This window comes from Salvelinus fontinalis, chromosome 31 (genome assembly GCF_029448725.1).
Source record: "Salvelinus fontinalis isolate EN_2023a chromosome 31, ASM2944872v1, whole genome shotgun sequence".
Lineage (NCBI taxonomy): Eukaryota > Metazoa > Chordata > Actinopteri > Salmoniformes > Salmonidae > Salvelinus > Salvelinus fontinalis.
This window is the reverse complement of record NC_074695.1, coordinates 34,705,223-34,932,926: the sequence shown is the minus strand read 5'-3', so window position 1 is coordinate 34,932,926 and position 227,704 is coordinate 34,705,223. Positions and strand designations below refer to the sequence as shown.

The window sequence follows — 227,704 nt, the reverse complement described above, 5'->3', positions numbered from 1 at the left end:
CCAGTTTTAGAGAATAACAGCCTCAATTAATTTGTTCCCTCTGCATGTCTATCTTCGAGCTAGCCAAGTACCTCAACTCCTCCATAGTTTTTTAAATTAACCTCCAACTCCTTCGGGTCGCTATGTATTGATACTTAAGAAATAAAAATTCTTAAACCCTTACCGTGTACCTATGTTGTTGCGTGACTTTCTTTTCAATAAAACGTTAATCAAATATAACCACCGACTGTTTCCTTATTAAGATTAATTTGGCACATGGGCATGCTGAGTTGCCCTCTTAGAGCAACAGCAATGAGGAAACAGGCAGTGGTTGTATTTGATGAACGTTTAATTAAAGAGTATGGATTTCAGCAAACAAAGAATGGCCCGCAACAACAAAGGGAAAACATAGGTACATGGAAAGGGTTTAAGAATGTACATTTTTTAGGTATCGACGAGTCCGAGGTTAATTTAAAAAACTCTAGTCTGCGCTCAACTTCATGGAGGAGTTGAGGTACTTGGATATCTTTGAGCCAGGCAGTAAGACTCAGCCGTTTCTACCAAAGAAGTAGAAGTTGTCAGGACCCGGTGCGAGAAACAGTCACTAATAATCGTCAGAACCCAGAAGATGAGGCAGACACAGCAGTACTAGAGATGGTGGTTTAATTGAAGAACAAAATCTTCAGGCAAAGAATCTAAATCCACAATGTCCAAACATAAAGTCAAGAAGCACAAAATGGATATCCTCCAAAATACAAAGAAACTCCATAAAGTGGTAAAAACAGCAGGGAAAAACAAACCTCAAAAGACTACTCAAAAATACACAAGAACTAAACCAGAGAACCTCTGGAAAATCCAATAAGAGAATCATATGTTCAGAACAAGGCTTGGGCTGGGGCTGGGTGCTAACATACAAACACTGAGCAAGGAACTGAGGAACACACAGGGTTTAAATACTAACAAGGGAACGACACACAGGTAAAAAACAATAATTAGAGCAAGGAAAAAACAAAAGGTACAAAAAAGGTGCAATGGGGACATCTAGTGACCAAAACCTGAACAGTCCTGGCCAAAACCTGACAGAAGTTTAATACACAAACAACTAAATGTCCAAGTTTTAAGATTCCCTTTTCACACAAATATGTTGTGTGAAATATTCACAATTTACCTTTATCCAGTTACTTGTATCTTCAATACTGTGCAAGCAATGAAGCAAAAAAAAGCAGTATATTGTTTTCATAATTAAAACTGCTCATAAATACTCTAAAGCATAAATGCATTAAACTATGCAGGACTGCAAATCCTGTTTCCACCATAACTTTGTATTCTAGACTACACAAGACTTTACCACGATTTGTACAAACTTTTTATGAACATAGCTGTAAAAAAACAAAAAACCTGTCATTGAGCTGTTTGCTAATTTAAGAATGCACTGAGGAAGCATGCCCTCCTTGGGTTGCTTCATTAATTCCTATACTCTATGGTTGACTCTTGGTGTAGCCTTACTTCATTAGCCAGGATGGTTTCAACAGCCTTGCCTAAGACTAACGACCCGGCATACCTTTTATTGCCCACTGCAGCTCCATGCGTGTGGGGTCCATTAGGTCCAAGTACCTTGAATTCTCTCTCTCTATGAGGGAGCCAGGCCCCATTAAAGAAGGGAGAGATCCAGTTGGGGATAAATCCTGTTCTTGGTCAATACAGTTTGGCTGCTTCTAGAGGACAATTAGAGACCTGCTTTGGGAGGACTGGGCTATACCTGGGTAACTGGAGTTAGTCCAAAGCCAGGTAGAGACCGTAAAGAACATTCAGTGTTTTTTTTGCTGCAAGAGAGTATGTTTGACTTGTTATGCACTATATATTCTTATATATAGTGTTATATATAATAGTATAGTGTATTATACTTGCTATAAGCTTTAGTAACAGCTAATGTCACCTTATAAAAGCCTACATCAAATATGATGTGGTTCATAGAAAGTGTTACAAACATGATTTGAACAAATACATTATAATACAAATGTTCACTCTCACAGAGGAACAGGTGGCATGCATCTCCCACCACATCCAAGTGCAAAGCACATGTTGACTGTTAAAAGCTTCACTGACAAAACCAAATGGAGTGATAACTGAATGGAGATTTCATCTAATGTATTCAGAACAGGAGTTAGTTTGTCAGTGTATCAGTAAGGATCATGCTACAGTTAATGTCCAAGCACCATACCAATGATTTTCTGTAGTATCCCATTGGGCACAAACTGGTTGAATCAATGTTGTTTCAACGTAATTTGTCAGCATATTGTGAAGTGGAATCTACATGGAAAATATATTGGATTTAAAAAAAGTCCTCAAAATTAACTGTTGTTTTGAGGGTAAAATTACAACCTCAGGATTATATCATCATGATAACCAAATTTAAATTGTATAAAATATGTTGAATTTGTACCTTGAAAACAACTTCAGATCTTTACTTCACCAATCAGTGCAGATAGAGCATCTTGCTATGGAGTGGGTAAGCGATTTAATCTATATAGGAAAGTCGTTAAGAGAAAATTGTATTTTGCCGTAACAGCATGGTTTAATCATAATGAAAGACAAGCACACACACTGTGCTGCCAGTCACTTTGTAGGGCACGAGAGGCAACTGAAATTTTGCCGGTGAGAGAGTGAGAGAGGATGAGGAAGCTTGCTTTGAAGCGCTGGGCATATTGTTATGACATGCATTATCTGAATTAGGCCCACAGAATTATATCTACGAAGGAGCGTCTTCTATGGAGGAACTTTGAATGTCTTTGAATTTCCGAGTTGGTTTAACGTTGGACCAGAGTGTCACAAACGCCAGAAGTGGTGGGTGCAGAGTCAGATGCAGAGAGCAGAGGATACTGGGGAAACCGACTTTACTAGGATCCCAAAACGATCGCCCAAAACAACGGGCGAAAATCGACAGAAAATAGTCCAACCCAACACAGGGCACAAACGTACAGGAACACAAACACACACAACCTGACGAACAGAAAAACAATCCCGCACAAAAATAGGCGGGCCCAACAGGCTTAAATAGACATGAATCAAGAAACAAAATAAGAGACAGGTGCAACCAATAAGACCAAACAAACAGAAAAGGAAAAGGGGATCGGTGGCGGCTAGTAGACCGGCGACGACGACCGCCGAGCACTGCCCGAACAGGCAGGGGAGCCACCTTCGGTGGGAGTCGTGACACAGAGCCAACGTTAGCTGGCTAGCTAACATGCTTGTGTGTGCAGAGCAGCACAATAATTAAAAACACATCTTACCATTTTGAAGTTAACAAACATGATTACTATAATATCCTTAACTAGCATTGAATAGGTTAATCCATTATTTTAAACATCTCTCCCTAAATTCTGAATCATGCTTGTAACCTTGTCAGTAGGCTACAGTAACCTATGCTTCAGAGGGGAGGGAAAGGTAGCCTACACACACACCCTGACACAGATTTCCAGCTGGCAGGCAGACGCTGGAATAAGTTTTTGAGGAAGAGTGAGGGCTTTGCATAGGCGCTGTGTTGCGATTTTTGTGGGACTGCAAAAAAATGCCCGGAATGTAAAAGAATGTAATTAACCGGTTCCCATGCTTTTAAAATAACAGTTCTGTTCCGGAAGAGGATATATCACTTTTTTTCCATTTTGGGTTCCGTTCCTCAAATCATTTCTATATTTTCTGGTTTTTGGTTCTGTTCCCACAACCGGTTCCAACCCTTGGTTTTAACCAAGCCCTGCTTAGCTATGATATTTGTCACTGACTATTACCAATTGTGCTGTCATTAGAATGATTGTTGAGAGATCTCCACTTAAAAATGAAAAAGATTCACTGTTGCTATCGAAGTCATTCCAAAGGGTAGGTTTAACAGAGAAAATGAAATGTGACCATACTTTATCACTCATATATCATTAATTATGCTATTTAGCCCTGAGATGGAGACATGAATCCATCATATCAATTATTAATTCATAGACAAACTGGAATTAAAGCCAGACTAAGTCAGTGGCACAGATGGAACTATCAAGTTCAAGTTTATTTATTTGCCATATACACATGATATACAGTTCCTTCAGAAAGTATTAATTTGGGACCTCCCAAAAGGCGCAGCGGTCTAAGGCACAGCATCGCAGTGCTAGAGGAGACACTATGTATCACAACTGGCCATGATCGGGAGTTCCATAGGGTGGCGCACAATTGGCAAAGTGTCGTCTGGGTTAGGGGAGGGTTTGGCTAGTGGGGCTTTACTTGTCTCATCACACTCTAGTGACTCCTTGTGGCGGGCCCGGCGCCTGCAGGCTGTCCTCCGTCTTCAGTTGAAAGTTTCCTCCGACACATTGGTGCAGGCGGGTGTTAAGAAGCGCGGTTTGGCGGGTCATATTTTGGAGGACGCATGACTCGACATTCGCCTCACGAGCCCATTGGGTAGTTGTAGCGATGAGACAAGATCAATTTTTTTTATTTTTCTATTTTTTTAAGTCTTCATTCAAAACCCCTTGACTTATTACACATTTTGTTGTGTTACAGCCTGAATTCAAAAACTATTAAAATATATACGTATATATTCTTGCCCACCTACACACAATACCCCATAATGACAAATTGAAACCCTTTTTAAATTTTTTTAATCAAATTTATTGAAAATTAAATAGAGAAATATCTCATTTACATAAGTATTCACACCCCTTTGCTATGACACTTCACATTGAGCTTAGGTGCATCAAATTTACTTTCATAATCTTTCAGATGACTCTACAAATTAATTGGAGTCCACCTGTGGCCAAGTAATTTGACTGGACATGATTTTGAAAGAAACACACCTGTCTATATACACTGAGTGTACAAAACATTAAAGAACACCTTCTTGATACACATGGGAAACTGTTGCGTGTGAAAAAACCCAGCTGCATTGCAGTTCTTGACACAAACCCTTGCGCCTGGCACCTACTACCATACTCTGTTCGAAGGCACTTAAATCTTTTGTCTTGCACATTCACCCTCTGAATGGCACACATACACAATCCATGTCTCAATTGTCTCAAGGATTAAAAATCTTAAAAGTCTCCTCCCCTTCTGCTAAACTGATTGAAGTGGATTTAACAAGTGACATCAATAAGGGATTATAGCTTTCACCTGGATTCACCTGTTCAGGCTAGGTCATGGGAAAAGCAGGTGTTCTTAATGTTTTGTACACTCAGTGTAAGGTCCCACAGTTGGCAGTGCATGTCAGAGCAGACACTATACCATGAAGTTCAAGGAACTGTTCAGTTTGGTCGGACGGCCAGACTGCATAGAGCTTTCTAAAGTTCCAAAGTTCAGTATTTTGACATGTCCCTCTGTGCACCCTCTCTGACTTCTTGGAAGATTTTAACCCATTTAACCCTAACATTTCTCCATGTTTTCACCATAATTGTAAAGCCCTAGTTATGCCCTAGTTATTTTGTTAATTTGACAAAGTCATTTCTGGAGATTATTGCTTATTTACTTATTAGTGATTCATTTCTGTCAGTCCCTCATTTTAAGGTCAACCCTGTTACGTGAACTGAATTAACATGTTAATATGGATAATATAGAGCTGGCAGGATTTTCCATGCACCGGCAGAACAGAGGGGTGGGGGTGTGTGTCTATTTGTCAATAACATCCGGTGCGTGATGTCTAATATTAAAGAAGTTTCGAGGCATTGCTCGCCTGAGGTAGAGTACCTTATGATAAGCCTTAGACCACACTATCTACCAAGAGAGTTCTCACCTATATTATCCGTAGCTGTCTATTTACCACCACAGACCAATGCTGGCCGCACTCAACCAACCGCACTCAACCAACTCTATAAGGCCATAAGCAAACAAGAAAATGCTCATCCAGAAGCGGCGCTCCTAGTGGCCGGGGACTTTAATGCAGGCAAACTTAAATCAGTTTTACCAAATTCTTACCAGCATGTCACATGTGCAACTAGAGGGAAAAAAAACTCTAGACCACCTTTACTCCACACACAGAGATACATACAAAGCTCTCCCCGCACTCCATTTGGCAAATCTGACCATAATTCTATCCTCCTGATTCCTAGTTCCAAGCAAAAACTAAAGCAGCAAGTATCAGTGACTCGCTCAAAACGGAAAACAGGACTGTTTTTCTAGCAAAGACTAGAATATGTTCATGTTCATATTCATCCAATGGCATTGAGGAGTATACCACCTCAGTCATTAGCTTCATCAATAAGTGCATCAACGACGTCGTCCCTACAGTGACCATACGTACATATCCCAACCAGAAGCCATGGGTTACAGGCAACATCCGCATCGAGCTAAAGGCTAAAGCTGCTGCTTTCAAGGAGCGGGACACTAATCCGGATGCTTATAAGAAATCCCGCTATGCCCTCAGACGAACCATCAAACAAGCAAAGCATCAATACAGGATTAAGATTGAATCCTACTACACCAGTTCTGACGATCGTCGGATGTGGCAGGGCTTGAAAACTATTACAGACTACAAAGGGAAACCCAGACGCTGCCCAGTGCCTTTGAGCCTACCAGACGAGCTAAATGCCTTTTATGCTAGCTTCGAGGCAAGCAACACCGAAGCATGCACGAGAGCACCAGCTGTTCTGGATGACTGTGTAATAACGCTCTCTGTAGCCAATCTGAGCAAGAACTTTAAACAGGTCAACATTCACAAAGCCGGGGGGCCAGGCAAATTACCAGGACGTGTGCTCAAAGCATGCCGGACCAACTGGCAAGTGTCTTCACTGACATTTTCAACCTCTCCCTGACCGAGTCTGTAATAAAGTACCTACATGTTTCAAGCAGACCACCATAGTCCCTGTGCCCAAGGAAGCGAAGGTAACCTGCCTAAATTGAGCGGCAGGTAGCCTAGTGGTTAGAGCGTTGGGCCAGTAACCGAAAGGTTGCTAGATCGTATCCACGAGCTGACAAGGTAAAATCTGTCATTCTGCCCCTGAACTGTTCCTAGGCCGTCATTGTAAATAAGAAGTTGTTCTTAACTGATTTGCCTAGTTAAAATAAAAATGTATTACTGCCCCGTAGCACTCATGTTGGTAGCCATGAAGTGCTTTGAAAGGCTGGTCATGGTTCACATCAACACCATCCTTCTGGATACCCTAGACCCACTCCAATTTGCATACCGCCCCAACAGATCCATAGATGACGCAATCGCACTCCACACTGCCCTTTCTCACCTGGACAACATGATGTGAGAATGCTGTTCAACACCACAGTGCCCACTAAGCTAAGGACCCTGGGACTAAACACCTCCCTCTGCAACTGGATCCTTGGCTTCCTGAAGGGCCGCCCCCAGGTGGCAAGGGTAGGCAACAACACGTCTGCCACGCTGATCCTCAACACTGGGGCCCATCAGGGGTGTGTACTTAGTCTCCTCCTGTACTCCCTGTTCACCCACGACTGCGTGGCCAAACACGACTCCAACACCATCATTAAGTTTGCTGACGACACACTAGTGGTAGGCCTGATCACAGACAACGATGAGACAGCCTAAAGGGAGGAGGTCAGAGAACTGGCAGTGTTGTGCCTGAACAACAACCTCTCCCTCAATGTGAGCAAGACAAATGAGCTGATCGTGGACTACAGGAAAAGGAGGGCTGAACAGGCCCCTATTAACATCGACGAGGCTGTAGTGGAGCGGGTTGAGAGTTTCAAGTTCCTTGTTGTCCATATAACCAACAAACTGTCATGGTCCAAACACACCAAGACAGTTGTGAAGAGGGCATGACAAAACATTTTCCCCCTCAGGAGACTGAAAAGATTTGGCATGGGTCCCCAGATCCTCAAAAAGACCGGTTGGTTCACCGCCTGGTATGGCAACTGCTCGGTATCTGACCGTAAGGCGCTACAGAGGGTAATGTGTACTGCATAGTACATCACTGGGGCCAAGCTTCCTGCCATCCAGGACCTACTTATATAATATGTGTCAGAGCAAAGCCCATGAAATTGTCAGAGACTCCAGTCACCCAAGTCATAGAGTGTTTGCCCTGCTAACGCACGGCAAGCGGTACCGGAGAGAAAGACTCCTTAACAGCTTCTAGCCCCAAGCCATAAGATTGCTGAACAATTAATCAAATGGCCACCGGACTATTTACATTGACACCCCCCTACATCCATTAGATTTTTACACTGCTGCTACTCGCTGTTGATTATCTATGCATAGTCACTTCTCCCCTACCTACAGTACATAAACAAATTACCTCAACTAACCTGTACCCCCGCACACTGACTCAGTACCGGTACCCCCTGTATATAGCCCCGTTATTGTTATGTTATTGTGTAACTTTTATTTTTTTTACTTTAGTTTATTTGGTAAATATTTTCTTAACTCTTCTTGAACTGCACTGTCGGTTAAGGGCTTGTAAGTAAGCATTTCACGGTAAAGTCTAGACTTGTTGTATTCGGTACAAATACAGTTGAATTTGATTTAAACTATTACTTTTTTTCTAAATAAACATTGAACATTAAATCATAGCTAAAAGCTTGTTCTAGTCTTTTTGGCCATTTTGTAGTGTTTTGTGGTGGATGAACTGATCGGTCAACTTAACACGTCAACCTTGTTACCAATAGATAGACAGGCCAGAAATGTTTTATCAATGTAAACATTTTTTTAAGCTTGCATTAAATTGCCCCTCCCTTTGATTTAAGATGTAATCATCAACTCTGTTACGGTCAACCCTCTTACAGTCAACTCTGTTACAGTCAACCCTGTTACTTTATTTGGCACTTCATAAGAACTTACTATAGTATATTTTTTATTTAACCTCTTGAGATGGGATCTTTTTATTAAGTTTAACATGTGCTCTTTATGACAGAATGTTAAAATTAGGTGAAATAACACATTTTGTTTACAAAGTTACACTACCTAAAAGGTACTCAATTGGTGGAACAACCAAATTGTCACGATCGTGTGGCGGATTGACGGACCAAAATGCAGCAGTTGGAAAATAAGCCATCTTCTTTTATTTTAAAAGATGACAAACAATAAACACGAAACACTTTAACAAAATAACAAAACGACCGTGAAGCTACAAACGTTGTGCACATACATACAGGCTACAAACGTTCTACATAGACAATTACTCACAACCAATGAGAGCCTATGGCTACCCTAAATAAGGCTCCCAATCAGAGACAACCGAAATCAGCTGTCTCTAATTGGGAACTCATTCAGGTAACCATAGACTCTCCTAGACAACTAAACATACATAGACAACGCTAGACATCTACACTCAACACAAACCCATATACTACACCCCATAACCCCTTTACCATATAAACACCCAAAACTAACAAAACATAAACATTCCCCATGTCACACCCTGACCTAACTAAAATAATAAAGAAAAACAAAGAATACTAAGGCCAGGGCGTGACATAACCCCCCCCTTGAGGCGCGAACTCCGGGCGCACCATACACAGTCTAGGGGAGGGTCTGGGTGGGCTTCCCTCCACGGTGGCGGCTCCGGCTCTGGTCGTGGTCCCCACTTCACCACAGTCCCTAACCACCTCCTTAGCCTCTTCAAAATGACCCCTCTCCACATTAATCCCATTGCATTAAGGGACAGCTCCGGACTAAGGGCCAGTACCAGGGTAAGGGGCAGTACCAGGGTCAGGGGCAGTACCAGGGTAAGGGGCAGTACCAGGGTAAGGGGCAGTACCAGGGTAAGGGGCAGCACCAGGGTAAGGGGCAGCACCAGGGTAAGGGGCAGCTCCGGACTGAGGAATGGCAGCTCCGGACTGAGGAATGGCAGCTCCGGACTGAGGAATGGCAGCTCCGGACTGAGGAATGGCAGCTCCGGACTGAGGAATGGCAGCTCCGGACTGAGGAATGGCAGCTCCGGACTGAGGAATGGCAGCTCCGGACTGAGGGACTGCAGCTCCGGACTGAGGGACGGCCCATGGCTGGCTGACAGATCTGGCTGCTCATGGCTGGCTAACGGATCTGGCTGCTCATGGCTGGCTGACTGATCTGGCTGCTCATGGCTGGCTGACTGATCTGGCTGCTCATGGCTGGCTGACTGATCTGGCTGCTCATGGCTGGCTGACGGATCTGGCTGCTCATGGCTGGCTGACGGATCTGGCTGCTCATGGCTGGCTGACGGATCTGGCTGCTCATGGCTGGCTGACGGATCTGGCTGCTCATGGCTGGCTGACGGATCTGGCTGCTCATGGCTAGCTGACGGATCTGGCTGCTCATGGCTAGCTGACGGATCTGGCTGCTCATGGCTAGCTGGCGGCTCTGGCAGATCCTGTCTGGTTGGCGGCTCTGGCAGATCCTGTCTGGTTGGCGGCTCTGGCAGATCCTGTCTGGTTGGCGGCTCTGGCAGATCCTGTCTGGTTGGCGGCTCTAGCGGCTCCTGTCTGGCTGGCGGCTCTAGCGGCTCCTGTCTGGCTGGCGGCTCTAGCGGCTCCTGTCTGGCTGGCGGCTCTAGCGGCTCCTGTCTGGCTGGCGGCTCTAGCGGCTCCTGTCTGGCGGACGGCTCAGTGGGCTCATGGCAGACGGGCGGCTTTGCAGGCTCATGGCAGACGGGCGGCTTTGCAGGCTCATTGCAGACGGATGGCTCAGATGGCGATGGGGAGACGGATGGCTCAGATGGCGCTGGGGAGACGGATGGCTCAGATGGCGCTGGGGAGACGAGCAGTTCAGTCAACGCTGTGCAGACGGCAGACTCCTGCCGGCTGAGGCGCACTGTAGGCCTGGTGCGTGGTGCCGGGACTGGTGGCACCGGGCTGGGGACACGCATCTCAGGGCTAGTGCGGGGAGCAGCAACAGGACGCACAGGACTCTGGGGACACACAGGAGGCTTGGTGCGTGGTTTAGACACTGGTGGTAAAGGGCTGGAGACACGCACCATATAGCTAGTGCGTGGAGGAGGCACTGGTGGTACTGGATTGGGGCGGGGAGGTGGCGCCGGAAATACCGGACCGTGCAGGCGTACTGGCTCCCTTGAACGCCGAGCCTGCCCAACCTTACCTGGTTGTATGCTCCCCGTCGCCTGACCAGTGCGGGGAGGTGGAATAACCCGCACCGGCCTATGTAGGCGAACCGGGGACACCATGCGTAAGGCTGGTGCCATGTACACCGGCCCGAGGAGACGCACTGGTGACCAGATGCGTTGGGCCGGCTTCATGACATACGGCTCAACGCTCAGTCTAGCCCGGCCGATACGTGGAGCTGAAATGTACCGAACCGGGCTATGCACGCGTACAGGAGACACCGTGCGCTCTACTGCGTAACACGGTGTCTGCCCGAACTCCCGCTCTCCACGGTAAGTACAGGGAGTAGGCGCAGGTTTCCTACCTGACTTCGCCACACTCCCTTTAAGGCCCCCCCCAAGAAATTTTTGGGTTGTACTCACGGGTCTCCAGCCTTGTCTCCGTGCTGCCTCCTCATATCGCCTCCTCTCGGCTTTCGCTGCCTCCAGCTCTTCACGAGGGAGGCGATATTCTCCAGGTTGATCCCAAGGTCCATCTCCTTCCAATTCGTCCTCCCAACTCCAGAAATCCTGTGTAGGTAGGTCCTGTTGCCGCCTTCCATGCCGCTTGGTCCTATGGTGAGTAATTCTGTCACGATCGTGTGGGGGATTGACGGACCAAAACGCAGCAGTTGGAAAATAAGCCATCTTCTTTTATTTTAAAAAAGATGACAAAAAATAAACACGAAACACTTTAACAAAATAACAAAACAACAAAACGACCGTGAAGCTACAAACGTTGTGCACATACATACAGGCTACAAACGTTCTACATAGACAATTACTCACAACCAATGAGAGCCTATGGCTACCCTAAATAAGGCTCCCAATCAGAGACAACCGAAATCAGCTGTCTCTAATTGGGAACTCATTCAGGTAACCATAGACTCTCCTAGACAACTAAACATACATAGACAACGCTAGACATCTACACTCAACACAAACCCATATACTACACCCCATAACCCCTTTACCATATAAACACCCAAAACTAACAAAACATAAACATTCCCCATGTCACACCCTGACCTAACTAAAATAATAAAGAAAAACAAAGAATACTAAGGCCAGGGCGTGACACAAATCTTCAACTTAACAACAGCATCATTGTACCAATGATATAGCAGGTATAATATTTTTCATCAGCTATGTTGAATCAAATCAAATGTATTTATATGGTCCTTCTTACATCAGCTGATATCTCGCCAACCCGGACAGGAAGATCACGTCAGTGACTCAACCCACTCAAGTGACGCACCCCTCCTAGGGACGGCATGGAGGAGCACCAGTAAGCCAGTGACTCAGCCCCTGTAATAGGGTTAGAGGCAGAGAATCCCAGTGGAGAGAGGGGAACCGGCCAGGCAGAGACAGCAAGGGTGGTTCGTTGCTCCAGAGCCTTTCCGTTCACCTTCACACTCCTGGGCCAGACTACACTCAATCACATGACCTACTGAAGATATGAGTCTTCAATAAAGACTTAAAGGTTGAGACCGAGTCATGCGTCTCTCACATGGGTAGGCAGACCATTCCATCAAAATGGAGCTCTATAGGAGAAAGCCCTGCCTACAGTTGTTTGCTTAGAAATTCTTGGGACAATTAGGAGGCCTGCGTCTTGTGACCGTAGCGTACGTGTAGGTATGTACGGCAGGACCAAATCGTAAAGATAGGTAGGAGCAAGCCATGTAATGCTTTGTAGGTTAGCAGTAAAACCTTGAAATCAGCCCTTGCCGTAACAGGAAGCCAGTGTAGGGAGGCTAGCACTGGAGTAATATGATCAAATGTTTGGGTTCTAGTCAGGATTCTGGCAGCCGTATTTAGCACTAACTGAAGTTTATTTCGTGCTTTAACCGGGTAGCCGGAAAGTAGAGCATTGCAGTAGTCTAACCTAGAAGTAACAAAAGCATGGATTAATTTTTCTGCATAATTTTTGGATAGAAAGTTTCTGATTTTTGCAATGTTATGTAGATGGAAAAAGCTGTCCTTGAAACAGTCTTGATATGTTCGTCAAAAGAGAGATCAGGGTCCAGAGTAATGCCGAGGTCCTTCACAGTTTTATTTGAGACGACTGTACAACCATCAAGATTAATTGTCAGATTCAACAGAAGATCTCTTTGTTTCTTGGGACCTAGAACAAGCATCTCTGTATTGTCCGAGTTTAAAAGTAGAAAGTTTGCAACCATCCACTTCCTTATGTCTGAAACACAGGCTTTTAGCGAGGGCAATTTTGGGGCTTCACCATGTTTCATTGAAATGTACAGCTGTGTGTCATCCACATAGCAGTGAAAATTAACATTATGTTTTCAAATGACATCCCCAAGAGGTAAAATATATAGTGAAAACAATAGTGGTCCTAAAACGGAACCTTGAGGAACACCGAAATTTACAGTTGATTTGTCAGAGGACAAACCATTCACAGAGACAAACTGATATCTTTCCGACAGATAAGATCTAAACCAGGCCAGAACTTGTCCATGTAGACCAATTTGGGTTTCCAATCTCTCCAAAAGAATGTGGTGATCGATGGTATCAAAAGCAGCACTAAGGTCTAGGAGCACGAGGACAGATGCAGAGCCTCGGTCTGATGCCATTAAAAGGTCATTTACCACCTTCAGAGTCTCAGTGCTATGATGGGGTCTAAAACCAGACTGAAGCATTTCTTATACAAGTCTTCAGGAAGGCAGTGAGTTGCAACGCAACAATTTTGTCAAAGTTTTTTGAGAGGAATGGAAGATTCGATATAGGCCGATAGTTTTTAAATATTTTCTGGGTCAATGTTTGGCTTTTTCAAGAGAGGCTTTATTACTGCCACTTTTAGTGAGTTTGGTACACATCCGGTGGATAGAGAGCCGTTTATTATGTTCAACATAGGAGAGCCAAGCACAGGAAGCAGCTCTTTCAGTAGTTTAGTCGGAATAGGGTCCAGTATGCAACTTGAAGGTTTAGAGGCCATGATTATTTTCATCATTGTGTCAAGAGATATAGTACTAAAACACTTGAGTGTCTCTATTGATCCTAGGTCCTGGCAGAGTTGTGCAGACTCAGGACAACTGAGCTTTGGAGGAATACGCAGATTTAAAGAGGAGTCCGTAATTTGCTTTCTAATGATTTTCCTCAAAGAAGTTCATGAATTTATTACTGCTGAAGTGAAAGCCATCCTCTCTTGGGGAATGCTGCTTTTTAGTTAGCTTTGCGACAGTATCAAAAATACATTTCGGATAGTTCTTATTTTCCTCAATTAAGTTGGAAAAATAGGATGATCGAGCAGCAGTGAGTGCTCTTCGATACTGCATGGTACTGTCTTTCCAAGCTAGTCGGAAGACTTCCAGTTTGGTGTGGCGCCATTTCCGTTACAATATTCTGGAAGCTTGCTTCAGAGCTCGAGTATTTTCTGTATACCAGGGAGCTAGTTTCTTATGACAAATGTTTTTCGTTTTTAGGGGTGCAACTGCATCTAGGGTATAGCGCAAGGTTAAATTGAGTTCCTCAGTTATGTGGTTAACTGATTTTTGTCCTCTGATGTCCTTGGGTAGGCAGAGGGAGTCTGGAAGGGCATCAAGGACATTTTGGGTTGTCTGAGAATTTATAGCACGACTTTTGATGCTCCTTGGTTGGGGTCTGAGCAGATTATTTGTTGTGATTGCAAATGTAATAAAATGGTATCGACTGGAGTATACATTGTATAGACACTGCTACTGTACCAAAGTACTGAGAAATCCCAAAGTCATAACTATCCCATACGGATATTCTACAGTGGCAAGAAAAAGATCGTGAACGTTTTGGAATTACCTGGATTTCTGAGTAAATTGGTCATAGATGAAGATCAGATCAAACTTTAAGTCACAACAATAGACAAACACAGTCTGCTTAAACTAATAACACACAAACAATTATATGTTTTCATGTCTTTGTTGAACACACTGTATAAACATTCACAGTGTAGGGTGGGAAAAGTATGTGAACCCTTGGATTTAGTAACTGGTTGACCCTCCTTTGGCAGCAATAAACTTAACCAAACGTTTTCTGTATTTGTGGATCAGACCTGCATCAGGAGGAATTTTGGACCATTCATCTTCACAAAATTGTTTCAGTTCAGCATTATTCTTAGGATGTCTGGTGTGAACCGCTCTCGAGGTCATGACACAGCATTTTAAATCGGGTTGAGGTCAGGACCCTGACTGGGCCACTCCAGAAGGCATATTTTCTTCTGTTGAAGCCATTCTGTTGTTGATTTACTTCTGTGTTTTGGGTCATTGTCCTGTTGCATCACCCAACTTCTTTTGAGCTTCAATTGGTGGACAGATAGCCTGACATTCTCCTGCAAAATGTCTTGATAAACTTGGGAATACATTTTTCCGTCAATGATAGCAAGCTGTCCAGGCCCTGAGGCAGCAAAGCAGCCCCAAACCATGATGCCCCTTCCCCCATACTTTACAGTTGGGATAAGGTTTTGATGTTGGTGTGCTGTGCTGTGCCTTTTTTTCCTCCACACAGAGTGTTGTGTGTTCCTTCCAAACAACTACAATTTAGTTTAATCTGTCCACAGAATATATTGCCAGAAGCGATGTGGAACATCCAGGTGCTCTTTTACAAACTTGAGACTTTTTTTGGACAGCAGTGGCTTCTTCCATGGTGTCCTCCCATGAACACCGTTCTTCTTTAGTGTTTTACGTATCGTACAGTCGTCAACAGAGTTGTTAACATGTTCCAGAGATTTCTGTAAATATTTAGCTGACACTCTTGGAGTCATCTAAACCTCATAGACAATTTATCTTACTATGGGTTGATGAACATCAAGGCTTTTAGAGATACTTTTGTAACCCTTTCCAGCTTTATGCAAGTCAACCACTCTGAATCTTAGGTCTTCTGAGATCTCTTTTGTTTGGGGCATGGTTCACATCAGGCAATGCTTCTTGTGAATAGCAAACTCAAATTTTGTGAGTGTTTTTTATAGGGCAGGGCAGCTCTAAATAACATCTCCAATCTGTCTCATTGATTGGACTCCAGGTTAGCTGACCCCTGACTCCAATTAGCTTTTGGAAAAGTCATTAGCCTAGGGGTTCACATACTTTTCCCAACCTACACTGTGAATTTTTATGATGTATTCAATATAGACAAGAAAAATACAAGAATTGGTGTGTTTGTCTATTGTTGTGACTAAGATGAAGATCAGATCAAATTTTCTAACTAATTTATGCAGAAATACAGGTAATTCCAAAGGGCTCACATACTTTTTCTTGCCACTGTATATGAACCTTTTCTATCTAAAATGGAGAGATACAGAAAATGTATTTTGCTACAGTGTTGCTCATTGGAAATATCATAGGAACATGTTGCTGCTAGCGGGATCAACAATGCTTTGAAAATTATTTTACTGCATTTATTTACAGAGAAGCCCCATCTACTGTTTTTTGTGACAGCAAAACAGAACATTGCCACAGTGTGTTGTGTTAAATTTGACAGATTCCCAATTCAAGGAAGCATGGACAGATCTACAGTATATTCCTTAGACATAGAGAACCATGCAAGGTTATATGCCGGTGTTGGAGATTTCAGGGCTCTTATACTGTGGTTGAAAATTACAGTTTTTTACAATCGCTTACACACTAAAAGTGGTACTTGAGGTACACTCAGTGAAACCATTAACTCATGTACCTAATCTTCAGACCAAGTCTGCAAAACCGCAAACACATCATCTGCTTTACACTCAGTTTGCAATTGTAAAACACAGTTTTTGCAAAACACTAAACACAGTTCTCTACATTAGACACATCATTCAAAAGTAACAGGTCTTGTGATTTGTTTGGAAAACACTGCCATTAAAAATGCCACACTCCTTTACCGAATACCTACACCCAGAGCTTAAGTGTGAAAACACTTATAGCTAATTTCTTCACTTAGAAATCAGAGCTTGAGCACTATAAATACAGGCTTCAGGTTGGCTGTCTTGGTTTGGACAACAATGGAGGCCAATTTTGGAGAGAGAGTTAGAGGAAGAGGAGTGAGAGTAAGAGGTGGACGAGGACAAGGACAAGGAGAAGGCCTGTGGTGACTGGGACAAGGGGGCATGCCAGGGCTGGATACGCCACTCCAGATGTTACTTCCACTGCCTATTTGTTTATCTTCTACTGTATTTCTTTTGTCTGTTACTGTTCATCCCAAAATCTGGATGAAAATACAATGTTTTGAGAAGGAAATACATGTTATCCCCCCCTTGCATTTCTGTTTCTAGTGTAAATATATACTGAATATGCATACATACTGTATATATTTGTGCACATACATGTACGTGTGAATGCTATGACAAACTGCCTTGGACTCCACTGCACACTAAACACGCAAAAGACACAAGATAGTAGTGTTTTACATTTTTCACATTCGTGTGTAGTTGGCGTGTATAAGAGCTAATCATTTGATAGTTTATGTGTAGAGTTTTGATGCAAAAACACAATTTTGAGAAGAATTTAAATAATTTTTAATTAAGTGTTTGGTTTTTCAAGAGATGTGTGACGTTTTGCATGTTGTGTGTGTTTGGGGGTTTTGTGTGTAGACTAGAGAAAAGGAGCCATAGTTTCAGAAATCATGTGTAAGCAATTGTCAAACTGTATGTCCTCTCCTTTGACACTGGTCTGGGAAATAGAACAGCGTCCTCTGGTGGATTGTAGTGAAAGTACTGTAGAAGACTTACGCTTTGATCACACTGACAGTGTCACTGCATTTTGGTACACCAGAATTAAATTCATTTCCAACGAAACGCTATGTTTGCCTTGCAGCATTGCGTTGCAGGGGCAGTTGCAGTGCGTTCTGTGTGGTGCATATGTTGGATTCATCGAACGTATGCGTCAAACTGTATGTGTAGACGGCTTGACAGAAATGGTAGCAGAAGGTGAATGTTGCATTCATACTTTTGTTGCATACATATCCAGATGATGCTGTGTACTATTTTGAGCACACACCGTTGGTGTGTTCGAACTGTAGTTCCTCCCATTCCCTGCCAGACCATTAGAATTGGTCCTACGTGGCTTAGTTGGGAAAAGTGTGATGATAACAATAATGTTGTGGTTTCAATTACCACAAGGATCATAAATACAAAACAATGTCTGCAAGCTCACTTTGGATAAAGGCAGCTAAGTTGCATTTCATTCCCTTGCGGCCAAACTGTCATTATAGTTTTAATATAGCTCTGCCTATGACCATGTATTAGCTATTTTGGAATGCACTATCCAAGCTACAGTTGAAGTCGGAAGTTTACGTACACTTATGTTGGAGTCATTGACTAATTTGAGTCAATTGGAGGTGTACTTGTGGATGTATTTCAAGGCCTACCTTCAAACTCAGTGCCTCGTTGCTTCACATCATGGGAAAATCAAAAGAAATCAGCCAAGACCTCAGAAACAAAATGTAGACCTCCACAAGTCTGGTTCATCCTTGTGAGCAATTTCCAAACGCCTGAACGTACCACGTTCATCTATACAAACAATAGTACGCAAGTATAAACACCATGGGACCACGCAGACGTCATACCGCTCAGGAAAGAGACATGTTCTGTCTCATAGAGATAACGTACTTTGGTGCGAAAAGTACAAATCAATCCCAGAACAACAGCAAAGGACCTTGTGAAGATGCTGGAGGAAACAGGTACAAAAGTATCTATATCCACAGTAAAGCATTTCAAATTGACTGAAAATGTCACTTCCGTCTTTTTGGCACCAACAAAATCAAGTCCTTTACTGTAATCTTATGTCTAATTTGCATCACTTTTGCCCTTTTTGCACACTGGGTCTACATGTTGTTACACTATATTTCTATAAAGGTAAGGATTTCAGAATGGTCTTTTTTTCAGTGGATCGAGCTCACCAATAGCTTTCCAGAGCCAGTGATTGTGACAAAAGCCTTATATTTTTTCAATAAAATGCTCTGGTCCCATACTCATAAAGTGTCCTAGAGTAAGAGTGCCGATCTAGGATCAGCTTTGCCTTTTAGATTATCATAAATGGACCGGGGGACCAGCGCTCCTAATTTGAGACACTCGAAAACCATACCTGATGATGACAATGGGTTTTAGAGTTGAATGGTGTATAGCTGTCTATGGACAACTGATATCACTAGAGGGCAGAGTTGTACTACAGGGGAATCAGTTGTCTGGTTGGTATTCTCACATAGCCAGACACCCTATTTTCCCATTTGCTTTGCATCCTGGCAAGCAAGGCTATCAAGTTGGTCATAACCTTGCTTTAATCACCATGACAACAAAACCTTCTATGCTATACGCACTTTTCATTTTGAACATGATTTGAGTTATTTGCTTTACCTCAAGGATGACAGGTCAGCTTTAAACCAGAAGAGCTGTACTTGTGATGGTACAACACCGTACGAATGTAAAATGGCTTTTTCTGCGATAACTTTTTATCCTGCTCTGCTGACGGCTATTTTGGTCCACTCATACACATAATAAATAAATAATAAAGGCCCAGTGCACTACTTTTGTTTAGGTTTAAAATTCTGATTTATCAGGGGGTGCTGCAGCACCCTCAGCACCCCTACTTCCTGTGGCTATGTGTAAAAGCTCTCTTTTCAGAGGTTAAACATGCTGTAGTAGAGCATCGGAGTCTTTTCTAGTAGTAGCATCGGCTCTCTGTATCCCTACTCTCTGTATCCCTTTGTATCAGTCTCCATCGATACAGTTCTTTCCGACTGTCACTGTCTGTAACATATAGCACACTGAGGCAGGGATGCGGATAGAAGAACAAAGTGTATATCTGAGGACATGGGTCAAGTTCAAGTACAGATAATCTCATCTAGTAATTAGTAATAGCGCCACCCTCAACCACTCCAGGTAAATACACGTATATGCACGACTCTGTCCCTCAACAAAAAAACTTTTTTTTAAACAAACAAACACAAATGAGTAGTAGATTCCCATCCTTGCTAAGAAAAATGACTATTTACTATTGATAATGCACCAAATAATCTTTAAAGTTCTAAAGCCCGGTGTTCATGGTGGTCCATTTTGATGATTTCAAGGGTTGATTTTAATTCTGTACTGAGTTGTAAAAATGGTTTAATTGAATGTGACTAACACTACATTAAGTTGGGTAGTAAGTCTCTCTCATCAGTCATATGATATATTTGACATAGGAGGGCTATAACGTCGCTATAACATCGCTATAATTTAGGTAAAGAGAGCTGTGACATCTGTCTAATATTTACAATATCTCTTCATTCTCTGTGCTCTGAGTGAGCTTAATCCTGTGAATTAAACAAAGTTATCTGTCATTGACACAATTCATAAAATAAACTGTTTTCTATTGAGATTGAAAATGTGGGAGCCTATAAAACTAGTCTGCTGTCCATGGACTTAATCTCTGCGATTCAAAGTAAAATAATTTGTCATAGAACGTGTGCCACCTCAATCATCTGGTAAGAAGCGTGTCCTTTGTCAAATGCCATCCTCCAATTATTCTCTGTGAATTTGAAGTTACTGCAGTATTTGTTGAGATTAGATGAAGAAAAGAAATGTCCAGCCAGTATGTGAAATGTATTTAGATATGTGGAGAGGGCAATAGCATGCATGACTGAACAATGATTGTCCTCTATAATCACCAATAGCACATGTAATTGGAATTTATAATGAAGGTTAGATCTATTTTATTGAATATGCAGTATGCCATGTGTGATCAACCAGGGTTTGGACCTGGTCTCCAGCACACCACAAGACTGTATTAGCATGCTGAGCTAAAGCCTAGGCACTAGCTTAGGAAGCAAGCAAAATGTTTTATGTCTCAGGCAAGGACAAGGTTACTCATCACACTGAAGTGTTTTTTATGATTGGTACGATAAAAAGTGGGTTTTGGTTCATTTAACCTATTCTATTAAATTTGGCAGAAATCAAATATCGAATTTGACAGATCAATGTGATTTTGGGAATTGAATGAAAGCTTCTATATTGCTTTCTACACCCCGTGCGCATGCACATTGCACAGCGGTGGGGGAAATGTATTGCCAGCTACATACATTAAATATTAGTTTATATTTACCAGTATATTATTTAATCACGTGGGTACCAACGGTGGCCTCACCTGTGATGATTCTGTATATCGCTCTGTCTAACCAAAAGCTGAACCTAATTACCGCCGTTTTTCTCGACAGTTTGCATGACAAGGAGTTGTATTCATTTGTTTCCGATGTATAAATTATGCAAACGTTTGGGTCATTCTCTTGACAACCGGCAAAGTGATTTATAGGCTAAACTCTGGGGGAGCGCGAGCTCGCTATTATCCAAAGTTGATTGAAGCACCACATGCAAATCATCATTACGTTGGATTTACTTTATTTTACTACGAAGGTAAGTATTATTTAACATACATGTTCTATATTGAAATGTCAGTGTGATCATTTTAAAGTCTAGATTATACGTAATGCGGTCGTCATACTGCATATGACTTTTCGCACAGACTGCGTGTTGTATGCGAGTTTCACATTCACAGAAGTCTTCGGATGTTGTATTAATTATGTATTTTTTCTGAACATGGTGTAGCATGGATATGTTCGAACAACACCTATATTGCTGTTGATCGTGCATTATAACGATACGTGTAAATTTGTCATGGAAAATGCACAGTTCCTTTTGCCAATGCCTGTCCTCACGAGTGACTGTTAGTCAAAGTATGAAACCATCCTGATTTACAGCCGTTGTCGGTTGACTTTTATGTTGTTTTTTTCTGGGCAGGTTTTTACATGTTATGTGCCACATAAATCTGCTTTAACTTGGACTGATACATTCTTGCGCAAGTTCTCCCCTAAAGGCTTCTTCTACTCTTTCTCTTGTGTCCCTCTTCATAGCACTATGTGTTTAAATGACCAGTTTTGTTGCATGATATTCCATTCATCCAGCTCAATGTAACATCAATATGTTTAGGCCACTACATGATACTCAAAATTAAATACCACCTTGCACACTCTTGCCTGCATCTAGCTGGTCTAAGGTGTAATTATTAATCCAAACAGTTGCAAACAAGAGTTTCTATTGGACAAATTCAGGTAGGTTTATCCCCATTTCATTCTGTTTGCTTACACCCCTGATCACCCCGCACACACAGTTCACTTTCATAGTAGCCTGATACAAACAGCGTTATCACTTTGCTCATTGTATAATTCCTTCTCGCATCTATGCGCTCTCCTCCTCTCACCTTCACTTGTGGACTTCAGTGCACAACACAGCAGCAGTCTGTGACAAGGCGAAAAGACCTTCATACCACATAACTACTAACCGCTACACACAGCCTATATAATTGTCAATGTCATCATATTAGCTAACGTCATAGTCAACATAGCTACTAGAACTAACGCGTTAGTAAACCCGCTACAATCGTGCAGTACAGTGTACAGCAAGCAGTTTAGCAGTTACACTGGCGGGCCCCGGTGGCAATAAATGTATAAAACCAAAAGCTTACCTTGACTTGGAAGAGTTCCAGTGTTGGATAGCAATAGCCAGTTAGGTAACATAAATAGCATTCATTCATTTGTTAAAAACTGTTCAACTATTGTCGTTCTCTCTCTTTGTCAACTACTCACCCTATTTTATTTAGGTTGGAGGACATCCTCCGGAAGTTGTCATATTTACTGTGTAAGTCTATGGAAGGGGGCGAGAACCATGAGCCTCCTAGGTTTTTGTATTGAAGCCAATGTACCCAGAGGAGGACGGAAAAAAAGCTGTCCTCTGTCTACACAATGGTGCTACCCCAGAGAGTGCTGTTGAGGCTACTGTAGACCTTCATTGCAAAGTGTGTTTTAAATCAGTTATTTGGTGACGTGAATATATTTAGTATAGTTTAATCTAAAAAGGGTAACTTACATTTTTTTTTTTTACTATATTTTTATTTTCATGAAATTCACTGAGTAGGATGGTCCTCCCCTTCCTCCTCTGAGGAACCTCCACTGGTCTGTGTTCAAGCTGTGAGTGTTCTCTCTATATCTCCTTCAACTGAAGGAGAATAAGAGGAGGTTTCCCAGGGCATTGGCCACGGTCGGTCCTCTGAAGCTTGGCTATTCAGTCCACTGCAGCTTTATACAGGGAAATGGTTCGAGCCTCTTTCATTGTGACCCAACTTGACTGCTTTGGGGAAATTGGGGAATCCAGGGATACTCAAACTCCCCGCTGTGCTGTGATGTTGGAGCCAGCGTTCAATGAATACATTTACAGCACAGCACACCAAACTGCTACATAGGAATTCATTTTCATCCAGTCCTGTCCTGAAAACTTCTATCATAGTTCACACTTTGGCATGCTCTCGCAGCTCCTTTCCTTGTCATTCATTCACAGCAAACACAGAAAGTTGCACACAAACACTGTTAGAGACTTTGTTTTTTCTCTTGATTGCATTTTTTGCAGTTGTTTCTCTTTGGGTGTGGCGTGCTGATTGGAATCATCCTTGTTGGTGAGGATGCGTTGCACCTGTGCTAGCACAGCTAATATGTAGGGGCCACTGGCCCATTGCTTCAGTTGGAAAAAGAGATGTTGGAAGAGTGACACCTCTGTTTAAGGTTGTTTAACAGAGCCTTTACCTTATTTGTTTTCCCCAATTTTGGTTTCACTACCTATCCTAAGTTGGTGTGGTTTTTCTTCTTCTTTTAGTTGGTTTGATATCAGAGAAATCCAGTTAGTGTCCATGATGGGCATATTTTAAGACCCAACTGGAGTTTCTTGGTGAACACTCAGTAGGCCCTCCATGGATGCCTTTCAGAACCCATTTTAAAACCCCACCTGTTTCATTTCGGTTGTCAGTGGCTCATTTGTTAGTTACCTTTTTCTGTGGAGCAAAGTTTTTTTGGTTTCTTATTGGGGAATGTAACAAAATGGGGGCTTGTCTGGGATCTTGTGTCCCATGTTTGTTGTTGTCGCTCAAATCACTCTGAAACAAGGGAAAGTTGCATAAACACTAACAAAAAATGATGGGGTGGTTCTCAACATGCCTACTACCGTGCTCCACACTTATGCTCCAAGTGCATTCTCCGAGGACGTTTTCTTGAGGACGAGAGTGTGGAGAACACATAAAACATTACATTTGAGAAGCGCTCACGCTCCCCCTACTGTATTATGTCATGCTGCACCTCCCCATTCACTGAACCGAAACAAGATATACACAAAGCAAACGTTTTACTTCATAATTATCAGCTAGCTACAGTGCCTTGCAAAAGTATTCAACCCCCTTGGCGTTTTTCCTATTTTGTTGCATTACAACCTGTCATTTAAATAGATTTTTATTTGGATTTCATGTAATGGTCTTACACAAAATAGTCCAAATTGGTGAAGTGAAATGAAAAAAATAACTTGTTTCAAAAAAATAAAAAAAGGAAAAGTGGTGCGTGCATATGTATTCACCCTCTTTGCTATGAAGCCCCTAAATAAGATCTGGTGCAACCAATTACCTTCAGAAGTCACATAATTAGTTAAATAAAGTCCACCTGTGTGCAATCTAGGTGTCACATGATCTGTCACATGATCTCAGTGTATATACACACCTGTTCTGAAAGACCCCAGAGTCTGCAACACCACTAAGCAAGGGGCACCACCAAGCAAGCAGCACCATGAAGACCAAGGAGCTCTCCAAACAGGTCAGGAACAAAGTTGTGGAGAAGTACAGATCAGGGTTGGGTTATAAAAAAATATCAGAAACTTTGAACATCCCACGGAGCACCATTAAATCCATTATTAAAACATTTAAAGAATATGGCACAACAACAAACCTGCCAAGAGAGGGCTGCCCACCAACACTCACAGAACAGGCAAGGAGGGCATTAATCAGAGAGGCAACAAAGAGACCAAAGATAACCCTGAAGGAGCTGCAAAGCTCCACAGCGGAGATTGGAGTATCTGTCCATAGGACCACTTTAAACTGTACACTCCACAGAGCTGGGCTTTACGAAAGAGTGGCCAGAAAAAAGCCATTGCTTAAAGGAAAAAAATAACACGTTTGGTGTTTGCCAAAAGGCATGTGGGAGACTCCCCAAACATATGGAAGAAGGGGTACTCTGGTCAGATGAGACTAAAATTGAGCTTTTTGGCCATCAAGAAACACTATGTCTGGCGCAAACCCAACACCTCTCATCACCCCGAGAACACCATCCCCACAGTGAAGCATGGTGGTGGCAGCATCATGCTGTGGGGATGATTTTCATCGGAAGGGACTGGGAAACTGGTCTGAATTGAAGGAATGATGGATGGTGCTAAATCAATCAATCAATCAATTTTATTTTATATAGCCCTTCGTACATCAGATAATATCTCGAAGTGCTGTACAGAAACCCAGCCTAAAACCCCAAACAGCTAGAATGCAGGTGTAGAAGCACGGTGGCTAGGAAAAACTCCCTAGAAAGGCCAAAACCTAGGAAGAAACCTAGAGAGGAACCAGGCTATGAGGGGTGGCCAGTCCTCTTCTGGCTGTGCCGGGTGGAGATTATAACAGAACTATGCCAAGATGTTCAGGGACATTCTTGAGGGAAACCTGTTTCAGCCTTCCAGAGATTTGAGACTGGGACGGAGGTTCACCTTCCAGCAGGACAATGAACCAAAGCATACTGCTAAAGCAACACTCGAGTGGTTTAAGGAGAAACATTTAAATGTCTTGGAATGCCCTAGTCAAAGCCCAGACCTCAATCCAATTGAGAATCTGTGAAATGACTTAAAGATTGCTGTACACCAGTGGAACCCATCCAACTTGATGGAGCTGGGGCAGTTTTGCCTTGAAGAATGGCCAAAAATCCCAGTGGCTAGATGTGCCAAGCTTATAGAGACATACCCCAAGAGAGTTGCAGCTGTAATTGCTGCAAAAGGTGGCTCTACAAAGTATTGACTTGGTGGGGGGGGTAAATAGTTATGCACCCTCAAGGTTCACACAAAAAATATTTTGCATCTTCAAAGTTGTAGGCATGTTGTGTAAATCAAATGATACAAAACCCCCAAAATCTATTTTAATTCCAGGTTGTAAGGCAAGAAAATAGGAAAAATGTCAAGGGGGGGGTAAATACTTTGGCAAGCCACTGTATATGTGAATCGTTATAATCTAACTAGCCAGCTAGTTAAACAGGCAAAAATGACCTACAACTAATGGTATTTAAGGTAGATGTAAATATTTGTGGGTAGCTAGCTACCCATTCTTCATGGCTAGCTAGCCAGTTAGCCCTATGGACATACTATGAACTTACTCATTCATTGAACATTCTTCCAGCCAGGCTAATGGCAATAGATATGATATACACAAAGCAAATTATTTATTTCATAACTATCAGCTAGCTATATGTGAATTGTAATAATCTAGCTAACCAGACAGTTTAACAGGCAAAAATGACCTAAAACGAATGTTATGCAACAATTCTTCGCGGGTGGCTAGCTATTTATTCTTCGTGGCTATCTGGCTAGCTAACAGTAGTAACTAGCCAGTTAGCCCTATTGACTTGGACTTGCAATCTACGCACACTAGTGGTTATTGTAAGCAGGTAAACATGCCAAAATGAACACAGCATGTATCATGATCAAATATTGTAGTCAGGCAACATATGAGATGTGAATGGGTAACATTTCATTCCGAAGTTGGTGTTTTATTTTCTCTCACTTCAGCTCAAATAGTGGCTGCCATTGATTTAAAGAAATATTGCATAAATCTTTTTACGTGTGTGTCATATTTCTGTGCATACTTTCCATTGAAGCTTACATCGACGCATGCTTCAAAATATGTACAAATGGAGTACGCATTCGAAAAGTGCCCTCCGTGCTCCGTTTTGCATACTTTGATTTAGACTCATACTCCGACCCTCTGTGCTCCAATTTGCGTGCATGGTAGTATGCTTTTTGAGAAACACCTGTGGACTTCGAATGAAAGCATTTGAAGAAAAGCCCACTTGGGAAGTACTAGACCGATGTACCAAGGAGGATCTTACTCTCGAGAAAGCTGCAGTCCTTGCAGATGAGTTTGTGTTGACGCATTAAACTTCCTTCACAAACAAAGCATACAGTAGTTAACCCTACACAAAAGCAATCTAGAGAAGTTCAGCCTTTTCCCCCAGTACCCCAAAAAAGAGTCAGAAAGGTGGATATGAAGAACCAGTTATCTGTCATGAGAAAGATCACATTAGCTGTGTCCAAATACCCATACAGTACCAGCGCACTATGACTTTAACTGCATACCATTTACTCATCGTTGCATACTATTTAGCATGTACTGTTTAGTATGCAGCATGAAATGGCCGCAACACACTAGCGGCTCCTGATTGGCTGTGTAGGTGAGGCAGGGCTGAGTGTGGGTGGATTTTTCCATATTCAACAGAAATGCATTGCATTAACTATTTCCAATTTGGAGTTATAGGCTTACTCAGGCTCGTTATAGGCAGACTATCACATTCAACCTATACCGTAGTAGACCATATAACCTATTTAAAAAGGACTTAGACAGGAACCGATAATTTGGTTCCATTTCAACATATTTATTAGTAAAAAGGCACTCGCACAGCTGAGATATCTTTGTTGCAGGTGCATGGTGACAGTTGAATAAGATGAGAAAAAAGAAGAAACCCACACACTGCTCTTGATATTATCACTGCTCTTTAATAAGCATTACGCATCGGCCTCAAAGCCTTCGTCAGAGATTTTGTGAGTAAAAAAATAAAGTTGCACTCTTATGCAGACATAGCTCCACACACATCCGTTCCATGCATCGAATGGGGTTGGAGTCGAGGGAAATAAATGTTACCAAATAGAACAATGTGCATTTCATAAATATTCTAATAAAGTGTGTACATAAAACGTATTAAACACACCTGTAAAACCACAATGAGGACATCGACCAACCAAGCAAGTTTTCATAAATCATTGGGTACAGTGCAAGAAAAACGTCAGAGTCATCTGAAATGGGGGCATTAATTCATTTTCACATTTACAAGATAACATACATAGGCATTTCATCATTAAGACCTTTAGGAAATAATATCTGGAGGGTGAAAATCCCAAAACATTCTCTTTTGCTCAGAGTATTATTTATATCACCTCCCCTGTCTGATATCTTAACTTTCTCTATGCAACAAAATCTGAAGGTAGAAATGGTCATTAAAATGTACTGCGACTGGATAATCCCTGTCATTTCTCCTGATTGAACATTTGTTAGTTAATTCTCTGCTTGAGAAAACGAGAGGTTTTACCTACATATCACAGTCCACATGGACATTTAATAATTTAGATAACATGGGTGGTGGAGCACGTAATAATGTGATTTATTTGGAACCGTTTTCCTCATGTGGTTGGCCGAAATATTCACACTTCATCATATTGTTGCACTGTGCACAACCTCTGCATCTATAGCTACCATGCGGAAGAGGGCGTAAAAGGGCCTGGCTGATTTTCTTTTGTGGCTGGCAGTTGGCATGGACCAATTTATTGCGTAAATTGCGACCTCTCCTATATACAATAAGTGGTGGATTCTTAAATTCAGCTGGAAAAGCTGGGTCCGATGATATAACATGGCAGTGTTGCTCGACAGCATCTCCCACTTTGCGCGAGTTCAAAGTATACAGTACCAGTCAAAAATTTGGACACCTATTCATTCCAGGGTTTTTCTTTATTTTGACTATTTTCTACATTGTTGAATAATAGTGAATATATCAAAACTATGAAATAACACACATGGAATCATGTAGTAACCAAAAAAGTGTTAAACTAACCAAATATATTTTCTATTTTAGATTCTTCAAAATGCCTTTGTCTTGATGACAGCTTTGCACACTCTTGGCATTCTCTCAACCGGCTTCATGAGGTACAGTGGTTCCTCCTTTAAAAATTGTGAGCTTACGCCACGGGATTTAGAGGTCATTTGTGGTTTAGTACGGCACCCTGCGTCACCACTTCATTGCTCCAGACCAGCGGAAGGGGGAGTTAGAGCACTGATTATGCTTTTGGGTCCTACTGTGTCTCTAACTGACAATGAATGGGTGACATAAAGTTAAATAGAAACTGTGTTTGTGCACGACTTCAGTATTACTAACTAAAACTGTTGTTACACTAAGGTTTGTATTTGATTTTGTTAGGATTATTTTGCTCTTACTGTAGTACTGAAGGCTACTCCTGACCGGTCACGTACAGCGCCTGAGTGGTGTATTTGTAAGTCGCTCTGGATAAGAGCGTCTGCTAAATGACTTAAATGTAATGCAAATGGTGTAACGGTGTAAGACACTGCATAGCAGTGCAAGCTGTGTTGCTATAGATGCTTTTTCAATACCTGTGCCGGCCTCAACTGGGAGACCCATGAGATGACTGTAGGTTTTAGGTTTTTCTCCCTCTAAAAACAGAAATAAATAATTCTAAATAACAAACTGACTTTATTTTACAAATTAGTAAACATGTCTCACCCAATGTTCAAGAATGGCCTTTTTCTCGCTCATTTTATGGTATTTGAAAAGGAAATCCTCTCAAATATTGTTATTTTTTTAAACAAAGTGATTATTATTCATTTAGAATTGTATAAAAGCCCGTTGGATATTCTCACAGATATTATTAACCCTGTTATTAGCTGGACAAAATATATTGGTCATGGCTCCAGAGTGGCCCACAATGGGACTGCCTTTCAGTTCTCCAGCTGTATCCACTGAAAGTGTGTGAGGTTCAAGGCACTAGGGCAGGGGGCACGGGATGGGCCGCAGAGCCGCACACAGAAGAACGACCTAGCCCATGGGGAAGGGGGACGGGGTGGACCCCTACCCCGCCACACTGGCAACACTTTTTAAGGGTCATTGCACTAATAATGGCGCTGACTATGGAAACATTCCCACTGTTCTGTTTTTAGTGCCAGTGTGCACGTTCAAACTAAAGCAATGTAACTGATAATGGCATCTTTGTTTTCATGAATAAAATAATGATAAAAATACTCTTTCAAATGCTGATGTTTATTTAGTTATGGATCCATAATAAATTACTATGGGAATAAATATCACTGAATTACAGAAATATCCTCCAATCCTTTATATGTAATTATTGGCAGAGAGTCACTTCATATTTTTCGATATACTGTAGGCCTACCATAGGTGACATGAGTCTCACTAGTGTTGAGTAATGTGCTGTTAAAAGTGGTGTAGGTCTTATTTATTTAAAGAGCATATTGAAGTTAGAAGCAATAGGATTTGAAGCAATAGCCTACAACTACTTTAGCACCGTTTCGCGCTGCCCTAAGACAACCATGGGGACTGGTCTTGATAAATCAATGAGATTTTTATGTTCACTGAATTTGGGTATTGGTTAGACTAGAATTAGAAAATTAGGGTGTTGAAATGTTATGCTCGTAGTGTAACCTTTATTTAATTAGGCAAGTCAGTTAAGAACAAATTCGTATTTACAAGAAGAGCCTACTCCTTCCTCCCCGTCGGGGAATTGAACCCCGGTCTCCCACGTACCCTGCCCGCACGACACGGGTATTCTTTAGCTAAATAGCCCAGTACTGTACTCCCGACCATCACGTTGTACAGCTCCATATTTTTCATTCTATCCTAACGGAAACCCAGAGGGTTTTTTGTTTTTCTTGGAATAGAAACACCATAATACTAATTAAGCAAGTACCATTCAAAAGTTTGGACAAACCTACTAATTTCAGGATTTTTATTTATTTTATATATTTTCTACGTTGTAGAATAATGTTTAAGACATCACAAATATGAAATAACAAATATGGAATCAGTTAAGGACAAATTCCTATTTACAAGGACAGCCTACTCCTTCCTCCCCGTCAGGGATTGAATCCCGGTCTCCCGCGTGCCCGCATTCTCTAGTACAGCCATTATTGAAGGTTATCAAATGCTTCTCAAAGATGCCCTCTGGTGGTCAAACTAGCCCTAACTAGCATTAATGGTAACAGTTGTTCAAATAACATGCCATAGAATTCTGCAGCACCATGCTACAACTTTTAAAGGAAGAACTACTGTAGTCACCTTGAATGCATTTCAATTAACAGGTGTGCCTTGTTAAAAGTTCATTTGTGGTATTTATTTCCTTCTTAATGCGTTTGAGCCAATCTGTTGTGTTGTGACAAGGTATACAGAAGATAGCCCTATGTGATAAAGACCATGTCCATATTATGGCAAGAACAGCTCAAATAAGCAAAGAGAAACGACAGTCCATCATTACTTTAAGACATGAAGGTCAGTCAATCCAGAAAATTTCAAGAACGTTTAAAGTTCCTTCAAGTGCAGTTGCAAAAACGATCAAGCGCTATGATGAAACTGGCTCTCATGAGGACCGCCACAGGAAAGGAAGACCCAGAGTTACCTCTGCTGAAGAGGATAAGTTCATTAGATTCACCAGCCTCAGAAATTGCAGCCCAAATAAATGCTTTACAGAGTTGAAGTAACAGACACATCCTCCTCCTGTTCAGAGGAGACTGCGTGAATCAGGCCTTCATGGTTGAATTGCTGCATAGAAACCCCTACTAAAAGACACTAATGAGAAGAAGAGACTTGCTTGGGCCAAGAAACACGAGCAATAGACATTAGACCGTTGGAAATCGGTATTTTGGTCTGATGAGTCCAAATGTGAGAATTTTGGTTCCAACCGCCGTGTCTTTGTGAGACGCCGAGTAGGTGAACGGATGATCTCCGCATGCGTGCTTCACTGACCGTGAAGCATGGACGAGAAGGTGTGATGGTGTGGAGTTGCTTTGCTGGTGACACTGTCAGTGATTTATTTTGAGTTCAAGGCACACTTAACCAGCATGGCTACCCCAGCATTCTACAGCGATACGCCATCCCATCTGGTTTGGGCTTAGTGGGACTATAATTTGTTTTCAACAGGACAATGACCCAACACACCTCCAGGCTGTGTAAGGGCTATTTGACCAAGAAGGAGAGTGATGGAGTGCTGCATCAGATGACCTGGCCTCCACAATCACCCGACCTCAATCCATTTGAGATGGTTTGGGATGAGTTGGACCGCAGAGTGAAGGAAAAGCAGCCAACAAGTGCTCAACATATGTGGTAACTCTTTCAAGACTGTTGGAAAAGCATTCCAATCACCAGCTTCATGAGAATGCCAATGTGTGCAAAACTGTCATCAAGGCAAAGGGTAGCTACTTGGGAGAATCTAAAATAGAAAATATATTTTGAATTGTTTTACACTTTTTTTGGTTACGACATGATTCCATATGTGTTATTTTATAATTTTGATGTCTTCACTATTATTCTACAAGTAGAAAATAGTAAAAATAGAGAAAAGCCCTTGAAATGTTAGGGTTGTCCAAACTTTTGTCCGGTACTGTATGTGGTGGTGAACATTAGAGTGATCTTTAGCTCTAGTGGGTCTTCTTTGTAGCAGTTTGTCTCATGTTTTGTCCAATGCCAAATCAAGAGCTTCATCCACACATTTTGGAGAGTAGCCTCTTCTTAGAAACCTATTGCACATCGCCGCTGCTTTTTCTAGAAAGTCCTCTGTGGAGTGACATACGCCGCAGTCTGAAAAACTGGCTTCTTGGAAGTCCTATTTTTTTATGCCTCAGGGTGGAAGCTGTCCCATTGTAATAGAGTATTTCTGTCCATTTCTTTTCTATACAGTGTTGTTAACAGGGTTCCATTTGATTTCTCAATCCACATATAGAGGTAATGAACACATTTAGTGTCACATTCAATAGTGAATATGAGATTGAGGTCAATGTCATTGAGTAATGCCATAAAGTCTGACAGCTCTTCTCCCGTTCCTCCCCATATGCAAAAAATGTTGTCAAAATATCAATACCACTTCAGGACTTTATTCAAAATTGATTTTCGTTTTCATTGTCAACAAAACATTCTTCAAAAAGACCCACATAAAGGTTAGCATAGCTCGGCGCAAATGTGGAGCTCATCGATGTTCCATTCGTTTGGAGGTAGTATTCATCATCAAACCTGAAATAGTTATACGTCAAAACATATTCAGCCAGCTCTAGAATACAGTTTGTTGGTGGAGACTTGTTAGCATCTCGGTCTCTCAAATAGTGAGCTAGGGCTTCCAGCCCCCCCCCCCCCCCCGAATGGGGAGTGCTCTTATATAGACTCTCGACATCTAATGTGACCAAAATACAGTCTTCTGTTAATCCCATTATTAGTGAGATCTTGTTTATGAAGTCTATAGTTTAACAATGGCTCTAGCATTGAGTCTATTCCTGCAACCACTGGTCTGCCTGGATAATTGCCTTGTTGTGTCTTAGGTTTGTTATATTTGGTAACACTTACTTATTTTCCCTTGACTTCAATCCCATTCGATGCATGGAACGCAAGTGGGTGGAGCTATGTCTACATAAGGGTGCTAATTTAAAAAAACTCAAAATAAGCTCTGACAAAGGCCTTGAGGCCAATACGTAAAGCTTATTAAATAGTGAGACCATCGAGCAGTGTGTGCGTTTCTTCTTTATATAAAAGATCCCAGAAATGTTCCATACGCACAAAAAGCTTATTTCTTTCAATTTTTTTTAATTTTTTTTTTAACCTCCCTGTTAGTGAGCATTTTTTATATGCCAAGATAATCCATCCACCTGACAGGTGTGGCATATCAAGAAGCTGATTTAACAGCATGATCATTACACAGGTGCACCTTGTGCTGGGGACAATAAAAAGCCACTCAAAAATGTGTAGTTTTGTCACTCGACACAATGCCACACGTCTCAAGTTTTGAGGGTGCATGCAATCGGCATACTGACTTCAGGAATGTCCACCATACTGTAGCTGTTGGCAGATAATTGAATGTTCTGTTCTCTACCATAAGCTGCCTTCAACGTTGTTTTCGAGAATTTGTCAGTGGTGGGCCTGGCACACATGTGCGCCCCTGCCAAGTCATGTGAAATCCATAGATTAGGGACTAATGAATTGATTTCAATTGACTGATTTCCTTATGAACTGTAACTCAGTAAAATCTTTGAAATTGTTGCATGTTGCATTTAGATTTTTGTTCAGTACATTTTTGTTCAGTGTATATAATTTTACCCTGAATTCATTAGATTTTCCTGATTGTTTGAAATGCAGTGTATTGACTGTTAATTGCGCAAAAAAGCTTATTTAGAGAAAACGTTAAAATTGAGATACAGTATATATCGTGATTCGCCCATAAGTTAAATAAAATAAAAAAAAGTTGCTATGATTTTTAGGCCATATCGCCCAGCCCTACTCTGTAGCCACATGCCATGCAATCTTTGTCCCCACCCTTCCACTCAGCCTGCTAGATAGCTAGAACAGCTAATTACCCCTTAGCTACCCCACATACTGTAATTGTCTAATTGAACCCTGCTGGGAAGGGTTTAGAACCTAGCCAATACCTGACTTTGTAGGTATGGCAAAGTGGCGGAGGTATTCCATAATGTGCCATTCCAATACCCCAATCATTATACTAGGACTGCATGAGTCAAATGCATTTCAGGAGAAATGCTTGAAAGAATGCTTACATGTGGTGTGATGGTGACACAAAGCCGCAAACGGTGATATGCTGTCAATGTCACAGCCTGTATGAACATCCTTTGTTGTTATCCACTAGGAACAGCACAGTGCTCTATAAGAGCTTTATCAGGCAGAGAGGTATTCCTGAACCACTTATCAATGTAGCACGGGGAGGGGGGGTAAAAGCCTCGTGCCAGTCCAAGATAATCAACACTACAGTGGAAACAACCTGCAGGGCAGGCTGTGTCAAGCCTTAAGATGTTTTCTGCTGAAAGGATAGCGTCTAAATACCAAAAAGCCAGAATAATCCAATTTACTCGTAAAATGGAACTATCTAGATTGCAAATAACCTTGCTTCACCCCTACTATTTCAGGGGGGTGGGGGTTTCCCAGAGCCTAATGTCTGGGTTTAAATTATGCCAACCGTTTCAGTCTCCCAGTCCCTGCCGCTGAAAAACATCCCGAATAAACTAATATCCTAGCTGGACTATTTTGCCAACATTTATTTATTCCTGAAGAAATGTGATTCCAAATAAATGTGAACGTGCATGAAGATGGCAGAATTCAGATATGACATCATTGTTTTAGCACCACTAAGTTTTTAAACTACGGCGAGTGATACGGTTCCATGTGCCAATAAATAAGCACAATCTAATTGTCTTGAAGCTAAAATTTGTATAATGTGTAATCTGCTAATGACCATACAGCTAATGACCATACAAAAAAAAGTAACGGAGAGCAATGTACACTGAACAAAAATATAAACAGAACATGTAAAGTGTTTCACGAGCTGAAATAAAAGATCACAGAATTTTTCCATGTGCACAAACGGTTATTTCTCTCAGATTGTGCACAAATTTGTTTACTTATCTGTTAGTTTGCAGTTGTCCTTTGCCAAGATAATCCATTCACCTGACAGGTGTGGCATATCAAGAAGATGATTAAACAGAATCATCACGCAGGTGCACCTTGTGCTGGGGACAATAAAAGGCCACTCTAAAATGTGCAGTTGTCACACAATACAATGCCACATGTCTCAAGTTGAGGGAGCGTGCAACTGGCATGCTGACTGCAGGAATGTCCACCAGAGCTGTTTCCAGAGAATTGAATGTTAATTTCTCTACCATAAGCTGCCTCCAACTTAGTTTTAGAGAATTTTGCTGTACGTCCACCCGCCCTCAAAACAGCAGACCATGTGTAACCACGCCAGCCTAGGACCTGCACATCCGACTTCTTCACCTGCGAGATCGTCTGAGAACAGCCACCCGGACAGCTGATGAAACTGAGAAGTATTTCTGTTTTGTAATTAAGCCCCTTTGTGGGGAAAAACTCTGGCTGTTTCTGGCTCCCCAGTGGGTGGGCCTGGCTCCCAAGTGGGTCAGCCTATGCCCACCCATGGCTACACCCTGCCCAGTCATGTGAAATCCATAATATTTATTTTATTTCAATTGACTGATTTCATTATATGAACTGTAACTCAGTAAATTCCTAATTTTTAGCTTGTTGCGTTTATATTTTTGTAAAATACAAGGAATTTGTGTAGAGTGCATGGGGGCCACCATCTTTATGCACCTCTGCTATTGTGTTTGACATTATCCTACTTGTAGAATTGGGTGCAGAAAATTGAGATTATGCACTGGCCTAGGTCACAATAAATCTCTCACTTGGTGTGAGCAGTCATCACAAAAGGACTTAATGTTTGAGAAAAACAAGAACATGACCAATGCAAAAATGATTGCTTTCCCAGAGAGTGCATTTGGAAAGTATTCAGACCCCTTGGCTTTTCCACATTTTGTTGTTACTTTACAGCCTTATTTTTAAATGGATAAAAAGAAAATCCTCATCAATCTACACACAATACCCCATAATGACAAAGCGAAAACAGGTTTTTGAAATGTTTGCAAATGTTTAAAAAAAAGACAAAGAATCCTTTTTCCATTGATCATCTTTGAGATGTTTCTACAACTTGATTGGATTCCACCTGTGGTAAATCCAATTGATTGGACATGATTTGGAAAGGCACACACCTGTCTATGTAAGATCCCACAGTTGACAGTGCATGTCAGAGCAAAAACCAAGCCACGAGGTCGAAGGAATTGTCCTTAGAGCTCCGAGACAAGATTGTGTCGTTGCACAGATCTGGAGAAGGGTACCAAAAAATGTCTCCAGCATTGAAGGTCCCCAAGAACACCGTGGCCTCCATCATTCTTAAATGGAAGACTTTTGGAACCAACAAGGCTCTTGTTGGGGGAGAACGGCAGCACTCGTAACCACTCCACCAAACAGGCCTTTATTTTATTAATATTTGATATCAGTCCTCATTTAACTAGGCCTAAACTGGATCGAATCCCCGAGCTGACAATGTAAAAATCTGTCGTTCTGCCCCTGAGCAAGGCAGTTAAACCACTGTTCTCCAGGCGCCGAAGACGTGGATGTCGATTTAAGGCAGCCCCCCTCACCTCTCTGATTCAGAGGGGTTGCGTTAATTGCGGAAGACACATTTCAGTTGAAGACATTCAGTTGTACAACTGACTAGGTATCTCCCCTTTCCCCTTTCCCATTATAAGTAAATGAAGCAGACATAATGAAAATCATGGTATAATTTTTTTAGATGATTTTAAAAAGTCTATGCAAGTAGACTTCCCTTCCCTCCTCCTTCTTCTTCTCCCTTCCCTCCTCCCTCTCTGCGGATGACTTTGTCAACCACACCGGGTCATTACAGTTATTGTTATTTGTGGCCTTAAACATTATTTTGAGTTAATTCTATGAGGGGGAGGGTGTGCAAGGGTAAGGTCATGTGAAAATATTTTTATGTTGGGGAGGTGGGTGTATTTTATTTGACAGCCTGATTCTCAGCAATCACGTTTTCAAGAAGCAAAGTGTAGGATGCCACGTCATGAAGCCTTTTGCATCATATGATGCACCTGTATCTTGAATATTATTGCTGACATGCATACATTTTGGGACTGTATCAACAGTGGACTTGGAATTCAGTGACACTCTCTCTAAATTTGAATGTCCCAGCCAACATCTCTGGCCAGTGGCTTGGACCGCTGTATTCCTGTCACTATGGTTTCTGGACTCCTGCCTGGCAGTCCTGTCACCTCCTAGAGAGCCAGGTCAAAGGTCTTGACCGCTCCAACCATCCACTGATTAGTAGTGTAATAAGCACCTTATGCAGGCACCACAAATAACTCTGAACCCAGTTGAATAGAGATAGAGACGACCATAGTCTCTCTGGACCGAGACCACCTGGGGAGGGAGAGGAACTGGAAGTTCCGGGTACGAGGACACCCACGCCTGTACTGTCCAAACCACCCACTCCTCCCCTCTGAAACACCATTGTTGCCTTTCAAGGGGTGCGGGCACCCGCTCAATAGACAATGGCCTGAATTCCTCCTCGCTAGTGAGTAACATGGTTAGCTTGCACTTGAAATGCACTTCAATTCATTCAGCTGAGCTCTTGCTTTTAAACAGTGCATTCACTGTTAGGTCCTCCTTTTTATAGACATCCATCCCTCATCTCCTTGTTCCATGGTAGAACTGTACTCCCTGTTGACAGTGTGTCTCAGCAGTCATGGAGTAAACAAAATCTCCACTTGTGCCCCCTCCCCCCTGCCTGATTTTCTCATGTTGTAACTGGAGTTCGTTGAGGAAAAACCAGATAGTCTCGTTTCAAAAAAATATATTAACAGACCGTTTATATCGCACACACGTAGAAAAACACAATGATAAGTGCAGAAGGAAGAAAGAGGTGGATGACACATTGATGCCATGTCCGTACATGTTTCCAGGCTGCTAGGTTGGCTGCTGTGGATGAGCAGAAGCAGGTCCATTCCTTTGCACTCAACCCTAATTTGCTTGAACAGAAAGTAGGTTTATATTTTTTTCAAATTGGCTTTTATAGTATATTATATAGAGAGATAGGACTAAGTTATGGACGTTAGTCTTTAGTTGTGTGAACCCAAAAACCCCAGTGCACATACAGTATGCCACAAATTGCCTGAATCATAGCTTTATGAATTTCACCAGAGATGCACTATAAATGCCTTTAATCTTGTATTTTTTGTTTCTTTATTTAACTAGGCAAGTCAGTTAAGAACAAATTCTTATTTACAATGACGGCCTACCAAAAGGCAACAGGCCTTCTGTGGGGATGGGGGCCTGGGAAATAAATATAGGACAAAACACACATCACAACAAGAGAGACAACACAACACTACATAAAGAGAGACCTAAGACAAGAACATAGCAAGGCAGCAACACATGACATAACAACGACATGGTAGCAACACAACATTGTAGCAGCACAAAACATAGTACAAACATTATTGGACACAGACAACAGCACAAAGGGCAAGAAGGTAGAGACAACACTACACCACACAAAGCAGCCACAACTGTCAGTAAGAGTGTCCATGATTGAGTCTTTGAATGAAGAGATTGAGATAAAATTGTGCAGTTTGAGTGTTTGTTGCAGCTCGTTCCAGTCGCTAGCTGAAGCGAACTGAAAAGAGGAGCAATCCAGAGATGTGTGTGCTTTGGGGACCTTTAACAGAATGTGACTAGCAGAACGGGTGTTGTATGTGGAGGATGAGGGCTGCAGTAGATATCTCAGATAGGGGGGAGTAAGGCCTAAGAGCGTTTATTAATAAGCATCACCCAGGGGGTCTTGTGATGGGTATACAGAGATTACCAGTTTACAGAGGAGTATAGAGTGCAGTGATGTGTCCTATAAGGAGCATCGGGGGCAAATCTGATGGCTGAATGGTAAAGAACATCTAGCCGCTTGAGAGCACCTTTACCTGCCGATCTATAAATTATGTCTCCGTAATCTAGCATGGGTAGGATGGTCATCTGAATCAGGGTTAGCCATACTCCCAAGTACGTGTATGAGATGACTATCTCAAGCTCTAAAGGGGCATTCTTCTTACCAAACCACATGACATTTGTTTTGGAGGTGTTCAGAACAAGGTTAATGGTAGAGAAAGCTTGTTGGACACTAAGAAAGCTTTGTTGTAGAGCATTTAACACAAAATTCGGGGAGGGGCCATCTGAGTATAAGACTATCATCTGCATATAAGTGGATGAGAGAGCTTCCTACTGCCTGAGCTATGTTGTTGATGTAAATTGAGAAGAGCGTGAGGTCTAGGATTGAGCCTTGGGGTACTCCCTTGGTGACAGGCAGTGTCTGAGACAGCAGATTTTCTGACTTTATACACTGCACTTTTTAAGAGAGGTAGTTAGCAAACCAGGCCAAAGATCCTCAGAGACAACAAAGCTCCTTAGCCGGCCCACAAGAATGGAATGGTCTACCGTATCAAAAGCTTTGGCCAAGTCAATAAAAATAGCAGCTCAATATTGCTTAGAATCAAGGGCAATGGTGACATCATTGAGAACATTTAAGGTTGCAGTGACACATCCATAACCTGAGCGGAAACCAGATTGCATACCCTAGAGAATACTATATCCTGTTGAGGACAGAGGGCGCTGTTTTCACTTTGGGGGAAAATCGTGCCCAATTTAAACGGCCTCGTACTCAATTCTTGCTCGTACAATATGCGTATTATTATTACTATTGGATAGAAAACACTCTCTACTTTCTAAAACCGTTTGAATTATATCTGTGAGTAAAACAGAACTCCTTTTGCAGCAAACTTCCTGACAGGAAGTGGAAAATCTGAAATCGATGCACTGTTCTAGGGCCTGCCTATTAAAGTCCTTGATATTTATTAGTTTAGATTTACTTCATACGTCTTCCACTAGATGTCGACAGGCAGTGAGAGAAGAAATGGAGTGTGTAACTTGATCTGGGGTCGAATAATAGCTCTCGGTATGACGTGTCACCAGTTTCCTGTTTTCTGGAGAGCGCGTGAAGGGACCTGGATTTGCCTTCTGATAAGCTGTCGTTATGGGCGACTAATATCTCCGGCTTTGATTTTATTTGATACATGTGACAATATCATCGTAAAGTATGTTTTTTCAATATAGTTTAATCAGATTATTGAAATTTTTTCTGGAGTTTTGCCGTGTTCCGTTCTCTGAGTTTGTTGACGATGGAGAGATTCGCGCCACTTGGCAAGTGTGCTTGCTAAATCGAGAGGGAAAAAGGCCGTTCTAAAACCAAACAACGATTGTTCTGGAAAAAGGACCCCTTGTACAACATTCTGATGGAAGATCAGCAAAAGTAGGACCCATTTTATGATGTTATTTCATATATCTGTCGTACATGTGAACTAGTAGTTTGCGGCCAGGTTTTGGGCACGCTCTCGCCATAACGTAAACTGCATATCGTAATGAAGTTATTTTTAGAATTCTAACACGGCGATTGCATTAAGAACTAGTGTATCTATCATTTCATATACAACATGTATTTTTTAGTTATGCTTATGAATAGTTATTTGGTCAGAATATGTGTGTCAGAAAAAGTGTCAGAAAAATATCCGGATGTTGTGGGAAAAAGATGCTACGTTAGCACAATGTATAACCACTGATTTCAGCTTTAAATATGCACATTTTTGAACAAAACATAAGTGTATGTATAACCTGATGTTATAGGACTGTCATCTGATAAAGCTTATCAAGGTTAGTCAAAAATGATATATCTTGCTGGTTTATTCGCTATTGCTAACGTGCCTATTGCTATCGCTAACGTGCCTTGATGAATGAATGCGGTAGTGTGGTAGGCTATTGTAGTAAGCTAATATAATGCTATATTGTGTTTTCGCTGTAAAACACTTAAAAAATCGGAAATATTGGCTGGATTCACAAGATGTTTGTCTTTAATTTGCTGTACACTATCGATTTTTCAGAAATGTTTTATGATGAGTATTTAGGTATTTGACGTTGGTGTCTGTAATTACTCTGGCTGCTTCGGTTCTATTTCTGACGGTAGCTGTGATTGTAGCTGCAATGTAAAACTGATTTATACCTCAAATATGCACATTTTTCGAACAAAACATAGATTTATTGTATAACATGTTATAAGACTGTCATCTGATGAAGTTGTTTCTTGGTTAGTTTGGTTGGTTCTTGGTTAGTTAGGTTGGCTTTGTGCATGCTACCTGTGCTGTGAAAAATGTCTGTCCTTTTTTTGTATTTGGTGGTGAGCTAACATAAATATATGTGGTGTTTTCGCTGTAAAACATTTAAAAAATCTGACATGTTGACTGGATTCACAAGATGTGTATCTTTCATTTGCTGTATTGGACTTGTTAATGTGTGAAAGTTAAATATTTCTAAAAATATCTTTTGAATTTCGCGCTCTGCCTTTTCAGTGGAATGTGGGAGGAGTTCAGCTAGCGGAACGCCAGAGCCAGACAGGATATACATCAAAAAAGCCAGTCAGTTGATTATTGACAAGTTTTTCCAACACTTTTGATAAACAGGGCAAATAGAAATAGGCCTTTAACAGTTAGGATCAGCTTGATCTCCTCCTTTAAATAAAGGACTAACTGTGGCTGCCTTCCAAGCAATGGGAACTTCCCCAGAAAGGCGAGGCCGGTTAAAAAGGTTGGAGATAGGCTTGGCGATGATAGGGCAGCAACCTTAAAGAAGAAAGGGTCTAAACCATCTGACACAGATGGTTTTTTGGGGTTAAGTTTAAGGAGCTCCTTTAGCACCTTGCACTCAGTGGCAGGGAGAAACTTTGTAGCGGGGTAGGGGGAAAATAGGGAGAAGCATCGGGGATAGTCGCATTAGAAGGGGTGGGAGATGAGGAAATGTTCGATGGGCAAGGACGCATGGCTGAGTCGAATAGGAATCCTGACTTAATGAAGTGGTGATTAAAGAGCTCAGCCATGTGCTTCTTGTCAGTAACAACCACATAAACAACATTAAGGGACATGGGCAGCTGTGAGGAGGAGGGTTTATTCTCCAGGTCTTTAATCTTTTTCCAGAACTTCTTAGTGTTAGACCCACAGAGAGAGATCTTAATGAGCATTTCTTTGACAATTGTCACAAGAAGGGATAATAATATTTAATTTGCCGGCTCTCTGCTTATTCTCGGGCCTAACACTATACGTGCCAATATATCCTCCAAACCACGGCTTCTCTGGCATTATCACTTAAATATTGTACTGGGCAAGATGTCAAACTGTGAAAGCAGTTTTGTGTTCTAAAAACAAACACTAAAGCAGGATGTTTGATGCTGTAGAACAAGGGTATCAAACATCTGGCCCGCAGGCCCAATCCGGCCTACGGCTGCTTTAAGAAAACAAAAACAAAAAAAGAATGTAGAAATTATAATGGACGTACAGTATATTCATACAGTTTCTTAACTGTCCAGCTCACTAATAATCACTGTACACAATCAATGGACCTACATTCAAATGTAATTGATTTCTTAATGATTTTTTATTTTTTTTTATTTTATTTAGTAAATACTTTCTTAACACTTGTTTTTCTTAACTGCATTGTTGTTTAAGGGCTTGTAGCAAGCATTTCACCTGTTGTCTTCGGCGCCTGTGACAAATACAATTTGATTCGAGTTGACTATCCAGCTCGCTAATAATCACTAGACAATTGGTTCTCAACTGGTTTTGCCTCGGGACCCAAATTGAACCATGTTGTCTCAGTCGTGACCCAAAATTCACACCTCGAAAAATAATCGCCAAAATCGCCAAAAAGTAAGTGTAGCAATTATATGCCAAGGGAACAACATTCCCACCTCTTTCATTGTCAGTAATTACATTTTTTCCCTGTTTTTGATGAAGAATGTTGGCAGCTTCATTAAATAGTACCCGCAAAACACCAGTCCCAACGTCAACAGTGAAGAGGTCTTCTAGGCAGAGTTCCTCTGTCCAGTGTCTGTATTCTTTTCCCATCTTAATCTTTTATTTTTATTGGCCAGTCTGAGATATGGCCTTTTCTTTGCAACTCTGCCTAGAAGGCCAGCATCCTGGAGTCGCCTCTTCACTGTTGACATTGAGACTGGTGTTTTGCGGGTACTATTTAATGAAGCTGCCAGTTGAGGACTTGTGAGGCGTCTGTTTCTCAAACTAGACACTCTAATGTACTTGTCCTCTTGCTCAGTTGTGCACCGGGGCCTCCCACTCCTCTTTCTATTCTGGTTAGAGCCAGTTTGCACTGTTCTGTGAAGGGAGTAGTACACAGCGTGGTATGAGTTCTTCAGTTGCTTGGCAATTTCTTGCATAGTATAGCCTTTTTTTCTCAGAACAAGAATAGACTGACGAGTTTCAGAAGAAAGTCTTTTGTTTCTTGAAATTTTTAGCCTGTAATCGAATCCACAAATGATGATGCTCCGGATACTCAACTAGTCTAAAGAAGGCCAGTTTTATTGCTTCGTTAATCAGACCAACTGTTTTCAGCTGTGCTAACATAATTTCAAAAGGCTTTTCTAATTATCAATTAGCCTTTTAAAATGATAAATATGGAGTGGCTAACACAACGTGCCATTGGAACACAGGAGTGATGGTTGCTGATAATGGGCCTCCGTACGCTTATGTTGTCACGCCCTGACCATAGAGAGACTTTTTATTCTCTTTTGGTTAGGTCGGGGTGTGACTAGGGTGGGTAATCTAAGTTGTTTTATTTATATTTTGGCCTGGTATGGTTCCCAATCAGAGGCAGCTGTTACCGTTGTCTCTGATTGGGGATCATATTTAGGCAGTCATTTCCCCACTGTGTTTTGTGGGATCTTGTTTATGTGTAGTTGCCTGTGAGCCCTCCATAGCTTCACGTATCGTTTGCTTTTTTTCTTGTTTTGTGCGTTTCACAAATAAAAAGATGTGGAACCCATATCACGCTGCACCATGGTCCGAATGTTATTTCGACAATCGTGACATATGTAGATATATCATAAAAAACCTACAATAGTCATTTACAACATTAACAATGTATAGACTGTATTTCTGATATGCTACTGGACAAAAAAATGCTTTTCTTTCAAAACAAGGACATTTCTAAGTGACCTCAAACATCTGAACGGTAGTGTATATATTTTTTGAGAATCGCTGCACTAGACAGTCAGGAAGCATCGAAAATATAACACGTTTTTTCAGCTGTTCGAGCACACAAAATGTTTTCTTGAGGCAACCCGAAGTCATTAGCCAAAGTCTACGCCCCTTCGTCGTGATTGGTCAACAGCTGGGATTCTTCAATAAAGTCTTTGTTGTTATTCAACGAGAGACGATTAGTTTTCATGTACATTTTTTTCATTGAGAAATCCTGCACCAAACATATTAGTTAGATGTAAAATTGCGCGACTAAGATCTTATTGGTAAAAGCACCTAACTCAAGAAATCTGTAATTAATTTATCTTAGATTAATTCTGACTATTTTGAGGAAGTGTCTGTCTGTCTACTGACTACAGCGTCTCAAAATGGAAAAACAGTACTATTTTCTAGTTTTTCGATTGAAGGTTTTTTAAATGGTTGCTAAACCCAAGTAGAGAAGCATGACAAGAGAGCCCTGTCTATTATTGTAATTATTATGGAAGTGAACTCCTGTAGGTATATCTCAAAAAGCTGGTGCGTGTTCCCTTTCGTTCTGCACTGGTGACAACATGCCCATAGAAAGAGAACTCTTGAAACTATTACTTAGTGGACTGACACTGGTCATAAATCCATCCTGAGTCAACACCCACAGGCTGTAAAATCAAATTGTTGCCTGCAGTTTTTTTATCAACCCATCTAGAGAGAGAGAAAATTGAGAAATGAATGCGTGACCCCTAATAGACTCTGATCATAGAGATAAACACTGAAACACAGAGTTGGTACAGAACAGCGTTCAACATCACCTTGAGATTTTGTTGACAAGATTGTATCTTTACAGTTCTAAGGTAATATGAAGAATCATTTTCACTTCTTGCCACCCTCTTTAAAGGATTATCTTGTGTCATTTACGTTCATGTACAGTACCCGTCAAAAGTTTGAATCCACCTTCTCATTCAAGGTTTTTTCTTTATTTAACTATTTTCTACATTGTAGAATAATAGTGAAGACATCAAAACTATGAAATAACACATGGAATCATGTAGTAACCCAAAAAGTGTTCAAATATATTTTAGATTCTTCAAAGTAGCCACCCTTTGCTTTGATGACAGCTATGCATACTCTTGGCATTCTATCAACCATATTCACCTAGAATGCTTTTCCAACAGTCTTGAAGGAGTTCCCACCTATACTGAGCACTTGTTGGCTGCTTTTCCTTCACTCTGCAGTCCAACTCATCCCAAACCATCTCAATTGGGTCGAGGTTGGTGATTGTGGAGGCCAGGTCATTTGATGCAGCACTCATCACTCTCCTTCTTGGTCAAATAGCCCTTATACAGCCTGGAGGGGTGTTGGGTCATTGTCGTGTTGAAAAACAAATGATAGTCCCACTAAGCGTAAACCAGATGGGATGGCATATCGCTACAGAATGCTGTGGTAGCCATGTTGGTTAAGTGTGCCTTGAATTTAAAAAAAAATCACTGACAGTGTCACCAGCAACGCACGCCCACACCATCACACCACCTCCTCCATGCTTCACGGTGAGAACCACACATGCGGAGATCATCCGTCCACCTACTCTGCGTCTTACGCAAATCGCAAATTTGGACTCATCAGATTTCCACCGGTCTAATGTCCATTGCTCGTGTTTCTTGGCCCAAGCAAGTCTCAAATCAAATTTTATTTGTCACATACACATGGTTAGCAGATGTTAATGGGAGTGTAGCGAAATGCTTGTGCTTCTAGTTCCGACAGTGCAGTAATACCTAACAAATCTAAAGGGGTGAATGAGAATATGTACATGTAAGTATATGGATGAGCGATGGCCGAGCGGCATATGAAAGGTGCAATAGATGTTATAAAATACAGTATATATGACGAATGTAAGATATGTAAACATTATTAAAGTGGCATTATTTAGAGTGGCATTGTATAAAGTGAAGAGTGATCCATTTATTAAAGTGGCCAGTGATTGGGTCTCAATGTAGGCAGCAGCCTCTCTGAGTTAGTGGTTGCTGTTTAGCAGTCTGATGGCCTTGAGATTGAAAAACAGCTTCTGTTTCTTCGTCCCAGCTTTGATGCACCTTTACTGACCTCGCCTTCTGGATGGTAGAGGTGTGAATAGGCAGTGGCTTGGGTGGTTGATGTCCTTGATGATCTTTTTGGCCTTCTTGTGACATCGGGTGTTGTAAGTGTCATGGATGGCAGGTAGTTTATGCCTGGTGATGGAATGTGCAGACCGCACCACCCTCTGGAGAGCCTTGCGGTTGAGGGCGGTGCAGTTCCCGTACCAGGCTGTGATACAGCCCGACAGGATGCTCTCAATTGTGCATCTGTAAAAATTTGTCAGGGTTTTGGGTGACAAGCCACATTTCTAAAGCGCTGTTGCGCCTTCTTCACCCCACTGTTTGTGTGGGTGGAGCATTTCTGTTTGTCTGTGATGTGTACACCGAGGAACTTAAAACTTTCCACCTTCTCCACTGCTGTCCCTTCGATGTGGATAGGGGGGTGCTCCCTCTGCTGTTTCCTGAAGTTCACGATCATCTCCTTTGTTTTGTTGACGTTGAGTTTGAGGTTGTTTTCCTGACACCACAATCCCAGAGCCCTCACCTCCTCCCTGTAGGCTGTCTCGTCATTGTTGGTAATCAAGCCCACTACTGTTGTGTTTGCAAACTTGATGATTGAGTTGGAGGCGTGCATGGCCACGCAGTCGTGGGTGAACAGGGAGTACAGGAGGGGGCTGAGCACATACCATTATGGGGCCCCAGTGTTGAGGGTCAGCGAATTGGAGATGTTGTTTCCTACCTTCACCACCTGGGGGCGGCCCATCAAAGTTCAGGACCCACTTGCACAGGGCGGGATTGAGACCCAGGGCCTCCAGCTTGATGATGAGCTTGGAGGGTACTATGGTGTTGACTGCTGAGCTGTGAGAAAATGAACAGCATTCTTACATCGGTATTCCTTTTGTCCAGATGGGATAAGGCAGTGTGCAGTGGGATGGCGATTGCGTCGTCTGTGGACCTGTTGGGGCGGTATGCAAACTGAACTGGGTCTAGGGTGGCCTGTAAGGTGGACATGATATGATCCTTGACTAGTCTCTCAATGATGACAGAAGTGAGTGCTACGGGGCGGTAGTAATTTAGTTCAGTTATCTTTGCCTTCTTGGGTACAGGAACAATGGTAACCATCTTGAAGCATGTGGGGACAACAGACTGGGATAGGGAGCGATTGAATATCTCCGTAAGAATCCCAGCCAGCTGGTCTGTGCATGCGCTGAGGTCGCGGCTAGGGATACCGTCTGTGCCAGCAGCCTTGCGAGGGTTAACGTGTTTAAATCAATATGCTGGTAGAATTTAGGTAGCCTTGTTCTCAAATTTGCCTTGTTAAAAAATGCAGATTCAGCTAAAATAAATGCAGATTCAGGAAGTATGGTTTCCAGTTTGCATATAGTCCAGTGAAGTTCCTTGATAGCTGTCTTGGTGTCTGCTTGAGAGGGAATGTACACAGCTGTGACTATAACTGACGAGAATTCTCTTGGTAGGTAAAATGGCCGGCATTTGATTGTAAGGAATTCTAGATCAGGTGAGCAGAAGGACTTGTCCTGTATGTTGTTATGGTTACACCATGAGTTGTTCATCATAAAGCTTACACCCCCGCCCTTCCTCTTCCCAGAGAGGTGTTTATCTCTGTCGGCACGATGCATGGAGAAAAGCCCGGTGGCTGGACCGATTCCGAAAACATATCCTGAGAGAGCAATGTTTCTGTGAAACAGAGAATGTTACAATCTCTGATGCCTCTCTGGAAGGCAAGCCTTGCTCGAATTTAGTCTACTTTGTTGTCAAGAGACTGGACATTGGCTAGTAGTATACTTGGGAGCGGTGGGCGATATGCACGTCTACGGAGCCTGGCCAGGTGGCCACTTCGTCTGCCCCTTCTGCGGCGTCGTTGTTTTGGGTCGACTACTGGAATTAGATCCATTATCCTGGGTGGTGGTCCGAACAGAGGATCCTCTTCGAGAATGTCGTATTCCTAGTCGTAATGTTGGTAAGTTGACGTAGCTCTTATATCCAATAGTTCTTCCCGGCTGTATATAATAAGACTTAAGATTTCCTGGAGTAACAATGTAAGAAATAATTCATAAAAAAACGAAACACTGTATAGTTTCCTAAGAACTCGAAGCGAGGCAACCATCTCTTTCTTATTGGTTTCCTTTAGTGGTTTCTTTGCAGCAATTCGATCTTGAAGTCCTGATTCAGGTAGTTTCCTCTGAACAGTTGATGTTGAGATGTGTCTGTTACTTGAACTCTGTGAAGCATTTATTTTGGCTGCAATTTATGAGGCTGGTAACTAATGAACTTATCCTCTTCAGCAGAGGTAACTCTGGGTCTTCCTTTCCTGTGGCGGTCCTCATGAGAGAGTTTCATTATAGCCCTTGATGGTTTTTGCAACTGCACTTGAAGCAACTTGGTTTTTACCAAATAGGGCTATCTTCTGTATACCACCCCTACCTTGTCACAACACCATTGATTGGCTCAAATGCATAAAGAAGGAAAGACATTAAACAAATTAACTTTTAACAAGGCACACTTGTTAATTGTATTGCATTCCAGGTGACTCCCTCATGAAGCTGGTTGAGAGAATGCAAAGCTGTCATTAAGGCGAAGGGTGACTACTTTGAAGAATCTCAAATATAAAATATATTTTGATTTGTTTAACACTTTTTTGGTGAGTACGTGATTCCATATGTGTTATTTCATAGTTTAATGTGTTCACTATCATTCTACAATGTAGAAAATAGTAAAAATAGTAAAGGTGCATTTATATTGGTCCAACACAGACCAGTTAAGCAGTCGATTATATGGCTGCGTTTACACAGGCAGATTCTTTTCACATCAGATCTTTTTCATAGCTCATCTGATTGGTAAAAAGACCAATTAGTGCACAAAAGATCAGAATTGGTTTGCCTGTCACTACCTATGTGAATTGAAATGCGGAGCACTGGAGTCGGATGCTTTTTTTTGCCTGATTCCCTTGTCACATTATGCATGTGCTACGGGGGCTCTTAATCATCCATATTTAATTTGCTGGTCAGGTGTTGTGAGGAAAATCCAGAGGTGTTGGGATCTGGAGCTCTTCTCCCAACTCCAACAGGGTTATGCAAATGCACCCTAAATTATTTGGAGTAAAACAATTGACTAATTGGCGCAGTGGTCAGTGCCTTAGACTGCAGTGCAGTGCAAGAGGTGTCACTGCAGTCCCTGGTTCAAATCCAGGCTGCATCACATCCAACCGTGTTTGGGAGTCCCATAGAGCAGTGCACATTTGACCCAGCATCGTCCGGTGTAGGCCGTCATTGTATATAGAAATTTCTTCTTACCTGACTTGCCTAGTTAATTAAATAAAGGTTATATTTTAAAAATGTATTTTAAAAAGTGTTCTTTTATTATAAAGATTGCACAAATCTTTTTTATTGCAGATAAAATTAACTATTATATCTGAAATATAATGCAGATGACAATTAACTATGTAGACCAAATCTAGTGCAATGTTTGTTGTACCTGGTCCCTGTCAACTGCACAAAAAAATAACTCTACACACTTAATCAAAGTCAATACATGCTCTTTGATTTATAGTTATTCCTACAGTTTTTATAACCACAAACAAATAGGATAAATGGACACAGTCCTGGAACAGATTCCTCTGAGCAGGCCTTTGAGTGCAGTGGGGGGCCTAATATCTGCAGCACAGGAGAGAGCCATGGGAAGACCTCATTAGCATATGAATCAGATTCCAGATCCAGGAAAAAGGCCCATTGTTAGGAATACCAGCAGCGTGTGAGTGAAACCAACGAGTGATGTGAAGGACTGAAGGTCAGAGTTAGCACTCCCATAGTTCTCAGGAGCCAGGGGAAAACGTGACAGAATATCAAACAAATGCTTAAGTATGGCTGTGGCCCCTTCCAGACCTAGCTTGTTCTTGGCATTTGAGACTGGTGGGTAGTGTGGGTACACACACTAGCCTTAAGGCGTCAGCACGCTTCAGTTCGGCTGGCGGCTAGCCAAAGTCAGTTAAAACCTTTTCTCAATAGGGGGTGCTGTTGGGACTTTGTAATATTTACATTTACATTACATTTAAGTCATTTAGCAGACGCTCTTATCCAGAGCGACTTACAAATTGGTGCATTCACCTTATGACATCCAGTGGAACAGCCACTTTACAATAGTGCATCTAAATCTTTTAAGGGGGGGGGGGGGGGGGCAGAAGGATTGCTTTATCCTATCCTAGGTATTCCTTGAAGAGGTGGGGTTTCAGGTGTCTCCGGAAGGTGGTGATTGACTCCGCTGTCCTGGCGTCGTGAGGGAGTTTGTTCCACCATTGGGGTGCCAGAGCAGCGAACAGTTTTGACTGGGATGAGCGGGAACTGTACTTCCTCAGTGGTAGGGAGGCGAGCAGGCCAGAGGTGGATGAACGCAGTGCCCTTGTTTGGGTGTAGGGCCTGATCAGAGCCTGAAGGTACTGAGGTGCCGTTCCCCTCACAGCTCCGTAGGCAAGCACCATGGTCTTGTAGCGGATGCGAGCTTCAACTGGAAGCCAGTGGAGAGAGCGGAGGAGCGGGGTGACGTGAGAGAACTTGGGAAGGTTGAACACCAGACGGGCTGCGGCGTTCTGGATGAGTTGTAGGGGTTTAATGGCACAGGCAGGGAGCCCAGCCAACAGCGAGTTGCAGTAATCCAGACGGGAGATGACAAGTGCCTGGATTAGGACCTGCGCCGCTTCCTGTGTGAGTCAGGGTCGTACTCTGCGGATGTTGTAGAGCATGAACCAATGGGAACGGGCCACCACCTTGATGTTAGTTGAGAACGACAGGGTGTTGTCCAGGATCACGCCAAGGTTCTTAGCGCTCTGTGAGGAGGACACAATGGAGTTGTCAACCGTGATGGCGAGATCATGGAACGGGCAGTCCTTCCCCGGGAGGAAGAGCAGCTCCGTCTTGCCGAGGTTCAGCTTGAGGTGGTGATCCGTCATCCACACTGATATGTCTGCCAGACATGCAGAGATGCGATTCGCCACCTGGTCATCAGAAGGGGGAAAGGAGAAGATTAATTGTGTGTCGTCTGCATAGCAATGATAGGAGAGACCATGTGAGGTTATGACAGAGCCAAGTGACTTGGTGTATAGCGAGAATAGGAGAGGGCCTAGAACAGAGCCCTGGGGGACACCAGTGGTGAGAGCGCGTGGTGAGGAGACAGATTCTCGCCACGCCACCTGGTAGGAGCGACCTGTCAGGTAGGACGCAATCCAAGCGTGGGCCGCGCCGGAGATGCCCAACTCGGAGAGGGTGGAGAGGAGGATCTGATGGTTCACAGTTTCGAAGGCAGCCGATAGGTCTAGAAGGATGAGAGCAGAGGAGAGAGAGTTAGCTTTAGCAGTGCGGAGCGCCTCCGTGATACAGAGAAGAGCAGTCTCAGTTGAGTGACTAGTCTTGAAACCTGACTGATTTGGATCAAGAAGGTCATTCTGAGAGAGATAGCAGGAGAGCTGGCCAAGGACGGCACGTTCAAGAGTTTTGGAGAGAAAAGAAAGAAGGGATACTGGTCTGTAGTTGTTGACATCGGAGGGATCGAGTGTAGGTTTTTTCAGAAGGGGTGCAACTCTCGCTCTCTTGAAGACGGAAGGGACGTAGCCAGCGGTCAAGGATGAGTTGATGAGCGAGGTGAGGTAAGGGAGAAGGTCTCCGGAAATGGTCTGGAGAAGAGAGGAGGGGATAGGGTCAAGCGGGCAGGTTGTTGGGCGGCCGGCCGTCACAAGACGCGAGATTTCATCTGGAGAGAGAGGGGAGAAAGAGGTCAGAGCACAGGGTAGGGCAGTGTGAGCAGAACCAGCGGTGTCGTTTGACTTAGCAAACGAGAATCGGATGTCGTCGACCTTCTTTTCGAAATGGTTCACGAAGTCGTCTGCAGAGAGGGAGGAGGAGGATTCAGGAGGGAGGAGAAGGTGGCAAAGAGCTTCCTAGGGTTAGAGGCAGATGCTTGGAATTTAGAGTGGTAGAAAGTGGCTTTAGCAGCAGAGACGGAAGAGGAAAATGTAGAGAGGAGGGAGTGAAAGGATGCCAGGTCCGCAGGGAGGCGAGTTTTCCTCCATTTCCGCTCGGCTAACCGGAGCCCTGTTCTGTGAGCTTGCATTGAGTCGTCGAGCCACGGAGCGGGAGGGGAGGACCGAGCCGGCCTGGAGGATAGGGGACATAGAGAGTCAAAGGATGCAGAAAGGGAGGAGAGGAGGGTTGAGGAGGCAGAATCAGGAGATAGGTTGGAGAAGGTTTGGGCAGAGGGAAGAGATGATAGGATGGAAGAGGAGAGAGTAGCGGGGGAGAGAGAGCGAAGGTTGGGACGGCGCGATACCATCCGAGTAGGGGCAGTGTGGGAAGTGTTGGATGAGAGGGAAAAGGATACAAGGTAGTGGTCGGAGACTTGGAGGGGAGTTGCAATGAGGTTAGTGGAAGAACAGCATCTAGTAAAGATGAGGTCAAGCGTATTGCCTGCCTTGTGAGTAGGGGGGGAAGGTGAGAGGGTGAGGTCAAAAGAGGAGAGGAGTGGAAAGAAGGAGGCAGAGAGGAATGAGTCAAAGGTAGACGTGGGGAGTTTAAAGTCACCCAGAACTGTGAGAGGTGAGCCGTCCTCAGGAAAGGAGCTTATCAAGGCATCAAGCTCATTGATGAACTCTCCGAGGGAACCTGGAGGGCGATAAATGATAAGGATGTTAAGCTTGAAAGGGCTGGTAACTGTGACAGCATGGAATTCAAAGGAGGCGATAGACAGATGGGTAAGGGGAGAAAGAGAGAATGACCACTTGGGAGAGATGAGGATCCCGGTGCCACCACCCCGCTGACCAGAAGCTCTCGGGGTGTGCGAGAACACGTGGGCAGACGAAGAGAGAGCAGTAGGAGTAGCAGTGTTATCTGTGGTGAGCCATGTTTCCGTCAGTGCCAAGAAGTCGAGGGACTGGAGGGACGCATAGGCTGAGATGAGCTCTGCCTTGTTGGCCGCAGATCGGCAGTTCCAGAGGCTACCGGAGACCTGGAACTCCACGTGGGTCGTGCGGGCTGGGACCACCAGGTTAGGGTGGCCGCGGCCACGCGGTGTGAAGCGTTTGTATGGTCTGTGCAGAGAGGAGAGAACAGGGATAGACAGACACATAGTTGACAGGCTACAGAAGAGGCTACGCTAATGCAAAGGAGATTAGAATGACAAGTGGACTACACGTCTCGAATGTTCAGAAAGTTAAGCTTACGTTGCAAAAAAAATAAAATAACAGATCTTATTGACTAAAATGATATAGTACTGCTGGCTGGTGAAGTAGGCTGGCTAGCAGTGGCTGCGTTGTTGAAAGTGAAGCTGGCTAGGTAACCTCGACAATTTCTCTAAATTTCTCTAAACTACACAATTATCTTGGATACAAGGACAGCAAAGACAACTAGCTAACACTACGCTAATCAAGTCGTTCCGTTGTAATGTAAGTTTCTACAGTGCTGCTATTCGGTAGAAGTTGGCTAGCTAGCAGTGTTAGCTAGCAGTGTTGGCTAGGTAGGAGGACGGCAGCGCGGCAGGCGAAAATAGCTGGCTAGCTAACCGATAATTACTCAAAGCTACACAATTATCTTAGATACAAAGATAGCAAAGACAACTATGTAGCTAGCTAACCCTACACTAATCAAGTCGTTCCGTTGTAATGTAATCGTTTCTACAGTGCTGCTAATCGGTGGCTAGCTGGCTAGCTAGCAGGGTTGACTACGTTACGTTACGTTACGTTAGGACGAGAATACCTGGCTAGCGAACCTCAGCGAACCTCAATAACTACACAATTATCTTTGATACAAAGACGGCTATGTAGCCAGCTAAGTAGCTAGCTAAGATCAAACAAATCAAAGATAGCAAAGACAACTGTGTAGCCAGCTAACACTACACTAATCAAGTCGTTCCGTTGTAATGCACTCGTTTCTACAATGCTGCTATTCAGTGGCTAGCTGGCTAGCTAGCATTGTTGGCTACGTTGCGTTACGTTAGGACGAAAATAGCTGGCTAGCGAACCTCAATAACTACACAATTATGTTTGATACAAAGACGGCTATGTAGCTAGCTGAGATCAAACAAATCAAACCGTTGTACTGTAATGAAAATGAAAATGAAATGGTAATACTACCTGTGGAGCGAAGCGGAATGCGACTACTCCCTCCAACCCGGAGGGAGTACGGAGGGAGTACGTTCCCAAATTAAACTGCCTCGTACTCAATTCTTGCTCGTACAATATGCATATTATTATTACTATTAGATAGAAAACACTCTCTAGTTTCTAAAACCGTTTGATTTATTTCTCTGAGTGAAACAGAACTCATTCTGCAGCACATTTCCTGTCAGGAAGTGAGATTTCAGAAATCGAGGTCCCTGTTCTGAGGTCAGTTTATAAGTCCCCATGTAAGCCATCGGGCTACATGCACTGCATACGCCTTCCTCTAGATGTCAGTAAGCGGGGAGAATTTGAATGGAGTGGATTGCGCAATCTGGGCAACTATAAAGGATCATGGAACGGAAATACCGTTCTTTTCAACGGGGCATCTGGCGCAAGGGGGACATCACAATGGCGTCCTGCAAAAGCTTTCGTTTTAGCAGTTCTATATCTCCGGTTATTCTGCCCTTGAGTTGCGTTCCCATGCAAAACTAGACAGATAGCTAACAACTAAGTCTTCAATAAAACTCCCAAGGCGTGACTTTTCTTGAATGAATATATTGAAAACGTTTATGTTGTAAAACTGCAAAATACAGAAAAGAATATACTTTAGTATTCAATTCAGACCGACATACTGTAGCTGTACATTATACATTTGAAGTTGCATGAATACAAAGCACGTGCTAAGGTACCATGCATCTGGCATGATGCCAAACCATATAGCTAATTGTTACTCATATGGTAATTGACTAACTCCTTTCATTACTCTAATAATGTACAACCATCTATGTAGAATAACAAAGCATATTACACTAGAATCGGTAACAAACTACAGTATTGTATATTTTACAATTCGTTTGCATGACGCACGAGCAAAGCAATACAGCTAACGGCATACATGAAAAGCATTGCAATTTGTGTGAGTAAATGCAACCAACCAACATTGATATGTAAACAACTCTATCAATAACAAGATTATCATCACTAGCTAAATGCTTGAATCGAACTTACAAACAAATATTTTCCAAGGCTGAAGCGTGACAAGAAATAGCTACACTGAAAGACCTGCACTGTAGCGTTGTTTTTAGCTGCTTCTATGCATGTAGAACGAATTCTCTACTTCCTGTTTGCGTACATTCTAAGTACCAGAAAACTCCACTAGGGGGCAAATAACACCATGGAACACAATGAAAATCCATCTTAACCATTGTAATAAAATAATCTGTTAACAGGATGGCAGCACACTCCCCGCCTGGTATAATGAAATTGTGCCACTATGAAATAAAACATATCAAGAAACAAATAATGTCCTTTCTATTTGTATATTTTGTCTCTAGGATGCTTCAGAAAGAAGAACAACAATCTCTGAGATTGGTCTCAGAAACACCTTAGCAGCTCCTTGCTTGACAATTTTTAGTTCTACTTTCCTAACCTTTTTGTCAGTACTGGGAAAGGTTTTGACCACAAGCCCGACTGACCAGTCATTTCTGTGTGCCTGACTGTCTTTCAATAAGACAACGTCTCCCACTTTTACATTTGGCTTTTCTGCTGTCCATTTTCTGCGTCTCTGCAGCGTTGTCAGGTACTCCTGTCTCCACCTTTTCCAAAAGGTGTCAGCGAGACACTGGACTTGCTTCCACTGTTTTCCATGAAGGTCGTTCATGCTGAAGTATCCAGAAGGGGCTGAGGTAGCGCTGGTCTTTTGTGTCAGTAACATTGAGGGTGTGAGAATGGCAGGCATGTCAGGGTCGGTTGACACTGACACTAGGGGTCTCGCATTGATTATTGGAGCCACGAACCCAAGGGGGTCATAAAGACTATTCACTGTGGACAGGATGCCTCTCCGCGTAAAAGGCTTCTCATTGTGGGACACCTGGAATGAGAAGCTGTCTGTTTCCAGGTTCCAGGAAAGTCCCAGACTCCGTTGAAAGGGGAGAGGATCCACTCCTAGGTCCAGATCTTTTAAGTCTTTTGCACGGTCCTCCATAGGGAAGGCTTACATAACTGTTTTGCTATTGGATGCAATCTTATGTAGTTTCATGTTGGACTCCGCCAACATTGCTTGTGTTTTTCTTAGAATGTTGATAGCTTCTTCTGTAGTAGCTACTGATGTCAGCCCATCATCGACGTAGAAGTTCCTTACTACATATTGCTTGGGTTCTGATCCGTGTTCCTTCTCACCCTGTAGCGCTGCTCGTCTCATGCAGTAGATGGCTACAGCTGGTGAAGGGCTGTTCCCAAATACATGGACTTTCATCCTGTACTCAGATATGTTTCCATCTGGATTGTTGTCTTCGTACCAGAGAAACCTTAATCAATCTCTGTGATCCTCACGTACACCAAAACAGTAAAACATTTGTTGCACATCTGCTGTTAGTGCAATGCAATCCTTGCGGAAGCGCATTAGGACACCCAAGAGTGTGTTGTTTAAGTCTGGACCACTGAGCAGAACATCGTTAAGTGACACGCCTTGACACTTAGCACTGGAGTCAAATACTACTCTTATTTGATCAGGCTTTTGTGGATGGTAAACACCAAATATGGGTAGATACCAACACTCTTTTTCTCCCTCTAGTGGCGGTGAAGGTTCGGCTTGGTCATTATCCAGCATCTTTTGCATGAAGTCAATAAAATAACGCTTCATGTCAGGCTTTTTGTCTAAAGTCGTGCGAAGTGATGTGAGACGGTTTATGGCCTGCTCCCTGTTATTAGGAAGGCGACGTCGAGTAGGGCGAAAGGGTAGTGGAGCCACCCAGTTGTTTCCATCATCCTGGAAAACCTGTTTGTCCATAATGTCCAAAAAGGCTTTGTCCTCCACTGATGGTGCTGGTTTATCATCGTCTTGTGTTTTGTCGAACACGGAACATCCCAGGCTGTCTGTGTTCACAGTTGTGCTCAGATCTCTCGAGTGCACTGTAGAGGGAGAGATGTGTTTCTGAGCTACGCTGTTGTAGTTCTCTTTTACCTGGATGATGTCAGGGCAAGGGCTCAGATAGGATGTGCGACCATTTTGAAGTATGTTTGTCCTGAACACGTTAACATTGGCTGGTCGGTGAGCCGTTCCCAGACAGACCTCACCCACGATGACCCACCCGAGGTCGAGTCGCTGTGCATAAGGAGTGTCGTGGGGCCCATTGATTTGCTCTCGTACCTTGTGTACCCTTAAGATGTCTCGTCCTATAAGCAGGAGGATGGGAGCGTCTGGGTCCACAGCTGGAATTTTGTCCATAACTGGTTGCAGATGGGGATGATGATACGCAATGTCGGGGGAGGGAATCTCCGTCCTATCGTCTGGCATCATATCACACTCTATCAGAGTAGGGAGAGATAGCTGCATGTGTCCGTCTATAGACTCCACCATGAAGTTGACGGCTCTCCTGCCTGAAGTCTCTGTTACCCCAGAACAGGTCTTCATGGTGTATGGAGCAGAGTTGTCATTGATGTTGAAGAGATTGAAAAACTCTGTCTTGGCCAGAGATTTGTTACTCTGTTCATCAAGCACTACATACATTTTGACAGCTTTCTCTCTTTTCCCAGCCGGATAAGCTTTAACTAGGCATATTTTTGAACATGATCTTGGATTAACTGCCTCACCACAGATCTCCGTACACTTTGAGGTGACAGATAGAAGAGCATCGTCACCTTGCTCCCCGCCATGCTCTTTCTCTGCTGTAGCAGTGTCTGTATTTGAAGGGGCTGGGCCTGGATGCAGAGCAGCAAGATGTCTGTCGCTGTCGCACTCAGAGCACTTGATTGACACCTTACAGTCTTTAGCTCTGTGCTGAGTTGACCCACAACATCGGAAACAAATTCCATTCTCTTTGAGATATGATTTGCGCTCATCTAGAGTTTTGTATCTAAACCCACAACACTTTTTAAGAGGATGAGGTTTGTTATGTATCGGGCAGTGATGGTCAGGGTTTTCAATCTTTGTCTTACTGGGTTTGGTTTGGTGGTCTGAGGGCTCAGATGACACATCGGTTTTGTATACAGTCTCAGGTGTCTTGCTGCTGTACCTGGCAGGTTTCTCACTTTTCATAGACACCTGGTTAGTTGAGGTGTAGAGGGTGAAACTGGGGTTGTTTCTAGTTTTCGCCTGGTTCCTGATGAATCTCGAGAAGAACGAGAATGGTGGGAATGCTACCCGATAGTCCTCCTTGTATTTGGATCCCTGTGCAATCCATTTTTATTGTAAACTGAATGGAAGTTTCTCTACTATAGGGTTTACCCCCCGAGATGTGTCCAGATAAGCGAGGCCTGGAAGGTACCCTTCTACTACCCTTCTATAGGACTGTCATCTGAAGAATTCTGAGAAGGTTAGTGAAACAATTAATATATTTTGGTGGTTTATACGTTATCGCTATTTTTGGCTTGAATCAATGCTGTTGTGATGTTTGCTATTGTGGTAAGCTAATATAACGCTATATTGTGTTTTCGCTGTAAAACACTTAGAAAATCTGAAATATTGGCTGGATTCACAAGATATGTGTCTTTCATTTGCTGTACGCTGGGAATTTTTAAGAAATGTTTTATGATGAGTAATTAGGTAATATACGATGGTCTCTGTAGTTATTCTAGTTGCAATGGTGTTACGGCGGCCTTCCCTCTCTTCACTAGAAGAGGGGGTGAAACAGGGATCGGACCAACACGCAGCGTAGCCAGTGCTCAACATGTTTAATTAACAAAAAACTACAGTGAACACTAAACAAATACAAAATAACAAAGTGGCAAACCGATACAGACCTATCTGGTGCAGAACACAAACACAGAGACAGGAAACAACCACCCACAATCCCCAACACAAAACAAGCCACCTATATATGATTCTCAATCAGGGACAACGATTGACAGCTGTCTCTGATTGAGAACCATATTAGGCTGAACACAGAAACAGACGAACTAGACACAAAACATATGCTATACAATAAATATGTTATCAGACTGTCATCTGAGGAAGTTGTTTCTTGGTTAGTGGCTATTTATATCTTTATTTGGTCGAAATTGTGATAGCTACCTATGCAGGAAAAAAATGGTGGACAAAAAAATTTGTGTCTTTTGCTATCGTGGTTAGCTAATAGATTTACATATTGTGTCTTCCCTGTAAAACATTTTAAAAATCAGAAATGATGGCTGGATTCACAAGATGTGTATCTTTCATCTGGTGTCTTGGACTTGTGATTTAATGATATTTAGATGCTACTATTTACTTGTGACGCTATGCTAGGCTATGCTAGTCAGCTTTTTTACTGGTGGGGGTGCCCCCCGACCCGGGATTGGGAGGAAGTAGAAGCTAGGAAAACCGAACGAGTGTGTTTGCAAACTCCCTTAAGGTTTGAGTTAGAATGGAAATTGAGTAAAGACATAAACTTTGAAGTAACTCTTTTTTATCATTGTTGTCTTACAAGTATTGATAGTGGCTTCGGGCGATGTTGCAATCCCTCATCAGGAGTAAATATAGTTTTGATTGATATCTGTACATCTGTATGTGAGACTGGTTGCCCTCTGTCTTTCTTGAAACATATATTTAATCCATTAACACTACCGTTCAAAAGTTTGGCGTCACTTACAAAATGTCCTTGTTTTTGAAAGAAAAGCAAAAAAAAGTCCATTAAAATAACATCAAATTGATCAGAAATGTAGTGTAGACATTTTTAATGTTGTTGTAAATGACTATTGTGGCTGGAAACGTCTGATAAAAAAAAAAATGTAATATCTACATAGGCGTACAGAGGCCCATTATCAGAAACCATCACTCCTGTGTTCCAATGGCACGTTGTGTTAGCTAATCCAAGTTTATCATTTTAAAAGGCTAATTGATCATTAGAAAACCCTTTTGCAATTATGTTAGCACAGCTGAAAACTGTTCTGATTAAAACGCAATAAAACTGGCCTTCTTTAGACTAGTTGAGTATCTGGAGCATCAAATCAAATTTTATTAGTCACATGCGCCGAATAAAACAGGTGAAGACTTACAGTGAAATGCTACTAGCCCCTAACCAACAATGCAGTTTAAAAAAAAATGCATTTAAGAATAAGAGATAAAAGTAACAAGTAATTAAAGAGCAGCAGTGAAATATCAACGTCTGTAGCCATGAAGTGCTTTGAAAGGCTGGTCATGGCTCCCTATCAACACCATCATCCCAGAAACCCTAGACCCACTCCAATTTGCATACCGCCCCAACAGATCCACAGATGATGCAATTTCCATTGCACTCCACACTGCCCTTTCCCACCTGGACAAAAGGAACACCTATGTGAGAATGCTATTCATTGACTACAGCTCAGTATTCAACACCATAGTGCCCTCAAAGCTCATCAATAAGCTAAGGTCCCTGGGACTAAACACCTCCCTCTGCAACTGGATCCTGGACTTCCTGACGGGCCTCCCCCTGGTGGTGAGGGTAGGTAACAACACATCTGCCACGCTGATCCTCAACACAGGGGCCCCTCGGGTGCATGCTCAGTCCCCTCCTGTACTCCCTGTTCACTCATGACTGCACGGCAAGGCACGACTCCAAAACCATCATTCAATTTGCCGATGACACAACAGTGGTAGGCCTGATCAACGACGAGACAGCCTATAGGGAGGAGGTCAGAGACCTGGCCGTGTGATGCCAGGACAACAACCTCTCCCTCAACCTGATCAAGACAAAGGAGATGATTGTGGACTATAGGAAAAAGAGGACCGAGCATGCCCCCATTCTCATGGACGGGGCTGCAGTGGAGCGGATTGAGAGCTTCAAGTTCCTTGGTGTCCACATCACCAACAAACTAACATGATCCAAGCACACCAAGACAGTCGTGAAGAGGGCATGACAAAACCTATTCCCCCTCCGGAGACGGAAACGATTTGGCATGGGTCCTCATCCTCAAAAGGTTCTACAGCTGCACCATCGAGAGCATCCTGACTGGTTGCATCACTGCCTGGTATGGCAACTGCTCGGCCTCCGACCGCAAGGCACTACAGAGGGTAGTGCGATGGCCCAGTACATCACTGGGGCCAAGCTTCCTGCCATCCAGGACCTCTATAGCAGGCGGTGTCAGAGAAGGGCCTAAACATTGTCAAGACTCCAGCCACTGTTCTCTCTGCTACCGCACGGCAAGCGGTGCCGGAGTGCCAAGTCTAGGTCCAAGAGGCTTCTACCCCCAAGCCATAAGACTCCTGAACATCCAGTCAAATGGTTACCCAGACTATTTGCAGTGCCCCCTCACCCCCTCTTTACACCACTGCTACTCTCTGTTGTCATCTATGCATAGTCACTTTAATAACGCTACCTACATGCACACAACTGTTCAGAAGTTTGGGGTCGCTTAGAAATGTCCTTGTTTTTGAAAGAAAAGCACATTTTTTGTCCATTTTTAAAAGAATATCAAATTGATCAGAAATACAGTGTATACATTGTTAATGTTGTAAATGACTATTGTAGCTGGAAACGGCTGATTTTTAATGGAATATCTACATAGGTGTACAGAGGCCCATTAACAGCAACCATCACTCCTGTGTTCCAATGGCACGTTATGTTAGCTAATCCAAGTTTATAATTTTAAAAGGCTAATTGATCATTAGAAAACCCTTTGAAATGATGTTAGCACAGCTGAAAACTGTTGTTCTGATTAAAGAAGCAATAAGACTGGCCATCTTTAGACTGGTTGAGTATCTGGAGCATCAGCATTTGTGGGTTCGATTACAGGCTCAAAATGGCCAGAAACAAAGAGCTTTCTTCTGAAACTCATTAGTCTATTCTTGTTCTGAGAAAAAAAGGCCTTTCCATGCGAGAATTGCCAAGAAACTAAATATCTCGTACAACGCTGTTTACTACTCCCTACACAGAACAGCGCAAACTGGCCATAACCAGAATAGAAAGAGTGGGAGGCCCCGGTGCACAACTGAGCAAGAGGACAAGTACATTAGAGCGTCTAATTTGAGGAATAGATGCATCACATATCTTCAACTGACAGCTTCATTAAATAGTACCCGCAAACCACCAGTCTCAACATCAACAGTAAAGAGGCGACTCCAGGATGCTGGCCTTCTAGGCAGAGTTCCTCTGTCCAGCGTCTGTATTCTTTTGCCCATCTTAATCCTTTATTTTTATTAGACAGTCTGAGATATTACTTTTTCTTTGCAACTCTGCCTAGAAGGCCAGCATCCCGGAGTTGCCTCTTCACTGTTGACATTGAGACTGGTGTTTTGCGGGTACTATTTAATGAAGCTGCCAGTTGACGACTTGTGATCCTTCATTTCCCAGAACAATAATAGACTGACGAGTTTCAGAAGAAAGTCCTTTGTTTCTGGCCATTTTGAGCCTGTAGTCGAACCCACAAATGTTGATCCTCCAGATACTCAACCAGTCTAAAGATGGACAGTTTTATTGCTTCTTCAATCAGAACAACAGTTTTCAGCTGTGCTAACATAATTGCAAAAGGGTTTTCTAATGATCAGTTAGCCTTTTAAAATGAAAAACTTGGATTAGCTAACACAACGTGCCATTGGAACACAGGAGTGATTTGCTGCTGATAATGGGCCTCTGTACGCCTATGTAGATATTCCATAAAAAATATGCTGTTTCCAGCTACACTAGTCATTTACAACATTAACAATGTCTACACTGTATTTCTGATCAATTTGATGTTATTTTAACGGACAAAAAAGGAGCTTTTCTTTAAAAAACAAGGACATTTCCAAGTGACTTTTGAACAGTAGTGTACATACTACCTCAAATAACCGGTTCCCCGGCACATTGACTCTGTATCGGTACCACCCTGTATATAGTCTCGCTATTGTTATTTCACTGCTGCTCTTTAATTACTTGTTACTTTTCATCTCTTATTTTTATCTATATTTTTTTGAAACTACATAGTTGTTTAGGGGCTCATAAGTAAGCGTTTCACTGTAAGGTGTACACCTGTTGTATTCGGCACATGTGACTTATAACGATTTGATTTGAAAATAACAATCACAAGACAATGTTGCTTTGAGTTGTCGCAAGTTGGATTTTTCTGTCAGATTTTTGCAGTTTGTTTGTGCGTGACATAAGACATACTTTACAAACCAACATACTTTCTTAGAACTTTATCCCTTGCACTTTCCTCCCTCAGCAAGTACAGAACTTCCGACCCAACTTGGAACAAGGCGTAAAACACTACTTAATGGACTCTTTCAATTGGGCACACAAACTAGAACAAACACGTTCATTCATCCCCTTTCCAAAATGCTAATGTGGCAAGGCCTTGAGCCTTTTTAAGGGACTACCCTGACATGATACTGTGTAAGGCTGTAGGGAGGTTGCCATTTGTTCAGTAGCCACACAAGGTGATGTCCTCACGGTAACCATCCCATGCTAGTTAGCAATTAAGATTTACCAGGTCAAGTGAGTTTCCTCAACCACCATTGGCAAGGAGCCATCTGTAGCGTTAGCATGACTAGATTTAGGAGGACATACTACTAGGTAAAGCAACCAAACCAGATGCTTAAATGGCAAGTGCCAACACTGTAATGTAATGTTGACACATTTTTGTTTACTGGAATGCAACCTAACCGTAATGCCATTGAAGCCATTATCAGTCATCTTATCAAGATTGTGATAGTTCTTTGGAAAGCACTTGGCACTGTGTCGAGTACTCAAGTCCTATATACTATAATGAAGAAAAACATATATCTCTTACGTGTTAGTGTGTTGTCTTTTTAGCAAATTGAAGTCTGACAGTCCAGATAGAGTACAAGGAAGGCTCTTGTCTTGTTTACCTCAGTTAAGTGTTTTGTGGCGGCCCTGTCAGAGCTTGCTGTAGATGGGGTAATTTTTGAGGAATGTGTGTGCGGGTAGGGTGCACATTGTGGTATAGGGATGACCCTGTGCTGTTTCCAGCATGTTACAACAGAAGTTTTCATTCCCATGAACTCCTAGCTTGTCATAAATGTGTTGGAAGGATGTGTCATCTACAGTGTTTAGATGAATATCTGTATTCATTCATTCATCAGATTTGAAATAATTTAATTACATTCCATTTGAGAGCTTGTACAATATCAATAAGGTAGGACTTAGGGTACTATGGGGTGAGATGCCCCCTGGGGTAAGAAGCCCCCCCCCCCATTCTCACAAACACAATTTGTCACAAATCCTTTTTTCAACAGTTCCTCTGGCTGCTACTAGTCTTGATCAATCTTTCAGCATTTTTTAAAATGTAATTTCCTCAAAATGATTTTGAGGTAAATTGATCAAATTTTTGGTAATTTAGAAATAGTTGTAGATATAATCCAATAAAGTTTGATCCTTATTTTTGTTATATATACATGTAGTGAATCGTTAAAATACATCATCCACTTGTTTAGAGAGAAAAATGTTGATTGTTTTTGAGTAAAGTAGTAATATGTTAGGTTAGTATGTTGCACAAGATGCCCCCTTCCAATGGGGCGATCTTCCCCCTTTATGGTTGATATTTTGTTTCTAACTAATTTAGGCACTGGCCCAGTTACCTAACTAGCAGAAAGTCTGAGGTGAAATAAATTCTAGCCAGCTAGTTAGCATAAGCTAATGTCTGATAGCATAGCTAGCTAGCCCCCAGTTAGCAGGGTAAGGATTAAGGATCAGAGTTATAATAGGGGACATGGTTAGGATTAGATTAGGGGTTAGGTTACGGTCAGAATATGAGTAAGTTTAGGGTTAGATTAGGGGTCAGTTCTCCACCGTTATTAAGATACTTAAAAAAATAGTTTAGAAGAAAATATATGATCGTGGTGTCACGTTCCTGACCTGTTTTCTGTTGTTTTGTATGTGTGTGATGGTCAGAGCGTGAGTTTTGGGTGGGCAGTCTATGTTTTCTTTTTCTATGTTGGTTTTGGGTTGCCTGGTATGGCTCTTAATTAGAGGCAGGTGTTTTGCGTTTTCCTCTAATTGAGAGTCATATTAAGGTAGGGTGTTCTCACTGTTTGTTTGTGGGTGATTGTCTTCCGTGACAGTGTATGTGCGCACCATACGGGACTGTTTCATTGTCGTTAGGTATTTGTAGTCTGTTCCTGTTCGTGCGTTCTTCACGTTGTATGTAAGTTCGTGTCCAGGTCTGTTTACTTCGTTTTGTTGTTTTGTAAAGTATCAAGTGTTCTTCGTGTGTTTAGTTTCGTCTTGTTTATTAAAATTCATTATGTATTCACAACCCGCTGCATTTTGGTCTTTCGATCCTTCTCTCCTCTCCTCGTTTGAGGAGGAGGATTACGACACCCGTTACACGTGGTGGCTATGGCGAAGATGCGCTTCATCGTGCCCTGAATGCTATTGAAAATGGGCAGGGTATTAAGACAGCTGCCCATGCTTTTAATGTGCCACACAAAACCCTGAGGCGCCACCGAGACCAGGAGGCAAAAACCCCAGGCCACAGCCATTTTGGATGGGTTACCAGTCTTCACTGGCTCTTTTGAATGTGACCTGGTGAGTTATATCCATGAAATAGAAAGAGCCCTTTTCGGACTTAAATCATGGGATCCCCGAAAACTTGCCTTTTGACTTGGCGGAGAGGATGGGAATCCAAAACACATTCAATAAATAAAGGCAGGTGGTTATATTCCAATGAATTTGTTATTTAAAAAAAATTATAATATTACGAACTATTGAAAACCGTTTGCTCTTGAATTTCATTTTAGAGAGTGCTGGGATTTAAAATCTTCCCCTATTCAAATGATAACGAGTTTAGTTTAACTGTACATAATGGAGTGTAAGGAAAAGGTAAAATAACAAAGTTTCTTTATGTGCAGGTGAGGTAAAAAAATAATAGGGATACTTCTGTGAAACCCTATGACATAATCTTCTATTGGGGTAAGTTGCCCCCAGGGGTAGTTGCCGGTCAACTTACCCCGGGGGTGGTTGTCGGTCAAGCTGTGTACGGGCTATTTGACCAAGAAGGAGAGTGATGGAGCTGCATCAGATGACCTGGCCTTCACACTCACCTGACCTCAACCCAATTGAGATGTTTTGGGATGAGTTGGACTGCAGAGGGAAGGAAAGGCAGCAACAAGTGCTCAGCATATGTGGGAACACCTTCAAGACTGTTGGAAAAACATTTCTCGTGAAGCTGCCTGAGAGAATGCCAAGAGTGTGCAAAGATGTAACTTCTTTGGTTACTACATGATTCCAAATGTGTTATTTCATAGTTTTGATGTCTTCACTATTATTATACAATGTAGAAAATAGTAAAAATAAAGAAAAAATCTTGAATGAGTAGGTGTGTCCAAACTATTGACTGGTAGTACTGTATGTTATTTAGTATATGTAAAGACCAGATTAAATCAAGAATAGTCTGATGGGTGACAATATTAGCCTTTCGCTTGTGAATGATATATTATCACTTGTGAATGATGCCCAGCATAAGAAACAATACCTACATCTCATGTAGCCTAGCCCATAAGCCTGTATGTTTTAATAAGGTTTGTATCACAACTAAAGTGGCCAAATAACTTCTTAAAATTAAACACATTAATCCGCTTTACAAGAGGTGTAGAGCCTAACTGGCATACATAAGCAGCACGTGAATTTCAAGTTTAGGGAAGTTTGGGAAAAAAAACATTTACATGCATAATTGCATTTGAGGTCACTTTTGATAATGGTGTTTTCCGCTAATTGAACATTCGCGCTTATAGCCTCCTACCATGTGTGCATTGCTGCACTTATCATGTGAAGAAATAGTCTAATTTATCAACATTTAAAGCTAAACGTCTGTTGCGTAGGCCACATTGCATAAAACATTTTGGGGGATACTAGTGGTTGTATTCATTTGGGATCTATCGCATCCCACAATTGTCACAGACTATGTTTGGAATATTTATTTCTTGCACAGAATAGAATAAGTAAACTTTTGTACTATGGGGGATAGTAGATTGACATAGGCAAGTGCTTTTGCTGTTCGTTAGGCCTACTCATCTTGTTGGCTGATGAAAAGTAAATGTGGACAGTTCTTCCAATATCTTCAATATGCGCCTCGGAATTGGATAAGCACACACGCAGTTGCGTCCCCGGTGTGTCTCTTCACTTGTAGCCTGTGAGAAAGACCCAATCACTTGATGGAGCGCGCAGCACTCAGGGAGAAGGGCACAACGGCGAATGGCCTCAAAAGGCATGTTTTTTTAGGGTGCATTACTGCCACACAAAGGGGATGCCGCCATAAAATTCCAGGCATTATCAAGTGCTTGTCAAATTGTGAATGAGTGACTGATGTAGTGTTTACAGCTTGCAGAAAATACAAAGCAGAGCTCATGCCTTTCAAGCAACTTTTTAAAAATCATCATTAGAGTCGCATCATGCAGCCTTACGATGTAATAAAAATCAAAACATATAGCCCAACGTTTGTAGAACAACTAAAGTTGCATTAATACTTATAAATTAAGGATATAGGAATACCTATTTCTTTGTTAACCGCTCAACACAGAATAGTCACATGTGCGCACTCCCTCAAATCGTTTGGAGAAAATATCCTTTCTCTTTTCTTCAGCTTTGTTCAATCTTATTCTTCATACTATAAAATAAAGCCATGGAATTCTAAGCAAATCTTGTCTGCTAAATGAACTAGTGTAGCCCACAGCCATTTGGCATAGCCAGATCAGGACCTAACATAAGGACAACTCAGAGTATGCTATTCTGAAATAGACTACATTTTCTTCATATCATGCTTCTTTCGACCTGTCTAAATAAAACAATTGATTTATTGTGAAGGTGCAAGCTATATTACATGTTTATTAGACTTTTTTTAAATGTAGATGTTCCTAAGGACTGCATCTGTCATGCCCTGACCTCAGAAAGGCTTTTTATGTCTCTATTTGGTTTGGTCAGGGTGTGATTTGGGGTGGGCATTCTATGTTTTGTTTTCTATGATTTTGTGCTTCTATGTTTTGGCCGGGTATGGTTCTCAATCAGGAACAGCTGTCTATTGTTGTCTCTGATTGGGAACCATACTTAGGTAGCCCTTTTCCCTCCTTTCTGTGTGGGAAGTTGTCTTTGTTTGTGGCACTATAGCCCTTAAACTTCACGGTCGTTTTTGTATTGTTTATTGTTTTGTCTGCGTCATTCTAAAAAAAAGGAATATCTACGCTCACCACGCTGCGCTTTGGTCCACTTCCTTTGACGGCCGTGACAGCATCAGGTGTGGAAGCCTGGTCAATTACCGTGAGATTGACAGTTATTTGCTTGTTAATCACCAGCTGACGAAATTTTGTGACCTGCCACAGCCCTAGTCGTGGGCCATGGCTTTCTATATAAAGCAGACAGATGCATTGAGGTATTCAGCTACTGTTCAATTGAACGTAAGAATGGGCAAAACAAGTGATCTAAGTGACTTTCAGCGTGGTATGATTGTCGGTGCCAGGCACGCCGGATCCAGTATCTCAGAAACAGCCGCCCTCCAGGGCTTTTCATGCACGACAGTTTAGGGTTTACTGAGAAAGGTGCGACAAACGAAAAACATCCAATCTGTGACAGTCCTGTGAGCGAAAACAGCTCATTGATGAGAAAGGTCAAAGGAGAATGGCAAAAATTGTGCAAGCTAACAGGTGGGCCACAAACAGACAAATAATGGTACTTTACAAAATTTATGTGCAAAATGGCATCTCGTTATAGACCATCCAATAGCCCATCCATCGATCCTTGTCATGCAGCGACGACCACACTGGGTTCCACTCCTATCAGCTATAAACAAGAAGCGGCTCCAGTGGACACGCGGCGATCACCAACACTGGACAATTGAGGAGTGTTAAAACATTGCCTTGAACATTACAGTGAGTTCAGTTTACTTGAGTGGCTTGGTCAGTCCCCAGACCTCAACCCAATAGAACATCTTTGGGATCAGATAGAACGGGCAGTTTGCAGCATGAATGTACCGCCTTTCAATCTGCAGCAACTGCGTGATGCCATCGCATCAGCATGGACCAACATCCCATTTCCGACACCTTGTAGAATGCCCCGAAAGTTTCAGGCTGATCTGGAGGCAAAGAGGGTCCGACCCTGTACTAGATGGGTGTACCTAATAAACTGTCTGGTGAGTTGTTTCAAGCAAAACTATTGCTGATAGTGAACACGAACAACCAAAATAATATCTAATGTAAGCCCAGATGTACTGTAGCCAGATGAGTTGTCTCCGTTGATACTTTTATTCCGGTAAAAGACCATTTTCAACATAGCATGTGATAAAAATAACCTAGCAAGTTACATTGGTTGACACTCAACTAATAATGTCTAATATTGCCCTAGCCATTTTATGAAGGTGACATGCAGATGTGCCAAATCAGGAATAGGCCTAACTCTTGTTGGTCAGCGCGGGAAGCTACGCACAGCACACAGTTTGACAAGGCTACTGATATTGCCTGGGGTTGTTCAGCATGCAAAATGACTTGTAGATCAGTTACTGTCAACACATGCTTAGTTCAACATTGAAGGAGAGGACGCAGTTGTCACAAAAGATGAGCAGTATGGGCTCCCGAAAAGAAAGTGGGATCCCGATGGGCTCCAGAAAGAAAGTGGGCTCCCGATGGCGCAGCGGTCTAAAGCACTGCATACTACAGACCCTGGTTCGATTCCAGGCTGTATCACAACCGGCCTGATTGGGAATCCCATAGGGCAGCGCACAATTGGCCCAGCGTCATCCAGGTTAGGATTTGGCCAGGGAAGGCCGTCATTGTAAATAAGAATTTGTTCATAACTGACTTGTCTTGTTAAATAAAAAAGTAATCTGAGCAACAAAAAGTCAACGTTTGTATTGATTTTCTGAACGATGCATGCTACATTTAGTTCGGTTTGGGGTCACACAGACCAATGCACTCATATCTTTAACATTTGAACTGGGATCGATGCATATTGGTGAATCGTTACATCCCTAATAATTACTAAGGCTTTCAAATCTGGATTCTGTCAAGTTGTATAGGTAGCAAGGCTGCAGGTATAAGCCATTTGATGAAATGAGCCTAACGATCTGTCCATTCAATTAGGTCGTAGTGCCTTCTTTACTTTCCTTTGTGCCATAGTTTGAGCAGTGGTGTCATCTCCAAAGCGTGTGTAAGTGGGACAGGGGGAGTGAACTGTATGTGTGTGTTTTGTAAGAATAGAATAGAATGGTTTGATTGCTTCCTTTGTCTAAGCCCCTCAATTGTGAATAGTAATCCACAAAGATTGAGAAGGAGATCCAACAGCTGTTCATTGCAAACCGGATGAAAGGTACTTGTCGTGACCTGCCACTAAAGCCCAGGACATCCCTGGAACTTGGCGGCTCCTTCGTTCCTCTTATTCCTTCTCCCTCCTAGCTGATGAAAGGAAAGAGATGAGAGAAAGTGAGTCGGATGCCGTCAAAGTGTCAACAGGTATATTCATGTTAGGTTCTCTCCTCTATTGCTCTGTTGCAAACCAGTGTCTAGTTATTTTACAGGTGCTACTGTGTTTTGAGAAAATATTTACAGTACATAAAGTGCATATATTGTAAATAACTGAGAAATTGTTGACAGCACATGGATGTTTTGTCTTTAAAAACAAGGGAAACCAAGTCAGGATTAAAATGGGCTAAAAAAACAAAGAAAATGCTACCATAAGCTATAGCGATGGGATATAGAGTAACACTATTTGAAAGGGGTACAGAATTTAACCTTTATTTAACTAGGAAAGTCAGTTAACTTCTTATGGGCAGGTGCGACGGTAGCGTCCCACCTGGCCAACATCCGGTGAAATTGCAGAGCGCGAAATTCAAACTACAGAATTACAAATATTTAACTTTCATAAAATCACAAGTGTAATACATCAAAATAAAGCTTAACTTCTTGTTAATCCAGCCGCTGTGTCAGATTTCAAAAAGGCTTTACGGCAAAAGTACACCAGCGCCCCGCATAAAAAAGCATGAAAAACATATTTCAACCAGGCAGGTGCACCACGAAAGTCAGAAATAGCGATATTATACATGCCTTTGATCTTCCTCTGTTGGCACTCCAAAAGATCCCAGATACATCACAAATGGTCTTTTTGTTCGATAATGTCCTTCTTTATATCCATAACTCAGTTTAGCTGGCACGCTTCAGTCAATAATCCACCCAGTTTCCCACCATCAAAATGCATACAAAATTAATCCCAAACGTTACTAATAAACTTTTCCAAACAAGTCAAACAACGTTTATAATCAAACCTTAGGTACCCTAATACATAAATAAACAATACAATTTCAGAAGGAGAGTCGTTATTGTCTTTACCGGAGAAAAATACCAAAGAACGCGCTCTCTTCCACGCGCTGGGAAACACAACAGACAAAATGGGAGCCACCTAGAAAAACTAAAATTTCTGGCTAATTTTTCCAAAAACCAGCATGAAACTCTTTCTAAAGACTGTTGACATCTAGTGGAAGCCCTAGGAACTGCAATCTGGGAGGATTTTGCCTTATACTAAAAGTGACAGCCATTGAAAACAGTGGTAAGCTGAAAAATATTTTGGGGGGGATGGTTTGTCCTCGGGGTTTTGCCTGCCATATCAGTTCTGTTATACTCACAGACATCATTTTAACAGTTTTAGAAACTTTAGAATGTTTTCTATCAGAATCTACCAATTCTATGCATATCCTAGCTTCTGGGCCTGAGTAACAGGCAGTTTACTTTGGGCCCGATTTTCATCCGGACGTGAAAATACTGCCCCCTACCCAAGAGAGGTTAAGAACAAATTCTTATTTACAATGACGGCCTACCTCGGCCAAACCCTCCCCTAATCCAGACAGCACTGGGCCAATTGTGCGCCACCCTATGGGACTCCCGATTATGGCCGGTTGTGATACAGCCCAGGATCGAACCAGGGTCTGTAGTGATGTCTCTAGCATTGAGATGCAGTGACTTAGACCTACGCGCCACTCGGGAGCTGAAAGTCATTCATAAAACTATCATGCCTGTTTTTAAAAAGGTGTTATGAAAAAGGTGTTAGTACCGTGTTACCGGATGTACTATATTAGCTTCTGGTATTTGTTGGGGGAATCATTCCCTTATCTCTTTCTCAGCACTGTGGTGGAAAGAGCTGAGGTGTGAAGTGGACTGCCAGTAGCCCCCGAAAAGGGAGAAAGCAGAGTTTGAGTGTCACTCTCCATGTCCCAGTTCTTGCAGCAAACTGATTTAGCTGTTGAATGGCCCTTTCATTGTCACTCTCAAGCGCTGCCAAGTGATGAGTTCCATATAGGGGAGCTGTGAAAAACACATTATAATTGTTTTGTAAAATATAATTCCATTGGGGAATAGGATGTAACAAAGTCCTATGTATATCCCAAAATGTTTTGTTAACGGTTACATCTCACTTTGATTATTTCCATATTTATTGTAAAGAAAGAAATCAACAAAAAGGGTAATGAGTGGTTAGTAGTCTGTCCAAAGTCTTAATTTCCCCCCTCAGGGACCAAGTTTTTGTTTGGTGGTTTAATTAAGTGTTGTAAATACAATACAATCCCTGCCCAACCAATCACATGCTTCATAATTAAATTTAGCAACGCCTCTTCCCATGTCCTCACACAATCCACTAAACTCTTAACCCCTGACTGAATGAGCTCTTTCCCACTACAGAATGACACTTTTCACAATATGGCGGGACCAACAATGAGAACATTCACTCTAAAAACAACAGCAATGACAACGGCAATGTTGAAAGGTCAATTGAAAGCATGAGAGCTAAATTTAGTACTTGAGCATAACAACAATAGCAGTAGCCATGTACTGTATTCTTCGTCTCTCATTCACTCAGCTCTTCAAATGACTGTACACTTGGCATGATTTAATTGCAAAAATAGATTGACTGTGGACATGCCCAAAATCCCACAATCGATATTGTCATCAGCTGCAGGTCAATTCAAAAAACTTGAAGTGACACCAAAAGGGGAGTACACTAAGTAATTGGCTCACATAGACTTCCTCTGTGAGTACAATACAGTAATGTTATCTAACAACGCCCACGTGCAGCAGCGTCTCACTACAGTCAATGTTTTTGTTTGAACTTTTGAAAGGAGCAGTCTTTGAAATGTGAGAAGTTTCTAGCACGCTTCACCGTATCCTAACAAGTGTGTGTGCGTGTCTGTCTGTACAAACCCTGCCCTTTCATAATACGGGTAGTACAGGTTGGCTCTTGATGTCAGAGAGCTGCCAGGTGCTGTCTGTTAGTGTGGAATCGAGGCTGTGGTACCTGTTTAGATATTCACTCCTTTTGAGAGGGCACAATGAGTACATGTTAGGTTTGGCAGATATTGACCTCAAAGGTAAGACCATGCCTCTTTCTGACCTTTGCCGGTTATGATAAATTGAGAGACTAGAACTCCTGTTAGTGCTGTTGGGAAATGCAGTGCTGTCCTGTAATGTATCCCTTTTCAGCAAGGCTCAATGGAAGTGTTACTCAAGGAACTTACTTTTTTCAGAAATATGAAGGAAAAAGGTATCCTTGGAAACTAAGTTAACATCCAGTGGTGTGATCTGAGGCACCATCTTTATAACATTTACAACAGTTAATTATTTTATTTGCATTGTTTTTGTTGACTGCATAAATTGATAAAGAGATGGCTAAAGGGATTAGTGCTTTGACCACATAACCATAGATCAAATGATAAGAGAGTCATCTTTAATTTGACTTCCAACAGTTATATATGCCAAGATAGCAGAATCTCACTGGGATGTGATTAACATTTGCAATCAGTGGAAGGGTCGTTTCACCAATTCAGTGCCCTTTTGAGAAGTGTGACTTGGTCCGATTGTAATTCATTCATTACTTTTTTAGATATCCCATCTCAAGAGATTAAATCAAAAATGACTATACTAAGTGCCTATTAAGTGCAGATTAAAGTAACAGGTTAGACTGCAACAGGGTTGATGATTTCTTCTTAAATCAGCAAAAAATCCCCTTGTGACAGGGAGAATGGAAACTTGTTGTGTGCAACAGGGAGTGGCAATTGAATGTAACCTGAAATGGAAAATGAAATTGTTAAAACATTTCTAGCCTGTCTATATATTGGTAACAGGGTTGACGTGTTATACTCGACCAGCTCATTTTCCCACCACAAAATACCAGGAAATTGCCAAAAATAGTAAAACCATCATCTGCTTTTACTCTTTTGACTATAAGATGTTCAACCTTTCCTTTGAAAAAAATATTTATAAAGGAATAGTTTCACCATATTAAAACGAGAGTTCAGTTCACATAACACGGTTGACCTTAATATGAGACAGATGTACAGTACCGGTCAAAATTCTGGACAATCCTACTCATTCAAGGGTTTTTCCCATTTCTTTGCTATTTTCTACATTGACGAATATTAGTGAAGACATCAAAACTATAAAATAACCATATTTGCCATTCTCTCAACCAGCTTCATGAGGTAGTCACCTGGAATGCATTTCAATTAATAAGTGTGCCTTGTTAATTTGTGGAATTTCTTTCCTTCATAATGCATTTTAGCCAAACAGTTGTTGTGACAAGGTAGGGGCGGTATACAGAAGTAGCCCTATTTGGTAAAAGACCAAGTCCATATTGTGGCAATAATAGCTCAAATAAGCAAAGAGAAATGACAGTCCATCATTACTTTAAGACATGGTCAGTCAATCCGGAAAATGTCTAGAACTTTGAATTTTTCTTGAAGTGCAGTCGCAAAAACCATCAAGCGCTATGATGAAACTGGCTCTCATAAGGACCGCCACAGGAAAGGAAGACCCAGAGTTACCTCTCCTGCAGAGGATAAATTCATTAGAGTTACCAGCCTCAGAAATCAGTATTTAACTCCACCTCAGATTGCAGCCCAAATAAATGCTTCATAGAGTTCAAGTAACAGACACATCTCAACATCAACTGTTCAGAAGAAACTGCGTGAATCAGGCCTTCATGGTCAAATTGCTGCAAAGAAAGCACTACTAAAGAACACCAATAAGAAGACGAGACTTGGTTGGGCCAAGAAACACGAACAATGGATATTAGACCGGTGTAAATATGTCCTTTGGTCTGAGTCCAAATGCGAGATTTTTTTTATTTTGTATTATTATTTTACCCCTTTTTCTCCCCAATTTCGTGGTATCCAATTGGTAGTAGTTACTGTCTTGTCTCATCGCTGCAACTCCCGTACGGACTCGGAAGAGGCGATGGTCGAGAGTCATGCATCCTCCGAAACACAACCCAACCAAGCCACACTGCTTCCTGACACAATGCACATCCAACCCAGAAGCCAGCTGTACCATGTGTCCTGGGAACCTGGTCAGCGTGCACTGCGCCCGGCCCACCACAGGAGTCACTAGTGCGCGATGTGAATTATATATATATATTATTATATATATTATTATATATTATTATATATATTATTATTATATATATATATATATATATATATATATATATATATATATATATATATATATTGTCACTAGTGAATGATGTCCAGCATAAGAAACAATGTCTTTTTGTGCATTTTTTCTAATCATAATCACACACCTCATGTAGCCTAGCCCATAAGCCAATATGTTTTATTAAGGTTTGTGTCACAACTAAAGTAGCCAAATAAATTCTTAAAATTAAGCACATGAATCTGCTTTACAAGGGGTGTAGTGCCTAACTGGCATATAAGCAGTGCGTAAAAATAAAGAAAAACACTTGAATGGGTAGATGTGTCCAAACTTTTGACTGGTACTTTCAGTCAGTTGTCCTGATTTAACCCTCCCAGCTACACGACATCCCTTCAAATTCAGCCACACCCGTTGCTGACAGATGTATAAAAAATCGAGCACACAGCCATGCAATCTACATAGACAAACATTGGCAGTAGAATGTCCTGTACTGACGAGCTCAGTGACTTTCAACTTGGCACTTCCATAGGGTGCCACCTTTCCAACAAGTCAGTTTGTCATATTTCTGCCCTGCTAGAGCTGCCTCGGTCAACGGTAAGTGCTGTTATTGTGAAGTGAAAACATCTAGGCACAACAAGCTCACAGAATGGGACCGGTGAGTGCTGAAGTGTGCAGCGCATAAAAATGGTCTGTCCTTGGTTGCAACAGTCACTATGGTGTTTCAAACTGCCTCTGGAAGCAACGTCAGCACAATAACTGTTTGTCAGGAGCTTTCTGAAATGGGTTTCCATGGCCGAGCAGCCGCACAAGAGTAAGATCACCATGCGCAATGCCAAGCGTCGGTTGGAGTGGTTTAAAGCTCGCCTCCATTTCGACTCTGGAGCAGTGGAAACGTGTTCTCTGGAGTGATGAGTCACACTTCACCATCTGGCAGTCCAAACGGACTAATCTGGGTTTGGCGGATGCCAACTGTAAAGTTGGGTGGAGGAGGAATAATGGTCTAGGGTTGTTTTTTTTCATGGTTCAGGCGAAGGGAAGTCTTAACTCTACAGCATACAATGACATTCTAGATGATTCTGTTCTTCCAACTTTGTGGCAACAGTTTGGGGAAGGTCCTTTCCTGTTTCAGCATGACAATGCCCCCATGCACAAAGCGAGATTCATACAGAAATGGTTTGTCAACATTGGTGTGGAAGATCTTGACTGGCCTGCACAGATCTCAGACCTCAACCCTAGGCCTAATCGCCCAACATCAGTGTCCGACCTCACTAATGCTCTTGTGGCTGAATGGAAGCAAGTCCCGCAGCAATGTTCCAACATCTAGTGGAAAGCCTTCCCAGAAGAGTGGAGCAGGTGTCCACATACTTTTGGTCATGTAGTGTATGTTTTTTTTCTTTTTTACCGTTGGTATTTCTATACACCCAGTATACAGTATACCGCCCAAGCCTAGCTGATATTGTGTAACAGACAGCTCACAAAAAGGCCCATTATGTGTTGATGATACAAGTAGCCTATTGTGTCTAAGTTTTTAGACATGTAAAACCATGCAGTGAGTGCAGTGTATGTCCTTCTCTAACAACAGTATCCACCCCTCAAGCCAGTGCAGTACACAACTACAAAAGATGAGGCTTGATGAAAGCAGATGTCATCCACCGCTCCACTCTCTTCAATGGAGCTAAGACCCATTGCATTAGAATCATTAAAATAGGGTGGGTGTAAATGGGTGTCATCATGCACATGTTTAGTGAAGAGAGGCATGGGTTGGTAGTGCAGGGTGAGGAGGGGTATGGACAGAGAGGCATGCCTGTACTTCCTCTCCCCCCATTCTTTAATGCTCTGTGAATAGCCCTGTGGCCGTGGCTTTGTCCAAGTCATTGTCGGTCGGCTTAGAGAGCCTCTTTGCCAAGTGAGCGGCTTTGCCGACATATGTCACTTCAGTGAATCTCCCATAGCTCCTTTAGCTGCTTGAATGGAGGGGCGGACGAGAGGTGTTCACTGGGAGAAAAATAAGCAACGTGAAGGGTGAGCTGGAATGCTCACTGTCTGTTCCTGTCCGGTGTGACTGAACTTGCACAGCACAGATGTCTGAGGCATTTAAATGGACTTTCAGTGCAGGTGATTTGCTCACAGCCTATAGGCATCCACAGTTGAAAAATTCCAGTGAGTATACTCTATTTTCCATGCCCTTTACTGTATGTTGTTGCTCTTTTTTTTTCAATGGATTGATGATTAATATTATGTTTGGAATTTCAAGTCAGTAAGTAATGAGGTACAATACAATGTGTGTTTTGAGTTGCTGTGGTAAAGGGATTAGCAGTGTAGTGGGCCCACACTCATTCCTCGGCCGACTATTGGTCATGTAAACACAATCCCTGGGGATTGGAGGGTTTAATATCCTGACGTGGTCTGGTAATAGATCCCTCTGCTTCCAAACAATGTTGGGAGCATGTTACCTGTTTATATCCCAAAGCCTTGCGTTTCTTCAATACTGCAAGAATGGACTTCATCACATTAATGAATTAATTGAAGTTTTATTTCATCCAACTTTGGCTATTTGAGTCAATGTAAACTGGGAGGTTGTTGCATGATCTTCCATGCACATACATGATCTTCCAAGCCCAATCATTTTCATAATCCAAAAGGTTATTTATGTATACGAAACAGAGGCTTTGTTTAGCTTGAATGAGTTACATCCTTGGTAAGGTCAGGCATGATGTTGATTCTTTGTTGTCAGGATAAACAAAATCTGGATAAAGGGTCAAATGCTGTTACTTTAAGCAAGGTTGCCGGCATTTTATGGACTGTTATACATATATTTTTTCTACAAACGAGTTAATCACAAGATTTCAGTATATACAGAAATATTATATAGTCTTTTTTTTGTGTGTTTTTTTGTTGTTTAAATATATGTGGTTCATCATGTGATGCTGTGACTGTTTTACCATACCGTAGTTGCTTTACCATGGATTAGGTTTATTTCTGTCACAAAAAGGCAACCAACTATTCAATTCCAACTGAAATTCAATTCACAAATTGAAAACTAAACTTCACCGAGAATATTGGGCAATTTCCAATGTGTTACTTGACTCTCAATTCCAATGTTGATTTGCACTAATCCTAGCCCTGGTGTACAGTAATTGCCAAATTAACCTGCATTAACCCATATTACTAACTAGGACCAACCGGCAACGTTACACTCCATTGTGGGAGGTTGGCCGGAGATACATCATTGGTTACGAGACTCCCGCTCTCGTGACTGAGTGATTAGTTTGTAGAGTGAGCACTTTGGCAATGCCACTGTACCCACAGGCTGAAACCCACAATACCCACAGACTTACTACTATATATAAACTTAAGTCTACCCACTCTAGCAATCATTCATAGCAGCATCTTATATTATGTGCCAATAAGGTTTACTGTAAGCATGCCATTTGATGCTGCCATCCCAGTTTTACAATCAAATCAAAGTTTATTTGTCACGTGCACTTACAGGCTCTAACCAACAGTGCAAAAAAGGTATTAGGTGAACAATAGGTAAGTAAAGAAATAAAAACAACAGTAAAAAAGACGGTGAAAAATAACAGTAGCGAGGCTATATACAGTAGCGAGGCTATAACAGTCGCGAGGCTATATACAGGCACCGGTTAGTCGGGCTGATTGAGGTATTATGTACATGTAGATATGGTTAAAGTGACTATGCATATATGATAAACAGAGAGTAGCAGTAGCGTAAAAGAGGGGTTGGCGGGTGGTGGGTGGCGGGACACAATACAGATAGCCCGGTTAGCCAATGTGCAGGAGCACTGGTTGGTCGGGCCAATTGAGGTAGTATGTACATGAATGTATAGTTAAAGTGACTATACATATATGATAAACAGAGAGTAGCAGCAGCGTAAAAAGAGGGTTGAGGGGGGCACACAATGCAAATAGTCCGGGTAGTCATTTGATGACCTGTTCAGGAGTCTTATGGCTTTGGGGTAAAAACTGTTGAGAAGCCTTTTTGTCCTAGACTTGGCACTCCGGTACAGCTTGCCATGCGGTAGTAGAGAGAACAGTCTATGACTGGGGTGGCTGGGGTCTTTGACAATTTTTAGGGCCTTCCTCTGACACCGCCTGGTGTAGAGGTCCTGGATGGCAGGCAGCTTTGCCCCAGTGATGTACTGGGCCGTATGCACTACCCTCTGTAGTGCCTTGCGGTCGGAGGCCGAGCAATTGCCGTACCAGGCAGTGATGCAACCAGTCAGGATGCTCTCGATGTTGCAGCTGTAGAACCTTTTGAGGATCTGAGGACCCATGCCATATCTTTTTAGTTTGCTGAGGGGAAATAGGCTTTGTTGTGTCCTCTTTAGGACTGTCTTGGTGTGTTTGGATCATTCTAGTTTGTTGGTGATGTGGACACCAAGGAACTTGAAGCTCTCAACCTGCTCCACTACAGCCATGCCGATGAGAATGTGGGCGTGCTCGGTCCTCCTTTTCCTGTAGTCCACCATCATCTCCTTAGTCTTGGTTACATTGCGGGATAGGTTGTTATTCTGGCACCACCTGGCCAGGTCTCTGACTTCCTCCCTATAGGCTGTCTCGTCGTTTTCGGTGATCAGGCCTACCACTGTTGTGTTGTCTGCAAACTTAATGATGGTGTGTGTGTTGGAGTCGTGCCTGGCCATGCAGTTGTGGATGAACAGGGAGTACATGTGGGTACTGAGCATGCACCCCTGAGGGGCTCCAGTGTTTAGGATCAGCTTGGCAGATGTGTTGCTACCTACCCTCACCACCTGGGGGCGGCCCGTCAGGAAGTCCAGGATCCAGTTGCAGAGGGAGGTGTTTAGTCCCAGGATTCTTAGCTTTGTGATGAGCTTTGAGGGTACTATGGTGTTGAACGCTGAGCTGTAGTCAATGAATAGCATTCTCACGTAGGTGTTCCTTTTGTCCAGGTGGGAAAGGAGGACAGTGTGGAGTGTAATGGAGATTGCATCATCTGTGGATCTGTTTGGGCAGTATGAAAATTGGAGTGGGTCTAGGGATTCTGGGATACTGGTGTTGATGTGAGCCATTACCAGCCTTTCAAAGCACTTCATGGCTACAGATGTGAGTGCTACGGGTCTGTTGTCATTTAGGCAGGTTGCCTTCAGGGACTATAGTGGTCTGCTTGAAACATGTTGGTATTACAGACTCAATCAGGGACATGTTGAAAATGTCAGTGAAGACACCTGCCAGTTGGTCAGCACATACCCAGAGCACACGTCCTGGTAATCCGTCTGGCCCCGCAGCCTTGTGAATGTTGACCTGTTTTAAAGGTCTTACTTACGTCGGCTACGTAGAGCGTGATCACACATTTGTCCGGAACAGCTGATGCTCTCATGCAAGCCGCCTAACACGGAACCCAAACCGGCTGCGCGCATGCGCCATCGTGAGCAAATTGATTTTGTCCCCCTACACCAAACGCGATCACGACACGCAGGTTAAAATATCAAAATATCAAAACAAACTGAACCAATGACATTCATTTGGGGACAGGTCGACAAGCATTAAACATGTATGGCAATTTAGCTAGCTTGCACTTGCTAGCTAATTTGTCCCATTTAGCTAGCTTGCTGTTGCTAGCTAATTTGTCCTGGGATATAAACATTGAGTTGTTATTTTACCTGAACTGCACAAGGTCATCTACTCCGACAAATTAATCCACACACAAAACGGCCAACCGAATCATTTCTAGTTATCTCTCCTCCTTCCAGGCTTTTTCATCTTTGAACTTATATGGTGATCGCATCTAAACATAAATATTATTACCACGACAACCGGCAACAAAGTTCATCTTACAATCACCCACGTGGGTAAAACCAATGAGGAGATGGCACGTGGGTACTTGCTTCTATAACCAATGAGGAGATGGGAGAGGCAGGACTTTCAGCGCGATCAGCGTCAGAAATAGGAATGACTTCTATTTTAGCTCTTGGTAATGCAGACTCTCGTTGGCGGGCCAGCAGTATGGGTGCAATAATTGAATAACATGGATTTCTACATTTATTGTGCGACTCTCGCGAACGCGACGTGTCCGGTCTGATCAGCATGTAAGTGTTGCTTGCCTCGAAGTGAGCATAGAAGTTATTTATTTAGCTCGTCTGGTAGGCTTGTGTCACTGGGCAGCTTGCAGCTGTGCTTCCCTTTGTGGTCTGTAATAGTTTGCCAGCCCTGCCACATAAGACGAGCGTCGGAGCCGGTGTAGTACGATTCAATCTTAGCCCTGTATTGACGCTTTGCCTGTTTGATGGTTCGTCGGAGGGCATAGCAGGATTTCTCATAAGCTTCCGGGTTAGAGTCCGGCACCTTGAAGCAGCAGCTCTACCCTTTAGCTTAGTGTGAATGTTGCCTGTAATCCATGGCTTCTGGTTGGGGTATGTACATACAGTCACTGTGGGGACGACGTCCTCGATGCACTTATTGATAAAACCAGTGACTGATGTGGTGTACTCCTCAATGTCATCGGTAGAATCCCGGAACATGTTCCAGTCTGTGATAGCAAAACAGTCCTGTAGTTTAGCATCTGCTTCACCTGACCACTTTTTTTATAGACCGAGTCACTGGTGCTTCTTGCTTTAATTTTGACTTGTAAGCAGGAATCAGGAGGATAGAATTTTGGTCGGATTTACCAAATGGAGGGTGAGGGAGAGCTTTGTACGTGTCTCTGTGTGTGGAGTACAGGTGATCTACAGTTTTTTTCTCTCTGGTTGCACATTTATCATGTTGATAGAAATGAGGTGGAACTGATTTAAGTTTCCCTGCATTAAAGTCTCCGGCCACTTGGAGCGCCGCCTCTGGGTGAGCGGTTTCCTGTTTGCTTATTTCCTTATACAGCTGACTGAGTGTGGTCTTAGTGTCAGCGTCCGTCTGTGGTGGTAAATAAACAGCGACGAAATGTATAGCTGAAAACTATTGGCAAATAGTGTGGTCTGCATTTTATCACAAGATACTCTACTTCAGGCGAGCAAAATCTAGAGACTTCCTTAGATTTCGTGCAACAACTGTTGTTTACAAATATGCACAGACCGCCCCCCCCCCCATTTTACCGGAGTGTGCTGTTCTATCTTGCCGTGCAGCGTATATCCCTCTAGCTGAATATTCATGTCATCATTCAGCCACGATTCCGTGAAACATATAAGATATTACAGTTTTTGATGTTCCGTTGGTAGGATATTCGTGATCGTACCTCGTCTAATCTAATCAAGGGTAATCCCAAACCACTGGCATGTTTTACAACAATGATGTACCAATGAATTACAGCCGTTGAGAGAGGATGTGTGATACGGGACATTACTGTTATTCAGAAGAGAGTTTAACTGTCTTTCAATACTTGGATTGGAGTAAGGAAAGACATGATGATTGCCTAGCCAGGTTGGTTCAGTATTTGCTTGGGCAATGTATTATTATTATTAATGTAGATTATTTTAGACTGTCTGAGGGGTAGTCTATCAAACTCTACCCAATGCATTTTATATATGATTTTACTAGTACATTTTATTTTTTGTTGTCCTAGACTACCTGGCAAAAATGCTTGCTCACTAGCCGAACTTCCTTTCATGATCAATGAAAAGGAAGCTAGGCCAGCTAGTTAACATCAGCTTACTACATCTAGCTACATATTGAACATCCATCCTCTCAGGCCAGGGGCACAATGTAGGAATTTTACGATTGGATCAGAATTACTGTTTATAATCGTTTGCCAAAAAGTAAAATCACAAGTCCAAATCCCTATCTCCATCCATGGCTAATTTAGGAAATTGATGATTTTAGCTAGCTAGCCACTGGAGGACAACGGCACAACGAGATGTAACAATTAGACGTCGACCGATTAATCGTAATGGCCAATTAATTAGGGCCGATTTCAAGTTTTCATAACAATCGGTAATCGGCATTTTTGGACACCGATTATGCCCGATTACATTGCACTCCACGAGGAGACTGCGTGACAGGCTGACTACCTGTTATGCGAGTGCAGGAAGGAGCCAAGGTAAGGTGCTAGCTAGCATTAAACTTATCTTATAAAAAACAATCAATCTTAACATAATCACTATTTAACTACACATGGTTGATGATATTACTAGTTTGTCCTGCATTGCATATAATTGATGCGGTGCCTGTTAATTTGTCATTGATTCATGTCAGGACGCAGTTACGAACTCAGGTCTCCGGTGTGAGAAACAGTCACTTAGCAAACTGAGCCACTAATAGTCAGCAGAACCCAGAAGATGAGGCAGACACAGCAGTACTTGAGACGGTGTTTTAATAAAGTAAAAAGGAAAGTACTTCAGGCAAAAATATAAATCCACAACGTCAAAAGTAATTCCAAGAGAAAAAAGGTAATCCTCCAAGACAAAAGGTAAATCCACCATGTGGTAGATACAGCGGGGAAAAAAACCTCAAAATAAATAATTAAAAATAAATAAACAAGAACAAAAACAGAGTACCTCAAGAGAATCCAATTGGAGTAACAAATGTACACAGCATTGCTGGGCGCATTCGCGAAAAATCACTGTTGTGGCACCAATGTGTACCTAAACATCAATGCCTTTCTTAAAATCAATACACAAGTATATATTTTTAAACCTGCATATTTAGTTTAAATTGCCTGCTAACATGAATTTCTTTTAACTAGGGAAATTGTGTCACTTTTAGGGAAATTGTGTCACTTGTGTCACTTTTAACTAGGGACATTGAAGGTTGTGCAATGTAACAGCAATATTTAGACTTATGGATGCCACCCATAAGATAGAATACGGAACAGTTCCGTATTACACTGAAAGAATAAACGTTTTGTTTCGAAATTATAGTTTCCGGATTTTACCATATTAATGACCTAAGGCTCGTATTTCTGTGTGTTATTATAATTAAGTCTATGATTTGATAGAGCAGTCTGACTGAGCGGTGGTAGGCAGCAGCAGGCTCGTAAGCATTCATTCAAACAGCACTTTCGCGCATTTGCCAGCAGCTCTTCGCTGTGCTTCAAGCATTGCGCTGTTTATGACTTCAAGCCTATCAACTCCCGAGATTAGGCTGGCAATACTAAAGTACCTATTAGAACATCCAATAGTCAAAGGTATATGAAATACAAATGGCATAGAGAGAAATAGTCCTATAATAACTACAACCTAAAACTTCTTACCTGAGAATATTGAAGACTCATGTTAAAAGGAACCACCAGCTTTCATATGTTCTGAGCAAGGAACTTAAACGTTAGTTTTTTTACAAGGCACATATTGCACTTTTACTTTCTTCTCCAACACTTTGTTTTTGCATTATTTAAACCAAATTGAACATGTTTCATTATTTATTTGAGACTAAATAGATTTTATTGATGTATTATATTAAGTTAAAATAAGTCTTCATTCAGTATTGTTGTAATTGTCACTATTACAAATATATATATACAAATCGTCCGATTCATCTGTATCGGCTTTTTTTGGTCCTTCAATTATCGGTATCGGCGTTGAAAAATCATAATCGGTCGACCTCTAGTAACAATTTAAGTTTTTCTGTAAATTACGTTCTACTTTTGATGTGATGAGATTGGTGTGAAGACAAGTCCAAACTAGCTTCCCTTTACAGTTTTATTTTGGTTCGCCAGGGTAAATCACAGTTGAGCTCACTCAGTTTAGCTCAATGCTGATTGGCTATTATTATTATTTTTTTATTTTTTATTATCAAGGGAGGCTAAATGCTGGCTGGCTTCCGTTGCATTCAATGGGGCAACAATGTCTTTCTCATTTTTACCAGACAGCATCAGATAGATGGGATACACATACTGAAAAAGACGGGCTCTGTTTCGCTCGCTCGGATGCTTTCTCCAGTGAGATACATTCAGAAAATGGCTTCCCTTGCCTCCATGAGTACACCACTGGGTTACTGACAGTTTTTATATTTCCCTGTGTCTCTGCACATCTAGGTCCTATCCCTCTAAGTGTTGACAGATATCCGCTGATCTAGTGGGCCAAAGCCGTGGTGCTGTCAGTAGTGTCGCCTGCTCTCCTGGACAGTCTCTGCTCAACGGCGGTGGGGTGATGAGGTCGCTGTGGAGCTTGGGCCTTGCTTTCCTCTTGGCCTTGACCACCAGGGCCAGAGGACTCGATATCCCCCTGGAAGGTAAAGTGCAGTATGGGCAACCTACACTGAGTGTACAAAACATTAAGAACACCCCGTCCTTTTGCTCTCAGAACAGCCTCAATTAGTCGGGGCATGGACTCCACAAAGTGTCAAAAGTGTTCCACAGGGATGCAGCTGTGTCAAGTTGGCTGGATGTACTTTGGGTGGATTACCGTTCTTGATACACAAGGGAAACTGTTAACTGTGAAAACCCAGCAGCATTGCAGTTCTTGACACAAACCGGTGCACCTGGCACCTACTGCCATACCCCAAAGGCACTTCAATATTTTGTCTTGCCCATTTCCCCTATGAATGGCACACATACACAATCCATGTCTAAATTGACTAAAGGCTTAAAAATCCTTCTTGAACATGTCTCCTTCCCTTTATCTACACTGAATGAAGTGGATTTAACAAGTGAAATCATTAAGGGATCATAGCTTTTACCTGGATTCACCTGGTCAGTCTATGTCATGGAAATAACATGTTCATAGTCTTTTGTACATTCAGTATATTTCATAGTCTATAGGGAGATGTTTTAGACACAGCCTATGCCCATGATGGGCAGTGAAGAGAGAGTATATGGTCCAGCTGTCAGAGAAATGGACTGGCTAACTAAATTCATGCCTATGACGGGTCATTTACTTCAGGCATGTGGAACATGCGGTGCAAGATTGGTATGTCTTGTTGGTTTAATCGCTGTCTGCACTGCAGTTCATTATTAGCTCAGACATGTGGGCAAATAGAACTCGTTTCTCAATATTAATCTTCCAACAAGCACAAGTTATACATTTCCTGCTGTACATTGCACAAAACATGACCAAATCCCCATAATGGTAGTGAAGTTGTTAAAGTGTTTGTTTGGTGAAAGCAATTTGGTGTGAATGTATGATTTGTATCTTTTCATCCCGCAGTGGAGCAGCTACCGACCATAACAGTGCAGACCGCTGGCCCCGTCATTGCCTTACCCTTTGAAGACAGTTTTTCCATGAGATGTGAAGCCAAAGGCAACCCACAACCAGTGTGAGTGAGATGACTGCGATTTATCCTAGGATCTCCCTGTTTAAAGCCCTTATGCTTATGGATTGTTCACACTATCAGCATTAATCCAATGCTTATTGTTGCATCTCTAGCTAAATTTCATAACTGTAACCAAGCATTACAAAATGCTTCATTGCCCCAACAGATACAGATGGACAAAAGATGGCCAGGCCATAGATCCCCTCCTCGACTTGGGGGTCAAAAAAGAGAGAAACAATGGGAGTTTTGTGATTCATAGCGGGCGCCTTGCGCAGTTCCAGGGGAGGTATCAGTGCTACGCTTCAAACAATCTGGGAACAGCAGTATCAGAGGAAATTGAACTCATTGTACCAAGTGAGTGCCACTCTCATGTTGTAAGAACCTGGCATAGTGAACAGTTTTTCATCTTACAGCATTTTGAATCCTATCTAAAGGTGTTGACATGAGTAAAACATGCCTAACCTTTGCACAGGTACCCCAAAGTTCCCCAAAGAGAAGATTGACCCAATCGTTGTTAAAGAGGGCCAGCCTGTGATTCTGGAATGCAATCCACCACAGGGGATCCCTCCACGAAAGATCTACTGGATGACTATTGGTGAGAAAATAGACCACTAGTTCAGTCTTTACAGCACCATCCAACTGAAACTAGTTTAGAAGGGAAAATGTCACTTTATACACATTTCAATTGAAATAGAATACAGTAACACTTTACATTAGGTTGCTCTTATACCTCTGTTGTAATATTGTTATTACTCAAGTCACAAAATAGTATTGACATGTTCTTATGTAGTAATTCAGTAGTTGTTTTAAATTGGCATAGTAATGGGAATTACATTTTTTGTTATTACACAAGAAGAATTAGGGCTGCTCAACATAGTTCCCTTTAAATTTGGACATTTTGTCACCTTTTTCTCACCATAGCCAAAAGAGGGTCTATGGTCTAATATGAAGTAGTGTCTCAATGGGGATAAGGCCATATGCTTAGGCTCTCAGCCGTTCTAGTCCCATCCTGCCAAATCACACACTTTTCAATTCGGCAAGGAGCTCAAATACAAGTGCTTGTTTTTTAGAACTGAGAGCAGCTTCTCATAAAGTGGTCCAAATAAAAATAAGAAATTAAATAAGAATTCTAAACTAGCAACTAGAAAATTAAATTTCCTGAAGAAATTCTAAGTTGAGTCAGTCTGTACCAGAGCTAGTTAATGTGGACCAGAGCTAGACCAATGATACTAGCTACGCCCTGGACCAGAGCATTGACCAGAGCTAGTTAGTGCGGGGCACAGTGCTAGCTAGGTGCTAGTTACGCCCTGGATCAGAGCTGGACCAGAGCTAGCTAAATATTAGCTACGTCCTGGCCTAGAGCTGGACCAGAGCTAGTACAGATCAGAACTAGACCACAGTTAGTTCAGATCTGGGCTGCACTAGCTCTGGTCTAGTTCTTGTCCACACTAGTTTTTGGCCAGCTCTGGTCCAGGACTTAGCTAGTAGATAGCTAGCTAGCTAGTCACTATTTCCTATTGAAGCCTATGGAGCTTTTATGCACATATTAAATGGTTATAGTTTAAACGGCACATAAACTCAGCAAAAAAAGAAACGTCCCTTTTTCAGGAACCTGTCTTTCAAAGATAATTCGTAAAAATCCAAATAACTTCACAGATCTTCATTGTAAAGGGTTTTAACACATACTTGTTCAATGAACCATACGCAATTAATGAACATGCACCTGTGGAACGGTCGTTAAGACACTAACAGCTTACAGATGGTAGGCAATTAAGGTCACAGTTATGAAAACTTAGAACACTATAACACTAGAGGCCTTTCTACTGACTCTGAAAAACACCAAAAGAAATATGCCCAGGGTCCCTGCTCATCCGTGTGAACGTGCCTTAGGCATGCTGCAAGGAGACATGAGGGCTGCAAGGAGACATGTGGACTGCAGATGTGGCCAGGGCAATAAATTGCAATGCCCGTACTGTGAGAGGCCTAAGACAGCGCTACAGGGAGACAGGACGGAGAGCTGATCGTCCTCGCAGTGGCAGACCACGTGTAACAACCCCTGCGCTGGATCGGTACACCCGAACATCACACCTGCGGGACAGGTACAGGATGGCAACAACAACTGACCGAGTTACACCAGGAACGCACAATCCCTCCATCAGTGCTTAGACTGTCCGCAATAGGCTGGACTGAGGGCTTGTAGGCCTGTTGTAAGGCAGGTCCTCACCAGACATCACCTGCAACAACGTCGCCTATGGGCACAAACCCACCATCGCTTGACTACACACGACTGGCAAAAAGATTCTGTTGGATCGGAGGGTGAGGGCTAGGGATATTTCCCCCCAGAAATGTCCGAGAACTTGCAGGTGCCTTGGTGGAAGAGTGGGGTAAGATCTCACAGCAAGAACTGGTAAATCTGGTGCAGTCCATGAGGAGGAGATGCACTGCAGTACTTAATGCAGCTGGTGGCCACACCAGATACTGACTGTTACTTTTGATTTTGACCCCCCCGTTTGTTCAGGGACACATTATTCCATTTCAGTTAGTCACATGTCTGTTGAACTTGTTTAGTTTATGTCTCAGTTGTTGAACCTTGTTATATTCATACAAATATTTACACGTTAAGTTTTCTGAAAATATATGCAGTTGACAGAGAGGACGTTTCTTTTTTTGCTGAGTTAAGTATCAGCAATTTAAGTCTGAACATGTCAACATTGGTTTGGTGTTTGTAGCTTTAAAGATGCACTCCAGCTATTTTTGAACTTGTTGAAAACAATATCCCACATATAAATAAAGTAATCATCACACATAAAAAAATATGTTTTCAGCAAAATAGTGTTTTTGCAAACATTATGGAGTAGGCCATTCAAGGAGTTGGTCTGATGGTGCCCTCTGATGTCATCGGCCTCCCCCTTGCTTGAAATTTTCCCATTCAAGTCTATGTCTAAAATTATGAATGGACAGACCAACCCTACTTCTACAACCCCACTCTTACCTAATTGCTATCCAACCAAATACTCTCCCTACATTGCTCTATAAAGGGAAACACTTGGGGAAATAGTTTTTAATGGCTGCCATATTTAAAGCCACAGTATGGTCAGTCATGTCATGTGACCCTAGTTCTTCCTTTACACTTCCAATAAGAAACACACATTTTCGCCTTGTTCAATATTAAACACAAATGGACTCTTTCTGTTGCAAAACATTTTCCATGGTGTGTCCTAATGAAAACGATCTATTGTTTCCTCCAGGTCTCCAACATATTGAGCAGGATGAGAGGGTGTCCATGGGCCATGACGGCAACCTCTACTTCTCCAACGCCCTGGAGAAGGATAGCCGGAGAGACTATTGCTGCTTCGCCGCATTCTCCGCCATACGGACCATCGTTCGGAAGACAGCCATGTCAGTGGTCGTCAAGAGCTGTAGGTTGACAGTGTGATGCCCTACATCAATGTTTCTCAACCTGTTTTATACCAGGGACAGGCAAGCTATAGTCCTTCCTCTAAACATTAGACCAAGAGGAAATCCTCATATTCTAAGTGCAACATTAAGGCTCCGATACACTTACATTACAAATAGCACTTGAAAAAACAGATTAAATAGGTATCTGTAAGACCGGTCAGCAACATACCACTCCTAGGTTGAGAACCCTGCCCTACATGTTGAGTAGGAGTTGAAAGGGCATGGTTAGGACACTAGATGCAGTGATGCTGTAAGGAGAGGGAGGAGTGCTGTCCCGACACATGTCAAAGACAATTGTCGGATGCAAAAGTCAATATATCAATATTATACATGGTTTTAGTTTACAAAAGTATAAGTGCAAAGTGTGCAGGTGAAAAAAATTGCAGGCATGTACTTCAGATCAGAGCAATAGACATGGCTCCATTGGATCAAGGTGGGTCTTCATATTTTGTAAAACCTGCTGGTGAGCTAGATGACAGTGACAGCAGTAGGGAGTTGCTTTAACATTATATTTGACTTTAACATGAATGATAATATCCCATTACAGTTCATAGTATTTGACTGACTAAAGGCTCAAACTTACAGGAAAAGTCAATACATGTTTAATATGCACACGTTGAATGAGATTCATCTATGCAATTTTATCTGGGTGAAAAAAAAGATATACAGTACCAGTCAAAAGTTTGGAGACACCTACTCATTCCAGGGGGTTTTCTTTATTTTGACTATTTTCTACATTGTAGAATAATAGTGAAGAAATCAAAAATATGAAATAACACATATGGATCATGTACTAACCAAAAAAATGTTAAACAAATAAAAATATATTTTATATTTGAGATTCTTCAAAGTAGCCACCCTTTGCCTTGACAGCTTTGCACACTCTTGGCATTCTCTCAACCAGCTTCATGAGGTAGTCACCTGGAATGCAATACAATTAACAGGTGTGCCTTGTTTAAAGTTCATTTGAGGAATGTCTTTCCTTCTTAATGCGTTTGAGCCAATCAGTTGTGTTGTGACAAGGTAGGGGTGGTATACAGAAGTAGCCCTATTTGGTAAAAGACCAAGTCCATATTATGGCAAGAATAGCTCAAATAAGCAAAGAGAAATGACAGTCCATCATTACTTTAAGACATGAAGGTCAGTCAATCCAGAAAATGTCAATAACTTTGAATATTTCTTGAAGGGCAGTCGCAAAAACCATCAAGTGCTATGATGAAACCAGTTCTCATGAGGACCGCTACAGGAAAGGAAGACCCAGAGTTACCTTTGCTGCAGAGGATAAGTTCAAGTTCATCTACCACCCAAATAAATGCTTAATAGAGTTCAAGTAACAGACACATCACAACATCAACTGTTCAGAGGAGACTGTGTGAATCAGGCCTTCATGGTCGAATTACCTACAAAGAAAACACTACTAAAGGACACCAATAAGAAGAAGAGACTTGCTTCTTACAAGAAACACTAGTAATGGACATTAGACCGGTGGAAATCTGATGAGTCCAAATGTGAGATTTTTGGTTCCAACCGCTGTGTCTTTGTGAGATGCAGAGAAGGCGAATGGATGATCTCCGCATGTGTGGTTCCCACCTTGAAGCATGGACGAGGAGGTGTGATGGTGTGGGGTTCCTTTGCTGGTGATACTATCTGAGATTTATTTAGAATTCAAGGCACACTTAACCAGCATGGCTATCACATCATTCTGCAGTGATACTTCATCCCATCTGGTTTGGGCTTAGTGGGACTATGACTCAAAACACACCTCCAGGCTATGTAAGGGGTATTTGACCAAGGAGAGTGATGGAGTGCTGCATCAGATGATGTGGCCTACGCAATCCCCCGACCTCAACCCGATTGAGATGGTTTAGGATGAGTTGGACTGCAGAGTCAATCAATCAAATTAATTTATAAAGCCCCTTTTATATCAGCCGATGTCACAAAGTACTATACAGAAACCCAGCCTAAATCCCCAAACAGCAAGCAATGCAGATGTAGAAGCACGGTGGCCAGGAAAAACTCCCTAGAAAGGCAGGAACCTAGGAAGAAACCCAGAGAGGAACCAGGCTCTGAGGGGTGGCCAGTCCTCTTCTGACTGTGCCGGGTGGAGATAATAACAGTACATGGCCAAGACGTTCAAACGTTCATAGATGACCAGTAGGGTAAAAAAATTATATTCGCAGTGGTTGTAGAGGGTGCAACAGGTCAGCACCTCAGGAGTAAATGTCAGTTGGCTTTTCATAGCTGAGTGAAGGAAAAGCAGCAAACAAGTGCTCAGCATATGTGGGAACTCCATCAAGACTGTTTGAAAAGCATTCCTCATGAAGCTGGTTGAGAGAATGCCGAGAGTGTGCAAAGGTGTCATCAAGGCAAAGGGTGGCTACTTTGAAGAATAAAATACATTTTAATTTGTTTAACCCTTTTTTGATTACTACATGATTCCATATGTGTTATTTCATAGTTTTGATGTCTTCACTATTATTCTACAATGTAGAAAATAGTACAATATTAGGAAAAACCCTTGAATGAGTAGGTGTGTCCAAGCTTTTGACTGGTACTGTATATATATGCTAGGAGAGTGTACCAAAAGACTCAAGTGTGGACAAACACCTACTGCAGTTGATCCTAGGGTTTCAGAGATATACCTACTATATATTTTATGCCTGTCCTTTTCTGCCCATGGAAGCCTATGCCATTCCAGAAAGAAGACCGAGCCTTCTGGTACCCTCTGGTGTTCAGTCAGATGTATGGCTGGTGAAAGGAGAGGAGCTGGTGCTAGAGTGTATAGCAGAGGGATTGTAAGTAGAGTCTAATCATTTCTCAATTTAGTATGAAAGAATATTTATTCATAACTTCAGTGACTGGATCTGCATAGAACATGTTGTATTATTACATTTGGTAGAATAATGTGTGTATTATTTTTCACTAATCATATCTCGTTTTCTCTCATCTTGTTACTCAGTCCAACTCCTGTGATCGAATGGACAAAAAGGAGAGAGAAGCTACCGAAACGGGCAAATATAAAAAACTATGGGAAACGTTTATCCATATATAACATTGAAGAGGAGGATGATGGGAAGTACATGTGTGAGGCGAGGAACTCTGTCGGAGACACAGTCCACTACTTCAATGTCATTGTGGAGGGTGAGTAGACTGAGGCAGGTTATACTTTCAGTGTGTTCCCCGCAAAAAAGTTTGTTGTCCCCTCTACAATTTCCAAGTGAAGCCTACGCCCTTCGTTATACAGTGTATGTTTAACAGTTTTAATACCTTTTTAAGACCGCTCTTGTGGTGTTGCGTTCACTTACAGCAGCTACATTGTCAAAGGAAAACATGGTGGTTCGGTTAGCTGATAAATAAAAAACAAACAATTCAGGCATTGTAAGTTCTGGCATGGGTCAGATCAACCCTAGACGGACAACGACTCTCTTTACAGTGCATTCGGAAAGTATTTAGACCCATTAACTTTTTCCACATTTTGTTTCATTACAGCCTTATTCTAAAATGGATTCAATTGTTTTTTCCCCCTTATCAATATACACACAATACCTCATAATGACAAAGAAAAACAGGATTTTAGACATTTGCAATTGTATAAGAACAAAAGAAAAAAAATGATATCACATTTATGTAAGTTTTATTTATTTATTTATTTTATTTTACCAGGTAAGTTGACTGAGAACACGTTCTCATTTGCAGCAACGACTTGGGGAATAGTTACAGGGGAGAGGAGGGGGATGAATGAGCCAATTGTAAACTGGGGATTATTAGGTGACCATGGTGGTTTGAGGGCCAGATTGGGAATTTAGCCAGGACACCGGGGTTAACACCCCTACTCTTACTATAAGTGCCATGGGATCTTTAATGACCTCAGAGAGTCAGGACACCCGTTTAACGTCCCATCCGAAAGACGGCACCCTACACAGGGCAGTGTCCCCAATCACTGCCCTGGGGCATTGGGATATTTTTTTTTTAGACCAGAGGAAAGAGTGCCTCCTACTGGCCCTCCAACACCACTTCCAGCAGCATCTGGTCTCCCATCCAGGGCCTGACCAGGACCAACCCTGCTTAGCTTCAGAAGCAAGCCAGTAGTGGTATGCAGGGTGGTATGCTGCTGGCTATTCCGACCCTTTACTCAGTACTTTGTTGAAACACCTTTGGCAGCGATTACAGCCTCGAGTTTTCTCGGGTATGATGATTCAAGCTTGACACATCTTTATTTGGGGAGTTTCTCACATTCTTTTCTGCAGATCCTCTCAATCTCTGTCAGGTTGGATGGGGAGTGTAGCTATACAGCTATTTTCAGGTCTTTCCAGAGATGATTGATGGGGTTCAAGTTCGGGCTCTGGCTGGGCCACTCAAGGACATCAAATCAAATGTTGTTTTTCACATGCTCCGAATACAACAGGTGTAGACCTTACAGTGAAATGCTTACTTACAAGTCCTTAAACAACAATGCAGTTTTAAGAAAATACAACAAAAAAAGTAAGAGATAAGAATAACAAATAATTAAAGAGCAGCAGTAAATAACAATATTGGGGCTATATACAGGGCGTACCGGTACAGAGTCAATGTCAATGTGTAGGTGCACCGTTGATGAGGTAATTGAGGTAATATGTACAGTTGAAGTTAGGTTAGTCATTAAAACTCGTTTTTCAACCACTCCACAAATTTCTTGTTAACGAACTATAGTTTTGGCAAGTCGGTTAGGACATCTACTTTGTGCATGACACAAGTAATTTTCCCAACAATTGTTTGCAGACAGAATCATAAAACACGGGACGAGATGTTGAAACTGTCCATTGTGCCAATAGATGGTATGCACTCACATGAAATTTGCCGTGATGTTGACAGAGTGGCATGGGAGGTTTATTTTCTTAGACTGGGTTAAGATGTCAATTTTGGGACACATCCTCAGTAGTGTGCCTTCGAATCAGTGGGTGTTTCGGCCTTTAATCACTAATCACCCTCATCAAAGGTGGCCAGCTAAAGGGTGATCAAGCCTTAGCTTGTGTCCCATGCCCAATTAAGATTTCCCACGGGACTATGCAAGGCAGGGGCATCCTCTTCCCTGAGCCAGCCCTATAGCTGACCGCATACCTCATATGCCCTCCTCAAGTTAGAGGGATCTGAATTGGGTTCTCAGGTGGGGGGGGGGGGGGGGGGGTCATGAAATTATAGCCCAGCAAGGGTCCTTCCGTTTGATCCAGATCCACTGGCTGCCTCTTTCAGCTGCTTGAGAAACTGCTCTGACGGTCTGCCGCAGAGCCTGTCCATGGATTCCAAGTTCTTTCAGCAACCTGATGGTGGAAGAAGCCACGAATCCCCTGCATCCCACTTCAACTGGCCAGACTTTTGCATTCCAGCCACGCTGAGTTGCGTCTGCTGCCAACTCTGTGTAACGCAGTTTCTTACGCTCGTAGGCCTCTTCAACAGAGTTTTCCCACGGGACTGTGAGCTCTATGATGTACACAGCCTTTCGTGAAGGGGACCAGAGTACCATGTCTGGCCTAAGGTTGGTAGAAGCAATCTCAGGTGGAAAAATGAGTTGCTGGCCAATATCGACAAGCATCTTCCAGTCCCGGGCCATGCCTAGGTGTCCAGTTTCTGGCTTTGTAGGAGGATGCTTGGGCCTTTTCTGTCCCTCCCTGATGAATGTTGTTGTTTTGACGGGATTGCTTGTTTTTGGAGGTAATGAATTGGTTGCACTCCTCTTGGTCTCAAGTGCTGCAGCCAGGCTCTTGAGGACCTGATTGTGCCTCCAGGTGTAGCGGCCTTGTGAGAGGCTGGTCTTGCAACCTGTCATTATATGCCTGAGAGTCGCTGGAGCTGGGCAGAGGGGGCAGGTCGGGTCCTCGCCATACCATTGATGTAGGTTTTTTGGTGATGGAAGCACATCATAAACAGCTCTTATGATGAAGCTGATGTTGCTTGCCTCCATTTGCCAAAGCTCACTCCAGTTGATCTTTCTCCTCTCCAGGCCTTCCCACCGCGTCCATTGCCCTTGTTTAGCAAGAGAGACAGCCTTTGCACTTCTTGCAGTCTCCTCCTGTCTGCGCACCTCCTCGACCACCAGCTTCCTGCGTTCAGATGTTGTTGCCTTATGGAACGTTGGTTTGCTTGCTGCCAGGCCAAAGCCTCCTCTTCCATGCTGGATATTCCCCACAATGTCTTGGTGTCTCAGGGCTGATATTGCTTGCTGCACAGCCTTGGATGATGTCCATTTCCGTCCAGTTTGTAGGGGAGGTGCAGCCTTGCTGATGGTCTGGTCTTTGGAGTCCTTCAATGTCATCTGAAGTCTTACTTTAGAGCACTTGTACTCCTCCGTTAGACTTGTAAGAGGTAGTTCAAGGACCCCTTTGCCATAGAGGCCGATGTTACTCAGGCATCGTGGGACACCCAGCCATTTCTTCACGTATGAGGTAATGTTTCGCTCCATCTTCTCCACTGTTGTTATTGGGACCTCATAGACGGTGAGTGGCCACATTACCCGGGGGAGAAGTCCAAACTGTAGGCACCAAAGCTTGAGCTTCCCAGGCAGTAGGGTCTTGTTGATGTTCTCAAGTCCGTCTGCGATGTCCTGTCTTACTTGCTGCACTTGATCTTTATCTCGGAGGCTTTCGTTGTACCATCTACCCAGGCTCTTGACGGGTTGCTCAGACACCGTTGGTATCGGGTCATCTCCAATGCAGAACCTCACATCTTTAAGCTGTCCCTTGACTATGGAGATGCTTCGAGATTTGCTTGGCTTGATTTTCATCCGGGCCCACTTGATGTTATCCTGCAGTTTTGCAAGTAGCCGCCTGGTGCATGCTGCAGTGGTGGTCAGTGTAGTCATGTCATCCATGTATGCTCGGATAGGTGGGAGACGGAGCCCTTCCTTAGTTCTCTCACCACCGACCACCCATCTCGATGCCCTGATGATGACTTCCATGGCCATAGTGAAGGCCAGAGGTGAAATTGTACAGCCTGCCATTATGCCCACTTCCAAGCGCTGCCATGTTGTTGTGAAGTCAATTGTTGGCAGACAGATTATTTAATTAATACCTCACTGTATCACAATTCCAGTGGGTCAGACGACTCGTCGTGTAATCATAACAACATACAGGAACTCAAGTTCTTTTGTTCACCTAACCTAGAATTCCTTACAATCAAATGCCGACAGCATTATCTACCAAGAGAATTCTCTTAGATTATAATCACAGCCGGTATATACCCCCCAAGCAGATACCTCGACGGCCCTGAAAAAACTTCGCTGGACTCTATGTAAACTGGAAACCATATATCCTGAGGCTGCATGTATTGTAGCTGGGGATTTTAACAAAGCTAATCTGAAAACAAGGCTCCCTACATTTTGTCAGCATATCAAATGCGCGACTCGAGCTGGCAGCATTCTGGATCATTGCTATTCTAACTTCCGCGACGCATACAAATCTGTTCAATGCTGGTCCAACCAATTGGATTCCATGTTTCAAATTGCTTCGATCACGTGGACTGGGATATGTTCCAGATAGCCTCAGACAACAACATTGATGTATACGCAACAGTGATGTATAAACTCGGTGAGCGAGTTTATTAGCAAGTGCATCTGTGATGTTGTACCCATGGTGACTATTAAAACCTTCCCTAACCAGAAACCATGGATTGATGGCAGCATTCGTGCAAAACCGAAAGCGCGAACGACTGCTTTTAATCATGGCAAGGCGACCGGACACATGACCGAATACAAACAGTGTAGCTATTCCCTCCGCAAGGCAATCAAACAAGCTAAGCGTCAGTATAGAGACAAAGTAGATCCGCAATTCAACTGCTCAAACACAAGACGTATGTGGCAGGGTCTACAGTCAATCACGGATTACAAAAAGAAAACCAGCCCCGTCGCAGACACCAACGTCTTGCTCCCAGAAAAATTAAACAACTTCTTTGCTCGCTTTGAGGACAGTACAGTGCCACTCACACCAAATCCCATGGGCTCTCCTTCACAGTGGCCAACGTGAGTAAAACATTTAAACGTGTTAACCCTCGCAAGGCTGCTGGCCCAGACGGCATCCCTAGCCGCGTCCTCAGAGCATGCGCAGACCAGCTGGCTGGTGTGTTTACGGACATATTCAATCAATCCCTATCCCAGTCATGCTTCAAGAGGGCCACCATTGTTTTTGTCCCCAAGAAAGCCAAGGTAACTGAGCTAAACGACAATCGCCCCGTAGCACTCACTTTTGTCATCATGGAGTGCTTTGAGAGACTAGTCAAGGATCATATCACCACCCTACCTGATACCCTAGACCCACTCCAATTTTTCTACCGCCCCAATAGGTCTACAGACGACGCAATCGAGACCCTGGGTCTCGACCCGCCCTGTGCAACTGGGTCCTGGACTTTGTGACGGGCCGCCCCCAAGTGGTGAGGGTAGGAAACAACCTCTCTAACCCGCTGATCCTCAACACTGGGGCCCCACAAGGGTGCGTTCTAGGCCCTCTCCTGTACTCCCTGTTCACCCATGACTGTGTGGCCATGCACGCCTCCAACTCAATCATCAAGTTTGCAGAAGACACTACAGTGGTAGGCTTGATTACCAACAACGGCGAGATGGCCTACAGGGAGGAGGTAAGGGCCCTCGGAGTGTGGTGTTAGGAAAATAACATAACACTCAACGTCAACAAAACAAAGGAGATGATCGCGGACTTCAGGAAACAGTAGAGGGAGCACCCCCCTATCCACATCGAGAAGGTGGAAAGTTTTAAATTCCTCGGCGTACACATCACGGACAAACTGAAATGGTCCACCCACACAGACAGCATGGTGAAGAAGGCGCAACAGCGCCTCTTCAACCTCAGGAGGCTGAAGAAATGTGGCTTGTCACCGAAAACACTCACAAACTTTTACAGATGCACAATCGAGAGCATCCTGTTGGGCTGTATCACAGCCTGATACGGCAACTGCACCGCCCACAACCGCAAGGCTCTCCAGAGGGTAGTGCGGTCTGCACAACGCATCACCGCGGGCAAACTACCTCCCCTCCAGGACACCTACATCACCCAATGTCAAAGGAAGGCCAAGAAGATCATCAAGGAAAAACAACCACCCGAGCCACTGCCTGTTCACCCCGCTATCATCCAGAAGGCGAGGTCAGTACAGGTGCATCAAAGCTGGGACCGAGAGACTGAAAAACAGCTTCTATCTCAAGGCCATCAGACTGTTAAGGAGAAGTATATCTTTAATTCCATGCATAACACTTGTATTTATCAACATTTATGATGAGTATTTCTGTAAATTGATGTGGCTCTCTGCAAAATCACCGGATGTTTTGGAAGCAAAACATTACTGAACATAACGCGCCAATGTAAACTGAGATTTTTTTATATAAATATGAACTTTATCGAACAAAACATACATGTATTGGGTAACATGAAGTCCTATGAGTGCCATCTGATGAAGATCATCAAAGGCTAGTGATTCATTTAATCTCTATTTCTGCTTTTTGGCTGGAAAAATGGCTGTGTTTTTTGTGACTAGGCACTGACCTAACATAATCGCATGGTATGCTTTCGTTGTAAAGCCTTTTTGAAATCGGACACTGTGGTGGGATTAACAACAAGTGTATCTTTAAAATGGTGTATAATACTTGTATGTTTGAGGAATTTTAATTATGAGATTTCTGTAGTTTGAATTTGGCGCCCTGCACTTTCACTGGCTGTTGTCAAATCGATCCCGTTAACTGGATTTCAGCCGTAAGAAGTTTAAACAATGCCACTTTATATAATGATTACATACCCTACATTACTCATCTCATATCTATATACTGTACTCTATACCATCTACTGCATCTTGCCTATGCCGCACTGCCATCGCTCATCCATATATTTATATGTACATTTTCTTATTTATCCCTTTACACTTGTGTGTGTATAAGGTAGTTGTTGTGAAATTGTTAGATTACTTTGTAGATATTACTGCACTGTCGGAACTAGAAGCACAAGCATTTCGCTACACTCACATTAACATCTGCTAACCATGTGTATGTGACCAATAAAATTTTATTTGATTTAGTGACTTGTCCCAAAGCGTTGTCTTGGCTGTGTGTTCAGGGTCGTTGGATGGTGAACCTTCGCCCCAGTCTGAGGTCCTGAGCGCTCTAGAGCAGATCTCTCTGTACTTTGCTATGTTCATCTTTCCCTCGATCCTGACTAGTCTCCCAGTCCCTGCCGCTGAAACATCCCCACAGCATGATGCTGCCACCACCATGCTTCACCATAGGGATGGTGACCGGTTTCCTCCAGATGTGACCCTTGACATTTAGGCCAAAGAGTTCAATCTTGGTTTCAATAGAGCAGAGAATCTTGTTTCTTATGGTCAGTGTCCTTAAGGTGCCTTTTGGCAAACTCCATGTGGGCTGTCATGTGCCTTTTACTAAGGAGTTGCTTCCGTCTGGCCACTGTACCATAAAGGCCTGATTGGTGGAGTGCTGCAGAGATGGTTGTCTTTCTGGAAGGGTATCCCATCCCATCTCCACAGAGAAACTTTGAAGCTCTCAGAGTGAGAGTTCCTTCTCCCCCGATTGCTCAGTTTGGCCGGGAAGCCAGCTTGAGGAATTGTCTTGGTGATTCCAAACTTCTTCCACTTAAGAATGATGGAGGCCACCGTGTTCTTGGGGACCTTCAATGCTGCATGCATTTTTTGGTAACCTTCACAAGATCTGTGCCTCGACACAATCCTGTCTAGGAGCTGTACGGACAATTCCTTCGACCTCATGGCTTGGTTTTTGCTCTGACATGCACTGTAAACTGTGGGACCTTATATAGACAGGTGTGTCCCTTTCCAAATCATGTCCAATCAATTGAATTTACCACAGGCAGACTTAAGTTCAACTCCAAGCTCAATTTCGAGTCTCATAGCAAAGGGTCAGTAATATTATGTAAATAAGGTATTTCTGTTTTTGTATAAATCTGCAAACATTTCTAAAAACTTGTTTTCACTTTGTTATTATGGGGTATTGTGTGGAGATTGATGTGAAACATTTATTTTGTCCCTTTTAGAATAAGGCTGTAATGTAGCAAAATGTGGAAAAAGTCAAGGGGTCTGAATACTTTCCGAATGCACTGTTTGTCTCACAGAGCCACCAAGATGGCAGCCGGAGCCACCCAAGGGCCAGTTGGCTGTTGTTGGCTCTGACGTGCACATCAAGTGCTCTGCCTCGGGAAAGCCACGGCCGGTTATCTCATGGAGGAAGAACGGACAGCCTCTGGACGGTGAGTGAGATGACCTCTAACATATGAACCCTGATCTCTGTCCTTGCCGGTTACTTCAGTGCCCAGTCCACCCACTTCACTTGACTATATAAGATACAAAAAAAATCTTTGGAGTTTTGTGTAATACAATAGTCATTCCACTGTGTTGCATTTGGTCCAGTTGTTGCTCAGCATCCTATAAATCAAATCAAATGGATTTTTTTCACATGCGCTGAGTACAACAGATGTAGACTTTACTGTGAAATGCTTACGTACGAGCCCTTTCCCAACAATGCAGTTAAAAAGTAAGAAAATGAACAAATAGATACAAATAAAATAGTAACACAATAATCAGGCAATATACAGGCCAGATACAAAGACTACCAGTACTATAGAATCTGCGTTCATGTTTGGTTTTAAGCATTTCTTTCTGGTTCTTTCAGATGGCCCGTCATCGAACAGACAAGTGCTTGATGACACCATAGTGTTGCACAGGGCCAGGCCTGAGGACAGTGCCGTCTACCAGTGTGAAGTCTCCAACAGACATGGCACCATCCTGGCTAATGCAAACATCATGATCATAAGTCAGTACTGGACATTAGCACTTTGTGTGTGTGTATTTGTATTTATTATGAATCGGCATTAGCTGCTAATGCAGCAGCTACTCTTCCTGGGGTCCAGCAACATTATGGCAGTTTATACAATTTTAAAACATTACAATACATTCACAGATTTCACAACACACTGTGTGACCTTAGGCCCCTGCTCTACCACATAACTCCAGTACTAAATCCGTGTGTGTGTGTGTGTGTGTGTGTGTGCGTGTGCGTGTGTGCGTGCGTGTGTATGCATGTGTCTGTGCCAATGTTTGTTGTTTCACAGTCCCCGCTGTTCCATAAGGTGTTTTTTTTTCATCTGTGTTTTAAATGTAATTTTACTGATTGTGTCAGTTACTTGATGTGGAATAGAGTTCCATGTAGCCATGGCTCTATGTAGTACTGTGTGCCTCCCATAGTCTGTTCTGGACTTGGGGACTGTGAAGAGACCTCTTGTCATCCACATACATAGAAACTCTGGCTTTACTCAAAGGCGAGGGCCTAAACAGCTACCCTGGGGAATTCCGGATTCTAACTGGATTATATTTGATAGGCTTCCAATAAAGAACACCCTCTGTGTTCTGTTAAACAAGTAACTCTTTATTTATCCACATTATAGTGTAAAGTGTAAAGCCATAACACGTATGTTTTTCCAGCAGCAGACTATGATCAATAATGTCAAAGGCTGCACTGAAGTCTAACAAGACAGCACCCACAATCATTTTATCATCAATTTCTCTCAGCCGATCATCAGTCATTTGTGTAAGTGCTGTGTGTGCTGAGTGTCCTTCCCTATAAGCATGCTGAAATTCTGTTATCAATTTGTTTACTGTAAAATAGCATTGTATCTGGTCAAACAATTTTTTCCCAGAAGTTTACTAAGGGTTGGTAACAGGCTGATTGGTTGGCTATTTGAGCCAGTAAAGGGGGCTTTACTATTCTTGGGTAGGAGAATAACTTTAGCTTCCATCCAGGCCTGAGGGCACACGCTCTCTAGTAGGCTTAAATTGAAAATGTGGAAAATAGGAGTGGCAATATCGTCTGCTATTATCCTCAGTAATTTTCCATCTAGATTGTCAGACCCTGGTGGCTTGTCATTGTTGATAGACAACAATAATTTTTTCACCTCTTCCACACTGACTTTACTGAATTCAAAAGTACAATTCTTGTCTTTCATAATTTGGTCCGATATACTTGGATGTGTAGTGTCAGCGTTTGTTGCTGGCATGTCATCCCTAAGTTTGCTTATCTTGCCAATGAAAAAGTCATTAAAGTAGTTTGCTGTATCAGTGGGCTTTGTGATGAATGAGCCATCTGATTCAATACATGAACGGAGCCAAGTTGGCTTTTCCCCCCAACATTTCATTTAAGGTGCCCCAAAGCTTTTTACTATCGTTCTTTACATAATTTATCTTTGTTTCATAGTGTAGTTTATTTTTTATTTAGTTTAGTCACATGATTTATTAATTTTCAGTACGTTTGCCAATCAGCTGCTAGACTTAATTGCCATACCTTTTGCCTCATCCCTCTCAACCATACAATTTTTCAATTCCTCATCAATCCAAGGGGATTCAACCTTTTTTTTCTTAATGGGTGCGTGCTTATTAGTAACTGGAATATGTAGTTTCATAAATGCGTCAAGTGCAGAGTCTGGTTGCTCCTCATTGCACACCACAGACCAGGAAATATTCTGGTTCTATTTTCAATGACGTCCTAGGAACAGTGTGTTAACTGCCTTGTTCAGGGGTAGAACGACAGATTTTTACCTTGTCAGCTCGGGGATTCGATCTTGCAACCTTCCGGTTTCTAGTCCAACACTCTAACCACTAGGCTACCTGCAGCCTATGGATGTACCTGTGGATGTATTTCAAGGCCTACCTTCAAACTCAGTGCCTCTTTGCTTGACATCATGGGGAAATCAGCCAAGACCTCAGGAAAAAGAATTGTAGACCTCCACAAGTATGGTTCATCCTTGGGAGCAAATTCCAAATGCCTGAAGGTACCACGTTCATCTGTACAAACAATAGTGCGCAAGTATAAACACCATGGGACCACGCAGCCGTCATACCACTCAAGAAGGAGACGCTTTCTGTCTTCTAGAGATGAACGTACTTTGGTGCGAAAAGTGCAAATCATCCCCAGAATGCAAGGGACCTTGTGAAGATGCTGGAGGAAACAGGTACAAAAGTATCTATATCCACAGTAAAATTAGTCTTATATTGACATAACCTGAAAGGCCACTCAGCAAGGAAGATGACACTGCTCCAAAACCACCATAAAAAAGCCAGACTACGGTTTGCAACTGCACATGGGAACAAAGATCGTTTTTTTGGAGAAATGTCCTCTGGTCTGATGAAACAAAAATAGAACTGTTTAGCCATAATGACCATCTTTATGTTTGGAGGAAAAAGAGGGATGCTTGCAAGCCGAAGAACACCATCCCAACTGTGAAGCACGGGAGTGGCAGCATCATGCTGTGGGGGTGCTTTGCTGCAGGAGGGACTGGTGAACTTCATGAGGAAGGAAAATTATGTGGATATATTGAAGCAACATCTCAAGACATCAGTCAGGAAGTTAAAGCTTGGTCGCAAATGGGTCTTCCATGTTGACAATGACCCTAAGCATACTTCCAAAGTTGTGACAAAATGGCTTAAGGACAACGAAGTTGTCCACTATTGGAGTAGCCATCACAAAGCCCTGACCTCAATCTTATAGAACATTTGTGGGCAGAACTGAAAAAGCTTGTGCGAGCAAGGAGGCCTACAAACCTGACTCAGTTACAACAGCTCTGTCAGGAGGAATTGGCCAACATTCACCCAACTTATTGTGGGAAGCTTGTGGAAGGCTACCTGAAACATTTGACCCACGTTAAACAATTTAAAGGCAATGCTACCGAATACTAATTGAGTGTATGTAAACTTCTGACCCACTGGGAATGTGACGAAAGAAATTAAAGCTGAAATAAATCATTTTCTCTGCTATTATTCAGGAATTGTGAAAAACTGAGTTTAAATGTATTTGGCTAAGGTGTATGCAAACTTCAGACTTCAACTGTAGCACACATTTGGTGTGTCATCATACTGGTCTCTGACTTGTGGTCAGACTCCCTCAGGTGGAACCACCTTAAACGTGCGCCTTTTTTAAGAAAACAGAAAGTGTCAACCATTTTTTTTCGCAAACATCCTTTCTGAATTTAAAACTAATCCTCGAAGTAGTCATCTAGTTTTTCATAAGTATATGTAACCTACTTAGTAGCTATTGGAAGCCGTCCACAGAAAACAGGAGGAGATGGAGTAACATCCTAACAGCTGCGTGTAACAACAAGGCAGTCGTTCCTGAGAAATGACGCCCGGCTGCGCTTGAGACCGTGGTGTTAGACCGCTACTTCACTAATTGGAAATTTGCAATTCAATGTGTATCACAAATAAATAGCTGTCGATGCTGTGACCATTTGAAAGAAATTGTCATTGTGGTTTTTATTCTGATCCGCTGTATCCGCAATGTCTTTGCGACAATGTTTCAGCACTGTTTTCAGAACCACGGACAGTGCCCCTATACAATGTTTTGATCTGACATAAAATTTTCCTATGCATAGACCAGACGTGCTCTGTTTACAGAACCATGGACAGCGTCCCTAGAAACCAAGGTTCTGGAACTATCAACCAGGGCTTGGGTAGTTTTGCTTTACATGGCAGTCAATACGAAAATAACTAATGACCAGAGAACGCCTAAAATGTCACTTGACAACCAGTGTTGGTGAATGTTGCATCATGTTTTGTTTATAAATTGATTATTTGGGAAATAATGTTTATTTTTCAATTTGTTTTACTTCTTTGGGATAAGTGTCCCTTCCACGGGACGGTTGAGCTAACATAGGCTAATGCGATAAGCATGAGGTTCTAAGTAACAAATCTGATATTGGCAGAAAGCTTACATTCTTGTTAATCTAACTGCACTGTCCAATTTACAGTAGCTATTACAGTGAAATAATACCATGCTATTGTTTGAGAGTGCACAATTTTGAACATGAAAAGTTATTAATAAATCTATTAGGCATATTTGGGCAGTCTTGATACAACATTTTGAACATAAATTCAATGGTTCATTGGATCAGTCTAAAACTTTGCACATGCACTGATGCCATCTAGTGGCCAAAATCTAAATTTCACCTGGGCTGGAATAATACATTAAGGCCTTTTTCTTGCATTTCAAAGATGATGGTACAAGAAAATACAAAAGAACAGTTATTTTTTTCCTTGTGTTATCTTTTACCAGATCTATTGTGTTATAGTCTACTACATTCCTTTCACATTTCCATAAACTTCATTGTTTCCTTTCAAATGGTACCAAGAACATGCATATCCTTGCTTCAGGGCCTGAGCTACAGGCAGTTAGACTTGGGTATGTCATTTTAGGCGAAAATTGAAAAAAAGGGGCTAATCCTTGAGAGAACTCGTGGCTTTGCCTCGTGGCTATGACCACGTCACAGCCATGATAAAAATGTCATAACACATGGCCTCTCATGTATTATTGCTTAATTTAACTAATGTTTGATGGATCTGACAGTGATTTCTACTTAAGATGTACAGTATAATGGTGATTCTTTAAACAATAGTGTGTGTGCTGGCATGTGGGAATGCATGCAAGTGTGTTTATTGTACAGTTGCAACCTCTGCTGGCCACAGAACACACACACAGCCAGTCCTATCCGAGAACCAGAGAAGCATAGCACAAACAGATCCTGGACGAGGCTATGCTTGGACATTCCAAGCTAACAATTACTTTTCTCAAACTAGAAATTCAAAGGCCTATAATGGTGATAGTGCACCACAGTGGACAGCTTACCTAAAACCACGCAAATTCTTCCTCATGACAGTATTACCAATAAACCAATCATGAACCTATGCCATGGTTGATAGCTTTATGTTCTTGCTTCCCCCACAGATCTCCCACCTCGGATGCTGACTAAGGATTACCAGCGATATTCAGTAGTGCAAGGGAAGGACATCATCATGGACTGCAAAGTATTCAGCTCCCCTCCATCCACTGTTTCCTGGTGAGTTGAGCCACCAGCCTATTTCTCCTCCACTGCTGTTGTTGGTGAACACCTGTCGTGACTGGTATGGAAAGCACTGCAAAAGGTTATCTTCAATAATTAATGTATTTGCCATTACATTTTGACAATCACTTTTTGGTGTGCTGTTCATTTGATTCACTATGAACAAGGATTCAGCATGCATCCGGTTTTGAAGTCAAATTTGTGAGTGGGCGATTTGTTTTTTATTATTGTTTTTTATTGTTTATTATTTTGTAGTTGAACAATGCCCGAATCATCCTTAATTTTCTCTCTCCTGCTGTTTTATATATCATACATCACCCTATTCTTAATTTGACCTCCATCTGGGCAGTTCTGTGACTCTTTTCCTCTGTTCATCTCCTTATATTCTGATTATCTCTTTCACTAACATCACCCCTAATCCTTCTCTTTTGGTGTGTTTAGATAGGGAACACTCTCTTAGACCCATTGACATTGACCCATTCAAATTTCATATAGGACTCATGAGTTCCACTAGTTTCATTCGCCAACACCTTAACAAAATGAGGATGAGTGCAAACCAACCCTACTGGAAGTTCCACACACAATTCCACTTGTAATTCTAACATGACATGTTAAATGACTAGATAAACTGTTTTCCAAATTTGTCATGTACAGTGGGGCAAAAAAATATTTAGTCAGCCACCAATTGTGCAAGTTCTCCCACTTAAAAAGATGAGAGAGGCCTGTAATTTTCATCATAGGTACACTTCAACTATGACAGACAAAATGAGAATTTTTTTCTCCAGAAAATCACATTGTAGGATTTGTAATGAATTTATTTGCAAATTATGGTGGAAAATAAGTATTTGGTCACCTACAAACAAGCAAGATTTCTGGCTCTCACAGACCTGTAACTTCTTCTTTAAGAGGCTCCTCTGTCCTCCACTCGTTACCTGTATTAATGGCACCTGTTTGAACTTGTTATCATTAAAAAAGACACCACAACCTCAAACAGTCACACTCCAAACTCCACTATGGCCAAGACCAAAGAGCTGTCAAAGGACACCAGAAACAAAATTGTAGACCTGCACCAGGCTGGGAAGACTGAATCTGCAATAGGTAAGCAGCTTGGTTTGAAGAAATCAACTGTGGGAGCAATTATTAGGAAATGTAAGACATACAAGACCACTGATAATCTCCCTCGATCTGGGGCTCCACGCAAGATCTCACCCCGTGGGGTCAAAATGATCACAAGAACGGTGAGCAAAAATCCCAGAACCACACGGGGGGACCTAGTAAATGACCTGCAGAGAGCTGGGACCAAAGTAACAAAGCCTACCATCAGTAACACACTACGCCGCCAGGGACTCAAATCCTGCAGTGCCAGATGTGTCCCCCTGCTTAAGCCAGTACATGTCCAGGCCCATCTGAAGTTTGCTAGAGAGCATTTGGATGATCCAGAAGAAGATTGGGAGAATGTCAGATGAAACCAAAATATAACTTTTTGGTAAAAACTCAACTCGTCGTGTTTGGAGGACAAAGAATGCTGAGTTGCATCCAAAGAACACGATACCTACTGTGAAGCATGGGGGTGGAAACATCATGCTTTGGGGCTGTTTTTCTGCAAAGGGACCAGGACGACTGATCCGTGTAAAGGAAGGAAAGAATGAATGGGGCCATGTATCGTGAGATTTTGAGTGAAAACCTCCTTCCATCAGCAAGGGCATTGAAGATGAAACGTGGCTGGGTCTTTCAGCATGACAATGATCCCAAACACACCGCCCGGGCAACGAAGGAGTGGCTTCGTAAGAAGCATTTCAAGGTCCTGGAGTAGCCAGTCTCCAGATCTCAACCCCATAGAAAATCTTTGGAGGGAGTTGAAAGTCCGTGTTGCCCAGCAACAGCCCCAAAACATCACTGCTCTAGAGGAGATCTGCATGGAGGAATGGGCCAAAATACCAGCAACAGTGCGTGAAAACCTTGTGAAGACTTACAGAAAATGTTTGACCTCTGTCATTGCCAACAAAGGGTATATAACAAAGTATTGAGAAACTTTTGTTATTGACCAAATACTTATTTTCCACCATAATTTGCAAATAAATAAATTAAAAATCCTACAATGTGATTTTCTGGATTTAGTTGAAGTGTACCTATGATGAAAATTACAGGCCTCTCTCATCTTTTTAAGTGGGAGAACTTGCACAATTGGTGGCTGACTAAATACTGTTTTGCCCCGCTCTATTTAGGAACTAAAATTGCACTTCAATCAGGAATTTCAGGTGTCTTTGAAAGCAAAGACGTATTAGAATTCAATTTGTGTTACAATAAAATGTGTTTTTGTGTAATTATTGTATATCCAACGCAGTTTTAACATGTACATGTCCGGTAGAGAAACAGCTTATCAACTCTGAAATGCATGTCTTCTAGGAACAAGGATGACACTACGGAATCTGTTGAGGGGGAACGATTCTCAGTTTTTAAGAATGGATCCCTACAGATCAACCAGGCAGGGAAAGAAGACAGTGGGGAATATGTATGTTTCGCCACCAATTCAGAGGGAAAATCAGCCATCACAGCCTTTTTGGACGTCAAAGGTATTTCAGCACCTTAGACAGCATTGAATGGCTTATCATTAGCTTTTTTCATTTGCACTTTGAAGGAAATTGAGTTTAGGACAAATAATAAGGATGTTGGCTTTCAGCCATATTGCTTTTATCTATCTAATCCTTTCAGATAAGTGGTGACAGGAAAGGTAGCAAGGAAAATATGGCATTCATTATCATCCAGACATAGTTCAATTCAGCCAACCTTGCTTTGCCGATTACTTGCAAACTGCCCAGGGAAACTCCAAGAAAAAACAATGGTTATCCCATTGTATCCTCTCTCATTTCTCTTGTGTGTAAAATGTCTGTAACTCTCTCTCACCTGACTTACATAGCTAGCTTGAGACTTCAAATATGGCCCGCAAGACTTTCAAATGTAACTGAACATCAGAAGAGTATAAGATCTTGTGTAATTCACCCGGTAAATGTATTTGTATGTTTCAGATCCTACCCAAATCGTGGAGCCGCCGCAGGACCTGCACATATTAAGTGGCACCACAGCCCAGCTTACATGCCAAGCAGAGTATGATATATCTCTTAGGAACGAGTTTCAGATAGTCTGGAGCAAGGATGGGGAAGAGATACCCCCATTCACAGAACAGTCCAGGTAAGATACCCTAATGGGATTGTTACCCCATTTTGTATACAAGTATTCATCACTATACTATTACAAGAGTGTAGGAAGTTGGATCACCTCACAAAGAGTTCAGAAATATCCACCTATTAAGATTGACAGCTTCACCACTGATACAAGTGAATGTATTATGAGTCTCTCTTTATAAATGTGCTTTTATTATTAGATATTTTCTGGATGATGGAATGCTACAAATTATCAATGTAAACCAAAGCGACAAGGGAACATACACATGTACCGCCAGAACCAATCTAGACCAGGACACCGCCTCTGCACTTGTTACTGTACTGGGTAAGCAGCATCACCGTCAGTTTCAGTAATGCCATTGTACTACGTCTGTAGTGCTGAAGTGCACAATTCAGGCCCTGGAGGTCCGCAGTCCAGATGTTTTTTATTTATCTTTGGTACCTACGGTGCTTAATAGGGATCTTACTGATTGGCTGAAGAGTGCACCTACCTGTGTTGTGTTCATTAGGCACCAAACGGAAGAAATTAGACTGAAAGAGGGACTACCTGGATGAAAATGTACAATTTTAGTCTTCCTTAGCAAAACATAATTTTATTTTTTCCCCATTGCATGCCCCAATGAACATGTCCCAGGTGTCACAGGTAGAAGTCAGTCCCTAGTTACTATAAAAGGCGGACAAAGATGAAATGTAGCAGGAATGCGGTCCTCAAATGACTGGAACTGTGCACCCCACCATCATAATGTGATTGCAATGTTGCTGTTATGTTGTTTCAGATGTCCCTGATGCTCCAGAGGATGTGGAGCTGTCTGAACAAAAGAGCTGGAGTGTCCGGTTGGCCTGGGTACCCGGTGACGACCACAACAGCTCTGCCACTGGTAGGCCTGGCTACCACAGTCAGCGGTCTTCACCCTCAACCTTTTGCTATAGAAAGGAGGGATGTCCTCAAATGTACACCGTACCTGTGGGACTAGAAAGAGAAGATCAAATGTGGTCCCAGTTTCAGCATACTACAAACATATACTGAACAAAAATATAAACGCAACATGCAACAATTTCAAAGATTTTACTGAGTTACAGTTCATATAAGGGAATCATTCATTTGAAATAAATAAATTAGGCACTAATCTATGGATTTCACATACAGATATGCATCTGGTCACAGTTAACTTTTTTAAAAAGTTTGGTCAATACCAGTCAGTATCTGGTATCTGGTGACCACCAGCCTCATGCTGCGCGGCACATCTCTTTCAAATAGAGTTGATCAGGCTGTTGATTGTGACCTAGGGAATTTTGTCCCACTCTTCTTCAATTGCTGTGGGAAGTTGCTGGATATTGGCGGGAACTGGAACACGCTGTTGGGCACATTGATTCCAGAGCATCCCAAACATGTTCAGTGGTTGACATGTCTGAGTATGCAGGCCATGGAAAAACTGGGAAATGTTCAGCTTCCAGGAATTGTGTACAGATTCTTGCGACATGGGGCCGTACATTATCATACTGAAATATGTGGTGATGGCGACAGATGAATGGCACTACAATGGGCCTCAGGATCTCATCACGGTATCTCTGTGCATTCAAATTACCATCGATAAAATGCAGTTGTGATCGTTGTCCGTAGCTTGTGCCTGCCCATACCATAACCCCACCTTCATCAGCAAATCGCTTGCCAACACGACACCATACCTGTGGTCGGCGGTTGTGAAGCCGGTTGGATGTACTGCCAAATTCTCTAAAATGACATTGGAGGCGGCTTATGGTAGAGAAATTCCGATTGAATACTCTGGCAACAGCTCTGGTGGATATTCCTGCAGTCAGCATGCCAATTGCATGCTCCCTCACGTTTAACATCTGTGGCATTGTGTTGTGTGACAAAACTGCACATTTTAGAGTGGCCTTTTATTGTCCCCAGCACAAGGTGCACCTGTCTAATAATTATGCTGTTTAATCAGCTTCTTGATATGCCATACCGGTCAGGTGGATGGATTATATTGGCGAACGAGAAATGCTCACTAACGGGGATGTAAACAAATTTTGTGCACAACATTTGAGAGTAATTCGCCTTTTGTGCGTGTGTAAAATGTCTGGGATCTTTTATGTCAGTTAATGAAACATGGGACCAACACTTTACAAGTTGCGTTTATATTTTTGTTCAGTGGACTAAAAATATTATGATTGTCATGTAACACTTGGGGGTGTTATTCCTCAATATATTATAACCCCTTTCCTGAAACTGTAAAAAGAGATTTCTATAATGTGAAATATATACACAGACAAGGTACACTATTGTGAAGTTGAAACGTCTAGGAGCCACAACGGCTCAGCCGCGAAGTGGTATGCCACACAAGATCACAGAACAGGACCGCCGAGTGGTGAAGCGCGTAGCATGTAAAAATCGCCTATCCTCAGTTGCAACGCTCACTACCAAGTTCCAAACTGCCTCTGGAAGCAACGTCAGCACAATAACTGTTCGTTGGGAGCTTCATAAAATAGGTTTCCATGGCCGAGCAGCCGCACGCACACAAGTGTAAGATCAACATGTGCAATGCCAAGCGTCAGCTGGAGTGGTGTAAAGCTGCCATTTTACTCTGCAACAGTGGAAACGCGTTCTCTAGAGTGATGAATCACGCATACACCATCTGGCAGTCTGACGGACGAATCTGGGTTTGGTGGATGCCATGAGAACGCTACCTGCCCGAATGCATAGTGCCAACTGTAAAGTTTGGTGTTGGAGGAATAATGGTCTGTGGCTGTTTTTCATTGTTTATTCTCCCTAGTTCCAGTGAAGGGAACTCTTAATGCTAAAGCATACAATGACATTCTAGACGATTCTGTGCTTCCAGATTTGTGGCAACAGTTTGGGGAAGTCCCTTTCCTGTTTCACTATGACAATGCCCCCGTGCACAAAGCAAGGTCCATACAGAAATGGTTTGTCGAGATCTGTGTGGAAGAACTTGACTGGCCTGGACAGAGCCCTGACCTCAACCCCATCGAACACCTTTGTTATGAATTGGAATGCCGACTGCGAGCCAGGCCTAATCGCCCAACACCAGTGCCCGACCTCACTAATGGTCTTGTGGCTGAATGGAAGCAAGTCCCCGCAGCAATGTTCCAACATCTACTGTGGTGGACAGCCTTCCCAGAAGAGTGGAGGCTGTTATAGCAGCAAAAGGGAACCAACTCCATATTAATACCCATGATTTTGGAATGATATGTTCGACGAGCATACTTTTGGTCACGTAGTGTATTTCGATATTTCCTAATGTAGACATACAATGTAGTACTTTTTCAGTACACAGTATATTTATTTCTGAATGGCTGATATATGATTTTGTATACTGTACGAGCACAGAGTTCATAGTGGAGTACGAGGAGAGTCAGTGGGATCCTGGGACCTGGCGAGAACTCCAGCGAGTCCCTGGCAACCAGGTCACAGCGGTGTTGACATTACACGGCCACCTGAACTACCAGTTTAGAGTGTATGCAGTTAATGCCATTGGGAAAGGGCCCCCAAGCAACCCCACAGACCGATACAAAACCCCTCCTGCAGGTTTGACTTTCTCTGTAACCTGTTATAATCTTATTATACGTTTATAACTGTGTAACTTTATATATAGGTTAACTTTGCCAGCAGCATACCACTGCTGGCTTGCTTCTGAAGCTAAGCAGGGTTGGTCCTGGTCAGTCCCTGGATGGGAGACCAGATGCTGCTGGAAGTGGTGTTGGAGGGCCAGTAGGAGGCACTCTTTCCTCTGATCTAAAAAATATCCCAATGCCCCAGGGCGGTGATTGGGGACACTGCCCTGTGTAGGGTGCCGTCTTTCGGATGGGACGTTAAACGGGTGTCCTGACTCTCTGAGGTCATTTAAGATCCCATGGCACTTATCGTAAGAGTAGGGGTGTTAACCCCGGTGTCCTGGCTAAATTCCCAATCTGGCCCTCAAACCATCATGGTCACCTAATAATCCCCAGTTTACAATTGGCTCATTCATCCCCCTCCTCTCCCCTGTAACTATTCCCCAGGTCGTTGCTGCAAATGAGAACGTGTTCTCAGTCAACTTACCTGGTAAAATAACGGTAAAATAAAAAAATAAAAATATATATAGGTTAAGAGGATTTTAAAGTTTTCAATGAACTGGCCATTGTCATGTGAAGAGTTATTTTTGTCCATATGCGCCCTAAAGGAATTGTCTTAACACAAAGCAAACTATATAATAATGCATATGTCCTCACAGCTCCTGATAAAAACCCAGAAAACATCCAAATTCAGGGTCATCTGCCCCATCAAATGGATATCAGTTGGGAGGTGAGAGAGACTCATAACTGCATCTATAGCTACCCTTAAAGGCAGCAATTGTATGCTGTATGTCTTAGATACAAGTAGAGTATGTTGTAGATACCTTATGTGTTTAATGACGTACTTTCTGTTGTGTTGTCCTCTGTCACAGCCACTATTGCCTGTGGAGCACAATGGTCCAGGCCTGGAGTACAAGTTGAGCTACAGGAAACTGGGGGTAGAAGAGATCTGGAAAGAGCATCTTGTCAAAAGACACGCCTTTGTCGTGACGAACACCCCCACATTCGTCCCCTACGAGATCAAGATCCAGAGTCGCAACAGTCACGGCTGGGGCCCAGAACCCAAAGTAGTGACAGGGTACTCCGGGGAAGACTGTGAGTAACAGACCACCAGAGTGTTTCCTTTAATCCAGTGAACTTCATACATCTGGCCTCTTTTTGGCAATGTCCCAATTATCAGTCCCTCGTCCCAAAGTGTGCGCGTTCACTTCCCCTATATACAGTTGAAGTCAGAAATTTACATACACTTAGGTTGGGGTCATTAAAACAAGTTTTTCAACCACTCCACAAATTTCTTGTTAACAAACTATAGTTTTGGCAAGTCGGTTAGGACATCTACTTTGTGCATGACACAAGTAATTTTTACAACAATTGTTAACAGAGAGATTATTTAACTTATCACTGTATCACAATTGCAGTGGGTCAGAAGTTTACATACACTATGTTGACTGTGCCTTTAAACAGCTTGGAAAATTACAGAAATTATGTCATGGCTTTAGAAGCTTGTGATAGGCGAATTGACATAATTTGAGTCAATTGGAGGTTTACCTGTGGATGTATTTCAAGGCCTACACCTTCAAACTCAGTGCCTCTTTGCTTGACATCATGGGAAAATCAAAAGAAATCAGCCAAGACCTCAGAAAAAAAATTGTAGACCTCCACAAGTCTGGTTCATCCTCGGAAGCAATTTTCAAACGCCTGAAGGTACCACGTTCATCTGTACAAACAATAGTATGCAAGTATAAACACCATGGGACCACGCAGCTGTCATACCGCTCAGGAAGGAGATGCGTTCTGTCTCCTAGAGATGAACGTACTTTGGTGTGAAAAGTGCAAATAAATCCCAGAACAACAGCAAAGGACCTTGTGAAGATGCTGGAGGAAACAGGTACAAAAGTATCTATACCGAAGTAAAACTATATCGACATAACCTGAAAGGCCGCTCAGCAAGGAAGATGACACTGCTCCAAAACCGCCATAAAAAACCCAGAATACAGTTTGCAACTGCACATGGGGACAAAGATCGTACTTTTTGGAGAAATGTCCTCTGGTCTGATGAAACAAAAATAGAACTGTTTGGCCAAAATGACCATTGTTATGTTTGGAGGAAAAAGGGGGATGCTTGCAAGCCGAAGAACACCTTCCCAACTGTGAAGCACGGGGGTGGCAGCATCATGTTGTGGGGGTGTTTTGCTGCAGGAGGGACTGGTGCACTTCACAAAATAGATTGCATCATGAGTCATTAGGAAGGAAAATATGTGAATATATTGAAGCAACATCTCAAGACATCAGTTAGGAAGGAAGTTAAAGCTTGGTCGCAAATGGGTCTTCCAAATGGACAATGACCCCAAGCATACTTCCAAAGTTGTGGCAAAATGACTTAAGGACAACAAAGTCAAGGTATTGGAGTGGCCATCACAAAGCACTGACCTCAATCCTATACAACATTTGTGGGCAGAACTGAAAAAGTGAGTGCGAGCAAGGAGGCCTACAAACCTGACTCAGTTACACCAGCTCTGTCAGGAGGAATGGGCCAAAATTCACCCAACTTATTGTGGGAAGCTTGTGGAAGGCTACCTGAAACGTTTGACCCAAGTTAAGCAATTTAAAGGCAATGCTACTTTAAAGGCAAATACTAATTGAGTGTTCTGACCCACTGGGAATGTGACAAAAGAAATAAAAGCTGAAATAAATCATTCTCTCTACTATTATTCTGACATTTCACATTCTTAAAATAAAGTGGTGATCCTAACTGACCTAAGACAGGGAATTTTTACTAGGATTAAATGTCAGGAATTGTGAAAAACCGAGTTTAAATGTATTTGGCTAAGGTGTATGTAAACCTCCGACTTCAACTGTATATAGTATAAATTTACAGTTTCTTCACTGATTTGAAAGGAAATAGTGAATGAGTACGCACTTCAGGAGAAAGGAGACATTATTGGGATGTACACTTTTAAGGCTGAATAGGTGTATCATAATGTGCAAGTAGGGGATATGAGTGTTTTACCAAGCCCACCCAGGGGAGGCATGTTGCTCTTCTATATGAATGAAAACCATTTTTCTACTCTTAGTTGTATAAAGCAAGTAATCATTGGTTGTATCATACATTTTACATTTCCATTGTTTATCTACTGTTCTGATGTGCAGATGGTGTTGTAGTGTATCCTAGTACTACTCTCTGTTAAGCGACCCAACTTCCATTTCTGACAAAGAGCCCAATATTATTCATTTATGTGAACATTGCATCTTATCCCTCCCCCATTTTCTTTTCTTCAGTTGTCTTTTGGCATTGTTTTCGGGATAATGTATCAGGTTAAGTGTCTGTAATTTTTTTCTGGTTATCACCCCAGTTCTATGTAGGTGTACTTCAAGTAGTCCCCTCACATAATTTTTTTTTAACCTTTGCAAATCAAATTCTCACCTTTGTCTGAGCAAATTGTGAGATTTGAAACATAATGACACAAAGGATAATGGATCTTAGTTTTGTTTTTCACACCCTCCATACTATAATCCCCCCCCCTCTACATAGACTGTACTAATACGTACCCTCCATAGTTTCATACAGAAGTGGAAATGCTTTTGTTTTATATAGTGTGTTTGTTCCTTCTTGGTGTTGTATTTCTTTGTAAATATGTGCTACCTATCCTTTGTCTACTGTGTGTGTGTGGGGGTGTGGGTGTGCGTGCGTGCGTGTACTATTGCTACTGATTGGTGCCTGTCCTCTCCAGTGCCTACAGCTTCCCCACGGGACGTGGCAGTGGAGGTGTTGAACACCACCCTTCTCAGAGTCAGTTGGACGAGGGTTGCCCAGGCAACATTGCGTGGTCATCTGGGGGGCTACAATGTGAGTGTTCAGGGTCGTGTTCATCAGGTACCAAATGGAAGAAAATGGACTGAAATAGGGAGGATCTAGCTTGTCCGCTAAGGGGGTCTCAACCCACGGTTTGGGGACCAGCGTCTGCTAAATGACTAATGTCAAATGTAAATGTAAACATTAATATTTAGTGGTAAAACATTTTAAAATGCTTTCCATTGTGTGGCCTAATGAACATTATCCAAGTTTCTCTTGGCCCATCTGCCTAGCTCTTCTTCACCCAATGTAGGGCCTTTACGTCTCACCTAACATAAATACTGGGTCACCTGTATATATCCCTGGGTAGCCTACTCCCCAGGCTGTATTCCTATTTGAGAAACAAAAATGTGGAATATTTAGGCTGAATGTAAGGTTGCATGTGTGTTTCTCAAGTCAGGGTACTCTGTGTAATCTACCATTTTGTGTACATTATGTGCCCATTTAGCATAGCATGTTTTACATTGAAGTTAGATAGCAGTTAGCATTAAGTCTTGGCGACAAACCGCATTTTACAATATACCGTTATTAATACACGGACCGGTTTGGATTTTTACTTTACATTTGGTATATGTTATATAAATGTAATAACTGAATAGTAAAACTCAAAAAAGTATGGCAATCGTCCGTTATTATCACCAGTAAAAGACTGCTAACAGTTGAGAACTGCTAATTTGCTAGCAGAGCTTCGGGTGTGCACATGTACTTTACACTGCCTTCAGAAAGTATTCACACTCCTTGACTTTTTCCACATTTTGAACAAATTTGCTTAACAAGTCACATAATAAGTGTACTCCACATAAAATTATCTGCAAGGTCCCTCAGTCGAGCAGTGAATTTCAAACACAGATTCAACTACCAAGATCAGGGAGGTTTTCCAATGCCTCTCAAAGAAGGACACCTATTGGAAGATGGGTAAAAATAAAAAAGGAGACATTGAATATCCCTTTGAGCATGATGAAGTTAATAATTACACTTTGGATAGTGTATCAATACACCCAGTCACTACAAAGATACAGGTGTCATTCCTAACTCAGTTGCCAGAGAGGAAGGAAACCGCTCAGGGATTTCACCATGAAGCCAATGACTTTAAAACAGTTACAGGAGAAACATTTGGATGGATCAACATTGTAGTTACCTAAATGACAGAGTTAAAAACAAGGAAACCTTTCCAGAATACAAATATTCTAAAACTTGCATCATGTTTGCAGTAAGGCACTAAAGTAAAACTGTGAAAAATGTGGCAAAGAAATTTACTTTGTCCTGAATACAAAGCGTTATGTTTGGGGCAACTCCAACAACACATCACTGAGTACCACTCTTTATATTTTCAAGTATGGTGGTGGTTGCATAATTTTATGGGTTTGTTTTTCATCGACAAGGACTAGGGAGTTTATGATAAAAATAAATGGATTATGCAAAATCCTAAAGAAAAACCTGGTTCAGTCTGCTTTCCAATAGACACTGGGAGACAAATTCACCTTTCAGCAAGACAATAATTTAAAACACAAGGCCAAATATACACTGGAGTTGCTTACCAAGATGACATTGAATGTTCCTGAGTGGCCTAGTTACAGTTTTGACTTAAATCAGCTTGAAAATCTCTGGCAAGACATGACAATATGTAAAGGCTTTCTTCCAGGGGTGAAGGAGAGGACCAAAGTGCAGCGCGGCTAGTGTTAAACATGTTTAATACAAACACAAGTGAAACACTACAAACAACCTACAAAATAACAAATGTGCAAAAACCGATACAGACCTATCTGGTGCAGAACACAAACACAGAGACAGGTAACAAACACCCACAAAATCCCAACACAAAACAAGCCTCCTATATATATATATGAGTCTCAATCAGAGACAACGACTACCATCTGTCTCTGATTGAGAACCCACACTAGGCTGACATAGAAACAGACAAACTAGACACACAACATATAATTCCCACCCAGCTCACGTCCTGACCAACTAAACACATACAAAACAACAGAAAACAGGTCAGGAACGTGACACAATAGCTGTCTATCTAGCAATGATCAACAACCAACTTGACAGAGCTTGAAGAATGTTAAAAAGAATAATGTGCAAATATTGTACAATTCAGGTGTGCAAAGCTCATTTCTAAAAACATGTTTTCACTTTGTCATTATGAGGTATTGTGTGTTGATGGGTGAAAAACAATCAATTTAATATATGTTTAATTCAGGCTGTAACACAACAACATGTTGAATAAGTCAAGGGGTATGAATTCTTTCTGAAGGCACTGTATGCCATGAATAGTACCTGTGAGAGCGCTGGCACCAGCAGTGCGCACATAGTTTTTGCCATGAATCTTACCTTTGAGTTAGTGCGGGTGCCGAAAGCATCTTATAAAATGGCACAATGCACCTTGTGGCGAAAGTATGAACTGCCGTTGAATCCATTGAAAATACATGGTCTTAGAGGACAATCATTATTGTGATGAAGGAAAATTGACTTTTTCACAAAATAGAGGCATACAAAGACAAGTTAATGTTTTACAGTTTGGAAATAATAAATGAGTGAAGTAAATGAATGAAAAAGCTAAACATATATTTTTTGGGTGAAGTTTAATTGAACAGTATAAAACAATCAGAAGAGAGAAAGTCCCATTTGAAACCACTTAGAATGTATTTGTTGCCTCCCTGGGGATATGCACTACTCATGAAGCATATTTAGAACTTGTATTATTAAAAAACAAAATATCGTCAAATACCCTCATACCATAAAAAATAAAAGAAAATGTGATATGATATTTTGGCCATGTCACCCAGCCCTAGTTATCATTAGTCAGCAGCAGTTAATTCCCAATGGCACTTGAGTCATTCTTGAGTTGCAATGGATTTTGGCATTGAAATTAGAAAAAATTGCTAATTCATAGATTTTATTTATTTAAATGTGTTTGGGTGCGTCTTCCCATTTTTAAATCAATTTATATGGCAGCTTAATGACTTCAAATGTTTTATTTTATTATGATAACCAGTCATTTCCTTTCATCTAAATAGAGTAACACCAATTACACTTTATATTTAGTAACACCAAATCATTAGCCTGAAATCTAGAACCTGTTTTTCTAACATTCCACTCAATTTTAATAGCCTTCTTTGTTTTAATGATCTATAAAATATATTAATACTTTTTTATTTTCTAGCATTCAAAATAATAAGTCCCCAAAACATGTCACTACAACTCTAGTGGGAAAAACTAATTTGCTTGCACTAAATACATTAAATATTAGATAAACAGAACGTGTTTCAGTATAAAGGGCTTGCATTATGTTTGATCATTGATAAACAGTTCAAATTAAACAAAAACATGAATGATGCGTTTAACTCTTTGCCATTTTAAAGATTTTTTCATGGTTGCAAGGGATGCAAAATCCAACGCCATATAACAATTACCTACAATTACCAACCTGACAAAGTAGGTAGGTCAATTTTAAAGATTTTACTGAGTTACAGTTCATATAAGGAAATCAGTCAATTGAAAGAAATAAATTAGGCCCTAATCTATGGATTTCACATGACTGGGGTCACAGATACCTTAAAAAAGGGTAGGTGCTTGGATCAGAAAACCAGTCAGTATCTGGTGTGACCACCCTTTACCTCATGCAGAGCGACACATTTCCACATAGAGTTGATCAGGCTGTTAATTGTGACCTGTGGAATGTTGTCCCACTCCTCTTAAATAGCTGTGCAAAGTTGCTGGATATTGGCGGAAACTGGAAAAAGCTGTCGTTTACACGTCGATCCAGAGCATCTTAAATATGCTCAATGGATGACATGTCTGGTGAGTATGCAGTCCATGGAAGAACTGGGACATTTTCAGCTTCCAGGAATTGTGTAAAGTTCCATGCGACATGGGGCCATGCATTATCATGCTGAAACATGAGATGATGGCAGAGGATGAATGGCACGACAATGGGCCTCAGGATCTCATCACGGTATCTCTGTGAATTCAAATTGACATCGATAAAATGCTATTGTGGGGCACTCTGTTCACAGCGTTGACATCAGCAAACGCCACAGAATGCTATACACAGTTGTGAGGCCGGATGGACGTACTGCCAAATTCTCTAAAATGATGTTGGAGGCGGTTTATGGTAGAGACATTCAAATGGAATTATCTGGCAACAACTCTGGTGAACATTTTTGCAGTCAGCATGCCAATTGCACGCTCCTTCAAAATTTGAGGTTTTCATCAAGGATCTCTCTGTGCTTTTCTCTATTCATCTTTGCCTCGATCCTGACTAGTTACACAGTCCCTGCCACTGAAAAACATCCCCACAGCATGATGCTGCCACCACCATACTTCCCCGTAGGGATGGTGCCAGGTTTCCTACAGATGTGACACTTGGCATTCAGGCCGGCCAAAGAGTTCAATCTTGGTTTCATCAGACCAGAGAATCTTGATCCTCATGTTCTGAGAGTCTTTAGGTGCCTTTTGGCAAACTCCAAGCGGGCTGTCGTGCCTTTTACTGAGGAGTGGCTTCCGTCTGCCCACTCTACCATAAAGGCCTGATTGGTGGAGTTCTGTAGAGATGGTTGTCCTTCTGGAAGGTTCTCCCATCTCCATAGAGGAACTCTAAAGCTCCCTGACCAAGGCCCTTCTCCCCCGATTGCTCAATTTGGTTGGGCGGCTAGCTCTAGGAAGAGTCTTGGTGGTTCCAAACTTCTCCCATTTAAGAGTGATGGAGGCCACTGTGTTCTTGGGGACCTTCAATGCTGCAGACATTTTTTGGTACCCTTCCCCAGATCTGTGCCTCGACACAATCCTGTCTCTGAGCCCCCAGGACAATTCATTCGACCTCAAGGCTTGGTGTTTGCTATGACATACACTGTCAACTGTGGGACCTTATATAGACAGGTGTGTGCCTTTCCAAATTATATCTATCAATTGAATTTACCTAAGGTGGACTCCAATCAAGTTGTAGAAACATCTCAAGGATGATCAATGGAAACAGGATGCACCTGAGCTCAATTTCGAGTCTCATTGGAAAGGGTATGAATACTTATGTAATTTAAGGTATTTCAGTTTTTTTTTTATATACTTTTGCAAACATTCTAAAAACCTGTTTGCTTTGTCATTATGGGGTATTGTGTATAGATTGCTGAGGATTTTTGTTTAATTTAATCAATTTTAGAATAAGGCTGTAATGTAACAAAATGTGAAAAAAGTCAAGGGGTCTGAATACTTTCCGAAGCCACTGTATTTGGACAGTGAAGCAACATTTTTTTATTTGTCTCTATATTCCAGATTTTGGGATTTGAGATCAAAGGTGTAATATAAGGTGACAGTACAGAATGTCACCTTTTATTTGAGGGTATTTTCATAAATATCTGTTTTACTGTTTAGAAATGAAATCACTATGTATCTAGTCCTCCCATTTGAATAATTAATTTGAACACATTCACATATAATGTATTAAAGAAGTCAAAAGTTTAGTATTTGGTCCCATATAGTATTGATTGCATGCATTGACTACGTCAAGCTTGCGACTCTACAAACTAATTTGCAGTTTGTTTTGATTGTGTTTTGGGTTATGTTTTGTCCAATAGTAACTGAATGATGACTAGAGTAATTTTCTTTAAGTGAGTAGGTGAGATGTTTCTGATACCATGATTTAGAAAAATCATGAATGAATCATAAATAATTATGAGTGAGATCCCTTTCAGAGGCGACAACAAAAAATGGGGGTTATGATCTTTGTGCCACTGTAAGCTTCTCTCTCATCCTTATTCACAATTCATTCATGATTATTCATGAATGGAATGGATGGAAAAGTGTTCAGAAACATCTTCTATTCTTACTTACAATAAAAGTGACTCCAAAATGGCACAAGACATGCTGACATTCTGTACTGTCGCCTAATATGAAAATCTCAAATGCTGGAGTATAGAGACAAATTAAAATGGTTAGCTTCACTGTACAAATACATATGGAGGGGGGTGTGTATGTCCAATAAAAATATAGAATAAATAACAAAAAAAAGGTCCTGTGAAACAATCTCCATCACAAACAAACCTTTTCTCATTTGAATATCATCTTTGAAATGGCTGCCATATAAGTCTCTTCATTTTCTATCCTTCCCTCAGGTGCACTGGCTGAGGAAACGGAGTCTCCTACATTCCAACAGAATTCCTGAGGAGAGACATTTCCTGACGTTCCCGGGGAACAGGAGCCATGCCATGGTACCTGGCCTCAGACCCTTCTCGGAGTACAGACTGACCGTCAACGTCTTTAACAAAAGGGGCAACGGCCCCAATAGTGACCCCGTCACCTTCCAGACTCCAGAAGGAGGTAAATATTTGGCAGAGGGCTGTGTGCACTCACAGGTTTACTACAAGGCATAACAGTACAACAATGCCAACTTTGCGTAGCAGATGTGAGGTAGTTAGCTGTGTCCTTTAGTAATAGTCATTGTGAAGTGACATCACCCACCCTGAGAACTGTGGTGTTGTCGCAGAACACAACATGTTACTGTAAGTGTGAGTGTTTGGCTTATACTGTATATTAATACATCATTTGTGTGCCTTGCTGAAAAATGAAGCTCAAAATATGTGAATGCTAAAGGCTATAGATTTCACAGCAAGGTAAGCCTAAGTATGTTCGATACGATTATGACGGATTGTAGGCTGAATGTGTAATGTTTGTTTGTTTTTCTATGTTTTGACAGTTCCCGAACAAGTGCCCATTCTGACAGTGTCAAACGCCCAGAGAGACTCTATCACCCTGGTGTGGGCACCCCCCTTTGAGGCCAACGGCATCCTTATGGGATATCTCCTGCAGTACCAACTCAGTATGTACACACATGACCATATTAGTATTACTTGATGAGTATGTACTCATATGACCACTCTAGTATTACTACAGTAGATGAGTATGTACACACAACTTCACCACAATTTTAACAGCTGAATATTACTCTTGACCTACTATTACCTAGCGGTCAGTTTAGACTGGTCATTTACTTTAGTACAGTTTGCTGTTTTCCAATAGCTGCACTATCAAAACCTGCACTAGATGGTGCTGTTTAAATACTCAATGGTCAATTGGGTTCTCTCTAAAGCTCAATTATTGGTATTGCCCACTGGCAGAGAGTTACCTCTATAGGCATATAAAATGTAGTTGCTGTTTTTCCCCTAATAGAATGGAAACGTTTACTAAATCAAAAGAAGACATGACTAGTGTTCATATGTCATTATATGCTTTCTATCACATGGAATTCAAATGAAACCATTCACATCTTCTATGAAGAGAACACTTATCTTATGGAGAGAACATTGAGGTAAGAGGCTTTCATCACATACATTACATTTTCCTTTTACCTGCATTTATTTTGCCTGACATTTCTGGAGTCTTTGTGTGAAATGTTATGGGAGACCCTTCCCTGCAGTTGTTCTAGCACCCACTGAGCCAGTCGAGCCTCTGAATGCAGCCAGCATGCCCTTTTCAGTGCTTGTCATCAGATATCAGCATTTCACTGATATTAAAGTACAAGGAGCCAGTGGGAATATGAGCATTACAATAGAACTGGTTCAGAGAGTCTAACAGGCTGGCAAATATACAGTATTACAACAACAACAACAAATCAACAAGGAAATCTTAAACCTTATCATTGTATAGTGGTATCTCTTTATGCACATGCTGCTTCAGAGCAACGTCTTTAGGAATAGGCACTAATACAGAAAAAAGTGAGGCAGTGAATTGTAAGTGCAGTAATTGGAATCTGTAATCGATGGGTAAAATACTATAACACTAACATCTCCATTTATTTACCACGAGACCTGACAAGGAAAACCTCTGGAGTGTAATTACAGCATATGAGTAGGCCCCAGACTCTTTGTCAAGTCTTGTAACTAGAGTCGTGTTTTCCTCGTCAGCTCACATAGTCAGCTCACATAGTCAGCTCACAAAACTCCTGGCACAAAAGCCATGACCCGTGTCATGTGAATGTTTGACTGTGAGCTGCATGAGATGATCTCTGCTCCAGCCTCTCCAACCAAATGTGTATTTTTGTGTATGTGTGTGTGTATATCTTCTTCTTGGGTGGTCCTCTGTACCTCAGTTGGTAGAGCATGGGGCTAGCAACTCCAGTATAGTGGGTTTGATTCCCGGGACCACCCATACGTAAAACTCTGGCTCCCGAGTGGCGCAGCGGTCTAAGGCACTGCATCTCAGTGCTAGAGGCGTCACTACAGACCCAGGCTGTATTGCAACCCGCCGTGATTGGGGAGTCTCATAGGGCGGCGCAAAATTGCCCGGCGTCATTAGGGTTTGGCCGGGGTAGGCCGTCATTGTAATAAGAATTTGTTCTTAACTGACTTGCCTAGTTAAATAAATGTTAAATAAAACATTTAAACAATTATGCACGCATGACTAAGTCGCTTTGCATAAAAGCATCTGCTAAATGGCTTCTATTATTTTCTTCTTCTATAGTAAATGAGACGATGGGGGATATGCAGGAGGTGAACGTCAGCAGTGCCGACACCACCCAGTGGTTCCTTCAGGGCCTGGGGGAGATGAGCAAGTACATGTTTTACTTGAGCGCCTGCACCAGGGTGGGTTGCGGACCCCAGCGCATGGAGGAGGGTAGCACAGTCACAGAAGCAAGTGAGTAGCCAATCCACAGGAGGATGGATCATGGTTGAGGGAGTTGATGGCTGTGTTAAACTCTGATTTACTTTATGCTACGGAACAAAACACTACGCAACGCAGCTATGGTTACATGTAGTAGGCGTCGGTACGCTTGTAGCTCATAACCAAATATAATCTCAGCGACTCCTCAAACAATAATCCAAACAACATTGTTGATTTATTAGAATCCACAAAATGTTTTTTTGTTTGCAAGTAATAATAACTGTGATTCTAGGCTATTTTAAAATTTTTACAGCAGTTTTCTGCTATCTCGCCGTGAGGAAAAATTCTGTTATATTTTTTGCTTATATTGGCGTGAACGCATTCAAGCAACATATCAAACTGGGATAATGTTGTAGGTTACACATTATTATATCATATGGGGAGATGTGGGAAGTTAAAAGGCTAGCTTGTTTTTTACAACGAACTAGTAGACAAAACAAGGTAATAGTAAATAACTCTAAACTGTCTCCTACACCTACAGAAGTTGTTTTGAAATCGCATCCATTCATGTCAAGCCAAATACTACTACACATGTATAGCTTACACTACAGTGTTATGCAAATAAATGTGCAATCAAATATTCAACGACAGCTTCAAACCCTTTTGTTGTTTTATGGTTGACATCTAGATTATGAGACAAACTGTATATTCTGACAACTTTTAGCAAATATCAGGCAGCCACCTTGATGAAGTTGAATGAGACAACCAGTTTTTGAAGTGTTGAAGGGAGTTGTAGTACGTGCTTGGAGTCAGTGCTCCTATTGAGACATTATAGTGTCTGTCATTACTGAACATTGTAGAGTAGATGACTCTGAATGGAGATAGAAGGGCCTATTAGGCATGTGTGCCTTCCGGCCATGTCAGTCATTATCTACAAGATGTATGTGTGGCAATAGGGGAGCTGGAACGCAATGAGTTTGGAGACATTGATGGGAGGTGATAGAGAGTATAAAGTTGATACTACATACAATGGAACATCCATGGCACTGTGAGATGCATCATGGGAATTTGGGAGAGAGAGTTGTGTGTTTTGTTTCTGTTTGTATTTGAGTGTGGGTGGGTGCCTGTGCCTGTGAGAGAGAGCGAGAGTGAGGATGAGAGAGAGAGTGACATGAGTGAGAGAAAGAAATAAGAGTATGGTACAAAGGAAATAGAAAAAGAGAAACTACTGAGAAATTGAACAAGCACAACAGCTGTGATACAAGGACACAACAGCAGTGATATCAGAACAATGTGTTGGACTCTTCAACTGGTCTAAAACCATCTATTTCTGTCTGTCTCCTCATGGTGTAGCAAAAAAGTGGGGAAAAAATGTATGTTGCATTTAATACAGATAGCAAAACCACCTACCAAAAATCCCTTAGCAAAACAGTGTTTCACCAGATATTCAATTACACTGACTGCACAAAACATTAGGAACACCTGCTCTTTCCATAACATAGACTGACCAGGTGAATCCAGGTGAAAGCTATGATCCCTTTTTTTTTTTTTTTTACAATTTTATTTGATATCTTATAAACAATACAAAACATACACATACTGTACAAACGACTACATCATATAAACATCAACTACATCACACCTGCCCAGACCCACTTGCACCCCCCCCCCCTCCCCCGATCTCCAGTGGCCGCATCACTTTCCGCCACATGGCCTGAAACTGCACCATTTTGTTTCTTTCCGTAGCCCACACACTTTCAATATTTAAATGTTAAATCATTACATTTTTCCATTGTGTTAATGATGGCGGGTTTCAAGATGAGTGATGAAGAGAATCATCCAACCCATCGGGTATCTCACTACACCCCCACATGCCATGTCTTGAAATAGGAAGACAGACGGATTAAAAGTAAGTTTGCATTGTAATAGTTCTGACAGCCAACTTTCTAGCTATGCCCACAATTTCCGGATTTTATAGCATTCCCAGAAAGCATGGATTATTGAGCCATTATTAGTTTTACACTTAAGACATGACTCTGCCCTTGTGCTGTAGAATTTGTGAATTTTGTCTTTTGTATAATAAATTCTATACGTTCGTTTTATACTGGATTAAGCCTAAATTATCGTTAACTGTAATTTCGTTAGTTCTGCTCCAACTTTCACTCTATCTTGTGCCAACATCAGTTCTTTTTAAGTCTTGGTTCCAATAGTTTATATTTTTCCTAAGAGATTGTCAGTTGGACATGCTCTCTGCAAGGTTTTGAATATCTTCCCTATCATATGAACATCCTTTCCTGACTCAAATTGTAACGATGTGCGCTGAGAGTCGGGAAGCAAGTTCAGGGAGGGAATACATTTAATAAGGGAACGGAACTTTAAAACAAGAAACACGAGCAGCCTGGTGACCTAGAGGCCGGAGAAGGGAGCACACGTTACACAAAAAAGATTCCCTTAAGGTTGCTCTGATGTCCAAAAGATTTCAATTTGAAATTTTGTGTTATGTAACTTTTAAGTTGCATGTATTTGAAACATAATTAAAAGTCATTAATGGTTTCTATGCCTTTAGTTTTCCATGTGGACCAATTTATCGGTGAATTCTGAAAAGCTATCCAAGTATTGTTCCATAAGGTTGTGTTTTAGGGAGTGATATTGATTCTTGTAGAACACGTTTAATTTTCTTTCCATATTTTTATAATGTTCTTAACTATGACGTTGTTAATGTTCTTAGCTTTATCCTTTGAAAATTGACACGTAAAAAGATTCCCAGGATAAGCATTGCATTTACTGTAACTATACACTGAATCTACAAAACATTAAGATCACTTGCTCATTCCATGACATAGACTGACCAGGGGAATCAAATCAAATTGTATAGGTCACATACTTTAAAAAAATGTATTTAGCTAAGCAAGACATACACATATTTATCAAATAAAATAAAATTGTATTGGTCACATACACGTGATTAGCAGATGTTATTGTGGGTGTAGCGAAACGCTTGTGCTTCTAGCTCCAACAGTGCAGTAATATCTAACAAGTAATATCTAACAAATTACACAACATATACCCATACACCCAAATCTAAGTAGGAATGAATTAAGACTATATACATATGAATGAGCGATGTCAGAGCGGAACGGACTAAGATGCAGTAGAGTAGTATAGAAAAAACAGTATATACATATGAGAGGAGTAATGCAAGATATGTAAACATTGTTGAATGAGATACCATAGAATAGTTTAGCCGGTCCGGAAGCAAGATGTCAGTCTCGGCGACGTGGCTGGTTTTCCTGCCACATGCGTCTCGTGTCTGAGCCATTGAATTGCGACTCCACTTTATCTCTATACTGACGTTTAGCTTGTTTGATTGCCTTGCGGAGTGAATAACTACACTGTTTATATTACCAGTCGCCTTGCCATTGTTAAAGGCGGTGGTTCGCGCTTTCAGTTTTGCGCGAATGTCACAGTAGGTACTACGTCTCCTATACACTTCCTTATGAACTCAGTCACTGTATCCGTGTATGCGTCTAGATTATTTTTGCATGCTACCTGGAACATATCCCAGTCCACGTGATCAAAACAATCATCAAATCAAATGTTATTTGTCACGTACACATGGTTAGGAAATGTTAATGCAAAATGTTGTAAAAGGAAATCCAGCCATGTCGCCGAGACCGACGTCTTGCTTCCGGACAGGCTAAACTATTCTACGGTATCACATTCACTTAAATAAGGTTAAATAAAAAAATACCTATACAATTTGATTTGATTCACCTGGTCAGTCTATGCCAAGTTGTAGCGAAATGCTTGTGCTTTTAGCTCCAACAGTGCAGTAATATCTAAGAAGTAATCTAACAATTCCCCAACAACTACCTAATACACACAAATCTAAAGGAGTGAATGAGAATATGTGAATGTAAGTATATGGATGAGCGATGGTCAAGTGGCATAGGCAAAGTGCAATAGATGGTATAAAATACAGTATATACTTGTGATATGAGTAGTGTAAGATATGTAAACATTATTAAAGTGGTATTATTGAGAGTGGCATTGTATAAAGTGACTAGTGATCAATTTATTAAAGTGGCTAGTGATTGGGTCTCATTGTAGGCAGCAGCCTTTCTGAGTTAGTGATTGCTGTTTAGCAGTCTGGTGGTCTTGAGAGAGAGCTGTTTTTCAGTCTCTCGGTCCCAGCTTTGATGGGACTGAGAGCATGGATTCCGATTGGTCAGACCAGCGTTGAATAGTACAAAGCACGGGCACTTCCTGTTTGAGTTTCGGGAGGACGGGAGGAGCAAGAGGGAGTTGTGGTCAGATTTGCCGAAAGGAGGGCGGGGGAGGTCCTTGTAAGCATCCGGAAGTTTGAATAGCAATGGTCGAGAGTCTTAGTAGCGCGAGTAGGACAGTCAATATGTTGGTAGAATTTCGGCAGCCTAGTCCTCAGATTTGCTTTGTTAAAATCCCCAGCTACAATAAACGCAGCCTCAAGATATGTGGTTTCCAGTTTGCATAAAGTTCAGTGAAGTTCTTTGTGGGCCCCGATGTCTCTCTGGAAAGAAATCCTTGCTCTAAGCTCATCAACTTTATTATCCAAAGATTGAACATTAGCGAGTAATATACTCGGAGCGGTGGGTAGTGTGTGCGCCTCCTAAGTCGAACCAGCATGCCGCCTCGAGTGCCTCTCCTCCGCCGGCGATGTTTTGGGTCGGCCTCTGGAATAAGTTCAATTGCTCTGGGGAGAGTGAACAAAGGATCGGCTCCAGGGAAGTCATATTCCTGGTCATAATGCTGGTAGTTCCGGTGAGTTACCGCCGCTCTAATATTCAATAGTTCTTCCCGGTTGTATGTAATGACACAAAACATTTCCTGAGCTAATAAAAGTTTTCTAAGAGCTAGTTGCAATGCTGCCATCTCCGTCGGCACCATCTGAAACAAATCTTAGCATGTGTATGTGATATTTAGAATCCAGGTGAAAGCTATGATCCCTTATCAATGTCACTTGTTAAATACACTTCAATCATAGTAAATAAAGGGGAGGAAACAGGTTACATAAGTATTTTTAAGGTTTGAGACAATTGAGACATGGATCGTTTATGTGTGCCATTCAGAGGGTGAATCGGCAAGACAAAAAATGTAAGTGCCTTTGAACGGGGTATGATAGTGGGGTCAAGTGCACCGGTTTGTGTCAAGAACTGCAACGCTTCTGTTTTTCCATGCTCAACAGTTTCCCGTGTGAATCAAAAATGGTCCACCACCCAAAGGACATCCAGCCAACTGTTGGAAGCATTGGAGTCAAAATCGTCCAGCCCCGAAGAATTGATGCTGTTCTGAGGGCACAAGGGGGTGCGACTCAATATTAGAAAGGTGTTCCAAATGTTTGGTATACTCAGTGTATAAGCTCTTCATAAAGCACATTTCATCATGTCAGTTGTTTTGAAAGGATCAATACCTGGCTTTAGTGTTGTGCTTTGTGTATCCCTTGCATATGTCTATGACTGATTAAAAATGTACCATTTGGCTGTCATCATCATTGATAGATGATGGTTGTAGTTTTTTTGTGTTGTGTGTATTGATGGATTATGGCTGTGTATGTATGTATGTGTGTGTGTGCGTGCGTGCATGCATCGGTGCGTACATGTGTATGGTATTTGGTGTTTGACTGAGCCTGGAGACTAGCTTTCCTCATGTTTGTGATGTGGTGCCTTATTTGAACTCTTCTCCCTCTGAAGATTTCTCCTCCATTCCAGCTGTGGCACCCACTGAGAGGAGTATGTATCCATAGGCTTCCTGGATAGAATTCCAAATACAGATAGCGGTAGTTGTGGTAGTAGTACCTTACCGGAAATCTACTTGTTAGAAATGTGTTGGAAATACATGAATTACACAATAACACGTTTTATTGTAACACATTGAATTGTAACATGTTGAATGTAAAAGGCATTCTTCCTTATCTTTGCTTTCACAATTACCATAAAAGCTATAGTTTGGAGTGGATTTTTTGATCCTTAATACATTTAAAATGTTTTGGAAATAGTTTATCAAGTCATTTCCCATGCCATTGGAACATGTTAGAATTGCAAACGGAATGTGTTAATTGTGTGTGATATTTCGATAGAATAGTAGTGTGATGATAATTGCCCTAACATTAGTAACAGTATACCAGTGGTGTCATGCCCATCGGAACTAAAGAGGCACATGCCCCCTTCCCAGTGGGCAAAACGGGTTGAAATGATGTCATTAGAATCTGTTTTACATTCATTTTGACATAATTTCAAACAACTTTGCTCGCTAGGCTAATTCTCGGATTTAGTCTTGTAGTAAAACAAGATATGGAATTAATGCAAAAATATAGAATTTGGCCATCAGTGGCCCTTCAAAAAAAATTGTTGAATGACGCCACTGTAGTATACAGTAGTGGTAGCAGCGTCATTTTTAACCATAAATAGGCATTTGTAATTGGTGGCGAGATGTCAATTTGTAGAGCCTGGACACATAATTGTTTCAGCATTCAATAACACTACATTGATACCTGGCACTGAGCCTACCATTAGTAGACCTCCGTTGTAGATGTCGTGTAAATGTTGACAAAGTACAATTTGAAATGGGTCATTCCATAAACAAGACAATTGTAGAAATATAGAAACTATTTCAATGGGTACATTGGAACTTGAGGTGTGTCTTTCATTTCAGGGCAGAACTGCTCTCTCATTCCTCCCAGCTCGATTCCTATGAATGCAACTCCTTCCTCCTTAGGTATACTACATATTCACACTTCTACTATGATGCTCCTTTGTTTTTTGCTATATTTCTATTATGATGAATTTTCCACTCTGTGTCTCTGACAACAATACAATTATCAGACATGAAGTAGTCGGATCTATTTAGATATTATTGCATGTGGGGTGTCATAAATGGCAGCTCAGAAGACTTGCCTAAGTTATATATCCCCCTGTACACCACATCCAATTTCACACAATCAAGTAGAGGATGCCTGCCTTGCTTTCTAACAGTCTCCTTGAAGGGTGCCTAGTGGCTGCAGTGTTCTTTACTTGGGGGATCCGATTTGGCTTCACTAATCCTCTCTTCCCTGCCTCTCTTTTCTTTCCCCTTCCTTTCTTCTGTCTTTATCAGTCCCAGCCCTGTTTAACATAAGCTCCTATGTGAGTGACACCTTTGTAAAAATCAGCTGGACTGGCGGGGACGAGCAACAGGACTCTCAGCTTTATGTCGCTTATGTGAATAACCGTAAGCTACTCTCTAACCCCCACAGCTTTTTAAAAAAGTAGCACATTGCTAGTGTATTACTCTTTCTTTAAATGGACGCATGTAGTTATATGTCATAAGTAGGGCTGTTACGGTGACCATATTACCGCCACACTGGCGGTCAAGAGTCATGATGGTAGTCAAATTCCATGTGACCATTTAGTAACGGTAATTAGGCTTCTCCAAGCTTTGATCCTGCTGATGGTCATTAGTAGCTTACTGAACTGGCAAACTACTCTATTGTCCCTCTAATCACTCTGACATCAATGCAAATGTAGTCAAAAATCTAATCAAACACTTCATGAGAGCCTAGGAGCTAATGTTGCTCAACTTTTCTATAGGCTATGTAATTGCGTGAGAAAACAGAGTGATGGCTTCTATTAAAAAGAGGATGATCCCATCAGCTTTCGATAGGCTAGACTTGCTATATTTATTTCTCCACCTTCGTAATATTAAGCAAATTGCTTCTCTCTAAAACAGGAGTAAAGCCTACCTGGCTGGCATGAAAATGAACCACGGGAAAAGCATCCTTCATTCGCTACTTAAGTGCATAGATGACATGTCTTTTTCCCCCGCTGCCCCTGTTCAATACAGGTGCATGATACTGGTCCATTCTAAATTATAACACATTTCACACATATATTATTTAGTATATGTAAAGACAAGATGAAATTAAGAATAGTGTGATGGGTAACAATATTAGCCTATCACTTGTGAATTATATATTATCAATGATGCCCAGCTTAAGAAAAACGTTTTCAAATCATAATCGCACACCTCATGTAGCCTAGCCCATATGCATATGTGTTATGATAAGGTTTGTATCACAACTAAAGTGGCCAAATAACTTCTTAAAATGAAGCACATGAATCCGCTTTACAATGGGTGTAGAGCCTAACTGGCATACATACGCAGCGCAAGTGTTTCAAGTTTGGGGAAGCTCATTTTCACCATAAAAATGCACCTTTATAATAAAAGCATTACATGCATAATTGCATTTGTTGTCCGTTTTGATAATGGTGTTTTGCACTTATAGCCTTCTGCGTGTGCACATTGCTGTGAAGAAATAGCTTATTAGTTTATCAACATTTTAAGCTAAACGTTCTCATCTGTTGCGTCGGGCTCATTGCTTAAAACAGGTTTTTTTTATGCTAGTGGTTGTATTAATTTGGGACCTTTCGCATCCCACAATTGTCCCAGATTATGTTTGGAAATTTTATTTCTTGCACAGAATAGGTCAACTTTTGTACTATGGGGATAGTAGATTGACATAGGCTAGTGCTTTTTCTGTTTGTTAGGCCTACTCATCTTGTTGGTTGATGAAAAGTAAATGTGGAAAGTTCTTCCAATATCTTCAATATGCGCCTCGGAATTGGATAAGGATGCACGCAGTTGCGTCCCCGATGTATCGGTCTTCACTTGTAGCCTGTGAGGAAGACCCAATCATGCTTCAGGGCAGGCAGTAGGGAGAAGGGATTTATAATTATTATATTCAGCCAAAGGGCATAACGGCTACTGGCCGCAAAATGCATTCATTTTTTTAGGGAAATTAGGGTGACACAAAGGGGATGCTGCTGGGAAATACGAGGCATTATCAAGTGCTTGTCAAATTGTGAATGAGAGACTGATGAAGTATGTGCGGCCTGTGCAAGAAACAAAGCAGAGCAACTTTTTTCAAATCATCATTAGAGTCACATCATACAGCCTTAGAATGTATTAAAAATCTAAACATATAGCCCAACATTTGTATCACAACTAAAGTTACATAAATAACTCTAAATTAAGCATATAGGGAGTACCTGTTTTTTGTTAACCGCTCAACACAGAATGCATGTGTGGAGAAAAGATCCTTTCTATTTTATTCAACTAGGTTCAATTGTATTCTTCATACTATAAAATAATGCTACGGAATTCTAAGCAAATCTTTTCTGTTAAATGAACTAGTGTAGCTCACAGCTATATGGCATAGCCAGATCAGGACCTAACATAAGGACCATGCAGTGTATGCTATTCTGTTCTTCTGAAATAGACTACATTTTCTTCATATCTTTAGACCAGTCTAAAATAAATACTGGATTTATTGTGATGGTGTAGGCTATATTGCATGGATTTATTTGACTTTTTAAAATGTAGATGTTCCAAAGATCTGCATCAGTAACTTGTAGGCTATGTGTGGAAGACAGGAGATGCTAAATGTGTTTATGTTAATTAATTAACGGTCAATTACAGTGAGACCGGTAGTTTTTTGCTTGACAATCAGCAGCTGACAAAATTTCATGACCGCCACAGCCCTAGTTATAAGGATATATAGGGCTTGACTGTACTGTATGCACAAACTGACTGCTATTGCTTTTTAGTAACTTACAATTCATTTATACTTTATTTCCATTATCTGAAATGTAAACAATGTATTTTTCAGTGTTGTTGTCGTAGAAGTAGTGTTTAGCATGGCGATAGTCCTTACCATGTGCTGCTAGCCTGACTAATAACACATGATGGTTGTGCGAATCCTGTAGGTGAAGGTAACTGGAGGATTTCAGAAGCAGTAAACACTTCTAAGAATTTCCATTTGATTGAAGGGCTGGAGCCTGGGACGGTGTACACTGTGCGTCTCTTGGCCAAGTCACGGCTCGATAATGCTAGTATTTATGAAGACGTTATACAGACCAGGGTCAAAGGTAAGAGAGAATAGTCCCATGGTGTGCAATTGGTAGCCATCAACTGTCCATTCCACTCACAACAACAGAATACCAGATTGACAAGCATTTGTCTACAATTATCGACAGCGTCTGTGGTGAGATGTGTTTTTATTTCCTGTGTCCTTCGTTTTATATTATTTTACAAGTGATTGACAAATGTCACCAGGGGAAAGTGAAACAATCAAACAATAGGGGATATCATTGTACTATGGGGGTCTATTGAGAAAAAAAGTTATTTTCATGACCTCAACGGACTTCCATATGGTTCACATGCCAAGCAGTTTTTGTGCTATCTGTTTTCTAATGTACTAGTTGTTATATGAGTTGTTTAGGGCATGGGGCAAACTAACCTCATTTGTCTGTTTGGGGTGGGTTAGGTTTGGCCAGTCTTCACTTGGGAGTTTCCACCCAGGGCTGGTTCATCGGGATGATGTGCGCTGTGGCTCTCCTCACCCTCACCGTGCTCATCGCATGCTTCGTGACCCGCAACAAGGGTGGCAAATACGCAGGTACGCCACCTCACCCAAACATGTCTTCCAGTGTCCAAGGTCAGTCTTGTCTTTGAACTTCGCTGGTTTTGGCATCTATTTAATTCGATAGAGGAAATAAATTGCTCGTCAACCGAACATTACCTTATTGTTTTCAATGGTGATTTTTGTATTTATTCACAAATTGAATGTCTGTTTATTTCCTGATTTAACTGAAATAAAATGGACCCCGAACCTGGCCAACAGCTTCAGCTGTGTTGTAGTGAGGTGCGTACTGGCGGCAGAGAAGTCAGGCGCAGGGGAGCGAAAACTGATTTACAACGGTGTCGTTTAATATCCATAAACCACCGTCAACAGAACAATACAATAAATGGGTTAAACAAAACCCGGTAATACCAGCATACTGTGCACAAGCACTACAAAAAAACAATTACGGACAAGGACATGGGGGGAGAACAGAGGGTTAAATACAAACCATGTAATTGATGGAATTGGACACAGGTGTGATGGAAGACAAAACAAAACCAATGGAAAATGAAAAGTGAATCAGCGATGGCAAGAAGGTCGGCGACTTCGACCGCAGAATCCCGCCCGAACAAGGAGAGAGACCAACTTCGGCAGAAGTCGTGACGTGTAGGAATGCTCTTTACATACCGTGCATGCCAATCAGTCCATGCATGTGGGAAATCAGACAAACCCCATTCAACCCTGTGTGTGAAACGTCGGCAAGATGCTAGAGGCCTACTTTCCTTCACAATTGTCCCTCCTCTCTGTGCTGTGGCCCTCGTGTCCCAGCCCGGCACCGCTGATTACTGGGGTTGTCAAAAAGACAGGTTGGAATCAGCCAGCTTTGTTCCCCTTCTCTGCCTTCACCGGGACCCAGCCCTGGCTCTTCTCTAGCCTTTGTGCACCCGTCTCGGCCTCACAAAGGTGCTGCCGTCTCACCCGCTCTCATTCGCTCTCACCATTTCCGCCTGCGGGAGCTGTTAACATGAACACTGAATATTTCATCACCCCTGTATTCCCTCCTTTACTTGTCCTGATGCTTTTCATGAAACCCCTCTCCTTTGTCTCTCTCAAAATCCCCTTTACTTTTTAATCATATTTACACATAGAGCTGTTGGAAATCGTTTGGAACAGACGCACAAAAGAGCACTCAGGATGGTTGAGGAGATATTTTTGGTCATTTGAGATGTTTGTTGTTCATATCCTTCTGTGGTTTCAGCTATGAGAAAATTACACATTTGTGTTAGATACGTGTTGTGAATTAAAGGAAACACTAACATAAAGTGCCATAATAGGGTGTCGGGCAACCACGAGCTGCCAGAACAACGTCAATGCGCCATGGAATAGATTCTACAAGTGTCTGGATCTCTATTGGAGGGATGCGACACCATTCTACCACAAGAAATTCCCATAATTTGGTGTTTTGTTGATTGTGGTGGAAAACGCTGTCTCCGGCACCGCTCCAGAATCTCCCAAATTGGGTTGAGATCTGGTGACTGAGACGGCCATGGCATATGGTTTACGTCGTTTTCACTACTCCCATCAGTATAGAAATTCTTCATCATATGTTGAAGGTGATCACTCAGAATGGCATTGTATTTATTGGGGTTTTTGTTTACCTTTTGTTTTCCCTCTTGAGTGGACCTGCAACCCACACTATAACAGCTCAAACAACTGAAGTGTTTCCTTTATCTTGGCCTACAGTAGAACCCTCTATGAATTGTTCTTCATATAACCATATATGAAGGGTTCTACCAATAACCTTTTCATCTCTAACATACAGTATATTTTTCTAAATTAATCCAATCTGTTAGTAGTTAGACTTATTTCACCTTTTACTGAGATGTCTGTTCCAGTTTAGATGATTTAGGTAGTCTCACTAATTAATCTTCCCTACCCTGTCAGTCATTCTGAATGTGGGTTGCAGGACTTGAATGCTTGATGTGGCTTGTAAAATCAGGAGATTCAGACTACTGCGATAGAGTATAACTAGGCCCTCAAAGAAAGGCCTTTAAAATTAAACTCTTTATGACAATACATTACATATATCAAAGGCTAATAAGGCTGGTTGAACTGTTCATAGAGGGTTCTAAGAAGAACCCTTCAAAGATGAAACGGTTCTCAATTTAACTCTTCATAGAGAGTTCTAGGAAGAACCTTTAGATGATAAAAGGGTGATTAGTAGAACCATTTATAGAAGATTCTAGGAAGAACCCTTCATACAGTAGAGGGTTCTAGGTAGAACCCTCTGAAAAGGGTTTACCTAGCACCAAAAATGGTTCTCCTATAGAGACAAGCTGAAGAACCCTATATGGTTCAACTAAGCACCTTTTTTTCTCAGAGTACCTTTTTAAAGGTTCATCCTGTCACTCGATATCTCAGGGATGGAATGCAATCAAACATGTACTCCTGAAAACCACACTGATTCTTCCTGGTACATGTCATTTGGTCAATCAAACTAATAATGTTTTGTACTGAAGGTAGAACCTGCTTTTTCTCAAAGCAGGGACAATGTTACTTTCTCACAACCGGGATCTGCCACAGTGTCGTTTTGAATTATGTCCGGTTACATTTTCTATTAACCTTCATGAATAAGACAATATAAATGCTTATAAATGTGTAAAAATGCTTATAAATGCTTTATACACTATAATAAATGTTCCTAATCTTTATGAATGGTAATGCTTATGAATGTTTATGATTATATAATGATGGACTATTTATAAATTATTTATAAATACATTTTCATGAAAATGTTATGAGGTGTTACGACAATCTCCTTCCCTTAAATGTAATTGAATTAAAACATTCTAAGAGCCTGTATAGAGCTTTCTGGTACTAGCCTAATAGAACATGTTTCAATCTTACAGTAAAGGAAAAGGAGGATCTCCACCCTGAAGTTGAGTCCCAGGGCATGAATGATGACACATTCTGTGATTACAGGTGAGCCATTTGCTATTGTTCTTGAGAATGGTGAGATTTAATATGGAAGTGCTTACATTGACAGCAATATGTATTTTCACTATAATATATTTATCATTGAGCTTTGTGGCAATGAGATTAGAAGAACTTCCATACTTTTCATGATTTTCTTACTGTACATCTCTCTTGTCCCGAAAGAACCTTATATGCATGCGCTTTTCTTGGATCAGCACAGAAATGAAAATTCCCAACAGTTTGCAGCTAAGTAAACAAAAAATGTAGGTAGTTGTCCTTAAATTGATATGGTACTGTAGAGTAGGATATTGTGTATAGTATATGTTTTGTCAATGTGTGTCTGGGTGGGTGCATGTGCACTTGCGTAAAATCACAAACACATTTGTTGTACGTTACTCCCTATGTAGTAGATGTGCTTTAAAATGTGATTTATTCTGAGACATGTAGGACAAAAGACTTCCTTTCAAAGCTGGAAAAAAAACTAAACGGGGGGTCAAAGGCGAGACATCTTTTGATGACCAAAGTCATCAAAAATCAGTGATGCACTTCCATCTCTCTCATGTCTGTGTGACCACGCAGTGCCCAGTTAACTCCTCTCTCATAGAGAGCAAGGCGCTGCAGCTGAGGTAGAGGAGGAAGTTGGATTCAGATCAGAGCCCAAAATGAACCCGGGACTCTAGCAGCAACTCTGCAGTAATTTTATCACAGTATGGCGATGTAACAGCATAGCTGTGTTCGAATACTCATACTAACCGCACTAACCGTACTATTTGTGACATGAATTGAGTAAATAGTATGCTTATTGGTCATAGTATGGATATAGTTAGTATGCCAAAAGTTCCTGGATGCCGTACTAAATTTGGCAAAATACGAAGTATACACACGCATAGGACACTATTTCCGTACTTTTAGGGCCCATAATGCAATTCTTCAGAAAATGGGCGTGGCTTCACAACGTTTTCAGATTTGACGAAAATGGCTGAAAATATGCAGCCAAAGTCCGATGAGCGAATACAAATTATTTTTTATTTTTTATATTTTTTTTATCCCCTTTTCTCCCCAATTTTCGTGGTATCCAATCGCTAGTAATTACTATCTTGTCTCATCGCTACAACTCTCGTACGGGCTCGGGAGAGACAAAGGTCGAAAGCCATGCGTCCTCCGAAGCACAACCCAACCAAGCCGCACTGCTTCTTTAACACAGCGCGCCTCCAACCCGGAAGCCAGCCGCACCAATGTGTCGGAGGAAACACCGTGCACCTGGCCCCCTTGGTTAGCGCGCACTGCGCCCGGCCCGCCACAGGAGTCGCTGGAGCACGATGACAAGGATATCCCTACCGACCAAACCCTCCCTAACCCGGACGACGCTAGGCCAATTGTGCGTCGCCCCACGGACCTCCCGGTCGCGGCCCTGAATACAAATTAATTTAACTAACTAATGACAAATGTTAAGAAAATGTTGAGCAATGTAATAAAGTAATGACTTTTCAAATAAGTTACACGTTATGTTGGCTGACAATTTGTTAGCTACACTATCCTTACGAGCCGCATAGCATTACAGCAGTATGTACCAGTATGTTAGTTAGTTACATAACGTTAGTTGGATACTAATACATCGAACTTGCCAGGCAGTATATTAACTATCTGTTATCTAACGTTTATTGACTTGATTATTCACATTCTTAGCTAAGTGGTATAGTTGTTGTGCGTTTCAATGGACATTGTTAATTCATTGTTAAATCATCAACGCTCTGGATAACATAAAAACAGCCTAACCAGCTCTGCTATGGTGAGTAAAATGGTCAGCGTGAGGTGTTCTCTCATTTGTGTCTGGAAGTAGCTAGCTATCATTAGCCAGTTAACTTAGGTGCTTGACTGCCGTTGAACGCTCGGATCAACCCTACTCCTCAGCCAGAGAGTCCAGGGTGCACTCTGAATGCTCTGAGAGCAAAACACTCAGAATTTACAGTCTGACAATGCTCTGGATTTACGAACGCCCAGAGCGCAGTCCGGCACTGCAGATTGAATTTACGGACACACACAAAATCGTAAAATGTTTAGCTAGTCATTTGTTATGCTAACAAGCTAGCAAGAGGTTGCATAGCAACAGCATCAACTTCCGGTAGACAGGTAAAGCTCTAGTATGCTCAACTAAAATAATACCGTTCGTTTACAGTATACTAAAATAAACTAATAGTATACAGTATATACTCATTAAGTATGTAGTATACAGTATGTTTAGTATGGGTATTCGAACACAGACCATGATGGGTCGCACCAGCTGCCGCACTCCACCAATAAACATAACACTTAGTGTTATATTGGCACTTGTTTGCCAGCTCTGATGTAGAAAAAAGAAAGAGAGATTGGTAGCAATTAAAATGAGGCCAATGTAAACTGAAAAATTACCTGATATCATACAGATATGAGAAGATTAATGTTGGATGATTTAATAGATTATTGAAAAGGATTTCTTAAAGGCCTGATATGTAAATCTTCACATCTATATCTTAATGCTTCCCCTAATCAATTGTCTCATGTTTGTGTTGACTATTCAGTATGTACAACCATTTGATAAATGATCATATCACACTGAATTATGAATGCTAAATGGGACAGAGATAATGTAGAGTATTACCACATATCGATGGTCCTGGGCTTTAGTGAGGGTGATGAGAAATCCTTGGTACTGAGGTGACCCTTTGTCTTGTCGAGAGACACCTGCAAGCTGGCCATGTGCCCAGTCTTAAATTGGCATCTAATCTCCTTGGCCCCGGCGTGCTCCCCTGGGAATACCAGGAATGACAGGCTGTTTGTCTGGGATTGCATATGGCCACTCTGTACGGAATGAGCAGCACTCGGGCAATTTCCATCTAAAGAGATTTGAAATTGCCTTCCGTCCTGAAGCCTTGGCAATTAGCAATTAGTGAAGTGAAGGGATTGTACGGTGGTAGCCTCAGCCCGCCTCCCTTGCCCCCCATCCACCCTTTCCCCATCAAAACCACACCCCCACCCGCTATGTTAAAGCCATGCTAGCTGTGTGTGTTTCCGTGTGCATGTGCGCACACGTCTGTGAGTTTGTTTGTGTGCGCATGTTTGTGTGCGCATGTCTGTGTGCGCATGTGTGTGTATATCAGTGTTAAAGCTGCAATATGTAACTTTTTGGGCGACCCAACCAAATTCACATAGAAATGTGTGTTATAGATCTGTCATTCTCATTGAAAGCAAGTCTAAGAATTGGTAGATATGTTCTATATGTGCTATTTCTATGCCTCCCGTTTTGACTTTTTGTTTTTGCATCTTTTACTTTCGGTTTTGTACACCAGCTTCAAACAGCTGAAAAGATAATATTTTTGGTTGTGGAAAATATATTTCACAGCGGTTAAAATCAGGGATGGGCAACTTTGATGCGGGTGGTATCCACAAAAAAACCTGAACTCACCATGAGGGGCTGCAGTGGCTCGTGGGTCAGCGTACCCACATCCATACCCCCCCACCCTTTGTAGCGGCGCCCCTTCATGATAGCAAAGAAAACAAAACATTTATTTAAGTTAATGTTCTGCTAAATATTGCCGTTTTAAATCAGGTTTGCTGCAATTTTACACGTTTTGCATTGAGGCGGAGAGAAGATTTTGCAATTTTCTAACACATTTCATGCAATTCTACTAATTTTGCCATGGGATGGAGAGAAAAAAATATCTGTTTTACAATTAATTTCATGTAATTCTACACATTTTGCCATAGTGTGGAGGCAAATGTTTACAGTTTTTAACATGATAACTGATGATCAATGGGCACCACCCCAGTCGGTAATTCTACCATGCTTACTACAAGTTTAGAGAGCTGGCCGCTAGACTAACTTTACCAATCTAAACCATTTCCTGTTATAGGCAAATTGAGTGACTGCTGATGCACAACCATATTTCGAAATTTCGCATTGTGTATTCTAACGTTCAAAAGTAAGTTGAGACTCCGACTGAGTTCCCCAAAAATGTAATAAATAAATAAATAAAAGAAACTACAAAAGGGCGCCAGTGTCCCATCCATGGTTTAGATGGTACAATGATTCTCTACACGATACTTACTTGTTTTGTCACATAAACTGAAATTAGGAAAATTATTAGATACTATTTCTACATAGTGCATATTTAATTTAGTCAACAATAACTACATTTTACAAAAAATATTAATTTTCTATTTTCCCTGACAAAAACTAATGACGATAACGAGACGAGATGCCATCAAAAAATATATAAATATAACAAATTCGTTTTCATTTCAGTTGAAGAAAATGTGATGAGACAAGAATTCCACGAGACTAATGGCCATTACATTTGCCATGAAGTGTCTTGTTATCTGTTTTGTTCAGGCATACGCATGCATGCCTTTGCAGAATATTTAAAGTAACTGTCCAGTGAAAATCTCACTTTTAAAAGTTCATATTCTGTTAACCCATAACCAAATAATGTTGACCCGTCCTTTACTCGCATTTGTGACCAGAGCATACGTTTTAGAAAAAACACTTCCAAAAATCCAACCTAAAACTTGTATCAAACCAGCTGTTTCAAAAATGCTTGCTATTTACTTATATAACGTGATGTAATGTTGGCTCATTGGCTGGGCTGGCCAATCACCTCTTTACTTTCAATAATATTTTTAATGACCGGTATTTGCCCTCACTATTCTGTTGTTGGAGTTAGGGCTGGGCGGTGTACCGTAAGCAATAAGGCCCGAGGGGTTACGGTATATGACCAATATACTACTGCTAAGGGCTGTTCTTAAGCACGACGCAATGTGGAGTGGCTGGATACAGCCCTTAGCCGTGGCATATTGGCCATATACCACAAAACCCAGAGGTGTCTTTTTGTATTATAAACTGGTTATCAATGTAATTAGAACAGTAAAAATACATATTTTCTCTTACCCAGACATATGGTCTTTTATAAACTGTGTGGTTCGAGCGCTGAATGCTGATTGGCTGACAGTCGTGGTATATCAGACTGTATGACAAAACATTTCTTTTTACTGCTCTACTTATGTTGGTAACCAAAGTCTGTTAAGAAATAATAATGTCTCCTCTCTCTTACTTTCATATTGGTAATTTTTGCTCTGATCACATCAGAAGCTGTATTTTGCCATGTTGCAGTGGCTTTTTTGCCCGATTTTTAAAATACGAATGCTAAGTTGAGTATTTCATTCAGCATCACTCCGTCAATGGAAATATAGTATTCTTTCTAACAACGATATCTATATACATTTCAGGATGTTGTGAATCCCTGGAAATAATCACAATTCATGTAAACAATAGTTTTGAAAACATAGCTTGTTCACAAAAATTGTATTTTGACACAACCTATCCCTCTTATGGACAGGATAAGTTAAGCTGCCTACAAATGTCTGTAGTGAATTAAATATTACCACTACCATTTTAAAACCATGTCTCCTTATTTTCCAAAACACAATTCCACACTATCACAATAGCTTTTTGTCTTTGAATAAGCATCTCTTAACACAGGCTTAACACCTAACAAACACTTTGCACTTTTTAAAACCCTTTTAACATAGGCCAGGCCCTGTTGTTTCCTCATATCCCAGCGATAATGCCTTGCATTACGCCTGGGAAGAAAACACTTCAATTTGCTCAACTTGCCATTGGCTCAACCATTGGCTCAACCTACCTCATGGCCATTTGCTCAACTTACCCCAAGGCAAACATTTTGACTATCTTAGCCCACATAGGGCTAATATACACTTTCATGCATATTATCACACATAGAGCTAATATGCACTTTCATATATATTATCACACATAGGGCTAATATACACTTTCATGCATATTATCACACTTAGGGCTAATATGCACTTTCATATATATTATCACACATAGGGATAATATACACTTTCATGCATATTATTACACATAGGGCTAATATACATTTTCATGCATATTATCACACATAGGGCTATTATACACTTTCATGCTAGGTTTATTGAAGCTTTTAGAGATGCCAACTGATGTATAGAACAATAGTATCTACTTTGGTTTAGGTACAATACATTCTTTTGACTTTGTTAAAATCATTTTTTTGGACTTGCTTACCACTTTTCCCATGTGGTTTATTCCTTCACAGACTCAATGAAAATGATGACCACTTCCTAAATATTTGGTCAAATTTTACATTTGTGTATGGTGTCCTAGAAACAAGGGAGGCTCAACTTACCTCTTCGGCTCAACTTACCCCTTCGGCTCAACTTACCCCTTCGGCTCAACTTACCCCTTCGGCTCAACTTACCCCTTCGGCTCATCTTACCCCACTCTCCCCTTCAGTGAAATTCTTACCTTGAGAGCTCTTTCCCAACAATGCAGTGATGATAATAATAATAATAATATACTGTAGATAATAATAGAACATAAAATACAATAAAAAACACACAAGAACTATGATGTGAGTTTAAAAAAAACATCAGTGCCAGTATCTTATTCAATGTACAGGGGTACTGGAGTGGTTGTGGGTTTATACATAAAAAGTGACTGGTAGTCGGATATACATGTAAACAGAGCTGAAAAGTGACTGGTAGCAGGAATATATAACTATGGATGGTAATATATACAGCTCATTTGGAAAGTATTCAGACTCCTTAACTTTTTCCACATTTTGTTACATTACAGACTTATTCTAAAATTGATTAAATTGTCCCCCCCGTCAATCTACACACAAGACCCCACAATGACAAATCCAAAACAGGTTTTTAGACATTTTTGCCAATGTATAAAAAATGTTAGATCACCTTTTACATACTATAAGTATTCAGACCCTTTACTCAGTACTTTGTTGAAGCATCTTTGGCAGTGATTACAGCCTCAAGTCTTATTGGGTATGACGGTACAAGCTTAGCACACCTGTATTTGGGGAGTTTCTCTCATTCTTCTCTGCAGATCCTGTCAAGCTCTGTCAGGTTGGATTGGGAGTGCAGCTATAGCACAGCTATTTTCAGGTCTCTCCAGAGATGTTCAAGTCTGGGCTCTGGCTGTCATGTGCCTTTCACTGAGGACTGGCTTCCGTCTGCCCACTCTACCATAAAGGCCTGATTGGTGGAGTGCTGCAGAGATGGTTGTCCTTCTGGAAGTTTAGGAGTCTGTTGGTCTGAGCCTTGATGTACCGGTACCACCTACCGGACGGGAGCATGGAGAACAGTCGTTGTCAATTTTTCGGGGCTTTTTCAGACACCACCTGGCATATACTATTTGCTAAATATTATTACTGTAATAATTCTGTCATTGTTGGAAAGCTCAGATACTTCCCTCTTTAAGTGAATCATTGTAATTCATCCCCCTCGGATGGTTATGACGAGGAGAGAATTGGAGCTGTAAATTGTTTCAACTTTATCCAGCTATTTAACCATAGCCTGGATTAAGCATAGAGTAGGCTACAATCTACCACAATAGCAATGTTGCCAGCTAAGATATAGGAGGGTATTGTAGTTGGACAAGGCTATCTGAATTTAAGCATATCTTAACACAGGAAGAGGTAAATATCAATTATTCAATGAAAAAAATGACTGACTGAAACTAGACTAAAACGGTTCAGACTTTTAGTCGACTGACAATAACATTAGGGATTCTTCAGTAAAGTCTTTGTTGTTCATTGAGAAATACTGCAGCAAAAATCGAAGTTAGATATAAAATTGCGTGATTAAGATCTCCTCTGCAAAAACGTCTATATTAATGACAGATTTCTTGAGTTATCTTAGATTCATTCTGACTATTTTGAGGAAGCGTATACTGGCGACGGAATCTCAAAATCGAATAACAGCACTGTTGCTGCTTTTTTCTCGTATTTGAAGTGAAAGTCTTTTGAGTACGCGGGCACGCCAGCCAAACTGAAGCATACTGGCGCCTTAAGACTAACATGAAATCTAAAATAGTAGCCAAAATTAACACGTGTGTGTGTGTGTGTGTGTGTGTGTGTGTGTGTGTGTGTGTGTGTGTGTGTGTGTGTGTGTGTGTGTGTGTGTGTGTGTGTGTGTGTAACCAAAATGAGCCTCTGTCCTTTGTGCTGTGTGACAGTGACAGTGAGGAAAACCCACTGAAGGCTAGCCAATGTTCCCTGGATGGGGGCATGGGAGGGGACAGCGACTATGGGGACGAAGAAGAATGCCAGTTCAACGAAGACGGCTCGTTTATCGGTGAATACTCTGGCCACAAAAACAGAGGCACTGTAAGAGAGTCCAATGGACCCAGCCGGGTCACTGCGTGAAGAGACAAATGCTTCCTTCGGACTTCCCTCTGAAAGGTGTGTGACAGCAAAGGGAAATTAATGGCATCATCTGTGTGATGCATGACGTTGATCAGAAATGTTAAATTCCTGTCAATCACAATTGTATATGATGCATATTTATTTTGTACCTCCACATTGTGACGGATTCATTAGGAAATGTTTTCACAATCTTGTAGACAGGATTGGACATCTGCAGTTTCAATATATAGTACCAGTCAAAAGTTTGGACACCTACTCATTCAAGGGTTTTTCTTTATTTTCACTATTTACTACATTGTAGAATAATAGTTAAGACATCAAAACTATGAAATAACATATATGAAATCATGTACTGTAGTAACCAAAAAAGTGTTAAACAAATGAAATTATATTTTCTATTTTAGATTCTTCAAAGTAGCTACCCTTTGCCTTGATGACAGCTTTGCAAATTCTTAGCATTCTCTCAACCAGCTTCACCTGGAATACTTTTCCAACAGTTTTGAAGGAGTTCCCACATATATTGAGCACTTGTTGGCTGCTTTTCCTTCAGTCTGCGGTCCAACTCATCCCAAACCATCTCAATTGGGTTGAAGTAAGGTGATTGTGGAGGCCAGGTCATCTGATGCAGCACTACATCACTCTCCTTCTTGGTCAAATAGCCCTTACACAGCCTGAAGGTGTGGTAGATCACTGTGCTGTTGAAATACAAAATATAGTCCCACTAAGCGCAAACCAGATTGGATGGCGTATCACTGCAGAATGCTGTAGTAGCCATGCTGGTTAAGTGTGCCTTGAATTCTAAGTAAATCACTGACTGTGTCACCAACAAAGCACCATCACACCTCCTCCTCAATGCTTCACGGTGGGAACCACCCATGTGGAGGTCATCCGTTCACCTACTCTGCATCTCAAAACATGACGGTTGGAACCAAAAACCTCAAATTTGGACTCATCAGACCAAAGGACAGATATCCGCCTGTCTAATTTCCATTGCTCGTGTTTCTTGGCTCAAGCAAGTCTTTTCTTGTTATTGGTGTCCTTTAGTAGTGGTTTCTTTACAGCAATTCGACAATGAAGGCCTGATTCACACAGTCTCCTCTGAACAGTTGATGTTGATGTGTCTGTTACTTTTATTTTGGCTGCTTTCTGAGGCTGGTAACTCTAATGAACTTATCCTCTGCAGCAGAGGTAACTCAGTGTCTTCCTTTCTTGTGGCGGTCCTCATGAGATCCAGTTTCATCATAGCGCTTGATGGTTTTTGCAACTGCACTTGAAGAAACTTTCAAAGTTCTTGAAATGTTCCGTTTTGACTGACCTTTATGTCTTAAAGTAATGATGGACTGTCGTTTCTCTTTGCTAATTTGAGCTGTGCTTGCCATAATATGGACTTGGTCTTTTACCAAATAGGGCTATCTTCTGTATACCACCTGCCATGGTTCCTCCTGGCACCAGAGGGAGTCAGGTGTGTCTTATTATTTCATAATTGTCCTTTGCAGAAGCTTGAATTGTTTACCGTGTGCATTCGTTTCCTGAGTGAATTTTCGATACTTAGTGTTTATTGTTTTTTTCTGGTCTCTTCTCTGCACCTGGGTCCAATGTTACCACGTCACACTACCCCTACCTTGTCACAACACAACTGATTGGCTCAAACGCATTAAGAAGGAAAGAAATTCCACAAATTAATTTTCAACAAGGCACTCCTATTAATTGAAATGCATTCCAGGTGACTACCTCATGAAGCTGGTTGAGCGAATGCCAAGAGTGTGCAAAGCTGTCAAGGCAAATGGTGGCCACTTTGAATAATCTCAAATATAACCTCTATTTTGATTTAACAATGTTTTGGTTGCTACATGATTCCATATGAGTTATTTCATAGTTTAGATGTCTTTATTATTCTACAATGTAGAAAATAGTAAAAATAAAGAAAAACCCTTGAATGAGTAGGTGTCCAAACTTTTGACTGTTACTGTAAATACACTATATAGATATTTAAAAAGAAAAGGTAGACAGCAGACGCATACTGTCATATTAACGTGTACATTTGATAAGAAGGTATCATTAATAACAATGCATGATATCTTATGTTTTTACTTTCTTAGAAAAGGTCAGAACAGATATAAGGCATGCACATTCTTTATATCACGGTATTGTTGAATACTTGTTTCTGATTGGCTTGAAGGGCATTCTAAGGGATAATCAATGAGTGGCTCTGCATTCTATGGAAAATAATGAAGGACCTGGAAGGCGTGTTCCACGACACGCAGAGTGGAACTGACCTTCCACTGAATTGGATTATTTTCCAGAAAACGCATAGAGCCCTCAGTTGATAATCCCTTTCATACCAGGGCTATAATTTAGCACATTTGCCACTAGAAATGTGTTCATTTGATGGTAGAATTTTTAAAAATTCAACTTTTGCTTTCAAAAGCAGCTCTAACAGAACATGTAAGAATTAACTATAGCCATTGAATTCTACCGAGGTAATATACCGTGGGCTATAGAGTCTAATCGTGAATGCGGATTGGTTAAAACCGTAAATGGTGTCTATTCCACCATTTACCACCGGCTAAATCTATGATGTTAAAATGCCAAAAGTTTTGAGAATGAAACAAATATTAATTGCTGCTTCAGTGTCTTTAGATATTTTTGTCAGATGTTACTATGGAATACTGAAGTATAATTACAAGCATTTCAAGTGCTTTTATTGACAATTACATGAAGTTGATGCAAAGAGTCAATATTTGCAATGTTGACCCTTCTTTTTCAAGACCTCTGCAATCCACCCTGGCATGTTGTCAATTAACTTCTGGGCCACATCCTGACTGATGGCAGCCCATTCTTGCATAATCAATGCTTGGAGTTTGTCAGAATTTCTGGGTTTTTGTTTGTCCACCCGCCTCTTGAGGATTGTCCACAAGTTCTCAATGGGATTAAGGTCTGGGGAGTTTCCTGGCCATGGACCCAAAATATCGATGTTTTGTTCCGAGCCACTTAGTTATCACTTTTGCCTTATGGCAAGGTGCTCCATCATGCTGGAAAAGGCATTGTTCATCACCAAACTGTTCCTGGATGGTTGGGAGAAGTTGCTCTCGGGATGTGTTGGTACCATTCTTTATTCATGGCTGTGTTCTTAGGAAAAATTGTGAGTGAGCCCACTCCCTTGGTTGAGAAACAACCCCACACATGAATGGTCTCAGGATGCTTTACTGTTGGCATGACACAGGACTGATGGTAGCGCTCACCTTGTCTTCTCCGGACAAGCTTTTCTCCGGATGCCCCAAACAATCCGAAAGGGGATTCATCAGAGAAAATGACTTTACCCCAGTTCTCAGCTGTCCAATCCCTGTACCTTTTGCAGAATATCAGTCTGTCCCTAATTTTTTCCTGGAGAGAAGTGGCTTCTTTGCTGCCCTTCTTGACACCAGGCCATCTTTGCTGCCCTTCTTGACACCAGGCCATCCAAAAGTCTTCGGCTCACTGTGCGTGCAGATGCACTCACACCTGCCTGCTGCCATTCATAAGCAAGCTTTGTACTGGTGGTACCCCGATCCTGAATCAAATTTAGGAGACGGTCCTGGCGCTTGCTGGACTTTCTTGGGTGCCCTGAAGCCTTCTTCACAACAATTGAACCGCTCTCCTTGAAGTTCTTGATGATCCGGTAAATGGTTGATTTAGGTGCAATCTTACTGGCAGCAATATCCTTGCCTGTGAAGCTCTTTTTGTGCAAAGCAATGACAGCACGTTTTTCCTTGCAGGTAACCATGGTTGACAGAGGAAGAACAATGATTCCAAGCACCATCCTCCTTTTGAAGCTTCCAGTCTGTTATTCGAACTCAATCAGCATGACAGAGTGATCTCCAGCCTTGTCCTCGTCAACACTCACACCTGTGTTAACGAGATAATCACTGACATGATGTCAGCTGGTCCTTTTGTGGCAGGGCTGAAATGCAGTGGAAATGTTTTTTGGGGGATTCAGTTCATTTACATGGCAAAGAGCGACTTTGCAATAATTGCAATTCATCTGATCACTCTTCATAACATTCTGGAGTATATGCAAATTGCCATCATACAAACTGAGGCAGCAGACTTTGTGAAAATTAATATTTGTGTCATTCTCAAAACTTTTGGCCACGACTGTATTTACTCTGTTCCATCTGACTGCTCAATCCACTGTCTCGTCAGCCCTGCCAAGCAATTTATAAACTTGATCTTCACTACATTATCTCACATTTCCTTTAGACTAACATTTTGTTTTCAACAGCGGAGATTTGTATAAACCTTGCTGTCTGACATTTGCAACATTTTCAATATTCAAATTCTATCTCCAGCTGTCTCATAGTAATGAACATGTCGGGAGTCGGAACGAGACAAAGACAGTGAAATCATGAATCAGCTGGCATCATTTGTATGGATATATACAAAGAAATGTCAATTGAAAAAAGGTCAAAGGAAACTAAGTGCAGCTAGTTAGCAGTCTTTCCAGTTTCAGTTTGAAGTGATTGTGTTAGCTGTGTTGTTGGCTAGATCCTCTGACCAACAGTGTCCTGATGAGTGAACACATTTATCACAGGCAAAATGATGCCTCATTAGCTCATTGTTATGGATGTATATAAATATATGTCACTAGAAAACACCTTAAACAAATGCAAGCTACCTTGCTGTAATTGTTGCTGCACTTTTTGACGTGACTGTAAGTTAGCCGTAGTTGGCTAGCTAGCAAGCAAGTGATGAGAACATTGCCAGCCACTATGGCAATGGAACATTTGGAACTAATGACTGGGTCGCGTCCATAGATACAGAACAAAAAGACTAAACTGGGTCTTGTCTCTGGCAACCGAACCGATAGAACGACCAGCCGGCTTGGTTAGCAACCCTAGATTGAAAGGGGCTATTTCTATGTGAATTAATGAGGCGAAACACACCTAAATTCAAACTGTTGTTAGAAAGTAAAACTTATTAGCAAATAATTAGAAATTGAAACATAGCCTATAGATAATTAGCAGGCAGCGCGTGTTAACTGTCCTGTTGCGTAACGATCACATTTTGGAACAGTGAGTGCATTCTGACATCACCTGTATAAAACGACTCACGCCGTCAGAGCTCACGTGTGAAAAGGTAAAAACATTATTGGCATTGTTGAAATCGATTTTCATAAATAGTTAGCAAGCAAATATTTAGGAGGACTGATGGCTTAATTAGCTAGCAAGCTTGTTTGATAGGTTACCATGGCAACTAGTACAACCGTCTACTAAACTTGCAAGCAACTTCAGTTGATGGTGAACACATTAATAGCAGCAAATGTGTGTGTCTGTGGGGGGAGGGGGGGGGGGGTTATAGCGTGGTATAAGTGGGATAATCAACAACTCTGAGCTCTATGCATTCTATGGAAAATGATGCAACTCGGTGGAAGGTTAGTGCCACTCCGCTACGCACCTTGGCACACACCTTCCACGTTGTGTATTATTTTCTATAGACTGCATAGCCCCTCGTTGATTACCTTTACATAATTACTTGTGCCTACTTTTGTATATTTAATTTTCACAATGTTAAAAGTGTTTTTAATTGTATTTTTAAGTCATCACTGTATGTCTAATACATCACTGTGTTTGTTTATTTCATGAAAATAACTCAAAATATATTTTTTATCATTTATTTCCCTGAGCCTCCTTTCGCCATTGAAATTCTCAGTCTGATTGTTTGGGCGTTGATACAAGTTAAAATATATTTACCATAAATACACAGCCCTGATTGTCGGATATAATTGTCTAGACCCCTTCACTCAACTCTGGACCTCGAAGACAGTTCCACTGTGTTTTTTAAATTGTTCTCTTATAAATCAGGGATTGATTTAGACCTGGGACACTAGGTGTGGGCAATTATCAGGTAGAACGTAAAACCAGCAGGCTCTGGATCTCGTAGGGTATGAGTTGAGTACCCCTGCTCTAGAGCCTACTCAGCTTACCCCTTCAAAGTAGGAGGATTACGCATGCAAATAAAAGATGACTGGTCATTGGTCAGAATAATAAGATCCGATTGTGATGCCATGATCTTGGTCAAAAACTCCATCCCACCGGAACAGGCTGAAATTCCAGACATTCTTTTAAAAAATCTGTTACATCATTTTCACAACCTTATAGTGTTATTTGACCTCACAGTGTGGAAATATCAGAATAAGAGGAAATCAAGTTTTTGATGGCACTGCCCCTTTAATACTTCACAACACTGTATATATTGTAGAAAACAAAAGTTGGCTTTGTATGCAATGTGTGAATGTTACTGTTGTTGATTACATTTTATAATGTTAATACTGATGTCTAATGTGTTTTTGTAAATGATAAGATCAAACATATTAAAGGTGTTTCCATCCCTGCTCTGGAAAATTGTCTACTAGTAAATTAAATGTAAAAGACGAATTTAATAATTGAAATAATTATATGCTGATGAAATTCATTTTTTTTTTAAATACAAATTATAATGAAATCACCCTATGTACATCTATAGTACAGTAGAAGGTGTACAAGCTGTGTATGCTGTACAATAATGTTAGGGCATTGGTCAAATTTAGGTCAGTTTTAATTTGAAATACCTGTCAAATTCATGGCATGAACCAATTTCGTTCAACAGAAGGTTGGCATTCCTAATAAATGCATAAGGTTGCTGCCATTGTTATAGAATTCAAGATAATGCTATTTTTCACTTTATCGCTTGTCAAAATTTAAACAACTGCTAGTTGGCCATTCCAAGAACATTCTATTGTGCCTGAATGTAAGGCTGTGTCCCAAATGGCACCCTATTCCCTATATAGTGCACTAATTTTGAACAGATCAGTGCACTAGGCCTAAACGGGGAACAGGGTGCCATTTGGGACAAATTCTAACTGTGAGTGGTTCCCACTAAACAGGAGATGAGTCAATTCTTCCCATCTCTGTTAGTTTGGGATTTTGCTTCAAAGGTGCCATTTCCCAGAAAATGAAAATTGGGGGAGGAATTACACTGAACAAAAATATAAACGCAACATGGAAAGTGTGGGTCCCATGTTTCATGAGCCAAAATAAAAGATCCCAGAAATGTTCCATACGCACGAAAAGCTAAAAACATATTTTTTTTGCCACAAATTTGTTTACATCCCTGTTAGTGAGCATTTCTCATTTGCCAAGATAATCCATTGCTGACTTCTTCTGTGGCTAAACCAACTAGTCTCGTAATTTAACAATTTTTTTCGTATTTACAGATGGCATACAAGTTTGTTTATTAAGGCACATGAAAGTTCACATTCCAGAAGGCATTTCTACCAAAAAACACATTTTGATTTTAAAAAAAAAGTTTACGTTCAAATGGCTCTCCTGTGAAGTAGTGACGAGTGACATACGCCTAGTTTCCTGAAACAAGACACAAATTACAAATTATTCACTGTGACAAATTATTACTTCTTAATATAATCGTCCAAGACAAATGTCAAAGAGAATAACAACACACATTTGAAACTATTATTTTTTTTCAAGTTGGCTTATACTCCCATAACATCTTGGCGACCTCACCGCAGAGTAACAGGTTTAGGTGTTCATGGGGCTAATCCTTAGGGAGAAATCCAGACCATCCAGCAGACCCAATCTAGTGAGATTTGTATTGAAGCAAGACAAAAACAAAACAATAACAGCAATATACTTCCTTTTATATGCAGGCATGTGAACAAAATGTATTTGCATATTTACCAATGGGCCCCAGGGGACTGGCAATTCCCCCTTTTGGACACATGACTCACATCGTGATTCATGCGTCCCAAAAAAACAACACTGCCTGTTAAGTAAAAAATCAACCAATTAGAATAACAAATTAAATTAGAACTACATGTCTTGATAACTCCATAAGGAAATAATTGTTTCCCATAAGGTAATGGTAAAATAGACTAGAGATAGGTGTCCCTGTCACGATCGTGTGGCGGATTGACGGACCAAAACGCAGCATTTGGAAAATAAGCCATCTTCTTTTATTTTAAAGATGACGAAAAATAAACACGAAACCCTTAATACAAACTAACAAAACAACAAACGATCGTGAAGCTAATAAACGTCGTGCACATACAACAGGCTACAAACGTTCTGACATAGACAACTACTCACAACCAATGAAAGCCTATGGCTACCCTAAATAAGGCTCCCAATCAGAGACAACCGAAATCAGCTGTCTCTAATTGGGAACTCATTCAGGTAACCATAGACTCTCCTAGACAACTAAACATACATAGACAACACTAGACACATGTACTCAACACAAACCCATATACTATACCCAACAACCCCTTTACCATAAAAACACCCAAAACCAACAAAACACAAACATTCCCCATGTCACACCCTGACCTAACTAAAATAATAAAGAAAACAAAGAATACTAAGGCCAGGGCGTGACAGTCCCTCATTCAGGGGCAGCGCTCTCTCTCTGTCCTTCTCGTGGTCCGAATCACACATAGGACTTTTGATAAACACTGATAATTCGTTTTATAATTTACCACCCATTTAAATATCACCCAATATCTCTAGTCTTTCTAGTAAGGGTGATCAGGACTCACCAGAAAGTCAGAACATAGGTCAGTGGTCATTCAACCCCATTAAGTGAGTGTTTCTTTCCCTTTTATTTCCCTATACCTCAGACTCATTATATAAAGATATTACAACATTTAAAACATTTTGTGTACCAGGTTTGCATTGGGTTGTTCAGTACATTTCTTATCAAGATAATGTACATGTGTGCAACCAAAACTGTGTGCCCTTTAAGATGCATACTTTCTAACCTGTGAAAAACCCACTAAAACCTAAAATAAAAAGACCCCTCACAATAAATCCGTATTAACAGCACTAACAAATATTAATTAACAGGTGGGTTGTGTGTGGGTGTTAAAAACAAACAAAATTGCCAGGCATTACTTATTTTGTGAACTATGCTTAACCTCTCTGGGATATGTGGGACGGTAGTGTCCCACCTGGCCAACATCCAGTCAAAATGCAGAGCGCCAAATTCAAATAAATTACTATAAAAATTAAACTTTCATCATGTTGTGGGGGTGCTGCAGGAGGGACTGGTGCACTTCACAAAATAGATGGCATCATAAGGACAATTATGTGGATATATTGAAGCAACATCTCAAGACATCAGTCAGGAAGTTAAAGCTTGGTCGCAAATGGGTGTTCCAAATGGACAATGACCCCAAGCATACTTCCAAATTTGTGTTAAAATGGCTTAAGGACAACAAAGTCAAGTTTGCGAGCAGTAAGGCCTACAAACCTGACTCAGTTACACCAGCTCTGTCAGGAGGAATGGGCCAAAATTCACCCAACTTATTGTGGGACGCTTGTGGAAGGCTACCTGAAACATTTAATCCAAGTTAAATAATTTCAAGGCAATGCTACCAAATACTAATTGAGTATATGTAAACTTCTGACCCACTGGGAATGTGACAAACGAAATTAAAGCTGAAATAAATCATTTTCTCTACTATTATTCTGACATTTCACATTCTTAAAATAAAGTGGTGATCCTAACTGACCTAAGCAGGTGATTTTTACTAGGATTAAATGTCAGGAATTGTGAAAAACTGAGTTTAAATGTATTTGGCTAAGGTGTATGTAAACTCCTGACTTCAACTGTATATATGTTTTTCCATTGCTACTTTATTAAATCTTTAGTAACCCATTATACTCTTCATATGTTTATCTCTAGTAACAGCATATTCAGAAATAGTGCTCCTTTCACATCTCCATACAGAATCTCTGTATAACGCTATAAATCAACTTAGGTATTTATATCCACACCACCAGCAACAATCACAGCGCAGCAGCCTGAGAGGTACACATATCATGTTCGAGGAAATCTTAGTGTCTGGGGGCATTAATGAACTTCATTGTTACAGCTCTTACCCATCTCAGCTGTTACAGCCCATACTGTTACCCTATCAAACTTTTCAATGGCTTCTCCTGTCAGTGCTCACTACCTGTAGATCAATGGGCGGTTGTGGACAGAACCCCTAGATAAAGTTATAGATTTAAAAAAACTCAGCTCACAGAACTGGTTGGTGTATTCATTACACATACTCAATAATCTCCCATATTGCCTCTCTCACACCGGATTTAGTCCCATGATAGCTCTAATTCAAGCAACACTTAATAGTTACATTTCAATCATCTTATAATCTCATGGCTCTGTATAATACTGTATATGTACTTGAATTTGTTCTGTGAAAAGTGAAAAGACCCCTGGTGGCATGTCTGGTGGGGTAAGTGTGAGTGTCAGTGCTGTGTGTACGTTGACTATGCAAACAATTTGGAATTTCCAACACATTAATGTTTCTTATAAAAACAAGAAGTGACACAGTCAGTCTTTCTTCAACTCTTAGCCAAGAGAGACTGGCATGCATTGTATTAATATTAGCCCTTTGATTACAATGAAGAGCAAGACGTGCGGCTCTATTCTGTTCTGGGCCAGCTGCAGCACAACTAAGTCTTTCTTTGCCGCACTTGACTGGACAATAATCAAGATAAGATAAAACTAGACCTTGCAGGACTTGCTTTGTGGAGTGTGGTATCAAAAAAGCAAAGCATCTCTTTATTACAGATGGAACTCTCACCATCTTTACAACCATTCAATCTATATGTTTTGACCAAAACTGTTTACAGTCTAAGGTAACATCATCAACTTGTTCAACAGCCACAGCATTCATTACCAGATTCAGCTGAAGTCTAGAATTTAGGGAATGATTTCTACCAAATACAATGCACTTAGTTTTAGAGATGTTCAGGACCAGTTTACTACTGGCCACCCATTCCAAAACAAACTGAAACTCCTTTTTAATGGTTTCAGTGACTTCATTAGCTGTGGTTGCTGATGCGTATATGGTTGAATCATCAGCATACATGGACACACATGCTTTGTTTAATGCCAGTGGCAGGTCGTTGGTAAAAATAGAAAAGAGTAGAAGGCCTAGAGAGCTGCCCTGCGGTACACCACACTTGACATTAGAGAAGCTTCCATTAAAGAAACCCCTCTTTTCTATTAGATAGATAGCTCTGAATCCATGTGATGGCAGAGGTTCAAAAGCCATAACACATACGTTTTCTCAACAACACGTTATGGTCAATAATATCAAAGGCTGCACTGAAATCTTCTTATTATATATTTCTTTCAACCAATCATCAGTAATTTGTGTCAGTGCAGTAGTACCTGTTGAGTGCCCTTCCCTTTAAGCATGCTGAAAGTCTGTTGTTAATTTGTTCATAGAGAAATTGAAATGTACACTGCTCAAAAAAATAAAGGGAACACTTAAACAACACAATGTAACTCCAAGTCAATCACACTTCTGTGAAATAAAACTGTCCACTTAGGAAGCAACACTGATTGACAATAAATTTCACATGCTGTTGTGCAAATGGAATAGACAAAAGGTGGAAATTATATGCAATTAGCAAAACACCCCCAAAAAAGGAGTGATTCTGCAGGTGGTGACCCCAGACCACTTCTCAGTTCCTATGCTTCCTGGCTGATGTTTTGGTCACTTTTGAATGCTGGCGAAGCTCTCACTCTAGTGGTAGCATGAGATGGAGTCTACAACCCACACAAGTGGCTCAGGTAGTGCAGTTCATCCAGGATGGCACATCAATGCGAGCTGTGGCAAAAAGGTTTGCTGTGTCTGTCAGCGTAGTGTCCAGAGCATGGAGGCGCTACCAGGAGACAGGCCAGTACATCAGGAGACGTGGAGCAGGCCGTAGGAGGGCAACAACCCAGCAGCAGGACCGCTACCTCCACCTTTGTGCAAGGAGGTGCACTGCCAGAGCCCTGCAAAATGACCTCCAGCAGGCCACAAATTTTCAGCAGGCCACCGCATTTTTTCCAACAGTTTGCTAAGGGCTTGCAGCAAGCTGATACTGTAAGTCTGCTGTTAGAACCAGTAAAGGCAGCTTTACTACTCTTGGGTAGAGGAATGACTTAGCCTTCCCTCCAGGCCTGAGGACAAAGACTTTCCTCTAGGCTCAGTGAGCCATCATTGCCAAATGTGCGTCCTTTAAAGAAAAAATAATGGTTAAAAGCCTGGTCAAAAGACTCGCCGGCTTTAAAATAGGCATGAACAATCAGTTCCCAAAGGAAATCGCAGAACGACAATAGACTAAAATGGAGACGTGTAGCTCTCGTAGTCGACAAGCTAGATATTGATAACCAACTGTTCCGAGACACCAAGACCACTCCATTGCTATTCTAAATAAAATGTAACATCCAACACTATTAATGGTAGGGATTGTAATAAAACATGTTTTGTCACAGTGGGTATAACATGCAGTACCTGTTCTCCAGCGGCTGTGTTTTGGACCAGCCTCTGAAATAAGTTAAATTGCTCTGGGGTGGGTATGAAGAAAGGATCCAATTCGTAAAAGTCGTATTCCTGGTCTTACTGCTGGTGAGTTACCGTCGCTCTGATATCCATAAGTTATTTCCGACTGTATGTAATAACACAAAACATATTATGGGCCAATAATGTAAGAAATAACACACAAAAACAAAATACTGCAAAGTTGCTTAGGAGTGATAAGCAGAGCTCCCATATTATTTTACTGTTGAAATAGAAAGCTGGTTGCAATTTCAGGTTAATCCACCAGAAAAGACAACAAATATTATGGTTAAACAAAAATATTGTCACGATCATCTATGGGTGAGAGAGAGGACCAAGGCGCAGCGTGTGAAAAATACATCTTCTCTTTATTAGAAGAAGAACAACAAAACAACAAACAGACGAACGTGAAGCTATCAAAGACTAAGTGCAAACATGCAACATAGACACAGACAATTAAACAAAACCCCAATGCCTATGACTGCCTTAAATATGGCTCTCAATCAGAGACAATGAACCACAGCTGGCTCTAATTGAGAACCAATCTAGGCAGCCATAGACATAACTAGACAACTACCCTAGACACTACAAAAACACATACATTCCCCATGTCACACCCTGACCTAACTAAAAAACATAAAGAAAACAAAGAACACTAAGGCCAGGGCGTGACAGTATCCCCCCCCCCCCCCCCCCCAAAGGTGCGGACTCCGACCGCACAACCTGACATAGAAAGGGGAGGGTCCGGGGTGGGCCCCATCATGGCGGCGGCTCGGGTGCGGGACGTGGCCCCCACTCCACCATTGTCAATACCCGCTTTGGTAGCCTCCTTCAAATGGCCACCCTCCAAATTAACCCCACTGGATTAAGAGGCAGCACCGGACTGAGGGGCAGCACCGGACTGAGGGGCAGCACCGGACTGAGGGGCAGCACCGGACTGAGGGGCAGCACCGGACTGAGGGGCAGCACCGGACTGAGGGGCAGCTCCGGACTGAGGGGCAGCTCCGGACTGAATGGCGGATCCTGGCTGGCTGGCTCTGGCGGATCCTGGCTGGCTGGCTCTGGCGGAACCTGGCTGGCTGGCTCTGGCTGATCCCGGCTGGCGGAAGGCTCTGGCTGATCCCGGCTTGCGGAAGGCTCTGGCTGATACCGGCTGGCGGAAGGCTCTGGCTGGTCATGGCTGGCGGAAGGCTCTGGCTGATCCCGTCTGGCGGACGGCTCTAGCGGCTCCCGTCTGGCGGACGGCTCTAGCGGCTCCCGTCTGGCGGACGGCTCTAGCGGCTCCCGTCTGGCGGACGGCTCTAGCGGCTCCCGTCTGGCGGACGGCTCTGAAGGCTCATGGCAGATGGGCGGCTTTGCAGGCTCAGTACAGACGGACAGTTCAGACGGCGTTGGGCAGACGGGCAGTTCAGGCGGCGTTGGGCAGACGGGCAGTTCAGGCGGCGTTGGGCAGACGGGCAGTTCAGGTGCCGCTGGGCAGACGACAAACTCTGGCCGGCTGAGACGCACTGTAGGCCTGGTGCGTGGTACCGGCACTGGTGGTACCGGGCTGAGGGCACGCACATCAGGGCGAGTACGGGGAGAAGGAACAGTGCGTACAGGGCTCTGGAGACGCACAGGAGGCTTGATGCGTGGTGCCGGAACTGGAGGCACTGGGCTGGAGACACGCACCACAGGGAGAGTGCGTGGAGGAGGAACAGGGCTCTGGAGACGCACTGGAAGCCTGGTGCGTGGTGTAGGCACAGGTGGTACTGGCCTGGAGCGGGGAGGTGGCGCCGGAAATACCGGACCGTGCAGGCGTACTGGCTCCCTTGAGCACTGAGCCTGCCCAACCTTACCTGGTTGTATGCTCCCCGTCGCCCGACCAGTGCGGGGAGGTGGAATAACCCGCACCGGGCTATGTAGGCGAACCGGGGACACCATGGGTAAGGCTGGTGCCATGTAAGCCGGCCCGAGGAGACGCACTGGTGGCCAGATGCGTTGGGCCGGCTTCATGACATCCGGCTCAACGCTCAATCTAGCCCGGCCGATACGTGGAGCTGGAATGTACCGAACCGGGCTATGCACGCGTACAGGAGACACCATGCGCTCTACTGCGTAACACGGTGTCTGCCCGTACTCTCGCTCTCCACGGTAAGTACAGGGAGTATGCGCAGGTCTCCTACCTGACTTCGCCACACTCCCTTTTAGCCCCCCTTCCCAATACATTTTTTGGGCTGACTCACAGGCTTCCTACCGCGTCTTCGTGCCGCCTCCATTCGCCGGTATCCCTCCTTGCACTGCGCCAGAGAATCCCAGACGGGCTCCGGCACTCGCCCTGGGTCGATCGCCCACCTGTCGATCTCCTCCCACGTAGTGTAGCCCAGATCCTGCTCCCTTTGCCATAAATCCTGTGTGTATTGCTCCTGTTGCCGCTTGACACGCCGCTTGGTCCGATTCAGGTGGGTAATTCTGTCACGATCGTCTATGGGTGAGAGAGAGGACCAAGGCGCAGCGTGTGAAAAATTCATCTTCTCTTTATTAGAAGAAGAACAACAAAACAAAACAACAAACAGACGAACGTGAAGCTATCAAAGACTAAGTGCAAACATGCAACATAGACACAGACAATTACAAACAAAGCCCCAATGCCTATGACTGCCTTAAATATGGCTCTCAATCAGAGACAATGAACCACAGCTGCCTCTAATTGAGAACCAATCTAGGCAGCCATAGACATAACTAGACAACTACACTAGACACTACAAAAACACATACATTCCCCATGTCACACCCTGACCTAACTAAAAAACATAAAGAAAACAAAGAACACTAAGGCCAGGGCGTGACAAATATAATCAATAATACCCCTTCAAAACACCAGTCTCAACGTCAACAGTGACTCCGGGATGCTGGCCTTCTAGGCAGAGTGTCTGTGTTCTTTTGCCCATCTTAATCTTTCATTGGCCAGTCTGAGATACGGCTTTTTCTTTGCAACTCTGCCTAGAGGGCCAGCATCCCGGAGTCGCCTCTTCACTGTTGACGTTGAGACTGGTGTTTTGAAGGGGTACTATTTAATGAAGCTGCCAGTTGAGGACTTGTGAGGTGTCTGTTTCTCAAACTAGACACTCTAATGTACTTGTCCTCTTGCTCAGTTGTGCACCAGGACCTCCCACTCCTCTTTCTATTCTGGTCTTTCTATTCTCCCTTCACAGAACAACCAGTTTGCGCTGTTCTGTGATGGGAGTAGTACACAGCGTTGTACGAGATCTTCAGTTTCTTGGCAATTTCTCGCATGGAATAGCCTTCATTCAGCCTTCAAAAATAGACTGACAAGTTTCAGAAGAAAGTCTTTTTCTTCTGGAGATTTTGAGCCTGTAATGGAACCCACACATGCTGATGCTCCAGATACTCAACTAGTCTAAAGAAGGCCAGTTTTATTGCTTCTTTAATCAGAACAACAGTTTTCAGCTGTGCTAACATAATTGCAAAAGGGTTTTCTAATGATAAATTAGCATTTTAAAATGATAAACTTGGATTAGCTAACACAACGTGCCATTGGAACACAGGAGTGATGGTTGCTGATAATGGGCCTCTGTACACGTATGTAGATATTCCATTTAAAAAATCTGCCGTTTCATTTACAACATTAACAATGTCTACATATATTAATGATCAATTTGATATTATTTTAATGGACAAAAAAATGTGCTTTTCTTTCAAAAACAAGGATATTTCTAAGTGACCCCACACTTTTGAATGGTAGTGTACCTGTGCCTGTCACCTGGGCCGGTGGTGGGTTTTCCAGTCTTGTGGGCGCGCTCCACCTCAATCTTCCTGTTGTGCATCTTCAGTTTCTCAGAGATAATATACCTCACTTTGTCCTCAGACTCCATCCAGGTCTCATGTGGAGATTCTGCAATTCTCTCCACAACCATGTTCTTCCTCCTGGATTGTCCCTCGACATAATCTGATTTCTCCGTCATTGTTTCCATGGATTCACATACAGAACTGATGTCCTCTCTCAATGACCTATAGATTGCTGTCATCCTGCCGTTCTCCTGTTTAAACTCATTGAGCTAACCTTGGGAGAACTGCAAACTCTTTCTTCAGGACCTGGACATCTCTGGTCTGGTCATCCATTCTTTTATTAGTTGACTCCACAAGTATTTGGACACAACACTTGAAGCTATTTTCTTGTAGTTGTAACTGCTAGTAGGAGCCAAAGTGTGGAGTCTTCTCTTCTCCGGTGCTGAACTAGACACATTCTGTTGAATGTACTGTAACACTTAGAAATAAATTTAAAAATGAAATGCTGTTCACCCTTACATCCCATTTTATTACCACAGTTTAAGTACGATTGTGGAAGAGGTCAAATCTGGATTTTATTTGCATTTCTATCCTTAATCAGTAGTACTGTATGCCTAATGTATGTATGCCTAATTCACTGTATGTATTTCAGAGATAACGGCTAAATATTTGGAGGATATGTTTGTTATTCTACTGAATTCAGCCACATTTATATGAGTTGTTTCTCTTTTTACACAACTCTATGAATGGTGTTATTCGTATTGTAGCAAATTTAGCATATTTCACTTTTGAGGCAAGCACGTTATCCATCCCCTGCTTCCAATAGGCTATAGTGTGCTTACAGTATGTCTGGCAGGGTATACTATGGCAATGACTTTGGATAGCTATAAAAGAGAGTATACCAATGATCTACCATAATTGTAACTTAAAGTTTGACCAAATTATGTCACTTGATCAAACAAAGCTCAAAAGGAAGAGGCCAGCACGTATGTCCCTAATCTACTTGCCAATTATCCCACAAGGGGTCGAGTGATACAAATAGAGACACACTGTGGCTTATAGAGACACAATGTGACAGAGGTCTAGGCAAGTGACAAGCGACAAATTGAGAAATTGAAGGCAAACATAACATCCAGTAAATATTAGCATGAAATATTGCTTTAATTTCATATTCCCAATTGAAAACCTTTCAGATGAAAGCTCTCTATTAGCCACTGAAACAAGAGGACAAGAGTTTCTGAGGAGGGGACAGCCGTTTCTGATTAAATACGCAATGTCCAATTCTGTGTCTTTATGTATCCAAAGTCAACACTCCTAAACAACATATTGGTGAGTTTTAACTGGTTAAAAAAATATATAAGTATTTCTGAAAACTGACAGCAAACCTTCAAAATCTTTCACAAATCGTTACTCTTCCTTTAATGGACTTTCTCTGAGTCTTCACGATACCCTGCCGCCCATTATCTTGTGGTTTGCATACAGTATTCTGCCATTTGTATACCCATAGCCCCGCAAGCTTAAATAGGCACTCTAGCAGTAATCAAACAAGACTAGGGGCAGTGCAGTTGAAAAGCACTTGGGTGCCTCATGGCAAGATAAAGGTCATTTTAAGAGATAATCCTGCATTGTAGGGGATTACCCCTTCATCCGTTTTAAAATTGCTTTCTCGGTGGAACGCTAAAACCACTGAACAACAATAAAAGATTATTCTACTCAAAGCCTCGCAAAGGAAGGCCTTGAGTGTCACATGAGCAGCTTTCTAACCCCCCCCCCCCCCAAGCTCAATGTGCAGTTTATCTAGAACGGAATAAGATCAAGCCCTAACTGTGCGATGTAGTAGGGAGTTGTAGTTTCCAACAGGCCAATATTCTGCATAGTTTAGCGCAGAAAACGCAGTAATTAACTACAATGGCCATAATCCATTGCTCACCTACTTTTCAGCTGTGAGTATTTCTGGGTAAGTCTCTAAGAGCTTTGCACAACTGGATTGTACAATATTTGTACAGAATAATCTCTGAAGTTGGTTGTTGATCATTGCTTGACAGTCATTTTCAAGTCTTGCCATAGATTTTCAAGCTGATTTAAGTCCAAACTGTAACTAGGCCACTCAGAAACATTCAATGTCGTCTTGGTAAGCAACTACAATATATATTTGGCCATGTGTTTTAGGTTATTGTTCTGCTGAAAGGTGAATTTGTCTCCCAGTGTCTGTGGGAAAGCAGACTGAACCAGATTTTCTTTTAGGATTTTGCATGTGCTTAGCTCTATTCCGTTTATTTTTATCCCAAAAAACTCCCTTGTCCATAATTATATGTGTGGGGTACAGAGATGAGGTAGTCATTCAAAAACACTATTATTGCATACAGAGTGAGTCCATGCAATTTATTATGTGACTTGTTAAGCAAATTTTTACTCCTGAACTTATTTAGGCTTGCCATAACATAGGGGTTGAATACTTAATGACTCAAGACATTTCAGCTTTAAATTTTTTATTCATTTGTAAAAATTCCTAAAAACATAATTCCACTTTGACATTATAGGTGTGTATGCCAGTGACACAAAATAAAAATTGCATGCATTCTAAATGCAGGCTGTAATACAACAACATTTTGAAAAAGTCAAGGCGTGTGAATAATTTCTGAAGGCACTGTGTAGGCTGAGCTGTATCAGTAATTTAATTATTTTGTATGTTTCAGTCAGTGTCGATTTTAGCATGTAAATCTTGGTGGGGCCCCCAAAAAATGGGGAATGCCAGCAAAGCCACAACACAACACTAAACAATAAATTAATTACACTATAAAGGTGACAAACGGTGCCCACAAACTGTTTGGACCTACATAAAGTTGTCCCAACAGCAGTCCCAACACCTTACCACTGCTACACCTGGCTATCAGCGGAGCCTTGTCTGGCAGCGAAACAGTTAATTCAGCCTGATTTACTTTTTTTTAAATAAGTGTGGTTTCGATTAGGACATTAATGAGCGAGTTAGGACGGACGTAGTCAATATAATTATTTGTTCAGCACTTTTGAAATGTACAGCGACAGAATTCAGAGCATGGGCCGTTCTTATAGTGTTCTCCCTGGACACCAAGTCAGAACCTTAAATAAATGGGGCATATAAGCAGACAATGAAAGCTCTTACGATATTCAATGATTACATTTCTCAAAAACATGTTATAGGATACATGTGCACCACCAAGTCATGAACATTAGGCGAAATTAAGAGGTGAAAATAGACCAAATTATTAGGGTGAGGCACATGGGCTACTAACAGCTTACTACACAACATACACTTAGTATAACTTTCTTAGCTACGGTATACAAATCTCCCTGGCTATTTACATATTTTATGCAGCAGCATACAATACATTTTTGGACACACCTTGTTGTGCTGTGTTCACTTGAACAGGAAGGTGGCGCGGCAGTCCTTCGTGGGCAAATTTTGTCATCAATGTCTGGCATTCTCTGGATTTATGGTGCTTTCAAGACTGAGAACTGGGAACTCAACAAACAAAAAAAGGTTGGATCATGATGACATCAGTGATCTTCAGGTCGTAGCTCTAGAAAGTGGCCCGAGTTCCAGATTTACAATTCCAAGTTGGATGAAAGTTCAAAAGTATTTTCCCAGTCATAGCTCGTTTTTTCCCCCAAGTTCCCAGTTGTCTTGAACTCACTAAAGTCAGATTTTGCAGAGTTAATAGTTGTTTTGAGTGCGGCTGAAATCATGTTTCAATGACAGCATAGCCAATGTTGAATGTTTATAATTTAAACCAGGAAAAGAGACCCTTAATATTAGACTTGGAACTACACAGCCACTCCACTGAATAGCAGGCTAATGATTGCTTTGTAATGCTTGCAGTTAGCCACTGATTCCTTCCAAACCACTCATTGTTGAATTTGCGATTTACAACTAATGTAATGTTTATGTCCAATGGCCGATGAGCACCGATATGTTTTATCTATAATTTCTCATATGACCAGGATTAGAAATGATTTGCCAGTAGATTGTCGACTTGATTCTTGTTGATGACTGCTAGCTAAGATTTTGAAAGAATGATGTTGATATGATCAGTCCAATCAAAGCCACTGTAGATATAACATGATTTGACATAATTTTATCTGTGGCCAATGACCTTGAGCCTTCTGGGATGGGCACTTGTAATGTAACTCTATGTCAGCACCCAAGGGCTTGAATTTTCGAGCTCTATCCTTAGACTTGGCGGTGACGTAGTGTCCCCATGAGTGACAGAACACTGAGCCAATCACGGATCAATGCTCCGTATTTTCTGCTCGCTTGCCCAGCCAGCACAGAAAGCACTGAGCTAGGCTGAAACACCTGCATTTTGGAGATGCCTTACTTAACCTTTCACGAGTATCTACCCCGGGTCCGGGAGCACCCCCCACTCCCCCCCACACTGAGTAGCATAGCCTAGCATAGCGTCACAATTAAATAGTAGCATCTAAATATCATTAAATCACAAGTCCAAGACACCTAATGAAAGATACAGATCTTGTGAATAAAGCCACCATTTCAGATTTTTAAAATGTTTTACAGGGAAGACAAAATATGTAAATCTATTAGCTAACCACGTTAGCAAAAGACACCACTTTTCTAACTCCATCAGTTTCTTACTCCATCAGGTGCTATCACCAATTCGGCTAAACTAAGATATTGATAGCCACTAACCAAGAAAAAACCTCATCAGATGACAGTCTGATAACATATTTATGGTATAGGATAGGTTTGTTAGAAAAATGTGCATATTTCAGGTAGATATCATAGTTTACAATTGCACCCACCGTCACAAATGGACTAGAATAAATACATAGAGCAACGTGTTTACCTAATTACTAATCATCAAACATTTCGTAAAAATACACAGCATACACTAATCGAAAGACACAGATCCTGTGAATACAGACAATATTTCAGATTTTCTAAGTGTCTTACAGCGAAAACACAATAAATCGTTATATTAGCATACCACATATGCAAACGTTACCAGAGCATTGATTCTAGCCAAAGAGAGCGATAACGTAAACATCGCCAAAATATATTAATTTTTTCACTAACCTTCTCAGAATTCTTCAGATGACACTCCTGTAACATCACATTACAACATACATATACAGTTTGTTCGAAAATGTGCATATTTAGCCACCAAAATCATGGTTAGACAATGACAAAAGTTGCCCAGCTGGTCAGACAATGTCGTGCGCCATATTAGACAGTGATCTAGTCGTTTACATAAATACTCATAAACGTGACTAAAAAATATAGGGTGGACAGCGATTGATAGACAATTTAATTCTTAATACAATCGCTGATTTACATTTTTTAAATTATCCTTACTTTTCAATACAGTTTGCGCCAAGCGAAGCTACGTCAAACAAAATGGCGTCATAAGCGATTAACATTTCTCGACAGAAACACGATTTATCATAATAAATTGTTCCTACTTTGAGCTGTTCTTCCATCAGAATCTTGGGCAAAGAATCCTTTCTTGGGTCTAATCGTCTTTTGGTCGAAAGCTGTCCTCTTGCCATGTGGAAATGTCACCTGCGTTCGGCATGAACTGGAAACCTGCCCGGCTCTTCAAAAAGTCTCAGAAATAAATGTCCCAAAATGCGCACTAAACGGATATAAATTGCTATAAAACGGTTTAAATTAACTACCTTATGATGTTTTTAACTCCTATAACGAGTAAAAACATGACCTGAGAAATATTACTGGCTCCACTAATGCTTGGAAAAAGAACGGGTCGGTGTCCACCGTGCGTCCGGCGCAGCTGGAAAGGAGTTCCTACCTACACGTGTTTTTGTTTTATAGTGGCTGTGATTGGGCAATCGATACCATTCAAAGCGTCATCACGTAAAAGCATCCAGGGGAAGACGTAAGCAGTGTCCGTATCCTTATAGCATTCAGTGGCCTTTAAACTGACTCCAGATCAGGGGCCAAAATGTGTGAAATCTGACTCCATGTCAGGGAAATTGCTGTAGAATGAGTTCTGTTCCACTCAGAGACAAAATGCCAACGGCTATAGAAACTAGAGACTGTTTTCTATCCAATAATAGTAATAATATGTATATTGTACGATAAAGTAGGAGAGTAGGAAGCCGTTTAATCTGTAATGCAAATATGCTAATGAGTAAACAGCACCCCCTGTAGTCGCAAGAAGTTAAGAAAAGAAAAAAGAGACCATGTTTGTATGCAGCTTTATTAACTCAATGATATATACATTTGTTTCATTGTTTGCAAACTGATATGTGACACTTATTAATGCCAGAATAACATGCAAAACAGGCAAGCCCAAAAACAACATGCCCTGAATGAAGTTACCATTGGTTTCAATTTCACTCCGTTTCATCTATGAAACACTTGAGGTTTATGGAATCCTATCCCTGACTCTGGTTCAGTTTTTGAATGGAGTTTGGCTTGCTGTCAAATTACGGTTACATAATAAGAAGACATGATATGGACCATTGGCTGAAACAGCTCAACGTTTGGGAATGTAAGGACCAGCATAGTAAGGCAATCAAGGCGCAGAATTTACTTGTACGTGAGTTGGAAGATAAGACAAAATTCTATCATGCAATTGACTGTTTAGTTCAAGGAGCCTGTTGGATAGGAGCCAATGGAGGAGAAAGTGGCATGTTTACTGTGAAATCCTAATAAATAATAGACGCCCTGTCTTAGGTTCACAGCGAGGGGAAATTTGACAGGTGTTTCTCGTGATGCACTTAGATCTTCGAGGAAGCGCGCTTCTATGCAAGCCGAGAAGCATTCACAACAGAGAATAGCATAACACTCCTGGTTTTTAATGGCACACATCCATACAGAATACATTTTTTTCAAAGAAGAGCACACAAACACTCTGAAGGGCTGGCTGAAACCACTTCTGTAGAGAGGGGGGGGGGGGTTAAAGAGGGCAGAATTTGAGGTTATACTGCTGAATATTTTATTGAAAACCTAGCGGCAGCATCAGCAGCCTCCTCCTTCATTGTGGAAAATGGAACGCCTTTGCTAGGCATGGACTTTGTTACGGCCTTGGAGTCAGCATTTTGCTGGTAATACAGTGCTGTCCTCTCCTATGGCTGTTAAGGTACAGCACCTAGCATCTCCCAGCGTGTCGAAACTAGGGTGTGCCAAAGGGTTCATTCACCGCGTGAAAGTCAAAGATGACGTTAGTCCTGTGCAACAAAAACTATCTCGACTACCACTGTCTGTTAAAAAAGCAGTCACTGCTGACCTGGTTCATTTACTAAACTCTGATGTCATTGAGAAAATTGATGCCTCCCTGTGGGTTTCACCCATAGTGGTTACCAAAAAGAAAAATGTGGATACCCGCATGTGTGTGGATTTGCGCATTCCAAACAAAGCAGTGATTATTGACAGTAATCCACTTCCTCACATGGAAGATCTCTTTGCTGAGAAACAAGGCACTACTGTGTTCTCAACCATTGACTTGGATAGTGCCTACCGTCAGGTACTCCTTCATGATGAGAGCCGGGACTTGACAGCGTTCATTATGCACAATGGCCTTTTCAGATTTCACCTTTCTGCTTTTCAAAATATGAAGTCCTCCCTACTGCAGAACATACAAGGTGCACAAGCCTACCTGGACGACATCATAATATATGGAAGAACGAAAGCGGAACATGACCGCAACTCGCAAGCTGTTCTCAGTACCTTTGATAGCTCTGGTCTGCTGCTAAACAAAGAAAATAGTCACTTCAAAACAAGCCTGACCTTCCTTGGTCATACCATTATTGCACAAGGACTACTACCTGATGATGGACATGTCCGTGCCATTCTCAAGGCCCCTGCTCCTTTCGATGCTACCACCCTGCGCTCCTTCCTTGGCTTAACTAGGTGGTACTTCAAATTCGTCTGCAACTACCTTACAGAGGTTGAGCATATGCCTGCTTCAGGACAGATGACCCTTTCACATTGGATGGATGTTGCGCAGGAGAGCTTTGAGAAAGTCAAGCAGCTGATTGTCAATAGCTCTACCCTGGTTATATTCGACCCTGCTCTTCCTACCCTGGTGTCCACAGATTGGGTGGTGTGCTTAGGCAAATAAATCAATATGGAACAGAACACACAGGGTTGTTTGCATCCCGTTTTCTGTCTGCAGCCAAGCACAAAATACTCTATAGTAGAAAAGGAAGTGCTTGGTTTCCTCAAAACGAGAATCCCCCCCCCCCCCCAAAGAACTGGTACCTTACTTTCGCATTTGGGATGATCTCTCTGTACAAGACTGTCTAATGTTCCGTGGTCCAAACCGCCTGCTAGTGCCCATTATGCTGCATCACAGACTGGTTTCTCTCGCTCATGACAGCCGCCAGGGATTCATCCAAACAGAACAATGGCTCTGTGAGCTCTACTGGTGGCCTGGAATGGACACGTCCGTACAAACTACAATATCAACATGTCAACTCTGTCAGACAAATGACAAAACTGAAAAGATGCACGCCGGGCCTCTCTAGCCCGTTACCCTTCTTGAAGGCCCATGGCAAAATCTTTGAATTGACATTGTTGGTCTGTTTGAAACTGCCCCAGCAGATTGTCGCTACGCGATCCCCCTTGTGGATTACTATAGTAAATGGTCTGAGGTTGCATTTACCACTAATGTAACTACCCAGACTGTCATTCAATTCTTAACTGTGTTCAGCCCAACGGAAATTATCGTAAGCGATAATGGTGCCCAATTAACTTCAAAGGAATGGACTGTTCCTCCATGACAGAGACATTTAAAAACTCCAAAGTGTCTGTGTACTACCTACGAGCAAATGGCGCAGTGGAACATTGGAACCACTTTCTAAAAGACTGTCTCCAAATGGCGATGCGAGAGGGAAAGCCTTGGAAATCATATGTCTGCTACTGGCGTTGTGCCCTGTGTGCTACGTACCAGAGTGTGTGCCACACAAGAAAAAGTGGAATTCTACACCAGGGACCATCAACTAGATTCAGCCACGTCCAATTTCTTTTCTTGAGCGGATGGTCGAGGGCCGGAACTTAATTAGAAATAATTTGTAGACCGCAAATTGACCGCAAGAAGCCCAAACAGATATGTTTCAAAATCCTTTTTAATCCTTATCATATGGAGAGAAATAATGAAGAGAAATTATAGATAAAACGTGTCGGTGCTCATCGGCCATTGGACATAAACATTACACAACATGTTGGAAATCGCAAATTCAACAATGATTGTTTGGAAGGAATCAGTGACAGTGGCTGTGTGGTCACAAATCTGGGATTAAGGGGCTCTTTCCAAGTTTAAAATTATAAACATTCAACATTGGCCATGCTGTCAATGAAGCATGATTTGTGCCGCGCTCAAAACAACTGTTAACTCGGAACTGCGAAAACTTGACTTCAGTGAGTTCAAGACAACTGGGAAATATATATATATATATATAACTGGGAAAAATATCCAACTCGGAATTGAAAATCCGGCCTCTTCATTGACCTACGACATGAAGATCAATGATGTCATCATGATTCAACCTTGTTTTTTTCCGAGTTCCCAGTTGTTTTGAAAGCACCATAAATCCAGAGAATGTCAGACTTTGATGACAAAATTTGCCCGCGAAGGACCATGCTAAGTCCGTCGTTAGAAGGAGACCAAGGTGCAGCGTGGTAGGCGTACATTTTTCTTCATTAAAAATGACACTGAAAAACAACAAAATATAAAAACGAACGTAAAGCTATATGCAGTGCAGAAAGCAACTACACACAAACAAGATCCCACAACTGAAGGTGGGAAAAAGGGCTGCCTAAGTATGATCCCCAATCAGAAACAACGATAGGCAGCTGCCTCTGATTGGGAACCATACCCGGCCAACAAAGAAATAGACAAACTAGAATGCCCACCCAAATCACACCCTGACCTAACCAAATAGAGAAATAAAAAGGCTCTCTAAGGTCAGGGCGTGAAAGACCACCCTCCAGCTTCCTGCTAAAGTGAGCACAGCACAACAGGGTGAGTCCAAAAATGTATTGTATGCTGCATAAGTTAAGTAATATGCTATTTACCTCTCTTCATTTTGCCTACTGTTCTGTTCTGGTGCACATTTATCCTATAACCTGTTTTAGAGAAATGCAATCATTGAATATTGTAAGAGCTTTCATTGTCTGCTTATATGCCCCCTTTATTTATCCTATGGTTCTGACTTGGTGTCCAGGGAGAACACTGTAAGAACGGCCCATGTTCTGAATTCTGTCGCTGTACATTTCAAAAGTGCTAAACAAGTAGTAATATTGACTACGTCCGTCCTAGCTCGCTCATTAATGTCTTATGGATTGCCTCTTATCTGCTTGTCATCCCCTTATGCCATAGTTTGTACAATTGTCATTAGAAACCACATTTGTTGAAGCAAGTCAGCCATAGCAGATATGTTTTTTTAAAAGGCAGTAAATGAGGCCTAATGAACTGTTTTGCTGCCAGACAAGGCTCGCTGATAGCCAGGTGTAGCAGTGGTAAGATGTTGGGACTGCTGTTGCGACAGCTTTATGTAGGTCCTAACAGTTTGTGGGCACCGTTTGTCATCGTTATAGTGCAATTAATGTATTGTTTGGTATTGTGTAGTGGTTTTGCTGGCATGCATCCCACATTTTTTGCCCCACCAAGATTTACATGCTATAATCACCACTGCTTAGAAAGAGCTTTACTTATGCTCCCGAGTGGCACAGCGGTCTAAGGCATTGCTAGAGGTGTCACTACAGACCCTGGTTCGATTCCGCGCTGTATCACAACCAGCCGTGATCGGGAGTCCCATAGGGCGGCACACAATTGGCCCAGCGTCGTCCGGGTTAGGGGAGGGTTTGGCCGGGTTAGCCGACATTGTAAAATAAGAATTTGTTCTTCGCTGACTTGCCTAGTTAAATAAAAGATAAATAAAATTAAATACTTTCACGAGAGGGAAATATGTTGTTCTGCTTCACTAACCAAGTTTACCACGAGAGACATACAGCTATTTTATTCTACCAATTCTGACAGAATGTACAGTGGGGCAAAAAATGATTTAGTCAGCCACCAATTGTGCAAGTTCTCCCACTTAAAAAGATGAGAGATGCCTGTAATTTTCATCATAGGTACACTTCAACTATGACAGAAAATGAGGGGGAAAAATCCAGGAAATCACATTGTAGGATTTTTAATTAATTTATTTGCAAATTATGGTGGAAAATAAGTATTTGGTCACCTACAAACAAGCAAGATTTCTGGCTCTCACAGACCTGTAACTTCGTCTTTAAGAGGCTCCTCTGTCCTCCACTCGTTACCTGTATTAATGGCACCTGTTTGAACTTGTTATCAGTATAAAAGACACCTGTCCACAACCTCAAACAGTCACACTCTAAACTCCACTATGGCCAAGACCAAAGAGCTGTCAAAGGACACCAGAAACAAAATTGTAGACCTGCACCAGGCTGGGAAGACTGAATCTGCAATAGGTAAGCAGCTTGGTTTGAAGAAATCAACTGTGGGAGCAATTATTAGGAAATGGAAGACATACAAGACCACTGATAATCTCCCTCGATCTGGGGCTCCACCCAAGATCTCACCCCGTGGGGTCAAAATGATCACAAGAACGGTGAGCAAAAATCCCAGAACCACACAGGGGGACCTAGTGAATGACCTGCAGAGAGCTGGGACCAAACTAACAAAGCCTACCATCAGTAACACACTACGCCGCCAGGGACTCAAATCCTGCAGTGCCAGACGTGTCCCCCTGCTTAAGCCAGTACATGTCCAGGCCCTTCTGAAATTTGCTAGAGAGCATTTGGATGATCCAGAAGAAGATTGGGAGAATGTCATATGGTCAGATGAAACCAAAATATAACTTTTTGGTAAAAACTCAACTCGTCGTGTTTGGAGGACAAAGAATGCTGAGTTGCATCCAAAGAACACCATACCTACTGTGAAGCATGGGGGTGGAAACATCATGCTTTGGGGCTGTTTTTCTGCAAAGTGACCAGGACGACTGATCCGTGTAAAGAACAGAATGAAGGGGGCCATGTATCGTGAGATTTTGAGTGAAAACCTCCTTCCATCAGCAAGGGCATTGAAGATGAAACGTGGCTGGGTCTTTCAGCATGACAATGATCCCAAACACACCGCCCGCGCAACGAAGGAGTGGCTTCGTAAGAAGCATTTCAAGGTCCTGGAGTGGCCTAGCCAGTCTCCAGATCTCAACCCCATAGAAAATCTTTGGAGGGAGTTGAAAGTCCGTGTTGCCCAGCAACAGCCCCAAAACATCACTGCTCTAGAGGAGATCTGCATGGAGGAATGGGACAAAATACCAGCAACAGTGTGTGAAAACCTTGTTAAGACTTACAGAAAAGGTTTGACCTCTGTCATTGCCAACAAACGGTATATAACAAAGTATTGAGATAAACTTTTGTTATTGACCAAATACTTATTTTCCACCATAATTTGCAAATAAATTCATAAAAAATCCTACAATGTGATTTTCTGGATTTTTCTTTCTCATTTTGTCTGTCATAGTTGAAGTGTACCTCTGATGAAAATTACAGGCCTCTCTCATCTTTTTAAGTGGGAGAACTTGCACAATTGGTGGCTGACTAAATACTTTTTTGCCCCACTGTAAGTACAATGAGAACAGGATTTCAGATAGGGAGAAAATAGTATGCATGTGCAGATGATGAGGCTGTGATGGAGTGATAAGTGTGCTGAGTAAATTTACCCTTAATTATATTCATTGTGTCCCTTATGTTACTGAGCCTACTACACAACAAGGCCTTAGCCAGTGTCTGAAAGGAAAGTTGAGGCTGACAGCAAAGTCAGTGCAGAGCTGCATCCTTTTTTCGTGAAGCTGGGTTGCAATGCCTGTAACCCGCGATCGGATTGGAATGAATCTTGACCTTAGTCCTTTCAACAATGTGTTTACACTCTTAATGGGCAACAATGTATGGGATCAAACCATGGTCTGATGTAACTGTCTTGCGAGGAAAGAAGCCAGGAAAGCCTGTATATTCCACCTCCGCGTAGTACAGTATATTCTGTGATACAAAGTTAGCTGAAATAAAGTACAAACAATATGTAGCTTTGTTGTTTATGAAAAGAGTTCCCCTTTTAATATTATGCCCGCATCCTTAGGCCAAAGTAGTTTGATTTCACTCCAACTTGACTAGGCTACATTGTGAGGATTAGATAAGCGATTTTAAAGTGCTGCGTAGGATGTGAATAATTATCACCTTGTCTGTTGAGCCTTGGGCTGACAAAGCAAGGAACTGGCACATACACTTCACGCCATACTTGTTAGAAAGATTATCAAAGCCTCAATAGAATATCCAACTGGTATCTAGACTGCTTCAGTTGGAACTGCTTTTGCCAATATCATTATTCGTCATCATTCTCCATAGTTTTTTTGCTGAACATTTTTATTTATTTGAGAGTACCTCACGGTATATTAAAATCAATGGGAATATTGTATTGTTACGCAATTGCACCTGTTTTGAGTGTACAACCATATACATATGTGAGAATAACAATTTCCAGACCTTGCAATCTTGCATACGGCTCATTTCTGGAACCATAACCTCTAGCCACAAAAAGGCCAGTCCACAGTGCAATGAAAACCCAACCTGAGGATCTCTCAGAGAACTGTGTTGGAGGGCTCATAGGTGGCAAGATAAAAGTGGACAGTTGGTAACAGAGCTCTGATATTCCTCTATGTAATTATGTGTGAGGCAGTTTTACTTGTGTGTGATGCAGTTTTACTTCAAAGTGTTGAGGTTTTATTAATAAGCAACTGATGAGCGGGGCGATATCAAACAGAGGGGGATATTCAGTCGTCAGAGGTTTTTTTCGAGTAATTTCTTTTCTATTAATTTGTTGCTGCAGTGCAACCTATTCATGAAATATTCATGATGCCTTCATTAAACACCTCTATTTGCATACGATGCAGAACTGTATAGGGCGCATTACTCTTTTTGATCCTGTTGTCCATGTGAAATTATTTAATACAGAACCAGATAGCCAACAAACCACAGTTAGAAAAAAAACTACCCAAAAGTGTAAAAAACCAATTGAAAATAGACCCAAGCCAGAAAAGTAAAGTTTAAAGGCCCAATGCAACTGTTTTTGTATCAATATCAAATAATTTCTGGGTAACAATTGACCTTTCACTAAGCCCCGTCACAGAATTTTGGGCAACCAATCGCAGCGCTCCAATGGATTGCAACTGTCGTGGAGTCCGACACCTCATACAACCTCACGTTTAAATCGCATGAAAGCCAGTGAGGGCTATTGCAAAAACTGAGAAAATAAATGGTTAAATAATTGAACGGTGAACCAAGAGTACTTGTTATTGTGATTTCTGAAATGTAGAGCCTGTTGATGGAGTATTTTTCAAATCCGAAATTATAATTGTGTTACATTATTTGCTAGCTTAGCTGGTTAGTTAGCTCTCAGTCTCATTGAACACCAAGCGTTGCTAGTGCTCGCTCGCTAGCTAGCCACTTAATATAACTTGTTTTATCAAAATGTATGTTAGCTAGCTAAGTTAGCAATTTCATGAATACAACTCCCATCTGATGTCAACATCATGATATGATTTGAGAGCACTAGTTAGCTCCAAAGTTATATCTTGGACTGCATGCTAACATTGAATTCAGAGCCATTCAGTGGGTTGCAACTGTACACTACAAACATTTTACCAGGTTCCCGTGAAGCAATTGTAATGACAGTTCACCACAACATACCCAATAGTTTCCTGATTAGCAAGGTGTAGTCTGTGTTTAATTTCATTCTGTGTTAGAAACACAGTTTGAGATCATTGTGAGGGGATTTTTGCCGGTGATTGAATGGGGAATTGGACTTCCCAGGAAAAAACTATTTCTCAAGCAAGAATTTTGCTGGGATTGTATGGGAGTGGTTTGGAGCTCTCTGTTTAGAGCTTTCTTTGTTATTGGTCTATTAACCAATTTACTGCATGGTGATGTCACCATGGAAAGCCGAAACTCCCATGCAAACCTGCTGATTAGAAGGTCCTGTATAGATTGTAATCGCAACCAGCAACTATCAGGAAATAACACTGATCAAATTTGTTCACACTTTTACAGTGTTAGCTTCATCAGAAAAACACAATTTTTACTGCACTAGGCCTTTAAAGTAAAAAGAAAATAATATCATGTGGAGATGAAAGAGGGACTCGTTTGGTGCAATAGCCTACTTCATTAGAGAAGTGGATGAATAAATATAGTAGCTGAGTGGAGGACTTTTAATTAAGGCCTCTTTCGGAACAGCAATAAAACATTTCACCTCAATCAGGCAGAGTTCACACATACCAAGACTAACAATCCAATCGCATCACATTACACTTTACAGCAATGTGTTTTCTCTTTGGTAGTGTACATTTTAACGGTTATGGCTGACACACCTGACCTAGCTTTCTATCTTGTCCCTGTTCAATTAAAGGCATAATAAGTTATTTGTTGTTCAGCAAAATGTCAGTCCCACCACTTTTCTATTATAAAGCTGAGGGATGGGGCTGGAGATTTGTTACCACTCTTAAATTCATAAATATAGCTATGGATACAAAGCTATGTCTATGAGTTGAAAATCATGGTTTTAAACATATTTTGAAGGATTGTGCATTCGTTTGTTTGTAATATATTGTTTAGATATATAAGATAACAGGAAAACAATCTTATATTTGGGGTTTTGATGTGACATAAGTTATATTCTTCAAGAATCAGTATATCATTGTAGAAATGACCATGGAACAGCTGCAAATATGGCAGATTGTAGATATATCAACAACAACAAAAAACATTTTCAGATCGTATATATTCACATCCACATATTTGTGCCTTTCAAATATTACAAGATCCAAACATTTGACTGGTGTTTACTCTAATTTGTATACCTATATGTACAGGAACATAATGCTAAATTAGCTCTTCTGATCTTGGATCAAATTTCTTATAAGATCTTTACTACAACATCAAAACAACGATGCATGGTTAATAAAGTGTATAGCTCATCTCAATAATATCTCAGGGCTCTCAGGCACAGATTAGTAGAAATCATATGCTGTTGTGTAACTAGATTGAGAACCGGGATGTGTGTTGATTAAGGTGATATAAATCCTTATTATTTAGTTTAATAATACTTTTATTAGAGTGTAATTATTTCTATAGTCTATAGCCTACACTTTCTCGTTCTGAACTTCTAACACGGGTGGGATATAAGGAGGGGGTCATTTCATGACAATAACCACAAGAGCAGCCGCTCACTGATTTGACAGCTCCAACTCAGTTTCAATCTAGTTCAGTCTTAACTGAATGAACAACAAAGACAGAATACAATATGACATTTTATTAAATAGTTTGGGGAATGGCCTCATCTCCGAGGATTGATCCTTGGAGCCAGATGCTGATGACAGGTAGCCCTTTGCTGGGCTGCTGGCATCGAAACCCCCTGCTGGGAGAAAGGAGTTCCAATGAAGGACCTTAAGGTTATTAAAGCTGGTGGTGGTGGGAAGGTGTAGGGCTGTCGGTAACTTTTGCTGTTACACACAAGTGAGCGAACATGGGTAAGTTTGACATATAAATACACCACAAGATATACACCTATTGGTTGAGCGAGAGAAAGGCGATTATTTCAAGTGTGCACCCATAGGTTAAACAGCAAGCATGAGGAATGTGCGTTATTGTGCCATGCTCATAGGCTAAAAGGTAAATAGGTGAATTACATTCCGCATGTGGCTAAATAGAAGAGGAGAAGAAACACAACGCTATGCTGATGGTACGTTTGTATACATTCCCACTATGCCCGTAGAATAGGAAATGTGAATCATGTTATGCTTACTGGATAAAGTTAAAGGGAGCATTCAGGCCAACCTTATTGATTTAACCTAAACAACCGACGCCGCGTAAACAAAAGCAATGATAAGCTATGCGTTTGGCGGCTACCGCAGGTTAATGCTGATCTGATTGAATCCTGGCCTAAGATATAGTGTCATAATTAAGTAAGGCTAAGTTATAGTTATGTTACTCTTATTTGGTTACGGGCTCTCCATAATGTTAGTCTGCATATTTTAGCGTAAATAATATAATTTGCTCCGTATGACTTTGAGGCTGAATTTGTCCTCCCATTGTCTCTAGACATTGATACACAACATAGGTGCAACTCTCTCAATTAGTGGTCAGTCATCCCACTGTGGAATCCATCAAGTCTGCCTCATTCACTTCTGTTCTTTGCCGCCATCTTCTACACATTTCTGCCTGTGAGAAATCTCTCCTAACAAGCATGATTACTCGAAAGCCTCTTACTTACTGTCCTTTCCCATTATACTTACTGAGCTGTGATAGACCAAATTATATGCCAAAGAATTCTGAGTGTTAAAAAGATGCCCTCTTTTTTCTACTTAATGTATGCTAGGGATTTTTTGGGGTCATGACGCTATTATGTGCACCTTCGTCAAAAATCCACTTCTATTGTCCTGTTGCCAAATTGTATAAGGCTGTTAATTGTGAGGCTGAACAACAAAACATATTGTTAGTAGTGATTAGTATATCATTTATACGATATTGAACAGTAGTTTAGTTTGTGTTATGTACAAGATTTTCAACAAAGAGCACACTAAAACTGGACAGCAAGTGCAAAAGAAAACAGATTTTAATGCTTTTCATGTCACGTTCTGACCCTAGTTATTGTGTTAATCCTTTGTTTTGTTGGTCAGGACGTGAGCTGGGTGGGCATTTCTATGTGTTGTGTTTCTATGTTGGGTTAAAGGGTTGCCTGGTATGGCTCTCAATTAGAGGCAGGTGTTTGGCATTTCCTCTGATTGAGAGTCATATTAAGGTAGGTTGTTCTCACTGTTTGTTTGTGGGTGTTTGTCTCCTGTGTTTTTCGTGTCTGTGTATGTGCACCACACGGGACTGTTTTGGCTGTTCATTCGTTTGATGTAGTCTGTTCCTGTCCGTGAGTTCTACGTGTAGTTATGTAAGTTCATGTTCAGGTTTCGTCTACGTCGTTTTCTTATTTTGTAATTTTCCAAGTGTTTTCGTATTAGTCTTTGTATTTCAAATAAATTCATTTATGTCTACTTACCTCGCTGCGTATTGGTCCACCGATCCTTCTCTCCTCTCCTCGTCCGAGGAAGAGAAAGATGACAGCCGTTACATTTCAACTTTTTGCCACAGCAAATATCTTTATTTCTCTCATCCATTTTAAGTAATCATTAATTTATTATGATTCCTGGGTGGGGGTAGCATGTAGAGGCTGAGTGCCATCACTTAAACCTCTGGGAAAATGCATTCTTTAAAACATTTAGCAGTTGATAGCACCTCTATGGGGTCAAGTATTTGAAAAGAACTCTAATATGCAATTTACAAAGACAGTTACATCTAATTATTCTAATGTATTTTTGAGAGAGCATTTTTTTCTGTCTGTCAGTTGATGTGTGCAAGGGAAAAACCATCCCACTGTTATCTTGCAGACCAACCAAGAGAAAGAAATTATATTTAAAAAACCTAGAGCCATGTAAGAAGAGCTAGTTGTTTAGAATAGATAAACATTATATTCTTGAGGTTTTAAAAGGAGTGAACTGGGGTGTAATCATTAGTCTAAAACTTTGCAACGGAAACCGTAAACTCCAAATGGAAAACGTTTTGCAACGAAAATGAGAATTTCTATTAGACAAATTCAAGTAGGTCCCTCCCGGTTTTTTTCAGTTTGCTTATGTTTGGTTCCTAGTGAATACACTGCTGGTGTTGGGAAGTGTATTATGCAAGGAAAGAGTATTATTCTCTTCAAGGACTTTGGATGAGGAGCATCAATGGAGCTTTACCATTTCCTCATATTTCAATATTTCATATTCTGTCTACTTCATAGTCTCTCTAGCTGACAATAGCACATATCATCTTGTGTAGTACCATACAACACATTACCTGCATAGGTAGTCAGTTGGATCCAAAGAGATAGGCATGTTTGCTGGCATCATCCCCAGTCTCTTACAATGAACATGGTAAATCTTATTGTCACTTCTATTATCTTTTATTGAGGGTACATGGGTTTTGCACTCCTCCGATGCCAGGTAGCTCAATGATATACTGTTTCTGGACACCTTCCATGTACTGAGTAGGGTATAATCATAAAACAACACAATGGGCCATAAACATCCAACATGAAAAACTACTGTTGTTTACTATGGTATAAATACTGTAGTATTACTATATTTACATACTGTAATATTCACTGTGGTGTTTTTGCGGACATAACTGTAGTATAATGTATTATTTACTCTAGTGTTTTTCCGGACATTACTGTAGTATACTGTAGTGCTTTTGCGGACATTAATGTAGAAAACATTCATGGGTATTTGTGGGTATTAGGGTGTTAACCATGATTTAATTCCATTAATAAAATTCAATTCATGGAATGATTCCCAGCTTTCCACCATTTTCAGTGGCTGCATATCACCACATTATTGTGTACATGATTGTCATTGCACAGTAGAGTAATATTGATAAATAAATGCCAGTATTTACAAAGTTATCATGGTACACATACATTTATTTGTAGTACATCCTATAGTACACTATGGTAAAATATATGGACAGTCTATTGCCATTTAGTACAACATTCTATAGTAAGTGCTTTTACAGTTTTTTTCCATTGCGTTAAAGCATTTTTTTGGGAACAATGTTGTCAATTTTCAAACTCTGTAGCCATTTGCAAAACATGAATACATTTATCAAAATGATATTAAACTGTCAAAATTGCTAATACATTCATCAAAATAACACTGCCTGCAAAAATAATTACGCAACCATACTTATCTGTCACACCCTGATCTGTTTCACCTGTCCTTGTGATTGTCTCCACCCCCGCCAGATGTTGTAACTGCAGTCTAGCTCTTCCTCCTCGGACGAGGAGAGGAGAGAAGGATCGGAGGACCAATGTGCAGCGTGGTAATTTTCCATGAATTTAATTAACACAAAGACAAGATACTGACAAACTAATACAAAACAACAAACAACCGTGAAGCTACAAACGAAAGTGCAATACACAAGCTACTAACGTTAGACATAGACACTATACAAAATAACAAACAAACTAACCGTCACAGTCCTGTGTGGCACAAACACTGACACAGGAAACAACCACCCACAATCCCCAACACAAAACAAGCCACCTATATATGACTCTCAATCAGGGACAACGATTGACAGCTGTCTCTGATTGAGAACCATATTAGGCTGAACACAGAAACAGACGAACTAGACACACAACATAGAATTCCCACCCAGCTCACGTCCTGACCAACACTAAACAAGCAAAACACATACGAACTCTGGTCAGGACGTTACAGATGTCGCTTTTTTCCCCTGGGGTATTTATCCCTGTGTTTCCTGTCTCTCTGTGCCAGTTCGTCTTGTATGTTTAAGTCAACCAGCATTTTTTCCCCCGTGCTCCTACTTTTCTATTCTCTTCTACTAGTCCTCCCGGTTTTGACCTTTGCCTGTTTTCTGGACTCCATGCCTGACCATTCTGCCTGCCCTAACCTCGAGCCTCCCTGCCAGTCTGTACCTCTGGATCTCTGAACTGGTTTTGACCTTTTGCCTGTCCACGACCATTCTCTTGCCTACCCCTTTGGATTGTTAATAAACATCTTGGACTCTAACCATCTGCCTCCTGTGTCTGCATCTGGGTCTCACCTTGTACCCTTATAGTACGAACTGGCCATGGCAGACCCAGCAGACTTGGACCAGCTCCGCCACGCTGTCTCCCTTCAGGGAGCCACCATTGGGAGACATGAGGAGCTGTTACAGGACCTTCTGGAAGGGCTCCGTTCCTTGATGGAACGCCACGACCAAGGGTTTAAGGCTATAATGGAGTAAATCAGGGAGTTAGCTCAGAGGCAGCCTGCCACCTCTGAGAAACCCCAACCACCCAGTAACTTTTTTCCGTATTTGTGGTGAGTTTGTACAGCCTACCTTGGCTCCCCGAGAACCCTGCTTACCTCCTCCGGAGCAGTATTCTGGGGATCCTGGTACCTGCCAGAGTTTTCTTTCTCAGTGCTCTCTTATTTTTGAGCTATTGCCACCTTCGTTTCCTTCAGACCGATCTAAGATAGCGTATATTATTACGCTAATGTCGGGAAGGGCGCACTCTTGGGCTACGGTAGTTTGGGAGCAACAATCCATCCATTTGTTGTCATCTGGAGGATTTCATGGCAGAGGTGAGGAAGGTATTCGAGTCTCCGGTATCCGAGAGGGGGGCGGCCAGTAAACTTCTTGAATTACGTCAACATTCCCGTAGTGTCGCAGACTACGCAGTTGATTTTTGCACGTTGGCCGCCGAGAGTGCCTTGAATCTGGAGTCTCTTTTCGATACCTTTCTTCGCGGATTATCTGAGGTGGTAAAAGATGAGCTAGCTGCTCGGGAATTGCTGGTGGACCTCGGCTCCCTCATCGCCCTAACCATTAGAATTGATGTGCGCTTAAGGGAACGCAGGAGTGAGGTCTGGCCTCGTTCATCCACTATGGCTCGTTCACCTTCAAAGGAATCCGGAAGTTCCTGAAGACAGTTTTTCCGAGAGGGTCCGAAGCCACCCGAGTTCCCTCGTGAATCATCAACGACAGGTGAGTTGTATACTCCTGATCCTATGCAATTGGGAAGAGCTAGGTTATCGGTTATGAAACTCTCACGTAGGCTGAGTTCTAAACTGGTGTCTGTACTGTGGAGGGGCAGGACATTATATAGCTACCTGCCCTGTTAAGAAACCCTTGTCTCTGGTGGGTACCAGTACTCTGGTGAGCCATACTGGGAGTTCCCTAATTACCATCACCTGCAAACCTTTTTTGTGCTTTTTCTGTGGGGAGATCAATCTAAAGTCTCTCAGAATGCTCATTGACTCTGGGGCTGTTTTATGGATGCTACTATTGCTTCTGAGCTTGGTATTCTCTGGCTACTGGGGTCGTCCGTCCGTCTGCATATCCTGCCAGCGTTGGGTTTTTCTTAGTGGAGAAGAAAATGTGAAGCCTGACGCTCTCTCCCGCCTATACAGTTCCTCTGCCACACCCTTGGTCTCCAAAACCATTCTCACTACCTCAGGCCTTGCAGCCACAGTGGGTTGGGGTATTGAGACCCTGGTTCGCAAGCCACAACGCTCCCAGCCTGGACCTGAAGGGGGCCCGGCTAACCTAACTCTGTCCGATCCTGGAATGGGCTCATTCCTCCAAGCTAACCGGTCAACCAGGTTCCCGCCGTACCCTAGCATTCCTCCGACAACGTTTCTGTTGGCCCACAATGGTTCCTGACGTCTCTGCCTTCGTCGCCGCATGCACGGTGTGGGCCCAGAACAAGAATCCACTGCATGCTCCTTCTGGTCTTCTTCAGCCACTACCGGTCCCTCATCGTCCCTGGTCCCATATCTCTCTGGACTTTGTCACTGGGATTCCCCTGTCTGATGGCAACACCGTCATTCTGACAGTAGTGGATCGGTTCTCTAAGGCCGCTCATTTCATCCCTCTCCCCAAACTTCCCTCTGCCAAGGAAACGGCCCAGCTCATGGTGCAGCATGTGGACTCCATGGACTCCCGGGGGAAATGGTTTTCCCGACCGGGGTCCTCAATTCTCATCTCAGTTTTGGAAGGCGTTCTGCACCCTTATTGGGGCACCGGCCAGCCTATCCTCCGGATTCCATCCCCAATCGACCGGCCAGTCGGAGCGAGCTAACCAGGACCTGGAGACCACCCTAAGATGCCTGGTCTCAACCAATCCCACTACCTGGAGCCAACAACTGGTCTGGGTGGAGTATGCCCGGAACACCCTTCCCTGTTCTGCCATGGGACTCTCCCCTTTTGAGTGCTCCATGGGGTATCAGCCTCCTCTCTTCCCAGAACAAGAACCGGAAGTCAACGTACCCTCGGCCCAGATGTTCCTCCGCCGCTGTCGACGTACCTGTAGAATAGCTCGGGTAGCACTTCTCAAGACCAACTCCAGGTATCGTCAACAAGCGGAACGCCGGCAGAATCCAGCTCCCCGCTACCGCATTGGGCAGAGGGTATGGCTGTCTACATGGGACCTGTCCTTTCGGGTTGAGTCTCGCAAACCCCATTTCATTTGTCTGTTTCCCATCTCTAGAGTCCTTAGTTCCACTGCTGTCCGTCTCTTGTTACCCCGTACCTTCCGTATTCACCCTACTTTCCCCGTGTCTCACTGTTCTTTGTCTTCTGTTCCCAGACCCCCCTCCCCCCCCCCTCCTGTGTCATTGACGGCCATCCGGCATACACGGTAAAATGTCTTCTGAGTGGTCGACCACGGAGCAGGGGTTTCCAATACCTGGTTGACTGGGAGGGTTACGGCCCAGAGGAGAGGTGCTGGGTTCCCTCATTGCCGACTTCCACCGCCGACACCCCGGTCAACCAGGTATGCGCACCGGTAGGACGCCAGGTTGCACCTCTAGAGGGGGTTGTAATGTCACACCAATTCGTCTTGTATGTTCAAGTCAACCAGCGTGTTTTTCCCCGTGCTCCTACTTTTCGATTCTCTTCTACTAGTCCTCCCGGTTTTGACATTTGCCTGTTTTCTGGACTCCATTCCCGCCTGCCTGACCATTCTGCCTGCCCTTTCTGCCTGCCCTAACCTCGAGCCTGCCTGCCATTCTGTACCTCAGGATCTCTGAACTGGTTTTGACTTTTTTTCTGTCCACGACCATTCTCTTGCCTACCCCTTTTGGATTGTTAATAAACATCTTGGACTCTAACCATCTGCCTCCTGTGTCTGCATCTGGGTCTCACCCTGTGTCCTTATACTTATCTCTTGAGTCCAAGCAGACAAAACAGAAAGTTAGTCTATGTTTGAAAAATCCCTGTAGATCAATATATTTTCTTTGCAGTCACTAAATCACGATGATCAAAATTGGAAGTACTATCCAAAGGTGCAGAATTATGGGCAACTACTCTCATTTTATGCATATTTCACCAAACAATTGCGTACACATCAATATTAATTCAGATTTTTTTTTAAAAGCACAGGATTTATTCATCATATCATCTCAATCCAATTCCATCTATTCAATACAAAGGTTGGTTTGCTCAAAGTTTTGTAGAATTTCAATTAGTGCACAGAAACACAATCCACAATAGAAACAAGGAAAGGTGAATATAATAGAGGTGTAAAGACCAATGCTGGGAGACGAGAAGCAAGTACAGGGAGTGAACATTTAATGGATAATAGACAAGAAACTAACAGGGACAGTGGCTGGACAGGGGAAAACGTAATGACATCAATGCTGACATGGGGAACAAACTGATGAGCAGACAGATATAGAGGGGCAATCAACAAAGTAAGTCCAATAAGTAAGTCCAGGTGAGTCCAATAGTGAGCAGATGCACATAATGATGGTGACAGGTGTGCGTAATGATGGGGTGCCTGGCACCCTCGAGGGCCAGAGAGGAGGAGCAGGCGTGACCCCCCCTCTTCGGAGCCCTCGGAGCCGGCCTGAGGCATGACGTGGGATGGGAGCCCGACGAGCCGGCTGACGCATGGGAGCCCTAACGAGCCGGCTGAGGCATGACTTGGGATGGGAGCCTGCCGAGGCAAGGAAACCTCTTGAGCCAGCTGAGGCACCCCCGGTTCTTCCAGCAAGCGGCACCCAGACCTGATGTCACCAACGAAAAACAGAAAACTCCCTGATGCTTCAAATCTTGGTGTCAGCATTCTGTAAAGCCAGCAGCATACCACCCTGCATACCACTGCTGGCTTGCTTCTGAAGCTAAGCAGGGTTGGTCCTGGTCAGTCTCTGGATGGGAGACCAGATGTTGCTGGAAGTGGTGTTGGAGGGCCAGTTGGAGGCTCTGGTCTAAAAAAAATATATATGTATCCCAATGCCCCAGGGCAGTGATTGGGGACACTGCCCTGTGTAGGGGGCCGTCTTTCGGATGGGATGTTAAACGGGTGTCCTGACTCTCTGAGGTCATTAAAAGATCCCATGGCACTTATCGTAAGAGTAGGGGTGTTAACCCCGGTGTCCTGGCTAAATTCCCAATCTGGCCCTCAAACCATCATGGTCACCTAATAATCCCCAGTTTACAATTGGCTCATTCATCCCCCTCCTCTCCCCTGTAACTATTCCCCAGGTCGTTGCTGCAAATGAGAACGTGTTCTCAGTCAACTTACCTGGTAAAATAACGGTAAAATAAATAAATAAAATAAAAAGACCGACACTGGGAGAAGAGAAGCAGGTACAGGGAGTGAACATTTAATGGATAATAGACAAGAAACACACAAGGACAGCGTCTGGACAGAGGAAAACGTTAACGACATCAGTGCTGACCATGAACAAACTGGGGAGCAGACAGAGGGGCAATCAACAAAGTAATGGAGTCCAGGTGAGTCCAATATTGTGCAGATAGCACAGGCATGAGCAGGAACAAGGAACAAGAAGAACACAACTGATATGAATGTATAGTCCTAAATCCACACAAAAGCCAAGCTCTATAATGGATGGTCACAATGTTGGAAATGTTGATTTAGGAGTAACCCAAAATTACGTAGAAGTAACCCAACTTATTTTTCCGCATTTCGGCATGTATGCAATATTGTAAAAAAAGTATAATAATTAGACAGTCCCCACTGCCTAGATCTTTCCATATATTGTACATGGTGTGACACTAATGGGATGATTTAGAATGTCTTGCAGTAGTGTTTATTGATTTGCCGGAAACATCTAACACAATTGCACACATTTCTCTTCTGATGATAACAAGGTGTTAATATTCTGTGAACAAAACACTTAACAGGGAATTCTGTATTCATTGATTACATTAGTATTTAATGTTTTGCAAAAGGTGGTCTAAGAGATGCAAGGCAGGTACTAAGGCAAGAAAATAATCAGAAGTTCTCTAAATGTATTAACACATTTGATCATTGCTGTTCTGCTATAGGTACATTTCAACACAAATCCAAGAATTGCTTGTTCGGGATTGAGAAACTGTAATGACTGAAAGGTACTACAGTGTGTAGTGTATTCTACAGTATACATGTACTACAACATTCTTTAAGTACAGTATAGTATGCTACAAAATTATATAGTAAGCACTACACATTCAAGGAGTACTACATTGTGGAGTACATTATTCTACACTGTACTACAGTTTACTACAAAATACTACAGAATTCTATAGTAAGTACTATAGTATTCTATTGTAAAAAAACGTATTTTTTTATGTGGGAGCAGACAGAGGGTGTCATGTCCTGACCGTAGAGATCCTTTTTATGTCTCTATTTTGGTTGGTCAGGGCGTGAGTTTGGGTGGGCATTCTATGTCTGGTGTTCTATGTTGTCCTTGTGTTGTATTTCTGTGTGTTTGGCCTGGTATGGTTCTCAATCAGAGGCAGCTGTCTTTCATTGTCTCTGATTGAGAATAATATTTAGGTAGCCTGTTTCCACCTGTGTTTGTGGGTGGTTGTTTCCTGTTTAGTGTTTGTTTCACCTTTCAGGACTGTTCGTTTGTCGTCTTTGTTGTTTTGTTTAGTGTTGCCTATTGGATTAAAGAATATGAACACTTACCACGCTGCACCTTGGTCTTCTTCTTCTCCTCCAGACGACAAGCGCTACAGAGGGCAATTTCTTCCATTGTCCATTCTGTAGTCTCACACGAAAAGTTGCAGGTACACTGTAAAGGGTTTATAGTTTAACCACGTGTTGGTGGAAGGTTCCTCTCTTGTAATACTAATTACTCTTTTCATTAATGGACTAAGACTTTGGGTTTGTTTCTTTTGCACCTTTCTTTTTGGATTTCATCCATGTAGCTGCCACTCAAACTGTAGGGATCGACGCTTGTAGACGAGAAGCAGGTACAGGGAGAACATTAATAAACAACAGACATGAAACGGAACAGCGTCTGGACAGGGGAAAAATAACGACATCAATGCTGACACGGAACAAACAGGGGGAGCAGACAGTTATAGAGGGGGTAATCAACAATGTAATGGAGTCCAGGTGAGTCCAATATTGCGCAGCTGCACGTAATGATGGTGACAGGTGTGCGTAATGAAGGGCCAGAGAGGGAGCTAGCATGACAAACAGATCAAATGCAGCTAAACCGCATGCATGCCTTCATGGTGAGTTTTTTGTCATAATGGTTTTGAAGTCAACCATGTCGTCGTCAACATCTTTTTTTTATTTAACTAGGCAAGTTATTTAAGAACAAATTCTTATTTACAATGATGGCCTACTCCGGACAAACCTGGACCAATTGTGTGCCGCCCTATGGGACTCCCAATCACGGCTAGATGTGATACAGCCTGGATTTGAACCAGGGACTGTAGTGGTATCTCTTGCACTGAGATGCAGTGCCTTAGAATGCTGCGCCACTCGGGAGCCCATATCCATCCCGCCCTTCTCACGGGGTTATAATGAGGGCATTAAGTCACTGCAATAATAACCAATCGTTTGATTTGAAAGAATCTAATACTGACGCGGTCTTTAGAAAGCGATACTGTTGTAATATGAGTTGGAATGGAGTGTTTGTAAGGTATTTTAGACATATTCAGAAAGAGCTCGATTCAACAAATTATAATTAATGGGGGATTCCAAATTAATCTGGTCCAAGAATGGTTGCTTCCTCAAATTAAATGCATATAACGGTCCTTCAGGGGAAGGATGTTTGGCATACATTTGAAATCTGTATCCAAATGAATTAAAGTTTGGACATTTCTGACATTTTGGCCTTACCCAGGCCTCGTACACTAGAATGATTAATCTAGATGCTACAAAGCCAGTCTTGGTGTCATTTGAATCCTTACTCTGTGTGTTCTGAAATTTGAATGGTGTTTAAAATAAGAAGAAAATATCCTTCTTAAATTAACTTCTGGGTACTTCAAAATATAAATATGAATAGGTTAAATATCTAGAATATTGTGCTCATATTTAGACATTGTTTTAAACAATACTGTACAGATTTTTTAGTGGAACATCTCTTCAATTGGAGTGGCGGTTTGGCTTTTGAGTACCATGAGTCTTGATGATCTGTGTGTTTGAGTGTCATTAAGCTGAGGATCAATGTGTAAACAAAGCAGAGATTGGCAAATTACAGCAGAAATGGCCCACAGCATAGACTTGGGTGTTTTCTACGAAGCTGGATAGTGGAGTTGGTGAGAGAATTTTTGTGAATTCTAAGATCAACTCAGTACACTGTTGACACGAAGGTGGCTCACCTTTTAACCAGGTAATGTCTACTTTACTTTTTTAAATGTAAAACCTCACACACAGTAAAACTTTTGTATGACTTAATACAATTATTTTATAGATAGGAGTGGAAAAAAGTTGCTTGTGCATTGATAAGCACAAAAAAAGTACACCAAAGATGACTAACGATACGTGTAATAAAAGACGGCACTTCTAATAACCTTTGCCCACCATAACCTGCTAAATTTGCAAATGAACATTTCTTTCATGTTGATTTCTGCAAAAACAAAAATATGGCACTGACCCGGCCACTGATTGCTGTTTCAGCATTGTTTCAATGATAGTTTGGAGTTCGATTTGCATGTGCAGTTACAAGCTTGGCTTGAATTAGCGGCAGCCGCGGTATCAATATCCACCTTCGGAACATGGATGAAGCCTGAGCTGGAATGTGCTGCTAACTGAAGCTGGCTAGCTTTAAACAATTAGATGGCTAATGGTTGGGGGTTTTAGAATAGTTATTGAATATCTCTCCATCATCTATCTATCTCTCTCTCTCTCTCTCTCTCTCTCTCTCTCACACACACACACACACACACGTAAGCACGCACACACAATATATATATATATAAATATTGGAGCATATAATGTGTTTGTATGATCACACAGGGATATTTTCTGAGGAGTGTTCCTCCCCATAATTTTAGGTGACCAAGCAACATCTCTTATCATTTCAGTTGAGGTGTCCCACTTTCAAGACAGAGAGAATTATGGGAAGTGATCAATGGGGGAAGAAAGTCCTGATACAACAGAGCTGGATATCACAGAAACAGTCATTCCATTAATGCATTATTCATTGCTGCTTTAAGATACGGTATGTGAGGGTTCAAGATTATTTGTACTTGAAACATGGTAGTGCAACTGCCAGCCTGTCCTAGAAAACCCAAAGGTAATACCTCAGCATTTGAAAAGAGAACAAAACCCTTTATGTTGTAGCTCTCCTAGAATCCTAAAATGTTTTTCTCTTATAGTTGATACTGTAAGTAAACAGATTATTATTTCTAATGGTGGACCATCATAGTTGACCTATCGAGAAACAGCATAGAAAAACTGTTGGAGCGGAATCGAAAATGCACAACACGGTAACTAAAGCTGTAAAGCTGTGGACATCCCATGTTTATTAGAAGAGGACAGAAGGCAATGTTCTGTTTGTGGGATATTTTTGTGGGGGAGTGTCTTTGCGTCCGGGCTTTTACATTCATTATGGTGATTATCAGTGGCAGCAGCGATGACTCCAGAATGCTGTGTCCACGAAGCTAGCGTCAAAGAGGCACATGGTTCACCAAATGTGGCCAGCATAACAGGCACAACAATGTGTGTACAATTCTGCTACACCACAGACTCTGCCTGAATACATAAATTGAGATTTGTCTCTCTGCTGTGACTTGTTACTGGGTGTTGTGGTATTCTCTGTAGCTATAAGCATCAACATCTCTACATCCCCACTTGAGAGTGAGAACGAGGAATTATCAGCCAACTCCAACTCAACTCCAATATTCTCCTGAGAATCCAAAGTTGCTTCTGTAAAAATACTTTCAAACAGCTGGCAAAATATATATCCTCTGCTTTTTAAAGGGGCAATCTGCAATTGGTGCATACATACAACCATTAATTCTTGAAGAACAGACATTTTAAATGCCTCATAAGCTTAGTTCAACTGTTGTTCCCCGCATCAGAAACCCAAATATAAGCTTGTTTTATTGCTTTGTTTGTAAACAATGTGATTGTAAACAAACACTGTACAGACTCAAAACATGATTAAAACTATTATTATGCTCTGTCTATGTATTTGAGAGTGGTTACATTTCACCAGCCCTATTCCTCAGCTGTTTACCAAATCAGTGGCGTGGGGACCGTGTTGTTGTTTGAAAGGTACAATCGAATTGGTCATATTTACTGCTGTTCAATGTCATTTCAAATAGTGATCTATATCCATTGATTCTTGTGATTCTCCGTATCATAAGCCAACATATATTTGTTTTTTAAACCGTGTAAACCAGAACAACAATGATCACATGGTCAAATACATTTGCAGAACGTCTCATTATTTTCTCGCCTTGGTACCTGAATTGCATATCTTAGACCCCCTTTTGCAAAACATTAAATACAATTGTCATTGATTCCTATATATTGCTAGATATTACTGCACTCACTGTTGGAACACAAGCATTTCGCTACACACAGCAACAACATCTGCTAAATATGTATATGTGACCAATAACATTTTATTTGACCAGAAAATAAATGTGTGCAATTGTGTTCACTGTTTCCAGCAATCAGTAAATACTAGTGCACAAAATAGTAAATGGCTCTGTCAGTGTAAATTAATGTACAATATAGGGAAAGACCTGTTGCAATGGGGCCACTGAATGACTGACAGATTTTTTTCAAGCATTTTTTGGAACTGTGTTTAAACATACCTATAGCAGAAAACCTATTAAATGCTTAGTTTTTTTCAATCACTTTGGTATCTTTTTCCAGATGTAAGTGGTATATTTTCTAAACTCTCATTACAAAAATCCAAACTGATGACACTTGTATTCCCCCCTGTTTTATGATCAGAAACTTTGATTGTGCATTACTTGGATTTGAACAAATCCTTCATCCCTGAGTCATTCATGCAAATAGATCAGATCACCAATACATCAGATAATGATAGGCTCATTCGTTAGTAATTTTAACTAACATTTACAGTTTTTCTAAATCGCGTACAAGCATGTTTTGGAACTGTGGTTAAGCGTACCAATAGCAGAATAATAATGATCGTAATGCTTAAATGCATTTGCATAATGTCTGATAATTGACTTGCATTTGTACCTGGATTGCATATCTTGGACCTACTTTTTCAAAAATGTAAATCTAATTTTTGGTTTTATTATATGGCTTTGGAGCGTTTTTCAAATCTAAGCGTTATGCTTAAAAAACTACAAGTACAAAACTCTCAACTGATAACGCTTGTAAAACTCCCTGTCTCATGTTCAGAACCTTTGATTGTGTATTAATCGGAGTTGAACATATCTTTCACCCTTGAGTCATTCATGCAAAGACATTGTTTTTGGTGTAATACCATGAGAACATTTCTTTATTCACCAAAAACTTCTGATAATGACACTAACATTTAATTAAAATTGCAAAGAAAAATACAAAATAGCATTCTCTTTGCTTGATAAAATGTATTAGCTTACAGTGTACAAATGAAGTTCAGATAATGAGTGGAATATGTTGCTATATACAATCCAGGTATTTCAGCAGTGCATTGTACACTTTGTCCTATTGAAGCCTACTGGCTGATGGAGGAAGATGATTACAGCCAAGTCCATAAATGATTTGGTTTTAGCTTCCAAAATAAATTGATGTAAAAAAGATTTAACTTTACAGTGTTCAGCAGTTATTGAACTATATGTTAACTAGGCAGTACATCATTTTGGTTCAGTAGTTATCAGTTTTGAGCAGTTTGTTTAAGTAATAGTTAAATGTATTGTTAACAAATGACAAGAAAATCCTATCAAAAGTAATGTGAATATTTCAATATTTCATGAATATTTCATTTTGAAAACATACTGCGATCGAATATGTATCCAAATTGAAAGAGGCAAGGTAAAGTATCACAAATAGATAGATAAAGCCAGAAGAATAATACACTTGTTGAACATACAGGTAACTGCCAAAATAAAGGAAACACCAACATAAAGTGTCTTATTAGGGCGTTGGGCCAACACGAGCCAGAACAGCTTCAATGCACCTTTGCATAGATTCTACAAGTGTGTAAAACTCATTCCTCCACAAAAATTCCATAATTTGGTGTTTTGTTGATGGTGGTGGAAAACGCTGTCTCATGCGCCGCTCTAGAATCTCCCATAAGTGTTCAATTGGGTTGGTCACTGAGCCATTTTTTTCATAGTCATCAAACTAGTCAGTGACCACTCGTGCGCTGGATGGAGGCTTTGCCATGGTAGCCAAAATAATGGCCTGCCAAGCAATTTTTATACATGAACCTAAGCATGATGGGATGTTAATTGCTTAATTAACTCAGGATCAACACCTGTGTGGAAGCATCTGCTTTCAATATACTTTGTATCCCTCATTTACTCAAGCATTTCCATTCTTTTGAGAGTTACCTGTAGCTATAGCCATCCGTCTTGTGTGTTTTCATGGTCATCATTCACTCACTGTTTAGTTTGTCAAGGTCCTGACTTTAGAGTTAGCTATCCTGCTACAGAGCTTTTTGATGCTGGGATGCGCATGAATCACTTGAACGTGACTTCTGTTTGGGAGCAAAAAAAATGTCTCAACGGGCAAAGCTATAGGCAATGGAGGCTATCTAGTTCAGTTGAGTTACTAAGTCTCCAACTTTGACCTTCCATTACAAAACTGTCCTTTGGTGTGGCTTGAGGCCTTTACATTATGAGTTGTGTTCCTCCACTGTAGTCACCTCTCCTTATTTCTATTGGGAATTGTGTTTCTGCTTGCCGATAGAAAGGCTACAAACCTATAAGGAGACCAACCTATGTGTTGAATACATGGAATTGGATTTTGATGATACCGATGAATGAATCCTGCACACAATGTGCTTATTTTCTGTTTTCTTTTTGATCAGTAATAATATTTGATTTGATGTGTATGAAATTGTTTGGGGAAATATGCATGAAAGGAGAGTAAATTCCCATAATTCGGCACCTTTTTGTAGTTGTATTTCCATTTTGAAAAACAAATGAAGGCTTGTGGTTTCATACCAGGGAAGTTGCACAGATTTAGTCAGTGACCGTTTCAATGTTTTTTTTGCATCTATACCTGTAATGTCTTGTACATGCTATGATAGCCTTCATTATGGCAATTTAATATACTAATCATTGTGCCTCTCTTGGCCTACACTGATATGGGTGAATTTTCATTTTATCAGAGAGGGCAATATAAGAGCCCAGTTTGAGAGTGAGTCACTTAATCAGTGGAATTATTATGAGTTGACTAATACTAATTCCACTGGGTTGTACAGATATAGGCACATTTAGCCCTTTGTTTTGTTTCAGTGTGAAACATGAGTCATGGGTGTATGGCAGCCTATAAATGTAGTGGGCCATCTGCTTCACACTTCATTGCATGGCGCAAAAAAAGACCTATGCAACATTTAAAGTTTCTCATCCTTACACTCATCCCTGAATCCTGTTTTAGGTAATGGGCAATTTAGTTGGCAATTTCAGGATGTAAAAACGCTCTGGCATTTTCCACCCCTTTCGCCAGGTTTGGCAACTAACTGTCTAACTTCAATTTGCTTGCTCTGAGAGGGAGGGGCGGCAATATTTGAGGTGTGTCCTTAAACTAGTGCAAAAGTGGCAATTTCATTCAATGCAAATTGGGGGTATTTAAGGCTCACAAAAATCAGGTCTTAGCGGTAACATTGTTGGTTATGGCATGGATTTGGACAGTGGAACCGTAGCCTATCCAGCCGTGACACACAGTGCCCATATGCTAATATGCTACAGTCAATCATGGACTACAAAAGGAAAACCAGTCCCATCGCGGACCACGATGTCTTGCTCCCAGACAAACTAAACAAATTCTTTGCTCGCTTTGAGGGCAATAAAGTGCCACTGACACAGCCCGCTACCAAAACCTGCGGGCTCTCCTTCACTTCAGCCAATGTGAGTAAAACATTTAAACGTGTTAACCCTCGCAAGGCTGCCGGCCCAGACGACATCCCAAGCAGCATCCTCAGAGCATGCGCAGACCAGCTGGCTGGTGTGTTTACGGACATATTCAATCAATCGTTATCCCAGTCTGCTGTTCCCACATGCTTCAAGAGGGCCACCATTGTTCCTGTTCCCAAGAAAGCTAAGGTAACTGAGCTAAATGACAATGGGCCCGTAGCACTCAATTCCGTCATCATGAAGTGCTTTGAGAGACTAGTCAAGGACCATATCACCTCCACCCTACCTGACACCCTAGACCCCCTCCAATTTGCTTACCGCCCCAATAGGTCCACAGACGACCCAGTCACACTGCACACTGCTGTCGTGTCTTTGGCTATGCCGGATTAAGTGATATGACATTCTATTCTATAAAATCCTTTCTCTGTAATTAATATTGCCTGATTGAGCTAATCATGTAAATGTAATTAACTAGAAAGTTGGGGCACCACGAAAGAGTGTTTATAGAGCTGTTATCTTCCGAATAAACTCTTAAAGACCTAGTAATATTTTACATCAATAGCAGTCGATATTACTCGTCACCTTATTTCAGTCTCATTAGTTGTAAAGTTGTAAATTATTGGTTATCTTCACGAACCCTGGCTAACAAGTTGAATCAGCAATACAAAATTGGGTTTAATTATTTATTTACTAAATACCTAACTAATCAAACAGAATTACATATACACAGAATGAATCATACATTGATTACAAATTATGTCATAAAGGAAAACGTCTCTAGCGGACGGAACAGGTATGACAGCTGGTTACACAAAGAAAGGGGGTTGGGTTTGAGTGAAAGAGCAGGAAGACTTGAGGAACAAAGGTATGTCTCTATCGGGCCGTAGGCAGCTACTCTATAGTAAATATAGAATCTTATGCATTCTAAATTACCGCCCATTTGGAAAAGGAAAATGCAATAAATATTTACTCTGGCCGTGTTGCTCAACAGAGTCCTTTGTCCTTTGAAGAATGTCTGGTGGTGAATGCGGAGACCGCAAGGCCTCGCGTACCCGGAACAGAAGGTTAAATTTTTGTCAAGGCCTTATATAGTGGAGGAGAGAACGGTGTGTTTCATAGTTTATAACCCATGTCTCTTCACAGGGGTGGGCCACTGATTGAGCAGAGCTCTAACCTTATGAAAACCCAATTCTCTCATTTGGAAGCTAAAATTACATTGAATCTTTTCACAAATAGTTTCATTTTCAAACATTTAAATTACACAACAATTCCATGTGAATCTGATAACTAGAATGTGTAACTTTCCCAGATACAGTTTGTCGTCCTGTCATCAGTCATAATGTCTCAGATGACAACCGAACTGACATCATATTCATTAAGTACCAACGCATATTTTCAACTGGTTCTATTACCGAAATATGGTTCCTTTCCCCCCACCGTTTGATGTTCCCAGACTCTCTATGTTTAACAAAGGCTATTCAAGAGTCCTTCAGTAGAGTCAAGAGAGAGAGGGGAGAAAGGTATTTATGGGCGGGTCATAAACCTTACTCACAGGCCAACGTCATGACACTGCCCTAACCCATCTGGACAAGGGGAATACCTATGTAAGAATGCTGTTCATCGACTACAGCTCAGCATTTAACACCATAGTACCCTCCAAACTCGTCATTAAGCTCGAGACCCTGGGTCTCGACCCCGCCCAATGCAAATGGGTCCTGGACTTCCTGACCGGCCGCCCTCAGGTGGTGAGGGTAGGAAACAACATCTCAACCCCGCTGATCCTCAACACTGGGGCCCCACAAGGGTGCATTCTCAGCCTCCAACTCAATCATCAAGTTTGCAGACGACACTACAGTGGTAGGCTTGATTACCAACAACGACGAGACGGCCTACAGGGAGGAGGTGAGGGCACTCGGAATGTGGTGTCAGGAAAATAACCTCACACTCAATGTCAACAAAACAAAGGAGATGATCGTGGACTTCAGGAAACAGCAGAGGAAGCAGCCCCCTATCCACATCGACGGGACAGTAGTAGAGAAGGTGAGGGCACTCGGAATGTGGTGTCAGGAAAATAACCTCACACTCAATGTCAACAAAACAAAGGAGATGATCGTGGACTTCAGGAAACAGCAGAGGAAGCAGCCCCCTATCCACATCGACGGGACAGTAGTAGAGAAGGTGGAAAGTTACGTTCCTCGGTGTACACATCACGAACAAACTGAAATGGTCCACCCACACAGACAGTGTGGTGAAGAAGGCGCAGCAGCGCCTCTTCAACCTCAGGAGGCAGAAGAAATTCGGCTTGTCAGCGAAAACACTCAAACTTTTACAGATGCACAATCGAGAGCATCCTGTTGGGCAGTATCACCACCTGGTACGCCAACTGCTCCGCCCACAACCGTAAGGCTCTCCAGAGGGTAGTGAGGTCTGCACAACGCATCACCGGGGACAAACTACCTGCCCTCCAGGACACCTACACCACCCGATGTCACAGGAAGGCCAAAAAGATCATCAAGGACAACAACCACACGAGCCACTGCCTGTTCACCCCGCTATCATCCAGAAGGCGAGGTCAGTACAGGTGCATCAAAGCGGGGACCGAGAGACTGAAAAACAGCTTCTATCTCAAGGCCATCAGACTGTTAAACAGCCATCGCTAACATTGAGTGGCTGCTGCCAACATACTGACTCAAATCTCTAGCCACTTTAATATTAAAAAATTTGTATTGCTAGCAACTTTAAACAATGCCACCTTATATAATGTTTACATACCCTACATTACTCATCTCATATGTATATACTGTACTCTATACCATCTACCGGATCTTGCCTATGCCGTTCGGCCATCCCTCATCCATATATTTTATGTGCATATTCTTATTCATTCCTTTACACTTGTGTGTATAAGGTAGTTGTTGTGAAATTGTTAGATTACTTTGTAGATATTACTGCACTGTTGGAACTAGAAGCACAAGCATTTCGCTACACTCGCATTAACATCTGCTAACAATGTGTATGTGACAAATAACAAATTTGATTTGAACAAGAGAGATGTGCTTTTTGTGCCCATGATCCTGGTATTTAGAAACATAAAACATTTATGTTTTTCCCATTTATTTTCATTTGATTAAAAACCAATCATAGCCTCCCCTCAATAAAAGCTTTTTTCTGTCGTTTCCCAATGCATTCGCCAAGTAGCCAAGACTATCAATAAAGGGTTTGGCTCGTTAGACCGATTGGAAATAAATATTAATCACCAAAGATTTATTAAAAGATAAAGTTTGGGAGCCGCAAAACAGTGAGCGGACATCCCCTTTTTATCTAAGTATTGTACACTGAAGAAACATGTAGACGCAACATGCAACAATTTCACAGATTTGATTGAATTACAGTTCATATAAGGAAATCAATCAATTGAAATAAACTCATTAGGCCCTATTCTAGCCCTATGGATTTCACATGACTGGGAATACAGATATACATCAGTTGGTCACAGATACCTTAAAAAAAAGTAGGGGTGTGGATCAGAAAACCAGTCAGTATCTGATGTGAACACCATTTGCCTCATGCAGCACAACACATCTCCTTCTCAAAGAGTTGATTGTGACCTGTGGAACTCCTCTTCAATTTCTGTGTCGAAGTTGCTGGAGATTGACGGGAACTGGAACACACTGCCGTACACATCGATCCAGAGCATCTCAAACATGCTCACTGGGTGACATGTCTGGTGAGTATGCAGGCCAGGGAGAACTGGAACATTTTCAGCTTCCCGGAATTGTGTACAGATCTTTGCAACATTGGACGGTGCATTATCATGCTGAAACATGATGGCGGCAGATGAATGACACGACAATGGGCCTCAGGATCTCGTCACGGTATCTCTGTGCATTCAAATTGCCATCGATAAAATGCAATTGAAAGCGGGATTCATCCATGAAGAGCACACTTCTCCAGCATGCCAGTGGCCATCGAAGGTGAGTATTTGCTCACTTAAGTCAGTTATAACTCCCAACTGCAGTTAGGTCAAGACCCTGGTTAGGATGGCGAGCACGCAGATGAGATTCCCTGAGACAGTTTCTGACAGTATGTGCAGAAATTCTTCGGTTGTGCAAACCCTCAGTTTCATCAGCTGTCCGGGTGGCTGGTCTCGGACAATCCCGCAGGTGAAAAACCCGGATGTGGAGGTCCTGGACTGGCATAGTTACACATGATCTGTGGTTGTGAGGCCGGTTGGACGAACTGCCAAATTCTCTAAAACGACGTTGGAGGCGGCTTATGGTAGAGAAATGTACGTTAAGTTATCTGTCAACCGCTCTGGTGGACATTCCTGAAGTCAGCATGCAAATTGCATGCTCCCTCAAAACTTGAGACATCTGTGGCATTATGTTGTGTGACAAAACATTTTAAAGTGGCTTTCTATTTTTTATTTTTTATATTTCACTTTTATTTAACCAGGTAGGCTAGTTGAGAACAAGTTCTCATTTGCAACTGCGACATGGCCAAGATAAAGCAAAGCAGTGTGACACAGACAACAACACAGAGTTACACATGGAGTAAACAATAAACAAGCCAATAACACGATAAACAAGTCAATGACACAGTAGAAAAAAAGAAAGTCTATATACAGTGTGTGCAAAAGGCATGAGGAGGTAGGCAATAAATAGGCCATAAGAGCGAATAATTACAATTTAGCAGATTAACACTGGAGTGATAAATGAGCAGATGATGATGTGCAAGTAGAGATACTGGTGTGCAAAAGAGCAGAAAAGTAAATAAAATAAAAACAGTATAGGGGTGTGTTAGGAGAATTAAGTTCTCATGTTCTTTAACCAATTAAATGAAATTACTCAGTCTGCTATATCAGGATTTGTAAGATACTGATAGAAATATAAACAGACAGACGCCCAGTCTACAATAGTCAAATATTGATTTACGGGAACGTTCTGCCTATCATTTGCGGTACATTGGTTTATATACCTCACATTTCGTCATAAACGTCCCTCGTCCTCCTCTCAGATACAATGGCAATATAGTTCACAATTTTCTTTCTCATACATTGTCCGCCACCTGTTATACAATCTACTACCAGCCCAAGGTCTCTCCCCTCCCTGGGTGGGGAGACTTCCATCCCTGTTATCAGTTTCACAGTGGTCACAAGTTGTCTGTCACAGTTCCTTACCACTCAGCTGACAGTTCCAGTCCCCCCCAGATACGGAAAACCTGGAGGGGCTCTCGCTGTCTTATTTTATCTCCACAGAGTTATAGCTGGATCGGTTCAAACATCGGTTAAGGAGTCTCTTTGCTTTCTTTCGGCACACACATACATTCCTTTCTTCCCAAATGGTTATCATTTTTAATTGCCCCTTGTCCATGCTACATAACCTCTAATCCTAATGGTTAAGTTTCTGGGCAGAATTATTTAATAATTTATCTTAAACCTTGATAAAATATCTTAACAGGGTGAGGTAGGTAGATTGGGTCTGCTTTTTACAGATGGACTATGTACAGCTGCAGCGATCGGTTAGCTGCTCAGATAGTTGATGTTTAAAGTTGGTGAGGGAAATAAAAGTCAACTTCAGTGATTTTTGCAATTCGTTCCAGTCACTGGCAGCAGAGAACTGGAGGAAGGCGGTCAAATGAGGTGTTGGCTTTGGGAATGATCAGTGAGATATACCTGCTGGAACGTGTGCTACGGGTGGGTGTTGTTATCGTGACCAGTGAACTGAGATAAGGCGGAGCTTTACCTAGCATAGACTTATAGATGACCTGGAGCCAGTGGGTCTGGCGACGAATATGTAGCGAGGGCCAGCCGACTAGAGCATACAGGTCGCAGTGGTGGGTGGTATAAGGTGATTTGGTAACAAAACGGATGGCACTGTGATAGACTGCATCCAGTTTGCTGAGTAGAATGTTGGAAGCTATTTTGTAGATGACATCGCTGAAGTCGAGGATCGATAGAATAGTCAGTGAGTGAAGGAGGCTTTGTTGCGAAATAGAAAGCTGATTCTAGATTTGATTTTGGATTGGATTGGAGATGTTTAATATGAGTCTGGAAGGAGAGTTTACAGTCTAGCCAGACATCTAGGTATTTATAGTTGTTGACATATTCTAGGTCGGAACCGTCCAGGGTGGTGATGCTAGTCCGGCGGGCGGGTGCGGGCAGCGAACGGTTGAAAAGCATGCATTTGGTTTTACTAGCATTTAAGAGCAGTTGGAGACCACAGAAGGAGTGTTGTATGGCATTGGAGCTCATTTGGAGGTTAGTTAGCACAGTGTCCAAGGAAGGGCCAGAAGTATAACGAATGGTGTCGTCTGCGTAGAGGTGGATCAGGGAATCGCCCGCAGCAACAGCGACATCCTTGATATAAACAGAGAAAAGAGTCGGCCCGAGAATTGAACCCTGTGGTACCCCCATAGAGACTGCCAGAGGTCCGGACAACAGGCCCTCCAATTTGACGCACTGAACTCTGTCTGCAAAGTAGTTGGTGAACCAGGCGAGGCAGTCATTAGAAAAACCAAGGCTATTGAGTCTGCCGATAAGAATACGGTGATTACGGTGAATACGGTGAGACGAAAGCTTTGGCCAGGTCGATGAAGATGGCTGCACAGTACTGTCTTTTATCGATGGCGGTTATGATATCGTTCAGTACCTTGAGCGTGGCTGAGGTGCACCCGTGACCGGCTCGGAAGCCTGATTGCACAGCGGAGCAGGTACAGTGGGATTCAAAATGGTCAGTGATCTGTTTATTAACTTGGCTTTCGAAGACTTTAGATAGGCAGGGCAGGATGGATATAGGTCTGTAACAGTTTGGGTCTAGGGTGTCACCCCCTTTGAAGAGGGGGATGACCGTGGCAGCTTTCCAATCTTTAGGGATCTCGGACGATACGAAAGAGAGGTTGAACAGGCTACTAATAGGGGTTGCAACAATGGCGGCGGATATTTTTAGAAAGAGGGTCCAGATTGTCTAGCCCAGCTGATTTGTACGGGTCCAGGTTTTGCAGCTCTTTCAGAACATCTGCTGTCTGGATTTGGGTGAAGGAGAAGCTGGGAAGGCTTGGGTGAGTAGCTGCGGGGGGGCGGAGCTGTTGGCCGGGGTTGGAGTAGCCAGGAGGAAGGCATGGCCAGCCGTTGAGAAATGCTCATTGAAATTTTCGAATTCATGCATTTATCAGTGGTGACCGTGTTACCTAGCCTCAGTGCAGTGGGCAGCTGGGAGGAGGTTCTCTTGTTCTCCATGGACTTTACAGTGTCCCAAAACTTTTTGGAGTTAGAGCTACAGGATGCGAATTTCTGCTTGAAAAAGCTATCCTTTGCTTTCCTGACTGACTGCGTGTATTGGTTCCTGACTTCCCTGAACAGTTGCATATCGCGGGGACTATTCGATGCTATTGCAGTCCGCCACAGGATAATTTTGTGCTGGTCAAGGGCAGTCAGGTCTGGAGTGAACCAAGGGCTATATCTGTTCTTAGTTCTGCATTTTTTTGAACGGTGCATGCTTATCTAAAATGGTGAGGAAATTACTTTTAAAGAATGACCAGGCATCCTCGACTGACGGGATGAGGTCAATATCGTTCCAGGATACCCGGGCCAGGTCGATTAGAAAGGCCGCTCGCAGAAGTGTTTAAGGGAGCGTTTGACAGTGATGAGGGGTCATGACCGCGGACCCATAGCGGATACAGGCAATGAGGCAGTGATCGCTGAGATCCTGATTGAAGACAGCAGAGGTGTATTTGGAGGGCAGGTCGGTCAGGATAACGTCTATGAGGGTGCCCATGGTTACGGATTTAGGGTTGTACCTGGTGGGTTCCTTGATGATTTGTGTGAGATTGAGGGCATCTAGCTTCGATTGTAGGACTGCCAAGGTGTTAACATCTTATAGCTGCAGCCCGACGCCGGTACACTTATGACAACAGCCAGCTCAAGTGCTGGGCGCGAAATTCAAAATATGTATATTCTTTAAAATATTTAACTTTCACACATTAACAAGTCCAATACAGCATATGAAAGGTACACATCTTGTGAATGCATCCAACATGTCCGGTTTTTTAAATGTTTTACAGGGAAGACACAATATGTAAATCTATTAGCTAACCACGTTAGCAAAAGACACCACTTTTTTGACTCCAACAGTTTTTTACTCCATCAGTAGCTATCACAAATTCGACCAAATAAAGATATAAATACCCACTAACCAAGAAACAACTTCATCAGATGACAGTCTGATAACATATTTATTGTATAGCATATGTTTTGTTAGAAAAATGTGCATATTTCAGGTATAAATCATAGTTTACATTGCAGCTACAGTCAGAAATTGCACCAAAAGCAGCCATAAAACTTACAGACACCAACGTCAAATACCTAATTACTCATCATAAAACATTTCTGAAAAATACATAGTGTACAGCAAATGAAAGACAGGCATCTTGTGATTCCAGACAATATTTCCGATTTATTAAGTGTTTTACAGCAACAAAAAAAATGTTGCGTTATATTAGCTTAGCACAATAGCCAGAAACACTTGGGCGCAGGCGACTACGACAGATATATGAAATAACATCATAAATTGGGTCTTACTTTTGCTGATCTTTCATCAGAATGTTGGACAAGGTGTCCTTTGTCCAGAACAGTCGTTGTTTGGATTCAGAACGGACACTTTCCCTCTTCATTTAGCAAGCGCGCTAGCCGGGTGGCACGACACTCTCCATGTCAACAAACGGAAGAGAATGGAACACGGCAAAACTCCGGAAAAAAATTCAATAATCTGATGAAACCATATTGAAAAAACATACTTTACGATGATATGGTGACATGTATCAAATAAAATCAAAGCCGGAGATTGTAGTTGCCTATAACGGCAGCTAAACAAAAGGCAATTCCACTGTCCAGCTCGCGCTCTTCAGAGTACCAAAAATGGTGGACACGTCATTCCAAGATGATGTGTTCCATCTCAGACCAAGATAATCAACTCATTTCTTCTCTCACAGAGTCTTGACACCCAGAGGAAGGTGTATGACGTGCATGTATACTAATAAGTCTTGTGGCCATTTATAGGCAGGAAGAAGAACAGAGCATCGATTTCAGACTTTCCACTTCCTGGTCAGGAAATGTGCTGCAGAATGAGTTCTGTTTCACTCAGAGAAATAATTCAAACGGTTTTAGAAACTAGAGAGTGTTTTCTATCCAATAGTAATAATAATATGCATATTGTACGAGCAAGAATTGAGTACGAGGCCGTTTGAAATGGGCACATTTTATCTGGCTACTCAATACTGCCCCTTGCAGCCCAAACAGGTTAAGCATATCCCAGTTTAGGTCACATAACAGAATGAACTCTGAAGCTAGATGGGGGGTGATCAATTCACAAATGGTGAACAGGGCACAGCTGGGAGCGGAGGGTCGATAGCAGACGGCAACAGTGAGAGACTTATTTCTGGAGACGTACATTTTTTAAATTAGAAGTTCAAACTGTTTGGGTATAGACCTGGAAAGTATGACAGAACTTTGCAGGCTATCTCTGCAGTAGATTGCAACTTCTTCCCCTTTGGCAGTTCTATCTTGACAGAAAATGTTGTAGTTTGGTATGGAAATCTCAGAATTGTTGGTGGCCTTCCTAAGCCAGGATTCAGACACGGCAAGGACATCAGGGTTGGCAGAGTGTGCTAAAGCAGTGAGTAAAACAAACTTAGGGAGGAGGCTTCTGATGTTAACATGCATGAAACCAAGGCTTTTTCGATCACAGAAGTCAACAAATGAGGGTGCCTGGGGACACGCAGGGCCTGGGTTTACCTCCACATCACCCGAGGAACAGAGGAGGAGTAGGATGAGGGTACGGCTAAAGGCTATCAAAACTGGTCGCCTAGAGCGTTGGGGACAAAGAATAAAAGGAGCAGATTTCTGGGCGTGGTAGAATGTATTCAGGGCATAATGTGCAGACAGGGGTATGATGGGGTGCGGGTACAGCGGAGGTAAGCCCAGGCACTGAGTGATGATAAGAGAGGTTGTATCTCTGGATAAGCTGGTTATAATCGGTGAGGTCACTGCATGAGTGGGGGGTGGGACAAAGGAGGTATCAGAGGTATAATGAGTGGAACTAGGGGCTCCATTGTAAACTAAAACAATGATAACTAACCTAAACAACAGTATACAAGGCATATTGACATATGAGAGAGTCATACAGCGAGACATAAAGTAATCACAGGTGTTGATTTGGAGAGCTAGCTAAGACAACAACGGGTGAGACAACAGCCAATCAGCTAAAACAACAACAGGTAAAATGGCGATGAATGGGCAGAGAGGGTCGGTTAACTACATACAGGGCCTGAGTAGTTATAAAATTAAAATAAAATAAATAAATAAACAGAATGGAGTACCGTGATTAATGGACAGTCCAGCAGGCATCAGCTATGTAGCCAAGTGATCATAGGGTCCAGGGGGCAGCAATAGATGGAACAGGGAAGCCGCGGAGTAGTCGCTACTACGCTGGCATGCGGGCGACACGGTGTTTAAAGTTAGTAGTAAAGTTAGGAGCTTGGGGCTAGTAGAAGCGTCTGCTCCGACGTCCGACGGAGGCCGGTTGAAGGCACAGCGGATGGAGTATTCGTCGGCAGACCGGTCGTGGTGGTACGGCGGGGCGCCGTGTCGACTAAGGATACAAGCCAGATGGAGAAAGAAGTATTGTAGTTGTAGTAATTTAGTTTTCTAGCCGGGAGATGCGCCTGGCTCACGGCTAACTGGTGCTAGCTTCGGGGCAGGGGCGTTAGCCACTATAACTCGGTAGCAGCGGTGATCCGGTGCCAAGGTCCAGAGCTTATGGCAAGGATCCGGTTGAGTAGTGTGTTCTAGCCGTGTTTGGGTGGAGTCCGGGTGAACAACTGAGTAGGCCGGGAGGTGGGCCTCAGGGATAGCTTCGGTACTGGGTAACTCGGTGGGTGCTAGCTAGCAGTGAAGATCAGGAGTAATGGTCCAGGGATTCCGGCAGGAATCCGACGTTGTAGTGGAGAGACAGTCCGTTACTGGTAGGCCGGCGAGTATTATCCAGGCTAAAAAAATAAAAAATATTTTTAAAAAGGGCTGGTACCCGTGCAGAAGGTAAAGGCCCCTAGCAGTGGCTAACAATGACTAAATAGCTTTTAGCTGGTTAGCTTCTGATGGCTAGGTGGTTCTTGCTATAAGGTCTAAAAATAAAAAAGAATAGCGGTTCCGTATCACATTGGGTGAGGCAGGTTACCGGAAGGTATAATGGAACTAAAATGGAGAAGAGTTTGAAAATAAAATTGAAATATATACAAAAAAGATGAAAAAATACAAAAGGACACAAGATGACGAACAAAACACGTCTGCACTGCTACGCCATCTTGGACCGACTATTGTCCCCAACACAAGGTGCATCAGTGTAATGATCATGCTGTTTAATCAGCTTCTTGATATGCCATACCTGTCGGGTGGATGTATTATCTTAACAAAGGAGAAAAGCTTGCTAACAGGAATGTAAACAAATTTGTGCCAAAAAATTCTGAGGAATACTTCTGGGATCTTTTAATTCAGCTCATGAAACATGGGACCAACACTTTACATGTTGCGTTTATCCATGATTTTTGTTCAGTGTACATTATTTTTGCCAACTCTAGTTATTATTTTGGATGTGAATATAACCCCCTCTATGTCGGCCCATTTGCCCATCATGGAACAAGAGATGAGTTGATGGCAGTGACCCTCATATTTATATATATTTTTTCCTGTAACAATTGCTTGTTTTCCGTTTCATTAGATTAAAAACCAAGCACTTAGTAGGCTACCCTTACCCTACTATAACGAAAGCTGGTTCAACAGCAATGCGTCGGGTATCTTTCTTATCCTGGCCATGCATTAGCCAAGTAGCCTATCCAAAAAATACTTCTAAAAAGTATTCTCGTCAGGCTTTTTCATTATTCCCAATTCACATAGGCCTACCTGCATACTCCGTTTCGCTTGTATCCATCCATTTCCAAATGGATTTTCTTATCCGGTTATCAAAGACCCAGTCCTTCAGACTTATTCAAATGATTCAGTCCTATAATGCCATATCAACAGTGGATAGGCTTATATCTTGCTTATTGCCAACGAGCCTCACACATGCAATAGGCTACATAACATTTTAAAAGGAGCTTAATATTATTATTTTTTCAGGAGAAGTGTGATGCGTAAAGACATTATACTTGTTGAAGCAATTACAACAATGTTGACTGCCAGCCTTACAAACATTTAGCAAAAACTGGATGTATTTTACTGTTGCTATTATTCGTTGCTGTAGCCTATGCTATTTAATGAATAAACTGACTAATAAATGGATACCCCCGGACCTATAGAGCTACTACCAGCGGTAAGATTTACCATTACATTATGTTTTGCCTTTATAACACACTGGCCCATTTTCTTCCTTGAGGCCTCTATTTTGACACAAAACAAGCCCAATTTGTGGGGACTGGCCATAGGGTAATTCTAGCAAATACCAGATGGGCTGGTCCATCTTCAAATCGGGCTTGTTTTGCGTTGAAAGAGCATTATTTGGCTAAGAATCATGAGGTATATTGGGACACAGAAAAAGTGGTGGATATAGAGAATTGAACCCACAACCCTCGGGGCTCTTATATCGGTTTTGTGTTGGTGGTGTTACCACTCAACCAAACCGGCGCAGTCATCCGTGACTTCTGACTTGTAAAAACAACAATAATGCAGCCATGCACAAATGTAGATGTTGTTTGGCATTGTCTTTCAAACACTGTCTTTCTGGCCATGGTCAAGTGAAAGGAATTTATTTTGCTTGGAGTGAGAGGGGACAGTTGACTAGACTAAACATTAATTTACTGATGTGAGGCCATTTGGCCCAGGGCATCTATATACTTCTACACATAGTCTGATCAGATCCCAGTCTTCACATCATTGGGCTCCCTGTTCACCCATGACCGCATGGCTACTCACGTCTCCAATTCCATCATAAAGTTTGCCGACGACACAACAGTGGTAGGTCTGATGATCAACAATGACGAGACAGCCTACTGCATGGGTGTCAAACCCATTCCATGGAGGGCCTAGTGTCTGCAGGTTTTTTTTCTTTCTTTCAATTAAAAAAACAGGTGAGGGGAGTTCTTTACTAATTAGTGACCTTACTTCATCAATCAAGGGAGGAGTGAAAACCTGCAGACACTCGGCACGCCGCGGAGGGAGTTTTACGCATGTGGCCTACAGGGAGGAGGTGAGTTCTTGGTGGAGTGGTACCAGGAAAAGAACCTCTCCCTCAACGTCAACAAAATGAAGGAGCTGATCGTGGACTACAGGAGACAGCAGAGAGAGGACACCGCCATTCACATCGACAGGGCCACAGTGGATAGGGTCAAAAGTTCATCAGCATGCACATCACTGACGATCTGAAATGATCCCTTAACACAGACAGTGTGGTGAAGAAGGCACAACAGCGCCTCATCAAACCACAGGAGGCTAAAGAAATTATTCTTGGACCCTCGCAAACTTTCACAGATGCACCATTGAGAGAATCATGTTGGGCTTTATCACCGCCTGGTACGGTAATTGCACCGTCCGCAGCCGCAGGGCTCTCCAGAGGGTGGTGCAGTCAGCCCAACACATCATCGGGGCACACACCAGCCAATAACCGAGCCACGGCCTGTTCACCCCGCTACCATCTGGAAGGTGGAGACAGTACAGGTGCACCGAATCTCCAGGCCATCACACTGTTAAACAGTCATTACTAGCCGGCCTCCGCCTAGTACCCTGCCCTGAAACTCAGACATTCTCACGAGCAGGCTACCACCCTGTACCTTGCACCTTAGAGACCGCTGCCCTAGGTACATTGTCATTGAACACTGGTCATTTTAATGTTTACATGCTGTCTTACCCACTTTATATGTACAGTATATACTGTATTCTAGTCATGGCTCATCCTATACAACTACTGCAATGCACACCTTTTCTATTCACATACTGTCAAAACTGTTTATACACCTTTACTCCACACACAGAGATGCATACAAAGCTCTCCCTCGCCCTCCATTTGGCAAATCTGACCATAATTCTATCCTCCTGATTCCTGCTTACAAGCAAAAATTAAAGCAGGAAGCACCAGTGACTCGGTCTATAAAAAAGTGTCAGATGAAGGAGATGCTAAGCTACAGGACTGTTTTGCTAGCACAGACTGGAATATGTTCTGAGATTCCCCTGATGGCATTGAGGAGTACACCACATCACTCATTGGCTTCATCAATAAGTGCATCGATGACGTTGTCCCCACAGTGACTGTACGTTCATACACCAACCAGAAGCCATGGATTACAGGAAACATCCACACTAAGCTAAAGGGTAGAGCTGCCGCTTTCAAGGAGCGGGACTCTAACCCGGAAGCTTATAAGAAGTCCCGCTATGCCCTCCGACGTACCATCAAACAGGCAAAGCATCAATACAGGACTAAAATTGAATCGTAATACACCGGCTCTGACGCCCGTTGGATGTGGCAGGGCTTGCAAACCATTACAGACTACAAAGAGAAGCACAGCCGAGAGCTGCCCAGTGACACATGCCTACCAGACGAGCTCAACTACTTCTATGCTTGCTTCGAGGCAAATGGCACTGAAACATGCATGAGAGCACCAGCTGTTCAGTAAGACTGTGTGATCACGCTCTCCGCAGCCGACGTGAGTAAGACCTTTAAACAGGTCAACATTCACAAGGCCGCAGGACCAGACGGATTACCAGGACGTGAAGTGCAAGCATACGCTGGCACAACTCCAACACCATCATTAAGTTTGCTGATCACACAACAGTGGTAGGCCTGATCACCAACAACAACGAGACAGTCTATAGGGAGGAGGTCAGAGACCTGGCCGTGTGGTGCCAGGACAACAACCTCTCTCTCAACGTGATCAAGACAAAGGAGATGATTGTGGACTATAGAAAAAAGAGGACCCAGCACACCTCCATTCTCATGGACCGGGCTGCAGTGGAGCAGGTTGAGAGCTTCAAGTTCCTTGGTGTCCATATCACCAACAAACTAACATGGTCCAAACACACCAAGACAGTTGTGAAGACCGCACGACAAAACCTATTCCCCCTCAGGAGACTGAAAAGATTTGGCATGGGTCCTCAGATCCTCAAAAGGTTCTACAGCTACAACATCGAGAGCATCCTGACTGGTTGCATCACTGCCTGGTATGGCAACTGCTCGGCCCCCAACCGCAAGGCACTACAGAGGGTAGTGTGTACATCCCAGTACATCACTGGGGCCAAGCTCCCTGCCATCCAGGACCTCAATACCAGGCGGTGTCAGAGGAAGGCCCTAAAAATTGTCAAAGACTCCAGCCACCCTAGTCATGGACTGTTCTCTCTGCTACCACACTGCAAGCGGTAACTGAGCGCCAAGTCTATGTCCAAGAGGCTTCTAATCATCAGATTCTACCCTCAAGCCATAAGACTCCTGAACACCTAATCAAATGGCTAGCCCCCCTATTTTACACCGCTGCTACTCTCTGTTGTTAACATCTATGCATAGTCACCTTAATAACTCCACCCACACATACATATTACCTCAACTATCCGGTGCCCCACACATTTACTCTGTACTGGTACCCCCCTGAATATACTGTAGTCTCGCCATTGTTATTTTACTGCTGCTCTTTAATTACTTGTTACTTTTATTTCTTATTCTTATCCGTATTATTTATATATATATTATTTATTTATATATATATTTATTATTGTTCATAATATATATATTTTTTTTCTTTAACTGCATTGTTGGTTAGGGGCTCATAAGTAAGCATTTCACTGAAGTCTACACCTGTTGCATTCAGCGCATGTGACTAATAAAATGTGATTTGATTTGATCAAGGAACCTGGAATTTTTTATTGAGGAGAAGTGCAATGTGTGAAGACATGAGAAGTGCAATATTTTTATTTTTACCTTTATATAACTAGGCGAGCCTATTTTCAATGACAGCCTAGGAACAGTGGGTTAACTGTCTTGTTCAGGGGTAGAACAACAGATTTTTATCTTGTCAGCTCAGGGATTTGATCTTGCAACCTTTTGGCTACTAGTCCAATGCTTTAAGCCTGTGTCAAAAAATGCCTAAAATGATTAAAAGACCAAAAGGTAACTGTGATTGTGATGAATTGTGTTTGTTAAATAAAGATAGACATGGTTTTAAAAAGGTAGTGGTAATATTTAATTCAGCACATAAATTTGTAGGCGGCTTAACTTACCCTGTATTGCGGCTCTGCTTACCCCATTAGTTGTGCCAAGAGACCACTTTTTAGACAAGCTATGTTTTCAAAACTGTCATGTATAAATACATTCAGATTATTCCCTGGCATACACAACATCCTGAAATTTATGTAGATATCTGTGTTAGAAAGAATATCATATTTCCCTTGAAGTAAAAAATGACCCAACTTAACCCACTCTCCCCTCCCCTCCCCTTGGGGTGGCAGGTAGCCTAGTGGTTAACAACTAACAAATACTTTGTACTTTTTTACACATTTAACATAGGCCAGGTCCTGTGGTTACCTCATATCCCAGCAATAATGTATTGCATTGCGCCTGGGAAGAAAACACTTAAATTTGCTCAACTTGCCATTGGCTCAACCATTGGCTAAATTTACAGCATGGCCATCGGCTCAACTTTCCCCAAGGCAAAAATGTTGACTATATTAGCCCACACAGCTACAAGAATGCACTTTCATGCTAGGTTTAAAACTTATAGAGACCCCAACTGATGTATAGAACAAAATGATCTACTTTTTAGTTACAAGCATCATGAACCTCTAACACCATCAATTAATTTGACTTGGTGAAAATTTGTTTTTTTGGCCCTAACTTGCTTACCACTGTCACGACTTCCGCCGAAGTCGGGTCCTCTCCTTGTTCGGGCGGCGCTCGGTGGTCGCCGGTCTTCTAGCCATCGTCGATCCACTTTTCATGTTCCATTTGTTTTGTCTTGTTTTTCCTCACACCTTGTTTCAATTCCCTCATTATCTCGTTGTGCATTTAACCCTCTGTTCCCCCCATGTCTTTGTGTGGAATTGTTTATTGTAGTGCTTGTGCACGTTCCCCTGGAGCGCACAACAGGTTATTTTTGTGCCCATTTATTCTTGTTGTTCTGGATGCCGTTGGTTTTGCTTAATAAATCTCTGGTTATTACCAAGTTCTGCTCTCCTGCGCCTGACTTCTCTGCCGCCCATTACGCACACCGCTACAACCACTTTTTCTGATGTGGTTTCTTCCTTCACAGACTTCCTCTTCCTAAATATTTGGTCAAATTATTACATTTGTGCATGGGTTACTAGAGAAAAGGACGGCTTGACTTTATCCCTTTGGTTCAGTTTACCCCACTCCCGTAGGCTTATACTTGTTGAAGCCAATTACAACAATGTTGACTGTCAACATTCCAAACATATTGAGCAAATACTGGATGTTTTTATTTAGCTAATGTTAATACTTGTTACTGTAGCAGCCTATGGTATTCAATAAACTGTAGTATCAAACCACAATGGACTAGGAAGAGAATTTTCCATGCCCCAAGCCGAATTGGAGTGGATGGCAATGCAAATAACCAACCATAACCTATAGAACTTGAAACAACAGCAAGATACGGTGGCAGAAACATTATGTACAGAATAAGTAAAAAATAACGCAAAAAAACCCACATAATTGCACAATTGGTTAGGCGCCCGTAAAACGGCTGCCATTTCTTCCGGTGCCATTTGTTTGCACACTCTTGTCATTCTCTCGACCAGCTTCATGAGGTAGTTACCTGGAATTAATTTTCAATTAACAGGTGTGCCAAGGTCATTTGTGTAATTTCTTTCCTTCTTAATGTATTTGAGCCAATCAGTTGTGTTGTGACAAGGTCGGGTTGGTATACAGAAGATAGTCCTATTTGGTGTAAAGACCAAGTTATGGCAAGAACAGCTCAAATAAGCTAAGAGAAACAGCAGTCCTTCATTACTTTAAGGCATGAAGGTCAGTCAATCTGCACAAGCATTTCACTACACTTGCATTAACATCTGCTAACCATGTGTATGTGACCAATAAAATTTGATATGATTTGATCTGGAACTTTGAAAGTTTCTTTGAATGTAGTCGCAAATACCATCAAGTGCTAAGATGAAACTGGCTCTCATGAGGACCGTCACAGGAAAGGAAGACCCAGAGTTACCTCTGCTGCAGAGGATACGTTCATTAGAGTTAACTGCAACTCAGATTGCTGCCCAAATAAATGCTTCACAGAGTTCAAGTAACAGACACATCTCAACATCAACTGTTCAGAGGAGACTGCGTGAATCAGGCCTTCATGGTCGAATTGCTGCAAAGAAACCACTACTAAAGGACACCAATAAGAAGAAGATGAGAATTGCTTGGGCCAAGAAACACGAGCAATGGACATTAGACTGGTGGAAATCTGTCCTTTGGTCTGATGAGTCCAAATTTGATATTTTTTGTTCCAACCGCTGTGTCTTTGTGAGATGCAGAGTAGGTGAACGGATGATCTCCGCATGTGTGGTTCCCACCGTGAAGCATGGAGGAGGTGTGATGGTGTGGGGGAGTTTGCTGGTGACACTGTCAGTGATTTATTTAGAATTCAAGGCACACTTAACCAGCATGGCTACCACAGCATTCTGCAGCGATACGCCATCCCATCTGGTTTGCGCTTAGTGGGACTATAATTCGTTTTTCAACATGACAATGACCCAACCCCCCTCAGGCTGTGTAAGGGCTATTTGACCAAGAAAGAGAGTGATGGAGTGCTGCATCAGATTTCCTGGCCTCCACAACCACCCAACATCATCCTACTTTGAGATGGTTTGGGATGGGTTGGACCACAGAGTGAAGGAAAAGCACATTTATCTCGACAAACAATTTCTGTATGGACCTCACTTTGTGCACGGGGGCATTGTCATGCTGAAACAGGAAAGGGCCTTCCTCAAACTGTTGCCACAAAGTTGGAAGCACAGAATCGTCTAGAATGTCATTGTATACTGTAGTGTTAAGATTTCCCTTCACTGGAACTAAGGAGTCTGAACCATGAAAAACAGCCCCAGACCATTATTCCTCCTCCACCAAACTTTACAGTTGGCACTATGCATTCAGGCACGTAGTGTTCTCCTGGCATCCGACAAACCCAGATTTGTCACTCCAGAGAATGCATTTCCACTGCTTCAGAGTCCAATGGCGGCGAACTTTACACCACTCCAGCCGATGCTTCGCATTGCGCATGGTGATCTTAGGCTTGTATGCGGCTTCTATGCCATGGAATCCTATTTCATGAAGCTCCCAATGAATAGTTATTGTGCTGACGTTGCTTCCAGAAGCAGTTTGGAACTCGGTAGTGAGTGTTGCAACCGAGGACAGACAATTGTTACACGTATCAACACTTGCCGGTCCTGTTCTGTGAGCTTGTTCTGTGATCTTGTTGGAAAGGTGGTATCCTATGACTGTGCCACATTGAAAGTCACTGAGCTCTTCAGTAAGGCCATTCTACTGCGAATGTTTGTCTATGGAGATTGCATGGCTGTGTGGTCAATTTCATAAACCTGTCATCAACAGGTGTGGCTGAAATATCTGAATCCACTCATTTGAAGGGGTGTCCATATACTTTTAAATATACAGTATAGTGTATTTATCAGGCTCTGCGACTACCGTCTCCTTGGGGGATGCACAACCCAACCGGCACCTCCCGACTGGGCACCTCATTCAACTGGGCACCTCATTCAAGATTCACAGCAGCCAGCCCACATTCTATTTTGACATTGAAGTTGACATTTTGTTGGAAATCAAATGGAACAATTATTATAGATTTCCTACGCTAATATCATTCCAAAGCCTAATTCGGAGGCCTAAAACATTTGACAGAGATTTTAACTTAAAATTCGAGTTTAAAAATACAGTTGAGAACACATTTATTTTGTAAAAGAGTGCAATAAAATGATAACACTTGTACTGGAAAAACATCGCTATGCCACCTCCATGAATATATTGGAAGTTTACACAAACTCCTGTAAAATCTTCCACTGTCCACAGTTTTTTTGATAGGTTGCTTACTTACTTACTTACTTACTCACTTACTTCATAGTTATTACTTAATTACTTCAGTGGTATTAGACAGGAGCACATTAATTGCTGCAGTTAGGGAACTATTGCAATGCTGTTAGGGCGGCACAATGTCAAGATGTATCAGTTCCTTGAACTTCTACTGCTTCTTCTGTCTCTTATCTTAGCCTATAAATAAATAAATACTGCTTTATCATTAATGCAATTCCATTTCCTAACAACATTTCAGAAAAAAAATTAATGGGAAGCTGTTTGGTTCACTCTATAAAGGTACAGGATTAATCATGTTGTTTTGTGATACGACCCCAAAAACTTTACCATGAAAATGAAATAAAAAAACATGGCGTTGCTATGGAAACTGTGAATATATGCTGTATGTGACTGAAGAAGACTTTTTCGCAGGCATGGTGTCCTCCAAACCATATTGATACCATTTCTTATCATCGCCCTTTCTACAGAAAGAAATGTTGTTATTCCTCTTTGTCTGATGAATCTGTCATCAAGGCACTTGATGTTTCCTGATGCTCAATGCATTGAGCTCACTGAATGAGAGTGATGAAGTTCTTCTCACATTCCTAGAAACAAAATGAAACCTAATTGGCATTACTCTATTACACTATCGTCAGAGACCGAAAGATCTATACATTTCACTTATTAGGAATATGTTTGAATTTTAGTTTCTAAATCATGTTCTTTTCTTTTTTTCGTCCCATCTTCCCATCTTCAAAAGACACAAATATATTTCTTTGTTTTTACAGCTTTTTTTCTACACATACATACATTTTATATATCACACTTTACATATACATTTGACATACATGGTACTTCTATATACAGCACATAATATATTACTGATCAGGAGCTCTTTAACCCACCCCTCAGCCACTCTCATCCCATCCCACTCTATCACCATAGACCACCCTTGTTTGATTTCCATGTGCCATATATTTTTGTGCTGTGATTTTTTTACATGAATTTGGAACCTTTCTAATCGCATAGTATCCACAGATTGTGAGCTAAAGATGAAAACCTTTCATAGGAGTATTATTATATTATTCATTGATTGACTATGGCTTGTCAAATCGCCTAACACTGATATTTGTAAGGTTAATGTTGTGATTTTTAACCATTCCTGAACCTGTAACCAGAAACAAACTACCTCATAAGGGCAATACCAGAACAACATGATCTAGACATTCTGTCTCCTTGCAGAAAAATCTTCAGAGCTGAGATTGTTGTATGCCACACATATAGCATTCTGTTGGTGGCAAGAATTTTGGAAAATAATTTAAATAGAAAAACTCGATGTGTTGAATCAAGTGTTGTTTTTTGTATCAGTTCATAAACCATGTGCCATGGAATCAGTACATCGAAAATCTCTTCCCATTTATTTTGCAACCTGTATGGCGCAGTTGTCAACAAGTTTGTCCTCAAATGAATCTGGTATATTTTTCTATTTATGCCAATCCTTTTCAGCCAGTTTGTATCTTTAATATATGGCCGTTTTCTACCTTCTTCTACTTGCAGTAATGCTGCAATCAGTTGGTTGTAACTGTTCTTGTATCTTAATGTGCTCTTACTTTTATCGTAAATTGGAAATGTAAATCCACCTTATCCTGTGAGGTAATACCTCAATATATTAAAAAAGGTGTGTGCTAATTGGTATGCACCAGTGGGAGCAAAATAGCACCATAAGATCAAAGATCCACCAACATATTTTACAGTAGGGATGAGGTATTTTCTGCATATGCGTTGTTCTTTCGAAAGCCCAACCCACAGCTAGTGTGCGTGGCCAAAGAGCTCTATTTTTGTGCCATATTACCATAGCACTGGTTCCAATCCAAGTGCCAATGCCGTTGAGCAAACTCCAGGTGGTGCTATGGTCAGATGACATGAAAATAGAGCTCTTCGGCCACACACACCAATGGTGGGTTTGACCTTCAAAAGTAAAATGTTATGGGGCTATTTTGCTTCCCCTGGTCCCGGGGCCCTTGGTAAGGTCAACGGCATCATAAACATTACCAAGTACCAGGACATTTTATCCAAACACCTGGTTGCCTCTACCAGGTAGCTGAAACTTGGATGCAAGTGAAGAAATCAACATTTTGTATTGGCCATCTCAGTCTCCGGACTTGAATCCCATTGAAAACATGTGGTTTGAATTGAAGAGGGCAGTCCATAACTGCAAACAAAGGATATAAAGCATCTGGAAAGATTATGAATGGAGTAATGGTCTAAGATCCCTCCCAATATGTTTTCCAATCTCATTTAATATTTTAGAAAAAGGCTCAGTGTCTTTACCCACGCAAAGGGTGGGCGCTGGAGTAGGAAAACAAGGGATCCAATCATTTGGGCATTTTGGGATTTTTTGTATGACTTGTTAGACAAAATATCTTTCTCTGAGAAATTGTATTAGTATAAAATAATATTTGAGATGTAATTCAGCATGGGCTATAAAATATTTGTATAATCTCTCAATGTGTTCACTCCTCTCTCAGTAACACAACTCTCCTATGATTACTACTAGTGGTGTGGCGGTATCTTACTGGTAGTTCTTACAGCCACTTCACTCCCAAGTGTTTCATCCAGAAGTTTACATTTTTTTCACCAGCTAGGCAAGGTGCCTTGACTGTGGGTAGATTGGTCATACATGATTAATAGATCATTCAATTCCAAGTTCAAGGCAACTGCTGGTCTTCGTTGAATAAATTAACAATTTGTGAGATGATCTCATGAGGCGCCAGCGTCTCACATCTTGAGTAACTGACCCAATGGCCTAAGTATGCAGCAGGACATTAGCATAATTTAGACCCAGGCTATCACATCTCCTAAGAGCTAGCATTTCCAGAGAATTGCTGGTAGTAACAGAATCTTTGAAATGATGAGCTATGAAATTTCCTACCTCTGTCTCCTCGAACATGAAAAATGTATGTGTGAGTCAAGCTTGGACCTCAATAGCATCTGCATATGGGCAGTAATGAACTCATATCTAAAATACTTAAGATTTATAACATGGGTAGAGAAATATCTGATGTGGTTACTAATCAGGAGACAAATATGTACAAAGCTGTCACCAAGGCATAGGGTGTCTACTTTGAAGAATCTCAAATATAAAATATATTTTGATTTGTTTAACACTTTTTTGGTTACTACATGATTTGATATGTGTCATTTCATAGTTTTGATGTCTTCACTATTATTCTACAACGTTTAAAAAAGTTAAAATAAAAACCCTTGAATGAGTGGGTGTGTCCATAAGTTTTATTGGTACTGTATAAATATACTGTACATGTGCTCTATATATTTGAATAGTATTTTATGTGAGTAACATGCTTTGCTTTTTGAATTGGATGTACTAATTTCTCCTGTTTGATATGAAGCATCATCATCATGAATATGAATATACAGTATATCCAATTCAGCACCCTTCTCAAGATTAGCAATTGATTTACAGAGAACCAAGGTCAGAATGGCTGCCAGTGATTTCTTTCTCTTCTATTTATACCTTTGTATTTGCATCAGGTCTTTGAGAGAGTATGACTAACGACAGAGAGGGATCGACAGCCTCAAGCTGCGAGAGAAATTTGATTCATACTTGTTATTAACCTGTGTCAATTCCCACCACACATATTCAAATTCGCGATTAAATCCATTCCTTTTCCTCTGTTTTTTTGGCAAGTCTTCTTTGCGTTGTTCTTGTGTTGATATATACAGTGTTTCTCGATAAATATGAGATTTTCATACAATGGAACTATTTAGATGGCATCCAGTCATATGGCAGGAAAGGATTTGGATTTTCATCAGTCCAGACCTGATGTGAATGATGCTACATTAATTTAAGACCAGGGGGTGGATTCGATCAAACCCTTTGCTCTAGCAATATTTATGCAGTATCACAACCCACAAACCAGCCTTCACACACACACACACACACACACACACACACACACACACACACACACACACACACACACACACACACACACACACACACACACACACACACACACACACACACACACACACACACACACACACACACACACACACGTGTCTTAAGGGGCTAATGAGATGAAAACTGAAAGCATCTACCTCAGAGTGGAGTCCACTATCTTTCAGACCCCTAAACCATTCTGTGATTTTATTTGAACACAGGAAAAAAAGTACATTATTTCAATGTTTATTGAAAAGCTAATTTCAAATAATGTTATTTTTTGCTCCTGTTGTTTTTTATGGGGAAAACAAAACAGAACAGAGACATACAATACATAACATAATACAACACAGACAATAAATAAAAACAAAAAAGTAATATAATAAATTGTGCCCTTCCTCTAAGAAAGTACTAATAGTGGTCACAACAGTACCCACGGAGTCACTATCATAATTTACATTTGTCACATTAATAAAGGATTGTACCTTATGGAGACTGGGTCTCCACTACATATCCCATTTCTTGATGTTAACATACTGCAGTACTAATAACAATCTCTTGACATTTGAATAGGACTACATATTTTTTCACAAATCCAATAGTGGGTATAATAGGATTCAGCTTTGAAGTGATCAACTTTGCTAGGATTTTGGAATCAGTGTTCAAATTTGAGAGGGCCTATATGACGTGGATCATCTGGGTCCTTGTTTTTCTTCAGGATTACCTTCAATGTGGTTAATTGTAGTGATTGGGTGAGCTTTTTAATAGATAGAAAATGTTTGAATATATTTGTCAGTAGAGGGGACAGGGTGTCTTTGAAAGTTGAATACATTTCAGGTGAGAGGCCATCAGGCCCACACACATAATAAAGGAAAGATGAAATCACAGTGTTAAAAGAAATTGTGTTACATTTTGTAACCCTCAAGATAGTGATACGCTCCCTGTTAGTGAGATAGTTGTTCCAGTTTACATAGTGTGTAGGCTCCATTAACTATATTTTCTTCCCTACTCTGACAGGCATTCTAAATGCAAGTTGTGGCTGATATAAAAGTGCCTGATATATTTCCTGCAAGTTGGATCTAACACAGATTGGATATCATATTGCAAACCACCAAAATGTGACACATTAAGAAATATTCAAATAAGGCTTTACACCGTTATAACTCAAAGGAAGCAAACTGAAAGAGAAATGTACTCTGCTGTAGTTGATTGTTAATTCAAAACAACACAGAAAAAAATCGCAAGGGAGTTAATTAAAAACAACAAAGAGTAAAATTGCAATTGGAGTTAAATATAAGCAACTATGTGAGAGTTTACTACATTTAGTGCAATTTTTTTAAATAATAATCAACACCATGACCAGGGTAGTTTTAACATAAAATGGGCAGTATAAACCCCCCAATATAAACCCCAAAATAATTGACTTAACAAACATTGGACCAGAACCAACCCTTGATCCTGACTCAGTTCCATTACATTACACTTGAGGCTGCTTAGAGTTTGAGAGCTAGACCATTGGTAATATAACAGTGACTATGTGTGTATGTGTGCACAGAAACATGTATGGAGCAAGCACATGGAGACCTGCAAGATGATGTGATGGAAGTCCAGACTGACAGACAGGCTTGATACTGATGTCTCTGAATGTCTCTGAATGGAGAGAGACCTGGCACTTTGACTAGACACCTTTCACTTGTATTGTATTTTTTATTATTTAACTGAATGGTATCAGTCAATATGAGGAGGGAGACGCCCTGTGTATTCTGCAGCAGGATCAGGGAACACCTATTGTATATGGGACACCACACAGGAAGGTAACACCACTCTGACATGTTTGCCAAGGCAGCCCCATTACCACCAGACAAAATGCAGATCAGCACAGTGTCTGTATTGGCTGGGAATGACAATGACAGATGAAAGGTGCACATTGTTATATTAGCAGAACACTGTGTCTATGGTATTATGTAAAGGGTGTTTATTCTACATTGACCTGTTGCTAGATTTGGAAGTTATCAAAACACTTAGTTTAGAATATCTACATAAATTCAGCAATTGCATTCTTCTCACATTAGTCTGTAGCAGGAGTTGGAACCAAAATCATTTTCCAATCGTTTTGTTTTGAACACAACCATTCTTTTTAAAGGTCCATTCCACTGTTCTGACCAGCAAAATAAAGTTCTGAAACCCCCCCAAAATAATGTTTATATCATTCCTTTCTGTTCCTATTTAAACCTCTGAAATAAAAATGTTTTAACATTTATCTCTACATTAAATAACTTCACCAATGGATAGAGCAGTTTGCTATGGAGTGAGCAAGCTATGTACAGACAATGTAGGGTGTGAGATGCAACTGAAATTTTGCAGGTGACGAAAGCACTGGCATGAAGCACTGGGCATCTTGTTGTTTAGACATGCATAATCTGAATTAGGCCCACAGAATTATACCTATGGAGGATGAAGTTCCTTCTATGAAGGAACTTTGAATGTCTTTGAACTTCAGACAGTTAGCTTAACTAACGTTCGACCAGAGCTAGCCCTTGATCATGACTCAGTTTCATTACGTTACACATAATGCCGCCTAGAATTTTCGAGAGCTAGACCAGAGTTAGCTACTGTAGCCAGCTAACAAGCTTGTGTGTGCAGAGTGGCACCAGCACCAGAATTTAAAAAAACGTTTTAACCTTTTTGTAGTTAATAAATCTGTCACGCCCTGACCGTAGAGATCCTTTTTATGTCTCTATTTTGTTTGGTCAGGGCGTGAGTTTTGGTGGGCATTCTATGTCTGGTGTTCTATGTTGTCCTTGTTTTGTATTTCTAGGTGTTTGGCCTGGTATGGTTCCCAATCAGAGGCAGCTGTCTATCGTTGTCTCTGATTGAGAACCATACTTAGGTAGCCTGTTCCCACCTGTGTTTGTGGGTAGTTGTTTTCTGTTTTGTGTGTCGTCACCTTACAGAACTGTTCGTTTGTTGTTTCTGTTGTTTTGTCAAGTGTTTCGTATTTTTATTAAAAGTAATATGAACACTTACCACACTGCACCTTGGTCCTCTTCTCCTTCTCCCGACGACGTTCGTTACAAAATCCAATGTGAGATGTGTTAACTATAGTATCCATAACTAGCATTGAAAAAGTTAATGCATTCTTCCTTAATAAAATATATCTCCCTAATTTATGAACCATGCTTGTAATGTCAGCAGCTACAGTATACTATGCCTTGGAAGGAGGGGACGGGGCAGGTAGCCTACACACACACACTGGCAAGATTTCCAGCAGGCAGGCAGGCAGGCAGGCAGAAACTGGAATAAGCTTCTGAGTGACAAAGTGAGAGCTTTGTACAGGTGCTTTGTTGCGTTTTTTGTGGGACTGGAAAAAAAATATTTTGATGGCATTACGTAGCGCAACTTCAACAATCATGGTTACATGATAATACCTTTAAGTTTCACAGTTAATAAGCAAATTATTACAAAATAAAGAGAAACCCCATACAACCTATTATCAAAACTGAACAGAGTTTTTCAAGATTTCAATTCCATTAACTAACTTGTGAGCTTCACGGTTTGAGGGGGAAAAAAATAAAATCAGGCATTGCGAGATTGCTGGAGGAAGCTAATTGACTTGCGGCAGCTAATTAATTCAAAGGTTGAGAGGTTGAGATAACAGTGTAATGAGAGGAGGGAGTGTCAACACCAGCTGGTATAAGCCCTCTAAATATAGATGAGATCATTTTCAGCATGCCATCTATGGGGAAATGTTTTTCCAGATGTTCCGCAAAACAGATGGTGACATTGAGGGGGTAGCACAACATTCAGGTGACATTATCAAATGTGTGAAGGACTGGTGAAGTTTCAATATTAATGTTCCAGGTGACATCAACTTATATGTTAGGCGTATTCACAGTACATGCCACCAGTACCATAAGCTAACTTAATTTAAAGCCAGGCAGCACACCTTAATAGAGTATTTATTCCACTTGATCATATCACAATCAACTTTTACTAGTTGAATGTAGACACAAATATAATACTTAATTTGTATGACAATTTTTCAGAAATATGTTCTTAAAATATGCAAATTAGGCGATATCTCATTATGTATGTGCATATTTGCATATAAAAAATATATATTTTCTTGACACTGGATGATGTCAGACACTCCAGGACCAAACTTTTCCAGAGCAGATTGTGGATCGATACTTTTTCATCTTTCTATCTTACAAATACTAAAGACATGTACGTAAAATGCATTTCGGGTCGCATTTGACCAAATAAAAAATGTATAACTTATCAACAATTCCCTCTGGGCAAGTCTGGAGAATATATCTAAGGATAACCACACACAATTTGGTTAATGCTGATGCTTCTGAAGCTGAGAACATTTGTTGGCGTGAAGAGTCTGACTTTCGGGAAATGGTAGTTAAAGACAAGCAACACTGAATTTAGACTACCTGTCACTTTAGACTACCTTTACCCTCATTGCGGGCCCCGGACTGGGCACCCTCGTTTCGGGCCCCGGAGTGGAGGCTCCGGACTGGAAAACGTCGCTGGAGGCTCCGGACTGGAGAACGTTGATGGAGGCTCCGGACGGGGGACCGTCGCTGGAGGTTCCGTGCCATGACTCCTCACTGGAGGCCTCGTGCCATGGATCATCACTGGAGGCTTCGTGCCATGGATCATCACTGGAGGCTTCGTGCCATGGATCATCACCGGAGGCTTCTTGCCATGGATCATCACTGTAGTGGAGAGACACACAGGAGGCCTTGCTCTGGGAGCAGGCACAGGACTCACCAGGCTGGGGAGACATACAGGAGGATTAGTTCTTAGCGCAGGCACAGGACTCACCAGGCTGGGGAGACATGCAGGAGGCCTTGTCCTTGGCTGAGGCACCGGATACACTGGGCCGTGGAGGCGCAATGGAGTTCTCGAGCTAAGAGCCTGCACAACCCGTCCTGGCTGGATGGTGACTTTGGACCTGCACGTACGGGGCGCAGGCGCAGGACGCACTGGGCTGTGCAGACGCACTGGAGACACAGTGCGCAGAGCCGGCGCAGGATATCCTGAGCCGTAGAGACGTACTGGAGGTCTGGAGCGCAGGGCTGGCACAATCCTTCCTGGCTGGATGCTCACCCTAGCCCGGCAGATGCGGGGAGCTGGGATGTAGCGCACCGGGCTAAGAACACGCACTGGAGACACCTTGCGCTCCACCCCATAACACGGTGCCTGACCAGTAAGACGCCCGCCACGGTAAGCACGGGGAGTTGGCTCAGGTCTCCAACCTGACTCTGACACACTCCCCGTGTGCCTCCCCCCCAAAAAATTGGGGGCTGCCTCTCTGGCTTCCTTGCCAGCCGTGTTCCCTCATAACGATGCCTCTCTGCTTTAGCTGCTGCCTTCGCCTTCCTCTCTGCTTCTA

At 41.8% G+C, this 227,704-nt stretch overlaps 1 protein-coding gene across 4 annotated transcripts; it reads left to right on the top strand.

The window, feature by feature from the left end:
• The first annotated feature begins 21,049 nt into the window (after positions 1 to 21,049).
• Positions 21,050 to 154,608, top strand: LOC129830110 (neural cell adhesion molecule L1-like protein). Of its 4 annotated transcripts, XM_055892352.1 has the most exons (29): positions 21,050 to 21,330; positions 85,816 to 86,012; positions 86,927 to 87,035; positions 87,199 to 87,386; positions 87,505 to 87,627; positions 90,281 to 90,451; positions 93,175 to 93,286; positions 93,451 to 93,632; positions 101,600 to 101,734; positions 102,157 to 102,297; positions 107,254 to 107,365; positions 109,775 to 109,941; positions 110,395 to 110,557; positions 110,751 to 110,875; positions 111,327 to 111,428; positions 113,903 to 114,100; positions 114,786 to 114,856; positions 114,999 to 115,221; positions 117,858 to 117,973; positions 124,093 to 124,297; positions 124,674 to 124,796; positions 126,437 to 126,610; positions 132,307 to 132,345; positions 133,268 to 133,330; positions 136,357 to 136,518; positions 136,917 to 137,048; positions 139,904 to 139,976; positions 148,039 to 148,264; positions 151,984 to 154,608. In XM_055892352.1, the coding sequence occupies exons 2-28, from the start codon at positions 85,931 to 85,933 to the stop codon at positions 148,226 to 148,228; spliced, it is 3,681 nt and encodes a 1,226-aa protein (XP_055748327.1). In that variant the 5' UTR covers positions 21,050 to 21,330; positions 85,816 to 85,930; the 3' UTR covers positions 148,229 to 148,264; positions 151,984 to 154,608. The 4 variants fall into 4 exon arrangements, with proteins under 4 accessions (XP_055748327.1, XP_055748329.1, XP_055748330.1 ...); XM_055892354.1 differs by lacking the exon at positions 151,984 to 154,608 and having other exon boundaries at positions 136,420 to 136,518; positions 148,039 to 150,126; XM_055892355.1 differs by lacking the exons at positions 132,307 to 132,345; positions 133,268 to 133,330; positions 136,357 to 136,518; positions 151,984 to 154,608 and having other exon boundaries at positions 148,039 to 150,126.
• The last annotated feature ends 73,096 nt before the right edge of the window (positions 154,609 to 227,704 follow it).

What these genes read in the sequence shown, in the direction of transcription:
- LOC129830110 (XM_055892352.1), top strand. Translation starts at nt 85,931, where the DNA reads ATGAGGTCGCTGTGGAGCTTGGGCCTTGCTTTCCTCTTGGCCTTGACC. An exon ending in ACTCGATATCCCCCTGGAAG is followed by an intron (nt 86,013 to 86,926) that starts GTAAAGTGCAGT and finishes TTCATCCCGCAG; the next exon opens with TGGAGCAGCTACCGACCATA. An exon ending in CCTCCATCCACTGTTTCCTG is followed by an intron (nt 107,366 to 109,774) that starts GTGAGTTGAGCC and finishes CATGTCTTCTAG; the next exon opens with GAACAAGGATGACACTACGG.